This window comes from Somniosus microcephalus, chromosome 1, assembly GCF_052327205.1.
Source record: "Somniosus microcephalus isolate GS21.2 chromosome 1, FLI_Smic_1.0, whole genome shotgun sequence".
Classification (NCBI taxonomy): Eukaryota; Metazoa; Chordata; class Chondrichthyes; order Squaliformes; family Somniosidae; genus Somniosus; species Somniosus microcephalus.
The window spans coordinates 362267958-362556315 of NC_140987.1; the positions used below are offsets into that span (position 1 = coordinate 362267958).

At 48.6% G+C, this 288358-nt stretch overlaps 1 protein-coding gene across 1 annotated transcript; it reads left to right on the forward strand.

Annotated features, from left to right (window-relative positions):
• Positions 1-21296: 21296 nt before the first annotated feature.
• Positions 21297-156450, forward strand: pcdh19 (protocadherin 19). Its single transcript, XM_085995974.1, has 4 exons — positions 21297-24236; positions 117737-117795; positions 123633-123805; positions 151802-156450. Exons 1-4 carry the CDS (start codon positions 21747-21749, stop codon positions 152395-152397), a joined length of 3318 nt encoding a protein of 1105 aa, XP_085852100.1. The 5' UTR covers positions 21297-21746; the 3' UTR covers positions 152398-156450.
• Positions 156451-288358: the final 131908 nt, after the last annotated feature.

Here is a 288358-nt window from a genome sequence, read left to right on the forward strand (position 1 = left end):
TCAATAGAGTCATAGGCTGGATTTTGTCATTGGGGCGGGCTGGGGTCGTGTCATCCGCTTTTCGTGTTATCCACCAGATTCCAAATCGATGTGGGAGATTGATGCGATTTTCACATAATTGGGCAATTAAGTTCCAGCGTGTGGGAACCCATGGCCCAATTCGTTTTTTCAGTCTGAAACTCACCTCCGATGACGTCATCATTGCTGCTGCATTTAAGGTCTGCAAGAAGCCTTGCTTCTTCTGTAGACTGCCAACCTTTTGGCCTTTGCAGTGAGAGGGACCTGGAGGCAGAATGAGGAGCGGGAGACGTAAGTCTGCTCCCAGATTTGATGATGTCGCCCTGCAAGCTTTGGTGGAGGGAGCAAGAGCTAGTAAGGAGGTGCTCTTCCCTTCTTCAGGGAGGAAGAAGGCTCAACGAAGGCTGTGTGGATCCAGGTGGCCCAGGAGGTCAACTCATTGCCACTAATCCGTAGAACCTGGCTTCAGTGCAGGAAGAGGTTTCATGACCTTCTGCACACTGGAAAAGTGAGTATGACTTTGCCATCACTCTCAATCTGATCCCCATTGCCTCTCCTCACCAGCACTCAGCTTTAGCAACCTCTTCCTTCAAATCCCACTTGACACTGACATCCCTGCACCCTTACCCATTCCCTCTCTCTCTATGGTCACATTCACCTAACTATTCACTGTCACTGTCACCAAAATGCTCTCCTACTGACACATCTACCACTTTCCCGGTTACATTCCCTAGAATTAGGTCCAGTCCCGCCCCCTCTCTTGTAGGACTTTCTACATGCTCGCTCAAAAATCTCTCTTGGATGCACTTTAAGAATTCCACACCTTCTAAGCCTTTCACACTCTGACTATCCCAGTTAATATTGGGGAAGTTGAAATCCCCTACTCTTATTACCCTATTATTTCTACACTTCTCTGAGATTTGCCTTGATGAATGGATGGTGGTGGACCATTAAACAACTAACGGGAGGAGGAGGCTCCATGAATATCCCCATCCTCAATGATAGTGGAGCCCAGCATGTGAGTGCAAAAGACAAGGCTGAAGCGTTTGCAACCATCTTTAGCCAGAAGTGCCGAGTGGATGATCCTTATCAGCCTCCTCCTGAAGTCCCCACCATCACAGAAGCCAGTCTTCAGCCAATTCGATTTACTCCACGTGATATCAAGAAATGGCTGAGCGCACTGGATACAGCAAAGGCTATGGGCCCCGACAACATCCCGGCTGTCGTGCTGAAGACTTGTTCTCCAGAACTAGCCGTGCCTCTAGCCAACTGTTCCAATACAGCTACATCACTGGCATCTATCCGACAATGTGGAAAACTGCCCAGATATGTATTGTCCACAAAAAGCAGGACAAATCCAATCCGATTAATTACCGCCCCATCAGTCTGCTCTCAATCATCAGCAGAGTGATGGAAGGTGTCATTGACAGTGCTATTAAGTGGCACTTACTCACTGATGCCCAGTTTGGGTTATGCCAAGACCACTTGGGTCCTGACCTCATTACAGCTTTGGTCCAAATACGGACAAAGGAGCTGAATTCCAGAGGTGAAGTGAGAGTGACTGCCCTTAACATCAAGGCAGCATTTGACCGAGTGTGGCATCAAGGAGCCCTAGTAAAACTGAAGTCAATGGGAATCGAGGGGAAAACTCTCCACTGGCTGGAGTCATACCTAGCACAAAGGAAGATGGTTGTAGTAGTTGGAGGTCAATCATCACAGCCCAAGGACATCGCTGCAGGAGTTCCTCAGGGCAGTGTCCTGGGCTCAACCATCTTCAGCTGCTTCATCAATGACCTTCCCTCCAACATAAGGTCAGAAATGGGGATGTTCGCTGATGACTGCACAGTGTTCAGTGCCATTCACAACTCCTCAGATAATGAAGCAGTCCATGCCCACTGGCAACAAGACGTGGACGACATTCAGGCTTGGGTTGATAAGTGGCAGGTAACATTGGCGCCACAGAAGTGCCAGGCAATGGCTTTCTCCAACAAGCGAGAGTCTAACCACCGCCTCATGACATTCAACAGCATTATCATCGCCGAATTCCCCACCATTAACATCCTGGAGGTCACCATTGACTAGAAACTTAACTGGTCCAGCCACATAAATACTGTGGCAATAAGAGCAGGTCAGAGGCTGGGTATTCTGCGGAGAGTGTCTCACCTCCTGAATCCCCAAAGCCTTTCCAACATCTACAAGGCACAAGGAGTGCAATGGAATACTCTCCACTTGCCTGGATGAGTGCAGCTCCAACAACACGCAAGATGCTCAACACCATCCAGAACATTGCAGCCCGTTTGATTGGCACCCCATCCACCACCTTAAACATTCACTTCCTCCACCACTGGCGTACCGTGGCTGCAGTGTGCACCATCTACAAGATGCATTGCAGCAACTCATCAAGGCTCCTTCGTCAGCACCTCCCAAACCCGCAACCTCTTCCACCTAGAGGGACAAGGGCAGCAGGTGCATGGGAACACCATCACCTCCAAGTCACACACCTTCCTGGCTTGGAAGTATATCACTGTTCCTTCATCGTCGCTGGGTCAAAATCCTGGAACTCCCTCCCTAACAGCACTGTGGGAGTACCTTCCCCACACAGACTGCAGCGGCTGAAGAAGGTGGCTCACCACCACCTTCTCAAGGGCAATTAGGGATGGGCAATAAATGCTGGCCTTGCTAGCAATGCCCACATCCCATGAACGAATAAAACAAAAAGTTAGGCACCTATTTGGGGTGTGACCAAAGTTTTAAACAGACTCTCTTACCAGCATAGTTCTTTGAGTTATTGCTGGTTCTACCTCATATTCTCATGCATGCCAAGGTACCTATTTTTACTAAGCTGTTAAGTAAAGCCAGAAAATCTACTTCATGAAAGGTGATACTGCATATTTCAAAGGTCCTATGAGAGTGTCTTGTTCATAAGAGACTAGAGAAGCTGGGATTGTTCTCTTTAGGGCAGAGAAGTTTAAGGGGAGATTTAATAGAGGCGTTCAAAATTCTGAGGGGTTTTGATACAGTAGTTAGGGAAAACAAAAGCAAAATACTGCGGCTGCTGGAAATCTGAAATGAAAACAGAAAATGCTGGAAACACTCAGCAGGTCAGGCAGCATCTGTGGAGACAGAAACAGAGTTGAAGATAGGGAGAAACTATTTCCACTGGCAGGGGGGTTGGTCTCTTCTTATCGTGTCCACGGACAGTCTATACATAGCCCAGCCAGAACTGGACACATTTTTGCACCTTGTTGTTGAATTCGGCAAGATCTGCAACAGTGCAGGGTTCCTCTAACGATGGGCATTGCAGGAGATGTTGCATAGTCTGTGCCTATGGACATATATTTAAGATAATTAGCAAAAAATCCACAGATGAGATGAGGACATTTTTTTTTATGCAGCGAGTTGTTATGATCTGGAATGCACTGCCTGAAAGGGTGGGGGAAACAGATTCGTAACTTTCAAATGGGAATTGGATAAATACTTGAAGGGGAAACAATTGCAGGGCTATGGGGAAAGAGCGGGGGAGTGGGATTAATTAGATAGATCTTTCAAAGAGCCGGTACAGGCACAATGGGCCGAATGGCCTCCTTCTGTGCTGTATGATTCTGTGATCTGCAGCATATTCAGACAGCTTGAGCAAATATCAAGACTCACATGAGGGATTGGTGACACCTCAGTGTTGATTCGGACACAGAGATACGAAGGTCGATTGGTAGCGGACTGTAGGCGCTGTTCTCTCTCCCATAATGGCTGAATTGTCCTGCTCCATCACCTTTATACCTCTTATAAGTACCATACGACATGTGTCGTGCTCTGCCTTTAGTCTATTATTGCCACCATGCAGATTTAAATTATAAAAAAATATTCTACTCAACACTCCAAATCACAGGTAGAGACGTAAGGCACAACACAAATGTGGTTTTCTTCTCATTAACATGCCATTATAATATGCAAGAGGCACACCAACAGTGCCTTTCTAACAGTGGTGCGAAAGGTGCTTCAAAAGCCAGAAAGGACAACACGGCACACAAACAGCATTAACAAGATGATGAATTCTGAAAACACTTTTATAATGGCAAAGCTGCACAATAGCTGTCATTTTCTGCAATTTGCGATTCCTGGTTTCAAATGTTTCCTTTACATCCAAGGTGATGTCCCCCGCCCCCCGGACCCCAGCTCCCATCATTCACCCTGAAGTTTGTTATGCATGTCATGTGAGTGGCTGTAAATTTCCCAAACCGCACGCCGTGTGCGAGCACCTGAAGGCAGCAGATTGTAATGGAAATGCCGAAGCTTTAGCACGGGTGTTCACTGCACGGTATCACAGATGATTAGGATGCCGGTCATCATGAGGCATTTGCAAACTGCTGGCTGGGCAAAAAAGAAAGCAAAGGATTAGAATTAGAAAACCGGCAGCTGGGCTGCAAAAATCACGATTAAAATAAAGTGTGGGAAGATCTGCACTGGTCAGTGACATGACACCGCTGCAAATAAATCACGTCAGGGAGCCGAGATGCGGAGCCGCGTCCTTAAAGAGGCCAAGCACTTTTTAATTTTAAATAGAATAAATCCCACACTGTGAACAATTGAAACAGTTACGAATGCATTTCTTGTTTTAGAGGCTCTCCGTTGGTCACTGGCTCAGTGGCAGGAACATATTGATCGGGCTCACAGAGAGACCTTTGAGCACCACTCTGAATTTATATTGTAATCTGAAGCTGCTGTCCATGTAGTTCGGCCTTTTAGAGGCCATTTTCGTAGAGTACAAATCCAAAATAGCTCTGTCAAGTATCAGCACCATAAGGTTCATGATATAAATTGCTGCAACATTGTACAGCAACTGATTTGAAGTAATATTATGACCATCATTTTGTATTAAGCTGCACATTAAAGGGGATTTTGTTTTGGTGACTTAAATATAGGTAAATTTAAATATATATGTATGCTGCTTAACGCTGTCCCTGAAAACACTTAAAACTTCACATGGTCTGATCTGTAAAAGATACATTAGCGATGCTTTTAAATATATGCAGCCACACTATGTGTAAACTTAATTTCAACTTGAGCCATGTCACAGCCAACACCCAGCTTGAACAGTTTTAAAATGACTCGGTAATTAGATGTTTTTGTTGTTCACCATTCATTAGGCAATAACACAGTGGGATGTCTTTGAAATTGAAGAAAATGGAAAAAAAATCTTCTGAAGCACGTTTCAGGCCAGCTGAAGTAAATAAATGCTGACAGGATCTTAAGAGTCCAGCGCTTTCCTATGCCTCGAAAGCTATAAATAATACAAAAAATATATAGAAAACACAGTTTGTGTACTTGCATCAAACTCACATGGAATTGCTCTGGCCCATTTAGCAGGTCAGCACAGGAAGCATTTAACCCAATGGCAGATCACAAGACCATGGAAATCTGGATGAACTGGAATTTGGAGATCACTTTCTTTATATGTTACAGTGCTGTGAGAGAGCAGGAGATTATTTAAAGGGAAATTACACCAAGGAAGCCTTGTGTTGTGTGCAGGTGTATCGTTAATGCATTATGTAGTATTTACTGTAAAATTAACAGAAATAATACATTATGATGGTTTACCAGAAAAAAAGTCACTATTGTGGAACAGAAGTTGGTCCTTAATATATTGTGGCTGTCCGTGTTACAGATTTGTCCTGTGGGCTGGATTGGGAGCAACGGCGGCAATGCTACAACAACTGAGCATGCACATGAGCAGTTACTCAAAAGTTACAGATACAACTTTTGCATTTTTGGATACGGACCTTCTGTGATGTTAGGGGAATGTCCATGCAGGCCATGAAAAACAATCTTACTCTTGAGGCAGTGCTGTAATATAAATACGGAATAATTAATAAGGGCTGAAGAACTCACAAAAGGACAAATAAGGTGTACAGGCCCACTCATACTTCCACAAGAAAATAGTCCCATTGTGTACCTTTATGACATCTATGCTGATTGCTTTTTGAGCCAGCATATAGAAAGTCCTACAAGAGAGGGGGCGGTACTGGACCTAATTCTAGGGAATGTAGCCGGGCAAGTGGTAGAAGTGTCAGTAGGAGAGCATTTTGGTGACATGACCATAATTCGGTGAGGTTTAAGGTAGTCATGGAAAAGGACAAAGATGGACCAGAAATAAAGGTTCTAAATTGGGGGAAGGCCGATTTTAATATAAAAAGGCAGGATCTGGCCAAAGTGGACTGGGATCAGCTACTTGTAGGAAAATCCACATCAGAGCAGTGGGAGTCATTCAGAAAGGAAATAGAGAGAGTACAGTGCCAACATGTTCCTGTAAAGGTCAAGGGTGGGACAAACAAGACCAGGAAACCCTGGATGTCAAGGGATATACAAGAATGGATTAGGAAAAAAGGGAGGCTTTTGGCAGATACAAAGGACTAAAAACAGTGGAAGCCCTAGAGGAGTATAGAAAGTGCAGGGGGGTACTTAAAAAAGAAATTAGGAGAGCGAAGAGGGGGCATGAAAAAACACTGGCGGGCAAAATAAAGGAAAATCCCAAGGTGTTTTATAAGTATATTAAGGGCAAGAGGATAACCAGGGAAAGAGTAGGGCCCATTAGGGACCAAAGTGGCAATCTGTGTGTAGAGCCAGAAGATGTAGGTGGGGTTTTAAATGAATATCTTGCATCTGTGTTCACTATGCAGAAGGATGATGTAGGCATAGAAATCAGGCAGGGGGATTGCGATATACTTGAACAAATTAGCATTGAGAGAGAGGAGGTACTAGCGGTTTTAGCGGGCTTAAACGTGGATAAATCCCCAGGCCCAGATGAGATGTATCCCAGGCTGCTGTGTGAGGCAAGGGAGGAGATTGCAGGGGCTCTAACACAAATTTTCAGAACCTCTCTGGCCACAGGGGAGGTGCCAGAGGACTGGAGGACAGCTAACTTAATACCATTATTCAAGAAGGGTAGTAGGGATAAACCAGGGACCTACAGGCCAGTGAGCATAACATCAGTGTTATGCATAACACCGTCACCTCCAGTCCAGATCCAAGGTCATCCCATCCTCTGTCATCAAATTACGGTATGCAGATGATGCTTGTGTCTGCACTCACTTGGAGGTCGAACTCCAAACCATCGTCAACACCTTCACCGACACGTACGAGAGCATGGGCCTTACACAAAACATCTGTAAGACAAAGGTTCTCTACCAACCTGCCCCCACCACACAGTACTGCCCCCCGATTATCAAAATCCACGACAGGGCCTTGGACAATGTGGACCACTTTCCATACCTCGGGAGCCTACTGTCAACAAGGGCAGACGTCAATGACGAAGTCCAACACTGCCTTCAGTATGCCAATGCAGCCTTCGGGCGCCTGAGGAAGAGAGTGTTTGAAGACCAGGACCTCAAACCCGGCACTAAGCTCATGGTCTACAGAGCAGCAGTGATACCCGCTCTGCTGTATGCCTCAGACACATGGACCATGTACAGCAGGCACCTCAAAGCACTGGAGAGGTACCACCAACGCTGCCTCCGCAAGAACCTGCAAATCCATTGGCAGGATAGGCGCACCAACGTCAGTGTTCTTGCTCAGGCCAACATCCCCAGCATCGAAGCTTTGATCATGCTCAATCAGCTCCGATGGACGGGTAAAAGGTTATTGCTTAAGATAAAAAATCACGGGATTGGGGGTAATATTCTGGCATGGATAGAGGATTGGCTATCTAACAGAAGGCAGAGAGTTGGGATAAATGGTTCATTCTCAGACTGGCAATCAGTAACTAGTGGTGTTCCGCAGGGGTCAGTGCTGGGTCCCCAACTCTTTACAATCTATATTAACGATTTGGAGGAGGGGACCGAGTGTAACATATCAAAGTTTGCAGATGATACTAAGATGGGAGGGAAAGTAGTGAGCGAGGAGGACATAAAAAACCTGCAAGGGGACATAGACAGGCTAAGTAAGTGGGCAGAGATTTGGCAGATGGAATACAATACTGGAAAGTGTGAGGTTATGCACTTTGGCAGGAAAAATCGTAGAGCAAGTTATTATCTTAATGGCAAGAAACTGGAAAATACTGAAGTACAAAGGGATCTGAGGGTCCTGGTGCACGAAACTCAAAAGGTGCAGCAAGTGATTAAGAAGGTCAATGGAATGTTGGCTTTCATTGCTAGGGGGATAGAATATAAAAATAGGGAGGTATTGCTTCAGTTGTACAAGGTATTGGTGAGACCGCACCTGGAATACTGCGTACAGTTTTGGTGTCCATACTTAAGAAAGGACATACTTGCTCTCGAGTCAGTACAAAGAAGGTTCACTCGGTTAATCCCAGGGATGAGGGGGTGGACATATGAGGAGAGGTTGAGAAGATTGGGACTCTACTCATTGGAGTTCAGAAGAATGAGAGGCGATCTTATTGAAACATATAAGATTGTGAAGGGGTTGGATCGGGTGGATGTGGGGAGGATGTTCCTGATGATGGGTGAAACTAGAACTAGGGGGCATAGTCTTAGAATAAGGGGCTGCTCTTTCAAAACTGAGATGATGAGGAACTACTTCACTCAGAGGGTGGTAGGTCCATGGAATATGCTGCCCCAAAAAGCTGTAGAAGCTACATCATTACATAAATTTAAAACAGAAATAGACAGTTTCCTAGAAGTAAAGGGAATTAAGGGTTACGGGGAGTGAGCAGGAATTTGGACATGAGTCTAGGTTCGGATCGGTCATGGCCCTGTGGGTAGCGGAGCGGGCCCAGGGGTCGTGTAGCCTGATCCTGCTCCTATTTCGTGTGTCTAATTCTGTTAGATTCAGGAGATGGTTCTGTGATAGTGGATTGGCGGTTAGGATCAGATCAGCCATGATCTTATTGAATGGCGGAGCAGGCTCGAGGGGCCGATTGGCCTACTCCTGCTCCTATTTCTTATGTTCTTATGTTCTTATGTAACATTGTTCGCATGCCCGATACGAGACTCCCAAAACAAGCGCTCTACTTGGAGCTTCAGCACAGCAAGAGAGCCCCAGGTGGGCAGAGGAAACGCTTCAAGGACACCCTCAAAGCCTCCTTGAAAAAGTGTAACATCCCCACCGACACCTGGGAATCCCTGGCCCAAGACCGCACAAAGTGCAGGAGAAGCATCCGGGAAGGCGCCGAATACCTCAAGTCTCTTCGCCGGGAGCAAGCGGAAGCCAAGCGCAGGCAGCACAAGGAGCGCATGACAACCCAAGCACCCCACCCACCCACCCCTTCAACCACCATCAGCCCCACCTGTGACAGAGACTGTAGGTCCTGCACGGGACTCATCAGTCACCTGCGAACTCATTTTTAATGTGGAAGCAAGTCATCCTCAGTTCCGAGGGACTGCCTAAAAAGGAGAAGAAGAAGAGTGGTAGGGAAATTATTGCAAAAAATTCTGAGGGACAGAATTAGTCTCCACTTGGAGAGGCAAGGATTAATCAGGGATAGACAGCATGGCTTTTTCAGGGGGAGATCAGGCCTGACCAATCTGATTGAATTTTTCGAGGGGGTGACTAGGTGTGTGGATGAGGGTAGTGCAGTTGATGTAGTTTACATGGACTTCAGTAAGGCTTTTGACAAAGTCCCACATGGGGGACTGTTCAAGAAGGTAAGAGCCCATGGGATCCAGCGCAATTTGGCACATTGGATCCAAAATTGGCTTAGTGGCAGGAGCCAGAGGATGATGGTCGAAGGTTGTTTTTGTGACTGGAAGCCTGTGTCCAGTGGTGTACCGCAAGGATCAGTACTGGATCCTTTGCTGTTTGTAGTGTACATTCATGATTTAGATATGAATGTAGGAGGTATGATCAGTAAGTTTGCAGATGACACGAACATTGGTGGAGTGGTAAATAACGAGGAGAGAAGCCTCAGGCTACAGGACGATATAGATGGGTTGGTCAGATGGGCAGAACAGTGGCAAATGGAATTTAAACCTGAAAAGTGTGAGGTGATGCATTTTGGGAGGACAAACAAGGCAAGGGAATACACAATGAATGGTAGGATCCCAGGAAGGACAGAGGATCAGAGGGACATTGGTGTGCATGTACATAGATCCCTGAAGGCAGCAGGACAGGTAGATAAGGTGGTTAAAAAGGCATATGGGATACTTGTCTTCATTAGCCGAGGCATAGAATATAAGAGCAGGGAGGTTATGATGGAGCTGTACAAAATGCTAGTTAGGCCACATCTGGAATACTGTGTGCAGTTCTGGTCGCCACACTATAGGAAGGATGTGATTGCATTGGAGAGGGTGCAGAGGAGATTCACCAGGATGTTACCTGGGCTGGAGCACTTCAGCTATGAAGAGAGACTGGACAGGCTGGGGTTGTTTTCCTTAGAGCAGAGAAGGCTGAGGGGGGACCTGATTGAGGTGTACAAAATTATGAGGGGCATAGATAGGGTAGATAGAAAGGAACTTTTCCCCTTAGTAGAGGGGTCAATAATTAGGGGGCATAGTTTCAAGGTAAGGGGCAGGAAGTTTAGTGGGAATGTGAGGAAAAACTTTTTCACCCAGAGGGTGGTTGGAATCTGGAACTCACTGCCTGAAAGGGTGGTAGAGGCAGGAACCCTCACAACATTCAAGAAGCATTTAGATGAGCACTTGAAACACCATAGCATACAAGGCTAAGGACCAAGTGCTGGAAAATGGGATTAGAATAGACAGGGCTTGATGGCCAGCTCGGACACGATGGGCCGAAGGGCCTCTTAGTGTGCTGTATAACTCTATGGCCTAGAAATTCGGTATAGCCGCGTTTGGGGCGCTAGTCCTGGCGATGCACAAAGTTTAGCGCCACCTAGCGTGATATTGGGTTGCAGCGCCCCTAAAGGTGATTGCGGCGCTATATCAGGCGCTGCACGCTACTCTTAAGGCGCTAACCTGGCGGCACAACCTAATTTCGCGGTGGCGGGGCACAGCGAGGGTGCTGTCAATAATCACTTTCCCTGAGACACAGTGGCACCGGCCAGCTCTTAAAGGGGCAGGTCAATTGGCATCACCAGACACACTCACTGCCTTGTAGGCCTTCAAAGCGGTGGGAGCCTGCCTGTGGCGCACCAGCCTAGCAAGACATGGAAAGGGTGAGGCAGAGGGCGGAACGCCTCACTGATGGGGCATTGGATGCTTTGGTTGGCACAGTGGAATCAAGGCCAAGGAAGATGGTTAGAATGTGATTTATGTTTTGAACAGTCTCCCGGGTGTGAGAGGCAGTTATGTGTCAGTGTATTAGTTTTGCTTTCTGTTGCCATAGCTTTCGCATGTTTGAAGGAACCACATTTTGTGTAATGAAACACTTTCTTCATTTACAATGGCCATGCCTGCTATTTACATGCATCTTGCCCTTCACAGGCTTGGGGGTATCAGACCGGTTCCATTCCTGTTCTTGGAATGGCAGCAAGCATTCCGTGAGAGGGGCCTAGAAGCTACTTCTGATCAGTCTCTGACGCACAGCCTGAGAAGAGCCGCTCGCGTAGAAGTTCAGGCCAGCAGCCATCTTCTCAGCCGCCGACAGAGATGTCCTGCACCTTATCTGAGGCTGCAGATCTGGCTGAAGCAGCTGGCACAGCTCAGTCACCACCTTCTTTCTAAATTGCAGCCTTCTGACACACTGCTCCTCCGACATGTTCATTTAGGAAAACTGCTGTCGGATAACCCTGCCAGCGTAAGGTCTGCTGTGGCGACGTCTGTTGGCCCTCCTCCATCTGGCCATGCCCGCCCCCCTCTCTCTGCGTCTCAGTGCCCTTTTCAGATGATTCAGCAGCAGGATGTTCCCCTCCAATGCAGCCCCCATAATAAGTGCCCACAGGAAGGTTCCCCAACAGCAAGGTGATGGTCAGAAGGCTGAAGATCGTCTGCCTGCGCTGGCTCAGTGGTCAAATGGCTCTCAGTGTGCAGCTCAGCAACTCTTTGTAGCTCTCGAGGAAGTTGTGATCCAAAAATGGCTGCCACTTTTAAACCACACCAGTCCCCTTTAAATAACGCTCCTCCAGCCCGAGAGTGACTTGGTAAAGCCCAGGTAAGCTGTCACTATTAGCGCCAGGCGCTACGGAGGGGGGCGCCACTGAATTTCCGGTCCGGGGCACCCAAAAGGCATTGCACACTCAAATTATGTCATAATCAGCCTGCGCCCATGAGCGGGTGCTAAGATTTAGCGCCGGCGCTAAATGCATGCTCAATATGGGGCGAGGCGTTATTCGCCTTGCGCCAGCCTGGAAATTGGCTAGCGCCCCACTTCTCGGCCTCTTTAGGCGTCAATCGGTGGCGCTATCAACCGAATTTCTCCCCCTATGACTCTATGTGGCAGGACTGCAGAGCTTTGATCTGATCCGTTGATTGTGTAATCTGTTAGCCCTGTCTATAGCATGCTGCTTCTGCTTTTTAGCATGCATGTAGTCCTGTGTTGCAGCTTCCCCAGGTTGGCACCTCATTTTTAGTTACACCTGGTGCTGGTCCTGGCACGCTCTTCTACACTCCTTATTGAACTAGGGTTGGTCCCCTGGCTTGATGGTAATGGTAGAGTGAGGGATATACCAGGCCATGAGGTTACATATTGTGGTGGAATAAAATTCTGCTGCTGATGATGGCCCACAGCACCTCATGGATGCCCAGTTTTGAGCTGCTCGATCTGTTCTGAATCTATCCCATTTAGCATGGTGGTAGTACCACACAACACATTGGAGGGTGTCCTCAGAGTGAAGATGGGACTTCATCTCCACAATGACTGTGTGGTGGTCACTGCTACCGATATTTTGATAGCTGTACTAATTCAGCACCAGATAAGTTGCATAACATGCATGATTTGGTACTTTGAAAATCAATGCTACTACAGCACTTCCAATCAAGCTCTAAAAAAGTATGTGTCTGAATAAATATTGATATTGTGTTGGCTACAATATTGTATAAGAACTGGAGCTGGTAATCTACATACCAGGACAAATCTGACACCGCTCCACCCTCCATCCAACCTCTCCCCCACCCAGCCAGGCTCGTAAGCTTGTGCTGGTAGTGGTTTTCAGTATATGCAGCTTGAGTACTTCTGAATGCCACTGTATATGTGTGGGCATCATATCCAGAAGTCTCACGTGATAGTGAGCAAATGTAAGGTGATAAGTGCAAGCAAAGCAATATTGTTTTATCCTACATTACAATAGTGACTACACTTCAAAAAAAAGGTACTTTATTGGCTGTAAAGTGTTTTGAGACGTCCGGTGGTTGTGAAAGGCACTACACAAATACAATTCTTTCTTTATTAAAAACAGAAAATGCTAGAAATATGCAACAGGTCTGTCAGTGTCTGGCAGGGTAACGTCTCAGGTATAAACCATTCATCGGAACTGAAAACTGGAAGATAAGCAAGCCCCTTTATAGTACTGGACAAAGCAAGGGCGGGGGGGAAGAGAGAGATAGGTAGAATTCAAAAGTCAAGAAATATGACTCCTGACTCAAAGAAATGGCTAATGGATATAATGGATTTTTATTTGAAAACTTGGAAAGAGGTAGAAACTACTAGATGACCAAAGTTCATCTCTGTGAAGCAATAAAAAGAACAACAGGTTGTCACAATGGTTAAGTATGGCTGACAAAAGGCGTGGAAAAGATACACACACATAAACACAAGCTCCAAGATGGAGGCAAATGAAGTGGACAGTGGATGGGAGGAACGAGAGAGATAACTAAGAGATAACGAAATGGCTGATGTTTCTAAAACCAGTGGTCAGATCAGAGGACTGCCAGGCAATCCGGAGAAAGAGGAAATACTAGCACCAATTTTATGAAGTCCCGCTAGCAACATGGAGTCTCACTAGTTGCAGGTTTGGGGTTGTAAATTTGAACCCTGAATCTGGATGCACCGCATCGTGCAACCCTCACTATTGGTGGGCAGAATGGGGCTGCACTAAAGGTGACCTTCATCAGCACTGAATATTCATCAAAATTAGGTCCTACACCAAGCTTCATGATTTTGGATGAGGCTTCACCAGCAAGCGCACCTCAACCATATGTTCAGTACACTGAGAATCATGGGACCTGGCCTGCTCAGGTAAAAAAAATTAAAAACTTGCATTTATATAGAAGACATCTTCATAAATGTTCCTATGGTTTGAGTTACTGTTAAAAATGTTAATTTGCATTTCCAATTATATTTTGCTGCATTTTTCTTCATGTCTTAGTTGGTTCTGCCAACACTTTCTTGGTTGCTTTTGCCATATAATGCCAAACAAATTAGTGAGGATGGGAATTCCTTTGGGAGGTACCTATAACCCTTGATGATATGGATGTGGTAAATGAGTTCCTTAAGGGAAAACAAATATGGGTGCAATATACCCGGTGCACCTTGCTCACACCCGTCACTACTCCCAGAACCCACACTTAAAAGACCCCGCCACACATATCTGGATGTGTCAGAGGAGACCTGTCTTCATAAGACAAGTTCTCAGAATGTTGTACCATTGGTTCAGGATGAACTCCAGACAACAAGTGGAACATGGATGGTTCTTCCTGTTGAAGAGGCGTTTACCACATCATGAAGAAACCATGATGAATCCTTCTAAGATACTACAAGGGACATCTGTCACATCAGGCAGTTTGCACTGTGCACATATAATAATTGCAAGTGACAAATGCCATCTTTGCAAGGGGCAACACTTTCAACACTTTCCAAAAAGAAATATATGCACAATTGAGGAGCACGCTTATCTTCACCTTCTTCCTAATACCAGCAGACTTCTTCTCCCCAAATATGGCCACCCTCCTTTATTGTACCTCCATTACTCGGAAGTCTAACTCTACAAAAGGTGCAATATCACATAAAATCATAGTATGTTACAGCATAAAAAGAGGCCATTTGGGCCATCAAGCTTGTGCCAGTGCTTTTCTACATAAGCCACCTAGTCTAATCCCACTCTCCTGCTCACTCCCCGCACCATTTAATATTTTTCCTTTTCAAGCAACTCGTTCATTCTTTTATGAAGTCTATTTCAACAATGGTTTGTGGCAAAGAATATTACATTCTAATTATCTTCTCAGTCTGGGTTTTTTCTAATTTCCCTTTTAATTCTTTTTGTGATTATCTTAAATTTGTGACCCCTTGTTACCATCTCACCCACCATTAGAAACAATCTAACTAATTAGATTATCATAACCCACTGTGAACAATTAGTCAACATTTCTGCTGGCCTTTGATGGTGAACTGCAGCCCTATAAGAGCTTTTATAACAGATTTTACACCATTAGCCAAGTCTGATACCGGCCAAGCTCTCTGGGCAAGCTTTCCATATACTAGTAATTTATTCAAATTAAGGAAAGGGATTCCCATCTAAACATTTGATGTAGCCTGCCCGCTGCACTGTTGCCACAGATGAGCTGGCACCATGGGTTTTTTGCAATATTGGGCTACAGTTCCCGAAGCAAGAGTTGAGCTTGGCTGGAACAGTATAGGAGCATGTGAGCAGCAAATACCGTAGAAGAGATTGGGAGAGGTACACATGAACTGCTGTCTCACATGGAAAGAGTCTTTGGGGCCTTTGACAATGGTGTGGGAAGGGGTGAATGAACAGGTGTTACATATGCCACAGTTACATTGGAAAGAACTAAAGGAAGGGAAGCCAGAAGTCTTGGTAATGGAGGAATGAACAAGAGTATCCCAGAAAGAATAGTCCTTCCAGAAAGCAAAGGAGGGGGGAAATATGTTTACTGGTAGGATCATGTTATGGGTTGTGGATATTGTAGAAGACAATCTCATGAATGTAGAGGCTGGTAATTTGGAAGGTGAGGTCAAGGGAGACCTTGTCGTGATTGTGAGAGGAGGGGGATGGGAAGACAAGAAACACAAAAAATGGGACGGTCACAATCAAAGGCCCAGTTGACCACAACATGGACAATGCCTCAGCTAAGAAGAAAGGACAGTTCAACAGTTTTGGTATGGAAAGTGAAGTCGTCAGAGTAGATATGAGACAGAGGAGAAACTGGATGGCTTTACAAGAAGTAGTGTGGGAAGAAGTATAAGCTAGGTAAGTCTGGAATTCAAACAGCTTGTAATGTCTGTGGCAAACCTTTTGACAGAGATAGAGAGTGAGAGAAGTCCAGGAAAGAGAGGGAAGAGTCAGAGATGAAGGACTGGTGGAAATTGGAAGCGCAATCAAAGACATTTTCCAGGTCGGAGTAAGAGCAGGAAGCAGCTTCAACAGTCATCAATACAGCAGAGAATAGGGCAGGGAGGAGGCCTGAGTATGATTGGAACAAAGAGTGTTCCACATATCCTACAAAAGGACAGGCATAGCTGGAACCATGCAGGCTCCTGCAGCAGCAAGTTTTACTTGGAGAAAATGAGTGGAATTAAAAGAATGGTTGTTCAGGCTGAGAACAAGTTCGTCCAAGCACAGGAGAGTGGTAGAAGAGATTAGTAGGGCCATTGTTTGAGAAAGAAACCTGGGGCGAGAGTGGTGTAAAGGGATTGTATGCGCATGGTGAAAAGCGGACAAATTAGATCAGAGAATCTGAAATGTTCAAAGGGGCAGAGAGCATCAGAGGCGTCATGAATGTAGGTAGGCAGGAACTGAACAAGGGGGAAAGAATAGAGTCTAAGAGGAGACTAGCTGAAAGAATGGATCTACCAGGATAGTCCTATTTGTGCATTTTGGGGAGGAGATAGAAATGGGCCGTGCAGGGTTCAGTAGTAATGAAATTGGAGACAGTGAGGGATGATTTCCAGATCAGCTGGCAGATCAATTGAAAGTGTTGTTTATTTTAACCTCAGTTTTGTGGCATCAGCACCCATTGTGCTGCTGTACATTAAGTAACCATGCAACTCGCATCTCTCGCTAGAAATAAGTACAAGAACTTGATGGATGCACAGCAAACGGACTAAGAAAAAGAAGGCCAATGTGCACTTAATTAGGACCAACACAACACAAAAGACGCTGGCACCCACACCACAATTAAAATAAACACATAAATCACAACTGTAGTGCAGGGGTAACCTACAGATGGATAAATCAGTACTGAAACACCCTGGTTAATGGTGGTCTCTCATGTAGGTGGTAGCATTGCTTATTCAAACATTTTAACACAAAATAACATGGTAAATCCTTTTAGTAATAACATATGAAGTAATTTATTTCAATTACTGCAAAACAACTGGAGCCTGTTTCAAGCTGCAATAGCCCATTCATGAGACGACACCCAGGATTAATTTAAACACTTTTCGAAAAAAAAACTCACATGTTCATTGAAAGCACATTAGTATAAGTTAATCTTGCATTTATTTTTCATGGCTCATGAAAATTAAAGTAGACAAATATTCGTGTTTCATAAATGCTGTTATCACATGCAGAGCTAAAAAAAATGTCCTGTAACTACCTGCAGCATTGTGAAGAAATTCAAGATTTTTTTTGTGCACTGTATTTTAAAATTGCTCCTTAGGGATACTGCAGCCTTCGTGTGTCAGTCTAATCTGTTGGGAGCCTGAAACCTTAGCCAAAGCAAAACTTTCTCTAGCTCTGCCTGATCTGACAACAGTCAACAGCACTGCAGTGTCACACTGGAATCTCCAGCATTTCTTTAAGGTCTCTAGGATTTTTTTTCTGAATGTGTTTTCTGCCAAATCACCGCCCAAACACAAATGCAGAGAGGTAAGAGTCAGTCAGTGCCCTCCATTGCAGTATACCATGTAAATGTGTGCTTCAGCGAGCATGAAGACAAATCCTTACACAGCACTCTAGCTAACTTAACACAAATCAACCTTTATTTTTTTCTAACACTTAATATCACCAAAATCAGGCAGGATGACAGAAATATGACTACACATTCTTAAGTAACATTTAAAAAAATCCATTTAGCATCCAATTGTAACCCCAATTCACCAACAAACAATAACCTCTTCTTGAGATTATAATTCAAAGCAAGTACAGCAGTTAAATGAGGATATTTGACAATTAAACCCATTGTTGGAGCCCACCAAGCACCTTAAGCAAGCCAAAACAATGATTACATTGGAATATGAGGCATACCGTTATCATAGTACCACATACTGTGCCTTTAATCTCACTGCAGTGTAAAACAAAACAGGAGATGCGGTAAAACATCATAACATCCAGAATACTAAGTCTGTGCAATTGCGAACGTACAGCAAAGGTGCACATGAAAAGTAAAACCAATGACACTTGTCAAACATTTATCTGAAAAGACTGAGGTTCCACAAATGTTGCGTTCATCTGCTATTTGTACCCTAGATCGGGTCCAGAGTCCATTCAATTCAGCCACTGTGTGGCGCTAGTGAGGTTCATTCCCAACCGCTTAAGACGTCGGTCTACCAATAAAGGAGTTTTAGATTTCTACATTACATTAAATATATTATGTAGACTAATTAAGTGTATTCTTTATTTCGCACAAGTTGACGCAGTAGTCAAAATAAGATTAAACGAAACTGCGCAAATTTGTGACTAAAGAGTTAAATCCATGGAGGCGTACCTCTCCCAAAATCTTACTGTTGAAAGTAAGGGAACAGTGCTTGTTCACTGTTCACTGTTCATATCAACCCTTCACACAGCACAGCCCGAATGAGTGCACGTAAATATCACCGTACAAGTAGAGAAACATGTTTATTTTTCCAGCCCTTAAAGGTTTGCAAACCCCGGAGATTTCAGTTCTCACAACACACCAGGCAGAGAGATAAGAGATTATGCATACCCGATGTAATTCATACCGCATGGCGGCTGCCGGTTCAGTAAACAAACTGTTAATGCCGGCAGCTCTCCCACACTGTACCCTGTTCACAATGCACTTTGCAGTCTGATAGTCTAGGGTGAACGTCTCAGTTTACACGTGTGCATTTGTTTTCTGTTTAACTAGATAGCATTTTCGCATTGCATTCGGGATACTTTCACTGTAATTCCACTACATTTACTAACACTAATATACACTGAAGGGGTGGGGGGGGGATTAGCAAACATCACTGCTCCACTTGAACAGTTTTTTTTAGGGAAGGTTGGCGCTCAATCAAAGGTATTTTGGGGGCTAACGCAAGAGGAATTTTGCCCTTATTTTAAAAAAAACCTTGCTTCGATCCGCCCAATGGTTGCGGTGACAGAAGTAACGAAATAGGGCTTGGATCCGAATCTGCTATTATTTAGCTGCGAGAGACAGCGATGCATAGACTTCCTATTTAGTTTTCCCCGGGGTAACACGATTCGGCTGATGCGCTGTTGTCGTCTATCGTTGAATGATTTAATATGAGGCCCATTACAACGTTAATAATTTTACCTGAATCTTTCCTCCATTTCAATTTACCTGGGGAATTTTTAATGGCACGGAATCCCATTCAGACTGTATTCTGGTACTCAATCAAATATTACAGGCGCCACTTCAATTTTATTGATCACCGAGTTCCGACAGACCCGACCACAAAATACCAGCAAAGAACTCCATGCATATATTAACAATTCAAATAAACTCACTGGGCGTCGTGCAAAATAATAAAATATTTTTTTTTAATCGTGCTGAATAATTTCGGTTGTAACCCCGACTAGTGGGTCCAAGCCAACCATTGGTTGGGATTTTATTGAAATCGAATCTTGTCATTTCTACCGGCGGATCATAAATGCGGCTCTTTGGCGACTTTAAAACAAAACGCGGTCTGCAGAGAGCGGATCTCTGTCAAGGGAGGCAGCAGAATGCCGAGAGTCAGGATTCTGAGTATAAAACGGACTCATTCTCTCGTCTGTGAGTGGGGGTAATGTCTAAGCACATTCCCTCACCCCACCCCAGGAAAAGGCTATGCTCGTGTAACAAAAAACGAAATCCAACTGAGGCTGGTATCATTTGCTGTGGTTTTAAGTTAGAAAGAGATGTCTGCCTTTAAATCAGTGTGTTTGGTGTCCAATAAAATTGAATTTTTGCAGCACAGGAGGTGATTATAAGACGCAAATAGACACCGCCTCTGCTCTTAATACAGGTTATAATTACGGTATTTAAACACAATAACAATTATACTGGTCCACACAGATTGATTCTTCAATTTACATCTCAGTTAATCTCCTACTTCCTAGTCTTTTAATGAAACTGTAAATGTCTTTTCAAGGTGCCGAGTAGGGATTCCATTTGTTTTTTTTTCTCAATCTGTTAAAAAGGAGTAGCTTTTAAACCGTCGTTGGGAAAATGAACAAAACAATTGTGTTCAATTGTCAAGCTATTTACAACTTGATTTATTTTACTTGTTTTTACACACATGCTCACACACATACATACGCACTCTCTCACACTTACACACACACTCATTCACACACATACATACGCACTCACACATACACACTCTCACACATATGCACTCACACACTCATACACACTCTCACATACACACACACTCACATATACACACACTTACACATATACACACTCACACATATACACACTCACACACTCATACACACTCTCACACATACACTCACACACTCTCACACATATACTCTCACACACTCTCACACATATACACTCTCACACTCACACATATACACTCACACACACTCTCACACATATACACACACACTCTCACACATATACACTCTCACACACACTCTCACACATATACACTCTCACACACACTCACACATATACACTCTCACACACACACATATACACTCTCACACACACTCTCACACATACACACTCACACACACTCACACATATACACTCTCACACACTCACACATATACACTCTCACACACTCTCACACATATACTCTCACACATATACACTCTCACACACACTCTCACACATATGCACTCACACACTCATACACACTCTCACATACACACACGCTCACACATACACACACACATATACACACTCACACACTCTCACATACACACACGCTCACACATACACACACTCACACATATACACACACACTCATACACACTCTCTCACACATACACAAAGACTCTCACACGCTCTCACACATACTCTCACATACACACACAAACACATACACACACACTTTCACACACACACACTCTCACATACACACACTCTCACATGCACACACACACACTCTCACACACACACATGCATCCACTCTCTTATATACACATCCACTCTCACACACTCACACGCATCTTACAAGCTCCACCTCTCATGATGGGATCACAGGAGTGGCGGCTCATCCTCTCAGCTCCTGAAATTGTTGAAAAGAACTTGTCAATTTCCAGCTGTCAATCAATCCCCGCACTTGTCTCTCATTGGCTGGAGCTAAACTGGTCCCGGGACTCAGCCGCGCTAAGCAGAGTCGCCACTGATCAGTTGCACTTTGCAATCGCAGCATTGTGAGCGCGGACCTGCGGTAGCCGAGAGTTCCACCTCCCAGCCCACACCGTACAGATGTACAAATGCATATTTCTAAAATAAACTTCGATCGGGAAGGAAAAAAAGAGCGCAGACTGGGATTTGAATCCAAATTAAACCTCCTGCCGCAACATACAACCTCTCTGTAGATCTGCAGATTTCGACACGGTTGGGTGCTGAAGTAGGTGCTGCACAAATAAGAGGGGTTTCGGTGCACACCAGATCCTGCAGCTTGCAGCGTCAAACCTTACGATCAGGGTTCATTTTCGTAAAGACTTTAGTTGCAGATAATTTGCAAGGTTGAACCGAAAAGTGTCTGTGTTTTTTGGTTTTTTTTTTTACTTTGCAATGGAACAGTGATAATTTGAGCATTGTTGTTTTCATCATGCCAGCGTCCAGGAGCTGTTTGCAATGAATCCAGAAATCAACAGGTACCGATCGGGGATGGATTTGCTATTGCTGCTTGCCCTGCTCTTCTGGGCTCGGGCTGCCGCTGTGATTAATTTGAAATACTCCATCGTGGAAGAGGAGAGAGCCGGGACGGTGATCGGGAACATCGCGAAAGACGCCGGCTTCTCAACTTGGGATCAGACGGTGCCTCTGTTCCGCGTTTTATCCAACTCGGCGCCGCATCTGGTGGACATCAACCCAACGACCGGTTTACTGGTGACCAAGCAGAAGATCGACCGAGACCTGCTGTGCCGGCAGAGCCCCAAATGCCAGATCTCGCTGGAGGAGATGGTCAACTCCATGGAAATCTGCGTGGTCAAAGTGGAGATCCTCGACCTCAACGACAACTCGCCCAGCTTCCCCACCGAGCAGATCGACCTGGAGATCTCGGAGACAGCCAGCCCGGGCACCAGGATCCCCCTGGAGAGCGCTTACGACCCGGACGCCGGAGACTTCGGGGTGCAGACCTACGAGATCACACCCAACGATTTGTTCGGGCTGGAGATCAAGAGCCGGGGAGACGGTTCCCGCTTCGCCGAGCTGGTGGTGGAGAAGCCCCTGGACAGGGAGATCCAGTCCCACTACAGTTACATGATCACCGCGCTGGACGGAGGCCAGCCCCCCAACTTCGGAACGGCTCAGCTCAACGTCAAAGTCATCGACTCCAACGACAACTACCCGGTCTTCGACCAGAGCGCCTACACGGTCAACGTGTTGGAGAACGCGCCGGCCAGCTCGCTGGTCATCGACCTGAACGCCTCGGACCCGGACGAAGGGACCAACGGCCAGATCGTTTATTCCTTCAACAGCTATGTGTCGGATAAGACCAGGGAACTTTTCAAGCTGGACCCCCGCACGGGAGCCATCACAGTGAAGGGCAACATCGACTACGAGGAGGGAAGTATCTACGAGCTCGACGTGCAGGCGAAAGACCTGGGACCCAACTCCATCCCGGCTCACTGCAAGGTGACGGTGAACGTGGTAGATGTGAACGACAATGTCCCGGTGATCACTCTATTCTCCGTCAGCAGCGAGACGGTGGAGGTGAGCGAAGCCGCCCCTCCTGGCTACGTGATCGGTCTGGTGCGGGTCTCCGACCGAGACTCCGGGTCTAACGGAAGGGTCCAGTGTAAGCTGCTCGGCGACGTCCCTTTCAAACTGCAGGAGTACGAGAGCTTCTACACCATCCTGGTGGACGGGAGGCTGGACCGAGAGCAGAGAGACCTCTACAACCTCACCATCCTGGCCAAAGACGGCGGTTCCCCCTCGCTCCAGTCCACCAAATCCTTCACCGTCAGGATCACGGATGAAAACGACAACCCCCCTCACTTCTCCAAACCTTTCTACCAAGTAATCGTTCAGGAGAACAACACCCCGGGGTCGCACCTCCTCTCGGTGTCCGCCAGAGATGTGGATCTGGGGTTAAACGGCAGCGTCTCCTACCAGATTATACCATCCCAGGTCAAGGACATGCCCGTGTTCACCTATGTCTCCATTAACCCCACTTCGGGGGATGTGTATGCACTGAGGTCCTTCAATCACGAGCAGACCAGGTCCTTCGAGTTTAAGGTCATGGCCAAAGATGGGGGAAACCCCGCCCTGGAGAGTAACGCCACCGTAAGGGTGATTGTGTTAGATGTGAACGACAATGTGCCGGTTATAACTGCTCCGCCTTTGGTTAATGGGACCACCGATGTTTACATACCCAGAAACGTCGGCTCTGGCTACTTGGTGACGGTGGTCAAAGCCGATGACTACGACGAAGGTGACAACGGCCGCTTGACCTACGAGATCGCCGATGGCGACCGAGGATTCTTCGAGATGGACCAAACGAATGGAGAGATCAGGACCACCAGAAGCTTCGGGGACGGCGCAGAGACCAACTATGAACTGATCGTGGTGGCTCAGGATCACGGGAAGCCCGCCCTTTCTTCCACTGCTTTGATCGTGGTGTACCTCTCTCCTGCTCTCGATGCTCAGGAATCGACAGGGTCCTTGAATTTATCCTTAATTTTTATAATCGCCCTGGGATCCATCGCTGCTATCCTCTTTGTAACCATGATCTTTGTAGCAGTCAAGTGCAAGCGAGATAACAAGGAGATCAGGACGTACAACTGCAGGGTTGCAGAGTATTCATACGGGCAACAGAAGAAACCCAAGAAAAAGAATAAGATCAGCAAGAATGACATCAGGCTGGTGCCCAGAGACATGGAGGAGACTGACAAAATGAACGTGGTCAGCTGCTCTTCTCTCACCTCCTCCCTGAACTATTTCGACTACCACCAGCAGACCTTGCCCTTAGGATGTCGTAGGTCGGAGGCCACCTTTTTAAACGTGGAGAATCAGAATTCGAGGAACACGACTGGAAACCACGTCTACCACACCTTCACCAGCACCCAGAGCTCCCAACAGCAGCCCGATCTCATCATCAACGGGATGCCACTTCCAGAGGTGAGTGCGCCGACCAATCTTGCAGTCAACCCTAGAATTGCTAGAGGCTTGTACCTGACAGAAGGACCAGCCTTCCTTTACCGATGGAGCGGCCTGGTCAGTTTCACCACATCGATTGCCGCGTGATATTGACAAGCTGGCTAGGGTTGGGGAGAAATGTAGTTTCAAAAAAATTGTTAGTTGAGCCTCTCTTCAAAACAATTGGACTCATCTGCAAAATTATTAATCGAGTGGTCAACCAGCAGTGACTGCTGGCGAATCTGATTCAGCAAACTTTCAAACAAGTGTTGGACTGGTGTATATTTCAGGGTTTTACATTCTATTTGGTGTAATTTCACTGCAGTTCTAACTCAGAAAGCATTGCAGGCAAAGCGGATCAGCTGTATTGTAACATTGTGCAACATGTCCATTCATTTTTTATCTGGGCATGAAAATGGGTTTACATGCTGCATTTAATATGACTCAAGGAGTCAGTGAAACAGTGGAGCTGAGGTAAAGGGTTGACTTTACAAAACTTTAAATAGCATGACGCTCCATATGTAAGGACCAGTTACTCTGCCTCTAGCCATAATCTGAGAGTGGGTTGGATGGGGATGAGGAACCATGTATGGGACAGAAACATCTCTGTCCAAAGTGTCCTTCTTGGGACACTTTGTTCATGAAGTATTTCAATCCACCGGTTTGCACTTAAGCATTCACTTAGTGGTATTGTACAGTATTTCTTGTTGGCAGCGCATATTGAGTCGTAGTTGGATGTGAAATTGGAGGTGAAGGAATTAGATAATAAATCCTTTAAAATGAAACTTAAATAATGTAGGGAAGAGGCTAAAATGGGTTTGAAGGGTTAGATGTGACTAGAAAGTCAATTCATGAAATGAGAAGTACAGATAAACATCAAGAGCTGAAAACATTGGAAAAAGACAGACGTAGGAATGTGAAAGGAGTTTGGATGAGGTGAAACATTTTTAATACAGCATCAGAAAGTTATTGAAAGCATGAAGGACAGATTGATGTCTTTTATCTCCATTCTCAAAGAAAAGAAAACAGAAAGCAAGAGTGAGCTTTTTGAAAAGTTGCTCTGACCTTTAAAAAAGTTAAGTTGAAAAAAACCCGAGGACAATCTGGAAACATGCAAGTAGAAATGAAAGATAACCAAACAAGTAAAAATAGAGACATAAAACAAACACATCAAACAAAAGTGAAGAGAAGGATTACTAACAAGGCATTATAAGTATATTGGTAAAATAAATCAGGCATTTTATTTAAAAAAAAGCAATGTTCCTTTCCTACATATGCAACAGTTCTTATTGACACTGAGTCATTTAACTTACTGAAAGTTATAGTGAACTTAATATTTTTCCTGGGCTGATCGTCTTATACAATAGTTTTCAATTTCTGTTGAAAGAATGGACAATTGCTTACTGCAATAAACATAGTGGCAAAGGCATCTCAAAAAAGGTGCGTTTGCCATTGTCCCTCCAAGGGGCAGACTGTGCATACTGACCACCTAAATACTCCCACTGCATTCCCAGTGCTACATAAGTTACTGAAAGTGCAATTACAACTGGCAAATATAGGGTGTTTCCACAGCTGGATTGCCCAAGGAAGTTTTTGCCCTAGAGGGAGAATGTAGGTGGTGTTTGAAGGTAGTGGTTAGTTTTCCCCTCACAAACCTTGCCCCAAATTGGACCTTAATTCTAGCTCTGTCCAATTGTTCTCTTTTACCCTGAACACACAGACAGCTCAAGACAGTAGTGTGTGTCATATAAATAATGATTGAAAACTCAAATTATTCAGTGGGCAGAAAAGAAAGATTAGCTGTGCATATGATCTGTGCAAAAGCAACATTTAACTCTTCTGGGTATCAACTGCCTAACGTAAAAAAAAACAAAATCTGAAAAAAAATTCTAATGTTGAATATTCAAAAAGAGAATTAAATAAATTCCTAGATCCATAAAATATACTTAATTGATGTGTTCTGTAATGAAATGTATAAGTGGGGAAACTACAACCATTCTCAAACGGTTACGCTGCACAACCAGGACTTTAGATTCAACAAGAGGGGTTCTGACAGTAAGCTAATACTCTTAAGATAGTATCACTGGATAGTCATGATTGGGTTGAATTCTCCCACAGGCACCATCGAGCATTCTCCCTCCACCCACCCACCCCCACTAAAAACATTTGAATTACCATCAGAGATGCAGTACTTGCACTTGACATCAACAAAATACCAGTGTATGTAAGACTGCAGCAGCAGAGTCAACGGGATTCAGCCTTGTTTGGCTCAAGCAGCTGTTTTGCTGTGAGCTTCTTAGCCCATTTTCTCTTGATCTGCCACAATCACAATGATCACAAAGGCTAAAAAGAAGGCAGCATTGATTTTACATTGTTGTGCGACCCCTATTGCCTGGGCCACATACTTTCCACAAGCTCCCTCATTAACTACTTGATGAGGGAAGATAATAACATTTAGTTGACTGTTACTTTCTTAAGAAAAAAATCATGAATTGCACATGAATTAAAAATGTGCTCTGAATGTTTTATTTGTCATCCAATGCAGTGCATCACACTTGTTTAGGTCCTCTAAATTTGAAAATTACAGATTTCTTCCTCCTTCCCCCGCAGAAAAGTGTCACAATTTTATCACCCTCATTACCTATGACTAGTGACCTTTCCTTGCAGGCAATAGTTACTTGCTGTAGAACAGCACGTTATGTTGCATGGTGTCATAATAACATCATTAAAGCATGCTTGCTGGATATTTTTTCAAAAATAAAATGGCGGTATAATGGAGAACCATCACACCACAGGTTGGTGCGAAATAGCTTTGATGCATTACCTCTGCTGTGCTCTTTAAACTTAGTCACCCTGCTGGTGTAGGCACTGAGCAAAGATCAAGAAACTCCTGGCTGGAAAGAGGAGAATTGAATGGCTGGAATCTCCACCAAGTTCCACTTACGCACATCCTGGCACCCAGCCATGAGCATCTCATTGGCTGGGAGCAGAGGACATGTGCCATTTTCTCTCGGGTACTGGAAATGTGTTCTGTGGGATGAGAGAGGGGAAAGTGAAGACAGAAAATTGGGCGGGGGTTGGGCGGGGTGCAAGGCAAGCGTCCTTTTAGAAGGATACAAACTTCAAATAAAGTTAAAAATAAAGTTATATTTAAGATTTTAACAGCCTTCGTACCTGATTAAATATCAACTAAGAGATATTGTGAAGTTTCTAATGTTACTGAATTAAATAGCACATTCGAATCACAAATTAATTAGGACGTGACTGCTGCCAACGAACCAGATTAATGCACAGTACACTTCTGCGCAGCTTCCGGTCATTGGCAGGAGTCACTCCAAATTAATTAATGAACAGATTATCTGGTCATTATCACATTTCTGTTTGTGGGAGCTTGCTGTGCGCAAATTGGCTGCCGCACTTCTTACATTACAACAGTGACTACACCTCAAAAGTACTTTATTGGCTGTAAAACACTTTGGGACATCCTGAGGCCGTGAAAGGCTCTATTGGAGTCTTTCTTTAACTTTGATGATCCTCGTCACAGAATACTGCTGGGTAAAATAGTGGTAGTTATTGATGTAATGCAGTATTGTGACATCATACAGGGAAGGGGATTAATAATTAGTCAATTACCCAACTAAATAAGAACATAAGAAATACGAGCAGGAGTAGGCTATTCGACCCCTCGAGCCTGCTCCGCCATTCAATGAGATCATGGCTGATCTGATCTTGGCCTCAACTCCACTTTCCTGCAGTATCCCCATATCCCTTGATTCCCCTGTTTTTCAAAAATCTGTATCGCCGCCTTGAATATATATAAATAACAATCAATTTTAACAATCATTTTAAGTTAGATGATATAAAATGATTATTTATGCTTACTTTTTTGGGTTGCTGATAGCTGTGTTGTGTAAATTATGACTTTTTATGCATATTATGACCAAGCATTAGTTCAGGCCCCTTAATGGGCTTTTTAGCTGTCTGGCATAGTAATCGGAACCAGTCAATCTGAAGATTTACTGCTAAGATTAGATTTCTACTGTTTTGTTAAAGGAAGGTGCTGCAGGCATGTTCCAATTATCATTCATCAAGATAAGGTAAAGGCCAAACTCTCACAGGGATGGGTTGCAATGTAGGTTATTGACCCATAAGCAGCTATCATTGAATCTATTGTGTGAAATACCCCAGTACAGGCACATTCCACAAGGATTGGAAAGGTTACAAAAAGGCCCGTGAAGTTCAGTAATGCATGGTACACCCTTGGAAAGAATGTGCATCCTTTACATTTGTCCCCATTGTCATCTAAATGGCCACCTCGGGTGTTTGTGTGATCTATATAGAAGCTTGGATCAGACCAGACTCTTTCCATAACAATGGCATCCCTTTTAATGTCATCCAGAGGGCAGCCTCTCATCAAAACTGAGCTTCTGGACAAAGCGTTGAGTATTGGTATCATCTTCTTACCAATAAAGAGGGGATAAACGAAGGCCAGTGTTCGGGGATTTTACATTACCGGTTACATTGCTACCTATATACAGCACGAGACCTGGGGGTAAAACCAATGGGAGCCCCGTGAATCTGCTGTTGGGTTAAGGCTTGCCTATTCCAGGACAGTAAACGGTGAGATTCAGTTCCAGATGTTTGCAGTCTGAGTCTCTGTATTACACCCCAGAGCCTTGCATGCTTACAGAGACCAGCGCCTGATCCAAATGTTCAAGGGAGGAGAATCACATGTAGCTCACGGTCGCCAGACAGGAACTAAAACAACCCAGTAAGTGCCTTAAAGCTGTCCTGATGGGTACAGGGGTCACCTTACCTGTTGCTGCTGTATGCTGAAAAGATTGCTAGAATACAGTAGAACTGACAAATGCGATTGTATATATAAAATTTGTTGGCCAAACATACAGACACTTAGCTGCTCAGGCTATTTTCTAGCTCTCATTCTCACTGTTCATATGGTAAACTTTTTTTTAATTACCTATTGGCTAAATTTAAAAAAAATCCTCTTGTGCTTAATTGATTTCATTCCGAATGAAAAAAATGTGTTTTACTTTGTGACACATTTCCATTTGACAGTCGGTATGCTGAAATGCTGTGCTTCACTTTAAAGCTATGATTACACTGGCAGCCCTCTTCACACATGCTTCCAGTTCCAGTAAACTTAAAAAAAAACTGAAGGAAACCATGGGGGGGGGGGAGCTTCAACACTGTGCAGCTGTGGCTCAGTGGGTTGCCTTCTGAGTCAGAAGGTTGTGGGTTCAAATCCCACTCCAGCGACTTGAGCACATAAAGCTAGGCTGACACTCCAGTGCAGTGCTGCACTGTCAAAGGTGCCGTCTTTCGGATGAGACGTTAAACCGAGGCCCTGTCCCTTTCAGGTGGACGTAAAAGATCCCATGGCACTCTTTCGAAGAGTTATCCCCGGTGTCCTGGCCAATATTTATCCCTCAATCAACATAACAAAAACAGATTATCTGGTCATTATCACATTGCTGTTTCTGGGAGCTTGCTGTTTGCAAATTGGCTGCTGTGTTTCCCACATTATGACAGTTGGCTGTAAAGTGCTTTGCGATGTGCAGAATGTGTTAGAATGTGGAGTTGACTGAGGTCTGGAGTTGGATGGAGGGGGATAGGTGGAGACACCAAGTGGAGGACAGGAGACTTCTCCGGGAGGTAAAATTGAAGGGCCAACCGCCGGTTACAGAGCAGCATTGCTGGAAACCTGAGAATAGCATTGTCCTTGGAGAACCAGCGCCACAACAGCCGGCTCAAAGCAGCATTTGTAGAAGCCTTGACACAGGTCATCTCTGCCAAAGCATGGCCCAGTGGGAGAGGGAGAACAAGAAATCTCATCTGAAACAGAATTTACTTCTGTTGTTCCAGACATAAATAGTAGTCCAAATGTAACAGATGTGTTCAGTAGATCATTGCACCGAGTGCAGCATATTACTGAGATTGTGTCATGAGTGGGAAATGTCTTAGAATTAATTAAACATTTTAAATGCATCAACTGCTAATCATTTAATTTGACCTTTTTAGACATCCTGAATACGACATAGGGGAAAAAAAGCAGATTTGCCAAAAAACAAGCACAACTCAGGGCCTTCATGATACTGCAGTGAATTAAAAATAAAAATGCAACATGAAATTGGCAGCAGGTTTCTAAAAGTTTAATTGTTAACACGCAGATATATGCAAGTAATCATGGAAAGAAAATGCACTTGCCCCTGGGGACCTGCTGTAAGGGAAGGAGGAGGTTGCCCTTACTGAGTAATACTGTGCACTCAGTCGAAGCTCTGGGTTCAATAACAGGGGAGGTATTTGGTATGTCCTGCCAAGAGCTACAGAAAAGCAGCTCCTTGCAGACATGCAACTCAAGAGACGGTTGCAAAAACACACAACACCTAAGGCACCAATCAATAGAATGCATGTACAATTTAATGTTTTCAACTGACCCGCGTAATTTTACTCTGATATAATTTACGCACGAGCGGCAGTTTAACTCTTATCACTGGGAAGGTCAGATTATTTTGTTATGTGGGTAGGTGATGAACTGAGGGTGTCGGGGCAACCTGTTCCCAGACCTCCACTTGTGTTGCTGAGGATCAGCCACTAGGAGGTGCATGCGAGCTGCCTGGGGGCTGGCTTTCCTTTAGATTTTCTTTTGTCACGTCTGTGGGGAAGCAACTGGTCTTTTCCTGGAACTGTGGATCTCAGTAGTTATGGGGGAGCGGGAGGAGGGTTCAATTTATGAGTCTTGGCCCTACCTCTCCTCCTCTAGGTCATTCCTTAAAACCTAGCCTTTTGATCAAGCTTTTGGTCACCTGTCTTAATATCTCTTTATATGGCTCGGTTTCAAATTTTGTTTGATAATTGTTCCTGTGAACCACCTTGGGACATTCTACTACGCTATATAAATGTAAGTTGTTGTTCATCGGCGCACTGCACACTGAACAGTTTTTTAAAAATATCTGGCTGTTATACGGCACGTAAAAATGATTTCTTGAATTTCAAACCAAATCTCCAAAGGTATGAGATCTTGCTGCATGGTTCACACCAGTTGTGGTATGGACTTCTAACTGATCTATAACATGTCCTGGCCAATATTTATCCCTCAACCAACATCACTAAAAAAAAACAGATTATCTGGTCATTTTCACATTGCTGTTTGTGGGACCTTGCTGTGTGCAAATTGACTGCTGCGTTTCCTACATTACAACAGTGACTACACTTCAAAAGTACTTCATTGGCTGTAAAGTGCTTTGGGATATCCTGAGGTCATGAAAGGCGCTATATAAATGGAAGTTCTTTTAAAGTATGAGCGTGCGAGCTTCGAACTGGCACTGAGCCGGGCCAGTGCACCTAACAAATATGACACAACTTCTGTGTCAGAATGCTAGCACACAGATACACTCCCTGGCCCAGTGTACTTACAAGGCTATCGTGGCAGGTGGCAATACTGGGTGCAGATTCATATAGACCCAAGTATAGAGGGTCCATTGCTGAGGCCTGAATAGAGGGCGGTCAGTTTATATTTGGCAGATCCATCGACCCCCCCATGAGACCCACACGTGCTGAATCAGTAATGTAAAAAATGCCTTTAGAAAGAGCAATCCAGTCTGGTGTGTGAAGTTATTGAATTCTTTGGAACTCTAGCTTTGTACATGAAAGGTAATGAATTGCTTGTATTGTTGATCACTAATTGAAAGAGTTTAAAAAAAGACAAGAAGTGACATGATTGCAATAATTGATGTGTGTGCGGTCTGTAGAAGGAGGAAACAATTCAAAAGCCTTCATTTCACTGCTGCCCTGCATTGTAAAGTACGGCCTGAACACTGCAGGCCAGGTGTGTCTTTTATTAGGTTTTAGTACACAGTAAGGTGTGAAATGAGAGGAGACTCTGCTTTTGGAAAAGTACAACTGTAGCTCTGCAGCAGCAGTGGAGTTGTATTACTTTTGGTGCACTGAAATGGTGGATTGGCATTGCTGGCAAATGGAACAGTTTGTAACTTTTGCATATTAATGCAAGTAGGAAAGGAATTTCCCACTACTGGGTGAGGTCGAATCACATTGCTTAACAATGGCCTGAAAATTACCCTTAGCAGTTCTCTTTTGAACAGCTGATTGTTATGCCCCATTTAGACTGCTTTCTCGGATTTAGTCCATGCTGAAGTGCGGTCTAGCTCGGCTTGGTTGAAAATGCTTGACTTTGTTCATGCGGGACAATGTGGGGGAAGGTGGGTGGAGGGGTGGGTACAGAAATAACTGCTAACGGTGCAGAGAACCATCGGCTACCGTGTCATTGACGGAACAGAGCACTGGAACAAAATGCTCCCTTTATCAAGTACCCGTGCCAGCTGCTTCGCACGCAGGAGGTGTGCAGCCGGCAATCGACATACAGTCCTCCCTCTGTGGGCTGCACTCCTCAGTGTGAACTGTCACTGAGTTCTGTCTTTCCGTTTCAGGGGAGTAAACACAGGCCGCTGGTCTCACACATTTACACAGTGGTACCCAACATGGCTATGGGGTTGGGCTTGCAATGGTATATATAAAAAAGGTAGTGTGGCACTCTGACGGGAGCATGGCACACACTAGGGAGCATGGCATTCCGACGGGAGCATGGCACTCAGCAGGGAGCATGGCATTCCGAAGGGAGCATGGCATTCCGAAGGGAGCATGGCACACCGAAGGGAGCATGGCATTCCAAAGGGAGCATGGCACTCCGAAGGGAGCATGGCATTCCGAAGGGAGCATGGCACTCCAAAGGGAGCCTGGCACTCCGAAGGGAGCATGGCACTCCAAAGGGAGCATGCCATTTCGAAGGGAGCCTGGCACTCCGAAGGGAGCATGGCATTCCAAAGGGAGCATGGCACTCCGAAGGGAGCATGGCATTCCGAAGGGAGCATGGCACTCTGAAGGGAGCATGGCATTCCGAAGGGAGCATGGCACTCCAAAGGGAGCATGGCATTTCGAAGGGAGCATGGCACTCCAAAGGGAGCATGCCATTTCGAAGGGAGCATGGCACTCCAAAGGGAGCATGGCACTCCAAAGGGAGCCTGGCACTCCGAAGGGAGCATGGCACTCCGAAGGGAGCATGGCACTCCGAAGGGAGCCTGGCACTCCGAAGGGAGCATGGCACTCCGAAGGGAGCATGGCACTCCGAAGACTGCTCTCCCGAAACGTGATCCAAAAAAATGGTAGTTTAAAAGCGGCAAATAACTTACAGGTGCAAGTTCTTGGCCCACTTCAGTATAGGCCAAGCAGTACTAAACTGGCACACAATAGGCCACTTGTAGGAACCAGTATAAATGCAAAAGCAGACACCATTCAGACACAAAGTGAAAACAAGAGTTTTGGAGGTGTATCTTCAGTCTTTATCATTGAGACATAAACTAGATTGAACCCATCCATCATACTGGTGTACAATAACTACAGGGGAAAAGGTCACAATTCCTGTTCTGAACAGGGGTAATAAAGACTCTTTTAAACCGCGTTACTCTTCAAGTCACTAAAACGTGAAGTATTCTGGCATTTTACACTGTGCAGTTGTAATTTTTTATAAAGATCAACAAAGAAAGGATCATTTCTGAGTGTATGTGTAGAACACATTTTAGCCGATGAAGAAGTCGACTACTTGTACTGCACAAAACATAGTAAGTGTTGAACTTAAACTTTCCATTTAATTTAATAATAACAGAATGTTGAAGAGCAGGTAATGCAATGTTATACGTTGAGCAGAAAGGGATGTGTGGTAAAATTATAGATCTGTTGTATATCGCTCTTCACCTGTCAGTGCGAATGATAATTATAGGGTCTCGTCTGAAAATACTGATTGCTCCCAATATGTTTATCTGAAAAAACTTTTTCTGTTTTGTACTGCATGTATCCAGAGCAAACCTATTAGTCTGACAATAATGACTCACTTAGATTAACCTTTTTATGATGATTATGCTACAATTATCGGGGCAGCTGCATTAACAACCTTTTTTTTTGAAAGAAAAGGCATGTGACGTATTTAATAACTAGTCATTAAAATGGTTTGACCTGATTTTCAGGGTAGCTGCATAAAGTGAAATAACACCGAGATAATTTACCTTTTCAAAGACATGGAACCAGTTAGTTGACATTTCACTCCAGATACAGCACTCATTGGTGGATATAGAATTTATATAATTCATGTCTTGGAGCTGGCCACATAGATGAGGGATACACTGGTCCAACAACTGCTTCTCTAGATCTTAAGTGGGTGGAATATTTTGCAAGTTGCATGTCTTACAACCTATCTCTTTGACCGATCTTCTGGTCACCTCTCCTAATTATGCTGCCATGAAGCGTCTTGGGACGTTTTATTACGTTAAAGGTGTTAGATCAATTAAAGTTGTTGTTGTAGTACGACTGGGTTCCTTTCATGTGTCCCATAATTCGCCAGCACTAGCGGCATGGAGTGAATTATAAGGTCTTTGTCCCCTTGTTATAGGAGCTCAGTAAAAGACTGCTACTGGGGAAATCGTTTACTTAGACATGAATTTCTGCTTGAATATATGGAAAAATATAGTAGGCTTTTCTTTTTCTAAAAAACTTGGAAGCGTGAGCTGAGGAGCATGAACAAGAAGGGCATGAAAAAAGATCATAAAAGACGAATCTTTAGAAAGACCATATGGGGCCGGACATTCCGACCCCCACGGGTATGTACGAGGTGTGTACGCACTCGTAGGGGCCTCGCAAGTGCCGGTTTCAGGCATGCGAAGCACATACACTAAAACCCGGCACTTCCGATCTGTCAAGAATTCTCTTGACAGATCATCTGCCTGCCCGGGAGTGGAGAGTTCCGCTTTCTGCACGACCTCCACCCACTGAAAACCTTAAAAAAATGAATGCCTGCTTTTACCAGCATAAGAGTTTAAAAAAATAAAAAAATATTTTTTTTCTCCACTCATTTATAATTTAAAAATACTTTTAAAAAAGGTAAGTTTATTTTTAGCCCTGTAAAAAACTTTAATTATTTTTTTCAAAAAATTAAATTTTTGTTTAAAATAGTTAATGTAATGTAATTTTAACTAATTTTAAATGCGTGATTTAAAAAAAAATTATTTAACGTTTAACTGTTTATTTAAGTGATCCCCATTCATACTTTTGACAGATCTATGCATAGAGACCTGTCAAAAGTGTGCAGGGGGAGTCCCTTCTTTGATTGGTTCCCCATGGCCCACATGATCTCAGGGACGCTTGCGAACCGCATGCGTCCCTAGGATACCTGGGCCCCTGCGCATTTCGTAGAGCAGAGGCCCAGGATCGCAAGTCTCAGTACCTATGGAACCAGCAGGTAAGTGCATAGATTTTTCCCGATCGGAGGCATCCGCCCGCAGGAAGCCTCCGATCGGAAATTCAGGGCCGTGTTTGCTTCACACCATCACAGACTCCTGCCAACCTGGAACACTTAAAGCTTCATACAGATTGAGCCAAAGATTTGGGATGTCTTAGTAGCCTAATTTTATAATGGCAGTGCTGGGGTTGGAGGTGGTCAGTGTTGAGCGAGTGTCTGCTACAGAAATGTGCAGCATAGTTTCCATGGCAGTGAAATCCTGCTGCTGCGGGAAGATAAAAATAACCAAAATGGGTGTTTAATAAAATTAATATTTTTTCTTTAGGGAGCTCGCCAATCTTTTGTAAAAATTGTTATGTCAGTCGACGTTGATAATTAGAGCAAGTTCTTTAATCAGGGGTCCTTGAATCATTTGTTGAGCCAGACAATACAATAAGGAGAATAGGCCACAGCTCAGATGCAGTATGCATGGAATTACATCAATCTGCTCTGTATTACATACGTGTCAGTGCACTTCAAGAGAACAGAATTTAGCCATTAAGAGTTTTGTGCTGCGCTGCATATCAGGTTTTGTGGAATTGTGATTTGTACGGTGCTTTTACAACACAGTGTAGCTGAGGGCAGATGTTTTTCTCCCTCCATTGGCCTCCCTGCATAGCACAAATGGACCCAGGTTAGAATCATAGAATGGTTACAGCACAGAAGGAGGCCATTCGGCCCGTCGAGCCCGTTCCAGGTCCCAACCAGGGAAATGTGGGTCTCTGATTGTTCCGGTGGGTTACAGCAGTCAGTTTCAGTAATGGGAGACTTGGGGAGCTGGTGATACATGTCTTGTTGTCTGGGTACCTCCGGACTCAGAGCAGAGCCTAATGCCAGACTCCCACAGATGCTGCTCCCCTGAAATGGGGCGCTTCGCTTAATCACAGAGCAAAAGTGGATCAGATGATATCTGAAAGGGACAGTGCTGTCCAGTAGGTTCACTTGGAAGACAGTTACCAAAAGAGAGTGTGCATTGAAGCAAAGAGTAGAGGCAGCGGTGTCAGTGTGTCACTAGTTGTTCATCCCTGCGATCTACCTCATCTTTCACAAAACTGTGTTGCTCTAGTTAGTTCTACATTGAAAATGGCAATTTGGCATCGAAGTTACATGTCCAGTTGTAGCAAAAATGGTGTAAGGCAGTTCATAAAAGTGAAGCTACAGCAGCTAGCACATCTGACACAGCACAAACAAAGCAACAGCACCATTGGGAATTCTGAGCCGGTGGATCCAAGCCTTTCAAGGAACTGCATCCAATCAAAAATATGAGTGGGACAATATCAACCCATCAATTAAAATGGGGAGATTCATCTGTCTGGGGAAGAATTAATTTACAATGGCACCTGCCTAAATATCCCCGATAGGTTTTAAAATTGCAAAAAGTACTGATTGTCAGGTATATGTGTCAACTTTCGAGACCTGTATTACACCATTTCGAGACCCGTATTAGACCATTTCGAGGCCTGTATTACATCATTTCAAGACCTGTATTACACCATTTCGAGATCTGTATTACACCATTTCGACACCTGTGTTAGACCATTTTGAGATTGTATTACACCATTTCGAGACTGTATTACACCATTTCGACACCTGTATTACACCATTTCGAGATTGTATTACACCATTTCGAGACCTGTATTACACCATTTCGACACCTGTATTACACCATTTCGAGATTGTATTACACCATTTCGAGACTGTATTACACCATTTCGAGACCTGTATTACACCATTTCGAGACCTGTATTACACCATTTCGAGACCTGTATTACACCATTTCGAGACTGTATTACACCATTTCGACACCTGTATTACACCATTTCGAGACCTGTATTACACCATTTCGACACCTGTATTACACCATTTCGAGACTGTATTACACCATTTCGACACCTGTATTACACCATTTCGAGACCTGTATTACACCATTTTGACACCTGTATTACACCATTTCGAGACCTGTATTACACCATTTCGACACCTGTATTACACCATTTCGACACCTGTATTACACCATTTCGAGATTGTATTACACCATTTCGAGACCTGTATTACACCATTTCGAGACCTGTATTACACCATTTCGAGACCTGTATTACACCATTTCGAGACCTGTATTACACCATTTCGAGACTGTATTACACCATTTCAACACCTGTATTACACCATTTCGACACCTGTATTACACCATTTCGAGACCTGTATTACACCATTTCGAGACCTGTATTACACCATTTCGAGACCTGTATTACACCATTTCGACACCTGTATTACACCATTTCGAGACCTGTATTACACCATTTTAAGACTGTATTACACCATTTCGAGACCTGTATTACACCATTTCGACACCTGTATTACACCATTTCGACACCTGTATTACACCATTTCGAGATTGTATTACACCATTTCGAGACCTGTATTACACCATTTCGACACCTGTATTACACCATTTCGAGACCTGTATTACACCATTTTAAGACTGTATTACACCATTTCGAGACCTGTATTACACCATTTCGACACCTGTATTACACCATTTCGAGACTATATTACACCATTTTGAGACCTGTATTACACCATTTTAAGACCTGTATTACACCATTTCGAGACCTGTATTACACCATTTCGAGACCTGTATTACACCATTTCGAGACCTGTATTACACCATTTCGAGACCTGTATTACACCATTTCGAGACCTGTATTACACCATTTCGACACCTGTATTACACCATTTCGAGACCTGTATTACACCATTTTAAGACTGTATTACACCATTTCGAGACCTGTATTACACCATTTCGACACCTGTATTACACCATTTCGACACCTGTATTACACCATTTCGAGATTGTATTACACCATTTTGAGACCTGTATTACACCATTTCGACACCTGTATTACACCATTTCGACACCTGTATTACACCATTTTAAGACTGTATTACACCATTTCGAGACCTGTATTACACCATTTTGACACCTGTATTACACCATTTCGAGACTATATTACACCATTTTGAGACCTGTATTACACCATTTTAAGACTGTATTACACCATTTCGAGACTATATTACACCATTTTGAGACCTGTATTACACCATTTCGAGACCTGTATTACACCATTTCGAGACTGTATTACACCATTTTCACTACAACTGGACATGTAACTTTGATGCGAAATTGCCATTTTCAATGTAGAACTGACTAGATCAACACAGTTTTGTGAAAGATGAGGTAGATCACAGGGATGTAAAAGGAATAACAATAAAATTAGAAAGCGATTCATTTAAAAGGCTGATGTTATGAAGTAAAGCCCTGGATCAGAGATAATCTTAGCTTGTCTGTCTGTATTTTTTGCCTTCACCTGACTTGAAAGCCCACAGGCCATTACAAGTTGATTGGCATCAAATTCTAATTCCATTAAGAACTCTGGGATATTTGTAGTCCCTTTGGTCTGTACATTAGTGATTTGAGCTACTTTAGTCAGGAGAGGTTAAAGTGACTGTTGGATTGTGATATCCAGTGCATCCAATATCTAGTTCCTAACATTAATTCACTTTTTATCATTTTATCTACCCAGTAAATTTTCTACCTACCTGGTTGCATCAATTAACTTGCTTCATCAGGAAAATAAATGAGCAGTCTTTTTTGTCACAGGATGATCATGTCACAGTGCATTGCTGTTTCCACAAAGTACACAGAAAACTCATCCTGTTAAATCAATAGAAAGGAACTGAGTGCCTGTTGTTACCAAGTGATGATTCCGTACCCCTGGCTGAAATTAGAAACAGCAACACGGACAGCCTTTTAAAAAGTGAAATTGTACCGTGGGACAATGGGTCCGAACACTTAATATATCCACGTGAAATTCCTCTCCCCGCTAGTTTAGGCATTACCTCGTTTATTTTGAATGGATTAATGTCTTGCCTAAAATAGAGGAGAGGGGAATTACAAATGAAAGGTGAGACAATGTAGTTAGAAACTGACCATTTCCAATGATTGAAGGGTTTAGAATGAGGGGAAATAGATATAAGATTAAATATAAGAGATTTAGGACAGAGCAGGAGAAACCTATTTTACACAGAGGGTTTATGAGGTTGTAAAATACACTAGCAGAGTTTGTGATTGAAGCAGAGACCATGGCATCATTTAAGAATAGGTTAGATAGATGATTGAAGGAAAAATTAGATCTAGGGTAAAGGGAACTGAGAAGGGGCATGGTACTAGGACTAGTGCTTGTGTGAAGGATGAACACCAACACGGACTGGTTGGGCCGAACCGCCTGTTTCTGTGTTGTAATGTCTATGTAATTCTCTGTAGCTCTTTGTGTTGTGCATTACAGCTAGCAAACATTCCACTTTTTAAAGTTTGAAATACTGTACCATCATACAGTAATGAAAAGAACTGACTTGTCAATCATTAGAAATCTCACTGGATACTATAAGCCGGTAATCAGGGCTCTGTGCTCCTGTTGTAATGTGGGGACTCTGCATTCCCCACACACAACAAAGCAACGGGGCAGTATAACCATGGCTTCCATTCAAATCAGTATTGTAACTGCGGTCAATAATGCACTGGTTAGGGCAGGACAGCTGAGGCATAAGCTGCTCGGAGACAACGGTTTTCTTTCATTGAGTACACAAATGGTTGATTACTGCACATACTGATTTTCCAATTGTAGTCAGCAGGCACTGTGGCCTAATGATCTTCTTTTCTAAAAATGAAGAACAAAACACTTGGTGAAACGGGTTTGAATTCCTGATGCCTCCATTTTGTTTGAAGTGGTCGCATCATCCTGAAAAGCTGTCCCTTGAACTTTTTTCTCCTTTGTTTGACATCAAATGCACGCTGTTTGCAGGTGAATTTGTCATGAGGAAATTTCACCCGCACGGCCTCTTTTGGCTTTTCTTCCTTTCCGAAAGAAACAGGGCTGACCGCCATGAACAGAAAAGCCTTTTAAGTCTTTATTACCACTTTCGCTCATTACAAAAGCAGAGACACACAGCAGGGGCAAAGGCAAAAACCTGAGAAACATTCATTGGCAGTGAAAAGCCTCCTGCCTTGGTACAGTTTCAGGCATTTAATAACCGGTTGTCATTTTTTAAGAAAGGACTTGCATTTATAGAGCCCCTTTAACAAGCTCAGGACGTCCCAAAGCGCTTTACAAGCAATTAAGTACTTTTGAAGTGTAGTCACTGTTGTAATGTCGTAAATAAGTTCAATGTTAAAAATAAGTGACCTATTTTTTTTTTAAAAACCATGGAAATTCCCCAAATATAGTCCATATAAATGACAGTGTGTGATATGAGCAGATGGAGGTTTCACAAGTTCATCTGACATTCCTCTATGTGAATGGAGGAGTTAATCTGCTCAAGATAAATAGCTAGCATTATAGGTGGGAAAAATCCTCAGTTTTCTTACCACTTGGATAAGTAAAGCTCGTAAGTAGCAGTTTTTCCCACTTTCAACAGATGTTTCTGGATCACTCGCAAATGGGACATTTTCAGGCTTGCAAAAGTGCCTTTTACAGACGATAAACCTTTCAGTTTTATAGAAGGTTTAAATAGCTTATCCGAAAGCCTGTGCTGAAATCGCATAATACACATACATCAGAAAGGTTACACTGCCTTAGAGGATTCATTCCAAAATACCTAGAATATGTTAAAAAAAATATAATCCATAGTTTTTCTTAATGTAGTCATACAGAGCAATTTTATAATTGTATTTGATTTTACACCATCGCTTGTCAAAATATGCTAGAGGCTCTCTAGTTTTCTTTCTTCATGGGAGACCATTAATAATTTCACATCCATATTATGCTGAACACTGGCCCAAGTATACTACAGGTCAATGACTTCTGGACACACCAATGTGCAGTGACAGAAATATGACACCCCCTCCACCCTCTACACCCCCCCGCCCCTCCCTCGGCCCCTGTCCTCCCCAATTGAATAACCAGGAGATTGCCATAGGAAAATCCACACTGTCTAGCTCATACCAGCAGCTATAATATTAGAGCAACAACAAAAGTAGAGCAGTTAAGCGGAGATTTGTAAACTCATATGTTCCCCTTGCAGGGCACAATTTTCCCTGTTGTGAAGGTGATGGATTTGCGACGAGCAAGTAAAGCTGCCAGCAAGTCTCCTTTCACCCAAAATCTGAGTGTTGTCCTTAATTGCAGCAGGAACAGCGAGTGTAAATATGGTAATGCCTCCCGAGCCAACTTTCCATTCTCTCCCTTTCAAGCCTAGCTGAGAACAGAAAACCCAGAAGAAGCTGGGAGGTAATTCCACCAAGGTGGCAAATGGACCATTTGAGATTTTTGTATTTGTGTAATATCTGGCATGCCTGGCTGGAGTCAAACCCCACTGAGACACATTCCTACTGCAGGAACCAACAACACCAACAATTTGCATTCATATAGCACCTTTAACGTAGTAAAACGTCCCAAGGCGCTTCACAGGCACGTTATCAGACAAAATTTGACACTGTGCCACATAAGGAGATATTAGGACAGGTGACCAAAAGCTTAGTCAAAGAGATAGGTTGTAAGGAGCATCTTAAAGGAGGAGAGAGAGTTAGAGAGTCAGAGTAGTTTAGGGAGGGAGTTCTAGAGGCTCAGCGCCTGGGCAGCTGAAGGCACAGCCACCAATGGTGGAGCAGAAAAAATCGGTGTGGCACACGGGGCCAGAATTGAACTCAAGGAAACAAAAAGTTTTTTTATCTCTGTGGCAGATATAAGGCTAGGTTCTGTCTGACTGTGTCTCTGCCAGTGACAGAACATAACAAAACAAGGGATATACTGGGTGGCACATAAGCAGTTCTTTTTCCTAGCAGCCTGTCCCTTCCCCCAACTCCTGGGGTAGCAACATTTTCACTATTACTATTACATTCTAAGTGAAAAATGCGTTTGCCTTTGGCAGTAATATCACTGTCCTCAATGAGAATAAATTAAATTTGCTAATTATACTGTGCCAAATAGTGCAGTAACGACCGCATTTTGAAAAGTGACACAAGCATAGAGTCAGATTTTTTTTGAACCACTTGCTGCCCTGTTGAACGTTAAGCGAAAGAAGGCAGGGCTCCGTTTGGTCACATACATGGATGGCTGCTCGCTGGCTTATGATTGCTGATGAGAGTGGTAATGATTGAAAGAGGCTGATAGGACAGTCAGCTCTTTTCATCAGCCATTAGAAATTCAATGTTTGTACAGCAAATTCCCCAAGAGTTGATGTTAAATTTTCAAAAAGTGAGGTTTACAAAGTAGAAACTGTTGGCCATATTCTTCACTACATCTAGTTAGTTGTGAAGACTACATTTTTCCAGCTGAAGAATATTGTCCACTTATGTCCTATCTGTCTTCCTCTACCACTGTAACCCTAATTTATACCTTCATCACATTGAGGATTAATGTTTTCCTCACCAGCCTCTGCTTTTCCACTCTTCACAAATGTCACCTAATCTGAAACTCCAAAGCCCATAACCTCTTGTACTAGATGGCCCACTCCCATTATTCTTGTTCTTGCCAAAGTCCAGTAGCTCCCTCTCCCTCAGTATATCAGTTTCAAGGTCCTACCCATCATTTTCAAATCTCTCCATGGTCTTGCCTTTTTTTACCCGAGTAATGTCCTCCAACAGCGCACTCTCTGCTGCTTCGACTCAGGCTTGTTGCTTGTCTCCCACTGATTTCACTCCACCATTGGTGGGGTTCACTTACTATATCCTTGCCCTTTGAAAGTCTCCTTCTAAACCCTCCATGGTTCCCCTTCTCTCAGTGTTTCAAGAGCCTCTTAAAAGCTTGACTCTTCAACCGCATGTTTTGTGCCCTTCCCAACTCCAATAATAATAATAATAATAATAATTCAACTTTATTGTCATTGTACAACAAAATGTGATCTTGCAAGCTCCCATGAGTCCTGTACAAATAACATTAACATTAAACGTAAATAGCACCGTCCTGGGAGAAGCAAAGCCGCTGCGTCTGTGCGCGCCGCCATTCCATTTCCACCATTCCGACAATCTTCAGCCCAACGCCCGGGCCTGCTCACCAGCCGCCCCTCCCGGGGCTCCTTCCGTGATCTTCTCACCAACCGCCCCTCCTCGGGGCTCCTTCCGTGACCTTCTGCACCTGGTCTTACCCTGATGGTCATCCCTCCAGGTACTAGCCAGGCCTGGCTCTGCTTAGCTTCACAAGCCTTGCCAGTGACCCTGTCCCTAGTCCCAGGAACAGGGCTTCAATCGCTTCAAGTACTTCAATCACTACCCAGTGTCCCCTTTCTCCTCTTTGTTAAGAAATTTGAGGCATTTTGCCACCTGAGGTTTCATAGAAATGTATCACTAGTAAGTTGCCAACTCTGGTTGAAAGTATTCCTGGTGGTTTCATCACTTGACCTCCCACACCCAACAATTCCCCTCCTTCCCCACCCCCCCCCAGTCAAACAGCCTCTCTTCCCCTCTTCTAATATTTTTATCATTAATAAACAGAAGTGTTCAAAGAAAATGGGGGGGAAACACAATTTTTTTAATGTTCCTATGATTTTACACCTAGGTTGCTCGCAGCAATGTCCAGGAGATGAATTATTAATTCCAAGAAACTCCAGGACAATTGTGGAGGGTTGGCAACCATAGTCACTAGTGGTGCAAGGCCACCCCTTTCCAGAAAACATTGCTACCAGTTCCAAACCACATATTTACAGCATTGGCAGCATTACGCTGCATAGTTGATGTTGGTCGTGTGGCTGATATTGAGCGTACAGTCCAACTGAGATAATAGAAACTAAGTGCTGGAATGCTCAGTAGTGAGGTAACTGCAGCAATAATAGGTGATATAGATATACAGGGTATTGGATGGATGGATTTGAAAAGGTCATGGTGGTGTTGGAGTCTAGGAAATTCTATCATTAAACCAAGAAGGTAGCAGTGAATTACATTCCATATCTGTGGTAAGGATCTTATTGGTAAGTGATGTGCTGTACAGATATTCTCAGCCTTGTAATTACTGAAGTACGAAGGCAGCACACTGCTATGCTGCGGTGTCATGATCTTTCAGCATTTCATGGAAGATTGTACTCCAGACTGGTAATTGTAGGCCTGCTGGAGGTATGTAAGTCCAAATAGATCAAAAGAAAACTGTACAATGCTTAGAGAATGGTTTCAGCACGACTTAGCAGAATAGGTTAACAAGCCCACCACAGTAACCTCTACTGGAAAGTGTGCGTGCATGGATTAGGCTCAGCTGTGATGCCCCCCCACTTCCACTTCCCCCAGGCTTTGAACAGCCTGCCGACTCTCACTGTCAAAGGCTCATAGATAAAGAATAGCTACTTGTATGAGGTTATAGAGTGGCTATGAAAATGTGAACTAGTGAGAACCAGCGCCTTTAGGAGAAGAATGGAGAAAATTGGTAAAACGAAAACCACTTTTGTAACGTTACACATCATGCGTATTTGAACGTTAGGTGGGATGGCTAGCGCGCGAGTTGGCATTTCTGAGGTGCACACTTTGCAAGCAGACTGTCCCTTGTCTGAACTTTTAAGAGTTAAGCTCTTGATTGTGAAATGTGCTTGATTCATCCTTCATATAATGGACAAAAATGTAATAAGCTAGTATGTCATCAATTGAACATCACCTGCTACCTCAGTACATCAGAAATGTCACAATGTGTAGTGGGGATTGCTCACAAGGGATTAGGGTCGGAGCTGGTTGTATTGTCAGGGCAAAGCTAAGAGCTGCTGATTTGCATCATACTTGATCAAAGCAGATTTATACTGATATGAGACAGAAAGTATTATACTTTGAATCACTGTCAAACTATACATTCTGGTCACCAAAATGAATGAATAAAAATAGTAATGTAATACTTACCTACTCAAATGCTGTTTAATTTTATCATGTCAGAGTCAATTTCTGGGAGCATGTTTCACAGAGGTTTGCATTCTAACTTGTGTCACAAGTCTTATTATTATAAATCTTTTTTGTACATTGTGTTAACTCCCTCTTTCGTATATGTTTCAATCCTTTGTTCCAATCTCAGATTTTAATTTCTGCATTCCAATGCCTCTTCCAGTAATCTAATTTCAGATCAGTCTTTGGATTTGATTTTGGATTTATGAGTTTTTTAGGCTGGATATTTCTATATGAAAAGATTACAAAGCAGTGGAAATCAAATCCCTTGACTTTAACCCTTTTGACTATTGAACAGCATTGACTATTCAAAAATACCCTGCACAGTTACAGCACTGATGGAAAGCAGGAGTGACAACAAATGCTAGCCACTCACTCTTTCAAACAGCACTGTAGGTTTAATTAAATTCAAAATCCTACTCTTTCCAAGCCCAGCGGCTTCAGTGAAGCTGTGGGGCACGGAATAATGGAAAGCCCGTTTCCTAGAGGCATGCTTAAACAAAATAGTTGGGCCTGCTTGATAGCATTTTCATTCAAAGTGCGAGTTTGAAATAAGTGCTAGTTACTGGAATGTATTTTCTTAAACTGTTTTGGAATTCTTTACAGTCACCTGAGTCAACGGAAAGTAACCAGAGAATAGAAGTTAAAATGCTTGAAGTTATCGTTCAAACTCTCAATGCATTCACATCAAATTCCTCTCCACTATTTTAACTGAGGCATAAACACATTTATTTTAACTGTTTGTACGATGACACCAACAATAATTTCTGCCCTAAGATCACATGGACCTTGGCTGGCGCCAATTTTTTTTTTATTCGTTCATGGGATGTGGGTGTCGCTGGCAAGGTCAGCATTTATTGCCCATCCTTAATTGCCCTTGAGAAGGTGGTGGTGAGCCGCCTTCTTGAACCGCTGCAGTCCATGTGGTGAAGGTACTCCCACAGTGCTGTTAGGGAGGGAGTTCCAGGATTTTGACCCAGCGACGATGAAGGATCGGCGATATATTTCCAAGTCAGGATGGTGTGTGACTTGGAGGGGAACTTGCAGGCGATGGTATTCCCATGCACCTGCTGCCCTTGTCCTTCTAGGAGGTAGAGGTTGCAGGTTTGGGAGGTACTGCCGAAGAAGCCTTGGCGAGTTGCTGCAGTGCATCTTGTAGATGGTACACACTGTAGTCACGGTAGGCCGATGGTGGAGGGAGTGAATGTTTAAGGTGGTAGATGGGGTGCCAATCAAGCGGGCTGCTTTGTTCTGGATGGTATTGAGCTACTTGAGTGTTGTTGGAGCTGCACTCATCCAGGCAAGTGGAGAGTATTCCATCACACTCCTGACTTGTGCTTTGTAGATGGTGGAAAGGCTTTGGGGAGTCAGGAGGTGAGACACTCACCGCAGAATACCTAGCCTCTGACCTGCTCTTGTTGCCACAGTATTTATGTGGCTGGTCCAGTTAAGTTTCTGGTCAATGGTGACCCCTAGGATGTTGATGGTGGAGGATTCAGCAATGGTAATGCCGTTGAATGTCAAAGGGCGGTGGTTAGACTCTCGCTTGTTGGAGATAGTCATTGCATGGCACTTGTGTGGTGCGAATGTTACTTGCCACTTAACAGTCTAAGCCTGAATGTCATCCAGGTCTTGCTGCATGTGGACATGGACTGCTTCATTATCTGAGGAGTTTCAAATGGAACTGAACACTGTGCAATCATCAGCGAACATCCCCACTTCTGACCTTATGATGGAGGGAAGGTGATTGATGGAAGCAGCTGAAGATGGTTGACTCTAGGGCACTGCCCTGAGGAACTCCTGCAGCAATGTCCTGGGGCTAAGATGATTGGCCCCCAACAACTACAACCATCTTCCTTTGTGCTAGGTATGACGCTAGCCAGTGGAGAGTTTTCCCCCCGATTCCCATTGACTCCAATTTTACTAGGGCTCCTTGATGCCACATTCGGTCAAATGCTGCTTTGATGTCAAGGGCAGTCACTTTCACCTCACCTCTGGAATTCAGCTCTTTTGTCCATGTTTGGACCAAGGCTGTAATGAGGTCTGGAGCCGAGTGATCCTAGCAGAACACAAACTGAGCATCGGTGAGCAGGTTATTGGTGAGTAAGTGCCGCTTGATAGCACTGTCGACGACACCTTCCATCACTTTGCTGATGATTGAGAGCAGACTGATGGAGCGGTAATTGGCCAGATTAAATTTGTCCTGCTTTTTGTGGACAGGACATACCCGGGCAGTTTTCCACATTGTCAGTTAAATGCCAGTGTTGTAGCTGTACTGGACCAGCTTGGCTAGAGGCGTGGTTAGTTCTGGAGCACAAGTCTTCAGCATGACAGCTGGGATGTTGTCGGGGCCCATAGCCTTTGCTGGATCCAGTGCACTCAGCTGTTTCTTGATATCACGTGGAGTGAATCGAATTGGCTGAAGACTGGCTTCTGTGATGATGGGGACCTCACGGGGAGACCGATATGGATCATCCACTCGGCACTACCGGCTGAAGATGGTTGCAAACGCTTCAGCCTTGCCTTTTGCATTCACGTGCTGGGCTCCATCATCATTGAGGATGGGGATATTCATGGAGCCTGCTCCTCCCGCTGGTCGTTTAATTGTCCACCACCATTCATGACTGGATGTGGCAGGACTGCAGAGCTTTGATCTGATCCGTTGATTGTGGGATCGCTTAGCTCTGTCTGTAGCATGCTGCTTCCGCTTTTTAGCATGCATGTAGTCGTGTGTTGCTGCCTCCCCAGGTTGGCACCTTATTTTTAGGTACACATGGTGCTGCTCCTGGTGTGCTCTTCCACACTCCTCATTGAACCAGGGTTGGTCTCCTGGCTTGATGGCAATGGTAGAGTGAGGGATATGCCGGGCCATGAGGTTACAGATTGTTAAGTTCACTCCTGTCCTCACCGATGTCTACACGTGCTTGCTTCCAGTAGGGAATCGCTGGATAGCAGTCAGGAGCAGGAACCGTGGCCAATTTTATTCCTTTCCTAACCTTAAGGGTTATGGGGAAATTGCAATACCCCTACTGCTGCCCTGGATCAGCTAACTCGGTACAGACCAGGGCTCGGACTCGGGGCCTTATTAATGCTGGGTTTCAGAGACTAATGTTTCTTTCAGCCTTGCAAACCAAGTTTGTCAATCTGGTGGCATGATGTAATTGCTGAATTTTTGTCATGTGTCTGTCCTTCTTGTCAAGCTGGCCAGATTATGAGCTACAGATGTTCTGTGGATGAGGCAATAATGAAATGCTGGTAGTGTTGCTGCTGCTAGAGTTTGGTGTGCATCATCACGAGTGTTGGTTTATCCATCAGCGTCTGCATCATAAACATAGAGGCCTCGAAGTACAGGTGCACTTAATGCATTTGCATGAAATTCCCGAAACCATTGGTAAAAGATTCTGCTGCCAGCTAAAAAGACACAAGCAGCATTATTGAAACAACTCCACAAAGTTCCCCCATTGACTTAGTGGGTATAGGTGTAGTACTGGCGGCCATCCCTTCAGCCATCTAGGCCCTAAGCTCTGAAATTCCCTCTTTAAACCTCTCCACCTCTCTCTCTTTTATGACGTGCCTTAAAACCTACCTCTTTGACAAAGTGTTTGGTCAGCTGTCCTAATGTCTCCTTATGTGGCTCAGTGTCAATTGTTGTCTGATTACAGTCCTGTGAAGCGCCTTGGGGTGTTTTATTACATTAAATATGCTGTAAAAATGCAAGCTTTTGTTGTTGTTCCACATCTGGATGCTGCCCTCAGTGATGCCATCTGCAGGCATGGAGTGAGCTTTCATAAGTAGCTAATGACACCTAGCTCTATTTCTCCACCATTTTCTCTTGGCCCTGCTGCACAACCGACTCAGTGCTGGCAGACTGTTGTCGGTGCTGACAACCTTCTTCAACTGAACTTTAGGAAGGCAGAAGCTATTGTTTTCAGCTCCCCACCACAAACTGCACTCAGCTGTCACAGATTCCATTCCCTTCCCCGGCCACTTGCTCAGGGTGAACCAGCCTTAATGTCCCATGTGATCCTGCGCTGAGCTTCCAAGCCCACATCCTATTAATTACCAAGACTGCTTATTTTCACCTCCACAACACTGCCTGCTTCTGCCCCCGACTCCACCCCTGCCTCCACCGAAACCCTCAGCAGCACTTCCGGTCACCGCTAGATGCAATGGCATAGTGCAATAGTGTAAAATGGGTGATCGCAAATTGGCAGCCCGCTTTACACCTCTCCCCGTTCTTTTAAATAAAAAGTGGGAGAGATATAAAGCGGGTTGCCGATTCGCCATCACCTGTTTTACACTACCGCACAAAGAAAACATCTACCCCCAATTTCTCCAATGTCCTCTGCAGTTTCCCATCGTTCACAAACTGCAACTGGTCCAAAATTCAGCTGTCTGCGCCCTGACCTACACTAAATTCTGCTTGCCCAATTTTAAATGCTTGTCCTCAAACTGTCCCGTGGTCTCGCCCCACCCCACCTCTGCATTCTCCTCCAGCTTTATATCCCTTCCTGCAACTGCTAATCCTCTCATTTGTTTTTTTTGCGCATCCCCATCCTCTTCACCCCACCATTGGGAACAGAGCCTTCAGTCACCTCAGCTCTCCTCTCTGCATTCCCTCCCTACACCACTCTTCTCTCTGCATCTTTACAAATCTTCTAAAAACCCATCTTTTCGCCAAAGCTTTCAATCACCTTTCCTAATCTCCCTCCATTGCTCAATGTCTTCTCCCTGATCTATTCCTATTTTCTTTCCTCTCCCTCCTCTGTAAAGTTCCTTGGGACATCTATGTTAAAGGTGCTACATAAACCCTTGTTGTTGTTGTTGCCAAGCCATGCTAACCAGGGTGATCCATGGTTCAATCCCTTGCCTGTGCTGAGTCAGGGCAGCAGCAGGAACTTCACAATTGGTCTCAGCACCTTGGGGTTAAGGGAGAAGAAAAAGATCAAGGGACATGGGGAGAAGGCAGGGACAGGGTACTGAGTTTGGATGATCAGCCATGATCTCATTGAATGGCGGAGCAGGCTCGAGGGGCCGAATGGCCTACTCCTGCTCCTATCTTCTATGTTTCTATCAGCCAGGCTTCCCGCTTTGGATCTCTTCAGCAACTCCTGCTGGAAAATGCTCACATACAAATACTGGGTAATGTCACAACACAAATAGTCTGTCCACAACTCACCATCTAGACTCACATGTGAAGTGATGGACGGAGATGGCCAACGCCCTTGAAATCATGTACGCCAGCATGAGCCAGTGTCTGAGGGAAGGGGGAAAAATGAAGGAAATGCACAATCGTGCATGTTCAAGTTTGTACACGTGTAAAAGAAAGCCTTGCATTTATATAGCACTTTTCATGACTTCATTACAACACATTACAACAGCAACTCCACTTCAAAAGTACTTCATTGACTGTAAAGCGCTTTGAGACGTCCGGTGGTTGTGAAAGGTGCTATATCAATGCAAGTCTTTTCCTTTCTTTCAGGATGTCCCAAATCGCTTTACAGCCAATGGAGTACTTTTTGAAGTGTAATCACTGTTGTAATGTACAAAGCGTGGCAGCCAATTGGGGGAACAGCAAGGTGCCACAAACACAATGTGATAATGACCAGATAATGTGTTTTAGTGATGTTGGTTGAGTGATAAATATTGGCCAGGACACCGGGGAGAACTCTCCTGCTCTTCTTCGACATAGTGCCATGGGATCTTTTACGGCCACCTAAGAGGGCAGACTGGGGGCCTCGGGTTAACGTCTCATCCAAAATATGGCATTTCCGACAGTGTAGCACTCACTCAGCCTGGATTTTGTATTCAAGTCCCTGTGTAGTGGTGTAGCTTCTGTGGTAACCACCCTGCAGTATAAATTGGGCCTCTGCTGGGACCAAGAACTGGTACTGCAGAAATACTTAAGGAATAATTGCACTATTAGACCCATGACTGCTGCCTTCATTAGTGACGCAGATGATTAGATAATGTAGTTAGCCGTGCTCAGTTGTATTAAGGGTATAGTGATTAGCTACAAGAAAGGTAAAGCTGGGTCATCTTTGTGACAGTTGCTTTTTTAAGGATGTTTGTCCTTTTACGGACAAGAATTCCTCCTTTGTAAAAATACTTATTTTTTGGTTGGAAGTGTGTCCTGAATAACATTACCAAACCAGGGTCGAATGGCCATGGTTCTGTCATTACACCACACAAGAACACTACAAAACTTGCACCAAACCTCCCAGATTGTTTACTGTCCAAACCTCCAAAGCAGCTGAAAACAGAATCCTTAATCAAAGGAGGGCAAACATTAAGCTGCATTTTCATCACTGTAGGGAGAAATTGTTTCCACTGGCAGGAGGGTCGGTAACCAGAAGACAAAGATTTAAGATAACTGGCAAAAGACCCAGAGGTGAGATGAGGAGAATTTTTTTTTACCCAGTGAGTTGTTATGATCTGAAATGCACTGCCTGAAAGGGTGGTGGAAGCAGATTCAGTAGTAACTTTCAAAAGGGAATTGGATAAATACTTGAAAACGAAACATTTGCAGGGCTATGGGGAAAGGGCAGGGGAGTGGGATTAATCGGATTGCTCTTTCAAAGAGTGGGATTAATCGGATTGCTCTTTCAAAGAGCCGGCACAGCACAGTGGGCTGAATGGCCTCCTTCTGTGCTTTATGATTTTATGTGAGAGAAACCCAATTTAGCAGCCGCACTAAAAGAGAAATAGAACTCAATGGCGTGAGGGAACGCTCCTCAACTGTTGCTTCAACCTAGCAAGGTAATGGCCCAAAATATCAGCAATGAGGCACACTGTTTAACCCATTAACACAATAACTGTCTTCTCCGGGGGGAAAAAGGCATCACACCAAATGGAGTTACATCAGTACCCTCTCGAGTATTAGTCAGAAAAGTTGTATTAAAGAGTAAATTAATCTGATTTATACGTGGCACAGGAAAAAAAAATAGCTGTCACATCGGACAGAATAATACAATAGAGAATTTAGAGCGTTTGAGTTCAACTGCAGACAAAGCCTGCTTAGCTTTTGTTCATACCGAATCTCTGTGTGCAGTAACAGAATCCCTCGAGACTAATCCAGTAATTTGTGTCTTTAAAAAAAATCTTTTTTGTTACAACTGACTGCTGGAAATCAGTTATTCGTAATATGATTCAACAGATAAATCAAAGCATAGTTACACCAGCACCGAATAACTCCCTGCAATAACAGTGCTGCATTTAAAGTTTGAAGAAAAGAAGGGGAAAACAACGAGTACTATACAGCTATCAGTGTTGTCTTTGGTTTTATTGAGTGTATTGTTATTAGTATCCTATAGGCAAAATTACACTTAAGACAATACACTTCAATGTTGTGCCACTGTGCTTCTTGTGTGGTACTCTTAATTCATCACCTTTACCATCAACGGCAGTCCTATAGTCACCATTACTTCATCCTAGTGTTAGATAGCCTGGAATGCTCACTCAAGGCACAACCCAGATTGGAAAGGACAGAACCTATAATGGTATCGCTGTGTATATTCACAGCAAATGGCCATAATACTGTATGAAAATTTCACACACCAACCATTATGCTTTCCTGAAATCCTATTGACAACAAATCCAAATGTTTTGCTCCTGTTTAATTAAGATCATTCCCATGAACCAAGCTCATTTTTTTCACAAAAGCCAAAACTCTCTCTTAGTTTTCATGACTGCCCTTTCTGACAGTAATTCAGAGCTGATGCATACCCTGCCCTCTTCTACAGCCTGGTCAATTATAGCACAGGCCCCCATGACAGCGTAACACTGAGCTACAGTAGAACCGCTTCTTGCTTTAAAAAAAAAGCCACTGAATCAAACTTGTACAGACTACGAGGAGAAGCTAGCACCAAACACTTGTCCCAGTCACCCTGGAAGTGTGCTGAGAGTAAACCTGATCCCAATGAGCGTTAGAAGTGAAAACAGAAAATGCTGGAAATACTCAGTAGGTCAGGCAGCAGTGGAGAGAGAAACAGCTAACGTTTTAGATCGATGACCTTTCGTCAGAACTGGAATTCCAGTTTTGTTGGAAGTGGTAGTGCTCACATTCTGGTGCATATTATGTATATGTTGGACACACAAGAATAATATGTTATTATTTTGTCTTTTAAAAATTATTTCCTTCCCCTATTTTACGACCCCCCACCACCACCACAATTTTGTGAATTATGAGGATGGGAAAGCAGCCTTTGGTGATGCCACTCTGAACCAGTTGCTAGTTGGAGCATGTCAATGGTACAGTCTGATTTTTCACTTCCAAAGTGTAGTGTTGTACCTTCATTTAACACCATCTGAAATTACCAACTCACTTCATGGTGACCCCATGCCCCCAGCATTCTGTAATGTGTTAAAGTGGTATACACACATGCTAATATAACAAACCATTTTATTCTCCTTATATTTTCTTTGAAACTTTTTGATCTTATCACGGTGATTGTTACCAACTTCAGGTTAGTGGTTCGACCTCTGACCCTTTTCTTGTGCCAATTAAACCAGCTACCACAATCACAAGAGTAGATTTCTACCAGACAACCTCATGCTGTTTCTGCCATCATCTTATGAAAGCTTATTGGTGTTGTGTCTGTGTATAATACGATACAGATTGCAGGAGAACGGTACAACAGGTGTTTACTCAACATGGCTCACAGTGGAACTGCCTGTACAGATTACTACTCAGTGCTATATACATTTGTGGTCACTGCCGGTACTACAGTATACATGAACTGTAAAAAGTAGTTCCTCCCTTAAAGGTATATACATTACAATTCCTCCCCTTTTAGATTAACAGTACCATAACACTCATTTAACAATTAAATATCAAACTAATTACAATTAACACTTTTAACATGCAACATTAGCTGAAAATAGTCTATTTATATATTCAGTCTTTGGGGAGGCTTCCTGATCCTTTCTGGATAGCGTCTTTCCCGAGTGTCTTGCTCTTGGTGCGGAGGTGATTCTGGCCCCCTGTCGTCGGTTGGTTCATCAGCTTCCGATGCTACTGTTTCTGGGGTAGATGCGACCTGTACGTCGGGTTCATCACCAGGTACGTATGGGCGAGGCATGGGGTTGACTTGTTCCTGTGACTCTAGGATCTGGTCAGCATGGCGTCTCACGATGCTCTCCCCAACGTCCACTGTGTACATTAGTGGGCCCTGCCTTGTGCATATCGTTCCTGGCTGCCATTTTTCTGTTCGGTAGTCGCGGGCCAAGACTGGTTGCCCTACATTGAAGCTCCTTGTTGGCTTCTCATGGATGTGCTGGAATTGCTTACTCTCAACATCTCTTCGTACGTTTGTTCTGAGCAAATCCAGGCGAGATCTTAACCTTCGGTTAAAGAACATCATGGCTGGGGCCTGGTTGGTGACTGCATGTGTCGCATTCCGGTAGGCGAACAGGAAATTGTCCACCTTGTGCTGCAGCGGAATGTTGTCATTGTACATAGCCTTTATTGCCTTCTTAAAGGTTTGTACGAACCTCTCAGCCAATCCATTTGTGGCTGGATGATACGGGGCGGAAGTGTAATGCCATACCCCATTCTTTTTCAAGAACCTCCGGAACTCTTCGGACACAAACTGTGGGCCGTTGTCGGAGCAAATCTGTTCTGGCTAGCCATTCCTGGCAAAAATTGTCCGTAGGACTGCAATAGTTTTCTCCGTGGTGGTGGAGGACATTTTGATGACCTCAGGCCATTTCGAGTGCGCATCCACGGCTATTAAAAACATTGAGTCCATGAATGGACCAGCAAAATCAATATGCACCCGTTGCCATGGAGATGAGGGCCACTCCCATGGGTGTAGAGGGGCCTGTGGTGGTGCATTTTGGACTCTCTGGCATCCTGAGCAGCTCTTGGTCAGGTCCTCGATTTGTTTATCGATTCCCGGCCACCACACATAAGCCCTGGCTAGGCTTTTCATTTTTACCCCTCCCAGATGACCCTCATGAAGCTCATTGAGCACTCTATCCCTTAACTTGGGTGGAATTACCACTCGGGATCCACACATCAAGGTCCCCCGGCACACTGACAGCTGTTCTCTCCTTGTCGAGAATGCTGGCAACAGTGAGTCGCCATGTGCTGGCCATCCCTTCACCGTCAAATCATATACCCGAGACAGTGTCGGGTCATTTTGGGTTTCCTTTTCGATACAAGCGTTAGGTACTGGTAGGTATTCAACTATAGTCGAATGGAATATTTCGACAGGATCCACTGCTGGTGCTTCCTCCGCAGTAGGCAGTGGCAGGCGTGATAGCCCATCAGCATTTCCATGCTGTTTCGTGCCCTTATATTCAATCTCATAGTGGTGCGCCCCTAGAAAAAGTGACCATCTTTGTAGTCGTTGCGCAGTCATCACCGGAACGCCCTTCTTCAGATTAAAAATGGAGACAAGAGGCTGGTGATCAGTCAGCAAGGTGAATTTCTGCCCGTGCAGATAATGATTGAACATTTTCACTCCCCACACTAGGCTGAGGGCCTCCCTGTCAATCTGGGCGTAGTTACGCTCGGCTGAGGTTAGTGATCGTGACGCAAAGGCTATTGGCCGCTCTGAGCCGTCCGAGAATTTGTGCGATAGCACCGCTCCAATGCTATAGGGTGACGCATCACATGCCAACCGAATTGGTAATGCCAGGTTGTAATGGGCCAATACCTCTTTCGATGTGATTAGTGTTTTGCTCTTCTGGAAGCTCATCTACATTCGTCACTCCACTTCCATGGCACCCCAGTTTGCAGTAGGGTGTTCAGTGGGTGTAGTATTGTCGACAAATTTGGCAAGAACTTATGGTAGTAGTTTACCAGCCTGAGGAACGACCTCAGTTGTGACACATTTTCCAGCGGGTCCCTGGGATCCCTTGCAGGACTTGTTCCATTGCCCTCTGCCAAATAGCCGGAGCTGATGCTACCCCGAATACCAGCCGGTTGTATTGGTAGAGACCTTTATGGGTATTGATTGTGATGTATTTTTTTGATGCTTCTTCTACCTCCATTTGCAGATACGCCTGGGCCAGATCAATCTTAGTGAAGCGTTTCCCTCCAGATAGCGAGGCGAAAATATCTTCAATCCGCGGAAGTGGATATTGTACGGTGTTCACTGTTACCTTAAAGTCCCCACAGATGCGAACCTTCCTTGGTTCCCCAGGCGTGCTGCTCAATGACTTTTTCATCACAGGGGTGATGGGTGTAGCCCACTCGCTCCAGTCTACCTTGGACAGTACACCTGAACGTTCCAGACTCTCCAGCTCTGCTTCGACGGCTGGGCGGATCGCATAAGGTACCGGTCTGGCCTTAAAAAATTTTGGGCTTGCGTTTTCTTCAATTTTAATCGTCGCTGTCATGCCTTTTAGTGTTCCGAGTCCTTGCTGGAACACTTCTTGCGCGTCAGTTAGGATCTTTGACAGTCGCCCAGGTGTGACGTCGTCATCCTTTTTGTCAGCCACAGTCAGTGCCTGTATGGAATGCCAATCCAGTTGTATTTTCCGGATCCATTCACGTCCCAGTAATGGTGGTCCTCCATCTTGCAATACATACAGGTCTAGTTTTGGTGTTTCCTTACCGTTATATATAACGGTCACCCTTATTTTTCCTTTGGGGTAGACTTTTTGCCCCGTGCACGTCTTCAAAATAATTTTTGTGTCTCTCAAGGGCATGTGTGAGAATAGCCGCTCGTAGTCCCATCGGTTTATGACTGTTAGGGCTGATCCTGTGTCCAATTCCATCTTTACCTGGACTCCTGCTATCTTGAGAGTGACCCAAATGGTTCGGTGTTCCTCCATTGTGATCACATTATGTAGTTTCAGACAACTCAGTTCCCTGCTTTCGGAGTCGTTATCACTCTTTTGTTCGTCTGAACTATTCTCCGTCATCTTATGTACCTTCTGGTACTTTCCTTTGGTAGGTTTCTTATTGCTGGTTTTCTTTCCCGACCTGCAGACTCATGCTATGTGTCCTACTTTTCCACACTTTGTCTTTGAACCAGCAATCATTCTGGTCGTGTGTTGTTCTGCCGCAGCGATAGCACTTCTCTGTTCCATATGACATTTCGTTTGTGCCATATTCTTGCGGTCTCTGTTGTATCTCTGCAGCGCCCCGTGCTGCTGCTTCATATGATACCGCAATGCTGAAAGCCTTTTCCAGCATAAGGTCCTTTTCAGATAAAAGCCGTTTCTGGGTTCCTTCACTTTGAAGCCCACACACAAACTTGTCCCTTAAGGTATCTGCCAGTCCCGCTCCAAACTGGCAGTGTTTCGATAGTTTGCGCAGTTCTGTTAAATAATCAGCATTGCTTTCATCCTTATGCTGGTTCCGTTTGTGAAACTTGAATCTTTCTGCTATCAGCAACAGTGTGTGGTTTAAATGTTCCTGTAGTATCGTTACTATGTCTTCAAAACTCTTTTCCATTGGCTTCGTTGTGGTTACTAGATTTCGTAATAAACCATACGTCTTTGCACCCATTAAATTTAACAATACCGACGCTTTCTTGTCATCTGACACCTCATTTGCCTTGCAGTACACCTCTATTCGTTCAACATATGTAGTCCAATCTTCAACTTCATTGTCAAATGCGGTGATACTGCCACTCTTCGGCATTTTGGGTGTGGTTTAAAATGGCGTCTCCCAATGGCTTAAAATGGCATCTCCCGCGCTTTCCTTCCTCCCCCGCTGCTGCCAACACCGCTCCCGGTGGCTCTCGTGGCAATGGCGGTGCCCTGTAGGTTTCTGCGCGTCTCTCCCTCCCTCTCTTCGACGCTGCTCGGCCCCTGAACACCGGCTGCGCCCTGTGCACTCTGCCCTCCCTCTCTCTCCCCCGTTGACGCTGCTCGGCCCTTTGCTGTGGCGCTCGGTCGGGCTCTAGCCCGCCGCTGTCCGGGAAGGGTCTGCGCACTACCTGTTGCCAGCCTGTTTCGCTGGACCACCTCGACTGCAAAGCCAAGCCTGGCTCTCGACAACCTCCCCCGCAATTCTCGAGTCTCTGCTGGATGACTGGGCTGTTGCCCGTTGTCAACGCCCAAGTCTCTGGCCTTGACCTCCAATCCACTGATCTCCAGGAACAAATCCCCGGGAGGTGATGCAGAGTTGCAGGTAGGTTCGAACTTGCCTTGTCGCCAATGTTGTGTCTGGGTATAATAAGATACAGACTGCAGGAGAAACGGTACAACAGGTGTTTACTCAACGTGGCTCACAGTGGAACTGCCTGTACAGATTACTACTCAGTGCTGTATACAGGTGTGGTCACTGCCGGTACTACAGTATACATGAGCTGTAAAAAGTAGTTCCTCCCATAAAGGTATATACATTACAATTGGAAGCACCTGAATCGAGAGAATGAACTCCCTATTGTCCCAGATAGTTATGGGTAACAATGTTAATGGCTGGCTCATTAACTCTTGGGTGATCTTATTAACGCACCAATCCCCTCTTTGTCTTAGTGGCACCAGTCAGTCCAGGTGACAGTAAGGATTTGGAATTTTGTAGATTAAATCTTAAAAACCCTGAATCTCAGTTTATATATTGCAGTTTAAACTGAAAATCCCTGCTTGATCAAATAACCAATAATCCCTAGCTGTGAGTGAGGATCATCAACTGGGAAAAAAAGAACAATCCAACGTCAATTATAGCATCAGATGCAGGGTAAAACTTTTTCTTCTGTCCCATTAATATGCCTTAACCTCTATTGAACCTGTGCAACATTTCCCACTCCCTATTTCTCAGTCAAATGGATATTCTAATGCCTATTTATGAAGAAACGTGCGATATTGGACTGTGAACGTGCACTGACTAGGAAATGGGTGGAGACTGGCCAGACCTATTTCATATACAACCCAAAAAGAGAGAAGAGACCTTGCTCCCATCGGTCTTGGCTGGATTCAGACTGAGCCCCCTGAGGTGAATCGTCAGTGCTGTCGGCTACTTAGCCACTAGATCTGCCAACAGCTCTTCACTTAAAATCACACAATATTCTTGGTTCTGTAGAAAATATTGGAAATTAAATATTTTGTGCAGCTAGGCATTTGACTTGTTCTAATTAAAATTATATATAAGATATATGTATATATTTATATATTATTTATAATACATTATTGGATTAGAGACAGCAAGCAATCAATACTGCATTTCTATAAAATCAACGAGTTCAATATGCAGCATTGGACAAGTGATCTGGGGACATTGTGGGTTACACCAAATTAACTATGAAATTTCCGACAGATTAACATACAAGGAACATAATTTAGAAACAGGCTGCTGTGACCCACCGTACAACAAAACTAATTGCTTTCAAAGAAACAATGTTTAAAAAAAATGGAAAAAAACTGCTGTGCTTTTTCCAAGGATGTATTTAAATGGACAATTATGCTGTGCCTGACTATTCAGTCAAAGAAGCAGTTCTTACAGCAATATGAAACTGTCAAGCAGAATTAGGGTAATTAATGTAATTAATGCTTGTCTTTTGCCCTTTTCACAAGGTGGTTCATGGGCAATTCAATCTTGCCTTAATGGTACAAGTGATTTTGCAAAGCAATAAGGGAAAGAAATGGATGAATGGCATAATGTGTGGCTGCATAATGTGCTCTTATGGCATACTTCGCCTTATTCAAAGAACTGCCTGGGCCGGATATCATTAAAAATTGTACATCAATGTGTCGCTTAAGGATGTCACATCTATCCCAACTGGACAGGGCCTTTGCTTTAACTAATGTCGAGAATTTGGATCCGTGAGCCAATTTCTTCGTCATTTTTGTCTCAACCCGGTTTTACAGCAATGTTTTATGACAGCTCGGAATTCTCCCTAATGGTTAGCGATCTTATGAATATATGTTTAAAATACTGTGGAAGGACAAATAAAAGTTAAATCAAAAGGAATGGTGTGTAGCAGCACCTGAGAAGTTGTGATCAAATTGGTGCCAATGGAAGGTATACTTGTCCTTATGTTAGATTTATATTTAAATGCATTTAATACATTCTTTAAAGTGGTCACCTCGGTGGCAGTGTTTGGAGCACTGGTTTGTTAAACCAGGGAGCAGAACGGTCACAGGATTGTGATCACGATCTCCCACAAGCTGCATTCCCTTCCTCAGCCTCGTCACCGTGGGCGGCACCCCCAGCCTCATAGGGAGGTTGGGAGAAAAATCAAGAGCACAGCAGCCACAAGGCCCCAAAGCCTGCGGCTGTCCACTTTTTCCCTGCCCAGTTTTCTGGCACCGGGTCCTGCCGCGTGGTGGGCCTACACACATGGGTCATGGCAGGAAATTCAGAGGCAGCACAGTAAGGGTGTGCTGTTACCATCCAGCCCTGGAGCAGGACAGCAGGAAAACCCTTCCCAAAATATCTCAAAAAAGGAGTCTTATCTTCATTAAAAAAAATACACATATTTCAGAATAATTCTAGAATATTCACCAGTGCCCTCCACAGTTCAGTGATCCAGTAATATATTTAGAGTTTGGATGTGGTCATAGTTTTATGGCAGTTATCCTATTGAGTTACTGTAACATTGTTTGGTTTTCTTTCACTTTTTATAAAATTCCTTTTCTTCCTTTCACTGTCATTTTTTTCTCCGCCTTTGCCTTTCTCCATCTTTCCTTCCATTTATTTCTCTTTCTCTCAGATGCTAATTTCATTTCCGCTTGTTTTTCTTTCTACATGTATGCTTTTGACAGTTTGCCTTTTCACTTCCCCGACTGCGTGCAGTCAGTCACTTCAGAGAGGTTGAAAACATTTGGGGAAGGCAAGCTGAAAAATGAGACTAGGCTTCAGTTGGCACCTACCAGGATGATAAACCTGCCCACCATCTTTCAACTGTGATTTTAAACAGCTGGCGTAAGTCGGACATTGCTCAGAAGTAATTTGAAAAGGTGGCAAAAATTCAAGAGCCATGCTAACATACGTTCTTTGCTAAAATGGAAAGCACATGCAAATACCCTTAGTAAAACACCGAAGGTTAAAGAAAACAGTCAAATCTGAAATATGTCTATCATTGGCAATAAAAGGTGGACTACACTGTTTCTACAAGATCCTTTTCTGAGCCGGGGAATGTGTTTTGCACATCATCAGGTAAACAGAGAAGCTTATCAGTTAGGCCAGTTCATATACGATGCAATAAACCATATAATGGTTTTCTTTTGGATTATATACCACCCACCGTGACATCTGAATTTTGTCCCTGAGACTATTGATTTGGCAGTTTCACTAACACAAGGGGAGCCTTTTTTAATCGAGAGACCTGCAGTGTAGCATTTTGGCAATTTGAAACTGAGTGCCTTGTAATAACACCGCATTAGAAATACTGCAGATTGAAAGTACTTAGCAAGTTTTGTCCCCAAGCCAAAACCTGCATTTTTTTCTTTCATTTTCATGTCATTCTAAATTAAATGTTGTACTCTGAATATCATAATGTGTTTGATAATGGTTTCATGTTGATCCAAAATTTGCCTGTCAGTAAAAGTGACATCACTGAAATCCAGGTGTCATCATGAGTCACTTTGGTAACGTTTAGGTACATTTCTATTAATGGCTTCTATAAGCAGGGAGAAGCAAGCATCACCACACGAGGACTTACAGGCAGCCCACTGTTTCCTAGAGGGAAGAGTTAGCTGTATAAATGATGCTCTCCATTATGACTCTGAATGCGTTGTTAAACATAGTTGCTGACAAAAGTTGCACTGACTAAATCCGTGCAAGTCCCTCAGTGATGTGTACCATGGCGATGAGCCTTGCTAATGTGGGGCAGGGAAGGCACAATATGCTAATTCATGTTAACAAACAATTCCAATGCATTCCGCAGCATTTTCTAATGAATGCCAAAAGATGAGAATCAGTCATTACCGTGGACTTCCTCATAAGCCACTGCCATAACTTTGGAGAAACAGCTGGTTTCCATTCATCGCCAGCCAAAGAGGGGGGCCCATGTGGAGATTCCACCCTGAGATTTTGTTCTAAATTCATGCGGATCACTTTTGTTAAGGTTTTAGAACCTTCCTATCCCTCCCCCCGCGCGTCATCACATTCTCTGCAAAGGTGTGTAAAAGTGATGAGGTTTCCGCACCCTCCCATTGTATTGTTCTTCCCCATGGTAGAGCTCTTTCTCGCCCACAATCCCCATCCCATGCAAGATTGTAGGAAATCTATGAAACAAAACATCTCCTCTGCCCTTTTATGCCATAACGCATTTGCACATTGAAGCACCCAGGCAGTGAGGCTAGTGTTTTTTTCCCCCCTCTGCTGTACTCAGTGGTAAGTGCTGTCATTGGTGGTGTACAGAACATTTTCTCAATTTTGAGCTACTAACAGCAGGCACTCCCAGATCACACTGAATCTGGTAAATGCAGAGGAAAGCTCCATCTGCTCTCCACACCAACAATACGCCTTAACTCCATCCTCAAAAGAGCACTGTCTGCTGGCACAGTGTGAATTTTCCCATGTCCCACATTAGGCACCTCCCTGCCTCTGGGTGAGCTTGCCAGTTTTAGTGCCAAGCTGTGCTGAATTTGGAGGTGGGGGGTTGGGGGGGTGCGGGTTGTGTTATGGGTGCACATTTACTAGGTTGTAACTGCCCAAAGTAATTTAACTTGGGATCCTTAGAGCTAGCTTTAAGTATATTCTGCCCAGATTGGTGGGTGAAAAGCCAGATCCTAAAGGAGGATAGAGAGTGTGCCTCTCAGCTTGAGTGTTTTAAAAAGCACAAGAATTAAGTTAAAAAACCTTCAATTTTGGTGTACTGATGACAATTGTGAGGACAGCACAGCTCTAACTAATGTCGATAAAACCTCAAAAATGCGGTATGGTAGTTTAATGGTTTGGTACTGGACGAGCAATCCAGAGACTGTAAGTTCGTATCTCACTGTGGCAAGTTGTGAAATTGAAATCAGTTAGGGGTTTGCCAACCCTCCAGGATTGTACTGGAGCCTTTAGGAATTAAAGATTAATCTCCAGGAGACTTTTACTTTTGTTTTCTTTGCACACTTCTGTTTATTAGTTATGCAAATATTGGAGATGGGAAAAAGCTGTTGACTGGCAGTCGAATCATCCAATTGAGTATCGAAGACTCTATTTGCTTTCCACTTGGCATGGGAAGGTGGCGGGTAACCAATGGCAGGAACGCGGGGGGCGAGGCGATTGAAGGCGGGCACTCATATAATGAAGGCTCTATGAATACACCCAACCAGAGTTGGCTACCTTAAAGTCAATAGATCTGGTAATTTGTGGGCTAGCACCAAACCAAAAATATAATGGAAGCTGCTGGATTGTTGTAAAATCCCAACTGGAGGGGAACTTGTCAGCCTGTCCAGGCTAGCCTGTACGTATCTCCATTGTCACACAATGCGGCTGACTTTTAATGACCTCTTAGGTGGCCTAACAAGCCACTCAGTTGTCAAGGAAATGAGCGATAGGCAATAAATGCAGCTTTGCCAGTGTCACCCATATCCTGAGAACATTTTTTTTTTTAATTGTGATTTTGAGGGCATTTGACTGCAAGTCAGAAAGTTTACTGTTATCCTGCATAACTCATTGGTGTTACCACATTTGAAATATTATGTGCCAGGTACTCAATCATGTGAGCCCAGTACATATTCTCTTGCAAGACTAGGAAATTCCACCCAGTAGTGCCTAGTTGAATATCTCACTCTGGGAGTCTTCGTTAGTGTTATCATAGATAGGGAGGCAGTGAGGGGGGAAAAGTAGATTCTTCAGCGAGGGTGCAACCAAAGGCTATTCTGTACCCAGGAAATGTGCAGGATAAGTATTTGAAGCTAACAAAGAGATGGCAGAATTAAGATCTGAGGAAGAGATAGTTTGAAGGAAGGGCATTTCAAAGTGCTTTTATGTTGCTACTGTGACTTCCGGAGAGTTGTCTATTCCAGCCATATGTTTCCCCACATAGTTTTCCCATCTGACATAGGGAACCAACCTGGCATAGCAAGTAAAAGTGCTGGATGGCGGTGTGAATCTCAGAGATTTGGAGAAAGTGGGAAGGGAATATTGGCTATGTGAAACAAATAGGGATCAGGGATCTCGGAGCCATGTACAGGAAACTTTCTGGTATCCGGCACGAATGGGACCGACGTGTTGCCGGTTCATCAACAATTCCGGATAACCAAACGCTATAGTAAAAGATACGGAGCTCAGAGCTCCGTATAAAGCAACAAAACCCTGTTGCCACAGCTTCAAAACAATCGGCACAAGTTGCAAGCGTCTCTGTAGCTTAGCAACAGCTTCAGCTACACCCTTGCACAGCAACAAATCAATTAAAAAAAGTAACTAAAAGTAAAAAAGTTACCTGAACCGACTCCTGAATTTTGCCGGTGGATAGAGCGTTCTGGTTATTTAGGGGCCGGTTAATCGAAAGTTTCCTGTAAATAGCTTAGGGGATTGAGCAGGAAAAATAATTGTGGAGATTCCAAGTGAACATGAAAAGGGATGCCAGCGGGAAAGAGGTAAAAAGGCCTGTTTTTTGTCAATTACACATCAATTTCAAAAATGTGAACCATCATTGGCAATCCTTTTACAGCAGTAATTGACATGTTAGATCTTTGCTCTAGAAATGGTAACATGCATGACAAAGGTTATTAAATATTGAATATCCTGATGTGTTTCTCTACTCCTCTCCATCTGTGCTCTATTTGGGTGTGTGTGACCAAGAACGAGAAGTCAGAATAATTTGTGTGTGAGAGAAGGGAATGATAAGAGATGCAGAGGGGGATGCTGTGGTCTGGATTCATTTGGGTCAGATGTTCTCTTCTAGTTATTGATACAATCTATCCATGTCTAATTTGACATTCCAACCTTACTAATGGTGTTTTCATCTTTTATGAATATGTCAGTATGCTGCATTATTCAAGAAATATTCATGAAAAATGTTCCAATTCATGAAAATAATAAATTATTAGTGATCCAAGCTAATGACTCAAAGGGTCAAGAATCTGCTGGCCCAAATTAGTTCAGTCAGCCCAGACAGACTTTAAGGGCTGACATTTGGTAGATAAGAGACATATTTTGAATATTATGCACTATCTGTCTTTGAAGCTTGTCCGGAAGCCTTGATACTCTCCCTTGATAATAAAAAGGCATTTGAAAGGGTGAGTTGCCCTTTTCTCTTTGTCACACTCCATTGATATAAATTTCCTGATGCTTTCCTTTGACTGGTCCAAATATTCCCAACCTTGGGCTACAGTAAGCATTAATAGACTGCCTCTTTGCATAGCGCGCTTTGATAAGGATGACTTATTTTTGCCCTGGTAGTACCTTTAGCTGTGCCAATGTTGTATAACCCAGATGTTCAGGGAGCTGACCTGAATCATGCAAAATCTCACTGTATGCCGATGATTTACTTTTTCTCAAATGGAAAAAGTACAGGTTTTCTAGTTTAACACGTTGTCACATTGTGCCCGAAGGCTTTGTTGATATTCTAACAAAAAAAAGTCTTTTTAAATATAGACGGGTGCTCTCTCACTGTAGCATGCCAACGATCTGGTTAAACTCCCATTTTCAGGATCTGTATTGGTACCACTCATCACTATAAAGGCCATTTAAATGTTATGTATAACTGCCTGCCTAAAATGGGTTAACACCTACAAGCCTTGCAAGATAACAATATGCCATGTAGTAATTTAATTTCAAAAAATTAAATGTTAATGTTTATGTTGTATCCGTGTGTTAATAGAGACACTGAAGACAGGAGTTGGTTTTACAGGTGTTTACTGAACAAAGTCTGGAGGGTAACTAACTGATACAACACAATATACAGGCTTATATAGCCCAAGTGGCCATTACCGGCATTACAGTACACAGGGGGCTCTTAAAGGCACATACACTACAATTCCTCCCCTTTTAGCCAACCAGTACATAATATTTTAAGTAATCATTAATTACATGTTACAAGAAAAATAATCTACACATTGCTGCAGTTAATTAATTATAAGTCAGTCTCTCTGGAGGCTTCCTGACTCGGTCCAGATAACGCCTCGGTGGTGTAGTAGTTTCTGGTGGTGTAGTAGGTTCTTTTGGCAAGGCTGATTTGGCTTGAATGCCAGTGTCGGGTTCATCGGGTTCCAGTATCACCGGATCGGAGGTAGATATGGGTATCTCTACTTCATCATTAGGCGTATAGAGTTGTGGTGTAGGTTGTTCCTTTTCGGATGACTCTATGATTTGGTCAGCATGGCGCCTTATTATGCTTTCTCCGATGTCCACGGTATACATCAGCGGTCCGAGTCGTGTGCAGATAGTTCCAGGCTGCCATTTCTCGGTACGGTAGTCCCGGGCCAAAACTTGTTGACCTATCTGGAAGGTTCTAGTTGGCCTTTCATTCATGCCTTGAAATTGCCGGTTCTCCACGTCCCTTCTGATGTTTGGCTTGATCAAATCCAGCTGGCATCTTAGGCTTCTATTGAAGAACACCATGGCGGGAGTTTGGTTTGTAACCATATGTGTTGCATTCCTGCATGCAAACAAGAAGTTATCCACCTTGTGCTGAAGTTTTATGTCTTCATTACCCATGGCCTTTAGGGCCTTCTTGAAGGGTTTCCTCCGGGTGCTCCGGTTTCCTCCCACAGTCCAAAGATGTGCGGGTTAGGTTGATTGGCCATGATAAAAATTGGCCCTTAGTGTTAGGGGGGATTAAATACACGGGGTTACGGGGATAGGGCTTGTGTGGGATGGCTGTCGGTGTACGGACCGGGTGCTAGGGTTTGGATGATCAGCCATGATCTCGTTGAATGGCGGAGCAGGCTCGAAGGGCCGAATGGCATACTCCTGCTCCTATCTTATATGTTTCTATGTCTGGACAAACTTTTCAGCCAATCCATTGGTGGCGGGATGGTATGGGGTGGACGTGTAGTGCTTAACCCCATTGTTTTTTAAGAACTTCCTGAATTCTTCGGACACAAATTGCGGTCCATTATCAGAACAGATCTGTTCAGGCAGCCCATTCCTGGCAAATATGGTCCTTAATACTGTGATGGTTTTTTCCGTGGTGGTGGAGGACATCTTTATTACCTCCGGCCACTTGGAGTGTGCATCAACCGCGATTAAGAACATTGAGTCCATAAATGTGTACCCTTTGCCAGGGAGATGAGGGCCACTCCCATGGATGTAGAGGGGCTTGTGGTGGAGCGTTTTGGACCTTCTGGCATCCTAGGCGGCTCTTGGTCATTTCTTCGATGTCTCCATCGATACCTGGCCACCATACAAACGCCCTGGCTAGGTTCTTCACTTTCACTCCACCCAGATGCCCCTCATGAAGCTCCTTTAGAACTTTATCCTGGAGTTTGGGTGGAATCACCACTCTGGATCCACACATCAAGGTTCCTCGGCACACTGACAGCTGTTCTCTTCTTTGCGACAATGCTGGCAACAGTGGTTCGCCATGTGCTGGCCATCCCTTCACTGTTAACTCGTAGACTCGTGAGAGAGTCGGGTCATTTCTAGTTTCCCTTTCAATGGCAGAATTTGTTCCTGGTAGACATTCGACTATGGTAGAGTGGAAAATCTCCACTGGGTCTACGGTAGGTGCTTCTTCTACCGTTGGCAACGGTAGGCGCGATAAACCGTCAGCATTCCCATGCTGTTTTGATCCTTTGTATTCTGTGTTATATTGGTGTGCCCCTAGAAAAAGGGACCACCTCTGTAGCCTTTGCGCAGTCATAATGGGAACACCCTTTTTAGGGTTGAATATGGAGATGAGGGGTTGATGGTCAGTCAACAAGGTAAATTTTTGTCCGTGTAGGTAATGGTTGAATTTCTTCACTCCCCATACCAGGCTGAGTGCTTCCCTGTCGATTTGGGCATAGTTACACTCAGCTGAATTCAATGAGCGTGACGCAAAAGCTATCGGTCGTTCCGAGCCATCAGGGAATTTATGCGATAATACTGCTCCTACGCCGTAAGGGGATGCATCGCACGCCAATCTGATTGGCAGTGATGGGTTGTAATGAGCCAAAACTTCTTTGGACGTGATTAAGTCTTTGCATTTATGGAAGGCACGTTTACAGTCTTCGCTCCATTTCCAAATTACTCCTGTTTGTAGCAGTTCATTAAGAGGGTGCAGAAGAGTTGATAAGTTCGGTAAAAATTTATGATAGTAATTTATTAATCCCAGGGATGACCTTAATTGTGAAACATTTTCAGGTGCTGGGGCTTTTATGACCGCTTCAATTTTTTCAGGTGACTTATGCAACCCTTCCTTATTAATTATGTGGCCACAATATGATATTTGATTCTGGAAAAATTCGCACTTGCGGCGATTTGCTCGGAAGCCCCGTTCTCTCAGCCTAGTGAGCACCTGCTCCAAATTGGCAAGGTGCTCGTTGTCGTTTTCTCCTGTTACAAGGGTGTCATCAAGGTAACATTGAGTCCCCGGAATCCCTTGGAGGACTTGTTCCATAGCTCTTTGCCAGATAGCTGGAGCGGATGCTACTCCGAAAACCAGTCGATTGTACTGGTACAGGCCTTTGTGTGTATTTATCGTGAGATACTTTTTAGAGGCCTCTTCAACCTCCATCTGTAGATATGCCTGTGCCAAGTCAATTTTGGTGAAACGTTTCCCTCCGGATAGTGAGGCGAAAATATCTTCTATCCTCGGAAGAGGATACTGTACCGTGTGAAGGACCGGGTTTACCATCACCTTGAAGTCTCCACAGATGCGAATTTTTCTCTGTTCTTCAGATTTATCATTATTCAACGCTTTCTTCATGACTGGGACGATGGGTGTTGCCCACTCGCTCCAATCTATTTTGGATAATACGCCTGCCTTTTCCAAATTCTCCAGCTCTGCCTCGACTGCTGGACGAATTGTGTATGGCACCGGTCTTGCCTTAAAAAACTTGGGAATTGCCGCATCTTCCACTTTTATTGAGGCGGTGATGCCTTTCAAGGTTCCTAGTTTCTCTTGAAACACTTCTTTGGCGTTGGCCAAGATGTCTTTTAATCGTTCAGGTATGACGTCATCATCGTTTTTGTCCTTACTGGTCACCGTCAGTGCCTGAATGGAGTGCCAGTCTAAACGTATTTTCCTGATCCATTCACGTCCCAACAGCGGTGGACCACCATCTTGTAGTACGTATAAATACAACTTTTGTATTTCCTTGCCGTTGTATACAACAGGCACCCTTATTTTTCCTTTGGGGTATACTTTCTGCCCCGTATATGTTTTCAAGATAATGGATGTGTCTTTTAAAGGTATATGCGGAAATAGCCGCTCATAATCCCGTCGATTTATGACGGTCAGAGCTGGTCCTGTATCTAGCTCCATTTTAAGGGGACCCTGCTATCGTGAGGGTAACCCAAATGGTCTGGTAATCTTCTTTGGCAATTACATTATGTAATTTGAGACAGCTTAGTCTCTTGTTTTCGGAGTCGCTATCGCTCTTCTGGTCTTCGCAGCTACTGTCCGTCATCATTTGTACCTTTCTGTACTTTTCTTTATTGATTTTTTTTTTCCTGTCCGTGGATTTTTTTTGTCCAGATCGGTATACACGTGCAATGTGTCCAATCTTTCCGCATTGCCTGCATGCTTTGTCCTTGAACCAGCAGTCCCTCTGGTCATGGGTGGATCTGCCGCAGCGATAACATCTCTCGAAACCCTGTGTCATTTCATGGGTGCCGAAGTCCTGTGTCTTTTGTTGTATCTCTGCAGCTCCTCTTGCGGCTGCTTCGTATGATACAGCCATACTGAAAGCCTTGTCCAGTGTTAAATCTTTTTCAGAAAGCAGCCTTTTCTGTGTTCCTTCACTTAGGAGACCGCAGACGAATTTGTCTCGAAGATAATCTGCTAGTCCTGCCCCGAATTGGCAGTGCTTTGATAGCTTTCTTAATTCGGTGAGGTAATCAGCATTACTTTCATTCTTGTGTTGATTCCTCTTGAAGAATTTGAATCGTTCCACTATCAGCAGCGGTGCTGGGTTTAAGTGCTCCTGTAGGGTATCAACAATTTCTTTAAAATTCTTGTCCTTTGGTTTGGCTGGAGTGATTAAGTCTCGTAACAGCCCATATGTCTTTGCGCCCATTAGATTTAGAAGTACTGACGCTTTTTTTTCATTTTCTATTCCATTTGCGGTGCAATATACCTCCACTCTTTCCACATATGTGGTCCAATCCTCTATCTCGTTATCAAAAGCATCAATATTGCCAGACTTAGGCATCCTAGAAAAAAAAATGGCGCTTCCCGCGCTTTTCTTTCTTTTCTGCAGAAAAGATATGGCGCTTCCCCGCCGCTGCTGCCGATGACAACGCTGTTTCCCACGGGTTTCCCTTCTTTTTATTTATTTATTTACAGGTGGAGACTCATTCCCGCCGGACTCTCTCTGCTAGGTCTGAACGCCGACCTGCTTGCAGCGCCGGCGTCTCCCGAGTGCTCCCTCCCCGTCTGTTACTGCTTGCCTCCGCCTTCGCTGCTTGGCCTAGCTGCAGAGCCAGCCGCTGGAGCCCCAGCCCGACGCCCAGGAAGGATTATTGCAGTACCTGCCACCAGCTCGGCTAGCTGGTGAAACCACAGCTTTTTCTTTTTCTTGATTTTCTTCGACTTTGGACGCCAGAGGAATCGATGTCCTTGAGGTGCTGCCGAATTGCAGGTAAGTCCGTTTCCAATTCGTCGCCACTGTTGTATCCGTGTGTTAATAGAGACAGTGAAGACAGGAGTTGGTTTCACAGGTGTTTACTGAACAAAGTCTGGAGGGTAACTAACTGATACAACACAATATACAGGCTTATATAGCCCGAGTGGCCATTACCGGCATTACAGTACACAGGAGGCTCTTAAAGGCACATACACTACAGTTTACATATAGCTGAATATTAAAATCCAATATCTTATTATAATAGTGTCACTAAAACAATCTTAAGGATTGTACAGAACAGGGTCCTAAATCACATTAAGATGATCATTATTTTTTCTGGTGTCTAATACACTGCCTGTGCAGTTTCCCATGGTCAGTCGATAAATATAAGGGTTTTTTTTCATATAGAAGATGGCTACAGTGTTGGGAGAGAAGAGCTTCAGAAACTCACTCTACAGAGCCACCTGGTGCCCAGGGCCTCAAACTACATCATGACTGTTGACATAGCAAAATTGAATGGGAAATGTTGATACAGCAATTTTCAGTGGTAAATGTTGCCGGAAAAGCGTAACCAAAAATTGTGACAACAGGTAGTAAGGTTTGTGGACAGAAAGTGTGCGGCCAACCCAAGAATTTTTAAATTGTAGAAAGAAAAAGAAAGACTTGCATTTATATTCTGCCTTTCATGACCCCGGGACATCCCAAAGCACTTTACAGTCAATTAAGAATTTTTGAAGTGTAGTCACTGTTGTAATGCAGGAAACGTAGCAGCTTCTTTGCACACAGCAAACTCCCACAAACAGCAATTAAATAACAAGCAGATAACCTGTTTTAGATGTTGGTTGAAGGATAAATGTTGGCCAGAACACCAGGAGAACATGACTTCCTTATTTTTGTGTTCAATGCCTCTATTTACAAAGCCAAGTATTTCATACGCTTTCTTAAACACCTTATCAACTTGCCCTGCCACTTTCAAAGATTTGTGAATAAGTAGCCCCAGGTCCCTCTGCTCCTGGAAAATACTGCCTCTCTTCCGGTTACATTCTGGTGAATCCATATTTCAATAGTTTCTCTGTAAAGGTGCTCGCTATACTTCTTTTAGACCCAATGGCCTAGAAATTGGGTATAGCCCCGCTTGAGGCATTAGAACTGGCGATGCGCAAAGTTTATAGCCAGACGAAACTTATCGCCGCCTGGCGCGATATTGGGTTGCATCGCCCCCAAAGGGGATTGAGGCGCTAAATCAGCCATTGCACGGTGCTCTCAAGGCGCAAAAGGTCAGGCGCTACTCAATATCGACGCGGACGGGCGCAGCGCAGGTGAACTCAATTACGGGAAAGCACGAGACCTACAGGCGCCAGCCGGCTCTTAAAGGGGCGGGTCAGTCAGACTGAGCTTAAATACCCAACGCCCTGTAGGCCTCAGATTCGGCGCTCGCCCTTGTCTGGCATTAGAAACTTATGCATTATGGAGAAGGTTAGGCAGAGAGCAGAGCGCTTCAGCACTGAGGCTCTGGACCACTTGGTGGCTGCAGTTGAACACCGTCGAGAGGTCCTGTATCCGGATAATGGCAAGAGGCCAAATCAGAAGGCTTATCGACGATCTTGGAGGGAGGTTGCTGTGAGGGTGAATTCCAGCAGCATGGCGACCAGGACCCCTGTTCAGTGCAGGAAGAAATTCAACGACCTCACATGGAACGTTAGGGTGAGTGATGGTTTACCAAACTTGTGCTTCCCTCCATCTGCAGCTGACTTCGGGCACCCTGCTGCAATGATGCGCCAATGGCCATCTGTCAGTATGCACCCATGGCCATTTCTGGCCACACACATGGACAGATGTCTCAAGGCCTCATGTAAGGGCTCTTGCACCATGGGGGGCATGCGATGAGGTCTCAAGGCCTCATGTAAGGGCTCTTGCACCATGGGGGGCATGCGATGAGGTCTCAAGGCCTCATGTAACAGAACCTCCCCTTCTTTCCCCTGCAGTCCAAGATGGCACAGATTAGAAAGGAGCAGCGTTGAACCGGTGGCGGACCTGCACAAGTGGTCACTCTCACAGATCTGGAGGAGAGAGTGCACCAGATACTTGGAGGACGTCTGTCTGGTCCAGTGACCACTGCATCTGCCGACCCCATTACCGACAGCGAGGGTAAGACTCTCACCTTTTCCACCTGTTGCCTTCCACTTGGTCCCCCCGCCAGCATGCATCCTCAGTGTGCAGCCATGTCAGAGCCTTGACGCAATCTGGCATGCCTTTCAGCAAAGCTGTCCTTTTGCTAAAGCCACTCTTCCACCTCCCACTTTCAGATGAAGCAGCACCAACTCGGGCTCAACGCGCTGAAGCTGCCAGTGCCAGTGCCACCGGAGGCGAGGACCAGGAGGAATCCGGACCAGCCGTTGCAGAATCTGGGGAGCGGAGACATCTGCAGACTGGGGATAGTAGTCCCCTGGAGGGGAGGGGGGGTGGCTCTGAGGATGAACCAGTTGCCGGACCAAGCAGCATGGAGCAACGCAGGGGGGATAGGCAAGTTCGGCCACCGTCTCTCCGCAGGGCAAGGCAGGTCGTCATGACTGCTGCACAGAGTGCAGATGAGGTCCGTCGCCCTCCAAACAAGCTCCCATTCCGATGCCAGTTGGTCAAAAGGCTTTTAGGTGTAGTGGTGCAAGTGCTTCGGACAGGGTTGAAGGTACCAAGTACTGTAAAGCTCAAATCCCAGAACTCCGCTCCACATTAGCTCGCCAACTCTCTCTAGCAGCGAGCGCAATGAGCAGGCCAAGTGGCAGAAGATTCTGCAGTAGAGCTGTCCCCTTTAAATAGCGCCCCCCTACTCCGAGAAGGGCCTGTTAGCCCTCCCTCGAACTGTCACTAATAGCGCTGGGCGCTAAGGCTCCGGGCGCCACCCAATATGCGCTCAGGTGCTCCTAAAAGGCGTTGCACACTGAAATGACGTCATGAGCTGCTTGCGCTCGCGGGCGCGCGCAAACACTTAGCGCAGGCACCAAAAGTATAGTCAATATCTGAGTTGGCGCTATCTTCATAGCGTCCGCCCCAACATAGCGCTTTGCCCCAATTCTAGGTCTCTTTAGGCGCTCAGCGCCGGCGCTACAAACCCAATTTCTAGGCCAATGAGCCTTGCTTCATGCAAGTTTGGTTCATGCCTGCTACATCACGTGCTTAACTAACACTGATTTACTTCTTTTGTCTTAAAGTACATTCCCTCATGTCATAAGAACATAAGAAATAGGAGCAGGAATAGGCCACTTGGCCCCTTGAGCATGCTCCGCCATTCAATAAGATCATGGCTGATCTTGGGCTCAAAGCCACTTCCCCGCCCGCTCCCCATAACCCTTCACTCCGTTATCTTGCAAAAATTTGTCTTTTTATTTGTTGTATTGCTTCAGCCAATGCAACCCTCCAATCAATCCAGACACATGAACCACTGCTTCACGTTAGAAATGGTATACTGGATAATTATTCCATGAGCTTTGTTGTACCTGCACGCTACTTCTGTCATTGGTTGCCACATAAGTGTCATGAGCAATGACTGTAATGGGTGGTCTTGGTCTACTTGGACACATTCTTCCACACGTCATTCCTCCTGAAATAAAGGTGGCACAGCTGATTACATAGATACATAGAAACATAGAAGATAGGAGCAGGAGTAGGCCATTCGGCCCCTCGAGCCTGTTCCGCCATTTAATGAGATCATGGCTGATCATCCAAATTCAGTACCCTGTCCCTGCTTTCTCCCCATATCCCTTGATCCCTTTAGCCTTAAGAAATATATCTAACTCCTTCTTGAATATATTTAATGAATTGGCCTCAACTGCCTTCTGTGGTAGAGAATTCCACAGGTTCACCACTCTCTGGGTGAAGAAATTCCTCCTCATCTCTGTCCTAAATGGCTTACCCCTTATCCTTAGACTGTGACGCCTGGTTCTGGACTCCCCCGCCATCGGGAGCATCCTTCCTGCATCTAGTCTGTCTAATCCTGTTAGAATTTTATAAGTTTCAATGGGATCCCCTCTCATTCTTCTAAACTGTAGCGAATATAAGCCTAATCAACCCAATCTCTCTTCATACGTCATTCCTGCCATTCCTGGTATCAGTCTGGTGAATCTTCACTGCACTCCCTCCATGGCAAGAACATCATTCCTCAGATAAGGTGACCTTAAAATGAAAGCACTGAAAGAGCTTCGAAGAGAGCAGGCATGCACCACCTGTGCTGGTGGTCATGTCACATTGATAAGAAAAAAATAATCTTTTAGTGAACCACTGAACATAAACCCCAACATGTACAAAAACCTAGAGAGAAAAAAAAAACTTTGAACTAACCCAACTTTAAATGAAGACTTCAGCTTTCTCTTTGCAGTAACAGGCTAGTACATCCTTCAACCACACAGTGTGCCAGTGGTGCATGATATATTGCTACTGCAATATGGGGCACTTCCCTTTTAAGCGCTGAATGTGTTGGCCTAATTACCTTAGCACATGAATTGAGTGCATTAGCATTTACACTTCCCAATCAGTAATTTTGTTATTGTCAGAAACCTTGTGGTAAGCAAATGTTTTACCACAACCACGATGTTCCTAAGCACTATCAAACAGTTGTCAGAGATATATGGTCATATGCTGACAGCAATTTCTAGATTATATCTTCCTCTGAAAGCCTGTTTTAGCTGCATAAATTTAGAAACACCTTAGGGGTGAAAATGTGCCTTTTGAGACCATTAATTTCTTCTTGATGCCTTCTCTGATGGATCTACTGAGTAGCACCTTGCAGAAAGTTTCATAATGAAATAACTTTCTGTCATGTATCCCAGGTCTCTGGACATCAGCCAACTTTGTAAAACGATTTAAAGAGAAGTGCCTTGCGCCATTTCATTATGATGAGACCCATTTTATTAAACATTAGGACCACTAATGCGATTGCTGCAGTGCTCCTGGCACTGGGGCTCCATATTATTGGGCACGGAGGCCTGAGGCGAACTCATGCCCAACATGCTCAATGCTCTCCAATTGCAGGCAGAAAGTACTTAACACACTCGGCGCCTTCACGCTCAATGTACGCAAGGCTCATTAAGCCATGAGTTCTATTTAAATTAGCAGTCATTACCATAATACAGCTGGAGCTCCTGAACAGCACTCCAAAAGCTCAGTGTCTGTTCGCAATGGATGTAAAGCGGACAACTGTAAAATTGAAATTGTTTTCCTGGCTGCAACAAGGCCAAGTGTTGTTTATGCCCACCAGTGGCCAATTTTTGAAAGTGATCTTTATCTGGCCTGGTATTAACGTGCATGCGTTGCGTCAGGAGCAGTGGTCCCAGCCAAGGGGATTTGAGGGGGGGGGGGAAATGATGACATGGGGAGGGGGCAGCCAGCAGCCCTTCACTTGCTGCTGGCACATGACATTCTGGCCCCCCGATCCACGTGGCACTGCCAGCGTGTCATGCCCTATTGGATATGTTGGCCTTGGAGTGGGTGCAGAGCAGATTTACCAGAATGATGCTGGGGCTAAAAGGGTTAAATTATGAGGACCGGTTGGATAGACTTGGCGTGTAGTCCCCCGGTTATAGAAAATTAAGGGGTGATCTAATTGAGGTGTTTAAGATGATTAAAGGGTTCGATAGAGTAGATAGAGAGAAACTATTTCCTCTGGTGGGGGAGTCCAGAACAAGGGGGCATAAACTTAAAATCAGAGCTAGGCCATTCAGGGGTGATGTCAGGAAGCACTTCTTCACACAAAGGCTAGTGGAAATCTGGAACTCTCTCCTCCAAAAAGCTGTCAAGGCTAGTTCAATTGAAAATTTAAAAACTGAGAGTGATAGATTTTGTGTTGTCCAAGGACATTAAGGGATATGGAACCAGGGTGGGTAAATAGAATGAAAATACAGATCAGCCATGATCTAATTGAATGGCAGAACAGACTCGAGGGGCTGAATGGCTGACTCCTGTTCCTATATAACGGAAACCTCACAATGATATTTAAATGAACTGGTCTGGTATTAACGTGTAAGGCCAGTTCATTTGGGCATAGGTGCATGCGTTGCGTCAGGAGCAGTGGTCCCAGCAATGCTGCCCTGGCACTGCTTTAACTACCCCCGTACGCTATTTATGTGAAAAGATGCAGGAACCAGGCCTGTTGATAAAGTCACTAGAGGATCAAGAGACATGTTCTACTGGTTTACCAAACCTGTTCAATCTAACTTACAGTTATAATAAAAGGTAGTTTTGCATTTATATGCTCCTTATCCTGCCTCTCAGAAGTGTCTCAAAAGGGCTTCACCAAGAATTGTTTTGAAGCGCTCTGACTTTTGATATACAAGCAAGAACAGCCACTATTTTGAACATGGCAAGATCCCACAAACGGCAATGAAATGAGTGAACAATTAGTCTGTGAATTTATTTTTGGCAATGCTTGCAGGAGTAATGTTGGCCAAGTGATGGAATACAGAAGGAAGCCCGCTCCTTGTTTGAATAGTGCCACGGAATCCTTAACAATTATCCGAACAGGCAGATGGATCCATGGTTTAACAGCCCTGTGATTTAATGTTTCCTAGTATCCTTGTCACAAGCCTAGGAAGCATTAAAGGCTAGAAATGACTGTTAATGATATTAACAGTTGAATGCTTTACATGTTCCTCTGACATTTTTGGAGCTGTTAAAAATGAATGAGTTAATACCTCCAAAATGGGCAAAGGAATACCCTACAAATGCACTTTTGTTCATCTGCTAATTTGCTGCCCGTAATGCCTAACTCTGACTACACTAGCTGCTGGAGTTAAGCTCTTAAATACTATTACCTACCAATTGCCTGAATACGTTGGCTGGTAGATGAACAGCTTATCAAGTGTCATCAGATAATGATTAATGATACGAGACCTGTACAATAGACCTGTAGATGTTATAATCAGATCTGGTGCTGTTCTACTGCATTCAGAAACCACCCCTGTAACCTCAATACAGTACTTTTGTTCGGCAATAAAAATATTTTTTTTTCCACTTGTGGCAGAAACAATATAACAAAATATGCTTCAAACTGTGTTCCGTGAGATAAAGGGCAAAGTTGCCTGTCTGTCCGCACAATTCTAACTAAACACAACTAAAAAGCTTAGAGGAAATCAAAATCGGGTAATGTTCTTTTAGCCTTCTCATTCCACAGCCTGACAGAGATTATGTAAAATGTTAATTGCGCACACCCTTTCCCTCCCACAGGATTTAAATTGTGAAATGAACAACAAACTCAAAAACGATGGGACAATGGGAGGAAAGAAAAAAAACATTATTCCAAGCTGCTTTGAATTCAAAAATCAGGTTCAGGCTGTCAGTCGTCGATGATGCTCCACCGGGATGGCACAGTCACTCAGCCAGATACGTGGAGTGACATCGGAATCGTGCTTTCTTGTATGATTGACAGCCCCTTGTGAGCAGCTTGTGAGGGTTTTTGTGCACAATGATTGAACTTATTGCAAATTCAAAATACAATAGATCTAAAGTTGTAATTACCTTTCTAGGATCTTAACGTTTGGTGGGTATAGTGGAGTTATTTTATCTGATTACTATGGTCGATATCTGTCAGAACCCAAAGGTATGGTTTAACCCACAGAAATTGATTTATAGTGATATTGACCAGAATTTTACACTGTCCTCGCTAAGAAGTCAGGTGCATTACTTATCCTATTGTCACTTGGGATTGGATGTGCAATGTCCTTGCTGGTGCTGGCTTTTTCCTTAATACAACTAGTGCAATCTAACTTTAACAAGCTGAGGTTAAGAGCTGACTCTCTAAGGGTTAAAAAAAAACCTTGCACACGTTTTTTTTTGAAAGCATATATATTTTACAATATTCAATCAAACTCGTGTCGATTTCCAGTTTAATTTTATTTTTTAACTGCGGTTTATGCTCAAGCTGTTATCTGTTGCCGTACAGATGTTGGCAAACCAGTGCACAGCCCAAAGCAGCAGTATCTAAACACACCAATGTGGGCTCATTTTCAAATACCAGATTAAAAAAAAGGAAGCGGAATCAATGAAACCAGCAGGAGACATTTTATTTAATTATTTTCAAAGAAAATTTATATGGAGGGAGAATAGTTTATAAGGATATAGTTTTTTTGCCCAGTATACTGCTGTTTCAATTGGGGAACTGCTTTTTTTTTACCTTTATTAAACTGTAGCCTCACAGTAAGGCTACGTCTGACAGGGCTGCTCCATTTAGTGGGATGCGTGCTAATATTCCTAAATGACTTGTTCAACAAGAAACAATGTGCCAGTAATGAGGGGACGGGACAAACGTTCTGCCAATTTTCTCACAAGTACGGGGACAATTGTAACGAGCAATGTGACCTTTCTGAATGTCACCCATCACAAAATCTGGTGACACAAAGTGACAGAATGTCAAAGTAAAAGAAGGCATGCCTTTTTAATACTGTTATCTGTGCAAATGTGTTGTGATATACATTATAAAAATGATCCTCACTTTTTGAAGATAGAATGAAAGTGAAAGCCCATGGTATGCATCGAAGCCAGTCTGGATGGCAGTGTTTGCATCTTTATGTTGTGATAGCTTGAGATACAGAGTAGGACACATCGCTACTCCCAAATTCAGCACCGGTTTGCCGATGAACCCAGTGCAAAATACATTAATTAATATTTTGTCAAATAAAATCTAACATTCCAAATTATATTTGAAAAGGAGTGGATGGATTTGACAGCAAACTAGAAACAAAACCAAAGCAATTTGAGCTGGCGGTCAGCTTTTCTGTTTGCTGCAACATCAGACCTCATTTTGAATTTAGTAATTGTGAAAATGTTGGATTTTGTTGTTGTTGTAATTTTGCTTCCCCCCTCCCCAGCATTCCCTGTTACCCTGCTGCCATCCAACTCCATGCATTCTACAGCAGCTGGGAGGGCAGACAAGGCAAGCTAGGCAGTTGCATGCCAAGCTGTGACCATTAAGGCATGTTGGATACTGGGCAGTAGATAGACTTACCTCCCAGATGGGAACACTGCAAATCGCAGTCCACAGAGCTTAACTTACCAATGGCATAAAGTTGAGACCCAATCAGCACAAAGCTGCAGGAATCATAGCTAAGCATCCAAACAAGCAACATATGAGCATTTGATCCTATAATTCGCTGGGCAGGAATTACACTGACAGTGCCGATTATTACAAAATAATTCGCTATGCCTCAGAAAAGCAGGAAGGTTTGGTTCACTGAACAGAGAGTGTCCCTCGCTGTAAAGTAGGCCATGGAGCAAATGGCAGCAGTTTTTGGAACTGTCTCTGAACCCGTGCACCAGGAGAAAGACTGGAATTGGGATTGTACAGCAGTTGAATGCATTCTCCACAAATGAAGGAGCATGGCAGGAGGTACAGGAAAAGTTCAACAGTGAGAAGGAAACAATCAAAGAGAAGATTGGCTTCAGTTGCTAAGTAAGGAGAGGAGCTCAGTTGGCTCTGTTCCACTCCTATTTACTCTGCTACTGTATGACCTCTTCCCTACTGCTATCTGCTCGCTTCCCCTGGCCACTGACTCTGCTTTCAGAACTTCTCCACCACCCTTTGTGAAACTAGGTTGGACCAGTTCCACAGGTTCCTGCTCCAATTTTGTAAGCATCTTGCCACTCTACAGCTGTTCCTTGAGCCTGATACCTTGGCTTTACCTTTCACCTACATTGGCTCCATAATCTTTCCAGTTCCTGGCCCCTGGGCTTCATTCCACACTCCTTTGCTGGTCTGCTGATCTGCACAGTTAAGATCTGAGGCCACTACCTACCAACTTCTGAAATGGCCCTGAACAATATCACAGATGACATTGTGATTGTGACTAAGGTACATTATTCCCCACCATGTTCCTTGAGCTCGCTGCAGCTTGCATACAGAGTTGATCACGTGATCCTTTCCCAATGCATATCCTCCATTGTCCAGATCTGCCCTCATTTTGTTCCACTTTTATTTAGCTAATCCAAAGCATTTCTAGCAATAGATACTCTCCCCACCTCGCACCATTACCTCTAAAGTTTCCCAAGGATCCAACCTTGGCTTCCTCCTCTTCCTCGTCTGCATACCACCTCTTAGCGACATCATGCGCAAATGTGGGGTCAGCTTCCACATCTGCATCGCTGACATCCAGCTCTACCTCTTCACCAGCACTCTCGACTCCTCCACTAGCTCTGTGCTATCAGAAAATCAAAGCCATTGGCCTAGAAATTCATTATAGCCACTTTTGGGGCAGTAAAGTCGGGCGGCCGCTAAAGTTTGCGCCCGGCGCAAATTCGAGGCCACTTCGCCGATATTCATTAGCTTCGCCCTAAGAGTTTGCTCGAGCGCTAAAACTGGCGATGCACGGCTCTCTTTAGGCGCTAAGCCGGCGGCCCGGGCGCTAACGCCGGAAGTTGGGCGCAGGGCAGGTGCGGCGAGCTGCTGATTGACGGCAGACACTCTGGCTCCGGTGAGCTCTTAAAGGGGGAGGGTGGATTTGTTTTTTTGAAAGGCCGAGACTGCTGTATTTGTGTTTTTGGGGAGGGCTTCTCTCCATCAGTTTGTTATGTGGTACCGGCACACCAATCTCAATCTCAATCTCAATCTCCTCCATCATCATCATCATCATCATCTTTGTCTCTCACAAAGTGTTGCAAAACGGCTGCCTTTTCTACTGCAGGAGTGCCCTTTAATTTGCGCTCCCCGCGGCCCGCCTCGGCTGTGTACCGTTCCACTTCACAGTCGTTCAGGCCACCAGGCGCACAATGGGGCGGCGCAAGTGAAGTTCCGGTTCCGGGCGCACAAAGGGCGTTGCACGACGAAATTACGTCATGATCTGCGCGCGCAGCTGAGCGCGCGCAAAGACTTTGCGCCGGCGCTAAATGTCTACTGAAGTTGGGGCGAGGCGCAGATCGCACTGCGCCCGGGCGCTAAGCGCCTAGCGCTCGAGATCTGCTCCTCCTAAGGCGTTAACGGCTGGCGCAGCCAACTGAATTTCTAGGCCATTGTCTTTAACCAATTTATTCGTAACCTCAGCATCCTGTTCAACCACGAGGCGAGCGTCTGACCTCATATCCTCTCCATCGAAAAGACCATCGACTTCCACCTCTGCAACAATGCCCACCTCTATGCCTACCTCAGACCTCTTGCTGAAATCTTCATTCATGCATTGGATAAAGTACCACATAATAGACCTGTTAGCAGAATTAAAGCGCATGAGATTAAAGGGGCAGTGGCTGCGTGGATACTAAATTGGCTAAGGGACAGAAAACAGAGAGTAGTGATGAATGGTTGTTTTCAGGCTGGAATGAAGTGTGCAGTGATGTCCTCCAGGGGTCGGTGTTGGGACCACTGCTCCTTTTGATGTATATTAATGACCTGGACTTGGGTATATAGGGCATAATTTCAAAGTTTGCAGATGACACGAAACTCAGAAATGTAGTAAACAGTGAGGAGGACAGTAACAGATTTAAAGCTACCTGAGCCAGTTTGTGAAATGCTGTGATTCATTGTCTACTTCAGTCTGAGATAGTGACGGCCAGTTGTCTTATCCCATGTTCATCATACCAGATCAGCCCCTATTCATCTTAACAGGGAATAACAGATGTTTTCTTTAACTCCACACCCCCTATGGACAGAGTAGATGTAGCCAGTTTTATTAAGAGGCCTACTTGCAAATTACTGTAGGGAGTGGGGGGAAGTCAGAGGGACTGCCCTCCCACTGGCTGGGAACACAGGCAAAGAGGGACAAAGGGACACATGGGCAGTCAAGTCAACCAGCCGGGTCTGGGGAGGGAGCTTGGCCCGGTGAGAAGAAACTTGCACATCTCAAGCCCAGAAACCAAGATCAGAAGGCTGACCAGTAAATATTACGCGAGTCCGCTGATAAGAACATACGAGCAGGAAAAGACCAACTGGTCCATCAAGTCTGCCCTACACATACAATGCCTGGAGCATGGCAACCAGACATTTCCTACCCCCACAGCCCTGGGAGTGGCAAAAAAAAAACACCAGGGTCAATAACGGGAAAATAAAAGCCTCTCTGACCCCTTCAGGTGATCAAAGCCAGTTGAGGAGATCGCATTGACCATGCGTACATCCACTTACCTTTAATATGTGTTATTTTTGTAATTTTCTTGTTGTTGAGGAGGGTTCTATAGACAGTTGAATCAGGAAGTGATTGATTACACCTTTTACTCTATACGTTCACCGGCTATCTATAAAATAAAATAGCTTATTAATTTGTACCTGGCCTTACATAATTAAGTGTTTCACTCCGCCTGCAGAAAAGCACATGTGAAAGAATGTGTTAAAACATGATATCCAGTCAGATCGCAAAGGGTTCCTATCATTATGCCCATGATATCATAACATTACATATTGTGCAGTACAGGTACCCGTCTGAATGTAAGATACTCAGGTCACTTACAGGAGTGACTGAACACCGCGGTATCCAAGAGAATATCCAAGGTAAACATGGGTGAAAGAGGTCGGTGAGGATAGGGGTAACAGACAGGCAGGACTTGGTGTGGGATGGGGCCGCAGAGTCTAGGATGCGCTGAAGTTTACAGAGAGTGGAAGCTGGGAGACCAGTCAGGAGAGAATTGAGTAATTGAGCCTGGAGGTAACATAAGAACATAAGAACATAAGAAATAGGAGCAGGAGTAGGCCAATCGGCCCCTCGAGCCTGCTCCACCATTCAATAAGATCATGGCTGATCTGATCCTAACCTCAAATCTTCTATCACTCTGCATCCACCCGAACCCATGTGATCTCCCGGGAGAGGCGAAAAACCAGATAAAGACCCAATGGCCAATTTGGGAGAAAAAAATCTGGGAAATTCCTCTCCGACCCATCTAGGCGATCGAAATTCTTCCAGGAGATCACTCTGTCCCTATATTTTCTACAGTACTTACCTTCTGTAAAGGCGATCTCCACCCCAGCCAGGAACAGGAATAAAACCATCTCCTGAAATCTAACACAGAATTAGAACACAGTAGGAGCAGAACAAGGCTACACGGCCCCTGGGCCCACTCCACTACCCACAGGGCCATGACCATTCCGAACCTAGACTCATGTCCAATTTCCTGCCCGCTCCCCGTAACCCTTAATTCCCTTTACTTCTCGGAAACTATCTATTTCTGTTTTAAATTTATTTAATGATGTAGCTTCCACAGCTTTCTGGGGCAGCAAATTCCACAAACCTACCACCCTCTGAGTGAAGAAGTTTCTCTTCATCTCAGTTTTGAATGAGCAGCCCCTTATTTTAAGATTATGCCCCCTAGTTCTAGTTTCACCCATCATTGGGAACATCCTCACCGCATCCACCCGATCAAGCCCCTTCACAATCTTATATGTTTCAATAAGATCGCCTCTCATTCTTCTGAACTCCAATGAGTAGAGTCCCAATCTACTCAACCTCTCCTCATATGACCACCCCCTCATCCCCGGGATTAACCGAGTGAACCTTCTTTGTACTGACTCGAGAGCAAGTATGTCTTTTCTTAAGTATGGACACCAAAACTGTATGCAGTATTCCAGGTGCGGTCTCACCAATACCTTGTACAACTGCAGCAATACCTCCCTGTTTTTATATTCCATCCCCCTAGCAATAAAAGCCAACATTCCATTGGCCTTCTTAATCACTTGCTGCACCTGCATACTAACTTTTTGAATTTCGTGCACCAGGACCCCCAGATCCCTTTGTACTACAGTACTTTCCAGTTTCTTGCCATTAAGATAATAACTTGCTCTATGATTTTTCCTGCCAAAGTGCATAACCTCACACTTTCCAGTATTGTATTCCATCTGCCAAATCTCTGCCCACTTACTTAGCCTGTCTATGTCCCTTTGCAGGTTTTTTATGTCCTCCTCACTCACTACTTTCCGTCCCATCTTTGTATCATCTGCAAACTTTGATATGTTACACTCGGTCCCCTCCTCCAAATCGTTAATATAGATTGTAAAGAGTTGGGGACCCAGCACTGACCCCTGCGGAACACCACTAGTTACTGGTTGCCAATCTGAGAATGAACCATTTATCCCAACTCTCTGCTTTCTGTTAGAGAGCCAATCCTCCACCCACGCCAGAATATTACCCCCAATCCCGTGATTTTTTATCTTGAGCAATAATCTTTTGTGTGGCACCTTGTCAAATGCCTTTTGGGAGTCTAAATACACTACGTCCACTGGTTCCCCTTTATCCACCCTGTATGTTACTTCCTCAAAAAACTCAAGCAAATTTGTCAAACATGACTTCCCCTTCATGAAACCATGCTGAGTTTGTCCTATTAAATTATGTTTATCCAAATGTCCCGTTACTGTCTCCTTAATAATGGACTCTAACATTTTACCAACCACAGATGTTAGGCTAACAGGTCTATAGTTTCCAGCCTTCTGCCTACTACCCTTTTTAAATAAGGGTGTTACATTAGCAGTTTTCAAATCTGCCGGGACCTTTGCTGAGTCCAGTGAGTTTTGGAAAATTATTACCAATGCATCCACAATCCCTACCGCTACTTCCCTCAAGACCCTAGGATGCAAGGCATCAGGTCCAGGGGATTTATCCGCCTTGAGTCCCATTATTTTACCAAGTACCACTTCCTTAGTGATTTTAATCGTATTTAGTTCCTCCCCCCCTAGAGCCCCCTGTTTGTCCAGTGTTGGGATATTCTTAGTGTCCTCTACTGTAAAGACTGATACAAAATAATTGTTCAGTGTTTTTGCCATCTCCATGTTTCCCACCATTAATTTCCCGGTCTCATCCTCTAAAGGACCAACATTTACTTTAGCCACCCTTTTTCTTTTTATATAACTATAGAAACTTTTACTGTCTGTTTTTATATTTTTTACTAATTTACTTTCATAATCTATCTTCCCTTTCTTAATCAATCTCTTAGTTATTTTTTGCTGTCTTTTAAAGACTTCCCAATCTTCCATCCTCCCACTAGATTTGGCTACCTTATATGCCCTTGTTTTTAGTCGGATACTATCCTTAATTACTTTACTTAGCCACGGATGGCTATCTTTTCTTTTACACCCTTTTTTCCCTCAGTGGAATATATATTTTTTGGAAGTTGTAAAATAACTCCTTAAATGTACACCACTGGTCATGTACCGTCTTACCCTTTAATCTATTTTCCCAGTCCACTCTAATTAATTCCGCTCTCATACCTTCATAGTCTCCTTTATTCAAGCTCAGCACGCTTGTTTGAGATCCAACCTTCTCACCCTCTAATTGAATATGGAACTCAACCATGTTATGGTCACTCATTCCAAGGGGATCCTTTACTAGGACATTTTTAATTAATCCTGTCTCATTACACAGGACCAGATCTAAGGTTGCTTGCCCCCTGGTCGGTTCAGTTACATACTGCTCAAGAAACCTATCCCTAATACACTCAATGAACTCACCCTCAAGGCTGCTCTGCCCAATTTGATTTGTCCAGTTAATATGATAATTAAAATCCCCCATAATTATAGCTGTTCCCTTATTACAAGCCTCAACTATTTCCTGATTAATACTCCGTCCAACAGAGTTGCAACTGTTCGGAGGCCTATAGACTACACCCACTAGTGTTTTTTTCCCCTTATTATTCCTTATCTCCACCCAAACTGTTTCACTATCCTGCTCCTTTGACCCAATATCATTTCTCTGTATTATAGTGATTCCTTCCTTTATTAACATAGCCACCCCACCTCCTCTCCCTTCCTGCCTGTCCTTCCTGATTGTTAAATAACCTGGTATGTTTAATTCCCAGTCATGGTCACCCTGCAGCCATGTTTCTGTAATGGCCACAAGATCATACCCATATGTCATTATTTGTGCCGTTAAGTCATTCATTTTGTTACGAATGCTACGTGCATTCAGATAAAGAACTTTCAAATATGTTTTGTAACACTTAGTTACTGTTTTTTCCCTTTTTAGTACTTTACTTTTTACTCCATACCTTCTGTCCCTTCCTGACACATTGTTTTTTAATTCCCCCACGGCTACCTAAGTCTGTGACCTTCTCTGTTGTCATTTCTATTATTTGCTCTCTAGAAACCTCCCCCCCCCACTAATTAGTTTAAAGCCCTCTCTACAGCCCTAGTTATATGATTCGCCAGGACTCTAGTCCCAGCACTGGCCAAGTGGAGTCCGTTCCAACAGAACAGCTCCCTCCTGTCCCAGTACTGGTGCCAGTGTCCCAAGAAGCAAAACCCATTTCTCCCACACCAGTCTTTGAGCCACGCATTTAACTCTTTAATTTTATTTATCCTAGCCAAATTTGCTCGTGGCTCAGTTAATAACCCAGAGATTATTACCCTTGAGGTTCTATTTTTTAATTTGACCCCTAGCTGCTCATACTCCTTTAACAGAACCATCTTCCTTGTCCTATCTACGTCATTTGTACCAACATGGACCACGACAACTGGATCCTCCCCCTCCCACTCCAAGTTTCTTTCCAGCCCAGAAGAGATGTCCTTAACCCTGGCACCAGGCAGGCAACACAGCCTTCGGGACTCCCGCTCTTGACTGCAGAGAACCCTATCTATCCCCCTAATGATACTATCCCCTACCACTACAACATTTCTTTTTACTCCCTCCACTTGAATTGCCCCCTGTACCACGGTGCTGTGGCCAGGTTGCTCATCCTCCCTGCAGTCCCCGCTCCCGCCCTCACAGGGAGTAAGAACCTCGATCCTGCTGGACAAGAACAAGGGCTGCGTCTCCTTCAACACTACATCCTGGATCCCTGTACCTTCCTCACTCGTAGTCAAACCGTCCTGTCCCTGATCACGGACTACATCTGCAGTAATTAACTTCATAGGTGTGACCATCTCCTGAAACATAGAGTCCAGGAACTTCTCCCCCTCCCTGATGTGTCGCACTGTCTGAAGCTCGGTCTCAAGCTCCATAACATGGAACTTGAGTTCTTCTAGCAGCAAACACTTGTCGCAGATGTAATCACCGTGAGCCTCAATGGGGTTCACCGGCTCCCACATCTCGCAACAGTAACACATCACCTGCTCCATTCTATGTAATTAATTTAATTTCTTATTATTAGTTATGAAGACCCTGCCCGGATATATATGATAATATCACACCACTATTCAATAGGACTTACCAACTTAAAGGTATAAAAGAGAAGAGAAGGAAGAAAACCAACCAACCAGCTGATCACCAACCTCCTCCTTGAATACTGTCTGTGGAGCCTGTTTGATTGACTCGTCTCGCTGCTCCGCCTCCGCAGTGCTGTCTAAGCCTGGGAGTGGGGAACAAAACAGTGCAAAAAACACACCCTCACCTCCCACTTATCCGAACTCTCCCACTTAGCAAAACTCCAACAGCACTCAATGCACAAAGCACTCCGTGCACTACACTAGCCCCTCCCCTTTTATACCCGGATTCTACTTCCTGTTTAAACTGCCCAAGAGTTTAAAAAACCCTTAAAAAATTTAACTTACTTCAAATAATTGACTTCTTAACACACTAAAATTCACAAAATACACTTAAATGATTTTTCTCCCACTTAGCAAAACTCCAACAGCACTCAATGCACAAAGCACTGACAGTAATGAAGTTTGCAGCAGCTTAGGTAGGGGCGGATGCGGGTAGTGTTACAGAGGTAGACATAGGTGTCTTTGTGAAAGAAAGAAAGACTTACATTTATTATATTTATATAGCACCTTTCACGACCACTGGATGTCTCAAAGCGCTTTACAGCCAATGAAGTACTTTTGGAGTGTAGTCACTGTTGTAATGTGGGAAACGCAGCAGCCAATCTGTGCACAGCAAGCTCCCACAAACAGCAATGTGATGATGAACAGATAATCTGTTTTTGTTATGTGGATTGAGATAAATATTGGCCAGGACACCGGGGATAACTCCCCTGCTCTTCTTTGAAATAGTGCCTTGGGATCTTTTACGTCCACCTGTGAGAGCAGATGGGGCCTCGGTTTAATGTCTCATCCAAAAGACGGAGAGGATATGAGGTTGGACACTCAGTTTGGGGTCAAACAGCGGGTTGAGATTGCGAACAGTCTGGTTCAGCCTGAGACAGTACCAGGTTGGTGTAGATAGAGTTGGTGACGAGAGTACAGTGTGTGCCGTGAACCAAAGACAATGGCTTTAGTCTGCCCAATGTTTAGCTGGAGGAAATTACATCTTATCCAAGACTGGATGCCGGACAAGCAGTCTTACAGCACTAAGGTAGTGGAAGGATTGAGAGAGGTGATGGAGAAGTGGAGCTGGGCATCATCACTGTACATGCAGAGGAGGCCAAGCATGGAACCTTGGGGAACTTCAGACATGAGAGCGCGGAGGTGGGAAGAGGAGCTATTTCTGGAGATGCTCTGGCTACAATTGGATAGGTAAGAGTGGAAATAAGCAAGGACAGTCCCACTGAGCTGAACAATGGAGGAAAGGCATTAGAGGAAGGTGGTGTGATTCACCATTTTTATGGTTGCAGAGAGGACAAAGAGGGATAATGACCACGGTCACAGTAACTGAGAATGCCATTTGTGACTTTGGTTAGGGCTGACTCAGTGCTGTGGGAAGAATGGAAATCTAATTCGATGGATTCAAACAGGGAATTGCGGGAGATGAGCACAGATCTGGGAGGTGGCTTCACGTTCAAGGACCTTGGAGAGAAAAGGAAGGTTGATGGTGGGATGAAAATTAACATGGTCAGAGGGATTGAGAGTGGGTTTCTTGAGGAGGGGGTTGATGATGCCAGTTTTGAAAGGCAGGGGGGTCATTGCTTAGGAGAGGGTACCACTTATTGTCAGCTAGCAAGGGGGGAAGTTTGATGGTCATAAGGTTAATATGAATGTGATTGAGAAAACAGGAGATCAGTCCTGTGGATGAGAATGGCTTTGAGAGGACGAGGGGGTGCGGGGGGGGGTGGGGGAGAAGGGAAAGAAACTAAAGAGATTGGGGCACAGGGCTAGGATATGAAGGGTACTGGGGAGATGATTGGTTTGTTGGGCAAGCAGCAAAGGTAGCTGAACAGATGGTCTCTATCTTGGTGACAAGAACATCCATGAGCTAATCACACTTGTTTTTAGAGCTGAGCTCCTGGGGTAGGCCTATACATATCATTTAAGTCCAATATCCTCTCCCTAGACTAAGGTCTCCTTAATCCTCATCTAAGCGAATGATGACTGCTGCAGTTGTTGCCATTGCCTTGCTAGCTCTCTTCTATCAGTGTCCCTTTAGCCTGCTAGCATCGGTCTGGTCTGAGTGTGATTTATAACTCAAAATAGAGTGAGCTGTGTAACAATCCAGAATTTGCAGCATGACTAAAATTAATTAGATGCAAGTCTTCCCTCCCAATAATTGCCTCAATTGATCTTTTATAGTTCATTGGTGTTAAAGATTTATTGCTGTGTTATACCTATGTCAGGATTTGCAAACTAATGTTAATACCACTGAAGTGCAGCATAACACCTAGACTGCAATTTTTTCTGAGTTGGGTAAGTCAGCATTAAAATTACAGGCAGTCAGAGTATCCCCTCAAGACCCCTGAATGCCTAAAGCCAATGTTGTGCTGTGATTTAGGTGAAAGGAGGCACTGTTGCCTCTGCCAGTAAAGTGGATTTCAATTTTCTTTACCCTGACATAGGAGGATCATCTAGTGGTCCAGTAGAGAAATAACAAAGGCTTGCAGACAGTGTTGTGTGAGTTCCTTGCTGGAAGTTCCACTAAGTTGAGTGTCTCGAAGAGTGTAGTTGAGATCAATATTGCAACAATGTTCCTTAAATACATGCATTCTTAGGTTTTCTAAACATACTGCCTGATGATAAGTAAGTATAGCATTACACAAGTGGTCATCGCGAAATTAAACCTGTTACAGTGTTGTGAATCAGACTCTACTAAAGCTTTTGGGGAAATAAAGAAAATACATAGTGATGACTTGGTCTAATTGGGCCCAATTTGTGTCCCTCTATCAACTACTGATGGGCAACTATGTGTGTCATCTTACAATGCTATTTGAACTTGCATGACAAATTTATTGAGTGATCACGTTCATGACTACACTGCCCAACATGTTACAGTGAGGATCTGATACCATATGTGACAGAATCAAGGGAACCATAAAAATCTTGACATTATAGGAATGATCCCATACTCCCACTCAACTGAAGCATGGGTTGGAGAACTGGGGCCACAGTAGCCCTATCTCTGACCTATGTTCAGTGACAGCAATAAATGCCAGCCATGGCTGAGGTAGCCCTCTTGCCTGTGACTCCGAAGGTTGTGGGTTCTAAGCTTCATTCCAGAGACTTGAGCACATAGTCTCGGCTGACAATTCAGTACAATACCAAGGAAGTGCTGGCCTGTCAGAGGTGCCATCTTTCAGATGTGATGTTAAACCGAAGCCCCCACTGCCCTCTCAGGTGGATGTAAAAGATCCCATGGCACTAATTGAAGAAGGGTATAGGAGTTCTCCCAGTGTCCTGGCTAACATTTATCCTTCAACCAATACCTAAAAATAGACGATCATTTATTTCATTGCTATTTATGGGACCTTGCATTGTGCAAATTACAGTACAACAGCGACTACACTTTAGAAGTACTACATTGGCTCTAAAGTGCTTTGGGATGTCTTGAGGTTGTGAAAGGTGCTTTATAAATGCAAGTTCTTTTTATGCTCACTATGAATGCAGCTTCACTGATGGAAGTATGGGACTACAGAAACAACCATATATCATTGTATAGGATATGAATTTGTTGAATGGGCTTTCTGTTGTGTGGGTGTAAGGCAACATATTATCAGGTTTTTTTTTGATAACGCTTATATAATTGATTAAAAAAAAAGTTTGCTTGCCTGTTACAAAGGGATCTGGGGCTTCTTCAAAGCAACTCGGTGAGGTATGACGAACTGCCTGGACCCGCTATATCCAAACCATTGTCCTACCTACTTCAGGTCACTCAGTTGAACTGTATTTCAGTATCACATTGTCAGTGCTAGGTCAGCACGAGTGAGAGTGGTAACTGGAGTGTCCACTTTGTTCTAACATTAGAAAGTTCCATCCAACAAGAACCCAGGATGTTCAGTGGAACTGATGCAAACTCAGGGTGATGTGAGGCAGCCTCTTGAAAGGGGTTTGAAACGATGCAAAAATGCCAGTATAAATTCCATCATAAGTGGTATAATGAGCAAACTTTTTTTTAGAAAAGAGCGCGATTTTGTGTAATTGTACAAAAACGCAACCATTGTATTGTTAGTTAAAACGCACAGCTGGCATTGATTTCAAACTTCAAATTTCAAAATGTCCTGGCCAATATTTATCCCTCAATCAACATCATAAAAAAAAAGATTATCTGGCCATTATCACATTGCTGTTTGTGGGAGCTTGCTGTGTGCAAATTGGCTGCCGCGTTTCTTACATTACCACTTCAATTGTACTTAATTGGCTGTAAAGCGCTTTGGGATGTCCTGATGAGGTCATGAAAGGCGCTATATAAATGCAAGTCTTTCTTTTCTTTTATCACTGCGGCAAGACAGAACTCCGTTAACATAAAGTTGTGCACTAATATAAGAAGAGTCAATTTGTGTAGAGGAATAGGGGGCAGAAAAGATTATGCAGCCATTGGGTGGTCCCAAAAATGAATACCCTTCAATCACCATATGAGCATTTGAAAGCACAGTGTGTGCAGCCTATCACAATACATAGCTATATATGGAAGATACACAGCAGGGACAGGGGAGTGCAGTTTGCTTCATGACGGAAGATGTTTGCTTAACCCAGGGGCTACCCAGAGTCCCATAATCTCTTTAATCTGTTTTCTTTATTCTACTGGCAGACATTTAAAGGAGAATTGTACTTCTTAATATTTTATATATCCTAATTATTCATTCTTGTGCACTAATGTAGCTGGTCCTACCATCCTTACCTCCTTTCTCACACTTCTTACTCTCCCCTATCAGCCTTTCTGCCCCTCACCTCATTCACCCCTTCCCCTAAACATCCACTCTCCCCCCTCTCCCCATCTCTCCACCCTCCTCTCCCTTACCCTGCCCGTCCCTCCACCATACTCTCCCCCCTCTCCCCATCTCTCCACCCTCCTCTCCCGTCCCGCCACCCTCCTCTCCCCTACCCTCTCCATCCTCCACCCTCCTCTCCCCTACCCTCCCCATCCCTCCACCATACTCTCCCCCCTCTCCCCATCTCTCCACCCTCCTCTCCCGTCCCTCCACCCTCCTCTCCCTTACCCTGCCCGTCCCTCCACCATACTCTCCCCCCTCTCCCCATCTCTCCACCCTCCTCTCCCGTCCCTCCACCCTCCTCTCCCCTACCCTCCCCATCCCTCCACCATACCCTCCCTCCCCTCCCCATCTCTCCACCCTCCTCTCCCGTCCCTCCACCCTCCTCTCCCCTACCCTCCCCACCCCTCCACCATACTCTCCCTCCCCTCCCCATCTCTCCACCCTCCTCTCCCGTCCCTCCTCTCCCCTACCCTCCCCATCCCTCCACCATACTCTCCCTCCCCTCCCCATCTCTCCACCCTCCTCTCCCGTCCCTCCACCCTCCTCTCCCCTACCCTCCCCACCCCTCCACCATACCCTCCCCCCTCTCCCCATCTCTCCACCCTCCTCTCCCGTCCCTCCACCCTCCTCTCCCCTACCCTCCCCACCCCTCCACCATACTCTCCCTCCCCTCCCCATCTCTCCACCCTCCTCTCCCATCCCTCCACCCTCCTCTCCCCTACCCTCCCCATCCCTCCACCATACTCTCCCTCCCCTCCCCATCTCTCCACCCTCCTCTCCCATCCCTCCACCCTCCTCTCCCTTACCCTGCCCGTCCCTCCACCATACTCTCCCCCCTCTCCCCATCTCTCCACCCTCCTCTCCCGTCCCTCCACCCTCCTCTCCCCTACCCTCCCCATCCCTCCACCATACTCTCCCTCCCCTCCCCATCTCTCCACCCTCCTCTCCCATCCCTCCATCCTCCTCTCCCATCCCTTCACCCTCCTCACTCCGACCCTCTCCATCCCTCCACCCTCCTCTCTAACCCTCCTCCCCAATCAGTAGGAGTGACAGGATTGACCATCAATTCTAACCCCATCTACAAGTAATCTATAAAACAGGGTCAGGTGAAAGGTGAGCATAACTCAGCTAAATACTGAATTACAATATTAGCAACTGTAGCAGCAGCATTAAAAACCTCTTGAAGCACATCACATACAAACATTATCTGTAATCATGTGGAAAGAGAGTTAAGGAAGTCAGATAGGTTTCCTTATGAGGTCATGGGAAAGTTAATCATACCAGAGATGAGTATGCATATATCGGACCAACATTTGCGGTCAGAGGCTTCCCGCGGGGCAGACGCCTCGACCTTCAAAATGTCTACGAAAGTACCTGGTGGCCCGGGAGGTACGGAGGCTTGAGATCCTGGGCCTCTCCAGATCCGTGCGGGCAGAGCCCCACGGATCCCAGGGGTGCAGGTGGTTCGTAGGCGCTCCTGGGATCACGTGGGTCGGCCCAACCAATGGAAGAAGGGAATCCCCATTCATACTTTTGACAGTTCTGTACATACGGAACTGTCAAAAGTATGAATGGGGATCACCTAAAAAATACACCAACACATTAAATACATTTTTACAAAACATTACATATTTAAAATTAATTAAAATGCCATTTAATTAAATATTTTAAACAAAAATGTTATTTTGGGGGGAAAAAATTAAATGTTTTTACGGGGCTAAAAATAAACTTACCTTTTTGAAGAGTTTTTAATTTATAAATGAGTTATCAAATTTCATTTTTCTATTTTTTTAAAATCCGGCCCATTATTTTTAAATAGATGCTCAATAATTAATTAGACAATAATTATATTAAATAGTTCTAGTAACATCATAAACCTTGATAATGCATCATAGATGATTTGTTAACATCAGCAGAAATCCTTTTATTGAGTTACTGCCATAAATGCCCTGGCAGCCATTTTCTATTCTTCATCACATACTGCTCGTTCTACCAATAAAACGTTTTTTTCTCCATGGCATTCTGCAGTTGCTGTGAGCATTCACCATGGTGTAATGAAGATGGAAAGAGTAGTAAAGATGATAGTGATGTAAGAACTCAAGAAGGTGTTGAGTATCTTCGTTGTTCAATAAGCAAAGGGGCTCACACGGCAAATGAGTTTTACAGGGCTCCTTCAAGAGTGGAATGAACATGGTATTCAACATTCTTATAGATGGCATAAATAAATAGAATACAATCTATGTGTATGACTTTTGTGTGGCGAAGTTTGAGAGTGTCCGAGACACCACCTGTGGTCAAATTTGGGCCACGAGTTCCCATAATCCAAAGCTCTGATTATTTTCTACTTGCTCAAGCAGCATTTTGATCTTCATGGGTTTAGAGGAGTGGAAATCTGTTGGATTTAAACCAATGACAATGTGGCCTTTTCCCACCAATCAGAGAGGAGCATTATACCGAGTTCAAAATGCTGCGACCAATAGAGGAAGAAATGACAACTTCAGAGAACGAGGGGGGAGGTTAGGACATGGACATGTCACCAGCAGAAACAGTGCTGCAAGCAGAATCCATAATAGCATTCAAAAGGGAAGTGGGTAATCATTCATGAAAGGAAAAGAAAATATTAAAAGGGTACAGGAAAGGCAGGAGAATGGCTCTTTCATAGAGCCAGCACAGCCGTGATGGGCTGAATGGCTTCCTTTGGTGCTGTAAAATTCTGTAGTTCTGCCTGACCCAAAAGTGATTTAATAATACGCTGCCCTCTCCATATCTGTAGCACATGGACCTTGCTCTATGCTCTAGAGGATTGAACAACCCTGGTGTAATGAACAATGAAAAAGACATTTTGCACGTTATGAGTGCTGTTTTGGTTATGTATAGAGGTTCTTTTTTGTCTTGCAGTGTAGAGTAGGAGTAGTGTATAGTTATTGTCATGGGATTCACAATGCCATCACATCCAACTTGGTTAGTGAAGATGATAAAGTGACAAAGTTGTGCTGGTTAATAGGACTTGGCGTTGGTGGAGTGGTTTGGTTGGTTTTGTTTTAAAGTTATTTTTTGGGTCAGTTGTGTAGCACCAGTGAGATTTTAATTGTGCTGCTGATGCTCCAGAATGTTTAGGGGCTAGGAAGTTGCCATGGTTACAGCTGTGCGCTCACTAATGGTAAGTGTGAGCGCACAGCTGTTTGATTTATTTTTAAGCAGAGTGACACATGGGAAAGTAGTTCTGGTCAGACTATTATCTCACATACAAGGACAAATTCTGTAATCTATGCACATGAGGTAAGAAATGTGTCCTGGGCCTCATACGTTACACAAAATGGATTCTTTTAATAGGTACCATGGGAAAAAATATTGCACAGCTTTACAAGAACGGAATGAAAATCTCCCAGTATTAAATGTTATACTTAACTAAGGTTTTTATAGGTATTGTGATCATTTACAAGTATGTAAAGTTCATACCCAGTTGTGTGCGTACGCACGGACATGCATAGTGGGTCACTTATCTATGATTCAGCCAACTGCATGGACTGTAGAATAATGTTTGGAAGACTGCAGTAAAGTCATCGGCAGCTTCTTTACACTTGTGTTGACAATTTCATTACAAATAACCAACCTTCCTCCATCTCCTGATTTTGAGGCCTATGTGTGAATTAAGGCCATCTCAAAAGAAAGAAAAACCCCCTCTCTTCCAATCGGAAGTCTCCTGAATAAGAGACATTTGCCAGTTTTAACCCAGTGTCTAAATTGGTGCAAGCCCCCTTTGCAAAATAGTCCATAATTCCATACAACTTGCAAATAAATCAATAGTATGATTAACTATGCAAGAGGCACAACATTAGCTGCTGTGGGGATTGGAAATGCCACACTAGTGCAATGGAGTTGCTCCACTGAGGTAGGGTTTAAGGAAGGGGAGGGGAGATAGGATTTCCTCCGCGCTCCAGAAATAGCAGAATCGTAAATGTCTTTATAACGAACAGGTTTACAGTTTTACTATATCTAGCACAAAGAGGAAATTGTCCCCTTTTGTTGGGGCAGTGCATAGGGAGCTTTACTCTGCTTATAATTTCTACTATAGCTTAGTTGGGAGTACATGATGACCACATTAGATGCTCAATGTTCCATCTGGAAGAACTGCCACCCTCACATTAATGAGTACAAAATATTACACCCAAAATTAATTTTATTCACACAAAAAAGATCTTTGAACTCATTAGTTCATTCTGAGTAATGTGAATTAAGGCTTTTTTGGAATCCATTCCTTCTTCTAATTCCACTTTCAGAGTTCCATTATTTAAGTAAAGTACTGCACAAATGAAACATGTGTGTTTCAAAAGCTGATGACATCTCAGTATTCAACAGGTTAATGTTCAAGTGTGCATTTTTACATTGGATGAAAGTGATATATTGGGTGCACTAGAGAGACAGAGAAATCAATGTTAGCGCAGTGGTGTATATATGAAAAGAAGATAGTGTGTTGATATGTCAGAGGTTTTTGTGTATGTGTGAATGTGCCCTCCTGAGGGTGGCCACTTGGTCTGAAAGTAAAGGTCGGGCTGGAGTGGAACTTATTTTTCTCCATTTGTTCATAGCAATAGCAACAAGCATTCACAGCCAAGATATGGTGTAACTTTGGGGGCTCTCCATTCCGAGGCAACGCACCTTCATCTGAACTTCGGTATTATGAGCTGCCTATACCTGCCAACTCTAACATTTGAGAATGAGCAGCACAATTTGGAAGATCGTGCCATGCTCCCATCATTTTGCTCAATTTCTTACTGCCTCCTCTCCTGAAGGCACTGCCTCATGCTTGGGTTCCACGAACACCAGCAATCCTCCAGTATCTTACGCAAGTGGTCATCTTCATGTATTGACCTTGACAGTGAGTGTCAGTGGGCTGCTTGACTGAGGGAAGTTACATCACAATGAAGCCCAATCACATCCTCAGCTGTACTCCCATGCTTTTAAAGGGACCACCAATCATTTTAATCAAATTATATGGTTGATTTTCACTTTCTAGACCCATATTTCACTTTCCATTATGATAGTACCAGAGCAATAACATTAATTTTAGAATCTGGTAAGAATTACGCGGCAAATGTTATTTTCCCCCCACTCCTCATAGTATGTCTGGTAACGTAATGCGTAAATGAGCATACAGGGGATGGGAAAGACTCCTGTTAGACCTAACTCTGTAATGTCATCACTAATAAATCACAGGCTTATTGCTCACAAAATGGTCACATCTGATATGGAGCTGGTTTGTGTTTGTAGGGTTGGAATAGATCATTTTTTTTAAAACATGTCCTTAAAGTGTAGTTCAAAAGGTTTCTTTTTGGTATATTAATGTGCAACGTGAAGAAAAACCACACTGCTTTACACAAACACCAACTCCCTTGGGCATCACATATATTAAAATTGGAACGATACAACAACAACTTGTATTTATATAGCGCCTTTAACGTAAAACGTCTCAAGGCGCTGCACAGGAGTATTTTAAGACAAAAAATTTGACACCAATCCACATAAGGATAAATTAGGGCAGGTGACCAAAAGCTTGGTCAAAGAGGTAGGTTTTAAGGAGCGCCTTAAAGGAGGAAAGAGAGGTAACGAGGTGGAGAGGTTTAGGGAAGGAATTCCAGAGCTTAGGGCCTAGGCAACAGAAGGCACAGCCAACAAAAGTTGAGCGATTATAGTCAGGGATGCTCAAGAGGGCAGAATTAGAGGAGCGCAGATATCTCGGGGGGTTGTGGGGCTGAAGGAGATTACAGAGCTAGGAAGGGGCGAGGCCATGCAGGGGTTTGAAAACAAGGATGAGAATTTTGAAATCAAGGCGCTGCTTAACTGGGAGCTATGGTGTGGAGATGCCGGAGTTGGACTGGGGTGGACAAATGTAAGAAATCACACAACACCAGGTTATAGTCCAACAGCTTTATTTGAAATCACAAGCTTTCGGAGCGCTGCTCCTTCTTCAGGTGAAGTGGAGAAATGCATAAAGACACAGCTTATATAGTCAGAGAATCATGTCAGATGTTTACAGGTAACCTTTCCAACTGCCATTGTTCACACCTCGGCAGAGAGATAATCACAGCAGTCAAAGGTGTGAATGGTGTCCAAACAGGTCAGTCAGGGAAACATTACATCAAAGAACAATGAGGTGGGGTCACAAGGGGTCAAATATTGCAGATGCTGGGGTCTGTATGAAAAACAAAAAAACAGACAAAAAACATTTTTTTTGGCTGGAACTCACAGCAGGTCCAGCCGCATCTGTGTAGAGAGAACAAGCCAATGTCAACTCGAGTCTGGATGACCCTGCATCAGGTGGGGTTACATGTAGCGTGACATGAACCCAAGATCTCGGTTAAGGCCGTCCTCATGGGTGCGGAACTTGGCTATCAGTTTCTGCTCGACGATTTTGCGTTGTCGTGTGTCTCGAAGGCCACCTTGGAGAATGCTTACCCGAAGATCGGAGGCTGAATGTCCTTGACTGCTGAAGTGTTCCCCGACTGGGAGGGAACACTCCTGCCTGGTCATTGTTGCGCGGTGTCCGTTCATCCGTTGTCGCAGTGTCTGCATGGTCTCGCCGATGTACCATGCTCCGGGGCATCCTTTCCTGCAACGTATGAGGTAGACAACGTTGGCCGAGTCACATGAGTATGTACCATGTACCTGGTGGGTGGTGTCCTCACGTGTGATGATGGTATCTGTGTTGATGATCTGGCATGTCTTGCAGAGGTTGCTGTGGCAGGGTTGTGTGGTGTCGTGGTCGCTGTTCTCCTGGAAGCTGGGTAATTTGCTGCGAACGATGGTCTGTTTGAGGTTAGGCGGCTGTTTGAAAGCGAGTAGTGGAGGCGTGGGGATGGCCTTAGCGAGGTGTTCGTCGTCATCGATGACATGTTGAAGGCTGCGAAGAACATGGCGCAACGCAACGCCATCCACGCTCTCAAGACCAACCGCAACATCGTCATCAAACCAGCAGACAAAGGAGGTGCCATCGTCATACAGAACAGAACGGACTATTGCAAAGAAGTATACCGACAACTGGACAACCAGGAACACTACAGACAGTTACCCGCAGATCCGACCAAAGAACACACCCGCCAACTCAACAGACTGATCAAAACCTTCGACCCAGACCTTCAAAGCATCCTACATGCTCTCATCCCACGTACTCCCCGCGTGGGTGACTTCTACTGCCTCCCAAAGATACACAAAGCCAACACACCTGGACGTCCTATCGCATCAGGCAACGGAACCCTGTGTGAGAACCTCTCTGGATATGTCGAGGGCATCCTGAAACCCATCGTACAGGGAACCCCCAGCTTCTGTCGCGACACTACAGACTTCTTACAGAAGCTCAGCACCCACGGACCAGTTGAACCAGGAACACTCCTCGCCACGATGGACGTCTCGGCACTCTACACCAGTATCCCCCACGATGACGGCATCGCTGCGACAGCCTCAGTACTCAACACCAACAACAGCCAATCTCCAGACGCCATCCTACAACTCATCCGCTTCATCCTTGACCACAATGTCTTCACCTTCGACAACCAGTTCTTTACCCAAACACACGGAACAGCCATGGGGACCAAATTCGCACCCCAATACGCAAACATCTTCATGCACAAGTTCGAGCAAGACTTCTTCGCTGCACAGGATCTCCAACCAACGCTATACACCAGATACATCGACGACATTTTCTTCCTATGGACCCACGGCGAAGAATCACTGAAAAGACTACACGATAACATCAACAAGTTCCATCCCACCATCAAACTCACCATGGACTACTCCTCAGAATCAGTCTCATTCCTGGACACAAAGACGGACACCTCAGCACTTCACTCTACCGCAAGCCCACGGACAACCTCACGATGCTTCACTTCTCCAGCTTCCACCCTAACCACGTTAAAGAAGCCATCCCCTATGGACAAGCCCTGCGAATACACAGGATCTGCTCAGACGAGGAGGAACGCGATAGACACCTACAGACACTGAAAGACGCCCTTGTAAGAACGGGATATGACGCTCGACTCGTCGATCGACAGTTCCGACGGGCCACAGCGAAAAATCGCATAGACCTCCTCAGAAGACAAACACGGGACACAACCAACAGAGTACCCTTCGTCGTCCAGTACTTCCCCGGAGCGGAGAAACTACGCCATGTTCTTCGCAGCCTTCAACATGTCATCGATGATGACGAACACCTCGCTAAGGCCATCCCCACGCCTCCACTACTCGCTTTCAAACAGCCGCCTAACCTCAAACAGACCATCGTTCGCAGCAAATTACCCAGCTTCCAGGAGAACAGCGACCACGACACCACACAACCCTGCCACAGCAACCTCTGCAAGACATGCCAGATCATCAACACAGATACCATCATCACACGTGAGGACACCACCCACCAGGTACATGGTACATACTCATGTGACTCGGCCAACGTTGTCTACCTCATACGTTGCAGGAAAGGATGCCCCGGAGCATGGTACATCGGCGAGACCATGCAGACACTGCGACAACGGATGAACGGACACCGCGCAACAATGACCAGGCAGGAGTGTTCCCTCCCAGTCGGGGAACACTTCAGCAGTCAAGGACATTCAGCCTCTGATCTTCGGGTAAGCATTCTCCAAGGTGGCCTTCGAGACACACGACAACGCAAAATCGTCGAGCAGAAACTGATAGCCAAGTTCCGCACCCATGAGGACGGCCTTAGCCGAGATCTTGGGTTCATGTCACGCTACATGTAACCCCATCTGATGCAGGGTCATCCAGACTCGAGTCGACATTGGCTTGTTCTCTCTACACAGATGCGGCTGGACCTGCTGTGATTTCCAGCCAAAAAAAATGTTTTTTGTCTGTTTTTTTGTTTTTCATACAGACCCCAGCATCTGCAATATTTGACCCCTTGTGACCCCACCTCATTGTTCTTTGATGTAATGTTTCCCTGACTGACCTGTTTGGCCACCATTCACACCTTTGACTGCTGTGATTATCTCTCTGCCGAGGTGTGATAAATGGCAGTTGGAAAGGTTACCTGTAAACATCTGACATGATTCTCTGACTATATAAGCTGTGTCTTTATGCATTTCTCCACTTCACCTGAAGAAGGAGCAGCGCTCCGAAAGCTTGTGGTTTCAAATAAAGCTGTTGGACTATAACCTGGTGTTGTGTGACTTCTTACATTTAACTGGGAGCTAGTGTAGGTCAGCGAGCACAGGGGTGATGGGCGAACAGGACTTGGTGTGAGTTAGGACACGGGCAGCCGAGTTTTGGATGACCTCAAGTTTACGTAGGGTAGAATGTGGGATGCCAGCCAGGAGTGCGTTGAAATAGTCAAGTCTAGAGGTAACAAAGGCATGGATGAGGGTTTCAGCAGCGGATGAGCTGAGGCAAGGGCGGAGACGGGCGATGTTACGGAGGTGGAAGTAGGCAGTCTTTGTTATGTTGCAGATATGTGGTCAGAAGCTCATTTTAGGGTCAAATATGACACCAAGGTTGCGAACAGTGGTTCAGCCTCAGACGGATGTTAGGGAGAGGGATGGAGTCAGTGGCGAGGGAATGGAGTTTGTGGCGGGGACCAAAAACAATGGCTTCAGTCTTCCCAATATAGAGAAGATTGGCATGTTGTACTCAGCATGGCAATTGTATTCAATTTCCCCTTTAGCTAGATATGAAAGACTAAAAATTAATGTCAGCGGAATAAGTAGATGAATACTTATTTGTATGACATTTTGCTGCCCAGTATTTTAATGAAGGCATCAACCGTTTATTTCAAAATGTTTCCACTGAAACAACGGAGAGAGGAGTATTATTCAAGCAGTGTTCATTCATTAATGTAGCCAGCAGCCATTTCTAGTCTGTAGAGAGAATTTCCTCCATTTAGATTGACAGACTTTAGTTAGAGTAGCAGAGGATGACAGCGCGTGCCAGCTGTGGCTCAGTGGGTAGCACTCTTGCCTCTGAGTCAGAAGGTTGTGAGTTAAAGGCCCACTCCAGAGACTTAGGGGGTAAAATTGGGTCATGCCCCCTTTGGGGTGCTAATTTAAAGTTAGCCCCCCCGCGCCGGAAATTGAATGGTAGCGCCCACAGCAGGAGGCGGGGCGCTACTGGAAGCACTCCCCCTCCCTCTTGGGGCGCTCCCATTAAATACCACAGCGGTACATGCAATGTCGGCACGTAGCGCCGCGGTATTACAGGCTTCCCTCCCCTGATTAAAGGGGAGGGGCCTAGCGCAGCGCGCACCGGGGCCCAGCTGGACCACCGATCGCGGCCAATGCCCCGCAGGAGGAGGCGAAAGGGTGCAGGTGCTGGCAGACGGCCCTGAAAAAATGGTCACCCGGCACCTGCCCTTTAATTTGCACCGCCGCTGCCGCAAACACAACACCCTTACCCTGTCGGATATAGCGTCTGGTGGTAGGTCAGGGGGCATGAGTGAAGTTTGCGAGTGGGGTGCTGCACACGGCGATGATGTCATCGGCAGAGGCGCAACACCGCGGGTCGCTACCGGCTACCGTCGCCGCTAACCTCCCGCTGAATTTCGTGGGAGGCGTTAGCGACGCCGTGCCCGGGCGCTAGGTGCTTTGCACCCCGTTAGCACCCCCTCGCTATGGGAGGCGCAAAGCAACCCAATTTTTCCTCATTATCATTATGCTGTTTCTGGGAGCTTGCTGTGCGCAAATTGGCTGCCGTGTTCCCTACTTTGCAACAGGGACTACACTTCAAAAGTACTTCATTCGATGTAAAGTGCTATATAAATGAAGGTCTGTCTTACAGATGTGTTTTTAATGATCTGCTTTTTGAAGAGCTTTTCTGGCACAGGATTCTAAAAATAATTTTGAGTATTACTAAAAGTGCTGAGGGGATACGAGGGGTTGAGGAAAAGCAGAAATAATAGCCATGGAGATCAGGAAGCAAAGGAATTGATGGGCCTTCAATAACCACAAAACTAGAAGTTATAGACTTAAACAAGTTGGCTTTTAATCACTAAGATCAGAGCTAACATCTCAACACGCCGACTGGTTCACAGGAATGAGTCATACAGATCCTGGGATCTTTATGTAAGAGAAGTCAGGGACGGAGCCAAGAGCCAAGACCTGGAACCTCCCAGGTTAGTCGGGAAAGAGGAATGTAAGAAGTCACACAACACCAGGTTATAGTCCAACAGCTTTATTTGAAATCACAAGCTTTCGGAGCGCTGCTCCTTCTTCAGGTGAAGTGGAGAAATGCATAAAGACACAGCTTATATAGTCAGAGAATCATGTCAGATGTTTACAGGTAACCTTTCCAACTGCCATTTATCGCACCTCGGCAGAGAGATAATCACAGCAGTCAAAGGTGTGAATGGTGTCCAAACAGGTCAGTCAGGGAAACATTACATCAAAGAACAATGAGGTGGGGTCACAAGGGGTCAAATATTGCAGATGCTGGGGTCTGGGAAAGAGGAAGTGAAACTATACACAGTGGGGGAGGGTAATATACATGAGTGCAAAACGAATACAGGATCAAGACAAACAGATTTCATTACAGGAATGTTAAGCAGGTCGAGAGCAGGAATCAAGAAGCACACGAGAAGTCATTATAAATAAATAGTAAATAAAATTGCCTCGGCAAACCTTCTTCTTCAGATAATTACGTTGCTATTATTGGATTGGATTTTGGAGTACTTACAGCAAATCTAATGTTAATTTCAAGTAACACAGATGTTCAGACCAGGACCGCTGAACTAGCGCTAAATCATAGCCAGTTCAGTGCAGTCATGTTCCGTGGAAATCAATCCATCTCCAACTAGATTCAGACTCCCAAAACTCATTTCACTTAACACCTTTATCAGCCATCATAGAAAAGCAGGCCTCATCCAGGCTGGAATCAAACCTGAGTCTCAGAGGTAGAAACACGAGTGCTTCAGAATAGCGCAGTAATGCACTGTTCCCACCCCATTGCCAATGCGCACAGCACAGCATACTCAAATATCAATAGGCAGGGGTTTGAATAAGTGCTTCTCAAGTCCCCCAAGACGGACGAGTTATGGGAAATGAGGGCCAAGCTAAAACATAGGTCCTTTCTCTGGAACTAGCCTCTGCATTTCATTTAAAAGCCTGCCTACTGCAAGCATTTTTGGTAGTTTTTGTGCAGCAGTTAAATTAATCGTTTTTTTTAAATCCCTTTGATGGATGAGGACTAAGTCAAAATGTTAGATTCTCAATGCAGGAGCCACTCAGCATTTTATTTGAAGTACTGTCAGTAGGATTTCTTATTTAAAAAAATACATATGATCTTATGGAACAAATTTGAAGGCCTTATAGGACAGACCCTGCTTGCAATACTAGAGTATTTTTTATTACGGTCTCAGAATTAATAGGCTCCTTAGTAAAGCACATGCAAATAACACTGGGGTTTTTAAGAGGCAAACTGTGGGTGAATAAGGATTACAAAAATAAAACTTTTTATTTTATAAAGAAAAATAGAACTGTGGTGCATCAGTTTGGAGCCTCCTTTAAAAAGCAGATATAAAGAATTCTGATTAATCTTGTTTTTGTTCAAAGTGGACACTGTTATCATCAGGAGACCTGGGACCAGGGAGGAATCAGATATTGAATCTAACAGTGTGAGGGAAGTGAATCAACAAACAGTTGAGGTGATGAGATTGAAGCGTGTCAGGCTAATGACTGCCCTTCTGTAAAATCAGCTTCCTGACACTGTCAGGTTCAGTAATTCTCCTGTCCCTGTTCACCTGGTGCGGTTTTCATGGAACGAAGGAAGCAATCAGGGAATGCTGTGCCCAAAACACATCTTAAAAATCCCAGAATCCCATCTAATAAAACTCATTTAGTTACTGTAAATCAATAGCCTTGATTGTTATTCATTTTTGTCTCCATAATTCTTTTTTTTGTAAAATTACATGCGATACAATCTTTAGATCACAGAAGGAACAGAGTCCGAATTCTTCATTCAATTTACAGTTAACAATGTGTTCAATAAGACTAAACAAAAGCTGTTAGCTGTATTGTACAATATTGGTTTGACGTGAACAATTTCTTGTATATTTTTGCAGGGGTGGTCTTGCAGAAAATGAATGCGCTTTGAACTTTTGACAGGGTTTCCATTTCCCTAAAGGTTAATCAGGTAGCATCAGCAACATTTCAGATCATTTGCAAATGCAGACGCTACCAGCTCGAATCCTGGGAAATACAAGGCCTGGCAGACATTTTGTTACGAACAATCTCAACCATGATATGGTGCCCGGGGGTATTTTAAATACTGTTCAATGGTCACCAGGTCAGAGGATGTCTGTGACCTGGCACAGCAGGAAATGGCAGATTGATTAATGTAAAACATGAAATAAAATGGTGTTTTGAGAGCTGAATTGCTTGAACATCTTGCTCTGGAGACTCCAGCAATTACAGCAGTCAATACACTTTGTATTGTGAGCATAAATCACCTTGGTGGAGCCACTTCTTATTTTAGATACGTTATTATTAAATTGCATAGGGTATGGCACAGCCTATGCTGAGTGTAGTGCCATGGAGCAGGGTGACAGAGCTTTGGTTTCCCATTCCACTCAGCTCCTGATCTGAGCTGCTCTGAATGGGGAGGTCTGGGGGGGGGTGGGGCAGGTGGTAGTTGTTAAGTATGTGTATTGTATTGAACAATTAACACAAAGACTTAAACGTTTAACTCAAACAGGTCTTTACTGGTTGGAGGTAGGGACTATACGTAGCTCTTTACTTCATGCCCACAGGCGGGAACTGAGGGGAGATCAGTACCCACAGTACTATTTATACCCCTATGGCCAGGAGTGGTACTGCGTATCACTACGCCCTACAAGTAGTGCAGTCCTGTCCATAGGTTCAAAGTAGCACACATATTACATACACAACATTCCTCCCTTCCTAGCTTTACAGTCATCTCCCCATTTAACATAACGTAATAACATATATACATATATAACTTCAGGTTTACATAACAGAATAACATAGATACATAGATAACTTCATGTCAAAACAGATCACAGATTCAGTCTCTGCGGAAAACAGTTCACAGATTCAATCTCTGTGGTGTAGTCGGTTCACGTTGCTGGAGTGACTCATTCAATAGTCCTTCCATGGATTTAACAGTTTGAACTTCCGAACTGAATTGGCTCCGTTCGGAGGGACCACGTGTGTGATCTGGTAGAGGTAATAATGGTTCAGATGGGTCATCTTCTGTTTCGACTTTTCCTTTTCTGCTTCTTGGAGACTCTCTGGGCTCCACTGTCAGCTGCCAGCTGCATGCGCAGTTCCTCCTTCTCTTCCTCCTTTTTCCGTAGTAGAGCCACCTTCTCCCGATGTTCCGTAGACTTTCGGTGCTCCTCCATGATTTCTGTATGGTGGGAGTCGAAGTTACAAGTTGGGCAGGACAGGACATAGTAATATTCGGTGTCGTCCTGATCTAGGCCAGCGAGAGGGTCTTCTATTTCCTCCATACCCAGCTGGGCGTTAGCCAGCTTTTGTTCCAAGTCCAGACATCTTTCCTGAAGAGACTTCTTCATGCGTACCTCTTCATCCAGCTTTTTCTGGGCTTTCAGCAAGTCGTTTACTAATGACCTCATTTGAGATTTTACTACTTCAACTTCTTTTGGAGATTGATTGATCGGACTATCCAATCCCTCTACCGGAGCAGCTGTTTCAGCGGTCTGTTGTTCTACGTTGACGTGAGTCAGCGTACTTTTGGCATCCAAGGGCTGCTCTGTTGCAGTCATCTCAGTCTGTGTTGCCACCTCAGCTCTTCCAATAACCTTTGAGAGCTCCGAACCCCTTTCGTTTGAATATTGAAGTTCGTGTTCAAGTTTTTTCCATTTCAGAGTCCTGTCCTTCAGCATATGCAGGAGTTGGCTGACCGTTAACTCCTCTGACATCAGACGTTTTGTGTGCTCCTGCTCCATTTTCTCCATCAGCTGTTTCTGTTGTCTTTCCAGATTCTCCAACTCTATATCAAAGAACTCTTTCATTGCATTCAACTCTTGCTCAAAACGGCGAAGCATTTGTTCTAATTGCTGTTGTAGTTTGAAATGGAGTTGAGTTCGAGCCCGGTGTCCCTCAGAAATGGGCACATCAGTAGACTTGCCAGACTCAGAATCCACAGTTAAACTATGTTGTTGTTGCTCAGTGGAATTCTGTGCTGAAACTTTGTCTTTTGCACCTGAGTTGGGCTTACCATCATCCGTTCCAGAGTCTGGGCCGACTATCTTCACCGAGTTCTCACTCGTTATTGTTTGTAGGAAATGCCAGTCCATATTCATTTTCCTAATCCACTCCCGTCCTAGTAGTGGAGAACCTCCTTCAGATATCACATATAAGTCCATTATTTGACTGTCTTCGCCCTTGTGGACCACTGCAACCTCTATTTTCCCGATGGGGTAAACTCTTTGCCCCGTGTATGTTTTCAATATAATCCCCGTATCCTGTAGGGGAATATGTTGGAATAACTTTCCGTAATCTTTCTTATTTATGACCGTCAATGCCGATCCAGTGTCCAATTCCAGTTTTACTTGGACTCCTTCTATCTGAAGAGTGACCCAAATTGTCTGGAGGTCTGCACCCTTACCAGCGTTGAGTACTCTTAAGCTAGCCAGTTCATTACAGCTTAAGCTAGCCAGTTCATTACTGCTAGCGTCTGAATCGGACTCCTGTTCGGTCACCTTGTGTACCTTTGCGTATTTTCCTTGCGGTGACTTCTTGTTGCTGGTCTTCTTCCCTGACCTGCATACTCTAGCTATATGTCCAAGCCTACCACAAGTTCTACATTCTTGGTTTTTAAACCAACACTGGTTCTGATCATGCGTTGTCTTTCCACAACGATAACATTTGCCAGAACTCACACCCAATTTGTGTGCACTGAGCTCCGGTGACCGTAGCTGCATTACTGCCGTGCCTCTCGCTGCGGCTTCGTGTGCTGCTGCCATAGTGACCGCCTTCTCAAGCGTCAGCTCATTCTCCTTGAGCAGTCGCTTTTGTGTATCCTGTTTAAATAAACCACACACAAATTTGTCTCGTAGTGCATCTGTCAGTCCCGTTCCAAACTGGCAATATTTCGCTAATTTACGCAATTCCAGCAAATATTCAGCATTGCTTTCATGCTGTAGCTGCCTTCTGTCGTAAAATTTAAATCGTTCCGCTAGCATCAGCGGCGTGGGGTTTAGATGATCTTTCAGGACAGTAACAATCTCATCGAACGTCTTATCCGCCGGTTCATCTGGTGATAACAGGTGTTTCAATTGCCCGTATGTCTTCGCACCCATTAAATTTAATAATGTTAGAGCTTTATCTTGGTCACGAATTTTATTGGCCTTACAATAATTTTTTACTCTTTCAACATATATGGCCCAATCTTCGAGGTCACTATCAAAGGTGCTAATATTCCCGTGTTTAGGCATTGTAGATTTGCAATTTCTCAGATTTTATTTTGTTTACTTGTTATCAAAGATGGCGGCTTCCCGCTCTTGCCGTCGTCCTCTGCCCACAAAATGGCGGTTTTCCCGCGCTTGGCGGTCTTCACCCGTCCCCCGACGCCATCTCCCTTCAGCCCCCGAGTGCGGCCCTTATCTTCGCCGCGATCGATAGCCCGCGCTGTGCACCACGGCTCTCGCACCTTGAGCTTCTGCAGCCGCCGCGCCTTTCAGTCCGAGTGCGGCCCTTATCTTTGGTCCCGATCGCTGGCCCGCGCTGCGCCTCGCACTTGAAGCGGCTCCCGGCCTCTGGCTCACCCGCTCGCGCGGCTCTTGCTCGCTCCCTCCCGGGCTCTGGCTTACCCGCTCGCGCGTTTCACCGCGGCTCTTATCAGGGATTGCGATCGCCCTTATCTTCTCCAACTTCCCCAGCCCTGTCTTTGCAGCCAACGCTGCACGGCTTACCCCACCACCTAGGTTGAACAAGGAAACTGCAGAAAGACTTCTGTCAGTCGCTGGAAGCTGTCAGGATGGCTGCTGCACTCCAGTGCTCAGTCGCTGATGGAGGCTTCAGAGTCCTAAAGCCTGTCGCTTCTAGTGGGGTGGTGATGTTTGAAACCTCTCTTCAACTGCCGCAGGGTAAGAACCTGACTCGTCGCCAGTGTTAAGTATGTGTATTGTATTGAACAATTAACACAAAGACTTAAACGTTTAACTCAAACAGGTCTTTACTGGTTGGAGGTAGGGACTATACGTAGCTCTTTACTTCATGCCCACAGGCGGGAACTGAGGGGAGATCAGTACCCACAGTACTATTTATACCCCTATGGCCAGGAGTGGTACTGCGTATCACTACGCCCTACAAGTAGTGCAGTCCTGTCCATAGGTTCAAAGTAGCACACATATTACATACACAACAGTAGTTCCCGAGGGGTGGGGGAAAGAGGGGTGAAAATCAGCCAAAGATGTTTGACCTTGGTGATGCTTTGCCCCTTTCTAATGGGCAGCCATAGTGAGCATTGGCAATATTTTTGTTTCCATTCTCAGGATGTAGAAGCCGCTGGCAAGACCGGCATTTATTGCCTGTCATTATACGGCTGAGTGGCTTGCCAAGCTAGTTGAAAGGGCAGTTTAAGAGTCAACCACATCCTATGACCATTGTTGTGGCACTGGAGTCAAGTATAGGCCAGATGCGAAGCATCTTTTCCTGAAGGACATTAATGAACCAGTTAGCTGTTTACAACAATCCGACAGCTTCACTCTTACTGATTTTAATTTCCAGATTTTTTTGTTTTAAACTGAATTTAAATTCTTCAACTGCCATGATTTAAACTCATTCTCCGGATTATTAGTCTAGGCCTCTGGATTACTAGTGTATTAACAATAACCGCACTACCATACCCAGTCTGTAAACCGGTCTCATGCCAACCATCCCATCAGCAACAGACGTTAATGAAACTGGACATAAATGACATATTAATGTAACATTGAAATGTTTACCAAGTTAAGTACTTGTAGCAGCCAGACATTTTAAATGTACCAGTGGGGGTATGGAAAGGAATTGCTGATGATATCTGCACAGACTGCATGAGTGTGTCATTCTATCTAGAGACAGCCCTGTGCAACTATTTGACTGGAGTGCCCATTTTCAAATGGAAGCTACTATGTGTGTCTCTGTGTGAGACTATAGGCTAGAAATTCGGCTCCTTTGTGCCTGCCGTTAGTGCCTCCAGGGGGCGTTAACGGGGCATAAAGGGCTTATCGCCCAGGGGGGGCGAAAAAACGTCTCCAAAGAAATTCGGCGGGTGTTGCTGAGGTGCTACCCGGTAGCGCCGCGCCCCCGCTAGTACTGCCCCGGACCGCTGTGCCGCCAGCAATGATGTCATCGCCGTGCAGCGCAAATCCTTACTGCCCCACGGCAGAAATTCGGTTGTGTCCCACGAATCTGCCGCAGGTGATGTCAACGCCAGCCTTGTGGGTCGCGAGCTGGGCCGACCTCCACTCGCGGGGCGGTAGTTAAAGGGGAGAAGTGGCCGCGACCCGCGGTGCCATTTTCTTTTTTTGGCCGACCTCCAGGTCGGCCTTCCATGGTGAGCCAGGACCAGCCACCATCGCGCAGCCCGGCACCTCATCTCGGTGCCGGCTGTGGCTGCGGCACCACGCCACCCGGGTGGCCTAGTGTGGGCCATCGGAGGCCCTGCAGAGTGCGAAATGGCCCTCCCCTTTAACTGAAGGAGAGGGGTGTTGAAACACGGCAGCGCTCCGCGGAGCCTCTGCGGAGCACTGCTGATCATGCCCTGACATCGCCTCGGTTACCACCCCACCAGGAAGTGGAGCGCCCGACATTGCGCTCCACTTTCTGTGCGGGGCGGTAAGCCGAGTTTCACAACTTTTTTTTTAACAAAAAGTGGTCCAAGCAGAGTTATAAGTTTGTTGGGGCTACAGGTTGCTTAAATTGGAATCATGCATTGCTGCATATAATCCACATATTAGCATTTATTAATTTACATAAGTGTACAGATATCTGACAATGAGTTGTGAGTATTGGCCCAGAAATTCGGGTCGGGGGCTTCCCGCGGGTGTAAGCCCCCGATCTGCATTTACCTTGCGCGCCGGCCGTTGAGCTGTGGGCCCCCGTGGAATTCCGACCTGGGGCCTGGTCCAGCTGCCGGCATGCAGCACTCGCGTATCCCAGGGGCGCAGTTAGTTCGATGCGTCCCCTGGGATCACGTGGGCCATGGGCAGCCAATCGGAGCAGGGAATGCTCCATTCATAAGTCTGACAGGAAATGCTGTCAAACTTAGAAATACTACGGGCCCCTTCTTCTTACAAAACATCACTAAATCTTCAAATAAATTTTTTTTTAAATCAAATTTTTTAAATAAACTATAAATTACATGAAATAACTATTTTAAACAATAATTTAAATTTTTGAAAAAAATAATGTTATTTTCTAACGGGGCTAAAAATAAACTTACCTTGCTTTAAAGTATTTAAAAATAATAAACTTGTGGAAAAAATGTTTTAATTTTAATTAATTGACCACTTACCTTGTAAAAAGCAGGCCTTACGCCTGCTTTTTAAAATTCTAAAGACTTACCCTCCCGGAGAAACCTGTAAAAAAAACGTAAGTTCAAAGCGCACGCGCAGACTCCCCCACGCACGCATTCGACCTCTGAACCCCTTCGTTCAGAGGAACCGAAGTGCCGGTTTCCCACGCATGCACAGTGCAAGCAGGAAACCGGCACTTCCATCGGGCCCACGCGTGAGTACCCCGTGCGTACTCACCCGTGGAGACCCGAATTTCAGGGCTGGGTTGGCAACCCAAGAAGACACAAAATTGATGACGGGCGACGCCCAAAACATTAATCTATCTTCTTTGCACGATACTGATCAAACGGCGGGACATTTGCAGCATTTTCTTTTTGTCTTGTATCTTTCATTTTAATTTTAAAGATCCAAGCATCACGCAAATCTATATATTTATGAGTTATAGGAACTGCTGGAGCAATTCATTTGAGTGTTCAATTAGAGACTGACGGTCTGGTGGTAATGGAACAACTCTGCTGGACCTTGCTGTCTTATTTAAGCAGTCAACGCTTTCTAAACTGTAAGAGAGTAGATTCCAGAAATCACTTACAACCTAAAAACACCCCAGTGTGTCCTTGTGTGCAGCAGCTCACAATATTCCTGTATCTTACCTTTTTTTTAAATCCTAATTGCGTTTAAAATATGTGCTGTTAAGCTGGCCTTTTGAAAAAATTATAATACCACATATGGTTTTAAAGGCTAAGTGCTGGAGTTCACAATGCTGGATTTTAAAGAGAGGAACGGCAGGCAGCCATCGTGAATCTCAAGTGTGGCTTTGCGACTGTAATTACTATTGGAAGGTAAGAGCTGAAGTGAATTTTGTACTGGCTGGGCTCCCTTGGCTATAGCAGAGTAGCATGTTGTACCTTGCGAGGATGGTATTTTGCTAAATGTGACATTATATTTTTATAAAGGTCACTTGTAACAAGCACTGTTAAAGCATTATTTTCTCAGTATGTCAAGGCAGCCTCTGTAGGTTTGACTTTGATGGCGCATATTTTATTTCCTTTTGCAGTCTCGGCTGTTTTGCTCTTATTTATTGTTTAGAGAGTTAATACGGTGAGGCATTGAAGTTGAAAAGCCAACACCTCTCACTCACTCCCGATCCCTCCAATTTCTGCTGTGTATTTTCATAAAATGGATGGAGTTGCAATTGCTAAACAGGCCGGGGCGAAACCACACTTGGAATACTGTGTACAGTTCTGGTCTCCATAATTACAAAACGTATATAGAGGCACTGGAGAAAGTGCAAAAAAGATTTACAAGGATGATGCCAGAACTCAGAGGTTGTAACTATCAAGAAAGATTAAATAGGCTGGGGCTCTTTCCTCTGGAAAAGAGAAGGCTGAGGGTGACCTGATGGAAGTCTTTAAAATTATGAAGGGGTTCAGTAGGCTAGATGTAGAGAAGACTGGGGTTAAATTGGGTGCCTTTGCGCCTCCCGTTAGCACCCACTGGCTTTGCGACCGGGCCCGGCGTTGACATCGACTCCCGCCATATTTGGCGGGAGTTCTGCGGCGGCGTTACTGCGTTGCGCCCCGATCTCCTTCACCGATCGTGATGTCATCACCGTACGCATTGCCCCGGACCCGAAATTGACTTCCTCCCCCAGCCCCAGCGCCGGTCAAAAACACCGACAGCTGCAGGAGGCATGCATCGGGCGGCCGGCCGCTTCGGGGGCGATGATTAAAGGCAAGGTGGCCGAGGTAAGTGAGAAAAAAACTTACGTTTCCTGTTCTAGTTTTTTCCGCGGGTTCCTGCCCGCAATCAATCAGCCCGGCACTCTGCTTGCCAGGCTGATCACACAGGATCGCGGCTGCCTTGGTGATCCAGGTAGGTACTTTTTAAATTGCAGAGTCTGCAGCGATGGCCCTTCCCTTTAAGGGAGGGACGGAGCCTTTGAACGCGACAGCACTGCATGGCCCAGTGGGCAGCGCTGCTGAAGTCTCCACCCTGCTCTTCGACATTAGCGCCCTCAGAAGGAAGTGGGGCACTAAAACTCAATTTCGAGGTCACTAAAGTTAGCGCCCAGGCGATTTTAGCGCCCCAAAATGGTCGATACCGAATTTCCCCCCCAATGTTTCCACTTGTAGGGGAGTCCAAAACTAGCGGCCATCAATCCAATAAGGAATTCAGGAGAAACTTCTTTACCCAGACAGCAGTTAGAATGTGGAGCTCGCTACCACACGGAGCAGTTGAGGCGAAAAGTATAGCTGCATTTAAGGGGAAGCTAGATAAGTACATGAGGGAGAAAGGAATAGAAGGATATGTTGATAGGGTGAGATGAAGTAAGGTAGGGGGAGGCTGTGTGGAGCATAAACACCAGCATAGACCTGTTGGGTCAAATGGCCTGTTTCTGTGCTGTAAATATATATAATACTAGCTCGCAAGCCACTTGTTTATTGCTCTCCGGCATAACATAAATAGGTCTGTTCAGTGTTGTAGTGCTGATAGTAATCTAACAGTTATAGTTCACTTGAATGCAGTCAAGTTACTAAATCCATTGTGGTATAATTAAAGAAAAAGAGAATCATGTGAGAAATGTATAATACTGGCTTCAGGTTATGAATATAACCTTTTGCACATAATAATTTTCCTCGACTCATTTTAACCAACATTGGTCAGTCCCAATCCTCAAGGCAACATTTGTAATACCATTATTCTCCATAGCAGTTTTACTATCCGTATTATAGAACAGTTGGATATTACTGTAGAAACTGCCACATTATTTCTTTATCCCAAATTGTAATGCGCTTAATTAAAATATTTTTTATTAAAAAATAGTATTTCAAAAAACAAAACTGGTCATTCAGCCTCATTAATAGAGATTATCATTATGTGTAAGATTAACACAGATCATTAAAGGATGTACCTTGTAAAACAGGGAGAGCTAAGATGATGCTTAGGTGACATGGCCATCTTTGGGGGAGGAGGAACCAGTAAAAAAAAGGAGTGAGAGGGAAAAGTTAGGAGATACAGAGCAAAGGGGAGCATAATTATAGGTTAGGAAAGAAGACTATTTAATTGTTTGAACCAGAATGAATAATAAGATCCTTAAGGAGATAAAGGAGGCAAGGGAGTGTATAGCAGTAAACAAAGGAAACAAGAATGGCTCTAAACTAGACAGAGGTAGTAATGAACAAAGAAAAATGGCAGGTTGAATGAGAAAAACTGGCATAGTGGGGGGAATTTGCGAGGAAGAGGTTGAGGGGAGAGAAAGCCAGGTCTCTGGAGACACACAAAGGGTAATTAAATTATTTGCCGCAGTGGTAGAATTCTTGTTGAAGAGTGCCATGGATCGAAAGATTATGGGAATCACTGTCGGGTGAAGTAAAGTGGCACACAATGAGCATGAAAGAACATTTAGTCTATTTTTCTTCTACTGCTTTCCACTTCCCTGTTGAATATGATGAGGTTTGCTGGGATAGAGTTCCACAGATGCCATTAGCCCCCAAGTGCCTCAACCTTCGTATTAGAATTTGAACCATGCATGTTGGGCTGGGGTATCAGAGCCATGTTGGATGCTGCCTTCACCTTACTTCCACACAAACTAACTTTCCAGCTGGTCAATGGGCATGATCAGGAGCGTGAACCCTGGCTGATATTTCTTCATTCCTCCATAATCTAGGGGACAGCGAAGCCAGAAGTAAGATCCTGCTGCAGCTCCGGCTGAGGTCATTAACTCAGCAGGCCAGGGATCAAACTTGGGACTTCCTGGTCTTCGTGACTATGTGACACATTATCCACTGAACCAGGAGGGGATTTTTTTCCCCCTTTCCCACCTCTAAGACCTTATTTACATTAAAATTGTTTCCAGAATTTGTCTGTAAAATGCATACTAATTTCTCAAAAAGGAAAAAGATGAACATCTTGGCCCGTATTTTCTGATCCCTACGGGTGTGTATGAGCTGTGTACACACCCGTAGGGACCACGCAAGTGCCGGTATCAGGCATGCAAAGCACATGTGCTGAAAACCGGCACTTCCGATCTGTCAAGAATCCTCCGTCTGCCTGGGAGCAAGGTATCTGCGGGTGGAGAGTTCCGTTTTCTGCACAACCTCCACCCACTGAAATCACTTAAAAATCTTATGCTTGGTAAAAGCCTGCGTAATGCCTGCTTTTACCAAGCGTAAGAGTATTAAAAAAAAACTTTTTTCAATAATTTATAATGTAAAAATACTTTTTAAAAAGGCAAGTTTATTTTTAGCCCCGTAAAAATCTTTAATTATTTTTTTCAAAAAATTAAATTTTGGTTTAAAATATTGAATTTAATGTAATTTTAACTCATTTTAAAAACGTGATGGTTTTTTAAAAATGTATTTAATGTTTTGATGTCTTTTTTCAGTGATAGCAATTCATACTTTTGACAGGTCTACCTGTCAAAAGTATGAAGGGGGATTTCCATCGCCCATTGGTTCCCCATGGCCCACGTGATCCCAGGGACGCTTGCGAACCGCCTGCGCCCCAGGATACCTGGGCCTCTGTGTGCGTGGACCAGGAGAGGCCCAGGAGTGGAAATGGCCGGACCTCGGGAGCCCTCAGGTAAGGGCGTAGATTTTTTTCCCGATAGGAGGCCCATGCACACAGGAAGCCTCCTATCGGAAATTATGGGCCCTTATATATTTATAAAACAAAAAATAAAATACTGCAGATGCTGGAAATCTGAAATAAAAAAGGAAAATGCTGGAAACACTCAGCAGGTCAGGCAGCATCTGTGGACTGAGGAAGGTAGGGTTAATGTTTCAGGTCCAGGACCTTTCACCAGAACCCAGTTTTTATTCTCTATTTATAAAACTCTGTTTCATAAGTGATTTTCCTTCATTTCACTTGTGCGTGTTTGATGTGTATTGAAGTTGTTTTGTTGTCACAACAAGCGACTTTGTAAAGAACTCCAGTCACAACCACCGAAGACTGTGCTCCATTACAAACTTGCTTCCCGACCAGTGGAAATGAATGACAAGACTGCAGATCTCAATGAACTTATCTGGAAGAATGATATCTCACTGGCAATCGATTGAAGAATGCTCTAGATGGCTTTTATCTGTGGAGCCTCCTAAAGCAAAGAAAATTCTTTTGGATGCTAAAGAGGACCCAAATTGTACTGCTGATTACTAAGCATGCGAGTCCACAATGCTGTGATACTCATTTTCACGCAAATCTCTATTTTTTATCTTTAGTCGGAAAATTACTCCATCGAGTCAAGCTACGTAAACAGCAGACAGCACCTTATTAAAAGGTAAGTCACGCTTCCCTTATACAGTATTTAACAGTGAGAGTGTGTTCACATAATGAAGCCATCTGCCAATTGTTTTTGGTGTCCCTCTCATTATTGTTAGGAGATCTTCGCTATAATCCTGACTTTGCATAATTTGATTGCATCCTGCTCTCATTTAAAGCTACCTCAAAACACTGGTCAATTGTTCCCAGCAACACTCTCGTTTTGTGCGAAAGAAATCACCTCAGTGTTGAATTTTGTTCACAGTTCTAACCATCCAGAAGCATCTTTTAGCAGAAAAAAAGAGAAAAGTTTTTACTGAGAAAGAGTCTCAGAGCCGCTCCAGCCCGTCGGATCACGGTAACACCTGGGCGTGAAGCAACGTGTAAGGAAAGGGATTTTGGGGACAGCAACAACAAGCACAGTGAGGCAAGGTGCGCTGAAAGGAAGCAATTAGAGAACTCCCCGCCAACCTCGAGCGAAGCTTAATGGGAGAAGGTCTGGTGAGAGCAGAATGGAAAATTGCAAGTGGGTTACTTGGGGAATTAAATCAGATGGTGCCAGACAGAATAACAGCTTCCAAGTACAGAGTCATGCAGACTTGAATTGGAAATAGGTCGGCTTAAGATTTTTTCATATTTTTAAAAATAAATGTCTTCTAAAGCTATTTTCTGCACCCGGGTTGGCTGAATTTCCTGCTACGCACCACATCCCTCGCTGATATTGTTCACGGACAGAACGGGCCAGCTCGACCAAACCTCTGTTGCTATGCAGCTGGTTGCTCAAAGTTGTAAGAGAGCATTCCCGGCTGCTTAGCTTCTCTCTTCCTCCTCGTGGGGAGGGGAATCGCTGCCCCTTCACCAAGAGGCCCCGCCTTGACCCACACCCCGCCTTGACCCACGCCCCGCCTTGACCCACGCTACGCCCCGCCTTGACCCACACCCCGCCTTGACCCACGCCCCGCCTTGACCCACGCTACGCCCCGCCTTGACCAACGCCCCGCCTTGACCCACGCCCCGCCTTGACCCACGCTACGCCCCGCCTTGACCCACACCCCGCCTTGACCCACGCCCCGCCTTGACCCACGCTACGCCCCGCCTTGACCCACGCCCCGCCTTGACCCACGCCCCGCCTTGACCCACACCCCGCCTTGACCCATGCCCTGCTTTGACCCAAGCGCATTTGCAACAGTTTAATCTCTAACCTGAAAATAGGTCAGAGTTGGGGGGAAGGGGAAGATTACACTCCTGTGTGCCAACTCCACAGAATTCTTTATCAGATCTAAGCAGACATGACAGGAATTGACTTGTTACACATCTGCAGATCTTATTCTCTGACTTTAAAGCATTTGTGAAGGAAACATTGTAGGGCTTAGCAGCTTTCAATTGCCACTAAAAAACCCTTTTTTTAATAAAACAAAGGCCCGGATTTTACGGGGCCTAAGTGAGCATGCGGTCGTAAGTGCCCCGCAAGTTCCAGGTTTCCACGTGTGCTACGCATGCACGAAAACCCGAAACTTGCGATCTGTCAAGAGTTTCCGCTTGACAGATCGTACGAATGTGCAGGAAATGGACATTCGCTGGCAGAGAGTCGGGCCCAACTACTGCCCAGTGAATGCCCACGAAACTCTTACGCCTGGTAAAAGCAGGCATAGGGCTTTCTTTTACCAGATTAAGGGTTTATATTTTAAAACATTTTTTTTAATGATTTAAACATTCAAAAATTTTAAAAATTAGTTTAGGTTCTTTTTGGCCCCTTTAAAAATGTTCACATTTATTTTTCAAAAAATAATTTTTTTGTTTTAAACGTTTAATTAAATTGTATTTTTATTCATTTTAAACATATGGTGATTTATTTTTATTTAGGTTGTGTGAAAGTGTGTTTTTTATGTCATTCCTAATATGCTTATGGGGATTCCGTACGTAAATGGAACCCCCATAAGCATATCGGGAATCCCCCTTTGTGATTAGTTGGGCCGGCCCACGTGAGCCATGGGATGCTTGCGAACCACATGCGCCCCTGGGATACGTGGGCCTTTACGCATGTGTACGCCTGCAGGCCCAGGACTGCAAGAGTCCGAAGATACGGAGGCACCAGGTAGGTGCATTCATTTCTTGCGGATCAGAGGCATTCGGCTGCAATTTCAGGTCCAAAGAGTCAATTTCAAAAAAAAAAGTTTTCCCCCCTCCCTATCCTGGGTTCCCTTAGGCCATGACAGGGTAGGCAGCAGCATTTGATCAGGCCTCGCCCAGTGCTGCTTTGTAACAACTCACGATTAGCTGCATCAGAGCAGGGGTGACACTTCTGCCCTGTGGGATAGCGCCAAGACTCGGCTCCACATTTCCACCTGATGACACTGATAAGGTCTGCAGCTAACTGAAAGAAGAGTTGCAAGCCTGAACCCACAATCTTTGCATCATGAGACAACGCAGACGCCAACGCACTGCATCACGGCCTGGAGCACGTTTCATTCCAACACTAACAACTGACATGTCTTTAGTACATGTTCAGGTGAAAGCAATGTGCATTGGTGGTGAGGACATGGGAAGGAGACTTGTGTTTCTGTGTGTGGACTATAAGCAAGCCTGATCAGTTCTGAAGACCCAGAGGTCAGTTCCTATCCTTCCACTAAAAAACATTTGTCCAAGATAAATTGTAGGGCTTCGCAGTTTTAAATTGGTTTCATAGTTCCAGATAATGAAAACATACCACCATCCTCTGTCCAGAGTGCTGGACCATAATAATCCTCTTCAGTTGTAATAAATATTTGTTTTAAATAGAGGGTAAACCACTTGTAGATGTTATCTTTTCACTCTTTCCTCGTGTTTATGTACTGTACCGAGAAAAACGAATAAATAATAAATGCAAATAGTCTGCAGAGAGAGGGAGAGGTTGGCTGCACTCCACAGAGCTGCAAGTTTTAGAGTAGGACTATCCCATTGTTATCTTAAACAGCGTGGCATTAGAAATAACCTGTACTGCTCACCTCCACTCCCCTCTTGGGAAATCACTTCTACAGTAGTTTCATTAAAAGATATAAATTCATGTGCTGGCTCCGTATCATGTAATTACCCAATAAGCGCAATTCATATTCAACAATTCTAGAGAGTTTTACCAGCTTTTTGAACTGTGTTTCTCCCCATCTCCAATTGTCTCCTCTTACTTTCAGCTCTTTGTTGCAGTGATTCCTGCTCCATTCGAAGTGATAGATATTTGGTATCTCTTCATTCCTATTAAGCAAGTCTGGAGAGTGAGCTGTTCAACCATGTAGCCTCATGACCAAACACAACTTTATTCTCACCTGTTGTCCACATTCACACCTATCTGACGTCACTGGATAGCAATCGGAAAATGAGAACCCCGAATGAGCTTTCTCCTCCCTAGACCATGGTCACTGAGGCCAATTCTAGACCCCCATTTCCTGACTCAACTGAGATCGGACAACTGAGAGCAGAGCTGGAGTTAAAGCCGGGATGTAATGGTGTGTATGGCTCAGTACCACATTAGGGGCTACATTTATCATTGAGCCATCAAAAGAGCATGAAATGCTTCTTCCCAACCCAACCCCAACCCCGCTCTCATGATCCCAGTGATTTTTATATTAGATAATGCATAAAAACAAGATAATAATTACAATAATTTCTATGCCCAGTCAGGGAAATACGAAATGCTTTATTTTCTTCAAAGAGGGAGCAAATTTACTGTCTTCTAACATTATGTTGCTGTAGTTGTTTTTTCATTGAATATATTTGGGGGAACTTTTGAACGAAGGGATGTCAATTACAGCTTAAACTCTCCCATCGTTTCTCTGCAGAATGTGTAAATTTTTTATGTCGCGCACTGTAAAGCAGCAGAAACGTACAATGCCACAGAACCTTACTGAATTCAGAATGTTCCCTGAATGAACTAAAATCAAAAGCTGTAATGAGTCATATTATTTATTTCAATGCCAGAATCCTCCCTGAGCACTCCGAGAGCAAGATGTCATTGCTAGTCAACTGGGATGCTTTCTGAATCTCTTTTGTCAAATATAATTAACCTTCTGCTTTCTCAGGCAGCTGTAATTTTTTTTTGTATAAAATGGGTTGGTAGGTAGGACTAGGAAAACCTCGGGCTATCTCTCTGACTCTGTGCTGCACTTGGTCATTTACACACACACACACACAGATCATGAAGGATCCCATTTCTACAGCAACCGATCTCAGCTCAATGTCCTAAATTACAACAGCTAGGAAATAGAATTCAATTTTTGAGCTGCTGACTTCACCACTAACTGCATTAAGAGTGTTTCCCCCATTCTCAGTGCTCCTGGTGTGGGCCACCACATTACCGTCATGTTTCATCGAGCATCGAACTGAATGCGTCTTAGGCACTTGTACCTCACCATCGGCGTATCTTTCAACTTTGGAGCGGGGGTGTGAAATTAGCACTATCGGATCGGCCGCCCATTACACACCCCACCCAACTTTCCTTTCCAGTCAGGCAGGGTGTATAATGGGCAGCCCACCCGAAAATACTAGTTTCACTTCCTCGCTGGCGAGTTTCTCCCTATATTTTTCATCCACATCTCAGGAGACTGACCTCCAGGTGCTGCCCTTTTGCTGTTGTCATTGGCTGCCAACCTCCATCAGCGTGCTAAGCTGTGACCCGCCCGTTAAGAGTGCAAACATGCGGGACTGACTCCACGTTGAGCATGTTGTAACAGGAGGCATTAGTCCGGCAGCGAATTCATAGACTCGAGCATTCACATAGGGCGGAACTTTTGATGTAGAATGGGCCGTAGTGGACCGGCTACCCATTACACACCCCGCCTGATTCTCCTGTCGATAGAAGTCAATGGAAAGGAAAATCGGCCATGGTGTATAACGAGCTGCTGATCCACTACTGCCCATTTTACACCCCCACCAAGGTTGACAGTTCCACCCCTACTCTCAAAGTTCAAATTTCACCGTACTTTGTAGTCACACTCCCATTGAGACTTTGACAAATCCCAGTGAGAAAAGGGTGGAGGAGCATAGCAGTACATTACAAGGCATAGAAAACCATTTCAGGTGTAAAAAATGCAGTACAAGTTGTAATGACCAGCAGATGGAGAAAGATATCATTGTTGGGGGAGGCGGTAATGACCTGTGTACATCCTCAGGTGTCTTACTCTCCTGCCCTCCCTGGACCCACTTATTTTCAGGATCAGTCCCTTAATATAAACCCTGTGTAAAAGTAATATTTTTATTTTAAGCAATAGAATATAGTTCTGCTGCTAAAAAAGAAGCACAAGGATGTGCCCTTGCATTGCTGTCCAATCTGGAAGTACAGTGTATCCCTTTTCACGTGTCTTTTATAAACGAACTAACCTGAAAAGAAACTAAATTTATCTCCATTTGATTCTTTAAAAAAAATTGCCAGTCACTTTTCCGTTTAAACGTAATCTATATCCTTCAGCAGCAATCCAGCGACGGTGGATTTCCTTTCAAATCAGCTCACACAAGAGGTCACCTGTTGGCCAATTCTGAGAACACAGAATTGAGCTGAAATTGACAAGAAGGCCTTAGGAATAGAGATAGGGCAGTTTTAACACAAATCATTTGCCAGAGCAAGAAAGAGATGGAATGGAAACATATAACTAAATTTGCTTTGCCTTACTTAGCAACAGCAACCCTTTATAGGGCGGGTGGGAGGGGGGGAGAAATATGGCCTCTTGACTTTGATATATTTTGACACAGAATGTAATATCTGGCAATATATTTTTGATGGACTTCAGTGTGAGCCAATATGTATTGCAATACATTTCTTTTCCATAAGGAGAGCATTATCTGATACTGCTAGGCATGACAATAAATCAGTATTGCTTCGCACTCCAGTAGTTCCACATTCAAGGACCTGGAAAGAAACAGTCTCAAGGACAGCGGACATGAAGAAAGTGACCAAACTGACAGCGAGCATGATGCACACCGGGGCTTGTACTGTGACACAGCTATCAATGAAGTGTTGAATACAACTCTCAATTCCACCGGCTCTCAGGTACCTGAACAAGGTAAGATGATTAAAGTAATGCTGCCGAGGTCTCAGTAAATAATTAGTGGGTGCAATGGATTTATCCTTTGTATTCTTCCATTTCGATAACTTTGAGAAATGGGCACAGATACCAATCATGATGTGGGCTCATATTCACTAGTTTACTCCAGTTAATTCAGAGTCGTTTCTTGCTCGAGAAAAAAACGTAATTATGCATTAGAATAATACAATCACAGGTGGCGTTCTTTCTACTATTTTAATTTGAATTAACGGATGATTCAAATTAAGTAACTTTGCATTTAGACTGCAAGTGCACTTTACTGGGGTCATTTGTGGAAAGCGCATCAAGTTCTTCATCAAATTCAAATAAACCATTCTTTTAAAATATGTTTGTACATTAAAACTTGTAAAACAGATTACGAATCCATTTGGATTTTTTTTAAATGGTGATTTTCAAATCATATAGGATTTCTCTCATGTGTTTGTTTAATGGGCACCGTCTTCATGAGAAGATGTTTGCCTTTGCCCTCTCCCCGATCAAATAGTTTGTCACAGGATACACGTTTCATTTTGTCACAGTACTTCATGACCATTTTAACACTATTTGCACCATTGGAACAATGGGGTTGTGTTTGCCAGACATTTTTTTCCTGGAAACCGTCACTTTAGTTCTTTTTTAATTTGTTCCTGCGATGTGGGTGACACCGGCAAGGCCATATTTATTGCCTATTCCTCATTGCCAGTGAGAAGGTGGTAATGGGCCTTCTCCTTGCACTGCCGCAGTGCTTGTGGAGATGGTGTTTCCACAATGGTGTTGGGAAGCGAGATCCAGGATATTGGCCCAGCAAAAAGGGAATAGCGATATACAGGAAACTTTGATATCCAGCACTGACGGGACCGAGCTGTTGCCGTCCCATCAAAACTGCCGGACAAACCAGCGCTAATTTTAAAACATACGGGAGCTTTTGAGCTCCGTATCTAGCAACAAACCCTGTTGTTTAGCAACAGCTTCTAAACAGTCGGCCGTAGCTTGCAAGCGTCTCTGTAGCTAAGCAACAGCTTTAGCTAGACCTTGCAGAGCCTGACTAGTGAAACAAAAGCAATGAAAAGAAAAAAAACTTACTGAACCGACTCCTGAATTTTGCCGGTGGATCGAGCATTCCGGACAGTTAACCTCCGGATAAATCAAAGTTTCCTGTATGTCCAAGTCAAGATAGTATGTGACTTGAAGGGGGAACATGGAGGTGATGGTGTTCCCAAGACCTTGCTGCTCTTGTCCTTGGTGGTGGAAATCACAGAGAAGGGAGGTGCTGTAAAAGTACAGGAAATCTCTCTTAACCGGCAAAATTCAGGAGTAGATTCAGGTAAGTTTTACTATATATTAGTGGCAGTGTAACCGGGGCTCCTGGATCTGTGGCCATGTAACCGGGGTTCCTGCACCTGTGGCTGTGCAACAGGGACTCCTGGATCTGTGGCCGTGTAGCCGGGACTCCTGCATAAGTGCTGTGTAACCGGGGCTCCTGCACCTGTGGCCGTGTACGGGGCTCTCGTATCTTGGTAAGTATACCTCTCTGTAATCCGGACTTTTTGATCAACCGGCACCACGCTGGTCCCATCGGTGCCGGATAAAAAAGTTTCCTGTACAATAGTTTTGTTAATATAAGCTGGTAATTCATAAGCTGTCTTCTTTTATGAGACAGAGATGTACAAGTGCATTGCAGAAAATTGAGCTGGATGTTACCAGGGAGGAAAGAAGTGAGCTGATTGTGATTCTTCATTTTGTGTTAAATCCCAGCATTGAGCAGACAGTGCAAATTCTTGCCCCTGGGTTGTTTGTGATACAATATCACCTGATACATGGGAGTGAAGGCTGCATAAGTACAGTTAAATGAAAAAGGCAATGATCCTCGCTATCTCAATGAAAGAGAGAAGAACTAAGCTGATTTTGTCATTTCTGCACCAACATGCGGGAAAGGATGAGACCCTAAACCCCATTGATAGGGTCAGTGTAATATTTGACTTGCCCGTGGCTGTTGTAAATTTGCTTATAGAAACTGAAAAGACTTTGCAACTTTATTAAATTGTGTAGAACTGTTCTCTTTCCATTTATCAATAAGAATATCAATCTGAGTCCTGTAAAATTGAAGCTCACTTGTGGCAGGCCAGATATAAATGTATCAATTTGGACATGTATATGTCTGACACTTTAGCAAGGATGTCAAGGTCTTGGAGAGGGTGCGGAGGAGATTTACTAGAATGATACCAGGGATGAGGGACTTCAGTTATGTGGAGACACAAGAAGCTGGGATTGTTCTCCTTAGAGCAGAGAAGGTGGGGGGGAAATTTAATAGAGGTGTTCAAAATGAGGTGGGGTTTTGATAAACTAACTAAGGAGAAACTGTTTCCACTGATGGGTTGGTTGCAACGTTCCCTATAAGGTCCTGCACAGCCCGGGAGCGACTTTTTCAATGTAAAGTTTTACGCCTGCGCAAAACTGTGAATGGGCTGCGCAGCCCCTTAAAGGGGCCACGCACCCAAAAAAAAATAAGAGGGAACATTGATTGGTTGGTAACCAGAGGATACAGATTTAAGATAATTGGCAAATGAACCAAAGGAGAGATAAGGAGAATTCTATTTATGCAGCAAGTTGTTATGATCTGAAATGCACTGCCTCAAAGGGTGGTGGAAACAGATTCAGTAGTAACTTTCAAAATTGAATTGGATATATATTTGCAGGGCTATGGGGAAAGAGCAGGGGAGTGGAAATAATTGGACAGCTCTTTCAAAGAGCCAGCACAGGCATGTTGGGCCGAATGACCTCCTTCTGTGCTGTGGTTGATGGCCTGATTCTGTTACTGGTCCCCAGTTTGAGCTGTGGTTCCCTGTAGATTTGGCTGTAACTGAAAGCTGCCACGTCTGACATCAGTAACGCTTCTTGCAGATCAAGTTCTCGAGTACACCACAAATTCCCAGTATTCAGCCAGGAAGGACACCAGCTCCATTTACAAAAAAAAATGGTGTCTATATATTTTCATACTTAATTCAATTTGTGGTCAAATTAAAACAAGAAAAGTAACTTTTGCAGAATGCTTTCATTACTAGATACTTCTCTCAATCTAGATAATATTTTTAAAAATAAGTTTAGTGGTATTTCTCTCCCTTTGAAGATTGCCAATTCTAAGTTCCAACCTGCGGCAAAGAGCCATTTAGTATATGTTGGGTGTCGGAACATCAGTGAATGGTTCCATTGAAATTCCTGCAAATCGACATACTGGATGTCCATTGTGACATTTCCAAACCAAGAGATTGCAATTAAAACAATTTCTTGCTTCTCCATCTCAAGGCACAATAAGAGCAGCTCAGGGGTATCAAGACCAGTTATCATCTCAACTGAGAGCAGCAAACTCACCATCAACGGGTCGATCAGGACTGGGCCGTCCCGGTGTCGTTGGCTTATATCCAGACAAGGCAGTGCACTTACCGACTGAGTCATTGAGGAGCATTTATGAAAGATGCAACTGGTAATGGAGCCATTATATAGCCAACATCTGAAAGAAGTTGCTCATGAGGTGTATCATCACCTTCAGCTGATCTACAGCTGCTTTCTGAGCAATCTTTCAGCTAGCAGCAAACACCAACACTACCTTCAGAAATGGAATCTGAAATAAAATTCACGTTTGCAGAGGTTTAGCACCGTGCCGACAAAATGAAATCCCCGTGGCAGGTTCAGCTCATTCTCCTCAGCAGCGACAAAAATACTCACTGGAAAACATCACAGTTATGAGAAATCGAAAAATGTCGCAGCTACTGACAAAAAATGATAAATATCTCCACCAGTGAATTTGGCGCGGCAACCCCAGCTGACAAAACCAGGAGTGGGTTGTGGCCAACATTACAAGTGCTGTCGCGGCCATGATACACACTTCACAAAAACAGAGAGGAGATAAAGTCTGGGTCAGAAATTGAAGCTCATCTAAAATTGTGGTATATCAGTTGGGCCAGTCCATGTGAATACCAAGCAAACTGCAATTATTTCTGGCTTGAATTTTCTATAACCTGTGGGAATATTCCATTTTACAAAGGCCCCAAAGCTAACCAACAGCAGCAGCGGCAACTTGCATTTATATGGGGCCCTTAATGTAGTAAAACATCCCAAGTGTAATCAGGAAAAAAAAAATTGACATCGAGCCAAAGAAGGAGACATTAGGACAGGTAGGTTTTAAGGAGCGTCTTAAAAGAGGAGCGAGGCAGAGAGATTTAGGGAGGGAATTCCAGAGCTTAGGGCCTAGACAGTTGAAGGCACAGACGCCAGTCGTGAGGCGAAGGGAGTCAGGGATGCACAAAAGGTTAGAGTTGGAGGAAAGCAGAGTTCTCGGAAACAACAGAACAACTTGGAACTGAGCCAGGCTTCCCCTTGTACTATTGATTCAGATAGTGATTTTGTGGTTCAGGTCTGGCTTCAGGCTCAGTGGCCTTGGGATGAGTTCAGATTGAATCAAATATCTGCACCAAGGTTGCTTTGCTCAATCCTGATTAGCACTGTACTAATGTGGAAGGACATACAGCTGTGTGTTGGACAAAAAAAAACAAACAAATGCTTTTTGAGGTTGCCCAGTTTCTACACATTACCAGTCATAACTAATGGGAAACTATGTACAGCCTGTGGCAGTGTTTTACCTGTCAGCGTGCCACTGAAGACTACGAGTAATGACTCTCAAAGAGGCATGCAGCGACTGCATCAGCCTAAATGTGCCCGATGTCTGACATTAATCTAACGTGTAGTATTTTGGAGCACGTTGCTCACTTCAAAAAATAAAAAAGATTTTACTTTCTGTATAAGGACGCTGTTATTGTCCTGGTAGTTTTATCACTCGGATTATTGCACTTCTAAGCCCATGAGTTCTATTGCAGAGACAGGCAATGAAGCTCATCGTCAATATAGGCGACAAACAATTTCGCACCTGCTGAGAGAGGTGAGAGCAGGTCATTAGCGTGCATGGAAAAACTGAGGGTTTCAGATAGACTTGTGGCAGCAGCTGCATGGGTATCGTCATTCAGATGCAGTTAAATTATATAGCGAATAGGCCTCAACTTGGTCGTCGTTTTGGCCACTAATGCAGCTAAAGGTGTTAGTTGCTCCCAACCCCCCATTTTTATGACAATGGGGTTGGTGTTAACTGTTCCCGCAGTGGGTGAGCTGCCCGTTTTACATCCCACCCAATTGAAGTGAATGGAAAGGAAAATCGCACAGGGTGCAAAACGGACAGGCCAGCCCGCTGCCACACAGAGGGACCAGTTAAAAATGACCCCTTTGACTCTCGAACCTAATCCCGCGTCAAATTGTTGACATTGAACTCATACAAGAAAGCCATGGATGTGTTTCAGTTTCTGAGTAAAGCTGTATAAGCCCAAGTAAAACTTTCTGTTCTGGTTTGCTGTTAAAACGTGGTTTGGCCTATGGCTGGCCACCAAAATTTTGACCTACCCTAATGTTTTCAGTTGGGAGCCATTGTTTGAAAGTTTAAAATCAGGAACGGGAAAGGCCATTTGGCCTTTTAAAGCTTATCTCTTTATTACCGCTAACTACCCCATCTTAGCATCCAACTGCATTTTGCACACCTGATAGATTGTTCCAAGCACTTTTTACTGTATAAAGAAGTTCTTCCTGATATTTGTTCTTAAATCTACTTTTGACTAATTTCCATTTATGTCCTTTGGTCTTGCTCTTTAGTTAGGGTGACTGTACATCCCCGTTTTCCAGGGACAGTCCACGGATGAGGTACTGTGTCTCCGGGGAAACAATGCCCCTGTACGAGTCCCCGGTTCACAAAACTCATCCCCGAAGTGTCCCCCTGGGCAGTGAGTGTACCCTCCCCCCCTGAGCTGTCAGTTTGTGGCTCTAAGGCTAAATTAAACAACAACTTGTACAACGGTCAGAGTGACTCACTGCGCATGCGCGACCGGGCGGTCTTTCTGCGCATGTGCCGCTTGTTGTTTCTGAGTTTCCGTCCGGGCTTGTGCTGCTAGATTGTCGGCGCCGGAAGTGCCTGGGAGCATGGCAACCAGAGCGGGTGAGGGGGAGGCCGTGGGGGAGGGCCCGGTCACAGTCACCAGGGGAACTTACATTTTCCATCCTGGCTATTTTGCTCTGCTCCCACCCTGTGTGTCCCCAAATTCGGTTTAGAAAATGTGGTCACCCTATCTTTAGTCTTACTTTGAAATGATATTCTGCTTTTACCTTGGGGGGAGTTTTAACCTAAAAAAAAGGGTGGGTTTGGAGCGTGGGCAGTAGTTAAATGGTTAAAAATGGGATACCTGACATGATCCCGCCTCCAACCCACCCACTTTCGGTTTTAACGGGGGCAGGATGGGGGCGGGCGACCAACCCGCTCCCAGAGGGCGGAACGTCAATTTCTAAATATTATAATGAGGCTGGAAGCCTCTTTTGTAACCTCCATTTTGTTTTTAACTGCATGTGGACAGGTTTCACACAATTTGTGAAACCCGGCAGTTAAAGTGAGGCGGGGACTGCTGGATCCAGAAGGTAAGTGGCTTTACACCCACCTCCTGGGTCCCTACCAAACCCACCCACTGGATACTGCAAAGGCTATGGGCCCTGACAACATTCCGGCAATAGTACTGAAGACTTGTGCTCCAGAACTAGCTGCGCCCCTAGCCAAGCTGTTCCAGTACAGCTACAACACTGGCATCTACCCGGCAATGTGAAAAATTGCCCAAGTATGTCCTGTCTACAAAAAGCAGGACAAATCCGACCCGGCCAATTACCGTCCCATCAGTCTACTCTCAATCATCAGCAAAGTGATGGAAGGTGTCGTCGACAGTGATATCAAGCGGCACTTACTCAGCAATAACCTACTAACTGACGCCCAGTTTGGGTTCCGCCAGGGCCACTCAGCTCCTGACCTCATTACAGCCTTGGTCCAAACATGGACAAAAGAGCTGAACTCAAGAGGTGAGGTGAGAGTGACTGCCCTTGACATCAAGGCAGCATTTGATCGAGTGTGGCACCAAGGAGCCCTAGCAAAACTGAAGTCAATGGGAATCAAGGGGAAAACTCTTCATTGGTTGGAATCATACCTAGCACAAAGGAAGTTGGCTGTGGTTGTTGGAGGTCATTCATCTCAATCACATGACATCACTGCAGGAGTTCCTCAGGGCAGTGTCCTAGGCCCAACCATCTTCAGCTGTTTCATCAATGACCTTCCCTCCATCATAAGGTCAGAAGTGGGGATGTTTGCTGATGATTGCACACTGTTCAGCACCATTCGAGACTTGTCAGATACTGACGCAGTCCGTGTCCATATGCAGCAAGACCTGGACAACATTCAGACTTGGGCTGACAAGTGGCAAGTAACATTCGCACCACACAAGTGCCAGGCAATGACCATCTCCAACAAGCGAGACTCTAACCATCTCCCCTTGACATTCAATGGCATTACCATCGCTGAATCCCCCACTATCAACATCCTGGGGGTTACCATTGATCAGAAACTGAACTGGACCAGCCATATAAATATTGTGGCTACAAGAGCAGGCCAGAGGCTGGGAATTCTGCGGCGAGTGTCTCACCTCCTGACTCCCCAAAGCCTTTCCACCATCTACAAGGCACAAGTCAGGAGTGTAATGGAATACTCTCCACTTGCCTGGATGAGTGCAGCTCCAACAACACTCAAGAAGCTCGACACCATTCAGGATAAAGCAGCCCGCTTGATTGGCACTCCATCCACCACCTTCAACATTCACTCCCTCCACCACCGGCGCACTGTGGCTGCAGTGTGTACCATCTACAAGATGCACTGCAGCAACTCGCCAAAGCTCCTTCAACAGCACCTTCCAAACCCGTGACCTCTACCACTTAGAAGGACAAGGGCAGCAGACGCATGGGAACATCACCACCTACAAGTTCCCCTCCAAGCCACACACCATCCTGACTTGGATCTGTATCGCCGTTCCTTCACTGTCGCTGGGCCAAAATCCTGGAACTCCCTTCCTAACAACATTGTGGGTGTACCTACACCATATGGACTGCAGCGGTTCAAGAAGGCGGCTCACCACCATCTTCTCAAGGGCAATTAGGGATGGGCACTAAATGCAGGCCTAGCCAGTGACGCCCACATCCCATCAATGAATAAAAAATAAAAACCCCGCGATTGGAGATTCCGCCCCACCCCACCCCCACCACAGGCCTCCGATCACCTTCCCAGGCCTCCCCCACGAACAATGATGCTGAAGTGGGCCACGATCCCCCGGTGGCCGTCCCCGATCATCTCTGTTCCCCCCCACCATCTCTGCCTGATCTCCCCCTGGATACTACCCCCGGCCTGGTCCCCGATCCTCTCTCCCCCCACCCCCACCCTGATCCTTTCAACAGCATGGCCTGATCCCTGATCGCTGGCTGACCACCGCACCACCCCCCACCCCCTGGTTCTTTCCCCGGTCCTCTCTTCCTGCCCGCCCCCCCAACCGATCCATTCCCCGATCCTCTCTACACCCCCACACCCAAATCCATTGCCCAGCCCCGATTCACGTCCCTGGTCCTCTCTCTCCACACACACCCCCGCCCCCCCCCCCCACTGTCCGATCCATTGCCCAGCCCGGCCCTCGCGCAAACCCGCCGTTCCAGCCCCATGCGGCCACAGGCCTACCCGCCCACAGCCAGCCAACCTCTCAATCTGGGTGGCTGCGGGCGGGAAGCCAAGGCCTCACATGCAAATCAGGCCCTGCCATTAAAGCCAGCAGCACCCCCTACCCCCGGCCCCAACCTGCCTTCCTCCAGAAAGTTCTGGCCCTCATCGGCACTATTTAATATTTATTTTTGAGGCTCCCTACCCTGCCCCTTAACAGTAAGTTTCTCTAATATTTCCTTATAGCTCACCTCCTTTGAAGGTCTATCTTTCTGTGATGTGATAAGTATGGTCTGACTAGTACTTCATAAAGCCTCAGCATAACTTCTGTAGCCTTGTATTGTACTGCTCTGCTTGCATGTTCTAGCATTCTATTCAGTTCTTTTTAAATGCGTTGCTACATTTACCTGGATACTGAAATAGATAGTCTCTTTTTTAGCCTACCTGTGTTAAAGTTTATTTGTCATTTTGTCTGTGCAGCCTAAATCTTTTGCAAAACCTTTGCTGTAACTTCTGTCACTACTGTTCTACCTATTTTAGCATCGTCAGCAAATTTAGCAACCTGCAGCTGGTTTTGGTTGTGCCCGGGGAGTTGAGACTAAGGGTAGTATTCAGCTGTAGCAGGATTAGAGGGCAGACGATAATTGGACTAGAGCCCGCAAACGTAATTCAGCCATTTTTAAATCATATAATCTGTCTTTATGTGTCCATTATAAATTCCTATGTTCACGTTCATATCATGGGGAGCTTCACAATCAACTTTATCCCTGACATTCTCAAAGAAAATAGGATCTTCTTCTAAATCTGTGCTGCCTATTTAAGTTATTGCTCTACAGGTATTTCTGTAGCTCAGTCCTTATAATATATCCCATTCATTTACTTAGAATTGATCTTAGACTAATGAGAATGTAGTTGTCCAAGTCAGACTTGTCGCCCTTTTTAAATGAAGGTGCTGTGTTTGCATGTTTGAAGTTCCTGTGGAATTTCACCAGCGCTCTGTGATTTTCCTGTGATACTAGCCAGTGCCCCTCAAATTTCCTCCATTCACGACTCAAGGAGATGCATCACCTAGCCAAGGGATTTGTTGGTTTTAGGTACCCCTAACCTATCAGATACCTCTTGTCACCTCGACTTCAAAATGAGTGTATTGGATGTACTATAGACACTGAAGAGCAAGTTAGTATTATCCATCTTGAGTAAATGCCTGCAGAAAATATCCATTTCATATTTCAAATTATTTCTTCTTTTAAAATTTCGCTCTTACGTTTATCTTTGAATTCTAACTACTTCTTGAGATATTCTTTTTACAGCTACGACTCTGGAAGAACGTTTTAGTATTATGCTTAGCATTATCAAACCTGTTTCTAGGCATGTGTACTTCCTGTGTTAAGTAGATATCGTCTTATGTATTTGAAATGGATCCCGGCTAAAATGTCAACTACAATGTATCTGGTTAAATAATGTGACCCGATCACCACTCTGTTCCATTTTACATCTATATCATCGTGTTTATTATCTATAATTTAAAGTGTGTTTTTTTGGAAAACATGGTCTAATCCAAGACTTTAATGACACCTGGAGTGAACATAGCACTAGAAATCTGTTATTTATATTATTTTTTTCCCTAAAGAATGACATTTGGAATTTCACATTTTGCCTGCCAGCCCTCCTTGGGGGGGTACATGTTCCACAGCCTTTCCTAACAGAAAGAACTCTGGGCTTTAGCTGGGAAAACTCACGAGTTCACTCATTGTTCCTTCATTGACATAAAATTCAGGACCGCTGCCTGAGATGCATAAGCTCAAAAAAGCTGCAGTATGGGAAGATGTGGGAATGAAGAAGACATGCCTACTGGTTCCAGAGTGTGGCCTTGGGTTGTTAACACGTGACCATTACAGCCCTCAATATAGATAAATGTTCAATCATCAGTTGACTCCATATATACAGGGAAATTTATTTTTGCAGATAAATTGCCTTGCCTGGGTTAGCGTTTGATATCTACTTGAGTGGTTCTTACAATAGCTAATTTTCAGAGACGCTCGCCCGGTTACAAGCATAATCCTTACTTGTGATACCACATCACAAAATTTTGTGATTTGAATGTCAGTCCAGGAAAACCAGCCATCAGACCGGTTGCTGCTGCATTTTTAATAGCTCCCTGTGGATTAAAAAAAATACAGAGTCTTGGTTTTGAAATCCAATACACCATCTCTTATACCAGTTGCTGATGTTTCTCATCTTTTAGTCCTTTAATCAACTCAACAGACTTTTCCATTTGCAAAATATTCACGTCTTCCCGTTGAACATCATTTGAAAAAAAAATTCTGGCGTATATTTTAGTCAGTAGATAAATTAACCTCAAATTATGGTAATCTCAGAATGAATGACTAAAACATATTTTAATTTATTATTTTGATGCAGAAACAGCCCTGCTATTTTCAGAGTATCAAGGCGATGTATTACAGTGGTGGGAAGATCCATTCTGATCAGCACAAAACCTGTGATCTTCTTATTTATCCAGCGGAGGAACCTATATTTCCTCACTAAAGGACCTCTTTTGCTTAAATAAGATGCTTCACTAGTTTGTTAACATCTTCCGGCGATGGGTCCTTCGAGCAAACTGTTGAAGATCAGACTGGTAGCAAGCCAATTGCAGTACTTTTCAGTCAGTTCAACTGCTTAGAAAGCACAAAACCCAGACATGTAGGTAATCCTGACCAACGATACATTTTCGGCATGACTGAAGTGTTCTCAGTCCCTTTTGATCTCTATGGAGGAGATTCCACAGGCAAGTAGACTCTTGCCTCTTTTACACAGAAACAATGTGTTCTCCGTGCCATGCTTTCAAAAGGGTAAAACCCTCAGGAAAAAGGATTTAGTCTTTTTGCAGCCTTTTAATAATGCTGTAGTGTTTGTGTAAAAAGCAGTATTTGGCTCTCTTCATTTTTTCAGAAGATTAAAAGCCCTAAAAGATTGCTCACACAGTTCTCTGCACAGCGAAATCCCAGACTTTTGCTGTCTTTGTCAGAATGTCATGCTGGTAGGGAGAGTGGGCGTGGTGAGTAAAGGGGAGGAAGTCTGCTGAGCGGGGGAGGGGGGAGTGCGGCAAAGATGCTGAGTGAGGGAGAGGTGTTTGAACAAGGGATGGTATGTTGTGTTTGGGGCTGACAGAGGGGGAGGTGTGGGAACAGGGATCGTGCGAGAAAATTATACAGGCTGGAGAAAAGAACCAAGTTAAACCTATGACTGGTTAGAGTATTTGTGCATGTGGTGACAGAGGAGTTGTTTAAATGGAAACTGTAGTCTTCTGTTAGCACAGGCAGTCTGTGCTTCCTGATGCCCACACAATCAATCAAAATAGTTAAGTAATAGGAAAATAGGTAGAAATGCAAAGGCAGCTGAGGGAAAATCTTGATCGGGAGACTCTACCTTACTTTCGTTGAGCAAGAAATATGATTTTTTTTTCATATAGGTGAGGGATTACAGGGATGGGGAAGTGATCCTTTATCATACTATTCAGTCACAGTACCAACTGCTGTAAAGGCATGGGTCACTGATGTTGCTGGGTGTGACAAAGAGAATTTTTTTTGATTAATTACCATGAATGATATTTCGTAAGACACAGAATAACTATAAAATTAGAACTTAACCCATGCTTCACAGAATCACAGAAACCCCACAGTGCAGATAGAGGCCGTTTCAGCCCATCGAGCCTGCACCGACACATATCCCACCCGATCCCCGTAACCCCTACACCAACACATATCCCACCCTATCCCTGTAACCCCACGTATTTAATCCCCCTAACACTAAGGGTCAATTTATCATAGCCAATCAACCTAACCCGCACATCCATGCAAGCTCCATACAATTAACATAACTGATGTGAGAAGTATTTGAAGGATGATAGATATTTGACACTGTCACCTACTTTTCAAAAAGGATAAAAATAGTTGTAATCAGAAAAGTAGACAGACTTGATATCGACGCAGATAAAAACTGTATGATGCACGTTTGGTTGAAAGAAAGACTTGCATTTATATAGCACCTTTCACAACCTCAGGACATCCCAAAGCGCTTGACAGACAATTAAATACTTTTAAATTGTAGTCACTGTTGTAATGTAGGAAACGCAGCAGCCAATTTGCACACAGCAAGCTCCCACAAACAATGTAATAATGACCAGATTGTAGTGTCCGTGTGTAGATAAAGACACTGAAGACAGGAGTTGGTTCATAGGTATTTACTAAGCAAGTCTGGGGGGGGGTTCTAAAGGATATACACAATACACAGGCTTATATAGTCCAAGTGGCAATTACCGGCATTGCGCACACCTGGGGCTCTTAAAGGCACATACACCACAATTGCTTTTAAAGGCACATACACCACAATTCCTCCCCTTCTAGCTAACTAGTACATCATATTTTAAGTAATTATTAATTACATGTTATATGCAAAATAATATACATTGCTGTATTAATTAATTATAAGTTAGTCTCTCAGGAGGCTTCCTGACTCGGTCCGGATAACGCCTCGGGGGTGTAGTAGTTTCTGGTGGTGTAGTAGGTTCTTCTGGTAAGGCTGATTCAGCTTGAAGGCCAGTGTCGGGTTCATCGGGTTCCAGTATCACCGGATCGGAGGTAGATATGGGTATCTCTACTTCATCATTAGATGTATAGCGTGGTGGTGTAGGTTGTCCCTTTTCGGATGACTTGATGATTTGGTCAGCATGGCGCCTTATTATGCTTTCTCCGATGTCCACGGTATACATCAGTGGTCCTAGTCGTGTGCAGATAGTTCCAGGCTGCCATTTCTCGGTACGGTAGTCCCGGGCCAAAACCGGTTGGCCTATCTGGAAGGCCCTAGTTGGCCTTTCATTCATGCCCTGAAACTGCCGGTTCTCCACGTCCCTTCGGATGTTGGGCTTGACCAAATCCAGCCGGCATCTTAGGTTTCTATTGTAGAACATCATGGCGGGAGTTTGGTTTGTAACCATATGTGTTGCATTCCTATATGCAAATAAGAAGTTATCCACCTTGTGCTGAAGTTTTATGTTTTCATTACCCATGGCCTTTATGGCCTTCTTAAAGGTCTGGACAAACCTTTCAGCCAATCCATTGGTGGCGGGATGGTATGGGGCGGACGTGTAGTGCTTTACCCCATTGTTCTTTAAGAACTTTCTGAATTCTTCGGACACAAATTGCGGTCCATTATCAGAACATATCTGTTCCGGCAGCCCATTCCTGGCAAATATGGTCCTTAATACTGTGATGGTTTTTTCCGTGGTGGTGGAGGACATCTTTATTACCTCCGGCCACTTGGAGTGTGCATCAACTGCGATTAAGAACATTGAGTCCATAAATGGACCAGCAAAGTCGATGTGCACCCTTTGCCAGGGAGATGAGGGCCACTCCCATGGATGTAGAGGGGCCTGTGGCGGAGCATTTTGGACCTTCTGGCATCCTAGGCAGCTCTTGGTCATGTCTTCGATGTCTCCATCGATACCTGGCCACCATACAAACGCCCTAGCTAGGTTCTTCATTTTCACTCCACCCAGATGCCCCTCGTGAAGCTCCTTTAGCACTTTATCCTGGAGTTTGGGTGGAATCACCACTCTGGATCCACACATCAAGGTTCCTCGGCACACTGACAGCTGTTCTCTTCTTTGCGAGAATGCTGGCAACAGTGGTTCGCCGTGTGCTGGCCATCCCTTCATTGTTAAATCGTAGACCCGTGAGAGAGTAGGGTCATTTTTGGTCTCCCTTTCAATGGCAGAATTTGTCACCGGTAGACATTCCACTATGGTAGAGTGGAATATCTCTACTGGGTCTACTGTAGGTGCCTCTTCTATCGTTGGCAACGGCAGGCGCGATAAACCGTCAGCATTCCCATGCTGTTTTGACCCTTTGTATTCAATGTTGTATTGGTGTGCCCCTAGAAAAAGGGACCACCTCTGTAGTCTTTGTGCCGTCATAATGGGGACACCTTTCTTAGGGTTGAATATGGAGATGAGGGGTTGATGGTCAGTCAGCAAGGTAAATTTTTGTCCGTGTAGGTAATGGTTGAATTTCTTCACTCCCCATACCAGGCTGAGGGCTTCCCTGTCTATCTGGGAATAGTTACGCTCAGCTGAGTTCAATGAGCGTGACGCAAAAGCTATTGGCCGTTCCGAGCCATCAGGGAATCTATGGGACAATACCGCTCCTATGCCGTAAGGGGATGCATCGCACACCAGTCTGATTGGTAGTGATGGGTTGTAATGAGCCAAAACTTTCTCGGATGTGATTAAGTCTTTACATTTATGGAAGGCACGTTTACAGTCTTCGTTCCATTTCCAAATCACTCCTGTGCGTAGAAGATCATTAAGAGGGTGTAGAATAGTTGATAAGTTCGGTAAAAATTTATGATAGTAATTTATTAATCCCAGGAATGACCTCAATTGTGAAACATTTTCAGGTGCTGGGGCTTTTATAACTGCTTCAATTTTTTCAGGTGACTTATGCAACCCTTCCTTATTAATTATGTGGCCACAATATGATATCTGATTTTGGAAAAATTCGCACTTGGGGCGATTTGCTCGTAGGCCCCGTTCTTTCAGCCTAGTGAGCACCTGCTCCAAATTGGCAAGGTGCTCGTTGTCGTTTTCTCCTGTTATAAGGATGTCGTCTAGGTAACACTGAGTCCCCGGAATCCCTTGCAGGACTTGCTCCATAGCTCTTTGCCAGATAGCTGGAGCTGATGCTACTCCAAAAACCAGTCGATTGTACTGGTACAGGCCTTTGTGTGTGTTTATTGTGAGATACTTTTTAGAGGTCTCCTCAACCTCCATCTGTAGATATGCCTGGGCCAAGTCAATTTTTGTGAAACATTTTCCTCCGGATAGTGAGGCGAAAATATCTTCTATCCTCGGAAGAGGATACTGTACCGTGTGAAGGACCGGGTTTACAGTCACCTTAAAGTCCCCACAGATGCGAATTTTTCTCTGTTCCTCAGAGTTATTTTTCAATGCTTTTTTCATGACTGGAACGATGGGCGTTGCCCATTCGCTCCAATCTATTTTGGATAATACGCCTGCCTTTTCCAAATTCTCCAGCTCTGCCTCGACTGCCGGACGTATTGCGTATGGCACCGGTCTTGCCTTAAAAAATTTTGGTATTGCTGCATCTTCCACTTTTATTGAGGCGGTGATGCCTTTCAAGGTTCCTAGTTTCTCTTGAAACACTTCTTTGGCGTTGGCCAAGATGTCTTTTAATCGTTCAGGTATGATGTCATCATTGTTTTTTTCCTTACTGGTCACCGTCAGTGCCTGAATGGAGTGCCAGTCTAAACGTATCTTCCTTATCCATTCACGTCCCAACAACGGTGGACCACCATCTTGTAGAATGTATAAATACAACTTTTGTATTTCTTTGCCGTTGTATACCACAGGCACCTTTATTTTTCCTTTGGGGTATACTTTCTGCCCCGTATATGTTTTTAAGATAATGGATGTGTCTTTTAGAGGTATATGCGAAAATAGCCTCTCGTAATCTCGTCGATTTATTACGGTTAGAGCTGATCCTGTATCTAGCTCCATTTTAACTGGGGACCCTGCTATTATGAGGATAACCCAAATGGTCTGGTAATCTTCATTGGCAATTACATTATGTAATTTGAGAGAGCTTAGTCTCTTGTTCCCGGAGTCGCTATCGCTCTTCTGGTCTTTGGAGCTACTGTCCGTCATCATTTGTACCTTTCTGTGCTTTTCCTTATTGACTCTTTTCCCGTTAGTGGATTTTTTATTTTCAGATCGGCATACACGTGGAATGTGTCCCATCTTTCCGCATCGCCTGCATGCTTTTTCTTTGAACCAGCAATCCCTCTGGTCATGGTTGGATCTGCCGCAGCGATAACATCTCTTGAAACCCCGTGTCATTTCATGGGTGCCGAAGTCCTGTGGCCTTTGCTGTATCTTTGCCGCTCCTATTGCACTGAAAGCCTTGTCCAGTGTTAAATCTTTTCCAGAAGATACCTTTTTTTGTGTTTCTACACTTAGGGGATCGCAGATGAATTTGTCTTGCAGAGAATCTGCCAGTCCTGCCTCGAATTGGCAGTGTAGGGTATCAACAATCTCCTCAAAATTCTTGTCCATCGGTTCGGCTGGAGTGATTAAGTTGCGTAACAGCTTGTATGTTTCTGCGCCCATTAGATCCAGAAGCACTGAAGCTTTTTTTTCATCTTCTATTCCATTTGCGGTGCAAAACACCTCCACTCTTTCTACATATGTGGTCCAATCCTCTATCTTGTTATCAAAAACATCAATATTGCCAAAGTTAGGCTCTGTTTCGTTATCAAAAGCATCAATATTGCCAGACTTAGGCATTTCAAAAAAAGATATGGCGCTTCCCGCGCTTTTTTTTTTTCTCTCTGTAGCAACGATATGGCGCTTCCTGCGCTTTCCCGCCGCTGCTACCGATAACAATGCTGTTTTACTGTGGTTTCCGTTTATTCACTGTTGGAGACTCGTTCCCGACGGAGGTCTAAACGCTGACCTGCTTGCCGCGCCGGCCGTCTCCCGAGTGCACCCTCCCAGTCCGTTATTGCTTGCCTCCGATTTCGCTGCCTGTCTCAGCTGTAGAGCCCGCTGCTGGAGCCCCAGCCTGACGCCCAGGAAGGATTAGCGCAGTACCTGCCACCAGCTTGGCCAGCTGGTGAAACCACAGTTTCCATTACTTCCTTGAGTCTTCTGGACGCTGGAGGAATCGATGTCCTTGAAGTGCTGCCGAATTGCAGGTAAATCCGTTTCCACTTCGTCGCCACTGTAGTGTCCGTGTGTAGATAAAGACACTGAAGACAGGAGTTGGTTCATAGGTATTTACTAAGCAAGTCTGGGGGGGGTTCTAAAGGATATACACAATACACAGGCTTATATAGCCCAAGTGGCAATTACCGGCATTGCGCACACCTGGGGCTCTTAAAGGCACATACACCACAATTGCTTTTAAAGGCACATACACCACACAGATAATCTGTTTTAGTGATGTTGGTTGAGGGATAAATATTTGCTAGGCCACCGGGGAGAACGTCCCTGCTCATCTTCAAAGTAGTGCTGTGGGATCTTTTACATCCACCTGAGAGGGCAGATCGGCTCTCAGTTTAATGCCTCATTCCAAAGACGGCACTTCTGACAGTGCAGCACTCCCTCAGTACTGCACTGGAGTGTCAGCCTAGATTTTCTGCTTATGTCTCTGGAGTGGGACTTGGGACAACCTTCTGACTCAGTGGTGAGAGTGCTACCACTGAGCCACAGCTGACACAGACAGATAATGCTCGGGCTTCATAAAGATTTAGACAGAACTCCAGATTCAAGTTTTAAGTGCAGAAGATTGCTATTGAAAATTATTTTACACTTTTCCTAAATCTCTTAAATCAAAATATAAAGAATATTAAACTATAACCTTTGCTGGAGAGGGTTCTCCATTTCATGTGTAATCTTGAGACTCCATTATCTGCTATACAACTGGCATGTGTTAGCTGAGAGGTTCTACAGTGCTTGCTATAGAACTTTTAATAATCATATTAATAATCGAATTTACCAAACGCAACTGTGGAACTGTGCTTTACTCAGGGGCACAAGCTAAGCCCATCATCAGAGCTAAGTGTTTGGTTCTCCGCCTTCCTTCTCCCACGAAGGTTCACGAGATTGATTCCTGGGATGGCGGGACTGTCGTATGAGAAGAGATTGAGTAAGCTAGGCCTGTATTCTCTTGAATTCAGAAGAATGAGAGGGGATCTCATTGAAGCATACAGAATTATTACAGTGGATAGGGTGGATGCTGGGAGAATGTTTCCCTTGGCTGGGGAGTCTAGAACCAGGGACCACAGCCTCAGGATAAAGGGTAGGCCATCCAGGACTGAGATGAGAAAAAATTTCTTCACACAGAGGGTGGTGATTCTTTGGAATTGTCTACCCCAGAGAGCTGTGGAAGCTCAGTCATTGGGTATATTCAAAACAGAAGCCGATAGATTTCTAACTAGTAAGGGCATCAAGGGATATGGCAATAGGGCCGGTGAATGGAGTTGAGGCAGAAGATCAGCCATTATCTCATTGAATGGCAGAGCATGTGCACTTTACAGCAATGACCAGGTTTTGGCTGTCTATTCAGTGTCATACTTAATTCATGAAACTTTCCACCACTGTGATCGCTCTTTCAAGCCCCCAGCCCCGACTGACAGCCCAACTTGCCTGTAGCAGTACGCCTGATGGGTTTCCTCGGCTCCTGACAGAACTGATCGGTAGAGCATCCCAACCATGACGGGAAACGTAGGATCACAACCCATTTGAACCACACCGGCCGATTTGGTTTCTGTGGGGGGATGATTTTTTTCATTGTGACTTTTTAGGGGGAGCAGAGCGCCAGAAAGCGCTGGGATAAAAAATAATGCCGCATTAACAACGCTCGCCATTATTAATTTGTAAACCAAACCCAGCAATTGTCAGCGAACAACTAATGCGATGTGAACGGCGAGGTGAAAAGTCCAATTAACATTGCTCGCCACGTGAGGTGCGCCATTGCAGCAATTTCTGGCCCTCTCATTCTAACATGTTGATGACAGAGTAAGTGATCTGATGTCATAGCCACCCAACTTTGACAGCATAAAAGGAATTAAAAAGTGCTTAGCTCTTCAACTAAGTCTTTAACTCCATTGCCGTGTCACGATAAATGCACTGCTTGGTAAAAAATGACCATGCATTTTATCAGGATTATGATTGAACAAGGAATTATATCAACTACAGAAAAAAATAGCCAGTTTGCAAATCTTTCTTACCACAGCCCATTTAATCACTCATTCAGCCATCTGAAGAAAATAGCGGGGAAAAAAACGTGTTTATTTTTACACCAACATGATTAGACTTCTGAATTCCTTCACACTTGAGACTAGAATCTGCAAATTGCTGTTGTTAGGTGAAATTTGACAGTGGATTATGAAATATAAAATGAATAGTTATCGAATGTTTTGCACTTTTGCATTTAAATATTGCACTTGGACAGGATTCCACACACTAAGAATCTCCCCCAAAAGTTAGTGGCTGAGTAAAGGGGTTGATAGGGTAGATTAAGAGTAACTAATTCCTCTGGTGCGAGAGTCCAGAACAAGGTGGCATAACCTTAAAATTAGAGCTAGGTCATTCAGGGGCGATGTCAGGAGGCACTTCTTCGCACAAAGGGTAGTAGAAATCTAGAGCTGTCTTCCCCCAAAAAGCTGTTGAGGCTGGGAGTCAATTGAAAATTTCACAACTGAGGTCGATAGATTTATGTTAGGCAAGAGTATTAATGGATATGGAACCAAGGCGGATAAATAGAGTTAAGATACACATCAGCTGTGATCTAATTGAATAGCGGAAAAAGCTCGAGGGGCTGTTCCTATGACTGGAAATGGAGGGGATGAGTTCTCAGCAGAAGTCTGACCCCTCACTGAATTGGCAGCTTCATTCAGACCATCGGCATAATGGTGTGAGAAACGTAGCATTCGCACTAACACTGTTTGGGGTGCTCTTCTCAGACTCGGGTTATGTCGTAGCTCTGGAGCAAAGTAGAGAGTGCTTTACTGTGCATACTTCCATGCTATTCCTGATCAGAGAGTGCTTGACACGGGATGCCAAAAGTTGAAAAGTATTCCATTCTCTAGCATCGCTAGTATTGAGAAGCGCACAAATTAATTAATAACAGCAACCTATGATAAGATGCAGCATATATCTGCAGTTGCTTAAATTAACTTAGTGTATTTGCATTTTTATTATTTTTGATTTGGGATGGAATTCTGTCCTCAATTAACACTCGGTTAATCAGTGCTAGCAAATGAAGTCCTACTTTTTGTGTACATATCAAGCATTTCCAGGTCAGATGTTAAAGAATACAGGCCTTTCTACTATACCCCAGCCATACACCTTAACCCCAATCTCAGAACTCCCTAGAGCAGCAGTGTGGCTCATTTAATTTTCACCAGTTACCCAATGGCATCTCTGAACAAGGCGGCCATTAATCTATTACTGATTGCTGAACTGTGGGCAGTTCTGTGCTGTGTGAACTTGTACTCAATTAGAACTAGACCGATTAAACACATTACACTTAAGAACCTTATTATAGTTGTTAGAAAGGAGAGACTCTCTCTGTTCCGTCTGAGCTGGATTGAAACCCAACACTGTGGTGAAAGGACCGTGTCGTAAATCTCAGCACCAGCCACTCCCCTTCGGCTAGCTTTTTACCCCTGGTGTTAGCAGAACATACAATTGATTACCCATTTTATTTGAGTTGTGAGGGTGACCTTTGTAAAGTACTCAACATTTGTCACACATGAATTACGTAGCTGGCCTCATTCCTGGAATAAAATATTCTACTATTCTGATCGTGCCTTCTAGTGAATTTTAGTCATTTTGGGGGCAAAATCCCCATCGTTATCGCCGCCGGTCGGAGGCGCTTACGGGGCACAAGTGGCTTTTCGGCCCCCCCATGGGAGGTTAGCGGTGGTGCTACCGGGTATCGCCCGATCTTCTGCGCTTGGAGATCATGACATCATCTCCGGGCGCAGCGCCTCAGGAGAAAAATTCCCCCTCATGCCCCGCGGCAGCACCAGGCGATGTTACCGCCTGCTGCAGGGGTCACGAACAGTGAGGCCGGCCGCTCGCGGGGCACCATTTAAAGGCGCGGTAGCCGGCCGACATGAAAAAATCGCCGATTTTTTAAAAAGATTTCTGAGCACCGGACGCATGCTGAGTGCCGGGCCGATCGTGCGGTTCTCCCGCATCCAGCAGGTGCCAAAAAAAATGCAGATTTTGCAGCGGGGAACCCATCCCTTTAATTGAGGGAAGAGGCCCGGCAATGCAGCAGCGGCACACAGGGCGCTGCTAAGCACTTCGTCCTGGATCGGGACATTCCCCGTCTCTTGTGCTCTAAGAGCCAAGTGGAGCAAAAAATGGGAATTTCTCAAATGTTTGAAACATTTTTGGCTTAATGTCCCAAATGGCCCTCGAGGGGAATTTCTCCCCCTTTTGAGTTAAAAGTATATTGTGTAAATCTGGCAGATGCTTTCAATCCACCATCGGCACAGAGTTAAAAAAAAAAGCCCGTTACCCAGTGCCACTTTTAAACTCTGCAAATCAAAATGATGCGGAAACAGCAAGCTTTGATTTCCCATTGGTTTTCTGCCCCACTGCAGAGCACAGCACGTGTATCAGACAGTAGTTTGATATTTCTCAACCAATGAACTCCTTCAGGGCCAAGGTGCCATGCCAGTGCTGGGAAAGATCGAACTCACTACAGATCAATAGACTCAAACTGAATTTGACCTGCCATATAAATTAAGTATCTGCCTGTCTCAGTCACTGAGACAAGTAAAAAAAAAATGGAGTAAGCTAACTGTGGTAGCTGTTTGTTATTGCTTCCTGGGATTCGTGCATAGTTGCATTTTCAGAATTAGGAACATAGGAATTGCTTGATGAAAAGAAGACCACGGTCATTTTGGTTCGCCTTCTACCATCCTGGTACTCGCATTGATACAGCGATAATGAAGTTGTTGTTTAATTATAGCAATCAATTAGTTCACATCAACATCAGACATTGAACCATTGAAGCTTACAGCACAGAAGGAGGCCATTCAGCCCATCTGTGCCTGTGCGGGCTCTTTCTTTGAGCATTTCAAAACTAATCCCACTGCTCTGCTTTCTTCCCCAGGGCATTGTATCTTTCACTGCTTCAAAAATGTATCATTTCTCTTAACCTCTCCCCTCACTTTCTTAGTAATGATGTGAGGAAAACCCCAGTGGTAGAGAGCTGTGGGAACCATTGGTCCAGAGTCACCAGTTCCTCCCAAGCATGCTACACTTGCCATCTGTCATGTCTCAAATTATTCATATACTGTGTCCCAAAATGTTATTTTCTACATTGCTACAAGCTTACTGATTTTACTGGCATCTACTGATACCATAGTGCGTTCACCATTATAATAGCAATGCAGAACTGACATTGATGATAATGACTCTGCAATGCAGCACAGACAAAGAGTACCTGCCTGGGAAGAAGTGTATCTATAATTCAGATCTTTGTTCGGAAAGGTTATTAGTATCCAGGATAAAATGCATTTTTTTTTAAAAGTCATGAACCTTGGAGGATCGATGGAAGATTTACTCCAAAATACAACAAGAGTTGACTTTATTTCTTGTGAAGTTATTCACGATACGTTCTCAGCCTTGACTTTGCAGAATTCTAGCTATTATACGATCAGAAACGTAGGTGTTTTAAAAGCTGCAAAGGCTGTCTAGCACTCCAACACTGGAAGAGTGCAGCAACAATCTGAGAACATTTCTCTCCTATTTTCATACAATGCTCCTCTTTTGTCACTGACGTCCACCTCCAGCAACACGGGTGGGCTGCAAACAGGTCCTGGCAGTGCCGCTGTGTAACCAGCTGGTAGAGGATATCTCAAGTCAACTCTTAGATATTCTGTCCCTGTCTGAGAGAAAGCAGCTCACCTCTATTCAACACCTCTCTAGAAAGCTGTCACAAAGATTAAAAATTGGCACATCACCTGCATGTTATACTTCCCAGTCCAGTGTCTGTTCACAATCCCACTAGAACAATAGGCAGCAAATAATGTTTTTAATGTCCTTTAAAAAAAATACAATAGTTTGATTGATAGTCTCTCAGTGAATCTTAGTAACTGAATATGTCATGCCCGAGTGAAGTACTCTACCTGGTACTGGGTCACTTGGAATGAGATGCTATTATTACATCAATTATTCTGTTAATTGTGTTACAACTACTTAGGTGTTTAATGTGAACATTATTCAAAAGAGTGTTTTAACTGGGGCTTTTCAGTATCTAAACACTTGAACTTCAAATATTTGTTGCATAAAAAATAAATGTTACTCTAAATTCACACCTTTATATTTATGTTAATCAGTTTAACATCACAGCCCACTTATATAGAATGGTTTCAGGTTTCCGTATCTTTTACTGCCAATCGCTTAAGAGTGAATTACTTTTTATAGATAATTATGATTATTAGCATATTGGCCAGTGTACATATCTTCCTACCTGCATTCACACATGTGTCCAGCATAAGATTAATGGAGCAAATTTCTCTTTTAGATGTTTAAATTAGCTATTTATCCAAAAGTGATGTTGCCCATAATGAGGCAGAAGCCCCGATTTTAACTCAGGGCGGGAGTTGTGTGGGCGGCAAAACATCCAGACCTTAGCGGCGAGAGGCCTGGGAGATTTTAACTCCTGAGCCTCATCTGCATAGGCCCCATCAGTGTCCCGCCCAAACCCGGTGGGAGCGTGATTTCGAGCAGCAGGAGGTCATTGGCTGGGACCCAAAGCACCGGTCTCCGGCACTCGGGTAGGTGGCTGGGAAGGGGTTCGATAGGGCCTTGCGATCAGGAGAAGGGGCAGGAAGCCCAAGGCAGGGGAGGTCTAAACGTTCCTTACAGGACCTGGAGGCGCACTCCTGTTCCCACAAGGAAAGTTTAAAAATAAAACAAGAAAGTCCACTTACCTTTCTGGCCTCTTCTGGCCCTGGCTTCTCTTCCCACCTGGTTGGCCTGGTGGGGAAGCCACAACGATGACATTATCGTAGCCTGATCTGCGTATTTAAAGAAGGACCTCGCTGGTTTCCAGTGGGCGTCCCTCTCACCTGCTCAGAAGAGCAAGTAAAGGTCGGAACCAGCGGGATCGATGTGGATAAGTCCCATAGGCCATTTTAACTGCCTACCCTCCCAGTTTCCATCAAACAGGCAGGGTTAAAATCGGCCCTGGAGACAGGCAAATAGTGATCGGTTCAGCATCCTACTGTGAGCTTACCGACTTGTAATTTGAGCAGTTGGGCAGTAACAGGATGTCCAGCGCATAGATCAAAATGCTGGAACTACTAAGCGGTGTGGGTACTGCATGTAAAATGGCAAGGTTTGAAAAATGGAGACACCTGTCATTATGGTGCATTCGTCTGTTTGGTAACTATCTTTCTATGTAGCTGCACACCTAGAGAGGTTTTGCACAAACGAATCGCATTACTGTTTCCCAGGACATCCTCATCATCCGAACACTCTAGGGCTGCTGTTCATCAGATGCTGGCTGTGCCTGTACTGTGTCGAGCTGGAATCAGTTCATTTACAGATTTTAATGGCACTCCCAGCACTTAGCTCATGATGCACTGGGAGCATCACTGGATTTGAAATGATGAACACCAGCAGCCAGTGATGCCTGCTGTCTGCCCATAAAGGACTGCCAATTCTTCTCAACATAGAAAGGCAATGGGGAGGCAAATCCCACTACAGGGTTTGGCCATTTAGAGGCCAAAACAGGAATGGAAAGGATGGTTAGCCCGCTATCAAGAAGGGGCCACTCAGGAGAATTCTTCCCCCCCTGCCCCGCCCCCAGCCCCCCTCATTGACCTCCCCTAAAGGGCCTGTTCCAAAAAGTCCAACCGCATTATGCGAAGGTTCCTAATTTGATAGAATTCAGGGCCTTAATGAGCCTGGCACACAGTTTAAGCACATAATCATAATTAGCATTCAATTTTTGAGTTAAAAAAAAAATCTTTTATTCTTTATAATCCTTTTCTAGCAGTAAAGTTGTGAAATATTTTGGCTTCAGGCAAATGTATTTGTAATTTGTCAAAGATCGTACATTTCTGAGATCTTTCCAAGGGATTTTAAAGTATCTAATGGTAATCTAGAGTGACTATTTTTACATATTAATATTATATCCAGGAGCAATGGCCTCATGAATATTCCTGATAGCTGCTAAATAAGCAGTTGTTCTGCCTCGACTTACTGCCATGTGCAAAGTGGTTCAGAAGAAACGTTTCAACACCTTTGCCGAAACTTTTACCTCCTTTCAGGATTGAATCTCACCTTCTTACATTAAAGATGCTTTTCCAGTGCAAGCAGTTGTAATAATTTTTTTTAGTTAGACACCCCTGTGGCTATCTGATATTTACAGGATTATTGTAAACCAGCGTTTTCAATAAGCACCTCCTATTTTGCTTTCCAATTTTTTAATAATGAATCTAAAATTTATGATGGATTATGTATTTCTGTTATCACAGAGATGCGAGAACACATTTAGAGAGGGGCGAGAGTTTGTTCAAGAATGCAACCTCCTCAGGTGATTTAAATGACAGTGCAAAAAGCTTAAGTTTTGCTTTCATGCTTAATGACCTCAAGTACAGCCTTTCAACATACTCATTTTCCATGCTAGCACTCACATCTGTGATAGTATGTTGCTCACGTAGTCAGCGTTTTAATTTGTAATATTTTATTGTCTGAAACTTGTCACATAAACAACACAACGTGCAACACATATTTTGTCCACTTATGAGATGCGTTTTAATTCATCCATACAATGTATTCTGAATTTAGGAATATCCTCTATTTATAGTACACATGGTGCCACTGAAACCATACATCATTATGTCATCCCACACGCTAGAGTAGAAATATTTCTTTCTACAAGTTCATAATAACTCCTCTGATGTCTCAACAGTTCCGTTATGGCCACATGAACTCACCAAAGTCCCATTAGTGTTTTATTATTTTCGGCGCATTTATAAAGGTTATATTTAGAAGGTTGGTAGCTGGTTTGTGTCTCTTTGTTTACACGATAGGGGTAATTTTATGCTCCCGTGCTCCCCGCACGTTGGAAATTCAGGTGCATGCTACGTGTGGTTTAATTTAAATGGTCATAAAACGGTGTGCAGCCTATGCTCCAATACGCACTGCCGATATGAGTGCGCAAGGTCGGAAAACGACCTCTATAGTGTGCACACAGTACACAGGGAGCTGTAGAATAAGTCACTGTTGAGTAGTGCCTCCCTCAATCCCTAAATAAAACAGGTATACATCTTATTTCCTCGACATACCATGCCTGGGGATGCAAAAAGCACTGAATTATCTTAATGGTATTCCATTGTTATTGAATATCAATGACCAGAATGCCATGTCAATCAGTACTCCCATCTCAGTGAGTCTCTGGGGCCCATTCCAAACTGAAAACAGTTTGTTCCGTGCAGTCAACCAATTCATCTGGCCACTGGGGAGAAAGACTTAATAAAACATCACAGGAAGTATTAAAGCAGCCTCTGCCCTAAATCCTTCAACTGTTGGCTCTTGTGGGAGAGGGATAATTTTTTTATTTAATGAAGTACTGTCTGATAAAAGTTTTTAATGTTTTTTGTGTACAGAATCCATTCAAAAAGCACATAGAAGTGATAAATTTATATTGACATAAAAATGCTCTGGGGCAGCAGTTAATAGGTTAAAGTGTACGTGATTATACCTCCAAATAATTGTACCCACAGTATTGCAGTGAACCTTACAGACTGCAAACATCCCTGGTTGTGGTTTCATATGAAAGAGAAAATTATATTTATACTGTGCCTAAACAAGATGGTCATAACCTACTGATGATCACATCCCTTGGTGAAACACAATCCCGTTATTTCTTATTGTGAGTCGTTACATCTGTAAGATTAAACATGAGGAGGAGTTAAATCTTAGCCTGAGAAAGATTTTAAATTCTCTTTACTTGTATAATTAGTCGACTTGTGAGCCAAATCCAGGGTAGTTTGGGGATTGCATCAACTGAAGTCTGCAATAGATGCCAGAACTCGGTCATTAATTGGCATCAGTGGGAGGTAGGCTTGATGTCATTCCCTTGGGCTAAATTGAAGAATTATCCAGTGGTGAGCGGCTTTATCTGAAATCAGTGATCCCTAGCCAGCCCTGCTGAAGAGCTGCCCCCATTCCTATAGGCACTTTTACTCTGAAAGTGTGTCGTCGGTGTTACTCTAATACAAAGGGCCGACATGTGGGTCTTAGCAGGAATCGTCAGGTTTGTTGTCTCCACCAATTACCCGCTAATTGCGCAGTTAGCTCCGCGCATCTGCATGCCTGTGTCCTAATGCTATTCCATATCATGATACACGTATTTGCATGCAACTGGCTGCACATCGATTCCCAGAACCATTTGGCCTTCTCACAGATTCCACCTAAAACAACAGATTGTCTGAAAGACTTACTCTCGATCTTAATCAATAAGCAAACAAAATAATCAGGGTCCTTGGTGAATATAGTGATATCTCTTGCTCCACAATGCTCTTCCGTTCATGCACCTGCAGTTATTGACATTGCAGAGCTGGGCGATGTGGGTCACTGTCTTAGGAAGCGGCCTCCTGCTAGAATAGCAGCAGATCACAAAATAAATAGAAAAGAGCAGTGTGGGGAAAATAACCCATCTTTGTTTGACCAGGTCTTGGAACATGAAGATAAACATGCAGGTGTTTCCAAAGTAATACTGTAATATTGTTTCATTATCTTCCCGCCTCCCCAGATCAGAATGAAGGTTTTACCTGCATGGAAGAATGCCGGATTTTAGGTCACTCAGACAGATGTTGGATGCCACGGGTCGCAGTGCCAAGCCGTGCCAAATCACCTGACCGTGGCAGAAATGTTATTGCACTGACCATAGAGGCCACCAGTGTGGACTCTGAACCCTATGAAAACGGCACTTCAAAGAGAACTTTTGCAACTTTTGGCAAAGACCCCAGAGATCGCACTGCTGAGAATGAAAAAACAGATTTGAAAGGAAAGAGGACATTTGATCTACCCGTCTGCAGCCCAAAAGTGAATGGTTCAGTCTCCAGCAGCCAGGAAACAAGCAACGGTATTGACATTTCAAGCCCTGCCAGCACACCTGTGCATTTGGGCAGCCCCTCGTCTAACAGGCCTCCGGTCACGTACTCTGTGATGCACTGCCAAGTAGCACGTGACCTCGACCGGCCTGTCAATCAAGCCTCCTCGCATCCGTCAGAGCCAGGATCCAGGGAGGCAGAGTCAGAACACAGCCGAGAGATCAACCACCTCGTGCATGATTGTAGAGGAAAGGACTCGTCGGGCGTCAAGCGAATACAAGACATTGTGCTGTGATCACTGGGCACCACCCGCAATGCAGATAAATATTAGCACCGTGACAGTTTGTAAATCGCTTTCCTTCGGTTTCATGTATGGCTGTGTTTAAATGCTTTTTCCTAAGTGTACTTTCTTACATTAAATTTTATGATAAGAAAATTATTTTTTGTTTTATAGGCATAGAGGACAGAGGAGCAACTCTCAGCAGTGAGCTCCCAAGTAGTTCCAAAATCAAATTAGTCCAAACTGGATCAGTTCGGATCAATTTGCATTCATCCAAATGCGTTTATTTCAGATGCATTTGAGGACAGTACCGGTGATGGCAGCTCCGGGTTTAAACTATGGCAGGTGTGGCTTAAACCATCAGGAGCTGCACTGGGAAGAATGATCCAGACCAATAACTAAACATTCAAAGATCCAGAAAGCAAATCAGAATTCAGGTTCGCCCAACTACAGTACCTGCCTATAGTTTATTCCCCTTTTATAAGCCAAGCCATTGCGAGCCCAAGCCCCACAAGAGTACTAGCCCATAATAGTTTGAACTGTACTAGTGGTGTTTTACCACCTTTATAAAGTGGGTCCTCTCCTATAGTCTTCCTGTATAACATGAGTGACAGTCATAGTGTACCTTGTAAAAGCACAGTGGAACTGGCTCAGTCACCCAAAATTCTTCCCCCACCCTGACATGTAACCCAAAGGTCTGAGGCTAACTGTTCTGTAACAGAACGATATCTCTCCTCAATAGAGGGATACCCCTCTAACTAGCAGTGCGAGATATACATGGAACTGACTGCACAACACATGAATGGCGAAGTGTGTTCCATTCAGTCAGGTGCAAAAGTCCAATAAATATCTCCCAACTCTGCTAGCCATAGGTTATGTTAATAATACAAGGGAAATGCTGAGAAATATCGGTGCTTTCACTTTATAAATAAGGTTTTTATATCAATATAGTAATAATTGTAAAACATTAAGTATTAGCATGGGTACTCTCTTTCACAGAGGCTGAACTGTACCCAACTCCAGTCTGACATATGCTGTTGGTATGGCACGTTGCTGAGCTTCTTTGTGTCTTGAAATACGTGGCATCATACCAGTTGCAAGGCTGAACTTACTTTATAAACTTAAAGCAAGAAGAGAATGATAATGATGGAATAGTTATTGAAGTGGCATTGATATTTTAAAATGAGCCATGTATTATTTAAATGCCATAAAAACCTTTAAAATATTTATTAAAAATCTCAAATCAGCCAACATCTTCTCATCACAAAAATTATTCCAATCAATAAAGTTGCTGCTGGTAGGGCATCCTACGACCAAAGCCTGCATCTCCAGAATACTCCTACAGAGAGTGTTCAGGGGAGATGGATGTTCATTTCAATCCCTCTTTAGTTCTTTTTTGAATTTCCTACTCTCTGAGGTAAGGGCACATTCCCACACATGGCAAGTCGCCACTAATTCGTTCACTGTCACACTGGAACAAATGTAGGTGCTTCATAAATGAATTTCTCATACAAGTGGCAGTAAATTATGGCTCTTCAGCTTGCTATTGATTATACAGCTGTAACTATACCAAAAAAATACCCCACAACAATTGGAATATTTTTAAACATTCACCCAGTTCATTCTATTGTAGGTCTACCATCCGATAGTGTTTAGCTGTTCAATGAGCTCTAAGGTGACAACTTAAGATGGCTTTTATAGGACAAGCTTTTTGCCACATTGATCTGCTGATGTTTGGGATGTCGATTACGTAGAGTCAGCAAGTCATATAATTATAAATATAGGCCTTTTGATCACAACAGCAACAAGTTGTGCCTTCACATTGTATGACTTTGTGATACCCAGTGATGAGTAGATCACTAATGTACACTCTGAAGTGTATAGTTGACAGATCATGATTTTTTGGATGAGGGAGGGGGGTGGGCAATAAGAGGGAATTTGTAAATATAAGGCTATGGAACTAGCAGCTGCCACCCTCAATGTGTGCCTATTGTTACAAACCTCGGTCATTTTTAAACCTTCAGAAACAGTCCAAGTTTGAGGGGTTCCTCTGACGCTGCCCAATGTTAAACTCTCAACTGTCATAGTGTTAATATTTGTAAATTTGAGTGCATTTTTCAGGGTGGCCATACATTGCTAATGTGTTTAATTAAGGTGTTCTGCAAGAGTGATTCCCATGTTTGTGATCAGTTCTAATTCTGGAATGTGCTCAAAGACCTGCAGCAAGAAAACATCAACAAAAAAAACCACAGAGACAAGAGCAGCTCAGGAGCATCGTGCTGGCTGTTACCGTGTTTGTAGGCCCAAACTCCCAGCAGAGACGGGCCATCACAAACCTACTTTCCAGTGTGTTCGAGAAGGTTCATCAGTTCAGAGACAGGCCACTTGGGTTCCCAGCAACCATCAACAGGATCAATCAAATGGAAATGTTCACACTGCCTTTTGGAGAGGGGTGAACCACTGCGCCATTTCGGTCTTTGAAAGCAGGCCCAACTCATCCTATAACTGACTGCAGTGGGAACAGTGTAACTTACTTCCAACACACAAGGCTTAACACCAATGGGAATGAAATGCTGGTGGAGGCTTGAAACACGGGCAAAATAGAGCGAATCCATCTCACACACGGAAAGCCCGCCGACAGAGAAATCACAGAGCAGCATGGACCAGGATGAGGGGGAGGAGTTGGCTGTGGCAGGTCTACCTGCCCTGATGGTTTTATGAATGACATATCATGGTGACCATCTGCAAAAGAATGATAATGGAAAAATGGGAGATGAGGAAGGAGCAGCTGAGTATTGAAAAAGTTCTACAGCTCATCCACTGCTTGCAAAACTCTTTATTAATACAATTCCTGCATTGTTTTTTTATTATGCGTTTTTTTTTTTAAGTGCAATATACAGCCAGCCCCATGTCTGTTGGTCTCCTGTATCCATTTTTTGTCCAGTGATCACACTATTTCCATCTGTACAGTAGTCCATTATGTAGCAGTGTATGACAGACACTAACTCATTCACAATGTGCAACACTTGCCTCTTTGCCTTTATTTTCTTCAAAGTGAAGACCTTTTTGCACAAAGATGTGCAGTTTGTATTATGAGTTTAAGAGTAGGGTTGTTTCTATCATTTTAAAAGAGGGCCAGCATCCTACTTTTGGAATATTCCTTTTTTATATTAAAGATTCTGGGAGGCACTTTGTAGCTGGGGAGGGGGCAGGAGCAAGAATGAATGATGTGAGCACTGTTCTCCTGGTTTACCCTTTGAGGACTAAAGTAGCTTTATGTTGCATTGGTGGGGGGGGGGGTGCAATTTGTTTTAAAAAAGAGATAGTGTTAGATTATTCTGCTTTTCCAGAGAATATTGTTCATAAAGAAATGTTCTTGTGTTTGTGAAGTTATTGTAACTCACCTGTATGAACAAAGCTATATTCCTCCAAATGAAATTCAGTGTTATAGATGTGGGAGCAAAAAGCTTGTCGGTGCTTTACAAAAGTGTAAAAGGAAGCCCAGTGCTCAGGGGGTTACAATTATATCATTCCCCCCTCCCCCCTCCCAGTTGTCTTGGTTGCATTGCACAAATTAACATCTGTTCTGTAACGTGATTGCTTTATGACTGGGGAAAAAAAGGCTATTTCTGTAAAGAAGCTATTGTCAGAGATTTATACATGTCAAAATTGCTCTTGCAAAAAAAAAATCCCTAATTACAGAACGGAACCACGTTCAGCTGTCATCGGAAGCAGACGAATGTGCTGCTACAGTTGAAGCACAGAGAAAGATAACAATCTCTCATCTCAGTTCACAGAGTTGTCGTTCAGAAGCATCTGATAACACTACACACTGGTCATTTGCCAAAAAAACAAAGCTCGGTGGGAGCTTACAGCAAGGACTGTTTTACCAGATTATCTGTCAAAGATTGTGTGAAATGATAAGATAATGCTGTATATGCATATATGTTATGTACATTTTCACAGTGATTGGTTCATTGTAAAATAAGAACCACATTTCTGTATATTTTATGAAAATATAAAGCAGCTTTATTAAATTATTATAATGTTTCAAATGATGGACTGTCAGCATTGTTTCACCGTTTCTGTGTTGATCTGTGGGCTTTTAACCCTTTATGATAGAGGCGAGTTGAGAAGCATTTAATCTTGACAATCTTTTGTGCACTTCTGACCCAAGAATAAAGTATTTAGGCTCTTCATTCCCAGTCTCAGAAGTATTTAAATGTCATGAGTCAGGTTTTCAGACACACTAGTTTTCGAGACAGTTCATTGTTAAGCCTCGAGTGAGGTTTCTCTGAAATGTGTACCACACACACGCAGTGTTTACCCAGAATACTTTATGGATCGTGCAGGTCACTGTGAAAATATAATTACCAGACATGATCTAACCTTTCTGCTTTGCATACTAGACGATAGTTACTCACTTTCTGGCTCATGAGGTTCTGTTACTCTCATGCATGCATTTGTCTTTCTTTAGCACTGACCCCATTCTTGTTCTTGCTCTATCTTTCTGTCCTCACTCTTAATTCATCTGCACTAGTTTCCCTTCTGCTTTTTTTAATGAAGCTCCCTGATGTGAACAGTAGGATACATGAACACAAGGTGATCCCTCAGCAGCACTGAACACAGTCAGAACCGGACAGCAAAACACAATATAAACACAGGCAAAGGTGATCAGATTGACTTCAATGCTGCTCTGGCGATAGAAGTATCACCTGTGGAATAGTACCTTAAGATTGTGGAGCTTTCTTTTGATTTTCAATGTCAGAGACAACGCTCACAGAATTTGCTCTTCTAGGGATTATAATCTTTAGTTACTCACCTCCCATGGGAGAACTTATGTAAAACAGGAAGAATCTATTACATTGCAAATTGTACATGGCCCATTGCAAATAGCTTTCTTACATTCTCATTTTTAAAATGAGAGATATCAAGGCCCAGCTCTTCTTCTGAGCCTTTAAGCATATCCCGCCTCAACCATGCGCCCCAGACCCAAGCTGAATTTCCAGCCTCTGGGTCATTTAAATACTTTAGGCAGGCTCCCAAGCCTCCACCAGGGTGTGCATTTTGGAAGGGTGGAGATTGGCTGAGGCAGTCCTCAGACATATGTTGTATCATGGCATGGCTAGTAACCTATATGCTGCCTCCTAGAGTTTTAAAAACAAGTTGTATTTTTTTTTAGATTGTCTCCTTAGCCTAAGCAATCAGTCCATCTGCAATTGATTATATAGGCTTCTGGCCCATTTAAATTTTAAATAGCCTTCTGCCACACATAGCAATGTTGTACATCAGGGACAAACAGATATTCTACTTATAGCCCAAATACAACGGATGACATATTTCCATAATTTGTCTGGCATTTCAAAGTGCCTGCCCATATATGGGTGGAGGTATTGTACATGTCATGCTCCCCCCTCCCCTTCCAATCAATATTAGCAGGAAATTCCTGAAGTTGCAAGTGTAAGCGGAGAGCCAGTGGGTCAGCTCCCAATGTATTTTCCATCCACACCCGCTCGAGTTGGGCTTAACTAGACCCAAATATCCAAACAACAGAAATCAGGATTTGTGGAACAAACAGGATGCACACCAAGGCACATTACACAAAATAAAATAAAGGCTGATGAAGGGTCCTGCCTGAAAGATGCACATTTCTTAAATTTTCTGTTTTTTAAACTGTGCCCTGCCATTGCAATGTGCCCCCTCCATATATTTCGAACAGGGGCAGCTGTCATACTCAAATGCATAGTTGAAATGAGTAAACCATGGAGATTTGGATTCAACTGAAATTTTCATTGGCTCTTGGTGCCAAACGGGATTTGTTAAGTTGGCTCCATGGGACTGCAGTACAATCCCGGGAGCCAAGTATTTCCACAGTTCAGAGTCAAGCTACCTCGTGGGTTTCTGCTGGTCTCCTTGGCATTGCTCCCCTTGTCTGTCAAACGAGCAGTGACAGTGAGCTATGATTGATGGTGCAAATAAGCAGTTCAGTGTAGCAGCGAGACCTCAATCAAATTCTCGGTTCCAGCGCTACAGTGAATAGGACAGGCCACCCATCAAAGAAAACTTCAGAGTTAAACAAGAAACAAAATTAGCTCCAAAAGTAGACGCACAGTTCATTCTGAAGCCAATGCTGGCTCTAGCTGGGATTCTGTTCACTCATCACAGTCTGGCCTGCAGTCTATTATGCTGCGGTTTTTTTTAAAGGCTCAATTAATTCCTGCAAGGGAATATTTAATCTGTTTGTACATTGAATTTTTTTTTAAAGATTTGTTTAAATGATTGATTTGCATGCTTTCTGACTATACAGTTTCTGACTGTACCGTGAAGACAAATTAGATTAAAACAAAATATAGAAATACAATATAAATGTGCAGAGTTGCTCAAACATTTGGCCAACTCACTCCTCTAAAGAGAGTAATGTAAGATGGTGGTGTTGAAGGCTGCTTTTAAGGAAAGACTTTATTCCAAGGTTCCAAATTGTACCTTTTAGATCTGAAGGTTCTTTTTAAATGGGTTCATAAGCACAAGTGTCTTTTTCATATTGCTATGTACAGACCGGCCATCATAGGTGGGCAGATTGGGACCAGTTTGATGGTATTCAGGCTGCCCCAGTTGAGAGCTAAAGCAGTACCTCTGTGCCAATGAATGCTGGCATTAGAATTACAAAATATGCAGCCCCAAAAACTGGTATCACAAATACACGACCTTCAGTTGCAATGCCGAGATAGCTTAGGGTCATTTTCATGGTCAATTTCTTCATCCTCCCCAAACCAAAAATTACAGGAAGCAGCTACATGATTAAGGAATATATTGGAAAAATATAGAAGTGGAATGCTGCTCTGACCTACAGTTTTAAAAATGCATGCCTCTTCTGTTAAGCTGTGTGGTGCTGCCAGTTACAGACCTCCACTGTCTAAATGGGATCTTTGCTCTATTAGCGAGCTAACTCAGACAATAAGGTCTAAGTCAGCAATCTGAACAGAGCACACATCGTAAAATGAATGCTGGTGCATAGCTAAGACACATCTCTGGAGACAAACTGTACCGGAGCTCTTTGCCATTTTATTGGTGGCTCTCCCCATCAGAGATAGTGGGAAAACAAATATTGGTTCTCTTTTCATCAGCATAAGTAATGGGTTCTTCTGTTTTCAAGTAATGAGCTGCATTCCAGTGCTGCTTTATTGGGCAGCTAACGGTATACAAACAGAAGTGGCTATGCAATCCAGTACAGAGATGTATCTGAACTGCACCAGCCGATTGCGACTTGTTATTTTTTTCTTGGCTCAGTGGTTGCACTCTCACCTCTGAGTCAGAAGACTGTGGGTTCGAGTTCCACTCCAGAGACTTAAGCACATAATCCAGGTTGACACTCCAGTGCAATACTGAGGGAGTGCTGCACTGTTGGAGGTGGCATCTTTCGGGTGAGACATAAAACTGAAGCTGAGGCCTCGTCTACTGTCTCTGGCAGATGTAAAAGATCTCAAAAGATGTAAAAGAGCGGTGGTGCTCTCCTGGTGCCCTGGGCAACATTTATTCCTCAGCCCACACCTAAAAACAGATGTTATGCTCATTTATTTCATTGCTGTTTGTGGGACCTTGCTGTGCACAAATTGGCTGCCACGTTTCTTACATTATAACAGTGACTATATTACAAAAAAGCAACTCATTGGCTGTAAAGCGCTTTGAGATATCCTGAGGCTGGGAAAGGTGCAAGTCCTTTCTGTATTTAAGGACAGCAAACATATTGAAACAGAACATTAGCAAACAATAAAGCATGAGAAGGAGCTGCAGAAGAATTGCTGATAAAAAGAAAGTAAACATCAGGCCTAATGGCTTAGTGAGTAGTTGCACCTTGCAGTGTGGTATAAGAACATAAGAACATAAGAAATAGGAGCAGGAGTAGGCCAATCGGCCCCTCGAGCCTGCTCCACCATTCAATAAGATCATGGCTGATCTGATCCTAACCTCAAATCTTCTATCACTCTGCATCCACCTGAACCCATGTGATCTCCCGGGAGAGGCGAAAAACCAGATAAAGACCCAATGGCCAATTTGGGAGAAAAAAATCTGGGAAATTCCTCTCCGACCCATCTAGGCGATCAAAATTCTTCCAGGAGATCACTCTGTCCCTATATTTTCTACAGTACTTACCTTCTGTAAAGGCGATCTCCACCCCAGCCAGGAACAGGAATAAAACCATCTCCTGAAATCTAACACAGAATTAGAACACAGTAGGAGCAGAACAAGGCTACACGGCCCCTGGGCCCACTCCACTACCCACAGGGCCATGACCATTCCGAACCTAGACTCATGTCCAATTTCCTGTCTGCTCCCCATAACCCTTAATTCCCTTTACTTCTAGGAAACTATCTATTTCTGTTTTAAATTTATTTAATGATGTAGCTTCCACAGCTTTCTGGGGCAGCAAATTCCACAAACCTACCACCCTCTGAGTGAAGAAGTTTCTCCTCATCTCAGTTTTCAATGAGCAGCCCCTTATTTTAAGATTATGCCCCCTAGTTCTAGTTTCACCCATCATTGGGAACATCCTCACCGCATCCACCCGATCAAGCCCCTTCACAATCTTATATGTTTCAATAAGATCGCCTCTCATTCTTCTGAACTCCAATGAGTAGAGTCCCAATCTACTCAACCTCTCCTCATATGACCACCCCCTCATCCCCGGGATTAACCGAGTGAACCTTCTTTGTACTGACTCGAGAGCAAGTATGTCTTTTCTTAAGTATGGACACCAAAACTGTATGCAGTATTCCAGGTGCGGTCTCACCAATACTTTGTGCCACGCTCACTGAACTTACCTGGAGTAACAGTGGGCCACTGCAATTGGCCTCAGCATCCCTCAAGCAGTAAGGTGGGTAGGGTATTACTTGCCAGCTTCCTATCTGGAAGTGTACATGTACAAAAGCCAGATGAGGCGAGAATAAGGCTCTGCTGTGATAGCCTTTCTTCAACTCCCAGCCAGGTAGTGTCACAGAATCACAGAATCACAGAAACCCCACAGTGCAGATAGAGGCCATTTCGGCCCATCGAGCCTGCACCGACACATATCCCACCCGATCCCCGTAACCCCTACACCAACACATATTCCCACCCTATCCCCGTAACCCCACGTATTTAATCCCCCTAACACTAAGGGTCAATTTATCATAGCCAATCAACCTAACCCGCACATCTTTGGACTGTGGGAGGAAACCGGAGCACCCGGAGGAAACCCACGCAAACACGGGGAGAATGTGCAAACTCCACACAGACAGTCGCCCGAGGCCGGATTTGAACCCGGGTCCCTGGCGCTGTGAGGCAACAGTGCTAACCACTATGCCACCGTGCTGCCTCCTGATGCTTACACTAACTGTCCAGGTCTGGACACAAAGAATGACCAGAACTCATGGAACTTTGCTGTGCCACAAGTCATCACTTTCAGGAGAGGAGGGATGAGAGAAAGTCAAAGGGAAAATTCAAGAGGAGCAGAAGAAAGTATTAGTATCCATGAAATGTATCAAAACCTAACAAAACAGGAGGGAATAAAAACAGGGAATGTGCCAGAATCAAATAATTGATCTGTGCTTTGAGAGCTAACACAGGATGGGCAGCATCCCAAACTACTGCTGGTCGGCTCGGCTGTAGAAGCAGAAAACATTTATTTTAAAGATGACATCAGTTGCTTTATGAAGTAATCCAGATACCTTATTCCAGCCCCTATCCAGAGACTTGAGCCCATAATCTCGGATGGCAGTTAAATGCAGTGCTAAGGGAGTGCTGCAGTGTCAGTGGTACCACCTTTCAGATGAGATATTAAACCGAGGCCCCGTCAGCCCTCTCAGGTTAATGTAAAAATATTCATGATACTATTCGAAGAGTAGCTGGGAAGTTTTCCCAGTGTCCTTGTCAATATTTATCCCTCGACCACTAAAACAGATTTTATGGTTGGTTATGAGCATGAGATCCATTTCCTGCTCCCTTAACCCTATTCCCATCAAACTGCTGACCACCCAACTTCCTTTTCTGGCTCCTATGTTGTGAAGGAATAGCCTTGATTCAGAGAAATAATCCATACTATGAACAGAATTCTGATATTATTAATAAAAGACATACTGGGTTTAAAAGCCTGGAAAGCTTAAAAGACACACGTCTCAGCAGACAGGCTGTAAACAGAGAACAGGCTTCTGAGAAAAGATCAGTTGATAACAAAGTTGTAAACAAGCTTTGAAATGGGAATTAGTTAAATATACTAAAACAATGAAAGATTGAAGCAAACCATTGGTGGTTCCGAAAGGTCTACGGTTTGCAACGAACACAATGAGAAGACCCAGTTTAAAGTGTGAAGAGCTAACACGATAAAACAGAAACACAAACATTAAAAGAGGCATGTGCCTTTGAAAACATGACATCAAGTAAAGAAGCAACTGCTGGTCAAATAGTTTTATGTTAAACTTGGAAACAGGAACCATAAGATTAAATATGCAACCAATTGAGATAGCTAGAAATGCATGAACCACCCTGGTCAAAGTGTCTTTAATTTAGATATAGTAAAAACCATACCAACAAGACTTTGAAGATATGACATCAAATAGATGACACCAAGCAATGGCATTGTGTTTGTATTGAACATGGAGAATAAGGAAAGACACAATGGGGTCGATTTTAACTCAGGTGCAGGGAATTGTTGGGTTCCCCGAATTTGGTGTTTGCCACACGAATCTAAATGGGCGTGTGAGATTGATGCAATTTTAACTCAATTGACCAATTGATTTTCAACGTGTGGGAACCCTTGGCAAATGAGTATTTCCAGTCAGAAAGTCGCATAATATGACATCATTATTGCTGCTGCATTTAGGGTCTGCAACAAGCCTTGCTTCTTCTGCAGGCTGCCAACCTTTTGGCATTTGCTGATACACTGAGCTGGAAGCAGAATGGCAAGAGAAAGACAGGTCTGCACCCCGTTTTGACGACACTGCCCTGCAGGATTTAGTGGAGGGAGCAAGAGCTCACAAGGAGGTGCTCTTCCCTTCATGAGGGAGGAAGATGCCTCCCCAGCAGACAAAGGCTGCGTGGCTGCAAGTGGCAGAGGAGGTCAACTCCTTATCGGCTACCCGCAGATCCTGGATACAGTGCAGGAAGAGATTTCATGACCTTCAGCACACTGGAAAAGTGAGTATGAAGTTCCCATCACTCTCAATCTGATCTCCATTGCCTCTCCTCACCAGCACTCAGCTTTAGCAATCTCTTCCTCCACATCCCACTTGACACTGACATCCATGCACCCTTACCCATTCCCTCTCTCCCTATGCTCACATTCACCTAACTATTCGACTATGCAGCCCTCACACTCCCTATCACTGTGATGCTATGAAAACAACTGACAACACACAGGGTCGGCCCTTGGTCTTGCCACCTCACTCCATCTTTGTCTCCTTCGAAGCATCTATGCTATGGATTCTCTACACTCCATCATTTTCACTCAAACTCCACTTGTCTCCCTCATTGCAGGAAAAGAGAGCTCACAATAAAAGAGAACGACCGAGGACAGGAGGAGGGCCACCATCTGTAGCCCACCTCGCCCCCTGGGAGGTGGTGGTCCTGGAGATCGTAGGACTGGAGGCTGAGGCGCAAGTGGGGGACGGACAGCGGGGTGCATCACAGCAAGTTGGTGACAGAATAGTTTTCCATCTCTCTCATTGACATTGCATGAGTCACTGATAATGATTCTGAAGCTATAACAGATGGACCTATGATCATCTGCAATATGCAATGTGCATGTAACCTTGACCTCACATCTCTAACTCTTTCCTTCACTCCCTACAGGACCATCGAGAGCCCCCGTCCCCACTGTTGAGGAGAAAGAGCCTGAGCTTCCAGACTCCTCAGAGGAATCAGCAGCCTCTGAGGGCGCAGCGTCAGCAGAATTCAGCGCACCCAGCACCAGCGCAGACACTCACACCTCAGTGGGACCTTCGGGACATAGAGTAGTGTTGTCACCTGGTGTATCACAGCTCACAAGTGAGCATCAGCAGATTGTGAAGACAGGGACAGCAGTGGAGAGTGCTCGTCAGAGGGCGCAGGACTCTGCCAGCTCGGCTCAGCTGCATGTCGACCTTCTGCCTCTGGGTCCATCCATAAGATCAGCGGGGCTGTAACTCCAGGAATAGATGCAGGAGTCTCTGGCAGGTTTTGTCTCCAGGGTTGATGTAAGTGTGGAGCGAATGGAGGAGTCCATAGCGAACATGAGCAGAGCCTTTGTGGAGTCATTGGCGCATGAACGCATCACCATGGAAAGGATGGCAACCTCCATAGAGGAGATAAGTTGCCAAGGTATGGAAAACATGGTGAGTGTTCATAATAGAATGACATCTCTTGAGGAGCGATGGGCATCTATTGAACAGAGAAACCAGACCTTCATGGAAGTCCTTCTGAGTAGGACTGCTAGTGCAGATACGGGTCCCCATGGCCCCCTGATGTGCAGTAAGGTGCTCTCAAGCCACTTCCAAGTGCTGGCCCCTTCTGGCCTGTGCAGCTTCAGGTGGGTGAACAGCAGCCTGGCGCTCCTGTTGCTGCTGCTGTTGTTCCTGGTTCTGCTGGTGCCGCGGCTGGTGTTCGAGCTCATCTAATGCCCAGAAGGGAAGGAAATAAATGGCTCCCATGCTTCTGGTATATGCCTCCATTGAGGAAGCGCTGAGTGAAGGTGGCGAGTGGGGTTTCGCAGGAGATCACACTGGAGATGTGTGTGAGGCTCCAACCTTCCACAGGTGTGGTTAAACCTGGTAAAAGTTGCCCCAGGCCTGAAACAACAAAGTCCTGCCACCTGCAAATGATGACTGATCAAATCTCCTCTTTAATGGTTAACCTGCAGCTGATAGTCAGCAAGCCAATAGTGCTCACGCCAGGTTTTACAGGCGTGATCCCCACCAGGCGTGTTTTACATGGGAAAAGGGTTAAAAATGCAAGGGTGTAGTGGCACTACCGAATGTCTCTTACCTGTTGTGCATAATTCTCTTCAACGTTGTGTATATACTGTTTGCATGTTCGGGCCGTTGCCCCTTTAAGAACGCGACCGGGCCAGCTCGGTCTCCCGCTCCCGCGACTTCGGCCGCAACGGCCAGCTCCGGTGTCGGGTGCCGGGTGGACATGGTGACGTCATCGCGCGAGTCACGTGGCCGCCCAAGCGCGGGCAAACGCGATGACGTCACGTCGCAAGTCACGTGACGCCCCAAGCGCGGGAAACGCGAGCAACGCGATGACGTCACGACACAAACGCAGTGACATCATCGCACAAACCTCCGGACTGCCTAGTCAGTCCTCGTGGCGTCCACACTCGGGAAAGACCTGTTCCACGACTCTCCTGCATCGTTCTACGTTGTTTGCTGTACTTCATCTGATTCGACATTAAAATCCTGTTGTTCTTCCGAGTCAAGCTCCGTTATTTGTTAAGAATACACCTATTCCTACAAGGGCCTGTTAAAATGGGATTATAAAGGCCAATTATTGCTGATTAAGGGCCTTAAAGACCAGTCCCGCCTGTTGGAGGCGGGACTGTTTCGGGACCATCAGACACGCCTGAGTTAAAATGGCTCGGGGTCGGGAACCAGGTGGGGGGGGCGGTCTCGACCCCCAGTTTTTGAGATTTTAACCCCCCACACGCCTCAAAGCCCACCTCATGGCTGAGTTAAAATCAACCCCAATGTCTGCTAAAAAGCAGTTAAGCCAATATTAAGAAATGAATGAAGAATCTTCGTTAAGAAAGACATCAAACAAAAACCATAGCTGTCATTGTTTGTATGATGGTTTTTGGAACACCTAAAGGTAGAGAAATAATTATGCATGCAATAGTTGAATTGGTAGTAAAATAGAAAACATTCAAACAGGGTGAATGAATAAGACAATTAGCTGACATCAGCAGAGAACTTCAAAGAAGAAATCAATGCCAAAAGGGTATAAAAATAAGACCTTTTTAACAGAACGTCAGAAAACGCTGAATGGGCAGGGCGTTTCTCAACTTTCCAGAGGCATCTCTGTAAGTCTTTAACTTTGAATCTCGGGAGTCCAAAGAGGTACTATTATTTGATTTTGGTGGATGTTCTGGATTTAGAAATAAGTAAGAAATAAGAAATGTAACGAAGTAAAGATTTGAGAATAAGGATCTCTGAGAAATAAGAAATGTAAGCTAATTGTATTTTGAATTTTAATGTTGCGACTGATTCACCAGATGTTAATTGAATGTCGGCTCTTAAATAAAACTATATATTTTTAGAATTGTCTCAAAGAGTAATTCTGTATAGACTCGCGAACCCACACATTCTGTACACTCTTTTGTAAGGAGTTGCAGAATTATGGGGGGTATTCCGGACCCTTATAATATCTGGAAGGTTACAGTCTAGTTCAACTTATTAAAAGTACTATCCGGAGGACGGTAACATCTTTAGTCATTCCTTTCCTTTAGGGAGAGATAGCCTGAACCTTTAGACCCATTTAAGCATCTTATGGAATTCGGCTATCTAACTTTAGTTGAGGGTGAACGTCTGGGGAATATGCCTGATCTGGGGTAGCCCAAAAGGGCTAGGACTGTAATTATCCCTTCAGAATGTTAGCTGACATTGTTAACAGTTCTCTCTCCTCAGGTACTGTCCCCCTCTGCCTCAAATCTGCCGTCGTTACCACTCTCCTCAAAAAGACAACCCTTGATGCCTCTGTCCTTGCAAACTACCGCCCCATCTCCAACCTCCCTTTCCTCTCCAAAGTCCTTGAACGTGTTGTCGCCTCCCAAATCCGAGCCCATCTTTCCCACAACTCCATGTTTGAATCCCTCCAATCAGATTCCGCCCCTGCCACAGTACTGAAACGGCTCTCATCAAAGTCACAAATGACATCCTTTGTGACTGTGACAAAGGTAAACTATCCCTCCTCGTCCTTCTTGACTTGTCTGCAGCCTTTGACATGGTTGACCACTCTATCCTTCTCCAATGCCTCTCCACTGTCGGCCAGCTGGGTGGGACTGCACTCGCCTGGTTCCATTCTTATTTATCTAATCGTAGCCAGAGAATCACCTGCAACGGCTTCTCTTCCCGCTCCCACATCGTTAACTCTGGTGTCCCCCAAGGATCTATCCTTGGCCCCCCTCCTATTTCTCAGCTACATGTTGTCCCTTGGCGACATCATCCAAAAACACAGCGTCAGTTTCCACATGTACACTGACGACACCCAGCTCTACCTCACCACCATGTCTCTCGACCCCTCTGCGATCTCTAAATTGTCAGAATGCTTATCCGACATCCAGTTCTGGATGAGCAGAAATTTTCTCCAATTAAATATTGGGAAGACCGAAGCCACTGCTTTTGGTCCCCACCACAAACTCCGTTCCCTAGCCACTGACTCCATCCCTCTCCCTAACATCTGTCTGAGGCTGAACCACACTGTTCGCAACCTTGGTGTCATATTTGACCCTGAAATGAGCTTCTGACCACATACCCGCAGCATAACTAAGATCGCCTATTTCCACCTACGTAACAATGCCTGTCTCCACCCTTGCCTCAGCTCACCTGCTGCTGAAACCCTCACTGTTGTATCTATGCTTTAATACATTCAATCAAGCATGTAGATACATCGAATTAAATCAGAGTCAGGCAGACAGGCTTCTAACTGTGATCTTTACTTTATTGGTAAAATGGCTGACTGCTGCTTTCCCGGGTAATTCCCATAATGCATTGCACATTACATTACCATATTAACTGGTGTTAAACTCGCACATTACATTACCGTATTGACTGGTGTCAAACTCGCAATCAATACACGACATCCCCCTTTTCCTTGGAAACAAACTTGCAGTTTACAAACAGTTGCTTACAATAACACTGCATAACTTAATTGATTTATAAACTTTTTACAAACTTGTGTCTTACCACACAACTAAATAATTCCCAGGTTTAAACATTTAACATCACCCATGCAGTTCTCGCACAGTTTATGTTGTGACATAATCAGACAGTCTTTGGGGTTTTCTTTTAACACTTTGCAGTCTGGCTGTATTGGGTATGTCTGACATGTTGGTGTCAGTGGGTATTGCCTGTGTCACAGTGGTATGTGTGTCAGGGTCTACTATACTGTCCTCAGTCCCTTGTGTTTCCTCCTGCTCATGGAATGTGTCCTTTGGTCCATTGGTTCTGTATTTCTTCACAAACGTAGTGTTTCTCGAGTAGCGTGCTCCTTCTGGAGATTCCACTACTACTTGACTCCCTGTTTTACTCAAAACTTTGTGCGGTGTGGCATTAAAAGGAGTGGTGAGCTTGTCCACTTTGTCCTGCCGTACCAGCACCGTGTCGCCAACTTCCACCTCTGAGTATTGTGTTCTCTGCTGTTCATCTGCGTACAGTTTGGACTTGCCTTTTTGTTCTGCGTCCCGATCACGTACTTCCATGTCTGCGCGCGACTCTGTGATGTCTAGCAGCTTTCCTCTCATTTTCCGTTTAAAGAGCAGCTCTGCCGGGCTCTTTCCTGTCGTGGCATGGTCAATGCTCCTGTACACAGTCACATATTTCCTAAGTTCACGTTTCCAATCTAGTCCTTCTGACTGAGCAATTCTGATTCTCTTCATCAGCGATGCATTCTGGCGCTCGACTTCTCCATTAGCCTGAGCCCATTTTGCTGTCGTTTTCAGGTGTTTGATCCCGTTGTTTTCACAGTATTCTTTGAATAATTCAGATCTGAATTGGGGACCATTATCAGATTTGCGGGTGATTGGCAAACCATGACGGCTGAAGATTGACTCTAAACTATCAATAACCTTCTCTGTTGTTGTGGAGGTCATGATGTCGTATTCATAGTAGCGACTATAATAATCAACTACCACAAGAATGGAGTGGTTGGATGGCAAGGGTCCCAGTAAGTCTATAGCTACATCCTGCCAGGGGCCCTCCGGTAATGGTGTTGGTCTCAACGGTTCAGGTGGGTCGGGTCTGGCTACTATCTGACAGCCGTGGCACGCTTTACAGTGTTTTTCAGCTGCCTTGTCCATGCCAGGCCACCAAACCTTGGTTCTGAGATGTTGCTTTGTTCCAACTATTCCCAAGTGTCCTTCATGTGCTAACACCAGTGCTCGTGCATGTAACACTGTGGGTAGCATGATGCGTGTTCCCCAAAGAACTAGGTACCCCATGTATTGATTTCTTTGTGGGTTCAATGACGAGACATTTATGAAAGAGAATGACTTTTTATCTAAAGTATGTTCACCTCAGTTAACAGCATTTACAGGAGACATCATGTTAGAAATCCATCTAGAACGAAACTGAAACTAAACCAAACTGCTTGTCTCTGTCACATGACCTCTGCTGGTCAGGCATAAGTAATCAATCAGGCAACTATGCTGGTAAGACATGATAATCAAACAGGCAAATAACATCACTATTTGCTGATATCATTACATCTCCTTTTCTTAAAACAAAAGTATTTTACTTTTAACTAACAACATGTTTTCTTTGTATTAATCTGCATTTTAACTGTAACACTTAATGAACTTACATTATCATTATCATGATCAAGGTTTTTTAACCTTGCTTTGTGTGTTCACATGAAATATGTAAATACACTAGAACTTGAAGAAAGAATAAGATAACATTACTTCCTTCTATAACAATAGTCCTTAAATTTGCTCAATGAGTCTCTCAGGAGGCTTCACGTGTCTTGAGGATTTTCTGATTGATTGTCCTTGAATCTGAGTTGTTGCCTCAGATGATTGGTTCTCAGCTGTGTGATCAGGTTGTTCAACAGTATCAGTCTCTTGACCTGCTGTGGCTGGTCCCATGAGAAGATCTCGACGATTTCTTCTCAGAACAGCACCCTCATCTGTCTGAATGGTGTATGATCTTGGTTGAACTTCACTCAGGACAGTTCCCTTCTGAGTCCATGTGTTTGTTTTGTCTTTCAACCTTACTTGGTCACCAGTGTGGAGTTCAGGTAAGTTTTGTGTTCCTTTGTCATAGTAGTACTTTTGCTTTTCTTTCTGTTGTTCTTTGAACTTCCTCACTTTCTCCCCCTCTTTTGTTTTCAGGAGGTTCTCCGGGATGGGTAGGTTTGACCTTAGCCGACGTCCCATCAGGAGTTGGGCTGGTGACTTACCACACTCGAGCAGCGTTGTGCGGTATACAAGCATGCTTTGGTAGAAGTCAGTTCCACTGTCTTTTGCCTTGTACATCAGTCTTTTCACTGTCTGGACCGATTTTTCCACTAGTCCATTGGACTGTGGATAGTGAAGACTTGACGTTGTGTGGACAAAGTCCCACTCTTTGGCAAAGTGTCGGAAACTTGCATTGTAAAACTGGGGTCCGTTGTCTGTGAAGACCTCGCTTGCCACGCCATGTCTGGAGAATATGGCTTTCATACATGTTATCACAGCATCTGCAATGGTGGTGTACAGTCTACAAACCTCTGGATACAGGGAGTAATAGTCTGTGACTACAAGATAGTCCTTCCCTTGACATACGAATAGGTCAGCGCCTACCTTCAGGTAAGGTCTGTCTGGCGCTGGGTGTGGCTTTAGTGGTTCTACCGGATTGCTTGCTCGATATTTCAGGCATATTGTGCAGTTTGACACCTCATTTGTCACATCTTGGTTGATTCGTGGCCAGTACATCACCTCTCGTGCTCTTTTCTTACACTTTTCGATTCCCAGATGTCCTCCATGGATCTTTTTTAACATCTCTTTTCTCAGACTCTTTGGGATAACTATTTTACTTCCTTTGTAGATGATGTCTTCGACCACTGATAGTTCCGCCCTGCAGTTCCAGTACTCTGCCATGTCAGGTGAGCAGTCTTGCTTCATGTTGGGCCATCCATCCAAGATGCTTTTCCTCAGTCGTCTCATTGTTTCATCTTTGTTTGTCTCAGTCTTTATGAGCTCCATTTTTGCATCTGTTATGGGCAGTGCACTTGTGATCATGTCCACGTAGGCGTTCACTTTTTCATCCATTTTGGTGTTTGCGGGCTCACTTGGGTCAACAGCTCTGGACAACGTGTCTGCTGTATACATCAGCTTACCCGGTGTGTACGCAACATTCAGTGTATAGCGTTGCAGCCTGATCATCATTCTTTGTATTCTAAGCGGACAGCTATTTAGTGGCTTTTGGAACAATGCAATCAAGGGCTTATGGTCAGTCTCTACACTGATTGCTTGTCCTGCCACAAACTGGTGAAATCTTTCACAGGCGTATGTGATGCTGAGCAGCTCCTTTTCTATTTGAGCATATCGCGTCTCCGCGTCTGTCATTGAGCGCGATGCATATGCAATAGGTTGCCAGTAGTCATATTTTTGCAGAAGAACGGCACCGAGCCCACTCTGTAATGCATCTGATGATATCTTGATGGGTCTCGCTGGGTCATAAAACCTCAGAACTGGTTCCTCTGTGAGCAGTTTCTTTAGATCGCTCCATGACTTCTCATGCTCATGATTCCATTCCCATTTTTTGTTCTTTTCAGTTAGTCTTCTCAGTGGCGCCATCTTTTCTGAGAGGTTGGATATGAATTTCCCCATGTAGTTGATCATTCCATTAAACCTCTGCACGTCCTTTTTGCATTGTGGCTTTGGCATATTCTCAATGGCGGACACCTTTCTGGGATCTGGTCTGATGCCCTCACTGCTAAGGATATCTCCCACGAATGTCAGTTCTGTCACCCCGAGCTGGCATTTCTCTCTATTCAGCTTCAGGTTTGTTTTCCTTGTTGCTTCCAGCACTTTTTTCAGTCTCTCGTCATGCTCAGTTCTCGTGGTTCCCCATATTTTGATGTCATCCATTGATGTATCAACTCCCTCCAGGTGCTCATAGATCATATGAATTGTTTTGTGATACACTTCAGGAGCTGAGGCAATGCCAAATGGTAACCTTAGGAATCTGTATCTGCCAAATGGACTGTTGAATGTGCACAGTCTTGAACTTGCCTCGTCCAGCTTCATCTGCCAAAATCCTGATGATGCATCTAACTTGCTGAAATACTTTGCATTTGCAAACTGTGACATGATTTCCTCACGTGTAGGAAGCTTGACGTGCTCTCTCTTTATTGCTCTGTTTAGATCTCTTGGATCCAGGCAAATTCTGAGCTTTCCATTCTTTTTGTCCACTACGACGAGGGAACTCACCCACTCAGTTGGCTCATCTATCTTCCGAATCACGTTCAGGCTTTCCATCCTGTCCAACTCTGCCTTCAGTTGCTTTTGAAGAGCAAACGGAACTTTTCTGCATGGATGTATGAAGGTGTTATACTTTTATCTACTCTGATCGTGTGTTCTCCTGGAATGCAGCCTAGACCCTTAAATAGGTCATTGTACTCTTTCATGAGTTCATCATAGACTGTCTCTCCTTCGCTTTCCACAACGAGGACTCTCTTTCCCAGGTTCAGTCTCTCACAGGCTTTTAAACCTAGTATGGCTTGCACCTCCTTTGGCACCACGATTAATGCTAGCGTGTGCTCTCTGTCCTTGTGTGTCACTTTGACAATGCATCTTCCTTTCACTGGTATATCAGTACCTGAGTATCCTGTCACTTTCACTTTTATTCCATGTATCTTTGGTCTGGGTCTAATTTTCTTAAAATCAGTCTCTGATATCACATTAACTTGTGCTCCAGTATCCAATTTAAATGGAATGTGTATGTCATTCACTTTTAGTGTCAACATCCAGTGTCTTTCTTCTTTTTTGTTTTCAGACACAACATCTACATAGAACTCCTCTATCTTGCTTTCATCTACTGTATGGACCTTGCTTTGTTGCGCTTGGTTCTTACAGCAACGGGCATAATGGTTGTTCTTGTTGCAACTATTGCATGTTTTACCATATGCTGGACACTTTTTTGGTGGATGCTGTGTACCGCATCGACTACATGACTTTCGATTGCCCCTTTCATTTTTGTTCGCTGGCCACGCCTCTTTTTTCACATTGGCGCTCTTTTTGTTAAACGGTTTGTATCCGTTCATTCTCACTGCATCCACGTTGCAGCTATTGTCACTGAACAGCTCCTTTGCCTGCAACTTCACAGTCTCTGTAGCCCTACACAGTGCTATGGCTTTTCCCAGGTCTAGATCTTGCTCTCTTAGCAGTCTTTCCCTTAGACCATTATCTGGAATACCACACACCAGTCTGTCTTTTATCAGCGAGTCTGTCAGTCCCCCAAATTCACATGTTTTGCTTCTGTTTCTCAGTTCAGTCACATACTGATCAATAGTCTCTCCCGTTTTCTGTACACATGTGAAAAATCTGTGCCTCTCAAACGTCACGTTACGTTTAGGTATGCAGTAGGCCTCAAACTGTTCCATTATTTTATCTAGCTTCATTTTGTCTCCATCAGCAGCGAATGTGAAGTTATTATACACCTCCAGCGCTTCATCACCCACGACATGTAAGAATAGTGACGCTTTCATTTTTTCACCTTTCTCGTCAGCTCCGATTGCCGCTAAATACAACCCCACATGTTGTTTGAACCTCCTCCAATTTTCAGCCACATTACCTGTTAACTGAAGCTTCGCCGGTGGGTGTAATCCGTCCATTTTTTCACTTCGTTAGCTATTCTCCAAGGTAAGTGACGATTTTCTCTTTTGGCTTGCTAATCTGTGGAGAGCTGATTTAACTTCAGATTTTTCCTCTTCATCTCTTTCAATCACTTCTGACACCATGTATTGATTTCTTTGTGGGTTCAATGATGAGACATTTATGAAAGAGAATGACTTTTTATCTAAAGTATGTTCACCTCAGTTAACAGCATTTACAGGAGACATCATGTTAGAAATCCATCTAGAACGAAACTGAAACTAAACCAAACTGCTTGTCTCTGTCACATGACCTCTGCTGGTCAGGCATAAGTAATCAATCAGGCAACTATGCTGGTAAGACATGATAATCAAACAGGCAAATAACATCACTATTTGCTGATATCATTGCACCCCACTACGCACAGCTCGTTTGCAATTGCTGCATAAGCTTTACAGTTCTCAAAATGTCCGTTTGTGATTGCCTTCTGTACCTCAATCAGCTCTAGGTCAGTAGAGCTCCACCTCCACCTCTAGTAGTGAGTGCTTTTGGTGTCGCATTCACAGCTACAAATCTCACGTATTCATCTGAGCCATGAGAATGTCTCTCCTGTTTTGCTGTCCCCCCCAGCAATCATGACAGTGGGTCTGCAATGTTTTGCTTGCTTGGAATGTGTATCACCTTAAAATCGTACGGCTGCAATCTAAGTACCCATCTCTCTATACGGGCACAGGGTTTAGGGTGTGGGCTGTATATCACTTGTAATGGCTTATGGTCAGTTACCAAGTTAAATTTTCGGCCATACACATATGGATGCAGCCTCTCACAAGTCCATACAAGAGCTAAGGCCTCTCTCTCTGTTTGAGAGTATTTCCTCTCACAGTCTGTTAAACTACGACTTACATAGCATATTGGCACCTCTTGTCCCTGTTGGTTCTGAACTAGTACTGCGCCTAAACCTACAGGACTGGCATCTGCTATCACCTTGGTTGGTGCATCCTTATCAAAATATGCTAAAGTGCCGGCTCTGGCCAACTCTTCCTTGAGTGCACTGAATGACTGTCTCTGTTGTGATCCAAATTTAAATGGTGTGTCTTTTCTCGTCAGGCGTCGCAGTGGCTCTGATAGCGTTGCAAACTGCGGGATGAATCTGCTACTGTACCCAACGAGTCCCAAGAAACTCCTCACCTCTGTAACATTCTCTGGTTCCCGAGCTTCTGCCACCGCTCGCACTCTCTCTGTTGTTGGTCCGATGCCCTTTTCAGACAACAGGATTCCCATGAAAATCAATCAGTCCATGTTGAATTGGCACTTCTCTGAGTTTAGTGTCAGTCCACTTTCCATTAGTCTGGTCATGAGAGCGTGCAGGTGTCTGTCGTGCGTTTCCTGGTCGTGTGCAAGCACGATAATGTCGTCTGAGATGTTTTCAACACCCTCTATTCCAGCTAAGGCATTAGCTATCTCGTGCTGATATTGCTCACTAGCTGAAGATACACCGAATATCAGCCTCTTGTACCTGTATACTCCGTTATGTACTGCAAACGTTGTGATTTCTCGTGACTCAGGGGTCAGTTCTAGCTGGTGATAACCCCATTTCAGGTCTAGCTTACTAAACACCGTCGAGCCGTTCATACCTTGGAGTATCTCATCAACGGTGGGGATTGGATATCGTTCCCTCACTATTGCCTGGTTTGCTCGTCTCATGTCTAGGCATAACCTTACATCCTTATCCACTTTTGGTACAATAACCACAGGATTTACCCATGGGGTGGGACCAGTTACAGGTTCAATAATGTCCATGTCCCTCAATTGTTTTATTTTGGCCTCTACTGCCCCCCTTAAGTTGAATGGTATACGCCTGAGTGGCTGGGCCACAGGCTTCACTTGTGGGTCGATATACAAACTGATCTGTTTTGTGTTCAACCTTCCTACTCCCTGGAACACCTTTGGATACCACCGTTCTAGTAGCTGTCTTACATCTACCACAGCTGAGACATCTACGTCTATTTTTAAAACTCCCAGTTTCATGGCTGTCTCCCTTCCTAGCAACGGCTCTCCATGGCCTTTAACCACCATGAACTCCGCCTGCTCAGTTCTCTTACCTATTGTAATCCCACATGTGAATACACCTTTAACTGACAGTGGTCGGCTAGAAGCATAAGAAAATAACTCTCTCTGTCTTAGGGACATGTGACTGACACTTCATGTATTCTGACTTTAATCCTTCCCATGTATTCTCATCTATCACATTATTGGTTGCACCCGAATCAATTAACATTCTCAGGTTTACTCCCTCCACACAAAAGGTCTCTCTGTCACGTTATTTCCAGTAACAGCAAATGCACAGTTATTTTGTTCGTCTACATTGTTCGCACTGTGTTTCTTTGTACCCTTTGTGTGGCATACTTTGGAGAAATTATCCATTCCCTTGCACTTATGACACGTTTGTCCGCGTGCTGGGCATTTCGGATCTCTGCCCATGTGGTCTGTGTGTCCACATCTGTAACATTTCCTTTCGTTCCTATCGCCATTTCCTTTTGGTTTCACTGTCGAGCTTTTCACATAATACCCTCTTTTCTGTGTTACACGACGAACAGTATCTGTCTCCGCCTTCTCTGTACATGACATGGCTGACATCTGCTCCTCGACGTTTTCACATAGTGAGGCCAATTGTAACGTGCAGGCAAGCGTTAGACCATGCCCTTCCTCTAGCAATTTCCTCCGCACATAGGCTGACGTGCACCTACTCAGGATAGCGTCTCTTATTTGATTATCCGCATCCCCCCCAAAAGCACAGTCTTTAGCAGCCTGCTGCAAGCGAGTAGCAAATTGTTGCACAGTCTCACCTGTCTTCTGGGACAACTTATGAAAAGTCTGTCTAGCAAATGCTGCGTTGACCTGGGGCACGAAGTAGTGATTCAAAGCACTAACCGCCGCCGTGTAGTCTGCTGGCTCTCCTGTGTCCGGTAGAGTCGAAAAGATATCCTGGACATCTGGTCCTGCTAGGTGTAGAAGTAGAGCTCTTCTCCTCTGCTTTGTGGCACCTGTAAAGGTATCGTCGATAATGAGTCCTTTGCCGTCGGCATAAAGCTCAAAAGACGTTAACCACCTCGTCCATCTGGGACCCAACGTGGCTGGCTCAGCGAAACATGCAAAATTTCGAATGCCGGTCTTCTCCATCCTAGCTAACTAAAACTTGGACAACTACCTTTTTAAAAAGATTCTGTCTGTTATCCTCATTGCCAATGTTGTATCTATGCTTTAATACGTTCAATCAAGCATGTAGATACGTCGAATTAAATCAGAGTCAGACAGACAGGCTTCTAACTGTGATCTTTACTTTATTGGTAAAATGGCTGACTGCTGCTTTCCCAGGTAATTCCCATAATGCATTGCACATTACATTACCGTATTAACTGGTGTTAAACTCACACATTACATTACCATATTGACTGGTGTCAAACTCGCAATCAATACACGACACTCACCTATGCCTTTGTTACCTCAAGACTTGACTATTCCAATGCACTCCTGGCTGGCCTCCCACATTCTACCCTATGTAAACTTGAAGTCATCCAAAACTCGGCTGCCCGTGTCCTAACTCGCACCAAGTCCCATTCACCTGTGCGTGCTGACCTACATTGGCTCTCGGTTAAGCAACGCCTCGATTTCAAAATTCTCATCCTTGTTTTCAAATCCCTCCATGGCCTCGCCTGTTCCTATCTCTGTAATCTCCTCCAGCCCCACAACCCCCCGAGATATCTACGCTCCTCTAATTCTGCTCTCTTGAGCATCCCTGATTATAATCGCTCAATCATTGGTGGCCATGCCTTCAGCTGCCTCGGCCCTAAGCTCTGGAATTCCCTGCCTAAACCTCTCTGCCTCTCTACCTCTGTTTCCTCCTTTAAGACGTCCTTAAAACCTACCTCTTTGACCAAGCTTTTGGTCACTTGCCCTAATTTCTCCTTATGTGGCTCGGTGTCAAATTTTTTGTCTTATAATACTCCTGTGAAGCGCCATGGGACGTTTTACTACATTAAAGGCGCTATATAAATACAAGTTGTTGTTGTTGTTATCATTGCTATTTGTGGAACTTGCTGTGCACAAAGTGACTGCCATATTTGCCTACATTACAACAGCGACTGCACTGCAAAAACATTTATTTAGCTGTGGAGCACTTTAGGACATCCTGAAAGTATGTAAGGTCCTATTGAAAAGCAAGTTTATTTCTTTTCTTATTTCTAAGCTGAGTTTCGATGTTTGTTTGTGTGATGAAATATTCCATTCATCACTCATCAGTATTTCTCTGCCTGTGACTGTGGTTGGTTTCAGTTTCATTTCCATTGTATTGTACTGTGTGTAGGGCTCCGCCCATACCTGGCTCCTATGTAAGCTGGCCCAGCCTGCAGCACATCCAGTACGGCAGACCTCTGGATGGAAGATACATTCTCCTCTGTGTGTTACCTTCTAAGTCAATAAAAGCCTTGTTTTGTTTCGCTAACATCGAGTCTCGGATTTATTGAGGCACATCAGTTTGTTCGTTGTCAAACATTGTTTCAACATCTACCTTTTGTTCTTCACTTGCGGTGCTTCCATTTTGCCACTCACCCATTCTTCAGATGCCACTATGGGATTCCCTTTCCTTGGATCGCCACCTTGTCGTGGTGGAGAGGCTTGCATGAACCTATGAACCTGTAAGCGATGCCGTCGGGAGCACAGCTCTTGGCAGGGTCACCCAAGGTGGTAAGGTCAAGGGGGAGGTTCCAGATGAAGTGCGATCTGTAGTGTATGTGCTTTAAGTCAGAACTACTTTTTACAGCTCCTGTATACTGTAGTACCGGCAGTGACCACACCGGTATATAAGCTGTGCGCATGCCTCTGTACCCCAGTCTAGAGAGTACCCTCCTCCAGTAAAGACCTGTTATTTGTTTATGTACAGCATCCGTGTAATTATTTATCCACTGAACCACGGATCTAACAGTGGCGACGAGTGTTGATGCGAATCTACCTGCAACATAAAAAAAAATAAAAAAATAGTCGAGTCCAGGAACATGGGCGTCGACCGCGAGCAACCACCCAGCAGTCAGGCAGAGATCCAACTTCGCTGGGGAGGCTGTGGAGAGCCGGGCTTGGTTCCCCAGCCAAAACGAGCAGTAAGAGACCGACGACAGGTCCAGAGCAGACCCTTCCCGAGCAGCGGCGGCTGGAGCCGACCGACGGCAGAGAGAGAGAGCCGGGCAGTGTCGACGGGGTAAGAAAGAGGGTGAAGAGAGCAGGGCGCAGCCGGGGGTTGATCACCGAGCGGCGTCGAGGAAAAATACTGCAAACCGGAGAGAGAGAGGGTAAGAAACAGCAGAGTTCTAGACTGAGCGGCGTCGACAAATATCAAGAGAAGAATGCGCAGAGCACAGCCAGGGATCACGGGCTGATCAGGGTCCGTGGGGCGAAGCAAGGGGAGACGCCACTGAGCCGCGGAGAAGCAGGGAGAGCGCGGGAGATGCAATTGAGCTGCGGAGAAGCAGGGAGAGCGCGGGAGGCGCCATTGAGCCGCGGAGAAGAAGGAAGAGCGCGGGAGACGCCATTTTGCAAAGCCGCATCGGAGAAGACGGGTGAGCGCGGGAAGGAAGGAAAGCGCGGGAGATGCCATTTTGTGCCAGCGGAGAAGAAGGGGAAGCGCGGGAGGCGCCATTGGTGATAGTTAACGCACAACCAAGGATGCCAAAGAGTGGCAGTATCTCTACGTTCGACAATGAAGTCGAAGATTGGGCGACATATGTGGAACGTATTGAGGTGTACTGCAGGGCGAATGAAGTGACAGATGCTAATAAAGCACTGGTTCTGTTAAATTCCATGGGTGCAAAAACTTATGGGTTACTGCGAAATCTAATAACCCGAGAGAAGCCGGTAAACAAGAATTTGGAAAGCATAGTAGAAATCCTACAGGACCACTTAAACCCCACACCGCTGCTGATAGCAGAACGATTTAAGTTCCATAAAAGGAACCAACTCAAAGACGAAAGCAATGCTGAGTACCTAACGGAACTGCGCAAGCTATCAAAATACTGCCAGTTTGGAGCGGGACTAGCAGACACGTTAAGGGACAAGTTTGTGTGTGGGCTACAAAGTGAAGGAACCCAGAAACGGCTTCTATCAGAAAAGGACCATACGCTGGACAAAGCTTTCAGTATGGCAGTATCACACGAAGCAGCCGCAAGGGGCGCTGCAGAGATACAACGGAGACCGCAAGAATATGGCACCAACGAAATGACCTATGGAACAGGGAAGTGCTATCGCTGCGGCAGAACAACACATGACCAGAAAGATTGTTGGTTCAAGGACCAAGTGTGTAGACAGTGTGGGAAAGCAGGACACATAGCAAGAGTCTGCAGGTCTGGGAAGAAAACCAACAGTAAGAAATCTCCACAGGAGAAGTACAAAAAGGTACACCAGGTGATGGACAGTGGTTCAGACAAACAGAAAAGTGACACAGACTCCAGAAGCAAGGAGCTGGGTTGTCTGAAACAACATAATGTAACCAAAATGGAGGATCACCAGACTATCTGGGTTACACTCAAGATAGACGGAGTCCAAGTGGAAATGGAATTGGACACAGGGTCAGCTCTAACAGTCATAAATCAAAGAGACTACAAGCGGCTATTTTCACACATACCCTTGAAAGCTACAGAGATTGTCTTGAAGACGTATATGGGGCAAAAAGTCTACCCCAAAGGAAAAATAAGGGTGAAAGTGACATATAAAGGTCAGGAAATACCTAAAATGGATATATATGTATTGCCAAATGGAGGACCACCACTGCTAGGACGTGAATGGATCCGGAAGATACATTTAGATTGGCATTCCATACAGGCACTGAAGGTGGAGGCCAAAAAGGATGACGACGTCACACCTGGACGACTGTCAAAAATGCTAACTGACGCAAAAGAAGTGTTCCAGGAGGGACTAGGAACACTAAAAGGAATAACAGCAAAAATTAAAATAGAGGAAAATGCAAGCCCAAAGCTTCTGAAGGCCAGACCAGTGCCTTATGCGATCAGACCAGCTGTCGAAGCAGAGCTGGAAGGGTTGGAACGTTCAGGAGTACTGTCCAAAGTGGACTGCAGCAAGTGGGCTACACCCATCATTCCTGTAATGAAGAGGTCGTTGAGTAATACGCCTGGGGAACCAAAGAAGGTCCGCATCTGTGGGGATTTTAAGGTGACAGTGAACCCAGTCCTTCACACGGTGCAATATCCGCTTCCACGAATTGAGGATATTTTCGCCTCGCTATCTGGTGGTAAACGCTTCACCAAAATTGATCTAGCCCAGGCGTACTTGCAAATGGAGGTAGAAGTAGCTTCGAAACATTACCTTACGATCAACACCCATAAAGGTCTCTATCAATACAACCGGCTGGTGTTTGGAGTAGCCTCGGCTCCAGCTATCTGGCAAAGGGCGATGGATCAGGTCCTGCAAGGGATTCCAGGGATCCAGTGTTATTTGGACGACATCTTGGTCACAGCCGAAAATGACGGTGATCACCTCGCTAACTTGGAGAAGATGCTCACCGGATTAAAGGAATATGGGCTACGAGCTAATCGCCACAAGTGCGAGTTTTTCCAGAAACAGATCTCGTATTGCGGCCACGTCATCGATGAAGAGGGGTTACATAAGTCCCCTGCCAAGATAGAGGCAGTAGTCAAGGCTCCAGCACCGGAAAATGTGTCACAACTGAGGTCGTTCCTCGGGCTGGTAAACTATTACCACAAGTTCTTACCAAATTTGTCTACGGTATTACACCCGCTGAACACCCTACTGCAAACAGGGGTACCATGGAAGTGGGATGACAAACGTAGACGAGCTTTCCAGAAGTGTAAAGAATTGATCACATCAAAAGAGGTGTTGGCCCATTTCAACCCAGCACTACCAATTTGTTTGGCATGTGATGCATCACCCTACGGCATTGGAGCGGTGCTGTCGCACAAATTCCCAGACGGGTTGGAGAGGCCAGTAGCCTTTGCATCTCGGTCACTAACCTCAGCCGAGCGCAACTATGCCCAGATTGACAGGGAGGCCCTCAGCCTAGTATGGGGAGTAAAAAAATTCAACCACTATCTGCATGGACAGAAGTTCACCTTGCTGACTGACCACCAACCACTTGTCTCCATTTTTAATCCTAAGAAGGGCGTGCCAGTAATGACTGCACAGCAGTTACAAAGATGGTCCCTGTTTCTAGGGGCGAATCAATATGAAATAGAATATAAAGGCACGAGACAGCATGGGAACGCTGATGGGCTATCACGCCTGCCACTGCCTACTGTGGAGGAAGCACCAGCAGTGGACCCTATCGAGATATTTTATTCGTCGATAATTGAACGATTGCCAGTAACAAACGCGGATATAGAGAAGGAGACCCGCAATGATCCGACACTGTCACGGGTATATGAATTGACGGTGAGGGGATGGCCAACACATGGCGATTCACTGTTGCCAGCATTCTCATCCAGAAGAGAACAGCTGTCAGTATGCCAGGGGACAGTGATGTGTGGATCCAGAGTGGTGATTCCACCCAAGTTAAGGGAGAGAGTGCTAAATGAGCTACATGAAGGTCATCTGGGGGGAGTGAAAATGAAAAGCCTAGCTAGGGCTTATGTGTGGTGGCCGGGAATCGATCAACAAATCGAAGACCTAACTAAGAGCTGCTTAGGATGCCAGAAGGTCCAAAATGCACCGCCACATGCCCCTCTACACCCATGGGAGTGGCCCTCCTCTCCATGGCAACGGGTGCACATTGATTTTGCTGGTCCATTCATGGACTCAATGTTCTTAATAGCAGTGGATGCTCATTCAAAGTGGCCTGAGGTGATAAAGATGTCTTCAACCACTACAGAGAAAACGATTGCAGTCCTACGGACCATATTTGCCAGAAACGGGTTGCCAGAGCAGATCTGCTCTGATAATGGACCACAGTTTGTGTCCGACGAGTTTCAAAAATTCATGAAAAGGAATGGGGTAAGGCATTACACATCCGCCCTGTATCATCCAGCCACCAATGGATTGGCTGAGAGGTTCGTACAAACCTTTAAGAAGGCGATAAAGGGCATGTGCGACGAGGAAATTCCACTACAGCATAAGATGGACAATTTCTTATTAGCCTACCGAAACGCGACACATGCAGTTACCAACCAGACCCCGGCCATGATGTTCTTTAACCGAAGGTTGAGATCTCGTCTGGACTTGCTCAGACCAAATGTGCGAAGAAATGTTGAGGACAAACAATTCCAGCACATCAACGAGAAGCCGACAAGGAGCTTCAATGTAGGGCAACCAGTCTTGGCCCGGGACTATCGAACAGAGAAGTGGCAATCTGGAACGATATGTACAAGGCAGGGGGCATTAATGTACACAATGGATGTCGGGGAGAACATTGTGAGGCGCCACGTCGATCAGATCTTAGCATCACAGGAATGCGTCAACCCCATGTCTCGAGTACCTGGGGATGAACCCGACATACCGGTAGCATCTACTTCAGACCCAGTAGCAGTGGAACCCGATGAACTACCCGATGAAAGGGGGTCAGAATCGCCTTTGCACCAAGAACAAGAACCTCCGGAAAGGCGCTATCCCGAAAGGGTCAGGAAGCCGCCCCAAAGACTGAATCTATAAATTGACTTTTGTTATTGAATGTACATGTAAAAATGTAATTGTTATTTGAATATTAAGGGGGTATTATTAATCTAAAAAGGGAGGAATTGTAGTGTATGTGCTTTAAGTCAGAACTACTTTTTACAGCTCCTGTATACTGTAGTACCGGCAGTGACCACACCGGTATATAAGCTGTGCGCATGCCTCTGTACCCCAGTCTAGAGATTACCCTCCTCCAGTAAAGACCTGTTATTTGTTTATGTACAGCATCCGAGTAATTATTTATCCACTGAACCACGGATCTAACACGATCCATACCAAGTCCTCAACGGTGGAACAGGTGGATGACGGTGGTAACTCTGAGTCACTTTGGTTCAGGGGCTGCGAGAAGCACCACAATGGCTGTGAAGGTGGAAGAAGGCTGCAGCAGAGAGGGGTCTCCAGTTTTCTTGGTTTTTCCTTGCCACTGGACCCTGGCCCCTTTTCTGTCAAGGATCGTGTGGTGGCTGGCTGTGCACCAACCACCCCACGCTAAAAGATACCACGCACAGGCGTCCTTCAGAGGGATCTACATTTACCTCTACAACATGCCAGCGTAAAGTCCTGTGGCGATCAATAAGTGGTGATGGGGGCAGGATTGTGAGGTCTGAAAACTCCTAATCACAAGCTGGCACACTAGGCGGTGGGTGTCTGATTCAGTCGTCGGGCTCCTGGATCGAGGCAGGGGAGCCCCCCGGCAGCTACATCCACGACTGAGCAGCCCTATTTAGGATCCGCTCTGCTCACCCTGAACAGGGAGGGGGCTAGAAAAGGTGCCCCAAAAATAGCCTGCCACAATAACACCCTGTCTGGAATACCGCATCCAGAGGGGTCACCAAAATGCGGTCCTAAAGACAGAAAATTGAACTTCGGAGCATGGAATGTGCAGACACTAGTAGACAGTGCAACAAGTGATCGACCGGAGAGAAGGACGGCCATCGTATGCAGAGAGCTGAAACGATGCAACTTTGATATAGCGGCCCTATCTGATACTCGACTGGCAGAAGAAAGTCAATTGAAGGAGGAGAAGGGGGGTTACACATTCTACTGGAAAGGGAAGCCAACGGAAACCCCCCGGATCCATGGAGTTGGATTTGCCATCAAAAATGAACTTGTTAGCCAACTCTCCGAATTTCCTGTGGGAATCAATGAACGCCTCATGAAAATGCATCTAACCCTATCCAACAATCAGATGGCAACAGTTGTGAGTGCTTATGCTCCCACCCTGGATTCGCTAGATGAAGTAAAGGAGATCTTCTATGCTGACCTGGATAAAACCTTGTCTGGTATCCCAAAAGACGATAAAGTCATTCTTCTTGGGGACTTCAATGCCAGGGTCGGTCGGGATTACCAACTATGGAAAGGCATCATAGGAAAAGAGGGCATCGGAAATTCCAACTCAAACGGATTACTTCTTCTCACTAAATGTGCTGAGCACAACCTCATAATCACAAACACTTTCTTCCGACAAAGAAACAAGTACAAAACCTCCTGGAGGCACCCCCACTCAAAATTGTGGCATCTCATTGACTATGTCATTGTACGGGCAAGGGATCGTCGTGATGTTCTGGTCACTAGGGCCATGTTCAGCACTGATGACTGCTGGACAGATCATCCTTATCCGAGCAACTATGTCCCTCAAACTAAAGCCCAAGATACGTGCTCAGAAGAAGCAGTTCCGGCCAAAATTAAACATTGAATGTCTTGAGGACACTGCCATACAGCAGTGCTTTCAGGATTCCATCAGGCAAAGTCTTCCAAAGGAATACCCACATGATACTGGAGAACATTGGGAACTGCTGAAAGCCACTATCCTCAACACCTCCCAGAACATACTCGGTTTCAAGTCCAGAAAACATCAGGACTGGTTTGATGAGAACGACTCAGAAATTGAGCAGCTCATAGAAAGGAAAAGGAAAGCTTTCTGCGCCTGGCAAAATAACATCAGCAGCAAGGCCAAAAGAGAGGCTCATGCGAGAGTTAAGGCAGATGTCCAGCAGAGAATAAGGGAGATGAAGAACAACTGGTGGTCTCAAAAGTCCCTAGAAATACAACGTATGGCTGATACTGGGGACTCCAGAGGCTTCTTCAGTGCCACCAAGGCAGTTTTCAGACCAAGCTACCGTGGCTTAAACCCCTTACGCTCTAAGGACGGTTTAACTCTGCTCAAGGACAAGGAGGCAATTGACACAAGATGGAGGGAGCATTTTCAAGAACTGCTCAACCGACACAGTAGCACAGACCTGGAGTCCATCAAGCAATTACCGCAGAGACCAGAAAGGAAGGAAATGGGGGCACCCCCAAGCATTGTAGAAGTGCAGAATGCCATCAGGTCCATGAAAAACAACAAAGCTGCCGGCTCAGATGGGATGCCAGCAGAAATCCTTAAAAAAGGTGGCCCTGAGCTCCTGACACACATACATGCCTTCCTCCTAAAAATATGGCAGCAGGAAGAAATTCCACAAGATCTCAGAGACGCTTTGATTGTTACTATCTTTAAAAAGGGGGAAAAGTCGGTGTGTGGTAACTACCGAGGTATCTCCCTTCTTTCTTCCACAGGAAAAGTGCTTGCCCGTGTCCTTGTTAACAGACTTTTGCCGTTATCTGAGGAGGTGCTTCTGGAGTCACAGTGTGGTTTCTGACCATCCAGAGGAACAGCTGATATGATCTTCACAGCACGTCAATTACAGGAGAAATGCCGTGAACAAAAGCAACCACTGTTCATAGCGTTCATAGACTTAACTAAAGTTTTTGACACCGTCCACCGCCAGACTTTATGGCATATCTTGTCTAAGCTTGGTTGCCCCGATAAATTCATCTTAGTTCTGAGGCTGCTACATGACAACATGTCCGCAGCAGTTCTCAGCAGCAGCGGTTCTATTTCAGAGCCCTTTACAGTTGAGACAGGAGTAAAACAGGGCTGCATCATTGCTCCAACCCTTTTTGCAGTGTTCATCTCAGTTATCCTCCATCTCATCGGCAATGATCTGCCCACCGGAATTCAAATCCTTTACCGTATTGATGGCTGACTTTTCAATCTCAACAGGCTTAAGGCCAAGAGCAAAGTCTCCATCACTACCATTATGGAGTTACAGTATGCAGATGATAACGCCATCACAGCTCTTTCCGAGCATGATCTACAAAACACCTTGAATGCTTTTTCCAGAGCCTACAAGCTTCTGGGCCTCACCATGAATATAAAGAAAACCCAGGTGCTCCACCAGCCATCACCTAATCAGCTTGCAACTCCTCCCTCTATAAAGATTGATAATAACACCCTTGAAAATGTCAACACCTTTCCATATCTTGGTAGCCATTTATCCTCCAAAGCTGACATTGATTCTGAAATCCATCACCGTCTGAGTTGTGCAAGTGCAGCCTTTTCTAAACTGAGGGGAGTCTTTGAAAATCATGACCTCCAAGTCCAAACTAAAATTCTTGTGTACAAAGCCATCATCCTTCCCACCCTTTTATATGGAGCTGAAACCTGGACTACGTACAGTAGACATCTCAAAGCCTTAGAGCAATACCACCAACGCTCTCTACGCAAAATCTTGAGGGTCAGCTGGGAGGGCAAGCATACCAACTGGAGTATACTTGAAGAGGCCAATATCTACAGCATCACTACGCTCATCATGCAACATCAACTCCGATGGATTGGACATGTCATTCGCATGTCAGACTCACGTCTCCCAAAACAGGTTCTGTACTCCCAGTTGAAGGAAGGGCAGAGGTCTCCTGGTGGTCAAAAGAAGCGTTACAAAGATAACATCAAAGTAATCCTTAAAAAGTTCCATATTGATATTAATAACTGGGAGGAAATCGCACTGGACAGAGACAATTGGAGAAAATGCATCCACAACGGTGCCGCACTACATGAAAAGAATCTCCAGCGTGCCGCTGAGGATAAATGCCAGCACCGTAAGGAGAGACAACAACTTAAGAAGACCCATACCCCAGTCACTACCAATAGTCTTACATGCCCACACTGTAGTAGAGTCTGTGGATCTCGGATTGGCCTCCACAGCCACCTGAAGACCCACAAGTAGATGACTGATGAAGGACATACCATACTCGAATTCGAGTGGTCGCCGATGATGATGATGATGACTATGGGATTCCCATTTCGATACCCCTATTTGCTTATCTTGGAAAGACAAGAGGAGAATGAGCAGGAGAAAAAAATGCATGGATGTTAGGCTGGTCCGACAGCACCAGAGGTATATGACACCCAACATCCGGCACCCACCCATCAGTGCCCCACTCCAGGATTTACAGCTTGAAGTGCTCCTACCTTCACCTGGCATAGGAGCACTGCTGGTGGAAGCTGTGCCTCAGAAGGGAAGCCATTAATGCTCCACCTGGACCTGCAGCCCAGCTCCATCGCAGGCACCGAACTGCCAAAGGCTTTGAAGATCACAAGTTCCCTGCATTTGTATGATCCAGAGCCTGTCTCTGGGAACATTAGCAACATTAATCAATCAAGGGAACGGTATTGTAGTGGTAATGTCACTGGGCTAGTAATCCAGAGGTGTGGACGAATGACCCAGACACGTGAGTTCAAATCCCACCACGGCAGCTGGGGAATTTAAATTCAGTTAATTAAATGAATCTGGAATAATTACAAGTATCAGTAATGTTGACCATGAAACTATTGGATTGTCATAAAAACCCATCTGGTTCACTAATGTCCTTTAGGGAAGGAAATCTGCCGTCCTTACCTGCCCTATATGTGACTCCAGACCCACAACAATGTGGTTGGCTCTTAACTGCTCTCTGAAATGGCCTAGCAAGCCAGTCAGTTGTAACAAACCGCTACGAAACACAATAATAAGAATAAAACCGGATGGACCACCCGGCATCGACCTTGGCACCAGCTACAGATACAGTAATGGCGCATCCAGCCCAGTCAGCCCTGCAAAGTCCTCCTCACCAACATCTGGGGACTTGTGCCAAAATTGGGAGAGCTGTCCCACAGACTAGTCAAGCAACAGCCTGACAGAATCATACCTTTCAGCCAATGTCCCAAACTCCTCCATCACCATCCCTGCGTATGTCCTGTCCCACCGGCAGGACAGACCCACCAGGGGTGGTGGCACCGTGGTATACAGTCAGGATGGAGTGGCCCTGGGAGTTCTCAACATTGATTCTGGACCCCATTGAAGTCTCATGGCTTCAGGCCAAGCATGGGCAAGGAAACCTCCTGCTCATTACCACCTACCACCCTCCCTCAGCTGATGAATCAGTACTCCTCCATGTTGAACACCACTTGGAAGAAGCACTGCGAGTAGCAAGGGCACAGAATGTACTCTGGGTCGGGGAATTCAATGCAAGAGCGGCTCGGTAGCACCACTACTGACAGAGCTGGCCGAGTCCTGAAGGACATAACTGCCAATATGGGCCTGCGACAGGTGGTGAGAGAACCAACACGAGGGAAAAACCGACCTACCTGTCGCAGATGCATCTGTCCATGACAGTATTGGTAGTGACCACCGCACAGCCATTGTGGAGATGATGTCCTGTCTTCACACTGAGGACACCCTCCATCGTGTTGTGTGGCATGACCACTGTGCTAAATGGGATAGATCTAGCAGCTCAAAACTGGCATCCATGAGGTGCTATGAGCCATCAGCAGCAGCAGAATTGTATTCCACCACAATCTGTAACCTTATGGCCCGGCATATCCCTCACTCTACCATTACCATCAAGTCAGTGGACCAATCCTGGTTCAATAAGGAGTGTAGAAGAGCATACCAGGAGCAGCACCAGGCATACCTAAAAATGAGGTGCCAGCTTGGGGAGGCTGCCACACAAGACTACATGCATGCTAAAAAGCGGAAGCAGCATGCGATAGAAAGGGCTAAGCAATCCCACAATCAACGGATCAGATCAAAGCGCGGCAGTCCTGCCACATCCAGTCATGAATGGTGGTGGACCATTAAACTAACTGGAGGAGGAGGCTCCATGAATGTCCCCATCTTCAATGATGCTGGAGCTCAGCACGTGAGTGCAAAAGACAAGGCTGAAGCATTTGCAACCATCTTCAGCCAGAAGTGCCGAGTGGATGATCCATATCGGCCTCCTCCTGAGGTCCCCACCATCACAGAAGCCAGTCTTCAGCCAATTCAATTCACTCCACGTGATATCAAGAAATGCCTGAGTGCACTGGATACAGCAAAGGCCATGTATCCCGGCTATCGTGCTGAAGATTTGTGCTCTAGAACTAGCTGCGCCTCTAGCCAAGCTGTTGCAGTACAGCTACAACACTGGCTTCTATCCGACAATGTGGAAAACTGCCCAGGTATGTCCTGTCCACAAAAAGCAGGACAAATCCAACCCAGCCAATTACCGCCCCATCAGTCTACTCTCAATCATCAGCAAAGTAATGGAAGGTGTCATCGACAGTGCTATCAAGCGGCATTTACTCACCAATAACCTGCTCACTGATGCCCAGTTTGGGTTCCGCCAAGACCACTCGGCTCCCAATCTCATTACAGCCTTGGTCCAAACAGAGGACACAAAGCTGGGTGGGAGTGTGTGCTGTGAGGAGGATGCCGAGAAACTCCAGTATGATTTGGACAGGTTGGGTGATTGGGCAGAAGCATGGCAGATGCAGTATAATGTGCATAAATGCGAGGTTATCCACTTTGGTGGTAAAAACAGGAAGGCAGATTATTATCTGAATGGCAATATATTGGGAGAAGGGGAAGTGCAACGAGACCTGGGTGTCCTTGTGCACCAGTCGCTGAAGGTAAGCATGCAGGTGCAGCAGGCGGTTAAGAAGGCAAATGGTATGTTGGCCTTCGTAGCGAGAGGGTTCGAGTACAAGAACAAGGATGTCTTGCTGCAGTTGTACAGGGCCTTGGTGAGACCACACCATGAGTATTGTGTGCAGTTTTGGTCGCCTTATCCGAGGAAGGATGTTCTTGCCATGGAGGGAGTGCAGCGAAGATTCAGCAGACTGATACCTGGGATGGCAGGAATGACGTATGAGGAGAGATTGGGTCGATTGGGCTTATACTTGCTGGAGTTTAGAAGAATGAGAGGGAATCTCATTGAAACTTATAAAATTCTAACAGGACTAGACAGACTAGATGCAGGAAGGATGTTCCCAATGGCCGGGGAGTCCAGAACCAGGGGTCACAGGATAAGGGGTAAGCCATTCAGGACAGAGGTGAGGAGGAATTTCTTCACCCAGAGAGTGGTGAACCTGTGGAATTCTCTACCACAGAAGGCAGTGGAGGCCAATTCATTAAATATATTCAAGAAGGAGTTAGATATATTTCTTAAGGCTAAAGGGATCAAGGGATATGGGGAGAAGGCAGGGACAGGGTATTGAATTTGGATGATCAGCCATGATCTCATTGAATGGCGGAGCAGGCTCGAGGGGCCGAATGGCCTGCTCCTGCTCCTATCTTCTATGTTTCTATGTTTCTATGTACCATGGCTGCAGTGTATACCGTCTACTAGATGCACAGCAGCAACTTGCCAAGGCTTCTTCGGCAGCACCTCCCAAACCCGCGACCTCTTCCACCTAGAAGGACAAGGGCAGCAGGCGCATGGGAACACCACCACCTCCAGGTTCTCCTCCAAGTCACACACCATCCTGACTTAGAAGTATATCGTCGATCCTTCATCGTTGCTGGGTCAAAATCCTGGAACTCTCTACCTAACAGCACTGTGGGAGCACCTTCACCACAAGGACTGCAGCGGTTCAAGAAGGCGGCTCACCACCACCTTCTTAAGGGCAATTAGGAATGGGCTATAAATGCTGGCTTTGCCAGTGATGCCCACATCCCATAAACAAATAAATAAAAATGCTGTGTGCAGACACATTAAGCACGTCACAGATGCATTGTTTGCTAGAGTTGACCAGTTTGTCAGCTTTCCCATGGACACCTGACACCAGCGAAACAGGGCACTTGAATTTTACAGAGTGACAGGTTTTCCCATCAGTACAAGAAGCCACAGATCAGGTGAGCATACATGCCCCATTGATCAATCCCATCCACTTCTACAATGCAAGAGGATTCCACTCGCTCCATGCCCACCTGCACCGCATCATGCATAGAAACGTTCGATTCCCTAGCAACTGCAACAACGCCTTGATTTTAAGCCAGTCCATCATTCCGCCACTCTTTCAACTAGAAACTCAAGTGCCTAGGTGGATCCTGGGATGTCAAGGCTATCCTCTGCAACCATAGCTGATGATATCTGTGTGCTTTTCCAGAGTCACATTAGAGTATATTGTTAGAACTCTGAAAGTGTGTTTGAGGTGCTTGGATGGGCTTGGGTTGCCATACACTCCAGGGTGGACTGCAGTGCTGCAAACCTATCGATCATGGTGCCTGCCACAGATGTAGGTGGTGAACTCCTCCCGCTCAGCAGTCATCTGCTGTGCGTTTCTCGAGACCCTCCCTGGTGGCTGCACATACGTTTAATGCTCTTCAGGCAGTTATTTTAAAAGTGGGACCTCTGAGGCCTGAGTCCTGAGGCTCCTCAGCCCAGGGTACACACCTCCTGACGTGCAACTAAGACTATCTGCATTTTCATTTTCCACCATAGCTCTTCCTACCCACTCATGCCCTGTGCACCCACCCCCAGTTCACTGATGGCCCTCGGTTGTCTCTGGCCCGGTGCCACTATCTTCTGTTGTTCTCACTCATTTTTCTGTCAGTGTTTTTTTTAAACCTTCCCTGAAGGTGTTGTTGACTCCTAGCTCGGGTATAGTTCCACTGATGCCGGTCACCCTTGTGGCCATTCTTCACAATATTAGTGATTGTGGCAGGTTATTTGAGCAGCGGGAGCATCACAGACGAGTTTGATCCCGTCTTCATCCAGCATCCATGCATTGACACTTCCGGCAGTGGGCATTAGATAGCAATCAGGAACTGTGCTCAGTTTTCCCCTTCCTAACCTACTAGCATTGAGGACAATTGTAGTGACTCTACCACTGTTCTGGCTGAGATTGACTAACTCTGTACCATTTGAGGTTCAAATCTGGGACCTTTGTGATCTGGATGTCCCAGCAACTTGCTATCTTAACCATCTGAAACATTGGAGAAGCCAGCTCCCTCTTCTCTGCCCCAACAATGTCCCATTATCCCAGCCCTACTTACTAGTGCCATATTTACACTATGAATCATCCTGTGACATTCCTGAGAGAGATTGCTAATTTAGGAGTAATTGTTGCACTGCCGATTTTGTATTCTGGGCCCATGTGGACTAGAAACTGGGCTGAGACTCCCCTAACTCATTTCACATAGACCCTTATAGCCAAAAGACACAGGGAGGCCTTCACCCCCATCTGTCTGCTCTGGATGGAAGCACAGTTCCTCGAAAAACAAAATACCCAAGAAACCTCAGGAAAACAAAACACCCAGTCAAAATGTTAAACAACCAAGTACATGAAAGATCACTGCCCAAGCCATCTGGCAAAGTATTCCAAAAAATGAGGCCTATTCTCCTCATGAAGGCATGGAGCAAACATAGGCCCCGTTGAGGTGTGATGTGCCTGGGTAGCCAGTTCCAAAGCACCTGGTGTCCAAAGCAGACAGCCAGATAAGCCTTGTGTCCGCATGTGAGAAGTCTACCAGTCTGCCCATGCAGAGGTGTTGGGAATCTTAATATGCAAACCTAAAATGCAGTGCTTGGACAGTTAGTTCTTTCCCCATTGTGCTCTGAGACTTTCCAAAATTTGTACCTACACAACACAGATAAACAAATTAATTACATTTCTGCTGGAATACCTTTTACTTCTATGCAGACAAAAAAAAGTGTTGGAAAAAAAGGATCTGGATGCTAAATAATTAGAAGCAAGTAGCTCTTAAATTGTTGATGTAAAAGACGAGAGATATGGCACATCCCCCTCAGTGTGTGGAGTGTATCTGAAAGCTCACAGCTGGATAAGGGTTACTCAGACTTAGTGTAGTTTGAGGTCTGTAAGCCTCTTGTGTGTGTAGTGAATAGGCTCGGCTTCTTGTATCATACATATAAAAATTCATTTAGATTCCTCGCACACCTGTCGGGTATCCAGAGCGGCTGAAGTGATTTGTGAACGTTGGCAGTTCATTCAAAGGAGGCAATTGGCTTATGTGAATGTTGACTGGCAAACATTATTGACTGACAAACATTAATGACAGCTATGGCGCTGTACACTGTTTGTTCCCTGAGATTTGGACTCTTAACTGTCAGTTGCTAAAGCTGAAGAAAACCATTATGTCTGTCCAACTCTCACTCGACACACTGCAGGACTGCTTTTAATGTATTTATTCTCCTAATAGCTTTAACCAGAGATCTTTATCTAAACTGTGCATTGGTGACGTCTGTATTCACGAGAACAGCACATCATTTTATTTAAAGGTTCTGGCAAGCAAATATTCGGAGTTTTTTTTGAAAGGACATCCTTACCTTTAATGCAGGTTTTTAAGGAAGAAGGCAAGACTGCTTTTTGTGGCTTCTTTAATGGCTTGGACTGATTATTGATATTTTATGGCAGTTTGTTTTTACAGTATGTGGTTTTATAAAATGACGCTTCAAGTCACCAACGTATTCAGTCTGGAATTAAAAAAATAGAAAATAATTTCATCAAGTAATTTTCCTAAATATTTCACACTCTTATTTTATTTGTTTGCAAAGCAATTTTATGTTTGCTTTATCTTTTCTGCCACATCTGAAAGGATTGTACATGACTTGCATATTTAGAGGCTCATCTATGAATAGCTGGTTTGTATGTGGTCGTTTGAAACTAAACTCCAGATTACTGCTGGATTCACCAAAAATTAAACCGTCACAGGAGAAATACCATGACTATTCCACACCCTTTATCGACTCGCACCTTTTTTTCCCCTTCTGTTAATACAATCTCCTAGCAGTTGAAAGGCCAGATGAAAAGATTACAGAAACCTCCACAATACAACTGAATCCCTGTCCTGCCACAAACATTGCTGTGACAGTTAAGGACAGGTAGACTTTCTGGGTGATCTGATAAGTTAGAGGGCATATTTTCTCTGTGCTGGAACGAGAAGCCTGTCTATTTCTGTCCTCCAGAAAATGCATATAAAGCGCAAAATGTGTGTGTATTTTTTTTAAAGATAAATCTCCTCTGGAAACTGGCCATCAGGAGTAAACATCCTTTTAAGAGAGGAGACATTGTCAGAGTCAGACTGCATTGTCCTGCAGTCATTATAACTTCACCTTGGCAAGATGCAGATTAACATTGTCATGGAGTGGACTGGTAGGACAAGAAGCCACAATTTACTGTGCCAATGCTGATCTGTACAAAGCCAAGTGGAGGGAGGATTACTGCAGGGAATGTGGTCCATCGCTCAAAGATATTCATTTCTAATGTGATGTGACCACATTCAAGACCTTGGTGACTTACCAGTTTTTTGCAGAAATTTGGTTCGCACGAAGTATTCTGAGGTAACGTATCAAAATGCCTGGAATCAGAACAAGGTTATACAGTATTCCATAAACAGGAAACAATATCAAATCCTGTTATGTTATATGAAGCTAGCAAATAAGAGACCTGATGGTCGATCATTTTCTTTAATATATACCTGCAATATATCTTTTACTTATAAAATCTGATGGCCTATAGTTTTCTCTAATGCACATGCATTAATGTCATTTTGCTTCACTGACCCAAATATTTTTTTTAAAATGCGCAATGGAAACTAATTGAATCTATCACATTTGAACATAGGAACAGGAATAGAACATGCAGCCCCTCAAGCCTGTTCAGCCATTCAATGAGATCATGGCTGATCTATATCTTAACTCCAGCGACCAGCCTTGGCTCCATATCCTTTTATACTCTTAGATAGCAAGGAGTAAATGAATGGGCCAACTCTTAATGAATAGCCTTCAGTCAGGCAGAATGCTGATTAAGCACGACATCCTATTCGGTTTTGCATTTCTTGAAATCCTTGGACCATGCCAATTATCAGCTTTACCTATGTGTGTCTCTCTCATTTAATTCCTTCACTATTGTTTATCTGTCTCCTTCGCTTCTGCCTGTCTGTCTATCTTCCTCCACTTCTGTTCCTCCCTCTCATCTTTCACTTCTGCCCCCCCACCTTTCTCTTTCTGTGAAAGAAGGAAAGAAAGAAGGAAAGAAAGTCAGACATAGGGGCGCGATTTTCCCACTGGAGTTGAAATGGAGGCAGGTTTCAGTTTGGGTGGGTTTGAAACTCGCCTCCACTGATAGGTTTCAAAAATTTGCGATTTTCCCATGATTGGCCACTTGATTTCAGAGGTGTGGGAAGCCCTTGCTCAATTAGTGTTTTGGGATTGAAACTCGCCTCTGTTCCAGTCTGATTTTATGGCTTCTTGCTCCCTTGGCTCATTCCACAGCATTTCTGCATCTCCTGCACCACCTCCAACATCTTTTGAGAAACCTATGTCCAATTCCAAGGCAAGGGCCTACCCGAGGCTCTCGGATGAGGTGCTGCAAATGTTGTTGGAGGGGGTGACAGCTAGCATGGAGGTGCTCTTCCACTCATCTCGGAGGAAGAGGCCTGCCAAAGAAACCAAGGCTGTGTGTGTACAGCTGGCAAGGGATATAACCTCCAGATCTGTGTGCAGATTGGGAGACTGTTTCTGTGTATTGATGAAATGCCATCCCTGTTGGAAAGCATTAAAATGATTTGAAGCCAAAATGTTGGCGTTATGCCATCTGTTCTTTTGCCTTAGGCAGCTCCACATTGCGGGCACCGGCATACTTGCGTTGTCAGGTTGGCGGCCTGAGTGAAAGGAGGCCAGAGAGTACATTGTCAATGATGTCCTAGGAAGGAGCAAAGGACATGTGCCAACTTGGGCAATCTATGCAAATCTGACCATGATAAGTTCATCCCTTGCATCCCGGGCTCTGACCTCCTCCTCCTTATCCGAGATTGATGCAGAAAGAAAACGAATGGTTCCCATGCTGCTTGTAGATGCCTCCTTTGGGGAAGCGCTCATTGCAAGTGGGGAGAGGGTCTTCCAAGGAGGTCCCACAGTTGATGGAGTCAAGCTGCAGCAACTCCGACTTCGGAAGGCCTTCTAAAAATACTCAGAGACCTTTTAAAGCCAAGGTCTGGCACCTGCAAGTAATCCTTGCTGCAATAAATGATGTCTTGTTAGATGTGCAGCAGTGAGGAGGCCACCCACGAGTCAACCCACCAGGTTTAGCTGGGGTGGTTTAGGAGGTGCGTGGATCACACTGAAAAGCTGGAAAAATCACGAGGGCCTCTCAAAATAGGCTTAGAGAGGCCCTTAACGAGCATTTAAGGATGTTAAATAGCGCAATGGCCAGCTGGAGGCAAGAGCCTTTCCCGACCTCCAAAACCGGAACCGGCAAAATCCAGCGGAGGCGGATTGGAGGCGGGTTCTGATCCCGACCTCTTTGAATCTGATTTTTCCGCCTTTCCCGCCTCCAAACCCGCCTCATCCGACGTCAAAAAATCGCCACCATAGAGTCAGAGGGGGAAAAATTTGGTTGCTTTGCGCCTCCTGTTAGCACCCTAAGAGGGCGCTATCAAGGCGCAAAGCAACTCGCGCATGGGCGCGGCGCCACCAACGCCTCCCGCGAAATTCAGCGGGAGGTTAGCAGCAGTGTTGCGCCACTGGCGATGACGTCATCACCGTGTGCAGCGCCCTGCTCACGCCCCAGCCGCGATCTTTGGTAGCACCCCCTGACTTACTGCCGGACGCTATATCCGATGGGGTCAGGGGGACCTACCTGTGGCTGGGGTGGCACTATTTAAAGGTGAGGTGCCGGGTGACCAGATTTGTTGCAGGCTGCCTGCCAGCACCTGCCTCCGCTGCCGTCCCCAGCCTCCTTACCCGCCCCCCCGGGGAGTGCAAGCTGCACTCCATGAGCCCGGCACTTCTCTTGTGTGCCAGGCTCTTTTGCCGGCACTCCCAATCCCCAGGGGCCCCGGGTCGCGATACGCAAGGCCCCTTCCCCTCTTAAAGCGGAGGAAGGCCTGCAATACTGCGGCACGTAGTGCCATGATGTTCCCTCACAGCGCCCCAGGAGGGAGGCCGGATGCTTCCAGTAGAGCCCCACTTCCCTTTTGAGGCACTACCATTCAATATCAGTCGCGAGGGTGCTAATTTTTCCGGGGTGCTAAAAGTAGCACCCCGGCGAAGTTACTGCCCCAAAGGGGGCGCGACTCAATTTTTCGCCCATAGAGTCATAACGGCACAGAAGGAGGCCATTTGACCCATCGAGTCCGTGCCGGCTCTCTGCAGAGCAATCCAGTCAGTCCCATTCCCCCACTCTATCCCCGTAGCCCTACAAGTTTATTTTCCTCAAGTGCCTATCCAGTCTCCCTTTGAAAACATTGAGTGTCTCCGCTTCCACCACTTCTGTCGGCAGCGAGTTCCAGGTCCTCAACACTCACTGCGTAAAAAGTTTTTCCTCACACCCCCTCGTATCTCTTGCCCAAAACCTTAAGTTTGTGTCCCCTAGTCCTTGTACCATCAACTAGTGGGAACAGCCTTTCCCCGTCTAGCCTATCCAAACCCATCATAATCTTGCACACCGCTATCAAATCACCCCTCAACCTCCTTTGCTCCAATGAAAACAAATCCAGCTTCTCCAACCTGTCCTTGTAGCTAGGATCCTCCATCCCCGGAACCATTCTGGTAAATCTCCTCTGCATTTATATAGCTTCTCACAACCTCAGGACGTCTCAAAACACTTTACAACCAATGAATAACTTGTTTTTTGAAGTGTAGTCACTGTAATGTAAGAAATGCGGTAGCCAATTTGTGCACAGCAAGATCCCACAATCAGCAATGAAATTTTAGGTGTTCGTTGGGGGAGATAAAATTGGGCAAGGTACCAGAAAAACTCGTCTGCTCTTCTGAAGAGATCGCAAAGTCTCTGAAGAATGGACTCAGTCGGGAATATTTTGTGGACTTTATGGGATTTTCTGAGGGTATTTTCCCTGTAATGGGATCGTTCTGTGCAGATACATGAAAGACTGGTTTGTTAAAACTCCAGAGAATGCATGGCAGTTGGCTGTGACAAAAGGACTGTCAGTCATCCAGAATGTATGGGTTCGCCCGACAGTCCTGGAAAAAGGAAGGGGGCCATTGAACTTGATTAAAAGGCCACTCTAATATACAAAAGCACTTCTCACCTCCATCTCAGAAGAGAAGCAGAACAATGAACCCACTGGCCTCAGCCAGCCAAAAGGGAAACAGTTTTTTTTCCCAACACAAAGACCAAAGATATGTCCCAGACTTAGGGCCATTAATCCAATCACGGAATACGCATGGGTCCGATGATGACTCATCACTGATTAAGTACCCGAGTGCTCAGAAGCAAAAGGGTTTTAAAGATTGGCAGGAAAAGATAGGGGCAGGCAGACCACTGTAAAGATAGATTCTTTTCCACCATTCGCTCTCTCTCTTGCTCCCTGCTCCAACAAGATCGAACTAACAAGAAGTACCAGAGAAGCCAACGAGCGGAGCAATCGAAACTGACCGTGTGTGGGGGTAAGCATAGTCTCTCAGAAGTGAAGCTTTTGGGCTATTCCGAGGGTGGGAGCTTTGTTTGGTTCAGCCAGGCAAAGGGGTTTATGCAACTGGGTAATTCATTAATAGGGGTGGAATTATAGTCCACCATAGCAACAAGAGAATTACTGCTTGTTATAGTCCCCAGTTTTTGTACTGTATGTATGTTGATTGTAATCTGGATATTATTCTCCACAGGGACAGTGATTTCGTTTAGTAGTGCATGTTTTAGCCAGTGTATGTTAGACCAAATAAATATAAGTTTGATTTTTCACCGAAGCATTCCTGTCCGTGACTTATTTCATTTACACTCTGAATAATAATTCCCGGGTATAGAACTTTTGTAAGGTGGGGGCGATTCAAACCATCCGTCTAGCAATTGGGCTAGGATCAAAAACCGCTTACATCTTCTTCATAGTGCTATGGGAACTTTTACGTGCACCTGAGAGGGCAGGCAAGGCTTCAGTTTATCATCTCATGGGAAAGAGAGAGTCAGCCTAGATTATGTACTCAAGCATCTGAAGTGGGACTTGAACCCGCAACTTTCTGACTCAACTATTCAAGAAAGGAGGGGGACAGAAAGCAGGAAACTATAGGCCAGTTAGCCTAACATCTGTCATTGGGTAATGCTGGAATCCATTATTAAGGAGGTAATAGCAGGACATTTAGAAAATCATAAGATGATCAAGCAGAGTCAACATGGTTTTATGAAAGGGAAATCGTGTTTGACAAATTTATTAGAGTTCTTTGAGGATGTAATGAGCAGGGTGGATAAAGGGGAACCAGTAGATGTAGTGTATTTGGATTTCCAAAAGGCATTCGATAAGGTGCCACATAAAAGGTTACTGCACAAGATAAGAGCTCACAATGCTGGGGGTAATATATTGGCATGGATAGAGGATTGGCCAACCAACAGAAAACAGAGAGTCGGGATAAACGAGTCATTTTCCGGTTGGCAATGATTAACTAGTGGGGTGCCACAGGGATCAGTGCTGGGGCCTCAACTATTTACAATCTATATTAATGACTTGGATGAAGGGACCAAGTGTACTGTAGCCAAATTTGCTGATGAAACAAAGATAGGTGGTTTAGCAAGTTGTGAGGAGGACACAAAGGGCTAGATTTTCGTGGAGCCGTCAGGCGGGGTTTCAGGTGTGTGGGGGGGGAAAATCCCAAATTTGGGGGTCCCAACACCATCCCACCCAAAACCCCAGCCCACGTAATTTTCAGGGGCGGTGGGTACCCGCCCCACACTGGGACCCGCCGAAACCAGGCGGGAAGGGATTAGTGCCAGTTAACTGCCTGTTAACAGGTAGTTAACAGGCAGTTTTTAGCCTAATCCCTATTTTGAGGGGTTTTGTGTGGGTTTCCCGACGGCTCCAAACCACGCCAGGTTAGAGCAGGCGGGCCGTCGGGTTGAAGGAGTTGGAGGGGTCGCAATGTCGGTGCTCAGTTGAGTGATGGGTGCATGAGCATAAAGGTGAGTGTGTTTGGTGTGTCTAAAGTGTCTAAAGAACTTTTACTTACCTGTACTTACCTTAACAGCCTTTCTTCCTGTAGCCGTCGGGAGCGCATTACTCAGCCGGTACTTAATGCTGAACGGCTGCGATCTGTCAAAAGTGACAGCCTTCAGCTTTGAGTGCTGGTGAAAGTTCTAACTGAGTCTGCGCAGAAGGACTCATGTCAGAACTCAGACTGTCAGTGTTTGACAGCTTCAAACAGCTGTGAAACACTGATATTTCATCTGTCAAAGAACTCTTGACAGATGAAATTACAGTCTGTGACGTCACCTGTTGCCGGGTGGCCCTTAATTGGCCTGCTGAGCCTGCTGGGCGGGCTTAACAAGGTCAATCAAGGGAAAATCACGCGGATTGGCCGGACGTCGAAGTAGGCGGGTCAAAAACCCGAAAGGTGAAGTCCCGCCTTCTTCCTGACAGGTTCGGGAAAATCTACCCCATAGAGTCTGCAAAGGGATATAGATACATTAAGTGACTGGACAAAAATTTGGCAGATGGCGTATAATGTGGGAAAATGTGAGGTTATCCACTTTGGAAAGAAGAATGAAAAAGCAAATTATTATTTAAATGGAGTGAACTACAGAATGCTGCAGCATCGGCGGGAAACTCGAGTGGCAGAGCGGGGCTATAAAAGGCCCCAGAGACCAGGTAAGGCCTCACAGCGTCGGCGGGAAACTCGAGCGGCAGAGCGGGGCTATAAAAGGCCCCAGAGACCAGGTAAGGTCTCACAGCGTCGGCGGGAAACTCGAGCGGCAGAGCGGGGCTATAAAAGTCCCAGAGACCCAGTTAAGGTTTACCAATCTCCAGTCTGGGAACTCGGAGGGAAGGAGAGAGGTAAAAAGTAATCCAAGTGTGACGTCACCAGAAAGCGGGTAAGTGATTGGTTGGTAAGTATTTCTCCCTTTTTAAGCTTAAATCTCTTTGGTTTATAGTTTCCAAGGTGTGATATTCACCATATAGAATCGGGGCAGAGGGTATTTAAGAATAATATTAATAAATGTAATTAATTACATAGAATGGGAGATCAGATGATGTGTTACTGCTGCAATATGTGGGAGCTGGTGGACACCATTGATGCTCACGGTGATCACATTTGCAGTAAGTGCTGGCTGCTCGAGGAATTCCAGCTCCGTGTTGAAGAGCTGGAGTCCAAGCTTCAAACACTGAGACACATCAGGCAGGGGGAGAGTTACCTGGACTCTGTGTATCACGAGGTATTCACACCAATTAGATTAATTAATTTAGATGTAGTCCATGGCCAGGGTCAGGATGGTGTGACTAGAAGTGAGGCAGGTACGGGGATCCAGGAGGTAGCGTTGGAGGAGCCACAGCCCTTGCACTTGTCCAACAGGTTCGAGGTTCTTACTCCCTGTGAGGATGGGAACAGGGACTGCGGGGTGTAATGATATCAGCAAATAGTGATGTTATTTGCCTGTTTGATTATCATGCCTTACCAGCATAGCTGCATGTATTGATTACTTATGCCTGACTAGCAGAGGTCATGTGAGAGACAAGCAGTTTGGTTTAGTTTCAGTTTTCGTTCTAGATGGATCACTAGCATGGTGTCTCCTGAAATGCTGTATAAAGAGTTGAACAGACTTTAGATTAAAAGACATTGGCCTAGAAATTGAGTGGGGTTAGCGCCCATTTTGAGGCGCTAGAGGGCCTAGCGCCGCAAGTACAGCCGATTGAGAAATTCACTTGGGCGCTGCCATCGGCGTTAGCCGGTTGCGCTGCGCCGGCACCGATGACGTCATCGGTGTGCGCAGCGTCCCGGTTGCCGTGGCAACGTGCCCGAATGCCGAAATTGAGTTGCGGCCGCCTCGCCCGTGGCAGCCGCAACCAACGATTTTTCAAAAGTTCGCTACGGGTCTTAGCGCCGGCGCATTAAGGTCGCGCGGCGGCCGGCCGCTTTCCCGGCGGCCGCCTGCCCGCACCTCCCTCCCCGGACTCCTCCAACACCCCCCCGCGGCACAGATGCATGTGGGCCGCGAGCCCGGCACTTCTCCGAGGTGCCGGGCTCATTTTTCTCCACAGATCAACGGCCAGCGGTCGGGTGCAGGCAGCTCCTCTTTAACGGAAGGAGGAGGCCTGCACTTCCCCAGCCTGCCGCACTGCATCGGGTGCCGCAGCGGCGGATAAGTGCCGCAATGCGGCAGTCAGCGCCCATTGCGAGGCGCTGACACCCTCCAGTAGCGCCGGCAGCTGTCTGGGCGCGGCGCTACTGAATTTTTGGCGCGCGCAGGGGGAATTAGCGCCGGCGCTAAATTTCCGGCGCTAAAGCCCTGGCGCGGCGCCAACTCAATTTCTAGGCCATTCTCTTTCATAAATGTCTCGTCATTGAACCCACAAAGAAATCAATACATGGTGTCAGAAGTGATTGAAAGAGATGAAGAGAAAAAATCTGAAGTTAAATCAGCTCTCCACAGATTAGCAAGCCAAAAGAGAACATCGTTACTTACCATTAGAGAATAGCTAACGAAGTGAAAAATGGAAGGTTTACTCCCACCGGTGATGCTTCAGTTGACAGGTAATGTGGCTGAAAATTGGAGAAGGTTCAAACAACGTGTGGGGTTGTATTTATCAGCAATCGGAGCTGACGAGAAAAGTAATAAAAGGAAATCGTCACTGTTCTTACATGTCGTGGGTGATGAAGCGCTGGAGGTGTATAATAACTTCACATTCGCTGCTCATGGAGACAAAATGAAGCTAGATAAAATAATGGAACAGTTTGAGGCCTACTGCATACCTAAACGTAACGTGACGTTTGAGAGGCACAGATTTTTCACATGTGTTCAGAAAACGGGTGAGACTATTGATCAGTATGTGACTGAACTGAGAAACCAAAGCAAAACATGTGAATTTGGGGGACTGACAGACTCGCTGATAAAAGACAGACTGGTGTGTGGTATTCCAGATAATGGTCTAAGGGAAAGACTGCTAAGAGAGCAAGATCTAGACCTGGGAAAAGCCATAGCACTGTGTAGGGCTACAGAGACTGTGAAGTTGCAGGCAAAGGAGCTGTTCAGTGACAATAGCTGCAGCGTGGATGCAGTGAGAAAGAACGGACACAAACCGTTTAACAAAAAGAGCGCCAATGTGAAAAAATAGGCGTGGCCAGCGAACAAAAATGAAAGGGACAATCGAAAGTCATGTAGTCGATGCGGTACACAGCATACACCAAGAAAGTGTCCAGTATATGGTAAAACATGCAATAGTTGCAACAAAAACAACCATTATGCCCATAGCTGTAAGAACCAAGCGCAACAAAGTAAGGTCCATACAGTAGATGAAAGCGAGATAGAGGAGTTCTATGTAGATGTTGTGTCTGAAAACAAAAAAGAAGAAAGAGACTGGATGTTGACACTAAAAGTGAATGACATACACATTCCATTTAAATTGGATACTGGAGCACAAGTTAATGTGATATCAGAGACTGATTTTAAGAAAATTAGACCCAGACCAAAGATACATGGAATCAAAGTGAAAGTGACAGGATACTCAGGTACTGAAATACCAGTGAAAGGAAGATGCATTGTCAAAGTGACACACAAGGACAGAGAGCACACGTTAGCATTAATCGTGGTGCCAAAGGAGGTGCAAGCCATACTAGGTTTAAAAGCCTGTGAGAGACTGAACCTGGTAAAGAGAGTCCTCGTTGTGGAAAGCGAAGGAGAGACAGTCTATGATGAACTCATGAAAGAGTACAAAGACCTATTTAAGGGTCTAGGCTGCATTCCAGGAGAACACACGATCAGAGTAGATAAAAGTATGACACCGGTCATACATCCATGCAGAAAAGTTCCGTTTGCTCTTCAAAAGCAACTGAAGGCAGAGTTGGACAGGATGGAAAGCCTGAACGTGATTCAGAAGATAGATGAGCCAACTGAGTGGGTGAGTTCCCTCGTCGTAGTGGACAAAAAGAATGGAAAGCTCAGAATTTGCCTGGATCCAAGAGATCTAAACAGAGCAATAAAGAGAGAGCACTTCAAGCTTCCTACACGTGAGGAAATCATGGCACAGTTTGCAAATGCAAAATATTTCAGCAAGTTAGATGCATCATCAAGATTTTGGCAGATGAAGCTGGACGAAGCAAGTTCAAGACTGTGCACGTTCAACAGTCCATTTGGCAGATACAGATTCCTAAGGTTACCATTTGGCATTGCCTCAGCTCCTGAAGTGTATCACAAGACTATCCATATGATCTATGAGCACCTGGAGGGAGTTGATACATCAATGGATGACATCATAGTATGGGGAACCACGAGAACTGAGCATGACGAGAGACTGAAAAAAGTACTGGAAGCAACAAGGAAAACAAACCTGAAGCTGAATAGAGAGAAATGCCAGTTCGGGGTGACAGAACTGACATTCGTGGGAGATACCCTTAGCAGTGAGGGCATCAGACCAGATCCCAGAAAGGTGTCTGCCATTGAGAATATGCCAAAGCCACAATGCAAAAAGGATGTGCAGAGGTTTAATGGAATGATCAATTACATGGGTAAATTCATATCCAACCTCTCAGAAAAGATGGCGCCGCTGAGAAGACTAACTGAAAAGAACATAGAATGGGAATGGAATCATGAGCATGAGAAGTCATGGAGCGATCTAAAGAAACTGCTCACAGAGGAACCAGTTCTGAGGTTTTATGACCCAGCGAGACCCATCAAGATATCATCAGATGCATCACAGAGTGGGCTCGGTGCCATTCTTCTGCAAAAATATGACTACTGGCAACCTATTGCATATGCATCGTGCTCAATGACAGACGCGGAGGCGCGATATGCTCAAATAGAAAAGGAGCTGCTCAGCATCACATACGCCTGTGAAAGATTTCACCAGTTTGTGGCAGGACAAGCAATCAGTGTAGAGACTGACCATAAGCCCTTGATTGCATTGTTCCAAAAGCCACTAAATAGCTGTCCGCTTAAAATACAAAGAATGATGATCAGGCTGCAACGCTATACACTGAATGTTGCGTACACACCGGGTAAGCTGATGTATACAGCAGACACGTTGTCCAGAGCTGTTGACCCAAGTGAGCCCGCAAACACCACAATGGATGAAAAAGTGAACGCCTACATGGACATGATCACAAGTGCACTGCCCATAGCAGATGCAAAAATGGAGCTCATAAAGAATGAGACAAACAAAGATGAAACAATGAGACGACTGAGGAAAAGCATCTTGGATGGATGGCCCTACATGAAGCAAGACTGCTCACCTGACATAGTTCCGCCCTGCAGTTCCAGTACTCTGCTATCACTGGTCGAAGACATCATCTACAAAGGAAGTAAAATAGTTATCCCAAAGAGTCTGAGAAAAGAGATGCTAAAAAGGATCCATGGAGGACATCTGGGAATCGAAAAGTGTAAGAAAAGAGCACGAGAGGTGATGTACTGGCCATGAATCAACCAAGATGTGACAAATGAAGTGTCAAACTGCACAATATGCCTGAAATATCGAGCAAGCAATCCAGTAGAACCACTAAAGCCACACCCAGCGCCAGACAGACCTTACCAGAAGGTAGGCGCTGACCTATTCGTATGTCAAGGGAAGGACTATCTTGTAGTCACAGACTATTACTCCCTGTATCCAGAGGTTTGTAGACTGTGCACCACCACTGCAGATGCTGTGATAACATGTATGAAAGCCATATTCTCCAGACATGGCGTGGCAAGCGAGGTCTTCACAGACAATGGACCTCAGTTTTACAATACAAGTTTTCGACACTTTGCGAAAGAGTGGGACTTTGTCCACACAACGTCAAGTCCTCACTTTCCACAGTCCAATGGTCTAGTGGAAAAATCGGTCCAGACAGTGAAAAGACTGATGTACAAGGCAAAAGACAGTGGAACTGACTTCTACCAGAGCATGCTTGTATACCGCACAATGCCACTCGAGTGTGGTAAGTCACCAGCCCAACTCCTGATGGGACGTCGGCTAAGGTCAAACCTACCCATCCCGGAGAACCTCCTGAAAACAAAAGAGGGGGAGAAAGTGAGGAAGTTCAAAGAACAAGAGAAAGAAAAGCAAAAGTACTACTATGACAGAGGAACACAAAACCTACCTGAACTCCACACTGGTGACCAAGTAAGGTTCAAAGACAAAACAAACACATGGACTCAGAAGGGAACTGTCCTGAGTGAAGTTCAACCAAGATCATACACCATTCAGACAGATGAGGGTGCTGTTCTGAGAAGAAATCGTCGGGATCGTCTCATGGGACCAGCCACAGCAGGTCAAGAGACTGATACTGTTGAACAACCTGATCACACAGCTGAGAACACATCATCTGAGGCAACAACTCAGATTCAAGGACAATCAATCAGAAAATCCTCAAGACACGTGAAGCCTCCTGAGAGACTCATTGAGCAAATTTAAGGACTATTGTTATAGACGGAAGTAATGTTATCTTATTCTTTCTTCAAGTTCTAGTGTATTGACATATTTCATGTGAACACACAAAGCAAGGTTAAAAAACCTTGATCATGATAATGATAATGTAAGTTCATTAAGTGTTAAAATGCAGATTAATACAAAGAAAACATGTTGTTAGTTAAAAGTAAAATACTTTTGTTTTAAGAAAGGGAAATGTAATGATATCAGCAAATAGTGATGTTATTTGCCTGTTTGATTATCATGCCTTACCAGCATAGTTGCATGTATTGATTACTTATGCCTGACCAGCAGAGGTCATGTGAGAGACAAGCAGTTTGGTTCAGTTTCAGTTTTCGTTCTAGATGGATCACTAGCATGGTGTCTCCTGAAATGCTGTATAAAGAGTTGAACAGACTTTAGATTAAAAGACATTTTCTTTCATAAATGTCTCGTCATTGAACCCACAAAGAAATCAATACACGGGGAGGATGAGCAACCTGGCCACAGCACCGTGGAGCGGGGGGCCATTCAAGTGGGGGGGAGTTAAAAGAAATGTTGTAGTGGTAGGGGATAGTATCGTTAGGGGGATATATAGAGTTCTTTGTAGCCGAAAGCGAGAGTCCCGAAGGCTGTGTTGCCTGCCCGGTGCCAGGGTTAAGGACATCTCCTCTGGACTGGAGAGAAACTTGGAGTGGGAGGGGGAGGATCCAGTTGTCGTGGTCCATGTTGGTACCAACGACATAGATAGGACAAGGAAGGAGGTTCTGCTGAGGGAGTTTGAGCAGCTAGGGGCTAAGTTAAAAAGCAGAACTACAAGGGTAATAATCTCTGGATTATTACCTGAGCCACGAGTGAATTTGGCTAGGACAAATAAAATTAGAGAGTTAAATGCGTGGCTCAAAGACTGGTGTGGGAGAAATGGGTTTTGCTTCCTGGGACACTGGCACCAGTACTGGGGCAGGAGGGAGCTGTTCCGTTGGGATGGGCTTCACTTGGCCAGTGCTGGGACTAGAGTCCTGGTGGATCATATAACTAGGGCTGTAGAGAGGGCTTTAAACTAACTAGTCGGGGGGAGGTTCCTTGAGAGCAAATAATAAAAATGACAACAGAGAAGGTCATAGACTTAGGTAGCAGTGGGAAAATTAAAAACCAGAGCGTGTCAGGAAGGGGCAGAAGGTATGGAGTAAAAGGTAAAGTAATAAAAAGGGCAAAAGCAGGAACTAAGTGTCACAAAACATTTTTGAAAGTTCTCTATCTGAATGCACGTAGCATTCGTAACAAAATAGACGAGTTAATGGCACAAATAACTACATATGGGTATGATCTTGTGGCCATTACAGAAACATGGCTGCAGGGTGACAATGCCTGGGAATTAAACATACCAGGTTATTTAACGATCAGGAAGGACAGGCAGGAAGGAAGGGGTGGTGGGGTGTCTATGTTAATAAAGGAAGGAATCACTGTAATACAGAGAAATGATATTGGGTCAAAAGATCAGGATAATGAAACAGTTTGGGTGGAGGTAAGGAATAATAAGGGGAAAAAAACACTAGTGGGCGTAGTCTATAGGCCTCCGAACAGTGGCAACTCTGCTGGACGGAGTATCAATCAGGGAATAGTTGAGGCTTGTAATAAGGGAACATCTATAATTATGGGGGATTTTAACTATCATATTAATTGGACAAATCAAATTGGGCAGGGCTGCCTTGAGGATGAGTTCATTGAGTGTATTAGGGATGGGTTTCTTGAGCAGTATGTAACTGAACCGACCAGGGGGCAAGCAACCTTAGATCTGGTCCTGTGTAACGAGACAGGATTAATTAAAAATGTCCTAGTAAAGGATTTCCTTGGAATGAGTGACCATAACATGGTTGAATTCCATATTCAATTAGAGGGTGAGAAGGTTGGATCTCAAACAAGCGTGCTAAGCTTGAATAAAGGAGACTATGAAGGTATGAGAGCGGAATTGAGTAGAGTGGATTGGGAAAATAGATTAAAGGGTAAGACGATACATGATCAGTGGTGTACATTTAAGGAGTTATCTTACAACTTCCAAAAAATATATATTCCACTGAGAAGAAAAGGGTGTAAAAGAAAAGACAGCCATCCGTGGCTAAGTAAAGAAATTAAGGATAGTATTCGACTAAAAACAAGGGCATATAAGGTAGCCAAATCTAGTGGGAGGATAGAGGATTGGGAAAACTTTAAAAGACAGCAAAAAATAACAAAAAGATTGATTAAGAAAGGGAAGACAGATTATGAAAGTAAATTAGCAAAAAATATAAAAACAGATAGTAAGAGTTTTTATAGTTATTTAAAAAGAAAAAGGGTGGCTAAAGTAAATGTTGGTCCCTTAGAGGATGAGACCAGGAAATTAATGGTGGGAAATATGGAGATGGTAAAAACACTGAATGAATACTTTATATCAGTCTTTACAGTAGAAGACACTATGAATATCCCAACACTGGACAAACAGGGGGCTAAAGGGGGGGAGGAGCTAAACACGATCAAAATCACTAAGGAAGTGGTACTCGGTAAAATAATGGGACTCAAGGCGGATAAATCACCTGGACCTGATGGCTTACATCCTAGGGTCTTGAGGGAAGTGGCGGTAGGGATCGTGGATGCATTCGTAATAATTTTCCAAAACTCCCTGGACTCGTCAATGGTCCCGGCAGACTGGAAAACTGCTAACGTAACACCCTTATTTAAAAAGGGCAGTAGACAGAAGGCTGGAAACTATAGACCGGTTAGCCTAACATCTGTGGTAGGTAAAATTTTGGAGTCCATTATTAAGGAGCCAGTAACAGGACATTTGGATAATCATAATTTAATAGGACAAAGTCAGCATGGTTTTATGAAGGGGAAGACCCGTTTGACAAATTTGCTGGAGTTCTTTGAGGAAGTAACATATAGGGTGGATAAAGGGGAACCAGTGGACGTAGTGTATTTAGACTTCCAAAAGGCATTTGACAAGGTGTCACACAAAAGATTATTGCTTAAGATAAAAAATCACGGGATTGGGGGTAATATTCTGGCATGGATAGAGGATTGGCTATCTAACAGAAGGCAGAGAGTTGGGATAAATGGTTCATTCTCAGACTGGCAATCAGTAACTAGTGGTGTACCGCAGGGATCAGTGCTGGGTCCCCAACTCTTTACAATCTATATTAACGATTTGGAGGAGGGGACCGAGTGTAACATATCAAAGTTTGCAGATGATACTAAGATGGGAGGGAAAGTAGTGAGTGAGGAGGACATAAAAAACCTGCAAGGGGACATAGACAGGCTAAGTAAGTGGGCAGAGATTTGGCAGATGGAATACAATACTGGAAAGTGTGAGGTTATGCACTTTGGCAGGAAAAATCGTAGAGCAAGTTATTATCTTAATGGCAAGAAACTGGAAAGTATTGAAGTACAAAGGGATCTGGGGGTCCTGGTGCATGAAACTCAAAAGGTTAGTATGCAGGTGCAGCAAGTGATTAAGAAGGCCAATGGAATGTTGGCTTTCATTGCTAGGGGGATAGAATATAAAAATAGGGAGGTATTGCTTCAGTTGTACAAGGTATTGGTGAGACCGCACCTGGAATACTGCGTACAGTTTTGGTGTCCATACATAAGAAAGGACATACTTGCTCTCGAGTCAGTACAAAGAAGGTTCACTCGGTTAATCCCGGGGATGAGGGGATGGACATATAAGGAGAGGTTGAGTAGATTGGGACTCTACTCATTGGAGTTCAGAAGAATGAGAGGCGATCTTATTGAAACGTATAAGATTGTGAAGGGGTTGGATCGGTTGGATGCGGGGAGGATGTTCCCGATGATGGGTGAAACTAGAACTAGGAGGCATAGTCTTAGAATAAGGGGCTGCTCTTTCAAAACTGAGATGAGGAGGAACTACTTCACTCAGAGGGTGGTAGGTCCATGGAATATGCTGCCCAAAAAGCTGTAGAAGCTACATCATTACATAAATTTAAAACAGAAATAGACAGTTTCCTAGAAGTAAAGGGAATTAAGGGTTACGGGGAGCGGGCAGGAATTTGGACATGAGTCTAGGTTCGGATCGGTCATGGCCCTGTGGGTAGCGGAGCGGGCCCAGGGGCCGTGTAGCCTGATCCTGCTCCTATTTCGTGTGTCTAATTCTGTTAGATTCAGGAGATGGTTCTGTGATAGTGGATTGGCGGTTAGGATCAGATCAGCCATGATCTTATTGAATGGCGGAGCAGGCTCGAGGGGCCGATTGGTCTACTCCTGCTCCTATTTCTTATGTTCTTATGTTCTTACCTGGGGGTCCTAGTACATGAAACACAAAAAGTTAGCATGCAGGTACAGCAAGTAATTAAGAAAGCTAATGGAATGTTGGCCTTTATTGCAAGGGGTATGGAATATAAATGTAGGGAAGTTTTGATGCAACTTTACAGGGTGCTGGTGAGACCGCACCTGGAGTACTGTGTACAGTTGTCGGCTCCATATTTAAGGAAGGATATACTTGCATTGGAGGCAGTGCAGAGAAGGTTCACTAGGTTGATTCCTGGGATGAAGGGGTTGATGTATGACAAAAGGTTGAGCAGGTTGGGCCTATACTCATTGGAGTTTAGAAGAATGAGAGGTGATCTTATTGAAACATATAAGATTCTGAGGGGGATTGACTGGGTGGATGCTGAGAGGATGTTCCCCCTAGTGGGGGTATCTAGAACTAGGGGGCATAGTTTCAGAATAAGGGGTCGCCCATTTAAGACGGGGATGAGGAGGAATTTCTTCTCTCAGAGGGTCATGAATCTTTGGAATTTTCTACTCCAGAGAGCAGTGGAGGCGGAGTCATTAAATATATCCAAGGCGGAGATTGACAGACATTTGAACTACAAGGGAGTCAAGGGGTATAGGGAGAGAGCGGGAAAGTGGTGTTGAGGCCAAGATTGGATCAACCATGATCTTATTGAATGGTGGAGCAGGCTCGAGGGGCCAATTGACCTACTCCTGCTCCTGTTTCTTATGTTCTTATGTTCTTATAAAGGCAAGAATGCCAGTATTGAACCACAGCTGACACTTGATTTTCTGTCCTCTGTCACTTCACAGTATTATGGGCTTGATTAACTCTCTCTTGACAAAGGGATATATCTAGGGAGTAAATGCGCATAGGCACCCTCCACCTCACCTCACTGCACCATCACATCTGGTTTGTGTGCAAACACCATTATAGGTGACAGCCATGGCACAGTGGTAGCACTCTCACATCTGAATAAGATCATGTATTCAAGCCCCAGTCCAGAGACCTGAGCACATAATCTAAGCTGAAACTCCAGTGCAGTACTGAAGAAGTGCTGCACTGTTGGAAGTGCCATCTTTCGAATGAGACTTTAAAGCAATCCCTTGTCTGTCCTCTCAGGTGGATGAAGGTCCCATGGCACTAATCGAAGAACAGAGGAGTTCTCCCAATGTCCTGGCTAACATTTGTCCTTCAGCAAACATCACTCAAAAAACAGATTGGTCATTTATCACATTGCTGCTTCTGGGACCTTGCTGCGCACAAACTTGCTGTCACATTGCCCTACATTACAACGATGATTACATTTCAAAGGTACTTCATTGGCTGTGAAGCATTCATCACCTTGTTGAAACAAATGCAAATGGTTCCGCACTGCAGAGTGATTGAGTCTATTCGTTTCCTGGTCTTCACCAACAGTCTACCAGAGGTCATCAAAAGTATTATTGTTCTTTTTGTTGATGACACTGCACTTTGCACAACAGTTAACTCCCATTGAAAAAATTAAACAGTGATTGATATCACTTCACCAGATGGAGACAGAATTCGACAATGGACAGTAAATTGCTGGTTATCTTCAGCTCTGAAAAGATCACGTTGTGGCAAAGCCATCAAGAGACTCTTGCAGTAACGTTTATAATTGTCTTTAATCATAGTTGTTACCTTTAAGTGTTTGCTCTGTTTAAACAGCGCAGGATCGATAAAATCGCGATCTGACGCGATGATGTCATCACGCGTGTCACTTGACGTTCCCAACGGCAGGAAACATGGTGACGTCATGACGTCAGGGGGGTAGGGCGTTTCAGTTCAGTCCTCGTGGATCCAGCTTCTGTATAGATCTGTTTGGAGTTTCTCCTGCGTTCTTTTGTTTATAACTGTTTCAGTACATTAAACCACGTTTGTTTAACTGTCAGTTTCAACCGCAGTATTTTCGTAGTAGTGTGAAGACACCTACATTGGTGACCCCGAAGCCTCGCGAACATTTTTCGCGGTGGACACGAACGCAGGCCAATGATGGAAGCCAACACAGTGGCTTTGAAGCTCCCCCAATTCTGGGAACAACAGGCGGCCTCCTGGTTTGTGCAGGCTGAGGCACAATTTGAGCTCCACAACATCGTGCAGGACCAGCTCTGATATTTGTACGTGGTCTCCGCCCTCGACAGCTCGACGGCGTCGAGGATCACCAGCCTTCTGGAGAACCCCCCGACCGCTGACAAGTATGTCGCCATCAAGACACGGCTGCTGCAGGTATTTGGCCTTACAAAGGCGGAGCGCGCTCGCCGTCTACTTACACTACCCGGGTTAGGCGACTCCAAACCCTCGGAACTAATGAGCCACATGCTAACGCTCCTGGGGTCCGAACCCCAAAGTTTACTGTTTCGCGAGCTGTTTCTTAGTCAGCTTCCCGAACAGGTCCAAGCAGCCCTCGCCAGGTCGGACGCCGGGGATTGCATCACGCTCGCCGAAGAGGTGGATAAAATATACGCGGTCCGACAGCAATAATGCGCCATTGCGCAATGCCCAGCCCCGAAGGGCCCCGCCTCGACACCTCCGATGACCGGTTACTGTTATTACCACGCTCATTTTGGCCTGAAAGCCCGCTGCTGCCGCCCGCCTTGCAGTTTCGCGCCCAAACCGTCTAACAGACCGCCGCGAGTCAAGAACACCGGAACCGGGGCATGCCCCGTGGCCATGATGGCAATTGGCGATTCCGAGAATCTTCTGTATTTAACCGACTCCATCTCGGGCCGTCGTTTTTTGTGCGACACGGGGGCACAGTGCAGCATACTTCCCGCCTCGGTCCTCGACCTTCAGTCCGGCAGACGGGGTTCCCCCCTCCAAGCTGCCAACGGGGGTGCGATTCGCACTTTCGGGAACCAGCGGGTACAAGTCTGTTTCGGTGGCCAACGGTTTAGCTGGGATTTTGTCACCGCTCAAATTTCGCAGGCTCACTTGGGTGCCAACTTTTTCGGCGCCAACGGCCTGTTGGTGGATGTGAAGAATCGTCGCCTTGTTCACGCCACCACGCTCGACGGTATTTCATGTGCGCGCAGCACGGCCGCGCCGCACTCGGTCTCCTGCGCTCAGCCACCTCCCGACGACTTCTCTCGCCTTCTCGGGGATTTCCCCGAACTGACCAAGCCCACCTTTTCATCTTCGACCGCCAAGCATCCGGTGGAGCACCATATTTCGACGACTGGCTCTCCCGATTACGCCAGGGCACGACGTTTAGAGCCCAGCAAGCTCGCGGTGGCGAAGGAGGAGCTCACTGCGATGGAGAGGATGGGGATTATTCGCCGGTCTAATAGTCCCTGGTCTTCGCCGCTCCACATCATCCCCAAGCCAGGCGGGGGATGGCGGCCCTGTGGCGACTGTCGTCGCCTCAATGATATAACGACGCCCGACCATTACCCCATCCCGCACATACAAGACTTCTCCGCGCATTTGACGGGGAAGTCGATCTTCTCTAAAGTTGACCTCATCCGTGGGTACCATCAGGTACCGGTGCATTCCCAGGATGTCCAAAAGACGGCCGTCATCACCCCTTTTGGACTGTTTGAGTTCCTCCGCATGCCCTTTGGGCTTAAAAACGCGGCGCAGGCGTTCCAGCGCCTTATGGATTCGGTTCTGCGGGATTTCGATTTTTTGTCCGTCTACTTGGATGACATTCTGATTGCCAGCACCACAACAGAGGAGCACCTCTGTCAGGGCGAGGCTGGATCTGGACCCAAGTGCAGAGACGAGGCTTGAGGCAGGTATAAAGTTCAAACAAAGTACTTTACTTAATAAACACAAAGATACAATTACACTTTAGAAGCTCTGACAAGCAACCACTTGGCACAAAGGCTTGTCAAGACTGAGCACAGAGAAGGGGAAAAACAGAACTAATATACTACAAATCACAGGTGAAACTCATAAGCCCAATAACAGTCAATTAGGGATTTAACACAGGGGTAACCACTCATGAAGGTGCCACCTAGGGGTTACTAGGAGAACTAACCGGCACCCTCACAGGACCCCCTCCCCTAGGAACGGCCCCTGACGTTCCTCCTGGACGAGCAGGGTGACGACGGCGAAAATCCCTTATGAGTTCCGGATCCAAAATGTCCCGGGCCGGAACCCAGGAACGCTCCTCAGGACCGAAACCCTCCCAGTCAACCAGGTATTGGATGCTCCCCCTGACCCGGTGACAATCAAGGAGACGACGGACCGTGAAGACTTGCTGGCCGTCGATCATACGGGGCGGGGGTGGAGGTCTAGCCGCAGGAACCAAGGGACTAGTAAGTACCGGCTTGAGGTGAGAGACATGAAATGTGGGATGTATCCTCATCGATCGAGGAAGGAGGAGCCGGTAGGCCACCGGGTTTACTTGCTCCAAAATCCTAAAAGGTCCTATGAACCGGGGAGCCAACTTGCGGGACTCTACATGGAGCGGAAGATTCTTGGTAGACAGCCAGACCTTCTGTCCGGTCCGGAACCGAGGAGCTGGGCGACGGTGACGGTCGGCCTGTACCTTCTGCCGAGATGAGGCAAGCTGCAAGGCGGATCGGACCCTCCTCCAGGTACGGCGGCAGCGTTGGATTAACCCCTGGGCAGCCGGCACTCCTACCTCCTTCTCCTGTTCCGGGAAGAGTGGCGGTTGGAAGCCATATTGGCACTCAAAAGGCGAAAGACCAGTGGAGGAGCTCTGAAGGGTATTATGTGCATACTCTGCCCAGACCAGGTACTTGCTCCAGGAGGAAGGATTGGAGGACACAAAGCTTCGAAGCACCCTCTCCAGATCCTGATTAGTTCTCTCAGTCTGGCCGTTAGATTGAGGGTGGAACCCTGAAGAGAGACTGACGGAAGCCCCCAGGAGGGAACAAAAGGACTTCCAAAACCTAGAAGAAAACTGAGGACCACGGTCAGAGACAACATCCAGGGGCAAGCCATGGAGGCGGAAGACGTGTTGGACAACCAGCTGGGCGGTCTCCCTGGCCGAGGGAAGCTTGACAAGAGGAACGAAGTGAGCAGCCTTTGAAAAGCGATCAACCACAACTAGGATGGTGGTGAATCCTTCAGATAGAGGTAGCCCGGTGATGAAATCCAGGGCGATATGAGACCAGGGACGGCTGGGAATAGGCAAGGGATGCAGGAGACCAAGCGGAGGTTGTTGGGATGTCTTGTTCTGGGCGCAGACGGGACAAGCAGAGACAAAGGTCCGGGTGTCGGCTTCCATAGCGGGCCACCAGAACCTCCTTTTAAGAAACTCGAGAGTCCGACGGATCCCAGGATGACCCGTCAATCGAGAAGAATGGCCCCATTGAAGGACCTGGGCGCGCACTCGACTGGGAACATAAAGTTTATTAGGAGGGACTCCTCCGGGATCGGCCTCCTGACGTTGGGCCCTTCGCACCACAGTCTCAATCTCCCATACGATGGGAGCCACGATGCAGGAACTAGGGACGATAGGTTCCGGAATCCGGTCCTTTTCCGAGGGGTCAAACTGGCGAGAAAGGGCATCCGGTTTGAGGTTCTTAGACCCTGGGCGGTACGACAGGAGAAAGTTGAACCGGTTAAAGAAGAGTGCCCACCTGGCCTGCCGGGGGTTGAGGCGCTTAGCGTCCTGAATATATATCAGGTTCTTATGGTCGGTCCAGACGACAAAAGGATGTTCCGCTCCCTCCAACCAGTGTCTCCACTCCTCCAAGGCCAACTTAACTGCCAAAAGCTCCCTGTTGCCGACATCATAGTTACACTCAGCTGGCTTCAGACGACGGGAGAAGAAGGCACAGGGATGAAGTTTTTGGTCCTTGGGGGAGCGCTGGGACAGGACAGCCCCAACTCCAATATCCGAGGCATCCACCTCTACGATGAAGGGCAAGGCGGGATCGGGATGTATCAGAATGGGGGCGGAGGTGAAGCGTTGTTTGAGCTCCTGGAATGCCCGTTCTGCTTCAGAACACCAGCTAAACCGTACAGGAGAGCCCTTGGTCAATGCGGAGAGGGGCGCGGCAAGGGAGCTGAAGTTGCGGATGAAGCGTCTGTAAAAGTTGGCGAATCCCAGGAACCGCTGAATCTGCTTAACCGACGTGGGACTCGGCCAGTTCAGAACGGCTTGAACCTTACTCGGATCCATCTGGACGCTTCCACCAGAGATAACGTAGCCCAGGAAGGTGACCTTAGTGACGTGGAATTCACACTTCTCGGGTTTGATGAAGAGACGGCTCTCCAAGAGCCTCTGCAACACCCGCCTGACGTGTTGGACATGCTGCTGGGGGGACTTCAAGAAGATGAGAATGTCATCCAAATAAACAAACACGAACTGATTCAGCAGGTCCCGGAGCACGTCATTGACCAGAGCCTGGAAGACAGCAGGGGCATTAGTGAGACCAAAGGGCATGACAAGGTATTCCCAGTGACCGCTCGGGGTGATAAAGGCAGTTTTCCATTCATCCCCCTCCCTAATGCGGACCAGGTTATATGCATTGCGGAGGTCAAGTTTGGAGAAGATGGTAGCTCCCTGTAGCTGCTCAAACGCTGAGAACATCAAAGGGAGGGGATAGCGGTTCTTAATCGTAATTTTGTTGAGCCCCCGATAGTCTATACAAGGTCTGAGACCGCCATCCTTCTTCTTTACAAAAAAGAAACCTGCACTCGCTGGGGAGGTGGAAGGACGAATGAAACCTGTGGCGAGGGCTTCTTTGATATATTCCTCCATCGAAACATTCTCAGGACCAGAGAGAGAGTAGAGCCGACCCCGAGGAGGGCTAGTGCCAGGCAGGAGATCAATCGCACAGTCGTAGGGCCGGTGTGGGGGGAGTGTAGAGGACCGCCCCTTACTAAATACCGCATGGCGGTCCGAATACTCAGGAGGCACACGAGCAAGATCCAGCTGATCGGCTGGCTCGGGAGAGGAAGGACGAGGCAGACTAGGGAAGACCTTGAGACAGTTAGTTGAACATGAAGGGCCCCACTCCAGCACCATCCCAGTAGTCCAGTCAATATGAGGGTTGTGGAGAAAGAGCCACGGGTGTCCAAGAACGAGAGGAAGCTCAGGGGAATCTATCAGGTGAAACTGCAGCGACTCTTGATGTCTCTCCCCCACTTGAACATGTAACACTCCAGTGATATGATGAATGAGCCCAGAACCAAGGGGCCTGCCATCGAGGGCCATGACTTGTAAAGGCTTATCCAGGCAGGAGAAAGGAATTTTCAGTCTGTGCACCAGGGTACGGTCAATAAAACAACCCGCGGCCCCGGAGTCAATGAACGCCTGCAGATTGAACTGCTTTCCCTCCCAAGAGAGACGAGCAGGAATCAGGGTTTGGAAGACAGAAGGGGTGGAAGAAGGGGTTTGATCAATCCGTATCTTCCCAATCCTCCTGGCTTGTTCCTGGAGCTCTGGGCATGTGGCTCTGAAATGACCAGACAGGCCACAGTAAAGACAACACCCCTCTCTCAATCTCCTCTGTCTCTCAACCTGGGAGAGCCGAGTTCTGCCGAGTTGCATAGGTGTCTCCTCCGTGCTAACAGGTGGACTCGGGGGTACTTGGAAACTCCTGGTCAAATCCGGAACACCAGACGATTTCACCCTTGTGGAAGTAGTGAATCTCCTCTCTCTAGCATGCTCCCGGAGGCGGTTATCCACTCTGACAGCAAGGGAGATGAGCGTGTCAAGGTCCTCCGGGATCTCTCTGGACGCTAGTTCATCCTTGATAGTTCCGGAAAGGCCGTAAAAAAAACATGGAAAGAAGGGCCTCGGTGTTCCAGCGACTCTCCGCAGCGAGTGTGCGGAACTCAATGGCAAAGTCGGCTACGCTGCAGCCACCCTGGCGGAGATTCAAAAGTCTCTTAGCTGCCTCCCGTCCACTCACAGGATGGTCAAAGACCTTGCCCATCTCAGCAGTGAAATCGACAACATCGAAGCAGACCGAAGATTGCTGCTCCCAGATAGCGGTAGCCCAGGCGAGAGCTTTTCCCGAAAGTAGTGAAATAATGAATGCTACCTTAGAGCGAGATGAATGGAACATGGAAGGTTGAAGTTCAAAAACCAGGAAACACTGGGTCAGGAAGCCACGACACTTGCCTGGATCACCATCATAGCGCTCCGGCGCCGGTAGGCGAGGCTCTCGGTAAGTTTGGCAATCGGCGACCGGTGGGGTAGCACCCAAAGGAACTGACCGAAGAGGAACGTCCCGAGCAGAAGCCACAGCAGCTAGGTGTTGAATGGCCTGAGTCCACGTATCTACCTTGTCTGCAATGCCTTGGAGAAGTTGCTCAAGGCGGCCGAGGAAAGCACCCTGAAGGGAGAGAATAGAACGAAATTCCTCCATCACTGCTGGGTCCATACTGGCTCAGTCTTGCTGTCAGGGCGAGGCTGGATCTGGACCCAAGTGCAGAGACGAGGCTTGAGGCAGGTATAAAGTTCAAACAAAGTACTTTACTTAATAAACACAAAGATACAATTACACTTTAGGAGCTCTGACAAGCAACCACTTGGCACAAAGGCTTGTCAAGACTGAGCACAGAGAAGGGGAAAAACAGAACTAATGTACTACAAATCACAGGTGAAACTCATAAGCCCAATAACAGTCAATTAGGGATTTAACACAGGGGTAACCACTCATGAAGGTGCCACCTAGGGGTTACTAGGAGAACTAACCGGCACCCTGACACCAGCTCAGTCTGCTCCTTGCAATCAGAGGAGCAGGTTGTGTGGCTGAGCTGCTCCTGCTGCTACTGCGGGGAGAGAGTGTGTGTCCCACACCAACCCATCGACAGAGGTGCCTGGAGAGGAAGGAGTGGAGGACAGAGGAGGAGGCCTTTTCCAGCACTGCCTCCCAATTCGGCCTCCAGCCCAGGAGAGGGAGAGAGGGAGAGAGGATACAAACAGCTCCACTTGGAAGGAGGGGAGGAGCTGCAACTCCAACATCTGCAGGTGGGTGTCCCTGTGTATTCCCCCTAAAGACTTTTGCATTCTAGGCGGGGGGAGGAAAAGAAGACGGTTCGAAAGCCTGGCCTGGGTTGGCTGGAGCCTGCCCAGGTGAAGCTGCTTCCCTCATCAAAAAGACCTGGTGTGGGCTGAACCTGGGCTGTCTCCAGTCTGCCCAGGCGAAGACATCTTCTCCCCCTGCCCGAAGACCACCAGAAAAGACTTTGCTTTGACTATCGGGGGAGTACACCCTGCCGACACCCACCCACCGCCTATCATCGTCGAGTGGGGACCCTGCCTTTGCGGCCCCCCCCTCCTTCCCACCCCCCTCTCTCTCTCTCTTTGTCCTCTCTCTGCCTCTCCGATAGGCACCTCCCTTATTAATTTCCCAATTGAGCAGAGGGAAGAAAGGGCCCCCTCCCAATTCATACCATCAAGGGGAGAGGTGGCCCAGTACATTTACGCTCCCTCTGCTCAGGAAAGACCTTGGCACACCGAGGCCATTTTTAACACCTTCGGGCCTGTGACTTTTGGGGTGTGTGTGGCTCTTTTTTAAAATCCACCCCACGATGGCATCTACATCTGCGGCGGCGACGGGGCCGGCGAGAACTTATGCGGCGGTGGTGGCCAAAGCTGCGGCCGCTCCCGCTTCCGCTGCTGCCCCGTCGCCGTTCCGATTGCTGACGGAAAAACTTGGGGTGAAGAGCTACACCCACCCCAACATGACTATTGAGGCGTGCGTAAAGGCTATGGCCGGGGTTGTCGGCCCTCCGGCCATAGTCGCCGCCTCAAAAATGTATGGGAAGGCTGTCTTTTTCCTGGAGTCCGAGCGGGCGGTGGCCCTGGCCATCGCTCAGGGGCTCACCGTGGGCGGGACTTTCCTGCCGGTGGACCCGCTGGAGGCCACCGCGCAGAGGGTGGTTTTGTCAAACGTCCCGCCCTTTATCACCTGTGAGCTCCTCCTCCCCCACCTACGCCAACTCGGGGAGGTGAGGTCGGGGATTTCCCCGATCCCGCTCGGACTCCGGGAGAGCAGCCTTCGCCATGTCTTCTCCTTCCGGCGCCAGGCCTTTATCCAGCTGGCGCGGGAGGGGGAGACGGACGGGGCTTTCACGGTCCTCCACGGGGGGACCTCGTACCGCGTCTTCTGGACGACGGATGGCGTGCGGTGCCACGCCTGTAGGGAGGTGGGGCACGTGCGCAAAAACTGCCCCGCCTCCAAGGCCGCCAAGTCATCTGCCGTGGCCAAGGCTGGCGCCGCCGCCGCTCCTCTCTCCGGGTCTAGCCGCGCCCCCGCTCGATCCAACGCTACCGGGGCGCGGTCGTCGTCGGAGGTCGATGCCATCCTGGCCTCCGGCGGGGGGGAGGAGGGAGGTCCGGTCCGAAAGAAGGCGCGGGACAAGACGCGAAACCGTGGGGTGGGTCCCCCCGCGGAGGGCGTCCCCCACAACATGGAGCCCCTGACGCCGGAGAGCGTCGCCGCGCTAATCGCGGAGTGCGGAGGGGGGGGGGCCCTCGTGGCCGAGCCTGTGGCCGCAACCGCCGAGGCGGTAATGCCAGAACCTGCGGCCGGGCTCGGGCCCGGGGGACCCAAAGAACTCGCTCCTCCTGAAGGAGCAGGGGAGGCCCCTGAAGAAATGGAGGCCTCCCTTTACCCCTCCGCGCTAAAAAGAAGGCGCGACCCCCTGGATGAGGAGGAGGACCGGGAGGAGGAAGGTCCCTCCGGTCAGGGGGAGTCGTCGCCCGCCGCGGGCGCTGCGCCCCACCCCACCGCTAACACCATTACGGGCGAACGGCAGGGGTCGCCTGTCCCTGAGGAGGCTGAGGCAGAAGCGTCTGCCCAGCTCGTGCCTCCCGGGGATGGGGACGAGACCCTGCCCGTGGGGGGGGTCGCGGAACAACCCGCGGCGGGTATTCATCCAGTACTGGTGGCATTGCCCCTCGACGGGTCGGGCGGCCAGGGGACCGGGTCGGGCGGGTCGTCTGAGGACGAGCCCGCCCAGAGCGACCCGGATTTTTCCCAGGTGCTGCTCGACCTCGTCGAGGTGTGTCAAAAATTCACCCCGTCTGCTGGGTCGGAGGCCGGTGGCGTCGCAGAGGAGGGCCCTCGGTCTGTGTCTCCGGCGCCGGGCGACTTGGAGGAGGTCCGGTTTTTGTATTCTCCGGTCTCTCCGGCCTCTCCGGTCGTTCCGGCGCCTGGGGCGGAGGGGGTCTCCGAACCGCCGCCGCCTGCTGGCCCGGCCCCCCTAGAGGAGCCCGGGGGGGAATCCTCCGCTACCGATCCTGGGGGTGGGATCTGGGCGGAGGCGGGGCCGGCTGTCGCGGCCGGGCCGCCCGATGCGCATTGCGTGGTGGACGGTTCGGCCGCCGGTGGCGACCCCCCGGAGGAGGACGGGGACTCGGTGGTGGGGGCGGAGGTGGACTTAGAGTCCGTCGCCGACGAGGCGATGGATGACCTCGCGCCCCTCGCCGGGACCCCCCTCGTTCTCATCCCCATCAGGGAGCTCCGGGAATTTGTGGCCACGAGCCAGGGTCGCCGCAGGACCCAGCAGGCCCTCGACAGATGGTCGGGGCTGGCGCTGCTCATCGGGTCGGCCCGCGTCGCCTACAAGACCATGGGTGCGGACGCGGGCGTGAGCCCGTCCGAGCTGTGTCGGTTCCGGGCATTCCTCACCGGGCTGCTAAGGGAGTGGCGGTCGGCTAGCGGCCGCCCTCCCTTCCCCCGTTAGGTTTAAGTAGGGGTTGGTTGTGCTTCTGAAATGAAGATAACCATAGCCAGCCTCAACGTCAACGGCAGCAGGGAGGCTAGCCGCAGATTTAATAACTTTTCGGTCCTTCGGGACGGGAAGTATGCGGTGTGCTTCCTGCAAGAAACCCACACCGTTCCGGGAGACGAGGCCACGTGGCTCCTGGAGTGGCAAGGAGGGGTCAACATGAGTCACCTCTCCAATGTTTCCAGTGGGGTGGCTATCTTGTTGGCCCCGCATTTTCAGCCGGAGATCTTGGGGGTCAAGGAGCTCGTGCCGGGCCGCTTGCTCCAGGTCACTGTTCGCCTGGGGGGCGTGCCGTTCCATCTAGTGAACGTGTACGCCCCCGGGGCCGGTGCGCAGCAAGCGCGCTTCTTTGAAGAAGTGTCCACTCTTTTGGGCTCCATCGACGCGGGCGAGTGCGTCGTCCTCGGGGGGGATTTTAATTGTACCCTCGAGGCCAGGGACCGCACGGGTACCCAGCCGAGCCCGGCATCGGTGGGGAAGTTGAGGGACCTGGTCGGGTCCCTCGACTTGGTGGACGTCTGGCGTAATCTCCATCCCGACTCCAGCGCCTTCACTTTTGTGAGGTCTGGGGGAGGAGCGTCCAGGATCGACCGCCTCTACATTTCCCGGGCATACGTCTCCTGCGTTCCGACGGCTTCCGTGCGGCCGGTGCCGTGCACGGACCGCCACCTGGTGTGGGCGGAGCTCGTGCCGCCGCGCGCCGGGGGGCGGTCCGCGTACTGGCACTTTAACAACCTGCTGCTGGAGGACGCGCGGTTCCGGGATTCGTTCGGTCGGTTCTGGGCCGGCTGGAGAAGGAAGCAGGGGGGCTTCCCCTCCTTGAGGCTATGGTGGGATGTGGGCAAGGCTCACATCCGTCTCTTCTGTCAGGAGTACGCGAAGGGGTCGACCAAGAGGCGGGAGGCCAGGGTCGGGCAGTTGGAGAAGGAGGTGCTCGACCTGGAGTCCCGTCTCGGTCAAGTCGCCGAGGACCCGGCCCTGCGGCTGGCGTACGAAGAGAAGAGGGGCGCGCTGAAGGACCTGCAGCTCGTCGGGTCCCGAGGCGCGTACGTGAGGTCGCGGATCCAGTTCCTGCGGGACCTGGACCGCGGCTCCCCCTTCTTCTACTCGCTGGAAAAAAGACGGGGGGTCCGTAAGCAGCTTTTGGAGCTGCTGGCCGACGACGGATCTCCGGTCTCGGATCCGGAGGGAATCCGCGCGGAGACCCGCGCCTATTACGGGGCTCTGTTCTCTCCGGATCCGTCCAGCGAGGACGCGCGCGGAGTTTTGTGGGAGGACCTGCCGAAGGTCGGCCTGGAGGGCGCCGAAAAATTGGACGCTCCTCTGAGTTTGGAGGAGCTGTCCGGCGCCCTCCGCCAGCTCTCTAGGGGGAAGTCCCCGGGGCTGGACGGGCTGACCGTGGAGTTCCACAGGGCGTTCTGGGGCGTCCTGGGGGGTGACTACGTGCGGGTCCTGGGGGAATGTTTGGCGACCGGGGAGATGCCCCTCTCGTGGCGCAGGGCGGTGATCGTCCTGCTGCCTAAGAGGGGTGATCTCCGCCTCCTTAAGAACTGGCGCCCGGTCTCCCTCCTCAGCACGGATTATAAAATCTTTGCCAGGGCCATGTCTGTTCGCCTTGGCACCGTGCTGGCCCGCATGATCCATCCCGACCAGTCCTACACGGTCCCGGGCCGGACCATTCACGATAATATCCATCTGGTCCGGGACCTGGTCCACCATTCCCAGAGGGCTGGTCTGTCGGTCGCCTTCCTTTCCCTGGATCAGGAGAAGGCGTTCGACAGGGTGGATCACGAGTATCTTTTCGGGACTCTGCGCGCTTTCGGGTTCGGGACGCATTTCGTCGCCCGGATCCGACTTCTGTACGCTGCCGCGGAGTGTCTGATTAAAGTTAACGGGTCCTTGACGGCGCCCCTTCGCTTCGGGAGGGGGGTGCGTCAGGGATGCCCCATGTCCGGCCAGTTATACGCCATTTGCGTGGAGCCTTTCCTGCGCCTCTTGCGGAAGAGGTTGGCGGGATTGGCTCTGCAAGGGCCGGGCGTGGAGGTGGTCCTCTCGGCTTACGCCGATGACGTGCTCCTCGTGGTCACGGATCCCGTTGACTTGCGGAGGATGCGGGAATGCCAGCAGATTTACTCGGACGCATCCTCCGCCAGGATCAACTGGGGGAAATGTTCCGGACTCCTGGTGGGTCAGTGGCAGGTGGACTCTCTGCCGGAGGAGTTCAGGCCCTTTGCCTGGAGTACTACGCACCTCCTCTACTTGGGAGTCTACCTCAGCCCGGCCGAGGACGCCTGGCCGGCGAACTGGCACGAGCTGGAGGCCAAAGTCACCGCTCGCTTAGGACGCTGGACAGGATTGCTCCGAGTGTTGTCCTACAGGGGTCGGGCGTTGGTCATAAACCAACTGGTGGCCGCCATGTTGTGGTACCGGTTGGTTACTCTGACCCCCCCCCCTGCGTTTGTCGCCAGGATACAGAAGAAGCTCGTCGACTTCTTCTGGAACAACAGGATGCACTGGGTCGCTGCCGCGGTTCTGAGTCTCCCGCTTAGGGAGGGCGGTCAGGCGTTGGTGTGCCTCCGCACCCAGATTGCGACTTTCCGTCTTCGGACGCTGCAGAGATACCTGTACGTCGAGAATCCTCCAAGATGGTGTGCGCTGGCGACGTATTTTTTCCGCCAGCTGCACGGCCTCAATTACGACACGCAGCTCCTGTTTTTGGAGGGGAGCGGCAGGCGTGAGAGCCTGCGGGAGCTGCCTGTCTTTTACCAGGAACTACTATGGGTTTGGAATCACGTCGCCTCCAGGCGGAGCTCTCCCCCGTCAGGAGCGGCGGCTGTCCTCCGGGAGCCGCTGTTCAGGAATCCGCACCTCCACGTCCGCGAGTTCGGGTGGCTGGCGGAACGCAGGGCTGTGCCTGCCAGGGTGACTAGAGTCGGGGACCTACTCGATGGCGGAGGAGCGGGCTGGATGGCGCCAGAGGAGCTGGCGAGGCGCATGTCGTGGGACGACGTCCGGCTCGCGGTCAATGCCATCGGGGCGGTGAAAGCGATGCTGCCCCCCGGCGCCACGAGGTGCGTCGAGGCGGCTCGGGCACGTGGGGAGATCCCGTCCGAGCTTACTCCCGTTCGGATGGAATTCCTTATCGGTGCCTTTCCCCGAGACTCCCCTCGGAGATCGGCGCCTCACAACTTGAGCCGTCTCGAGGAAATACCCTCCGTGCTTTTTCATTCTGCGCGGAGGGGTTTCCTGTACGGGCTGCTCTTGCACACCTTCCACTTTGCCATCTTCGCCTGCCGTCCGGACACGCCGTGGCGTGTCGTTTTACCTCCGGACGGAGGCGGAGGTCCCCAATGGGGGGCTCTCTATGCGGGAGTCCTCCCTTGTTCTATCGGGGATTTGGCCTGGAGGGTGTTGCACAGAGCAGTTCCGTGCAATAGATTTTTAAATAGGTTTACGGACTCCCAGACCGCCTGTTTGTTTTGCGGTCTGGAGGAGTCCGTCTTTCACGTCTACACGGGGTGTGAGAGGTTGCAGCCCCTCTTCCATTTTTTGAGGGGGCTGCTCCTCAAATTTTGGTTGCACTTCAGTCCCACGCTCCTGATCTACGGTCACCCCGTGCGGAGGGGGGCGGGCGGGTCGGAGGACCTCCTCGTGGGCCTGCTCCTGGGCCTGGCCAAGAAAGCCATCAATTGGTCCTGGCAGCGGGCGAGCGAGGGGGTCGTCCGACCGGATTGCCTCCCCCTCTTCCGTGGCCATGTTCGCGCCCGGGTGGCCCTAGAGATGGAGCACGCGGTGTCCGCCGGCACGCTCGAGCTCTTTCGTGACCGGTGGGCGCCGCGGGGACTGGAGTGCATTGTTAATCGGGACAACCAAATTTTAATTTGATTGGTGGAGGGTTATTTAAAAGGGTAATTGGGTTGTTGTCACCTTATTTGTGAAATTGTTTCTTTTTTATTTGTGTCCAATGAAAAGAGAGGGGTAACCACTCATGAAGGTGCCACCTAGGGGTTACTAGGAGAACTAACCGGCACCCTGACACCAGCTCAGTCTGCTCCTTGCAATCAGAGGAGCAGGTTGTGTGGCTGAGCTGCTCCTGCTGCTACTGTGGGGAGAGAGTGTGTGTCCCACACCAACCCATCGACAGAGGTGCCTGGAGAGGAGGGAGTGGAGGACAGAGGAGGAGGCCTTTTCCAGCACTGCCTCCCAATTCGGCCTCCAGCCCAGGAGAGGGAGAGAGGGAGAGAGGATACAAACAGCTCCACTTGGAAGGAGGGGAGGAGCTGCAACTCCAACATCTGCAGGTGGGTGTCCCTGTGTATTCCCCCTAAAGACTTTTGCATTCTAGGCGGGGGGAGGAAAAGAAGACGGTTCGAAAGCCTGGCCTGGGTTGGCTGGAGCCTGCCCAGGTGAAGCTGCTTCCCTCATCAAAAAGACCTGGTGTGGGCTGAACCTGGGCTGTCTCCAGTCTGCCCAGGCGAAGACATCTTCTCCCCCTGCCCGAAGACCACCAGAAAAGACTTTGCTTTGACCATCGGGGGAGTACACCCTGCCGACACCCACCCACCGCCTATCATCGTCGAGTGGGGACCCTGCCTTTGCGGCCCCCCCCCTCCTTCCCACCCCCCTCTCTCTCTCTCTTTGTCCTCTCTCTGCCTCTCCGATAGGCACCTCCCTTATTAATGTCCCAATTGAGCAGAGGGAAGAAAGGGCCCCCTCCCAATTCATACCATCAAGGGGAGAGGTGGCCCAGTACATTTACGCTCCCTCTGCTCAGGAAAGACCTTGTTACACCGAGGCCATTTTTTACACCTTCGGGCCTGTGACTTTTGGGGTGTGTGTAGCTCTTTTTTAAAATCCACCCCACGATGGCATCTACATCTGCGGCGGCGACGGGGCCGGCGAGAACTTATGCGGCAGTGGCGGCCAAACCTGCGGCCGCTCCCGCTTCCGCTGCTGCCCCGTCGCCGTTCCGATTGCTGACTGAAAAACTTGGGGTGAAGAGCTACACCCACCCCAACATGACTATTGAGGCGTGCGTAAAGGCTATGGCCGGGGTTGTCGGCCCTCCGGCCATAGTCGCCGCCTCAAAAATGTATGGGAAGGCTGTCTTTTTCCTGGAGTCCGAGCGGGCGGTGGCCCTGGCCATCGCTCAGGGGCTCACCGTGGGCGGGACTTTCCTGCCGGTGGACCCGCTGGAGGCCACCGCGCAGAGGGTGGTTTTGTCAAACGTCCCGCCCTTTATCACCTGTGAGCTCCTCCTCCCCCACCTACGCCAACTCGGGGAGGTGAGGTCGGGGATTTCCCCGATCCCGCTCGGACTCCGGGAGAGCAGCCTTCGCCATGTCTTCTCCTTCCGGCGCCAGGCCTTTATCCAGCTGGCGCGGGAGGGGGAGACGGACGGGGCTTTCACGGTCCTCCACGGGGGGACCTCGTACCGCGTCTTCTGGACGACGGACGGCGTGCGGTGCCACGCCTGTAGGGAGGTGGGGCACGTGCGCAAAAACTGCCCCGCCTCCAAGGCCGCCAAGTCATCTGCCGTGGCCAAGGCTGGCGCCGCCGCCGCTCCTCTCTCCGGGTCTAGCCGCGCCCCCGCTCGATCCAACGCTACCGGGGCGCGGTCGTCGTCGGAGGTCGATGCCGTCCTGGCCTCCGGCGGGGGGGAGGAGGGAGGTCCCGTCCGAAAGAAGGCGCGGGACAAGACGCGAAACCGTGGGGTGGGTCCCCCCGCGGAGGGCGTCCCCCACAACATGGAGCCCCTGACGCCGGAGAGCGTCGCCGCGCTAATCGCGGAGTGCGGAGGGGGGGGTGCCCTCGTGGCCGAGCCTGTGGCCGCGACCGCCGAGGCGGTAATGCCAGAACCTGCGGCCGGGCTCGGGCCCGGGGGACCCAAAGAACTCGCTCCTCCTGAAGGAGCAGGGGAGGCCCCTGAAGAAATGGAGGCCTCCCTTTACCCCTCCGCGCTTAAAAGAAGGCGCGACCCCCTGGATGAGGAGGAGGACCGGGAGGAGGAAGGTCCCTCCGGTCAGGGGGAGTCGTCGCCCGCCACGGGCGCTGCGCCCCACCCCACCGCTAACACCATTACGGGCGAACGGCAGGGGTCGCCTGTCCCTGAGGAGGCTGAGGCAGAAGCGTCTGCCCAGCTCGTGCCTCCCGGGGATGGGGACGAGACCCTGCCCGTGGGGGGGGTCGCGGAACAACCCGCGGCGGGTATTCATCCAGTACTGGTGGCATTGCCCCTCGACGGGTCGGGCGGCCAGGGGACCGGGTCGGGCGGGTCGTCTGAGGACGAGCCCGCCCAGAGCGACCCGGATTTTTCCCAGGTGCTGCTCGACCTCGTCGAGGTGTGTCAAAAATTCACCCCGTCTGCTGGGTCAGAGGCCGGTGGCGTCGCAGAGGAGGGCCCTCGGTCTGTGTCTCCGGCGCCGGGCGACTTGGAGGAAGCCCGGTTTTTGTATTCTCCGATCTCTCCGGCCTCTCCGGTCGTTCCGGCGCCTGGGGCGGAGGGGGTCTCCGAACCGCCGCCGCCTGCTGGCCCGGCCCCCCTAGAGGAGCCCGGGGGGGAATCCTCCGCTACCGATCCTGGGGGTGGGATCCGGGCGGAGGCGGGGCCGGCTGTCGCGGCCGGGCCGCCCGATGCGCATTGCGTGGTGGACGGTTCGGCCGCCGGTGGCGACCCCCCGGAGGAGGACGGGGACTCGGTGGTGGGGGCGGAGGTGGACTTAGAGTCCGTCGCCGACGAGGCGATGGATGACCTCGCGCCCCTCGCCGGGACCCCCCTCGTTCTCATTCCCATCAGGGAGCTCCGGGAATTTGTGGCCACGAGCCAGGGTCGCCGCAGGACCCAGCAGGCCCTCGACAGATGGTCGGGGCTGGCGCTGCTCATCGGGTCGGCCCGCGTCGCCTACAGGACCATGGGTGCAGACGCGGGCGTGAGCCCGTCCGAGCTGTGTCGGTTCCGGGCATTCCTCACCGGGCTGCTAAGGGAGTGGCGGTCGGCTAGCGGCCGCCCTCCCTTCCCCCGTTAGGTTTAAGTAGGGGTTGGTTGTGCTTCTGAAATGAAGATAACCATAGCCAGCCTCAACGTCAACGGCAGCAGGGAGGCTAGCCGCAGATTTAATAACTTTTCGGTCCTTTGGGACGGGAAGTATGCGTTGTGCTTCCTGCAAGAAACCCACACCGTTCCGGGAGACGAGGCCACGTGGCTCCTGGAGTGGCAAGGAGGGGTCAACATGAGTCACCTCTCCAATGTTTCCAGTGGGGTGGCTATCTTGTTGGCCCCGCATTTTCAGCCGGAGATCTTGGGGGTCAAGGAGCTCGTGCCGGGCCGCTTGCTCCAGGTCACTGTTCGCCTGGGGGGCGTGCCGTTCCATCTAGTGAATGTGTACGCCCCCGGGGCCGGTGCGCAGCAAGCGCGCTTCTTTGAAGAAGTGTCCACTCTTTTGGGTTCCATCGACGCGGGCGAGTGCGTCGTCCTCGGGGGGGGATTTTAATTGTACCCTCGAGGTGAGGGACCGCACGGGTACCCAGCCGAGCCCGGCGTCGGTGGGGAAGTTGAGGGACCTGGTCGGGTCCCTCGACTTGGTGGACGTCTGGCGTAATCTCCATCCCGACTCCAGCGCCTTCACTTTTGTGAGGTCTGGGGGAGGAGCGTCCAGGATCGACCGCCTCTACATTTCCCGGGCATACGTCTCCTGCGTTCCGACGGCTTCCGTGCGGCCGGTGCCGTGCACGGACCACCACCTGGTGTGGGCGGAGCTCGTGCCGCCGCGCGCCGGGGGGCGGTCCGCGTACTGGCACTTTAACAACCTGCTGCTGGAGGACGCGCGGTTCCGGGATTCGTTCGGTCGGTTCTGGGCCGGCTGGAGAAGGAAGCAGGGGGGCTTCCCCTCCTTGAGGCTATGGTGGGATGTGGGCAAGGCTCACATCCGTCTCTTCTGTCAGGAGTACGCGAAGGGGTCGACCAAGAGGCGGGAGGCCAGGGTCGGGCAGTTGGAGAAGGAGGTGCTCGACCTGGAGTCCCGTCTCGGTCAAGTCGCCGAGGACCCGGCCCTGCGGCTGGCGTACGAAGAGAAGAGGGGCGCGCTGAAGGACCTGCAGCTCGTCGGGTCCCGAGGCGCGTACGTGAGGTCGCGGATCCAGTTCCTGCGGGACCTGGACCGCGGCTCCCACTTCTTCTACTCGCTGGAAAAAAGACGGGGGGTCCGTAAGCAGCTTTTGGAGCTGCTGGCCGACGACGGATCTCCGGTCTCGGATCCGGAGGGAATCCGCGCGGAGACCCGCGCCTATTACGGGGCTCTGTTCTCTCCGGATCCGTCCAGCGAGGACGCGCGCGGAGTTTTGTGGGAGGACCTGTCGAAGGTCGGCCTGGAGGGCGCCGAAAAATTGGACGCTCCTCTGAGTTTGGAGGAGCTGTCCGGCGCCCTCCGCCAGCTCTCTAGGGGGAAGTCCCCGGGGCTGGACGGGCTGACCGTGGAGTTCCACAGGGCGTTCTGGGGCGTCCTGGGGGGCGACTACGTGCGGGTCCTGGGGGAATGTTTGGCGACCGGGGAGATGCCCCTCTCGTGGCGCAGGGCGGTGATCGTCCTGCTGCCTAAGAGGGGTGATCTCCGCCTCCTTAAGAACTGGCGCCCGGTCTCCCTCCTCAGCACGGATTATAAAATCTTTGCCAGGGCCATGTCTGTTCGCCTTGGCACCGTGCTGGCCCGCATGATCCATCCCGACCAGTCCTACACGGTCCCGGGCCGGACCATTCACGATAATATCCATCTGGTCCGGGACCTGGTCCACCATTCCCAGAGGGCTGGTCTGTCGGTCGCCTTCCTTTCCCTGGATCAGGAGAAGGCGTTCGACAGGGTGGATCACGAGTATCTTTTCGGGACTCTGCGCGCTTTCGGGTTCGGGACGCATTTCGTCGCCCGGATCCGACTTCTGTACGCTGCCGCGGAGTGTCTGATTAAAGTTAACGGGTCCTTGACGGCGCCCCTTCGCTTCGGGAGGGGGGTGCGTCAGGGATGCCCCATGTCCGGCCAGTTATACGCCATTTGCGTGGAGCCTTTCCTGCGCCTCTTGCGGAAGAGGTTGGCGGGATTGGCTCTGCAAGGGCCGGGCGTGGAGGTGGTCCTCTCGGCTTACGCCGATGACGTGCTCCTCGTGGTCACGGATCCCGTTGACTTGCGGAGGATGCGGGAATGCCAGCAGATTTACTCGGACGCATCCTCCGCCAGGATCAACTGGGGGAAATGTTCCGGACTCCTGGTGGGTCAGTGGCAGGTGGACTCTCTGCCGGAGGAGTTCAGGCCCTTCGCCTGGAGTACTACGCACCTCCTCTACTTGGGAGTCTACCTCAGCCCGGCCGAGGACGCCTGGCCGGCGAACTGGCACGAGCTGGAGGCCAAAGTCACCGCTCGCTTAGGACGCTGGACAGGATTGCTCCGAGTGTTGTCCTACAGGGGTCGGGCGTTGGTCATAAACCAACTGGTGGCCGCCATGTTGTGGTACCGGTTGGTTACTCTGACCCCCCCCCCCTGCGTTTGTCGCCAGGATACAGAAGAAGCTCGTCGACTTCTTCTGGAACAACAGGATGCACTGGGTCGCTGCCGCGGTTCTGAGTCTCCCGCCTAGGGAGGGCGGTCAGGCGTTGGTGTGCCTCCGCACCCAGATTGCGACTTTCCGTCTTCGGACGCTGCAGAGATACCTGTACGTCGAGAATCCTCCAAGATGGTGTGCGCTGGCGACGTATTTTTTCCGCCAGCTGCACGGCCTCAATTACGACACGCAGCTCCTGTTTTTGGAGGGGAGCGGCAGGCGTGAGAGCCTGCGGGAGCTGCCTGTCTTTTACCAGGAACTACTATGGGTTTGGAATCACGTCGCCTCCAGGCGGAGCTCTCCCCCGTCAGGAGCGGCGGCTGTCCTCCGGGAGCCGCTGTTCAGGAATCCGCACCTCCACGTCCGCGAGTTCGGGTGGCTGGCGGAACGCAGGGCTGTGCCTGCCAGGGTGACTAGAGTCGGGGACCTACTCGATGGCGGAGGAGCGGGCTGGATGGCGCCAGAGGAGCTGGCGAGGCGCATGTCGTGGGACGACGTCCGGCTCGCGGTCAATGCCATCGGGGCGGTGAAAGCGATGCTGCCCCCCGGCGCCACGAGGTGCGTCGAGGCGGCTCGGGCACGTGGGGAGATCCCGTCCGAGCTTACTCCCGTTCGGATGGAATTCCTTATCGGCGCCTTTCCCCGAGACTCCCCTCGGAGATCGGCGCCTCACAACTTGAGCCGTCTCGAGGAAATACCCTCCGTGCTTTTTCATTCTGCGCGGAGGGGTTTCCTGTACGGGCTGCTCTTGCACACCTTCCACTTTGCCATCTTCGCCTGCCGTCCGGACACGCCGTGGCGTGCCGTTTTACCTCCGGACGGAGGCGGAGGTCCCCGATGGGGGGCTCTCTATGCGGGAGTCCTCCCTTGTTCTATCGGGGATTTGGCCTGGAGGGTGTTGCACAGAGCAGTCCCGTGCAATAGATTTTTAAGTAGGTTTACGGACTCCCAGACCGCCTGTTTGTTTTGCGGTCTGGAGGAGTCCGTCTTTCACGTCTACACGGGGTGTGAGAGGTTGCAGCCCCTCTTCCATTTTTTGAGGGGGCTGCTCCTCAAATTTTGGTTGCACTTCAGTCCCACGCTCCTGATCTACGGTCACCCCGTGCGGAGGGGGGCGGGCGGGTCGGAGGACCTCCTCGTGGGCCTGCTCCTGGGCCTGGCCAAGAAAGCCATCAATTGGTCCTGGCAGCGGGCGGGCGAGGGGGTCGTCCGACCGGATTGCCTCCCCCTCTTCCGTGGCCATGTTCGCGCCCGGGTGGCCCTAGAGATGGAGCACGCGGTGTCCGCCGGCACGCTCGAGCTCTTTCGTGACCGGTGGGCGCCGCGGGGACTGGAGTGCATTGTTAATCGGGACAACCAAATTTTAATTTGATTGGTGGAGGGTTATTTAAAAGGGTAATTGGGTTGTTGTCACCTTATTTGTGAAATTGTTTCTTTTTTATTTGGGTCCAATGAAAAGAGAGGGGTAACCACTCATGAAGGTGCCACCTAGGGGTTACTAGGAGAACTAACCGGCACCCTGACACCAGCTCAGTCTGCTCCTTGCAATCAGAGGAGCAGGTTGTGTGGCTGAGCTGCTCCTGCTGCTACTGCGGGGAGAGAGTGTGTGTCCCACACCAACCCATCGACAGAGGTGCCTGGAGAGGAAAGAGTGGAGGACAGAGGAGGAGGCCTTTTCCAGCACTGCCTCCCAATTCGGCCTCCAGCCCAGGAGAGGGAGAGAGGGAGAGAGGATACGAACAGCTCCACTTGGAAGGAGGGGAGGAGCTGCAACTCCAACATCTGCAGGTGGGTGTCTCTGTGTATTCCCCCTAAAGACTTTTTGCATTCTAGGCGGGGGGAGGAAAAGAAGACGGTTCGAAAGCCTGGCCTGGGTTGGCTGGAGCCTGCCCAGGTGAAGCTGCTTCCCTCATCAAAAAGACCTGGTGTGGGCTGAACCTGGGCTGTCTCCAGTCTGCCCAGGCGAAGACATCTTCTCCCCCTGCCCGAAGACCACCAGAAAAGACTTTGCTTTGACCATCGGGGGAGTACACCCTGCCGACACCCACCCACCGCCTATCATCGTCGAGTGGGGACCCTGCCTTTGCGGCACCCCCCCTCCTTCCCACCCCCCTCTCTCTCTCTCTTTGTCCTCTCTCTGCCTCTCCGATAGGCACCTCCCTTATTAATTTCCCAATTGAGCAGAGGGAAGAAAGGGCCCCCTCCCAATTCATACCATCAAGGGGAGAGGTGGCCCAGTACATTTACGCTCCCTCTGCTCAGGAAAGACCTTGTTACACCGAGGCCATTTTTTACACCTTCGGGCCTGTGACTTTTGGGGTGTGTGTAGCTCTTTTTTAAAATCCACCCCACGATGGCATCTACATCTGCGGCGGCGACGGGGCCGGCGAGAACTTATGCGGCAGTGGCGGCCAAACCTGCGGCCGCTCCCGCTTCCGCTGCTGCCCCGTCGCCGTTCCGATTGCTGACTGAAAAACTTGGGGTGAAGAGCTACACCCACCCCAACATGACTATTGAGGCGTGCGTAAAGGCTATGGCCGGGGTTGTCGGCCCTCCGGCCATAGTCGCCGCCTCAAAAATGTATGGGAAGGCTGTCTTTTTCCTGGAGTCCGAGCGGGCGGTGGCCCTGGCCATCGCTCAGGGGCTCACCGTGGGCGGGACTTTCCTGCCAGTGGACCCGCTGGAGGCCACCGCGCAGAGGGTGGTTTTGTCAAACGTCCCGCCCTTTATCACCTGTGAGCTCCTCCTCCCCCACCTACGCCAACTCGGGGAGGTGAGGTCGGGGATTTCCCCGATCCCGCTCGGACTCCGGGAGAGCAGCCTTCGCCATGTCTTCTCCTTCCGGCGCCAGGCCTTTATCCAGCTGGCGCGGGAGGGGGAGACGGACGGGGCTTTCACGGTCCTCCACGGGGGGACCTCGTACCGCGTCTTCTGGACGACGGACGGCGTGCGGTGCCACGCCTGTAGGGAGGTGGGGCACGTGCGCAAAAACTGCCCCGCCTCCAAGGCCGCCAAGTCATCTGCCGTGGCCAAGGCTGGCGCCGCCGCCGCTCCTCTCTCCGGGTCTAGCCGCGCCCCCGCTCGATCCAACGCTACCGGGGCGCGGTCGTCGTCGGAGGTCGATGCCGTCCTGGCCTCCGGCGGGGGGGAGGAGGGAGGTCCCATCCGAAAGAAGGCGCGGGACAAGACGCGAAACCGTGGGGTGGGTCCCCCCGCGGAGGGCGTCCCCCACAACATGGAGCCCCTGACGCCGGAGAGCGTCGCCGCGCTAATCGCGGAGTGCGGAGGGGGGGGGCCCTCGTGGCCGAGCCTGTGGCCGCGACCGCCGAGGCGGTAATGCCAGAACCTGCGGCCGGGCTCGGGCCCGGGGGACCCAAAGAACTCGCTCCTCCTGAAGGAGCAGGGGAGGCCCCTGAAGAAATGGAGGCCTCCCTTTACCCCTCCGCGCTTAAAAGAAGGCGCGACCCCCTGGATGAGGAGGAGGACCGGGAGGAGGAAGGTCCCTCCGGTCAGGGGGAGTCGTCGCCCGCCACGGGCGCTGCACCCCACCCCACCGCTAACACCATTACGGGCGAACGGCAGGGGTCGCCTGTCCCTGAGGAGGCTGAGGCAGAAGCGTCTGCCCAGCTCGTGCCTCCCGGGGATGGGGACGAGACCCTGCCCGTGGGGGGGGTCGCGGAACAACCCGCGGCGGGTATTCATCCAGTACTGGTGGCATTGCCCCTCGACGGGTCGGGCGGCCAGGGGACCGGGTCGGGCGGGTCGTCTGAGGACGAGCCCGCCCAGAGCGACCCGGATTTTTCCCAGGTGCTGCTCGACCTCGTCGAGGTGTGTCAAAAATTCACCCCGTCTGCTGGGTCAGAGGCCGGTGGCGTCGCAGAGGAGGGCCCTCGGTCTGTGTCTCCGGCGCCGGGCGACTTGGAGGAAGCCCGGTTTTTGTATTCTCCGATCTCTCCGGCCTCTCCGGTCGTTCCGGCGCCTGGGGCGGAGGGGGTCTCCGAACCGCCGCCGCCTGCTGGCCCGGCCCCCCTAGAGGAGCCCGGGGGGGAATCCTCCGCTACCGATCCTGGGGGTGGGATCCGGGCGGAGGCGGGGCCGGCTGTCGCGGCCGGGCCGCCCGATGCGCATTGCGTGGTGGACGGTTCGGCCGCCGGTGGCGACCCCCCGGAGGAGGACGGGGACTCGGTGGTGGGGGCGGAGGTGGACTTAGAGTCCGTCGCCGACGAGGCGATGGATGACCTCGCGCCCCTCGCCGGGACCCCCCTCGTTCTCATTCCCATCAGGGAGCTCCGGGAATTTGTGGCCACGAGCCAGGGTCGCCGCAGGACCCAGCAGGCCCTCGACAGATGGTCGGGGCTGGCGCTGCTCATCGGGTCGGCCCGCGTCGCCTACAAGACCATGGGTGCGGACGCGGGCGTGAGCCCGTCCGAGCTGTGTCGGTTCCGGGCATTCCTCACCGGGCTGCTAAGGGAGTGGCGGTCGGCTAGCGGCCGCCCTCCCTTCCCCCGTTAGGTTTAAGTAGGGGTTGGTTGTGCTTCTGAAATGAAGATAACCATAGCCAGCCTCAACGTCAACGGCAGCAGGGAGGCTAGCCGCAGATTTAATAACTTTTCGGTCCTTCGGGATGGGAAGTATGCGGTGTGCTTCCTGCAAGAAACCCACACCGTTCCGGGAGACGAGGCCACGTGGCTCCTGGAGTGGCAAGGAGGGGTCAACATGAGTCACCTCTCCAATGTTTCCAGTGGGGTGGCTATCTTGTTGGCCCCGCATTTTCAGCCGGAGATCTTGGGGGTCAAGGAGCTCGTGCCGGGCCGCTTGCTCCAGGTCACTGTTCGCCTGGGGGGCGTGCCGTTCCATCTAGTGAATGTGTACGCCCCCGGGGCCGGTGCGCAGCAAGCGCGCTTCTTTGAAGAAGTGTCCACTCTTTTGGGCTCCATCGACGCGGGCGAGTGCGTCGTCCTCGGGGGGGATTTTAATTGTACCCTCGAGGCGAGGGACCGCACGGGTACCCAGCCGAGCCCGGCGTCGGTGGGGAAGTTGAGGGACCTGGTCGGGTCCCTCGACTTGGTGGACGTCTGGCGTAATCTCCATCCCGACTCCAGCGCCTTCACTTTTGTGAGGTCTGGGGGAGGAGCGTCCAGGATCGACCGCCTCTACATTTCCCGGGCATACGTCTCCTGCGTTCCGACGGCTTCCGTGCGGCCGGTGCCGTGCACGGACCACCACCTGGTGTGGGCGGAGCTCGTGCCGCCGCGCGCCGGGGGGCGGTCCGCGTACTGGCACTTTAACAACCTGCTGCTGGAGGACGCGCGGTTCCGGGATTCGTTCGGTCGGTTCTGGGCCGGCTGGAGAAGGAAGCAGGGGGGCTTCCCCTCCTTGAGGCTATGGTGGGATGTGGGCAAGGCTCACATCCGTCTCTTCTGTCAGGAGTACGCGAAGGGGTCGACCAAGAGGCGGGAGGCCAGGGTCGGGCAGTTGGAGAAGGAGGTGCTCGACCTGGAGTCCCGTCTCGGTCAAGTCGCCGAGGACCCGGCCCTGCGGCTGGCGTACGAAGAGAAGAGGGGCGCGCTGAAGGACCTGCAGCTCGTCGGGTCCCGAGGCGCGTACGTGAGGTCGCGGATCCAGTTCCTGCGGGACCTGGACCGCGGCTCCCCCTTCTTCTACTCGCTGGAAAAAAGACGGGGGGTCCGTAAGCAGCTTTTGGAGCTGCTGGCCGACGACGGATCTCCGGTCTCGGATCCGGAGGGAATCCGCGCGGAGACCCGCGCCTATTACGGGGCTCTGTTCTCTCCGGATCCGTCCAGCGAGGACGCGCGCGGAGTTTTGTGGGAGGACCTGCCGAAGGTCGGCCTGGAGGGCGCCGAAAAATTGGACGCTCCTCTGAGTTTGGAGGAGCTGTCCGGCGCCCTCCGCCAGCTCTCTAGGGGGAAGTCCCCGGGGCTGGACGGGCTGACCGTGGAGTTCCACAGGGCGTTCTGGGGCGTCCTGGGGGGCGACTACGTGCGGGTCCTGGGGGAATGTTTGGCGACCGGGGAGATGCCCCTCTCGTGGCGCAGGGCGGTGATCGTCCTGCTGCCTAAGAGGGGTGATCTCCGCCTCCTTAAGAACTGGCGCCCGGTCTCCCTCCTCAGCACGGATTATAAAATCTTTGCCAGGGCCATGTCTGTTCGCCTTGGCACCGTGCTGGCCCGCATGATCCATCCCGACCAGTCCTACACGGTCCCGGGCCGGACCATTCACGATAATATCCATCTGGTCCGGGACCTGGTCCACCATTCCCAGAGGGCTGGTCTGTCGGTCGCCTTCCTTTCCCTGGATCAGGAGAAGGCGTTCGACAGGGTGGATCACGAGTATCTTTTCGGGACTCTGCGCGCTTTCGGGTTCGGGACGCATTTTGTCGCCCGGATCCGACTTCTGTACGCTGCCGCGGAGTGTCTGATTAAAGTTAACGGGTCCTTGACGGCGCCCCTTCGCTTCGGGAGGGGGGTGCGTCAGGGATGCCCCATGTCCGGCCAGTTATACGCCATTTGCGTGGAGCCTTTCCTGCGCCTCTTGCGGAAGAGGTTGGCGGGATTGGCTCTGCAAGGGCCGGGCGTGGAGGTGGTCCTCTCGGCTTACGCCGATGACGTGCTCCTCGTGGTCACGGATCCCGTTGACTTGCGGAGGATGCGGGAATGCCAGCAGATTTACTTGGACGCATCCTCCGCCAGGATCAACTGGGGGAAATGTTCCGGACTCCTGGTGGGTCAGTGGCAGGTGGACTCTCTGCCGGAGGAGTTCAGGCCCTTCGCCTGGAGTACTACGCACCTCCTCTACTTGGGAGTCTACCTCAGCCCGGCCGAGGACGCCTGGCCGGCGAACTGGCACGAGCTGGAGGCCAAAGTCACCGCTCGCTTAGGACGCTGGACAGGATTGCTCCGAGTGTTGTCCTACAGGGGTCGGGCGTTGGTCATAAACCAACTGGTGGCCGCCATGTTGTGGTACCGGTTGGTTACTCTGACCCCCCCCCCTGCGTTTGTCGCCAGGATACAGAAGAAGCTCGTCGACTTCTTCTGGAACAACAGGATGCACTGGGTCGCTGCCGCGGTTCTGAGTCTCCCGCCTAGGGAGGGCGGTCAGGCGTTGGTGTGCCTCCGCACCCAGATTGCGACTTTCCGTCTTCGGACGCTGCAGAGATACCTGTACGTCGAGAATCCTCCAAGATGGTGTGCGCTGGCGACGTATTTTTTCCGCCAGCTGCACGGCCTCAATTACGACACGCAGCTCCTGTTTTTGGAGGGGAGCGGCAGGCGTGAGAGCCTGCGGGAGCTGCCTGTCTTTTACCAGGAACTACTATGGGTTTGGAATCACGTCGCCTCCAGGCGGAGCTCTCCCCCGTCAGGAGCGGCGGCTGTCCTCCGGGAGCCGCTGTTCAGGAATCCGCACCTCCACGTCCGCGAGTTCGGGTGGCTGGCGGAACGCAGGGCTGTGCCTGCCAGGGTGACTAGAGTCGGGGACCTACTCGATGGCGGAGGAGCGGGCTGGATGGCGCCAGAGGAGCTGGCGAGGCGCATGTCGTGGGACGACGTCCGGCTCGCGGTCAATGCCATCGGGGCGGTGAAAGCGATGCTGCCCCCCGGCGCCACGAGGTGCGTCGAGGCGGCTCGGGCACGTGGGGAGATCCCGTCCGAGCTTACTCCCGTTCGGATGGAATTCCTTATCGGCGCCTTTCCCCGAGACTCCCCTCGGAGATCGGCGCCTCACAACTTGAGCCGTCTCGAGGAAATACCCTCCGTGCTTTTTCATTCTGCGCGGAGGGGTTTCCTGTACGGGCTGCTCTTGCACACCTTCCACTTTGCCATCTTCGCCTGCCGTCCGGACACGCCGTGGCGTGCCGTTTTACCTCCGGACGGAGGCGGAGGTCCCCGATGGGGGGCTCTCTATGCGGGAGTCCTCCCTTGTTCTATCGGGGATTTGGCCTGGAGGGTGTTGCACAGAGCAGTCCCGTGCAATAGATTTTTAAGTAGGTTTACGGACTCCCAGACCGCCTGTTTGTTTTGCGGTCTGGAGGAGTCCGTCTTTCACGTCTACACGGGGTGTGAGAGGTTGCAGCCCCTCTTCCATTTTTTGAGGGGGCTGCTCCTCAAATTTTGGTTGCACTTCAGTCCCACGCTCCTGATCTACGGTCACCCCGTGCGGAGGGGGGCGGGCGGGTCGGAGGACCTCCTCGTGGGCCTGCTCCTGGGCCTGGCCAAGAAAGCCATCAATTGGTCCTGGCAGCGGGCGGGCGAGGGGGTCGTCCGACCGGATTGCCTCCCCCTCTTCCGTGGCCATGTTCGCGCCCGGGTGGCCCTAGAGATGGAGCACGCGGTGTCCGCCGGCACGCTCGAGCTCTTTCGTGACCGGTGGGCGCCGCGGGGACTGGAGTGCATTGTTAATCGGGACAACCAAATTTTAATTTGATTGGTGGAGGGTTATTTAAAAGGGTAATTGGGTTGTTGTCACCTTATTTGTGAAATTGTTTCTTTTTTATTTGGGTCCAATGAAAAGAGAGGGGTAACCACTCATGAAGGTGCCACCTAGGGGTTACTAGGAGAACTAACCGGCACCCTGACACCAGCTCAGTCTGCTCCTTGCAATCAGAGGAGCAGGTTGTGTGGCTGAGCTGCTCCTGCTGCTACTGCGGGGAGAGAGTGTGTGTCCCACACCAACCCATCGACAGAGGTGCCTGGAGAGGAAAGAGTGGAGGACAGAGGAGGAGGCCTTTTCCAGCACTGCCTCCCAATTCGGCCTCCAGCCCAGGAGAGGGAGAGAGGGAGAGAGGATACGAACAGCTCCACTTGGAAGGAGGGGAGGAGCTGCAACTCCAACATCTGCAGGTGGGTGTCTCTGTGTATTCCCCCTAAAGACTTTTTGCATTCTAGGCGGGGGGAGGAAAAGAAGACGGTTCGAAAGCCTGGCCTGGGTTGGCTGGAGCCTGCCCAGGTGAAGCTGCTTCCCTCATCAAAAAGACCTGGTGTGGGCTGAACCTGGGCTGTCTCCAGTCTGCCCAGGCGAAGACATCTTCTCCCCCTGCCCGAAGACCACCAGAAAAGACTTTGCTTTGACCATCGGGGGAGTACACCCTGCCGACACCCACCCACCGCCTATCATCGTCGAGTGGGGACCCTGCCTTTGCGGCACCCCCCCTCCTTCCCACCCCCCTCTCTCTCTCTCTTTGTCCTCTCTCTGCCTCTCCGATAGGCACCTCCCTTATTAATTTCCCAATTGAGCAGAGGGAAGAAAGGGCCCCCTCCCAATTCATACCATCAAGGGGAGAGGTGGCCCAGTACATTTACGCTCCCTCTGCTCAGGAAAGACCTTGTTACACCGAGGCCATTTTTTACACCTTCGGGCCTGTGACTTTTGGGGTGTGTGTAGCTCTTTTTTAAAATCCACCCCACGATGGCATCTACATCTGCGGCGGCGACGGGGCCGGCGAGAACTTATGCGGCAGTGGCGGCCAAACCTGCGGCCGCTCCCGCTTCCGCTGCTGCCCCGTCGCCGTTCCGATTGCTGACTGAAAAACTTGGGGTGAAGAGCTACACCCACCCCAACATGACTATTGAGGCGTGCGTAAAGGCTATGGCCGGGGTTGTCGGCCCTCCGGCCATAGTCGCCGCCTCAAAAATGTATGGGAAGGCTGTCTTTTTCCTGGAGTCCGAGCGGGCGGTGGCCCTGGCCATCGCTCAGGGGCTCACCGTGGGCGGGACTTTCCTGCCAGTGGACCCGCTGGAGGCCACCGCGCAGAGGGTGGTTTTGTCAAACGTCCCGCCCTTTATCACCTGTGAGCTCCTCCTCCCCCACCTACGCCAACTCGGGGAGGTGAGGTCGGGGATTTCCCCGATCCCGCTCGGACTCCGGGAGAGCAGCCTTCGCCATGTCTTCTCCTTCCGGCGCCAGGCCTTTATCCAGCTGGCGCGGGAGGGGGAGACGGACGGGGCTTTCACGGTCCTCCACGGGGGGACCTCGTACCGCGTCTTCTGGACGACAGACGGCGTGCGGTGCCACGCCTGTAGGGAGGTGGGGCACGTGCGCAAAAACTGCCCCGCCTCCAAGGCCGCCAAGTCATCTGCCGTGGCCAAGGCTGGCGCCGCCGCCGCTCCTCTCTCCGGGTCTAGCCGCGCCCCCGCTCGATCCAACGCTACCGGGGCGCGGTCGTCGTCGGAGGTCGATGCCGTCCTGGCCTCCGGCGGGGGGGAGGAGGGAGGTCCCATCCGAAAGAAGGCGCGGGACAAGACGCGAAACCGTGGGGTGGGTCCCCCCGCGGAGGGCGTCCCCCACAACATGGAGCCCCTGACGCCGGAGAGCGTCGCCGCGCTAATCGCGGAGTGCGGAGGGGGGGGGCCCTCGTGGCCGAGCCTGTGGCCGCGACCGCCGAGGCGGTAATGCCAGAACCTGCGGCCGGGCTCGGGCCCGGGGGACCCAAAGAACTCGCTCCTCCTGAAGGAGCAGGGGAGGCCCCTGAAGAAATGGAGGCCTCCCTTTACCCCTCCGCGCTTAAAAGAAGGCGCGACCCCCTGGATGAGGAGGAGGACCGGGAGGAGGAAGGTCCCTCCGGTCAGGGGGAGTCGTCGCCCGCCACGGGCGCTGCACCCCACCCCACCGCTAACACCATTACGGGCGAACGGCAGGGGTCGCCTGTCCCTGAGGAGGCTGAGGCAGAAGCGTCTGCCCAGCTCGTGCCTCCCGGGGATGGGGACGAGACCCTGCCCGTGGGGGGGGTCGCGGAACAACCCGCGGCGGGTATTCATCCAGTACTGGTGGCATTGCCCCTCGACGGGTCGGGCGGCCAGGGGACCGGGTCGGGCGGGTCGTCTGAGGACGAGCCCGCCCAGAGCGACCCGGATTTTTCCCAGGTGCTGCTCGACCTCGTCGAGGTGTGTCAAAAATTCACCCCGTCTGCTGGGTCAGAGGCCGGTGGCGTCGCAGAGGAGGGCCCTCGGTCTGTGTCTCCGGCGCCGGGCGACTTGGAGGAAGCCCGGTTTTTGTATTCTCCGATCTCTCCGGCCTCTCCGGTCGTTCCGGCGCCTGGGGCGGAGGGGGTCTCCGAACCGCCGCCGCCTGCTGGCCCGGCCCCCCTAGAGGAGCCCGGGGGGGAATCCTCCGCTACCGATCCTGGGGGTGGGATCCGGGCGGAGGCGGGGCCGGCTGTCGCGGCCGGGCCGCCCGATGCGCATTGCGTGGTGGACGGTTCGGCCGCCGGTGGCGACCCCCCGGAGGAGGACGGGGACTCGGTGGTGGGGGCGGAGGTGGACTTAGAGTCCGTCGCCGACGAGGCGATGGATGACCTCGCGCCCCTCGCCGGGACCCCCCTCGTTCTCATTCCCATCAGGGAGCTCCGGGAATTTGTGGCCACGAGCCAGGGTCGCCGCAGGACCCAGCAGGCCCTCGACAGATGGTCGGGGCTGGCGCTGCTCATCGGGTCGGCCCGCGTCGCCTACAAGACCATGGGTGCGGACGCGGGCGTGAGCCCGTCCGAGCTGTGTCGGTTCCGGGCATTCCTCACCGGGCTGCTAAGGGAGTGGCGGTCGGCTAGCGGCCGCCCTCCCTTCCCCCGTTAGGTTTAAGTAGGGGTTGGTTGTGCTTCTGAAATGAAGATAACCATAGCCAGCCTCAACGTCAACGGCAGCAGGGAGGCTAGCCGCAGATTTAATAACTTTTCGGTCCTTCGGGATGGGAAGTATGCGGTGTGCTTCCTGCAAGAAACCCACACCGTTCCGGGAGACGAGGCCACGTGGCTCCTGGAGTGGCAAGGAGGGGTCAACATGAGTCACCTCTCCAATGTTTCCAGTGGGGTGGCTATCTTGTTGGCCCCGCATTTTCAGCCGGAGATCTTGGGGGTCAAGGAGCTCGTGCCGGGCCGCTTGCTCCAGGTCACTGTTCGCCTGGGGGGCGTGCCGTTCCATCTAGTGAATGTGTACGCCCCCGGGGCCGGTGCGCAGCAAGCGCGCTTCTTTGAAGAAGTGTCCACTCTTTTGGGCTCCATCGACGCGGGCGAGTGCGTCGTCCTCGGGGGGGATTTTAATTGTACCCTCGAGGCGAGGGACCGCACGGGTACCCAGCCGAGCCCGGCGTCGGTGGGGAAGTTGAGGGACCTGGTCGGGTCCCTCGACTTGGTGGACGTCTGGCGTAATCTCCATCCCGACTCCAGCGCCTTCACTTTTGTGAGGTCTGGGGGAGGAGCGTCCAGGATCGACCGCCTCTACATTTCCCGGGCATACGTCTCCTGCGTTCCGACGGCTTCCGTGCGGCCGGTGCCGTGCACGGACCACCACCTGGTGTGGGCGGAGCTCGTGCCGCCGCGCGCTGGGGGGCGGTCCGCGTACTGGCACTTTAACAACCTGCTGCTGGAGGACGCGCGGTTCCGGGATTCGTTCGGTCGGTTCTGGGCCGGCTGGAGAAGGAAGCAGGGGGGCTTCCCCTCCTTGAGGCTATGGTGGGATGTGGGCAAGGCTCACATCCGTCTCTTCTGTCAGGAGTACGCGAAGGGGTCGACCAAGAGGCGGGAGGCCAGGGTCGGGCAGTTGGAGAAGGAGGTGCTCGACCTGGAGTCCCGTCTCGGTCAAGTCGCCGAGGACCCGGCCCTGCGGCTGGCGTACGAAGAGAAGAGGGGCGCGCTGAAGGACCTGCAGCTCGTCGGGTCCCGAGGCGCGTACGTGAGGTCGCGGATCCAGTTCCTGCGGGACCTGGACCGCGGCTCCCCCTTCTTCTACTCGCTGGAAAAAAGACGGGGGGTCCGTAAGCAGCTTTTGGAGCTGCTGGCCGACGACGGATCTCCGGTCTCGGATCCGGAGGGAATCCGCGCGGAGACCCGCGCCTATTACGGGGCTCTGTTCTCTCCGGATCCGTCCAGCGAGGACGCGCGCGGAGTTTTGTGGGAGGACCTGCCGAAGGTCGGCCTGGAGGGCGCCGAAAAATTGGACGCTCCTCTGAGTTTGGAGGAGCTGTCCGGCGCCCTCCGCCAGCTCTCTAGGGGGAAGTCCCCGGGGCTGGACGGGCTGACCGTGGAGTTCCACAGGGCGTTCTGGGGCGTCCTGGGGGGCGACTACGTGCGGGTCCTGGGGGAATGTTTGGCGACCGGGGAGATGCCCCTCTCGTGGCGCAGGGCGGTGATCGTCCTGCTGCCTAAGAGGGGTGATCTCCGCCTCCTTAAGAACTGGCGCCCGGTCTCCCTCCTCAGCACGGATTATAAAATCTTTGCCAGGGCCATGTCTGTTCGCCTTGGCACCGTGCTGGCCCGCATGATCCATCCCGACCAGTCCTACACGGTCCCGGGCCGGACCATTCACGATAATATCCATCTGGTCCGGGACCTGGTCCACCATTCCCAGAGGGCTGGTCTGTCGGTCGCCTTCCTTTCCCTGGATCAGGAGAAGGCGTTCGACAGGGTGGATCACGAGTATCTTTTCGGGACTCTGCGCGCTTTCGGGTTCGGGACGCATTTTGTCGCCCGGATCCGACTTCTGTACGCTGCCGCGGAGTGTCTGATTAAAGTTAACGGGTCCTTGACGGCGCCCCTTCGCTTCGGGAGGGGGGTGCGTCAGGGATGCCCCATGTCCGGCCAGTTATACGCCATTTGCGTGGAGCCTTTCCTGCGCCTCTTGCGGAAGAGGTTGGCGGGATTGGCTCTGCAAGGGCCGGGCGTGGAGGTGGTCCTCTCGGCTTACGCCGATGACGTGCTCCTCGTGGTCACGGATCCCGTTGACTTGCGGAGGATGCGGGAATGCCAGCAGATTTACTTGGACGCATCCTCCGCCAGGATCAACTGGGGGAAATGTTCCGGACTCCTGGTGGGTCAGTGGCAGGTGGACTCTCTGCCGGAGGAGTTCAGGCCCTTCGCCTGGAGTACTACGCACCTCCTCTACTTGGGAGTCTACCTCAGCCCGGCCGAGGACGCCTGGCCGGCGAACTGGCACGAGCTGGAGGCCAAAGTCACCGCTCGCTTAGGACGCTGGACAGGATTGCTCCGAGTGTTGTCCTACAGGGGTCGGGCGTTGGTCATAAACCAACTGGTGGCCGCCATGTTGTGGTACCGGTTGGTTACTCTGACCCCCCCCCCTGCGTTTGTCGCCAGGATACAGAAGAAGCTCGTCGACTTCTTCTGGAACAACAGGATGCACTGGGTCGCTGCCGCGGTTCTGAGTCTCCCGCCTAGGGAGGGCGGTCAGGCGTTGGTGTGCCTCCGCACCCAGATTGCGACTTTCCGTCTTCGGACGCTGCAGAGATACCTGTACGTCGAGAATCCTCCAAGATGGTGTGCGCTGGCGACGTATTTTTTCCGCCAGCTGCACGGCCTCAATTACGACACGCAGCTCCTGTTTTTGGAGGGGAGCGGCAGGCGTGAGAGCCTGCGGGAGCTGCCTGTCTTTTACCAGGAACTACTATGGGTTTGGAATCACGTCGCCTCCAGGCGGAGCTCTCCCCCGTCAGGAGCGGCGGCTGTCCTCCGGGAGCCGCTGTTCAGGAATCCGCACCTCCACGTCCGCGAGTTCGGGTGGCTGGCGGAACGCAGGGCTGTGCCTGCCAGGGTGACTAGAGTCGGGGACCTACTCGATGGCGGAGGAGCGGGCTGGATGGCGCCAGAGGAGCTGGCGAGGCGCATGTCGTGGGACGACGTCCGGCTCGCGGTCAATGCCATCGGGGCGGTGAAAGCGATGCTGCCCCCCGGCGCCACGAGGTGCGTCGAGGCGGCTCGGGCACGTGGGGAGATCCCGTCCGAGCTTACTCCCGTTCGGATGGAATTCCTTATCGGCGCCTTTCCCCGAGACTCCCCTCGGAGATCGGCGCCTCACAACTTGAGCCGTCTCGAGGAAATACCCTCCGTGCTTTTTCATTCTGCGCGGAGGGGTTTCCTGTACGGGCTGCTCTTGCACACCTTCCACTTTGCCATCTTCGCCTGCCGTCCGGACACGCCGTGGCGTGCCGTTTTACCTCCGGACGGAGGCGGAGGTCCCCGATGGGGGGCTCTCTATGCGGGAGTCCTCCCTTGTTCTATCGGGGATTTGGCCTGGAGGGTGTTGCACAGAGCAGTCCCGTGCAATAGATTTTTAAGTAGGTTTACGGACTCCCAGACCGCCTGTTTGTTTTGCGGTCTGGAGGAGTCCGTCTTTCACGTCTACACGGGGTGTGAGAGGTTGCAGCCCCTCTTCCATTTTTTGAGGGGGCTGCTCCTCAAATTTTGGTTGCACTTCAGTCCCACGCTCCTGATCTACGGTCACCCCGTGCGGAGGGGGGCGGGCGGGTCGGAGGACCTCCTCGTGGGCCTGCTCCTGGGCCTGGCCAAGAAAGCCATCAATTGGTCCTGGCAGCGGGCGGGCGAGGGGGTCGTCCGACCGGATTGCCTCCCCCTCTTCCGTGGCCATGTTCGCGCCCGGGTGGCCCTAGAGATGGAGCACGCGGTGTCCGCCGGCACGCTCGAGCTCTTTCGTGACCGGTGGGCGCCGCGGGGACTGGAGTGCATTGTTAATCGGGACAACCAAATTTTAATTTGATTGGTGGAGGGTTATTTAAAAGGGTAATTGGGTTGTTGTCACCTTATTTGTGAAATTGTTTCTTTTTTATTTGGGTCCAATGAAAAGAGAGGGGTAACCACTCATGAAGGTGCCACCTAGGGGTTACTAGGAGAACTAACCGGCACCCTGACACCAGCTCAGTCTGCTCCTTGCAATCAGAGGAGCAGGTTGTGTGGCTGAGCTGCTCCTGCTGCTACTGCGGGGAGAGAGTGTGTGTCCCACACCAACCCATCGACAGAGGTGCCTGGAGAGGAAAGAGTGGAGGACAGAGGAGGAGGCCTTTTCCAGCACTGCCTCCCAATTCGGCCTCCAGCCCAGGAGAGGGAGAGAGGGAGAGAGGATACGAACAGCTCCACTTGGAAGGAGGGGAGGAGCTGCAACTCCAACATCTGCAGGTGGGTGTCTCTGTGTATTCCCCCTAAAGACTTTTTGCATTCTAGGCGGGGGGAGGAAAAGAAGACGGTTCGAAAGCCTGGCCTGGGTTGGCTGGAGCCTGCCCAGGTGAAGCTGCTTCCCTCATCAAAAAGACCTGGTGTGGGCTGAACCTGGGCTGTCTCCAGTCTGCCCAGGCGAAGACATCTTCTCCCCCTGCCCGAAGACCACCAGAAAAGACTTTGCTTTGACCATCGGGGGAGTACACCCTGCCGACACCCACCCACCGCCTATCATCGTCGAGTGGGGACCCTGCCTTTGCGGCACCCCCCCTCCTTCCCACCCCCCTCTCTCTCTCTCTTTGTCCTCTCTCTGCCTCTCCGATAGGCACCTCCCTTATTAATTTCCCAATTGAGCAGAGGGAAGAAAGGGCCCCCTCCCAATTCATACCATCAAGGGGAGAGGTGGCCCAGTACATTTACGCTCCCTCTGCTCAGGAAAGACCTTGTTACACCGAGGCCATTTTTTACACCTTCGGGCCTGTGACTTTTGGGGTGTGTGTAGCTCTTTTTTAAAATCCACCCCACGATGGCATCTACATCTGCGGCGGCGACGGGGCCGGCGAGAACTTATGCGGCAGTGGCGGCCAAACCTGCGGCCGCTCCCGCTTCCGCTGCTGCCCCGTCGCCGTTCCGATTGCTGACTGAAAAACTTGGGGTGAAGAGCTACACCCACCCCAACATGACTATTGAGGCGTGCGTAAAGGCTATGGCCGGGGTTGTCGGCCCTCCGGCCATAGTCGCCGCCTCAAAAATGTATGGGAAGGCTGTCTTTTTCCTGGAGTCCGAGCGGGCGGTGGCCCTGGCCATCGCTCAGGGGCTCACCGTGGGCGGGACTTTCCTGCCAGTGGACCCGCTGGAGGCCACCGCGCAGAGGGTGGTTTTGTCAAACGTCCCGCCCTTTATCACCTGTGAGCTCCTCCTCCCCCACCTACGCCAACTCGGGGAGGTGAGGTCGGGGATTTCCCCGATCCCGCTCGGACTCCGGGAGAGCAGCCTTCGCCATGTCTTCTCCTTCCGGCGCCAGGCCTTTATCCAGCTGGCGCGGGAGGGGGAGACGGACGGGGCTTTCACGGTCCTCCACGGGGGGACCTCGTACCGCGTCTTCTGGACGACAGACGGCGTGCGGTGCCACGCCTGTAGGGAGGTGGGGCACGTGCGCAAAAACTGCCCCGCCTCCAAGGCCGCCAAGTCATCTGCCGTGGCCAAGGCTGGCGCCGCCGCCGCTCCTCTCTCCGGGTCTAGCCGCGCCCCCGCTCGATCCAACGCTACCGGGGCGCGGTCGTCGTCGGAGGTCGATGCCGTCCTGGCCTCCGGCGGGGGGGAGGAGGGAGGTCCCATCCGAAAGAAGGCGCGGGACAAGACGCGAAACCGTGGGGTGGGTCCCCCCGCGGAGGGCGTCCCCCACAACATGGAGCCCCTGACGCCGGAGAGCGTCGCCGCGCTAATCGCGGAGTGCGGAGGGGGGGGGCCCTCGTGGCCGAGCCTGTGGCCGCGACCGCCGAGGCGGTAATGCCAGAACCTGCGGCCGGGCTCGGGCCCGGGGGACCCAAAGAACTCGCTCCTCCTGAAGGAGCAGGGGAGGCCCCTGAAGAAATGGAGGCCTCCCTTTACCCCTCCGCGCTTAAAAGAAGGCGCGACCCCCTGGATGAGGAGGAGGACCGGGAGGAGGAAGGTCCCTCCGGTCAGGGGGAGTCGTCGCCCGCCACGGGCGCTGCACCCCACCCCACCGCTAACACCATTACGGGCGAACGGCAGGGGTCGCCTGTCCCTGAGGAGGCTGAGGCAGAAGCGTCTGCCCAGCTCGTGCCTCCCGGGGATGGGGACGAGACCCTGCCCGTGGGGGGGGTCGCGGAACAACCCGCGGCGGGTATTCATCCAGTACTGGTGGCATTGCCCCTCGACGGGTCGGGCGGCCAGGGGACCGGGTCGGGCGGGTCGTCTGAGGACGAGCCCGCCCAGAGCGACCCGGATTTTTCCCAGGTGCTGCTCGACCTCGTCGAGGTGTGTCAAAAATTCACCCCGTCTGCTGGGTCAGAGGCCGGTGGCGTCGCAGAGGAGGGCCCTCGGTCTGTGTCTCCGGCGCCGGGCGACTTGGAGGAAGCCCGGTTTTTGTATTCTCCGATCTCTCCGGCCTCTCCGGTCGTTCCGGCGCCTGGGGCGGAGGGGGTCTCCGAACCGCCGCCGCCTGCTGGCCCGGCCCCCCTAGAGGAGCCCGGGGGGGAATCCTCCGCTACCGATCCTGGGGGTGGGATCCGGGCGGAGGCGGGGCCGGCTGTCGCGGCCGGGCCGCCCGATGCGCATTGCGTGGTGGACGGTTCGGCCGCCGGTGGCGACCCCCCGGAGGAGGACGGGGACTCGGTGGTGGGGGCGGAGGTGGACTTAGAGTCCGTCGCCGACGAGGCGATGGATGACCTCGCGCCCCTCGCCGGGACCCCCCTCGTTCTCATTCCCATCAGGGAGCTCCGGGAATTTGTGGCCACGAGCCAGGGTCGCCGCAGGACCCAGCAGGCCCTCGACAGATGGTCGGGGCTGGCGCTGCTCATCGGGTCGGCCCGCGTCGCCTACAAGACCATGGGTGCGGACGCGGGCGTGAGCCCGTCCGAGCTGTGTCGGTTCCGGGCATTCCTCACCGGGCTGCTAAGGGAGTGGCGGTCGGCTAGCGGCCGCCCTCCCTTCCCCCGTTAGGTTTAAGTAGGGGTTGGTTGTGCTTCTGAAATGAAGATAACCATAGCCAGCCTCAACGTCAACGGCAGCAGGGAGGCTAGCCGCAGATTTAATAACTTTTCGGTCCTTCGGGATGGGAAGTATGCGGTGTGCTTCCTGCAAGAAACCCACACCGTTCCGGGAGACGAGGCCACGTGGCTCCTGGAGTGGCAAGGAGGGGTCAACATGAGTCACCTCTCCAATGTTTCCAGTGGGGTGGCTATCTTGTTGGCCCCGCATTTTCAGCCGGAGATCTTGGGGGTCAAGGAGCTCGTGCCGGGCCGCTTGCTCCAGGTCACTGTTCGCCTGGGGGGCGTGCCGTTCCATCTAGTGAATGTGTACGCCCCCGGGGCCGGTGCGCAGCAAGCGCGCTTCTTTGAAGAAGTGTCCACTCTTTTGGGCTCCATCGACGCGGGCGAGTGCGTCGTCCTCGGGGGGGATTTTAATTGTACCCTCGAGGCGAGGGACCGCACGGGTACCCAGCCGAGCCCGGCGTCGGTGGGGAAGTTGAGGGACCTGGTCGGGTCCCTCGACTTGGTGGACGTCTGGCGTAATCTCCATCCCGACTCCAGCGCCTTCACTTTTGTGAGGTCTGGGGGAGGAGCGTCCAGGATCGACCGCCTCTACATTTCCCGGGCATACGTCTCCTGCGTTCCGACGGCTTCCGTGCGGCCGGTGCCGTGCACGGACCACCACCTGGTGTGGGCGGAGCTCGTGCCGCCGCGCGCTGGGGGGCGGTCCGCGTACTGGCACTTTAACAACCTGCTGCTGGAGGACGCGCGGTTCCGGGATTCGTTCGGTCGGTTCTGGGCCGGCTGGAGAAGGAAGCAGGGGGGCTTCCCCTCCTTGAGGCTATGGTGGGATGTGGGCAAGGCTCACATCCGTCTCTTCTGTCAGGAGTACGCGAAGGGGTCGACCAAGAGGCGGGAGGCCAGGGTCGGGCAGTTGGAGAAGGAGGTGCTCGACCTGGAGTCCCGTCTCGGTCAAGTCGCCGAGGACCCGGCCCTGCGGCTGGCGTACGAAGAGAAGAGGGGCGCGCTGAAGGACCTGCAGCTCGTCGGGTCCCGAGGCGCGTACGTGAGGTCGCGGATCCAGTTCCTGCGGGACCTGGACCGCGGCTCCCCCTTCTTCTACTCGCTGGAAAAAAGACGGGGGGTCCGTAAGCAGCTTTTGGAGCTGCTGGCCGACGACGGATCTCCGGTCTCGGATCCGGAGGGAATCCGCGCGGAGACCCGCGCCTATTACGGGGCTCTGTTCTCTCCGGATCCGTCCAGCGAGGACGCGCGCGGAGTTTTGTGGGAGGACCTGCCGAAGGTCGGCCTGGAGGGCGCCGAAAAATTGGACGCTCCTCTGAGTTTGGAGGAGCTGTCCGGCGCCCTCCGCCAGCTCTCTAGGGGGAAGTCCCCGGGGCTGGACGGGCTGACCGTGGAGTTCCACAGGGCGTTCTGGGGCGTCCTGGGGGGCGACTACGTGCGGGTCCTGGGGGAATGTTTGGCGACCGGGGAGATGCCCCTCTCGTGGCGCAGGGCGGTGATCGTCCTGCTGCCTAAGAGGGGTGATCTCCGCCTCCTTAAGAACTGGCGCCCGGTCTCCCTCCTCAGCACGGATTATAAAATCTTTGCCAGGGCCATGTCTGTTCGCCTTGGCACCGTGCTGGCCCGCATGATCCATCCCGACCAGTCCTACACGGTCCCGGGCCGGACCATTCACGATAATATCCATCTGGTCCGGGACCTGGTCCACCATTCCCAGAGGGCTGGTCTGTCGGTCGCCTTCCTTTCCCTGGATCAGGAGAAGGCGTTCGACAGGGTGGATCACGAGTATCTTTTCGGGACTCTGCGCGCTTTCGGGTTCGGGACGCATTTTGTCGCCCGGATCCGACTTCTGTACGCTGCCGCGGAGTGTCTGATTAAAGTTAACGGGTCCTTGACGGCGCCCCTTCGCTTCGGGAGGGGGGTGCGTCAGGGATGCCCCATGTCCAGCCAGTTATACGCCATTTGCGTGGAGCCTTTCCTGCGCCTCTTGCGGAAGAGGTTGGCGGGATTGGCTCTGCAAGGGCCGGGCGTGGAGGTGGTCCTCTCGGCTTACGCCGATGACGTGCTCCTCGTGGTCACGGATCCCGTTGACTTGCGGAGGATGCGGGAATGCCAGCAGATTTACTTGGACGCATCCTCCGCCAGGATCAACTGGGGGAAATGTTCCGGACTCCTGGTGGGTCAGTGGCAGGTGGACTCTCTGCCGGAGGAGTTCAGGCCCTTCGCCTGGAGTACTACGCACCTCCTCTACTTGGGAGTCTACCTCAGCCCGGCCGAGGACGCCTGGCCGGCGAACTGGCACGAGCTGGAGGCCAAAGTCACCGCTCGCTTAGGACGCTGGACAGGATTGCTCCGAGTGTTGTCCTACAGGGGTCGGGCGTTGGTCATAAACCAACTGGTGGCCGCCATGTTGTGGTACCGGTTGGTTACTCTGACCCCCCCCCCTGCGTTTGTCGCCAGGATACAGAAGAAGCTCGTCGACTTCTTCTGGAACAACAGGATGCACTGGGTCGCTGCCGCGGTTCTGAGTCTCCCGCTTAGGGAGGGCAGTCAGGCGTTGGTGTGCCTCCGCACCCAGATTGCGACTTTCCGTCTTCGGACGCTGCAGAGATACCTGTACGTCGAGAATCCTCCAAGATGGTGTGCGCTGGCGACGTATTTTTTCCGCCAGCTGCACGGCCTCAATTACGACACGCAGCTCCTGTTTTTGGAGGGGAGCGGCAGGCGTGAGAGCCTGCGGGAGCTGCCTGTCTTTTACCAGGAACTACTATGGGTTTGGAATCACGTCGCCTCCAGGCGGAGCTCTCCCCCGTCAGGAGCGGCGGCTGTCCTCCGGGAGCCGCTGTTCAGGAATCCGCACCTCCACGTCCGCGAGTTCGGGTGGCTGGCGGAACGCAGGGCTGTGCCTGCCGGGGTGACTAGAGTCGGGGACCTACTCGATGGCGGAGGAGCGGGCTGGATGGCGCCAGAGGAGCTGGCAAGGCGCATGTCGTGGGACGACGTCCGGCTCGCGGTCAATGCCATCGGGGCGGTGAAAGCGATGCTGCCCCCCGGCGCCACGAGGTGCGTCGAGGCGGCTCGGGCACGTGGGGAGATCCCGTCCGAGCTTACTCCCGTTCGGATGGAATTCCTTATCGGCGCCTTTCCCCGAGACTCCCCTCGGAGATCGGCGCCTCACAACTTGAGCCGTCTCGAGGAAATACCCTCCGTGCTTTTTCATTCTGCGCGGAGGGGTTTCCTGTACGGGCTGCTCTTGCACACCTTCCACTTTGCCATCTTCGCCTGCCGTCCGGACACGCCGTGGCGTGCCGTTTTACCTCCGGACGGAGGCGGAGGTCCCCAATGGGGGGCTCTCTATGCGGGAGTCCTCCCTTGTTCTATCGGGGATTTGGCCTGGAGGGTGTTGCACAGAGCAGTCCCGTGCAATAGATTTTTAAGTAGGTTTACGGACTCCCAGACCGCCTGTTTGTTTTGCGGTCTGGAGGAGTCCGTCTTTCACGTTTACACGGGGTGTGAGAGGTTGCAGCCCCTCTTCCATTTTTTGAGGGGGCTGCTCCTCAAATTTTGGTTGCACTTCAGTCCCACGCTCCTGATCTACGGTCACCCCGTGCGGAGGGGAGCGGGCGGGTCGGAGGACCTCCTCGTGGGCCTGCTCCTGGGCCTCGCCAAGAAAGCCATCAATTGGTCCTGGCAGCGGGCGGGCAAGGGGGTCGTCCGACCGGATTGCCTCCCCCTCTTCCGTGGCCATGTTCGCGCCCGGGTGGCCCTAGAGATGGAGCACGCGGTGTCCGCCGGCACGCTCGAGCTCTTTCGTGACCGGTGGGCGCCGCGGGGACTGGAGTGCATTGTTAATCGGGACAACCAAATTTTAATTTGATTGGTGGAGGGTTATTTAAAAGGGTAATTGGGTTGTTGTCACCTTATTTGTGAAATTGTTACTTTTTTATTTGGGTCCAATGAAAAGAGAGGGGTAACCACTCATGAAGGTGCCACCTAGGGGTTACTAGGAGAACTAACCGGCACCCTGACACCAGCTCAGTCTGCTCCTTGCAATCAGAGGAGCAGGTTGTGTGGCTGAGCTGCTCCTGCTGCTACTGCGGGGAGAGAGTGTGTGTCCCACACCAACCCATCGACAGAGGTGCCTGGAGAGGAAGGAGTGGAGGACAGAGGAGGAGGCCTTTTCCAGCACTGCCTCCCAATTCGGCCTCCAGCCCAGGAGAGGGAGAGAGGGAGAGAGGATACGAACAGCTCCACTTGGAAGGAGGGGAGGAGCTGCAACTCCAACATCTGCAGGTGGGTGTCTCTGTGTATTCCCCCTAAAGACTTTTTGCATTCTAGGCGGGGGGAGGAAAAGAAGACGGTTCGAAAGCCTGGCCTGGGTTGGCTGGAGCCTGCCCAGGTGAAGCTGCTTCCCTCATCAAAAAGACCTGGTGTGGGCTGAACCTGGGCTGTCTCCAGTCTGCCCAGGCGAAGACATCTTCTCCCCCTGCCCGAAGACCACCAGAAAAGACTTTGCTTTGACCATCGGGGGAGTACACCCTGCCGACACCCACCCACCGCCTATCATCGTCGAGTGGGGACCCTGCCTTTGCGGCCCCCCCCCTCCTTCCCACCCCCCTCTCTCTCTCTCTTTGTCCTCTCTCTGCCTCTCCGATAGGCACCTCCCTTATTAATTTCCCAATTGAGCAGAGGGAAGAAAGGGCCCCCTCCCAATTCATACCATCAAGGGGAGAGGTGGCCCAGTACATTTACGCTCCCTCTGCTCAGGAAAGACCTTGTTACACCGAGGCCATTTTTTAACACCTTCGGGCCTGTGACTTTTGGGGTGTGTGTAGCTCTTTTTTAAAATCCACCCCACGATGGCATCTACGTCTGCGGCGGCGACGGGGCCGGCGAGAACTTATGCGGCAGTGGCGGCCAAACCTGCGGCCGCTCCCGCTTCCGCTGCTGCCCCGTCGCCGTTCCGATTGCTGACTGAAAAACTTGGGGTGAAGAGCTACACCCACCCCAACATGACTATTGAGGCGTGCGTAAAGGCTATGGCCGGGGTTGTCGGCCCTCCGGCCATAGTCGCCGCCTCAAAAATGTATGGGAAGGCTGTCTTTTTCCTGGAGTCCGAGCGGGCGGTGGCCCTGGCCATCGCTCAGGGGCTCACCGTGGGCGGGACTTTCCTGCCGGTGGACCCGCTGGAGGCCACCGCGCAGAGGGTGGTTTTGTCAAACGTCCCGCCCTTTATCACCTGTGAGCTCCTCCTCCCCCACCTACGCCAACTCGGGGAGGTGAGGTCGGGGATTTCCCCGATCCCGCTCGGACTCCGGGAGAGCAGCCTTCGCCATGTCTTCTCCTTCCGGCGCCAGGCCTTTATCCAGCTGGCGCGGGAGGGGGAGACGGACGGGGCTTTCACGGTCCTCCACGGGGGGACCTCGTACCGCGTCTTCTGGACGACGGACGGCGTGCGGTGCCACGCCTGTAGGGAGGTGGGGCACGTGCGCAAAAACTGCCCCGCCTCCAAGGCCGCCAAGTCATCTGCCGTGGCCAAGGCTGGCGCCGCCGCCGCTCCTCTCTCCGGGTCTAGCCGCGCCCCCGCTCGATCCAACGCTACCGGGGCGCGGTCGTCGTCGGAGGTCGATGCCGTCCTGGCCTCCGGCGGGGGGGAGGAGGGAGGTCCGGTCCGAAAGAAGGCGCGGGACAAGACGCGAAACCGTGGGGTGGGTCCCCCCGCGGAGGGCGTCCCCCACAACATGGAGCCCCTGACGCCGGAGAGCGTCGCCGCGCTAATCGCGGAGTGCGGAGGGGGGGGGGGCCCCTCGTGGCCGAGCCTGTGGCCGCGACCGCCGAGGCGGTAATGCCAGAACCTGCGGCCGGGTTCGGGCCCGGGGGACCCAAAGAACTCGCTCCTCCTGAAGGAGCAGGGGAGGCCCCTGAAGAAATGGAGGCCTCCCTTTACCCCTGCGCGCTTAAAAGAAGGCGCGACCCCGTGGATGAGGAGGAGGACCGGGAGGAGGAAGGTCCCTCCGGTCAGGGGGAGTCGTCGCCCGCCGCGGGCGCTGCACCCCACCCCACCGCTAACACCATTACGGGCGAACGGCAGGGGTCGCCTGTCCCTGAGGAGGCTGAGGCAGAAGCGTCTGCCCAGCTCGTGCCTCCCGGGGATGGGGACGAGACCCTGCCCGTGGGGGGGGTCGCGGAACAACCCGCGGCGGGTATTCATCCAGTACTGGTGGCATTGCCCCTCGACGGGTCGGGCGGCCAGGGGACCGGGTCGGGCGGGTCGTCTGAGGACGAGCCCGCCCAGAGCGACCCGGATTTTTCCCAGGTGCTGCTCGACCTCGTCGAGGTGTGTCAAAAATTCACCCCGTCTGCTGGGTCGGAGGCCGGTGGCGTCGCAGAGGAGGGCCCTCGGTCTGTGTCTCCGGCGCCGGGCGGCTTGGAGGAGGTCCGGTTTTTGTATTCTCCGGTCTCTCCGGCCTCTCCGGTCGTTCCGGCGCCTGGGGCGGAGGGGGTCTCCGAACCGCCGCCGCCTGCTGGCCCGGCCCCCCTAGAGGAGCCCGGGGGGGAATCCTCCGCTACCGATCCTGGGGGTGGGATCCGGGCGGAGGCGGGGCCGGCTGTCGCGGCCGGGCCGCCCGATGCGCATTGCGTGGTGGACGGTTCGGCCGCCGGTGGCGACCCCCCGGAGGAGGACGGGGACTCGGTGGTGGGGGCGGAGGTGGACTTAGAGTCCGTCGCCGACGAGGCGATGGATGACCTCGCGCCCCTCGCCGGGACCCCCCTCATTCTCATTCCCATCAGGGAGCTCCGGGAATTTGTGGCCACGAGCCAGGGTCGCCGCAGGACCCAGCAGGCCCTCGACAGATGGTCGGGGCTGGCGCTGCTCATCGGGTCGGCCCGCGTCGCCTACAAGACCATGGGTGCGGACGCGGGCGTGAGCCCGTCCGAGCTGTGTCGGTTCCGGGCATTCCTCACCGGGCTGCTAAGGGAGTGGCGGTCGGCTAGCGGCCGCCCTCCCTTCCCCCGTTAGGTTTAAGTAGGGGTTGGTTGTGCTTCTGAAATGAAGATAACCATAGCCAGCCTCAACGTCAACGGCAGCAGGGAGGCTAGCCGCAGATTTAATAACTTTTCGGTCCTTCGGGACGGGAAGTATGCGGTGTGCTTCCTGCAAGAAACCCACACCGTTCCGGGAGACGAGGCCACGTGGCTCCTGGAGTGGCAAGGAGGGGTCAACATGAGTCACCTCTCCAATGTTTCCAGTGGGGTGGCTATCTTGTTGGCCCCGCATTTTCAGCCGGAGATCTTGGGGGTCAAGGAGCTCGTGCCGGGCCGCTTGCTCCAGGTCACTGTTCGCCTGGGGGGCGTGCCGTTCCATCTAGTGAATGTGTACACCCCCGGGGCCGGTGCGCAGCAAGCGCGCTTCTTTGAAGAAGTGTCCACTCTTTTGGGCTCCATCGACGCGGGCGAGTGCGTCGTCCTCGGGGGGGATTTTAATTGTACCCTCGAGGCGAGGGACCGCACGGGTACCCAGCCGAGCCCGGCGTCGGTGGGGAAGTTGAGGGACCTGGTCGGGTCCCTCGACTTGGTGGACGTCTGGCGTAATCTCCATCCCGACTCCAGCGCCTTCACTTTTGTGAGGTCTGGGGGAGGAGCGTCCAGGATCGACCGCCTCTACATTTCCCGGGCGTACGTCTCCTGCGTTCCGACGGCTTCCGTGCGGCCGGTGCCGTGCACGGACCACCACCTGGTGTGGGCGGAGCTCGTGCCGCCGCGCGCCGGGGGGCGGTCCGCGTACTGGCACTTTAACAACCTGCTGCTGGAGGACGCGCGGTTCCGGGATTCGTTCGGTCGGTTCTGGGCCGGCTGGAGAAGGAAGCAGGGGGGCTTCCCCTCCTTGAGGCTATGGTGGGATGTGGGCAAGGCTCACATCCGTCTCTTCTGTCAGGAGTACGCGAAGGGGTCGACCAAGAGGCGGGAGGCCAGGGTCGGGCAGTTGGAGAAGGAGGTGCTCGACCTGGAGTCCCGTCTCGGTCAAGTCGCCGAGGACCCGGCCCTGCGGCTGGCGTACGAAGAGAAGAGGGGCGCGCTGAAGGACCTGCAGCTCGTCGGGTCCCGAGGCGCGTACGTGAGGTCGCGGATCCAGTTCCTGCGGGACCTGGACCGCGGCTCCCCCTTCTTCTACTCGCTGGAAAAAAGACGGGGGGTCCGTAAGCAGCTTTTGGAGCTGCTGGCCGACGACGGATCTCCGGTCTCGGATCCGGAGGGAATCCGCGCGGAGACCCGCGCCTATTACGGGGCTCTGTTCTCTCCGGATCCGTCCAGCGAGGACGCGCGCGGAGTTTTGTGGGAGGACCTGCCGAAGGTCGGCCTGGAGGGCGCCGAAAAATTGGACGCTCCTCTGAGTTTGGAGGAGCTGTCCGGCGCCCTCCGCCAGCTCTCTAGGGGGAAGTCCCCGGGCTGGACGGGCTGACCGTGGAGTTCCACAGGGCGTTCTGGGGCGTCCTGGGGGGCGACTACGTGCGGGTCCTGGGGGAATGTTTGGCGACCGGGGAGATGCCCCTCTCGTGGCGCAGGGCGGTGATCGTCCTGCTGCCTAAGAGGGGTGATCTCCGCCTCCTTAAGAACTGGCGCCCGGTCTCCCTCCTCAGCACGGATTATAAAATCTTTGCCAGGGCCATGTCTGTTCGCCTTGGCACCGTGCTGGCCCGCATGATCCATCCCGACCAGTCCTACACGGTCCCGGGCCGGACCATTCACGATAATATCCATCTGGTCCGGGACCTGGTCCACCATTCCCAGAGGGCTGGTCTGTCGGTCGCCTTCCTTTCCCTGGATCAGGAGACGGCGTTCGACAGGGTGGATCACGAGTATCTCTTCGGGACTCTGCGCGCTTTCGGGTTCGGGACGCATTTCGTCGCCCGGATCCGACTTCTGTACGCTGCCGCAGAGTGTCTGATTAAAGTTAACGGGTCCTTGACGGCGCCCCTTCGCTTCGGGAGGGGGGTGCGTCAGGGATGCCCCATGTCCGGCCAGTTATACGCCATTTGCGTGGAGCCTTTCCTGCGCCTCTTGCGGAAGAGGTTGGCGGGATTGGCTCTGCAAGGGCCGGGCGTGGAGGTGGTCCTCTCGGCTTACGCCGATGACGTGCTCCTCGTGGTCACGGATCCCGTTGACTTGCGGAGGATGCGGGAATGCCAGCAGATTTACTCGGACGCATCCTCCGCCAGGATCAACTGGGGGAAATGTTCCGGACTCCTGGTGGGTCAGTGGCAGGTGGACTCTCTGCCGGAGGAGTTCAGGCCCTTCGCCTGGAGTACTACGCACCTCCTCTACTTGGGAGTCTACCTCAGCCCGGCCGAGGACGCCTGGCCGGCGAACTGGCACGAGCTGGAGGCCAAAGTCACCGCTCGCTTAGGACGCTGGACAGGATTGCTCCGAGTGTTGTCCTACAGGGGTCGGGCGTTGGTCATAAACCAACTGGTGGCCGCCATGTTGTGGTACCGGTTGGTTACTCTGACCCCCCCCCCTGCGTTTGTCGCCAGGATACAGAAGAAGCTCGTCGACTTCTTCTGGAACAACAGGATGCACTGGGTCGCTGCCGCGGTTCTGAGTCTCCCGCTTAGGGAGGGCGGTCAGGCGTTGGTGTGCCTCCGCACCCAGATTGCGACTTTCCGTCTTCGGACGCTGCAGAGATACCTGTACGTCGAGAATCCTCCAAGATGGTGTGCGCTGGCGACGTATTTTTTCCGCCAGCTGCACGGCCTCAATTACGACACGCAGCTCCTGTTTTTGGAGGGGAGCGGCAGGCGTGAGAGCCTGCGGGAGCTGCCTGTCTTTTACCAGGAACTACTATGGGTTTGGAATCACGTCGCCTCCAGGCGGAGCTCTCCCCCGTCAGGAGCGGCGGCTGTCCTCCGGGAGCCGCTGTTCAGGAATCCGCACCTCCACGTCCGCGAGTTCGGGTGGCTGGCGGAACGCAGGGCTGTGCCTGCCAGGGTGACTAGAGTCGGGGACCTACTCGATGGCGGAGGAGCGGGCTGGATGGCGCCAGAGGAGCTGGCGAGGCGCATGTCGTGGGACGACGTCCGGCTCGCGGTCAATGCCATCGGGGCGGTGAAAGCGATGCTGCCCCCCGGCGCCACGAGGTGCGTCGAGGCGGCTCGGGCACGTGGGGAGATCCCGTCCGAGCTTACTCCCGTTCGGATGGAATTCCTTATCGGCGCCTTTCCCCGAGACTCCCCTCGGAGATCGGCGCCTCACAACTTGAGCCGTCTCGAGGAAATACCCTCCGTGCTTTTTCATTCTGCGCGGAGGGGTTTCCTGTACGGGCTGCTCTTGCACACCTTCCACTTTGCCATCTTCGCCTGCCGTCCGGACACGCCGTGGCGTGCCGTTTTACCTCCGGACGGAGGCGGAGGTCCCCAATGGGGGGCTCTCTATGCGGGAGTCCTCCCTTGTTCTATCGGGGATTTGGCCTGGAGGGTGTTGCACAGAGCAGTTCCGTGCAATAGATTTTTAAATAGGTTTACGGACTCCCAGACCGCCTGTTTGTTTTGCGGTCTGGAGGAGTCCGTCTTTCACGTCTACACGGGGTGGGAGAGGTTGCAGCCCCTCTTCCATTTTTTGAGGGGGCTGCTCCTCAAATTTTGGTTGCACTTCAGTCCCACGCTCCTGATCTACGGTCACCCCGTGCGGAGGGGGGCGGGCGGGTCGGAGGACCTCCTCGTGGGCCTGCTCCTGGGCCTGGCCAAGAAAGCCATCAATTGGTCCTGGCAGCGGGCGAGCGAGGGGGTCGTCCGACCGGATTGCCTCCCCCTCTTCCGTGGCCATGTTCGCGCCCGGGTGGCCCTAGAGATGGAGCACGCAGTGTCCGCCGGCACGCTCGAGCTCTTTCGTGACCGGTGGGCGCCGCGGGGACTGGAGTGCATTGTTAATCGGGACAACCAAATTTTAATTTGATTGGTGGAGGGTTATTTAAAAGGGTAATTGGGTTGTTGTCACCTTATTTGTGAAATTGTTTCTTTTTTTGGGTCCAATGAAAAGAGAGGGGTAACCACTCATGAAGGTGCCACCTAGGGGTTACTAGGAGAACTAACCGGCACCCTGACACCAGCTCAGTCTGCTCCTTGCAATCAGAGGAGCAGGTTGTGTGGCTGAGCTGCTCCTGCTGCTACTGCGGGGAGAGAGTGTGTGTCCCACACCAACCCATCGACAGAGGTGCCTGGAGAGGAAGGAGTGGAGGACAGAGGAGGAGGCCTTTTCCAGCACTGCCTCCCAATTCGGCCTCCAGCCCAGGAGAGGGAGAGAGGGAGAGAGGATACGAACAGCTCCACTTGGAAGGAGGGGAGGAGCTGCAACTCCAACATCTGCAGGTGGGTGTCTCTGTGTATTCCCCCTAAAGACTTTTTTGCATTCTAGGCGGGGGGAGGAAAAGAAGACGGTTCGAAAGCCTGGCCTGGGTTGGCTGGAGCCTGCCCAGGTGAAGCTGCTTCCCTCATCAAAAAGACCTGGTGTGGGCTGAACCTGGGCTGTCTCCAGTCTGCCCAGGCGAAGACATCTTCTCCCCCTGCCCGAAGACCACCAGAAAAGACTTTGCTTTGACCATCGGGGGAGTACACCCTGCCGACACCCACCCACCGCCTATCATCGTCGAGTGGGGACCCTGCCTTTGCGGCCCCCCCCTCCTTCCCACCCCCCTCTCTCTCTCTCTTTGTCCTCTCTCTGCCTCTCCGATAGGCACCTCCCTTATTAATTTCCCAATTGAGCAGAGGGAAGAAAGGGCCCCCTCCCAATTCATACCATCAAGGGGAGAGGTGGCCCAGTACATTTACGCTCCCTCTGCTCAGGAAAGACCTTGTTACACCGAGGCCATTTTTTAACACCTTCGGGCCTGTGACTTTTGGGGTGTGTGTAGCTCTTTTTTAAAATCCACCCCACGATGGCATCTACGTCTGCGGCGGCGACGGGGCCGGCGAGAACTTATGCGGCAGTGGCGGCCAAACCTGCGGCCGCTCCCGCTTCCGCTGCTGCCCCGTCGCCGTTCCGATTGCTGACTGAAAAACTTGGGGTGAAGAGCTACACCCACCCCAACATGACTATTGAGGCGTGCGTAAAGGCTATGGCCGGGGTTGTCGGCCCTCCGGCCATAGTCGCCGCCTCAAAAATGTATGGGAAGGCTGTCTTTTTCCTGGAGTCCGAGCGGGCGGTGGCCCTGGCCATCGCTCAGGGGCTCACCGTGGGCGGGACTTTCCTGCCGGTGGACCCGCTGGAGGCCACCGCGCAGAGGGTGGTTTTGTCAAACGTCCCACCCTTTATCACCTGTGAGCTCCTCCTCCCCCACCTACGCCAACTCGGGGAGGTGAGGTCGGGGATTTCCCCGATCCCGCTCGGACTCCGGGAGAGCAGCCTTCGCCATGTCTTCTCCTTCCGGCGCCAGGCCTTTATCCAGCTGGCGCGGGAGGGGGAGACGGACGGGGCTTTCACGGTCCTCCACGGGGGGACCTCGTACCGCGTCTTCTGGACGACGGACGGCGTGCGGTGCCACGCCTGTAGGGAGGTGGGGCACGTGCGCAAAAACTGCCCCGCCTCCAAGGCCGCCAAGTCATCTGCCGTGGCCAAGGCTGGCGCCGCCGCCGCTCCTCTCTCCGGGTCTAGCCGCGCCCCCGCTCGATCCAACGCTACCGGGGCGCGGTCGTCGTCGGAGGTCGATGCCGTCCTGGCCTCCGGCGGGGGGGAGGAGGGAGGTCCGGTCCGAAAGAAGGCGCGGGACAAGACGCGAAACCGTGGGGTGGGTCCCCCCGCGGAGGGCGTCCCCCACAACATGGAGCCCCGACGCCGGAGAGCGTCGCCGCGCTAATCGCGGAGTGCGGAGGGGGGGGGCCCTCGTGGCCGAGCCTGTGGCCGCGACCGCCGAGGCGGTAATGCCAGAACCTGCGGCCGGGCTCGGGCCCGGGGGACCCAAAGAACTCGCTCCTCCTGAAGGAGCAGGGGAGGCCCCTGAAGAAATGGAGGCCTCCCTTTACCCCTCCGCGCTTAAAAGAAGGCGCGACCCCCTGGATGAGGAGGAGGACCGGGAGGAGGAAGGTCCCTCCGGTCAGGGGGAGTCGTCGCCCGCCGCGGGCGCTGCACCCCACCCCACCGCTAACACCATTACGGGCGAACGGCACGGGTCGCCTGTCCCTGAGGAGGCTGAGGCAGAAGCGTCTGCCCAGCTCGTGCCTCCCGGGGATGGGGACGAGACCCTGCCCGTGGGGGGGGTCGCGGAACAACCCGCGGCGGGTATTCATCCAGTACTGGTGGCATTGCCCCTCGACGGGTCGGGCGGCCAGGGGACCGGGTCGGGCGGGTCGTCTGAGGACGAGCCCGCCCAGAGCGACCCGGATTTTTCCCAGGTGCTGCTCGACCTCGTCGAGGTGTGTCAAAAATTCACCCCGTCTGCTGGGTCGGAGGCCGGTGGCGTCGCAGAGGAGGGCCCTCGGTCTGTGTCTCCGGCGCCGGGCGGCTTGGAGGAGGTCCGGTTTTTGTATTCTCCGGTCTCTCCGGCCTCTCCGGTCATTCCGGCGCCTGGGGCGGAGGGGGTCTCCGAACCGCCGCCGCCTGCTGGCCCGGCCCCCCTAGAGGAGCCCGGGGGGGAATCCTCCGCTACCGATCCTGGGGGTGGGATCCGGGCGGAGGCGGGGCCGGCTGTCGCGGCCGGGCCGCCCGATGCGCATTGCGTGGTGGACGGTTCGGCCGCCGGTGGCGACCCCCCGGAGGAGGACGGGGACTCGGTGGTGGGGGCGGAGGTGGACTTAGAGTCCGTCGCCGACGAGGCGATGGATGACCTCGCGCCCCTCGCCGGGACCCCCCTCGTTCTTATTCCCATCAGGGAGCTCCGGGAATTTGTGGCCACGAGCCAGGGTCGCCGCAGGACCCAGCAGGCCCTCGACAGATGGTCGGGGCTGGCGCTGCTCATCGGGTCGGCCCGCGTCGCCTACAAGACCATGGGTGCGGACGCGGGCGTGAGCCCGTCCGAGCTGTGTCGGTTCCGGGCATTCCTCACCGGGCTGCTAAGGGAGTGGCGGTCGGCTAGCGGCCGCCCTCCCTTCCCCCGTTAGGTTTAAGTAGGGGTTGGTTGTGCTTCTGAAATGAAGATAACCGTAGCCAGCCTCAACGTCAACGGCAGCAGGGAGGCTAGCCGCAGATTTAATAACTTTTCGGTCCTTCGGGACGGGAAGTATGCGGTGTGCTTCCTGCAAGAAACCCACACCGTTCCGGGAGACGAGGCCACGTGGCTCCTGGAGTGGCAAGGAGGGGTCAACATGAGTCACCTCACCAATGTTTCCAGTGGGGTGGCTATCTTGTTGGCCCCGCATTTTCAGCCGGAGATCTTGGGGGTCAAGGAGCTCGTGCCGGGCCGCTTGCTCCAGGTCACTGTTCGCCTGGGGGGCGTGCCGTTCCATCTAGTGAATGTGTACGCCCCCGGGGCCGGTGCGCAGCAAGCGCGCTTCTTTGAAGAAGTGTCCACTCTTTTGGGCTCCATCGACGCGGGCGAGTGCGTCGTCCTCGGGGGGGATTTTAATTGTACCCTCGAGGCCAGGGACCGCACGGGTACCCAGCCGAGCCCGGCGTCGGTGGGGAAGTTGAGGGACCTGGTCGGGTCCCTCGACTTGGTGGACGTCTGGCGTAATCTCCATCCCGACTCCAGCGCCTTCACTTTTGTGAGGTCTGGGGGAGGAGCGTCCAGGATCGACCGCCTCTACATTTCCCGGGCGTACGTCTCCTGCGTTCCGACGGCTTCCGTGCGGCCGGTGCCGTGCACGGACCACCACCTGGTGTGGGCGGAGCTCGTGCCGCCGCGCGCCGGGGGGCGGTCCGCGTACTGGCACTTTAACAACCTGCTGCTGGAGGACGCGCGGTTCCGGGATTCGTTCGGTCGGTTCTGGGCCGGCTGGAGAAGGAAGCAGGGGGGCTTCCCCTCCTTGAGGCTATGGTGGGATGTGGGCAAGGCTCACATCCGTCTCTTCTGTCAGGAGTACGCGAAGGGGTCGACCAAGAGGCGGGAGGCCAGGGTCGGGCAGTTGGAGAAGGAGGTGCTCGACCTGGAGTCCCGTCTCGGTCAAGTCGCCGAGGACCCGGCCCTGCGGCTGGCGTACGAAGAGAAGAGGGGCGCGCTGAAGGACCTGCAGCTCGTCGGGTCCCGAGGCGCGTACGTGAGGTCGCGGATCCAGTTCCTGCGGGACCTGGACCGCGGCTCCCCCTTCTTCTACTCGCTGGAAAAAAGACGGGGGGTCCGTAAGCAGCTTTTGGAGCTGCTGGCCGACGACGGATCTCCGGTCTCGGATCCGGAGGGAATCCGCGCGGAGACCCGCGCCTATTACGGGGCTCTGTTCTCTCCGGATCCGTCCAGCGAGGACGCGCGCGGAGTTTTGTGGGAGGACCTGCCGAAGGTCGGCCTGGAGGGCGCCGAAAAATTGGACGCTCCTCTGAGTTTGGAGGAGCTGTCCGGCGCCCTCCGCCAGCTCTCTAGGGGGAAGTCCCCGGGGCTGGACGGGCTGACCGTGGAGTTCCACAGGGCGTTCTGGGGCGTCCTGGGGGGCGACTACGTGCGGGTCCTGGGGGAATGTTTGGCGACCGGGGAGATGCCCCTCTCGTGGCGCAGGGCGGTGATCGTCCTGCTGCCTAAGAGGGGTGATCTCCGCCTCCTTAAGAACTGGCGCCCGGTCTCCCTCCTCAGCACGGATTATAAAATCTTTGCCAGGGCCATGTCTGTTCGCCTTGGCACCGTGCTGGCCTGCATGATCCATCCCGACCAGTCCTACACGGTCCCGGGCCGGACCATTCACGATAATATCCATCTGGTCCGGGACCTGGTCCACCATTCCCAGAGGGCTGGTCTGTCGGTCGCCTTCCTTTCTCTGGATCAGGAGAAGGCGTTCGACAGGGTGGATCACGAGTATCTTTTCGGGACTCTGCGCGCTTTCGGGTTCGGGACGCATTTCGTCGCCCGGATCCGACTTCTGTACGCTGCCGCGGAGTGTCTGATTAAAGTTAACGGGTCCTTGACGGCGCCCCTTCGCTTCGGGAGGGGGGTGCGTCAGGGATGCCCCATGTCCGGCCAGTTATACGCCATTTGCGTGGAGCCTTTCCTGCGCCTCTTGCGGAAGAGGTTGGCGGGATTGGCTCTGCGAGGGCCGGGCGTGGAGGTGGTCCTCTCGGCTTACGCCGATGACGTGCTCCTCGTGGTCACGGATCCCGTTGACTTGCGGAGGATGCGGGAATGCCAGCAGATTTACTCGGACGCATCCTCCGCCAGGATCAACTGGGGGAAATGTTCCGGACTCCTGGTGGGTCAGTGGCAGGTGGACTCTCTGCCGGAGGAGTTCAGGCCCTTCGCCTGGAGTACTACGCACCTCCTCTACTTGGGAGTCTACCTCAGCCCGGCCGAGGACGCCTGGCCGGCGAACTGGCACGAGCTGGAGGCCAAAGTCACCGCTCGCTTAGGACGCTGGACAGGATTGCTCCGAGTGTTGTCCTACAGGGGTCGGGCGTTGGTCATAAACCAACTGGTGGCCGCCATGTTGTGGTACCGGTTGGTTACTCTGACCCCCCCCCCTGCGTTTGTCGCCAGGATACAGAAGAAGCTCGTCGACTTCTTCTGGAACAACAGGATGCACTGGGTCGCTGCCGCGGTTCTGAGTCTCCCGCTTAGGGAGGGCGGTCAGGCGTTGGTGTGCCTCCGCACCCAGATTGCGACTTTCCGTCTTCGGACGCTGCAGAGATACCTGTACGTCGAGAATCCTCCAAGATGGTGTGCGCTGGCGACGTATTTTTTCCGCCAGCTGCACGGCCTCAATTACGACACGCAGCTCCTGTTTTTGGAGGGGAGCGGCAGGCGTGAGAGCCTGCGGGAGCTGCCTGTCTTTTACCAGGAACTACTATGGGTTTGGAATCACGTCGCCTCCAGGCAGAGCTCTCCCCCGTCAGGAGCGGCGGCTGTCCTCCGGGAGCCGCTGTTCAGGAATCCGCACCTCCACGTCCGCGAGTTCGGGTGGCTGGCGGAACGCAGGGCTGTGCCTGCCAGGGTGACTAGAGTCGGGGACCTACTCGATGGCGGAGGAGCGGGCTGGATGGCGCCAGAGGAGCTGGCGAGGCGCATGTCGTGGGACGACGTCCGGCTCGCGGTCAATGCCATCGGGGCGGTGAAAGCGATGCTGCCCCCCGGCGCCACGAGGTGCGTCGAGGTGGCTCGGGCACGTGGGGAGATCCCGTCCGAGCTTACTCCCGTTCGGATGGAATTCCTTATCGGCGCCTTTCCCCGAGACTCCCCTCGGAGATCGGCGCCTCACAACTTGAGCCGTCTCGAGGAAATACCCTCCGTGCTTTTTCATTCTGCGCGGAGGGGTTTCCTGTACGGGCTGCTCTTGCACACCTTCCACTTTGCCATCTTCGCCTGCCGTCCGGACACGCCGTGGCGTGCCGTTTTACCTCCGGACGGAGGCGGAGGTCCCCAATGGGGGGCTCTCTATGCGGGAGTCCTCCCTTGTTCTATCGGGGATTTGGCCTGGAGGGTGTTGCACAGAGCAGTTCCGTGCAATAGATTTTTAAATAGGTTTACGGACTCCCAGACCGCCTGTTTGTTTTGCGGTCTGGAGGAGTCCGTCTTTCACGTCTACACGGGGTGTGAGAGGTTGCAGCCCCTCTTCCATTTTTTGAGGGGGCTGCTCCTCAAATTTTGGTTGCACTTCAGTCCCACGCTCCTGATCTACGGTCACCCCGTGCGGAGGGGGGCGGGCGGGTCGGAGGACCTCCTCGTGGGCCTGCTCCTGGGCCTCGCCAAGAAAGCCATCAATTGGTCCTGGCAGCGGGCGGGCGAGGGGGTCGTCCGACCGGATTGCCTCCCCCTCTTCCGTGGCCATGTTCGCGCCCGGGTGGCCCTAGAGATGGAGCACGCGGTGTCCGCCGGCACGCTCGAGCTCTTTCGTGACCGGTGGGCGCCGCGGGGACTGGAGTGCATTGTTAATCGGGACAACCAAATTTTAATTTGATTGGTGGAGGGTTATTTAAAAGGGTAATTGGGTTGTTGTCACCTTATTTGTGAAATTGTTTCTTTTTTATTTGGGTCCAATGAAAAGAGAGGGGTAACCACTCATGAAGGTGCCACCTAGGGGTTACTAGGAGAACTAACCGGCACCCTCACAACCTCGAGCATCTCCGTGTTCTTTTTCGCCGTCTTCAGCAGCACGGCCTCATTGTAAACCCGGCCAAATGCCGTTTCGGCCTGTCGCAACTCGACTTTTTAGGACACCGCATAACTTCCGAGGGAGCAACGCCACTTCGAGCTCAGGTGGAGGCGATCACGGCATTCCCAAAGCCGCAATCCATGAAGGCCTTACAGGAGTTTCTGGGGATGGTTAACTTCTACCATCGGTTCGTCCCCAGGGCCGCACAACTCATGCGGCCGCTCTACGAGGCGCTCAAGGGCAAGACGGGAAGGGAGCCCGTGCGTTGGTCGCAAGAAATGGATTGCGCCTTCGGGGATACGAAGACCGCGCTCGCGAACGCGACAATGTTGGCACATCCCCTGCCGGGAGCTACTATCGCCCTCATGACGGACACGTCGGACTATGCCGTTGGGGCTGTCCAGGAGCAATGGGTCGATGGCGCGTGGCAGCCACTGGCATTTTTTAGCCGCCAGCTGCGGCAGCACGAACGCCGGTACAGTACCTTTGACAGAGAGCTGTTAGCTTTGGTTTTGGCCATCCGCCACTTCCGATTCCTCCTCGAAGGGTGCCGCTTCATTGTGTTTGTCGACCACAAACCGCTGACGTTCGCGATGGCCAAGACTGCCGAACCATGGTCGGCTCGGCAGCAAAGACAGTTGACCTACATATCCGAATTCACCACCGACTTCCGGCACGTGGCCGGCAAGGACAATGTCGTAGCGGATTGCCTCTCCCACGCCGCCGTCCAGGCCATTCAATTAGGCATTGATTATGTGAGAATGGCAGCTGACCAGGCTGCCGACCCGGAGACTCAAGCTTTTCGTTCTGACCCCACCAGCCTTCAGCCAAGAGATGTGCCATTCCATTCGGCAGGTACCACTCTCTTCTGCGACGTCTTCTTGGGTGATCCACGTCCGATTGTCCCGTCGACCTGGCGCCGAGACGTTTTCGACGCCATTCACGGGCTGTCGCATCCCTGGGTGCATGCGTCGCAGAAGCTGCTGGTCTCCAAATTCGTATGGAGAGGGATACGCAAAGACTTCCACGACTGGGCGAACACTTGTGTGGTTTGTCAGCGGGCCAAAGTGCAACGGCACGTCAGGGCCCCTCTGGCCACCTTCGCGGTGCCAGAGCGGCGGTTCAACCACATTCACGTCGACCTAGTGGGTCCACTTCCACTGTCCCGTGGTTTTACACACCTTCTGACGATGGTGGACTGCACCACGAGGTGGCCAGAGGCGGTTCCCCTGACGTCTACCACCTCTGCGGATGTCGCTCAAGCCTTCATTTCATCATGTGTAGCCCGTTTCGGTGTTCCGGCAGATATTTCGTTCGACCGCGGGCCGCAATTCTCATCGGAACTATGGAATGCGGTGGCCTCCACATTAGGCACTAAACTCCATCGCACTACGGCCTACCACCCGCAGGCAAACGGGTTGTGCGAGCGGTTCCACCGTTCATTGAAGGCGTCGCTCAGGGCCAGCCTTCTGGATGCGGCATGGGTCGATAAACTGCCGTGGGTTATGCTGGGACTGCGCACAGCGCCGAAGGAGGATTTACAGTCTTCTGCCGCGGAAATGGTTTACGGCCAGCCACTTCGGGTTCCGGGCGAATTCCTGCCATCACCTATGCGGCCGTGGTCTGCAGCCGGTCAGCGGGAGGCCCACCGGGACGCGGCTCAGTGCTTCAGACCTGTTCCGACCTCGCAGCGCGGTTTGCCTTCCTCCAACATCCCCGTGGAGCTGTCAAAGGCCAAATTCGTCTTTGTACGCCAAGACGCCCATCGCACCCCGCTCGCACCTCCATATGCGGGTCCATTCCAGGTTCGACAGGCCGGGGACAAGAGTTTCGTGATCGACTTCGGGGGCAAGTCGGACACATCTCCGTTGATCGCCTCAATCCTGCGCACCTGGACCTCGAGCAGCCAGTCGAACCTGCTCAGCCCCCGCGCCGGGGCCGGCCGCCGGCTACCACCACACCTACCCGCACCGTGCTACCTGCCAGTTCGCCACCTGCTCGCGTTTTCCTCTCCGGGAATTTAGGAGTCGGTCAAACAGGCTTGTCCAACCTCCTCTGCGATTGACGTTCCTCGTTAAAGACAATTCTGGGGGGGCGTATGTGGCAAAGCCATCAAGAGACTCTTGCAGTAACATTTATAATTGCCTTTAATCATAGTTGTTACCTTTAAGTGTGTGCGCTGTTTAAACAGCGCAGGATCGATAAAATCGCAATCTGATGTGATGACGTCATCACGCGGGTCACGTGACGTTCCCAATGGCGGGAAACGTCATGACATCATGACGTCAGGGGGGTAGGGCATTTCAGTTCAGTCCTCGTGGATCCAGCTTGTGTATAGACCTGTTTGGAGTTTCTCCTGCGTTCTTTTGTTTATAACTGTTTCAGTACATTAAACCACGTTTGTTTAACTGTCAGTTTCAACCGCAGTATTTTCGTAGTAGTGTGAAGACACCTACAACGTCAATAATGTTATGTCTGAATCAACATTCAAACTGCTGTGGTAATGAGTTGCTTTTATTTCCAGACCCTCTTGAATCTTGTGCCAAAGAATAACAGAATAATACAAGAGAGGACAGTGGAGTGTTATTGCTACAATGTGCTTAATTCCATCAGGGGGCTATCTAGTGTTCAGTTATCATTATGCCATTACTATGTATATCAAATAAATAGTTCAATAAAGTATGATTGTACTGTTGTCCACACACCACTCACCACAGTGGTTCCATTTTCTCTTTAAATTATGAATATCTAGCTCCTTAGCTTGGTAGTCAGATCCAAGTTACATTAGTGTGGCTGTTGCTGGTCCAATCTGAGGTTTGCTGGGCAAGCGGGTCGCTCAAAAAACTTGTAGGAAGGTAACGTTTCTCAAGAGAGGGCAGCCCTACTTTTCAGAGTCACCAGTGCCAACGTTCTCCAAAACCCATATTAGTGACTGAATATTGCCTTTTCGTTGGGATGGCTGTAGATAAAATCCTGCACTTCATTTTGCACTCAATATAATCCAAGTCCATTCAGACCACATCACTTGCTCCTGCACTCAGCATATTGCAAATCCATTAAGGCTATTTCATTGAATGATCCTGGCCAATTCTCTGCAAATGTCCAACCTCTGAAATATCATAGGGATGTAGCTAAGCTATAAATTATCTAAAAAATCATAACCAGAGCAACAATATTCCAAATGCTTAAGGCAAGCCTCCGTGTTGACGTAAGGAACACAATTAATGCTACACCTAACACTCAACATTTTGCATCAATCCAAAACATTTGCCTGGAATACTAGGAGTGAATTGGGTTGCCAACCCTCTCAGATTGCCCTGGATTAAAGATTAATCTCCTGGACACTGTTGCGAACAACCCGGGAGAAACATCATAGGGGCATTAAAAAAAATCAGAGATAGGAAAAAAGGCTGTTCGAATGACAGTCAAGAATCATCCAATCAGGTAACAAAGAGTCTGTTCGCTTTCCAATTGGTATGGGAAGGCGAGGATGGACATGCTAGTGGTGACCAATGGTGGGAGTGTGAGGGCAGGGCGGTTAGAGGCAGGAGGTCACGTGATGAAGCCTCCTGGAATATGTTCAACCGTTGTTGGTCACTCGAGGAATGAAGCTTCACACATTGCTTTTCCTTGCGGATCTCCCCAGAGAAAACCACCACCAAAAACACAAGTCACTTGAATGCAGAAGTTTAAATGTAGAATTAATCATCGCCTGGTGAAAAGCAATGTTGCAGCATGCACTGAACCAATGAGATGCCCTGCTGTCGTACCTTAGCTCTCTGTATAATTTCTTCTAATCTCCTTGACTGTAAGCAAAGGTGGAGTTTTTTTGTGTCTGTGGTTATAGTTGCCTCCAGCCACAAGTTATTGTTACGCCACTTAATAAAGAGAAAGAAAACATTCCCATGCAGAGCGAGTAATGTTGCGTTAGGAGTTTAAGCCTGGAAGCTAGGATTAAGGAGGGCTCACAATGAAAATGATAACAGAGAAGATGAACCATCAAGGCATAATCACACAGTATGTACATTGTTTCTTCACCAAAGGGTTTATCTATTACTGACATGTTATGAACTGATAGATATTTTTGATAATTAATAGATAACTAGTCCCTTGAAGGAACATGCTAACCAAAAGTTTAAAGACTTGCACAGGGTTTAGTGTTCTCTAAAACTTAAACATTTGTGCCATATTTTATGGGTATTTTAGTACTTGATAGAGATGTCACAATTCAGAGCAAATAAAAGCAGTGTCGGGGAGTAGGATTTCAGGGACATCACCAGAGTCAAATGTCTATCTGTGCATCAACATAGCTTGCATTTAAAATGTGCCTAACCTGTAATTTACTTACTCAACATGAGGTATAATGGAATCCACAATAAGGATCCTTGGGCTTGTGGCACTGATTATAATCCATTCATTACTCACCGGGTCAGCTTACTGGGGAGATATAAATTGTATCCTATGGTTCCTCATCCAATCTCCTCTATTGCTGAAAACGACAGTTGTAAAGTAGAAATGTGAATTTTATTGTGGTTTCCACTCTAAATTAGTCTTGGCAACGGCTCCCTGGCAAACATAAGGGTAGCATTAAAAACTAATTATTTTCTTTAATTGCAATTTTGAGTCAAAGGAAAATAATAGCCTAGAGATTACTTTTGCTGCACTAAGCAAGGGTTAACTGAGCACTGTTTAAGCTTTTTGATCATTGACCCATGGTTTTGCATATTTAAAGTGGTGGGATAAAATTTGTTTTAATGGCCACACATGTATCTAACGAGACACTAACACTTAAATACGATAAACAGACATTTAAAACTCCTGAAATAGCACGGGGAGGAGCCTGGGACCGGTGTTTACAGCAATTTTCCTAACAATGGTGCCTTCTAGAGAGAGGGAAGCAAGGTTCACTAACCAGGTGCTGGAAGCAGTGCAGGAGAGAAGGGACAGGCCACAGATGATTAATTACCACCCACGCCCTTCTCCAGATGCATCTGGTGTTGAGCAGGTATGAGAAGAGATTGCAGGAAAAGGCAATGCTGTGTCCAGAACCCACTGGGATATTATGACAAAGAATGTCAGACCTGAGGAAATCTGTTAAGTTAAGCCAACACTGTTTGGCATGACAAGCAGGCATGCAAGAAAGTAATCTCTGCTAACATTTTAATTATTTCATGCTGGGAGATGCTGCACACAAACAGAAGTTCCCCAGATGCAGTAACCGGCATAATAGAAACAGGGATAGGAATTCCATCAATGAATGGGGAGATATAGGATTCCAATGTAGAAGACAACCTGGGTGCATAGCGAGTCTGAAAGGAACTTCACACAAAGCAATAGGCACCCATACATGCCATGTCTCCAGATCAGCAAATATGGGTTGCAACAGTGGCAACTAAGCCAAGGAAGAGGCCTGGACCCATGAAGGAATGGCTGCATATTAAAAGAAAAATCATATCAACCCCTTAAACAGGGGGCTAAGGAAGGAAGATATGGCGTGGGTTTGGGGGGATAGGGGTGGGGGGAGCCTGGGCAACCCTTCTCCTAAAATGGCAGGTGGGCACCAGATTTTCTAGTTATATTGGACAGAAGGGTGCCAGAGATACACCTGAAGTGGTGCTTGCACCCACTGGATCTATGCAAGTGAGACAGCCTCCCACAGACCCCCTCAATGGGGTCAATGCTGGAGGCCACTGGCAAGCATTATCCTGGCATAAACACCGAGATCACAACCCAAGGAATTTCGGCCCAATAGTTTATTTTCTTGGGGGAGGTGGTATGCCCCCAGGAGATTTTCATTTAGTGCATTTTCCAGCATTTTTGAGTGTACTATGATGCAGTCTTAGTCTCAGGATTACTGAATGAGCCACAGTACACACTCTGTAGAAGCTCACCTTTAGTACATCTTCCACACTTAATACTCAACATCAAAATTGATTGCATTGCTCCATTCAATACGGCACCAGGAAACAACGATAAGTAAACCCTAACAGTTTCTGCTGCCAGACACCGTTACAAATATAATGACGCATTTATAAAGTGGTCAAGGAATTTTTAAAAATTCCTTCTCAAGATGCGGGCATCGCTGGCAAGGCTGGAATTTATTGTCCATCGCTAGGTGCCCATGTAAAGGTGGTGGTGGGCCTTCTTCTTGAACCACTGCAGTCCATTTTATTCTTTTCTTCCTTCTTAGTGGTTTGATACAACTGAGTAGCTTGCCAGGCCACTTCAGAGGACAGTTAAGAGTCAACAACATTGGTGTGGGACTGGAGTTACTTATAGGCCCAGACTAGGTAAAGATGGCAGGTTTACTTTCCAAAAGGACATCAGTGAACCAGTTGGGTTTTGATGACAATCCGACAGCTTCACGGTCACTTTTAATGATACCAGCTTTATATTTCCAGATTGAATTTAAAAAAAAATTAAATTCAAATTCTCAAACTGCCATGGTGGGATTTAAACTCACATTTGCTGGATTATTAGTCTGGTTGTTAAATTCATTAACTATCTTAATTTCAAATTCTATGTAATTGGATAGCTAAAGTGTCAGTAAACTGAAAGTGGAAGGTAGCTTTTTGTTGCAATTCCATGCAGTTTGTAAAACATTTCTCGAACATGCGACAGTAGGAAAATCTAGCCCCACGTCCCTGGGATGAAAGGCCATCATTACAGAAACATCTCACATTACAACCTGGAACTCTCCATCACACAACAGTTCATAGTTCAGAACACTTGGTAAAGGACTTTCTTACCAAGTTCCTTATTCTAAAACATGTGAAGCGAAAACAGCAGCTGTGGAAAGACTCTGCTTCTCAAAATTTAGCATAAAGACTTGCAATAATTCAATACTGGAGGAGATGAATTTATTCAAACTAGACAAAGACAAATGCCGTACTATCAAATCATAAGAAGGCCTGTGTTTTTATTCAAAGAATGCTGCTTCTTCAATCTTACAGCAAAATCATTTCCTAAATATATTGTAGTCCTAAATGTTAGCTGTAGCCCATATATGCTGTTTTGAAAATCATGCAATTCTTGCTGACCTTCCACTTGACATTATCAGGTATGGAAATTCGACTTTTTCCAGTGATTGTAAACACGGAAGCAAAGTAAATTTTGTTTCAGTAGTGTTAGGTGGTAGGATCCTTTCTGGATTGTAATCAATGAATCAGTATCCTTTCTCACAACATTTGCTATCTTCTTAAGCTCAGAGTTCAGTTTTAATAGACTTATTGAGAGGAATTTTAACATTCTGACGTGCTGGGAGCAGTTGGGCCCGGTAGCGCGCAGGAAACCAGGAAGTGGGTTTCCCCACAGGCTGTGGAGATTTAACTCCTGATTGACAGGCTTGGCTTCCAGTCGGGTGGGGAGGACCCTGGATGAGGCCGCAGGACCAGGTAGGCCTGATCTCTAACCCCAGGGGCGGGGGGGATCGATCCCTGGCCCATGTGGCGGGGGGGGGGGGGAGAGGAGAGATCTGGGAGGAAGCACTCCTGCTCCTCCTGCTCCTCCTGGCTCACAAGGAGTGCTCCCCGAGGTTGTCCTCGCCTAGCTGCAGTTGCCAGGTTTCCCAAGGCCCAGGAAATCCTTCCGGCCACAGTTAAACCTGCAAAGCGGGTTAATTCTAAGGCTTCCTACCTCATTAACATATTTAAAATGCCAGGAGTGGGTTGGTCGCCAGCCCCTTGTCTCGTCTGAGTAAAACCCAGAAGTTGACGGGTTGGAGTCGGCTTCCTGACACACTTCGATTTTTTGCCCCCCACCGCACCCACTCACCCATGTTAAAATTCCCCAATTGTCAAAAGTTAGCATTCACAGCTTGGGAACCTCATGAAATGTTTTTCCTTCTTTCTGTTTTCTGATATTATCATTGAGGAGAGAGCTAACTGTCCAGTGAAGCTTGTAGTAGCTGAAGAGCTACTGAGTTAAGCCCTTACCTCTGTTAGCCACCATGCCAGCTCAGGACTCACATGTTCAGTAACCTGCCAATTGTGAAACTTTGCCGAATTGCACACGTGCAAATGCTGACAGCACGTGCTGATGCCCGGAGTTTCGCACATGCCCACAAGCTGTCGGGATTTACACGTAGACAAAACCTTTGCTAATTCGTGTATGTGCATAATGGGATTTCATGCCATTCCGGTGCAATTTGAACTGGAAAGTCTCAGGTTGTAAACATCAACATCAACTTGTATTTATACAGCGACTTTAACATAGTAAAACGTTCCGAAGGCACTTCACAGGAGTGTAACCAGACAAAATTTGACACAAAGTCACATAAGAAGATATTAGGACTGGTGACCAATAGCTTGATCAAAGATTTGACCAGCTTTGAAAAAGGGTTAGACCCAAAACGTCGAATCTATTTTCTCTCCACGGATGTTGCCTGGCCTGCTGAGTTTTTCCAGCATTTTCTGTTGTTATTTCGGATTTCCAGCATCTGTAGTATTTTGCTATTGTAGCTTGATCAAAGAGCTAGGGGGAAAAATTTGGTGGGGCCCCTTTGGGGCGCTAACTTCGCCGGGGCGCTACTTTTAGCTCCTCGAAAAAGTTAGCGCCCCTGCACCGTAAATTCAGTGGTAGCGCCCCAAGCAGGAGGCTACTGAAAGTGCTCCCCCTCCTTCCTGGGGCGCTACAAGTGAATATCGCGGTGCTACGTGCAACAGCGCCACGGTATTGCAGGACTCCCTCCCCTGATTAGGGGGGAGTACTGGGCTGAGCACCCCGAATAAAAAAGGGGAAGGGGGCAGGTGCTGGCAAGCGGCCAAAAAAAATGGCCGCCCGACACCTGCCCTTTCATTTTCGCCGCCACCGCGGCAAAAACACCACCCTGACCCTGTCGGACATATCGAAATTTGCAGCTGGGGGTGATAACGGGAGGCACAAAGCAACCCAATTTTTCCCCCGTAGATTTTAAGGAGTGTCTTAAATAAGGGTAGCGAGGTGGCGAGTTTTAGGGATGGAATTCCAGAGCTTAGGAGTGTAGTGTCCAGGTATCAATAATACTCGGACTGCAGGAGAACAATAAAACAGGTATTTACTGAACAGAGGGGAACTCAAAACTGAAATACAGAAGCCTGCTATGGCTTTATATACAGGGGTGGTCACTGCCGGTACTGCAGTATAGAATCAGTTCTTCTCTTAAAGGTACATACACAACAATTCCTCCCCTTTTAGATAAACAGTACATAACATTCATTTAAAAACTAAATAATAACTAATTACAATTACAATTTTCTCTGTACTATATACATCAACTGAAATAATCATTTATAAGTTCAGTCTTTGAGGAGGCTTCCTGATCCTGACTGGATAGCGCCTTTCTCGAGTATCCTGTTCTTGCGGCGGAGTTGATTCTGGCTCATTGTCATTGGTTGGTTCGTCAGCTTCCAATACCACTGCTTCTGAGGTAGACGCAATCTGTACTTCGGGTTGATTACCAGGTGCACCTGCTCGTGGTATGGGTTTGGCTTGTTCCTGTGACTCTAGAATCTGGTCAGCATGATGTCTCACGATGCTCTCTCCAATGTCCACTGTGTACATTAGTGGTCCCTGCTGTGTGCATATCGTTCCTGGCTGCCATTTTTCTGTTCGGTAGTCGTGGGCCAAGACTGGTTGCCCTATCTTGAAGCTCCTGGTTGGCTTCTCATTTATGTGCTGGAATTGCTTATCCTCAACACCTCATCTTATGTTTGGTTTGAGCAAATCCAGGTGACATCTTAGCCTTCGGTTGAAGAACAGTATGGCTGGGGCTTGGTTGGTGACTGCATGTGTCGCATTCCGGTAAGCAAACAAGAAATTATCCACCTTGTGTTGTAGTGGTATGTCGTCATTATGCATTGCCTTTATTGCCTTTTTAAAGGTCTGAACAAACCTCTCAGCCAATCCACTTGTGGCTGGATGATATGGGGCAGATGTGTAATGCTTCACCCCATTATTCCTCAGAAACCTCCGGAAATCCTCTGACACAAACTGTGGCCCATTGTTGGAGCAAATCTGTTCTGGCAAGCCATTCCTGGCGAAGATGGTCCGTAGGACTGCAATAGTTTTCTCCATGGTGGTGGAGGACATTTTGATGACCTCTGGCCATTTCGAATGGGCGTCCACAGCGATTAGGAACATTGATTCCATAAATAGACCAGCAAAATCAATGTGTACCCGTTGCCATGGAGATGAGGGCCACTCCCATGGATGTAGCGGGGCCTGTGGTGGAGCATTTTGGACCTTCTGGCATCCTGTGCATCTCTTGGTCATATCCTCGATTTCTTTATCGATTCCCGGCCACCACACAAACGCCCTGGCTAGGCTCTTAATTTTTACCCCTCCCAGATGACCCTCATGAAGCTCATTGAGCACTCTATCTCTCAACTTGGGTGGAATTACCATTCGGGATCCACACATCAAGGTCCCCCGGCACACTGACAGCTGTTCTCTCTTGGCGAGAATGCTGGCAACAGTGAGTCGCCATGTGCTGGCCATCCCTTCACCGTCAAATCATAGACCCGAGAGAGTGTCGGGTCATTTCGGGTTTCCTTCTCTATACTTGAGTTTGTAACAGGTAGACATTCGACTATGGTCACATGGAATATCTCAACAGGGTCCACTGCAGGTGCTTCCTCTACTGTAGGCAACGGTAGGCGCGACAGCCCATCAGCATTTCCATGCTGTTTCGTACCCTTGTACTCTATGTCGTACTGATGTGCCCCTAGAAAAAGTGGCCATCTTTGCAGCCGTTGCGCCGTCATCACCGGAACGCCCTTCTTTGGGTTAAAAATGGAGACCAGGGGCTGATGATCAGTCAGTAGGGTGAATTTCTGCCCGTGCAGATAGTGATTGAACTTCTTCACCCCCCACACCAGGCTGAGGGCCTCCCTGTCAATCTGGGCATAGTTACGCTCGGCTGAGGTTAACGAGCACGACGCAAAGGCTATTGGCCTCTCTGAACTGTCAAGGAATTTGTGTGACAGCACCGCTCTGATGCCATAGGGAGATGCATCACATGCTAACCGAATCAGTAGTGTTGGATTGTAGTGGGCCAATACTTCTTTTGAAGTGAATAGGCATTTACATTTCTGAAAGGCACGCTTACACTCATCACTCCATTTCCATGTTACTCCAGTTTGCAGCAGGGCATTCAGTGGGTGCAGAATTGTAGATAAATTCGGCAAGAACTTATGGTAGTAGTTCACCAACCCGAGGAACGACCTCAGTTGCGACACATTTGTCGCCTGAAGAACTCACATTTGGGGCGGTTGACTCATAGCCCATATTCCTGTAATCTCGTGAGCACCTGCTCCAGGTTGGCAAGGTGTTCACTGTCATTTTCGCCCGTAACCAGGATGTCGTCCAAATAACACTGGGTCCCCGGGATCCCTTGCAGGACTTGTTCCATCGCCCTCTGCCAAATAGCCGGGGCTGATGCTACCCCGAATACCAGTCGATTGTACTGGTAAATGCCTTTGTGAGTGTTTATCGTGAGGTATTTCCGAGATGCTTCTTCCACCTCCATTTGTAGTTACGCTTGGGCCAGATCAATCTTTGTAAAGCATTTCCCTCCAGATAGTGAGGCGAAAATATCTTCTATCCGTGGAAGTGGATATTGTACTGTGTGCAGGACTGGGTTCACAGTTACCTTGAAGCCCCCACAGATGCGAACCTTCTTCGGTTCCCCAGGCGTGCTGCTCAATGATTTCTTCATTACAGGAACGATGGGTGTGGCCCACTCACTCCAGTCCACCTTGGACAGCACACCCAAACGCTCCAGACTCTCCAGCTCTGCTTCAATGGCTGGGCGGATCGTGTAAGGTACCGGTCTGGCCTTAAAAAATTTTGGGTTTGCGTTATCTTCGATTTTTATCGTTGCCGTTACTCCTTTTAGAGTCCCAAGTCAGTTAGAATCTTTGACAGTCGTCCAGGTGTGACGTTATCATCCTTTTTATCAGTCACAGTTAGCGCCTGAATGGAATGCCAATCCAATTGTATTTTTCGGATCCATTCACGTCCCAATAATGGTGGTCCTCCATCTTGTAGTATATATAGATACAGTTTCTGTGTTTCCTTGCCGTTGTATTCAACTGGCACCCTTATTTTTCCTCTGGGTTAGACTTTTTGCCCCGTGTATGTCTTCAATACAATGGACGTGTCCTTCAAGGGTATGTGTGGGAATAGCCGCTCATAGTCTCGTCGATTCATGACAGTTAGGGCTGATCCTGTGTCCAATTCCATCTTTACTGGGGACCCTGCTATCATGAGGGTGACCCAAATGGTTCGGTGATCCTCCTTTGCGATCACGTTGTGTAACTTTAGACAACTTAGTCTCCTGCTCCCAGAGTCCTTATCACTCTCCTGATCTTCCGAACTACTGTCTGTCAATTTCTTTACTTTCTTGTACTTTTCCTTAGTAGTTCTTGTAGTGTTGATTTTCTTTCCCGACCTGCAGACTCTTGCTATATGTCCCATTTTTCCGCATTGCCTGCATACTTTGTCCTTAAACCAGCAGTCCTTCTGATCATGGGTTGTTCTGCCACAGCGATAGCACTTTTCTGCTCCATACGCCATTTCGTTAGCGCTGTATTCTTGTGGCTTCTGTTGTATTTCCGCAGCTCCCCGTGCTGCTGCTTCGTAGGATACTGCCACGCTGATAGCCTGTTCTAGCGTCAGGTCCTTTTCCAAAAGTAGTCGTTTCTGGGTTCCTTCACTCTGGAGCCTGCAGACAAACTTATCCTGTAAGGTGTCTGCCAGTCCTGCTCCGAACTGGCAGTGCTTCGATAACTTGCGTAGTTCCGTAAGATAGTCAGCATTGCTCTCATCTTTGTGCTGGTTTCTTTTATGGAACTTGAATCTTTCTGCTATCAGCAGCGGTGTAGGGTTTAGGTATTCCGGTAAGGTATTAACAATCTCTTCAAAACTTTTCTCCATTGGTTTAGCTGGGGTAATTAAATTCCGCAATAGGCCGTACATTCTCGCGCCCATCAAATTTAATAATACCGACGCCTTCTTTCCATCGGCCAACTCATTTGCCTCGCAGTACACTTCAATTTTTTCCACATACGTGGTCCAGTCTTCTACCTCGTTGTCGAAAGCAGTGATACTACCACTCTTTGGCATCTTGAGTGATTTAAAATAGCGCCTCCCGCGCTTTTTCTTCTTCCCCAATGGAATAAAATGGCGCCTCCCGCGCTTTTCCTTCTTCCCCTTGCTGCCACGCTGCTCCTAGCGTTCTACAGGGTAATGGCGGCAACCTGCGGCTTCGGCGCGTATCACTTTTCCTTCCCCTCGTTCTATCCTCTCCACGCTGCCCGGTTCTTGAGCACCGACCGCGCCCTGTGCGCTCCACCCTCTCTCTCTCTCTTCCTCCCGACGACGCTGCACGGCCCCTTTGCAGAGCCGCTCGATCGAGCCCGAGCCCGCCGCAGTCCGGAAGGGTCAGCGCACTACCTACCAGCAGCACGACTTGCTGGAACACCTCGACTGGGGAGCCAGGCCCAGCTCTCCACAGCCTCTCCTGCAACTCTCCGATGGATCCCTGGGCGGTTGCCCGCGGTCGACGCCCGCTGTTCTGACTTCGACCTCCAAGAAGCTTCTCTTCAGGGAAAAGATCCCCGTGAGGTGATGCAGTACTGCAGGTGAGTTCGAACCTGCCCATCGCCAGTGTAGTGTCCGGGTATCAATAATACTCTGACTGCAGGAGAACAATAAAACAGGTATTTACTGAACAGAGGGGAACTCAAGACTGAAATACAGAAGCCTGCTATGGCTTTATATACAGGGGTGGTCACTGCCGGTACTGCAGTATAGAATCAGTTCTTCTCTTAAAGGTACATACACAACAAGGACCTCGGCAGATGAAGGCATGGCTGCCAATGGTGGTGCAAAGGAAATCATGGATGCACAAGAGGTCAGAATTGGATGAGTGAGGAACTCTTAGAGGGGTGGAGGCCATGGAGGGATTTGAACACAAGGATGAGAATTTTAAAATTCAGGTGTTGCTGGACTGGGAGCCAATGTAGGTCAGCGAACATAAAAATTCTGAACTGTGAGGCCTGCTGCTAACATGTCAACAGGCCTCAAGGAATACTGATGGTTGACATGCATGTACATGTTCAATTTTTGTGTGTAGACTGTCGCTGAAGCTGTATGACATTGTCTCTGCACTATGGTCTTTCATTATCTCTGTTCTCACTTCTGTTTGCAGGACAAAATGGCCTTTAAATCAGCAGATGCATCTGGTATAGGTGGTGGACCAAAACAGTGAGTCAATGAGGTTGGCCAGGAGAACATCTAGAGAGTGTGGGTTGGTGACGTCAGAGGTTTCCAATGACCTTATTGTTCATACCATAATGCTCATGACATATAGGCCTAGAAATTCGGTATAGCCGCGTTTGGGGCGCTAGTCCTGGCGATGCACAAAGTTTAGCGCCAGGCGCAATTTAGCGCCACCTAGCGCGATATTGGGTTGCAGCGCCCCTAAAGGTGATTGTGGCACTAAATCAGGCGCTGCATGCTACTCTTAAGGCGCTAAACCGGCGGCGCAACCCACTGGAGCCGGCCAGCTCTTAAAGGGGCAGGTCAATTGGCATCACCAGACACACTCACTGCCTTGTAGGCCTTCAAAGCGGTGGGAGCCTACCTGTGGCGTACCAGCCTAGCAAGACATGGAAAGGGTGAGGCAGAGGGTGGAATGCCTCACTGATGGGGCATTGGATGCTTTGGTTAGCGCAGTGGAATCAAGGCCAAGGAAGATGGTCGGAATGTGATTTATGTTTTGGACAGTCTCCCAGGTGTGAGATGCAGTTATGTGTCAGTGTATTCGTTTTGCTTTCTGTTGCCATAGCTTTCTCATGTTTGAAGGAACCACATTTTGTGTAATGAAACACTTTCTTCATTTACAATGGCCATGCCTGCTATTTACATGCATCTTGCCCTTCACAGGCTTGGGGGTATCAGACCGGTTCCATTCCTGTTCTTGGAATGGCAGCAAGCATTCTGTGAGAGGGGTCTAGAAGCTACTTCTGATCAGTCGCTGACGCGCAGCCTGAGAAGAGCCGCTCGCGTAGAAGTTCAGGCCAGCAGCCATCTTCTCAGCCACCGACAGAGATGTCCTGCACCTTATCTGAGGCTGCAGATCTGGCTGAAGCAGCTGGCACAGCTCAGTCACCACCTCCTTTCTAAATCGCAGCCTTCTGACATACTGCTCCTCCAGCATGTTCATGTAGGAAAACTGCTGTCGGAAAACCCTGCCAGCGTAAGGTCTGCTGTGGTGACGTCTGTTGGCCCTCCTCCATCTGGCCATGCCCGCCCCCCTCTCCGAGCGTCTCAGTGCCCTTTCCAGATGATTCAGCAGCAGGACGTTCCCCTCCAATGCAGCCCCCATAATAAGTGCCCACAGGAAGGTTCCCCGTTGTCAAAGCTCACCAACAGCAAGGTGAAGGTCAGAAGGCTGAAGATCGTCTGCCTGCGCTGGCTCAGTGGTCAAATGGCTCTCAGTGTGCAGCTCAGCAACTCTTTGTAGCTCTCGAGGAAGTTGTGCTCCAAAAATGGCTGCCGCTTTTAAACCACACCAGTCCCCTTTAAATAACGCTCCTCCAGCCCGAGAGTGACTTGGTAAGGTCCAGGTAAGCTGTCACTATTAGCGCCAGGCGCTACGGAGTGGGGCGCCACTGAATTTCCAGTCCGGGGCGCCCAAAAAGCATTGCACACTCAAATGACGTCATAATCAGCCTGCGCCCATGAGCGGGCACTAAGATTTAGCGCCAGCGCTAAATGCATGCTCAATATGGGGCGAGGTGCTAGACGCCTTGCACCCGCCCGGAAATTGGCTAGCGCCCCACTTCTCGGCCTCTTTAGGCGTTAATCGGTGGCGCTAACAACCGAATTTCTCCCCCATAATGTCTTACTGAGTAACTGTCACATAGGAATACACAATTTGATTATCGAAAGACTATCGTGCAATGAATGTAGTGTTAGAGGCAGCATTTTGTTGTCTTTCATTTATTAAGAATGGAAGAAAAGATTTCAAAATATAGCTAATGTCCCAAACAGCAATGCCACATCAATATCACCACCTCCAACGACAATTTGCATCTATATAATGCTTCTAAATGTAAAGAAATGTCCCAAAACACTTCCGAAGAGTCATAAGGAAACAAATGCCAAGCCAGGATGGGAGAGATTAGGAGGGCGGCCAAAAGCTTTGTCAAAGTCATGGCTTTTGAGAAGCTCTTAATCATGAAGCGTTCTAGAGAGCTGGACTGAGGCAACTGAAAGCTAAGTCACCAAGGGTGGGGCAAAGGAAAGGGAGGAAGATGCACAGAAGGCCCGAGTCAGAGGAATGGAGCATTCCGGAGGGGATCTAGGGCGGACCAGTTCACCAGACTGCTGCCTCTGAGGCTATAGCAGTTCCATATGAAAGCGAGCATGTGCAATGCATGAGCTTTGTAATATATTGTATGTTTCATTTAACTACCCATTATGCTGCAATAATTAGCTTAACTACCTTAAAACACTGTGATGAAATATATTCCATTCATCACTGCCTGTTTTCTGTGTCTTGTAACTGCCTGCTTTCTGTGTCTTTTCCCTTCCCCCAGTCCTCATGTATTATGTATTGGAATGTGCTGGAACTGGTTGTGTGCAGGGCTCCGCCCATACCTGGCTCCTTTGTAATCTAACTTCAGTCGGGTTCAGCCTCCTGAAGGTAGACATCTCTCTATTTTACGTGTTATGTTCTGAGTTAATAAAAGCCTTACTTTTGTTCTGCTAACTTCGAGTCTCGGAATAATTGAGGCACATCAATTTTATTAACTCAATTTTCAACACTATGGATCAACTCCTGAAACCCGAACGTTTGGATTTGGATCAACATGCTCCGGACGCATCAGCATGCTTCGGACACTGGTTTGACTGTATGGAATTCTTCCTGGACAATTCCGCAGCCGTCAAAGACGCTACGGACACTGCGAAGATGAGACTCGGAATGCTACGGAATTGGGTAAGCCACCGGGTTTACCCCCTCATCCAAGACGCCGATACGTACCTGGCCGCCTGCAACACCTTAAAGGCGCATTACCAGCAGCCTACGAATGAGGTGTATGCTAGGCATCTACTCGCTAATCGCGCACAGCGACCTGGGGAATCGGTGGAGGAGTTCCTAAGCATCCTGAAAAAGCTTGGCAAGGACTGTAAGTGCCGAGATGTAAAAGCCGCAGTGTACACCGACGAGCTTGTTCGCGATGCCTTTATCACAGGCCTCAGCTCCACTCACATCCGGCAAAGACTGCTGGAAAAAACGGAGTTGGACCTGAAACAGGCTGCGGACACCGCGCGGTCCCTGGAGATGGCCCAGAGAAACTCGGACGCCTACTCTTCAGCCCGCGCCGCCCACGCCGCCACGTGTGCGCCGAGGGCGCCGCCATCTTGGAAGGCATCTTCCCCGCCCGGCAGCCCGACACCGGCGGGGCCCAGCTCTCCCCCCAGAAGCCCTACGACAGCCGCGACGCGTCAAGGACCCAACTGCTACTTCTGCGGGCAGCCAAAGCACACCAGAAACCTGTGCCCGGCGAAAGGCACCACCTGCTTTAAGTGCGGTAAGAAGGGGCACTTCGGGAAGATGTGCAGAGGGAACCCCGCCGGAAAACCAACCGCCGGAAAACCCGCCACCGCCGCGTGTGCGCCGTGGGAGCGGCCATCTTGGACGCCATCTTGCCCGACCTCGTGGGGTCCGCCATCTTATGAGCAGACAGCGTGGACGCCATCTTGTCTCGATCAGGGCCCTACAGTGGCATCGGTCACAGTGGACCAGACCAGGCCGCATCCGCTATCCAAATCAATGGTGGACATCGAGGTAAATGGGTGCCGGGTTAAATGCTTAATTGACAGTGGAAGCACGGAGAGTTTTATCCACCCTGAACTGGCACAACAACTCTCCCTAAAGGTGGTCCCTGCTCAGGGTACCATCTCTATGGCCGATAAAACCCAGACATCGACCATTCTGGGTTACTGCACGGTACAATTGTGCGTTAACGGAACTGTGTATGATAATTTTAAAGTATTAATCATGAAGAATCTATGTGCGAGCATGATCTTGGGTTTGGATTTCCAGTGCAACCACCAAAGCATCACGCTCAAGTACGGTGGGTCCCAGCCGCCCCTCACAGTGTGCGGTCTGGCTACCCTGAAGGTAAAGCCGCCTTCGCTATTCGCGAACCTTACCCCTAACTGCCGGCCAATAGCGACCAAAAGCAGGAGGTACAGCTGGGAGGACAGGCGGTTTATCGCGACCGAGGTAGACAGGCTCCTGAAAGAGCGCATTATTGAACACAGCAACAGCCCGTGGCACGCCCAAGTGGTAGTGGTAAGGGGTAGCGAGAAGAAACGGATGGTGATTGACTATAGTCAAACGATCAACAGGTACACCCTACTAGACGCCTACCCGCTACCCCGCATATCAGAAATGGTGAACCAAATCGCCCAATACCGGGTGTTCTCCACCATCGACCTCAAGTCAGCGTACCACCAGCTCCCTATCAGACCAGAGGACCGCCCGTACACCACCTTCGAGGCGAACGGACGCCTCTACCAATTCCTCAGAGTCCCCTTTGGGGTGACGAACGAGGTCTCGGTCTTTCAGAGGGAGATGGGTCGCATGGTCGATGACCACCACTTGCAGGCAACCTTCCCCTACCTCGACAACGTCACCATCTGCGGTCACAACCAGCAGGATCACGACTCGAACCTCGAGAGGTTCCTGAAAACCGCACAAAAACTCAACCTCACCTATAACGAGGACAAGTGCGTTTTCAACACCACGCGCCTCTGCATACTGGGCAGCGTGGTGGAGAATGGGGAAATCGGACCAGACCCCGACCGATTGCGCCCCCTACGGGAGCTGCCCCTGCCCAACACTCCCAAAGCCCTG

Coding starts and splice junctions, on each gene's coding strand:
- pcdh19 (XM_085995974.1), top strand. CDS start 21,747: ATGAATCCAGAAATCAACAGGTACCGATCGGGGATGGATTTGCTATTG. Junction 117,796..123,632: donor AGACAGCACCTTATTAAAAG/GTAAGTCACGCT, acceptor TTCGCACTCCAG/TAGTTCCACATTCAAGGACC. Junction 123,806..151,801: donor CTCTCAGGTACCTGAACAAG/GTAAGATGATTA, acceptor CCGCCTCCCCAG/ATCAGAATGAAGGTTTTACC.